This window comes from Antedon bifida, chromosome 1, assembly GCF_963402885.1.
Source record: "Antedon bifida chromosome 1, ecAntBifi1.1, whole genome shotgun sequence".
NCBI lineage: Eukaryota > Metazoa > Echinodermata > Crinoidea > Comatulida > Antedonidae > Antedon > Antedon bifida.
Genome location: NC_136226.1, coordinates 3,890,506 through 4,143,856, shown reverse-complemented (window position 1 = coordinate 4,143,856; position 253,351 = coordinate 3,890,506). Strand labels below are relative to the sequence as shown.

Sequence of the window (253,351 nt, the reverse complement as noted above, 5' to 3'; positions counted from 1 at the left end):
TTAGTAATCCATTCAGTAATCAATTTTTAATTACGCAGTTCGTAATATAATAATATATTGCTCTCTTTTGCAACAATATTGGAGGATCTCTTGTTTGTATAAGTTTAAGTATAGTTATGAATTATTCATAAATATAGTATAATAATCATTACAAAGAGTTCAGAGATTATCTGGTATTGTTAATTAAAAGTTAATAATTTATTCACTGATCAATTTTAAGTACGCATTGTATTTGTTTATTACAATTACAAAAGAATATTTCCAAAGCAACATGTCAGGTCCACTGTATCAGAGAAGATGAGTCAATAACTACAATCTATTCAATAAATAGATCAGTATATCTTTTAGTTATCTATGTTCTCACCATTCAACACCTAAACATAAATTTATAAATGTTTGGTTCCAATTGGCATCGTAAATTTGCATTGATTTTATAATTTAAGTTCGTTAATAATAATGATAGTTTACATGGTCAATTTCCGGAGACAAATATTTCTTGTATATTAATTTTCGTTATTGATTGATTGATTGATTCTTTGTTTTTCACACAACATTCATAAAAGATATATAAAAAAAATAAAATTAAGTACAATAAAGTGTGAAAAACAGGATAACCACAAGCAAGCAAAGCTTTTTATCTGTGGCACCCTAAATAAAAAAAATAAATTTACAAATTTATTACAAAAATATTTTCATTAGTAACTAAATTAATATATATATATACATCACAGTCTCAGAATACATACGAAAATGTAATTAATTAATTTGAGACGATAAAGATACAAGATGATGAATATGTTAGTTAGACATATTTTACAAATGTTGTTTTCACAAAGATATATTATTTCTTTATAACTATTAATGCATTTATTTAGTAATAGTTTTTTAAATATTGATATATTTTTACTCTCTCTTATATTTCTTATAAGTTGATTCCATAGCTTAGGTCCTCTATATGCTATACTTTGCTGACCCATATTAGTTGATTTTAATGTTATACAATAATTTATTTCGAGTGTTATATATATGATAAATATCAAGTAAACTGAATAAAGAATTAAAACATTTTGGAAGTTGTCCTTTTTGGTATTTAACATAAAATTTAAAACACTGTTTTTATACAAATCAAGTATATTAAATGTGCCCGTTATCACAAAGAGCTGAGATGATGAAAGTCTACCTTATGGAGATCCTAAGAGCTTTTTTCTGAAGCAAAAGAAGGCGGTCCATATTTTCTTTGTTTCCCGCACCCCATACAATAATACCATATGTTAACACTGGTAATGGTCTTGTATATGATAAGTAACACTTCAGTGGATACTACATTTTTTATTTGACACATGGCACCAATTATTGAGGATGCTTTACAAGAAACTGCATTTTTATGGTGTCTAAAGTTCAGTTTTTCGTCAATGATGACACCGAGAAATTTAGTATGGTACTCTGTTATTTATTGAAAGTACACATTGGGATGTGTCAATGTTGGTATTCTTTCCACTAAATAACATATACGTAGTCTTGGTTGTATTAATAGTTAATCTATTAGTTTTACACCATTTATCAATTTTATTCATCAAGTTCTCAGACAAGAGAAAAATTGTATGTACCAACATATAGAACAAATATAAGAACATTCCATCAGGTATTCTGGTGCAAAGCTCTGGAATGAAATCCCAGATGAATTAAGGTTTCTAACAAAAAGCAAATTTAAAAAAGAAATGAAAACATACCATTTGTTTGTGTGGGATATTTATTTATTTCATAATACATTATACGTAAGCATTTTAACCGACCAATCAGAACAGGGTTGACGTCTTTTCTTTGTTTAAGTGACATTTCCGAGCATCCTAATGCTTCCGAAGACATGCCAAAGATGACGTTCTTTTTGGCTCAGATTATTATGTACTGTATCGTATGTTTTTCAGAGTTTCCAACACTCTTGAAACCATTGTAAAGCGTTCCATGCGATACAATATCAAAATGTTGGCTACAACATACATATCTGCGTCATTTTAGGTCATTCCCTGATATTCCGCTACGAAATGAATTAGAGTGTCCCGTTAAAGCTATAGTCGTGCACAAGGCCACCAACCGGTGGTTCCGGGAAACATTGCGTCCAGTACCAACCGGCAAATAAGGCGTAGCAGCAGTATGTCTTTCGAGGATTTCTTATTTACAATGGCGACTACTGCCTTATTATCCGAGCGGAAAAGTATACGACGATTCTTGAGAGCTTCACCCCAAGTTTCTAACGCAACTACTATTGGAAAAAGTTCAAGGACGGCAATAGACAACCCGGAAAAGGAACCGGGTCAGGGTATAAAGAACCAATGATTCTCGAATGTAGCTGCACGGCCTATAGACGCTGCCGCGTCGGCATATAAACGAAGCGTAGTTGAATTAAACCAAATATTTTCGAGAATAGCCGCCTTACCGTTAACTCCTTCCGGACCGGAGAAAGTTTACGAAACATCGTTGAGTCACTTCCCCGACATGTTGCAATTTTAACGGGTTTCTTTGGGCTTTACATTTACGTTGAACTCGAACGTACTATCAGTATTTCAATTCTTTACAATATTACAATAGGCCTAATATTCGTTAGTATTAGTTTTTTTTTTATAGATATTCTGAATTATTCATAAATATTTAATTAATAAAGTTTATTAATTGAAGTCAATAGACCTGTAATCAATTTTCAATTGCGCAGTTCGTAATAAAATATTTGTTACTACCGTAGTGTATCAAATTTTCTCTTTTGCGCGTGCGTACATTGAAGGGTTTGTGTTTTTCCTGCTACGTTTCTGAGCGCTTGCTTTAATGCAACATTAAACAATAATTCGTTCACATCATCGGCGGGAAGAATGTGTTCTTTTGCACATGGAGTCGTTGCTGTATTATTTTATGGTTACGCTATTCAAAAGTACAATATATCTTAATGCGAAGCAATACAATCGGAAAAACCTTCTACATATATTATGAATTTTCTCATACTGTTGGAAAACAAGTTTTAACATTTTTAGTGAATGAAACGTTTGCCAGATGAAGTAAATAATTGTCTTAATGTATAACTGTAGATGTAGCAGTTTGTACATTTATGTGAATTTCTGTTATATGTACAGTATCTGTAATAGAAGTCAATATTATGATACTGTCATAGATGCTTAAGTACGTTGCTTCTTTTTGTAGCGCCAAGGAAAATATGGAAGTTGATGCTATTATTATGATATTATATAAGTTATTGTCTTTCATTTAAGAAAAATAGGTATTTAGAAAATAGAGTAACTATGTGTTTAGGAAACGCCAACTACGAAACCTAATTTTCCATGTATTTTAAGATAAGCATTATTGTCAGAATGATAATTATTATGACTAGAGGGTGAGCTCGCTTCGCTCGCTCCCCCTCTAGGAAGTGTAGACGATGGTTCTCGGAATGATAATGTTCTTCTTTTACGTTTTCTGTCGGTTACCATTATTGAAAATGCTTGACATTCGTAAAACTAAACTATTCTGTTTCACAGTGTCTTAGATGATTAATAACATTTTAAAGTATAGTCTTTATTATTTGGTAGGGCCTTTATAGGGCGGAGGTGGGGAGGCGGAGTTCATTTGACTCGAGGGAGGGGCTTATTCGAGGGATATATGTTAAATTTTTTAGTTTTAATAATATGGTAACATTTATAATCAAATGAAATCCTCTATCTAATAGATATGAAAAGTGGTAAAAAAGAATAACAAATGCTTGGTAAATTGTAGATAACAGTGCGATGAATTCTACTACAAATAGTATAATTGTGTTATTATAAATGTGGATGGGATGGACGTTTATTAGATAGTTGGGTTGGCGGGGGGGGGGGGGTGGGGAGGGAATGGGGTGATTATTATTCAAAGTGATGTTTTATTGTAGAGGCGTTTATTTAAATAAATATCATCCTAATAAGTATTAATACATTATTTAATTTAAACATCTTTTGAAACTAACTGCCGTGACAGAGTGGGCCATTTCGGCCCAAGAAAGAAGACATTACGGCTTGCAACATGGGCAGACATCTCGGTCCTAACAGGACACAGATAGCCTACAGTTATTCCTGCCAGCTTACTTAATAAAACTCAGCTATCGGGATTTCACTCGATTAATGTCTTATCATCAAATCTCCCTATGTAATTTTATAATACTATTCCCCACAATATATTCCGATTCTTTATGGCGTATATTTAATTTGATCTTTATTAATTTGCAGTATAATTTTTATTTTTTAACTACTGTACCTTTCACACGCGCGGTCCGTTCCTAAAATAAACAAAAAACTAAAATGGCTATGACTAATGGCCAACTTAAGCTCCAGTCCTACTATAGTATCTGTTTTTTTCTTCCGTCTTCCAAAGGGACACTGTATTGATTGATGGAAAGTGCCTGTTTCCAGTCACCTTTAGGGTCAAATCTATTATTTTAACTGCTCCCTTGTGTATAAAAGAGAGAAAATAGTTGAAACCAAGTTGCTGCAAGGTGAACTTATCATAAACCCGGAAATAACTTGAAAAATTGAGTAGAAAATCTACTGTTGAAATCATAAATGTTGTTGGAAAAATAGCGTCGAACTGCACATTAATGTTATCAAATCTACGTTTCGCGGTAAATCTGAGATAGATAAGGTAGGTATCCAAGGCGGAGATTTGTACCGAAGTTTTTGCATTGTGCTCGCCTATGTCAGAATTACCCATAATTTATATATAGATTGTCTTACTCTTATTATTCGTCTATGCTTTATTCATTAGGGTTATCCCGAACCGCTACTGCAATGTCAGTGTCAAATCTTCAAGGAATTTATTCCAGAATTAAATCTGCGAAAAAACGTTCTTCACAGTTTTTGTGACAATCACAGTTTATGTTGTCCGTTTTTGTGACCGTCACAGTTTATGTTGTCCGTTTTTACTCGCGTGGACGCGACTCTATAGTTCACTATGTCGGTCGGTCGGTCGGTCTGTCGGTCTGTCTGTCGGTCCGGTATCACTATGCGTTTTATCGCTTTTCTGTACTTTTTGAACTGTTTTGATGTACAGAACAGTTTTAAAGTACATTACTTTTTGAAAGTTCATTTTTTTCTGAGAGCACGCGACTTATGGCTGTTGGCCTTGTTAATTATAGTATGCAGATAATTGATTTTTTTAATAACATTATTGGGTAGTAAATAGTTTTCGTCTTGGTGTATATATTTTTTATCTGTAAATCCGTTGATATACAATTGTAGTGAATGAACATTTTAGACAAGCATTTGTAGAAGCAGTTTTTACACCACCTCCGCTTCCATCATTTCCGTTTTAGCAGACGGAATTTTGAAAAGTTCATCTCACCAATATTAACATGGTTGTAGATAAGTCTCTCTAAAAAGCCCTCGTTATGTAGTATTTTATTTACTAAAATTAATTTCTAGAGAACTCAAGTTTCCAATTCCTCATGAACATATTCTTGACATAGAAATAGTTTAGTGGCATTTTTCCTAATTGCATATGGCAGTGGTATATTTCTACAGAAGAATACATATGCATTTTTGGGGGGTGTTTTTCGAATCTATTTATTGTGAGAAAATGTATTTTAGCTGTATTTTAAGGCATTCATTATATTGTCTAATGTATATTTATTGGCTAAGTGAAAGTTACACACAATTATGATCGCGTCTTCATATAGGATAGCAGAATTTGCAGAAAGTGCAGTAACCGCTAGAGTACGTTTTAATTGAATTTGTTAATCTGTTTCAATATTCTAAAGAAATATTTAATAATCATTTAGTAATCATTTTTCAAGAACTTTTTATAGCAATATGTATATAGGCCTACGGTGATTCGTTGTATCAGTATTGTCAAGAATATAGTACGTAATACTTTTGTTTCAATTACAAAAAAAATATTTTCTCGAGCCTCGAGTCCAGTGTCATCACCTCTTTTGTTTAGAACAGAAGACAAATTAAAATAACCTGTATCACGTAATTTTATCTACACTAAATTGTATATATTTTATAGCGCCTATTCATGTAAACAGTTTGCCTTTTGGATGCCGTGATATTAATTATCATGGCCAGCTGAACTAAATTTAAATAGAGCGCCCTCTGTTATTTTGCCATGTATATTTTCAGTTCGTGAGCACTTGATTGATTTGAACTTTAAACACTGATTCAGGAATTCGTTCTGTTGACTGTAAGTCGTTGCTACGATTTGTTATGGTTACGCTATTTCGATACAAAACATTACCAACTTATCAAAGTACATTTTTAATTGCGAAGCAGAAGATAAGTCCGAGACACTTAGTGAAATACAAGCAAAATGTCACTTTCAAGTGACAATGCATCCTATGATTTATCTGAATATGCGTATTCAACATTTAACACGAATCAATATGATGCTTATATTGATACGTTTTTCCCTAGTGACTGGGAGAAGATTTTACTTAACATTGTTATTCCTGTTGTTGTCGCTTTTGGAATCGTCGGCAATATCATGACATTTATTGTTATAGTAAGTAAATTACACAAATCAGTTTACGTATATCTAGCTAATTTAGCAATAGCTGATACGTTGTATTTAATTGTGGCACCTTTTTTCCACGTTGAATTTTCTCAGACGGTACCATATACGATTGATGAAATAGATGGGAACAACTTGAATTGTGAACTGACAGGTTTCTTTCCCACTGTTTCCTGGATTGTAGCATTTTTTACGATTTTTTTGCTTTCCGTTGAACGTTGTATGGCAGTTTGTAGACCTTATTGGTTTCAAAGAAGTGGATTTGGTACTCTCTCGAGAACTGTAAAAATATGCGCAAGTATATGGATTGTTTGGTTGTCGGTGAATTTAGTACATTTTTTCATTATTTTCGAACGAGTATCCGTCATTCTTCCTTGGCCTGATATGTATAGAAGTGTCTCAAATCGCGCAAATATGTGTCGTTTTAGTGAAACCTACATTGAAGTTTATACGATTTTGTGGCAGGTTCAATTCGTTGTACATATACTCTTTAATGTGATTATTGTAGTGTTATGTTTTCTTATGGTTTATTCTTTAAGACAATCCCAAAATGTCGTGAAGAATTTTTGCAAGACGGACCCACGTTCAAAATCTGAGAGGAAAATATTCTTGACAATTTTTGTGACAGTCGCTGTTAATGTTCTGAGCTTGACACCGTTTAATGTCATGATTACGTTAATTCTTACAGGTTCTATTGGATCGGATTTAAATTGGCTTTTGACTGTTTGTCTTTTTGGAACTTTTATAAATTCTTCTGTAAATCCTTTGCTATATAATGTAGTAAATGAAACTTTTAGACACGCATTTGTTGACGTACTCTATAGCTTATTCAGAAGGAAAATATCTGCACGTACTGTCAGTGTCTGAAGTTTATAGATTACGTATGACCATTACATTTTGAAATATAAAACAAAATGTTATGCATATTTTGTTTATATGAACGTCCACTTAAGTTAGATAGATAAACCTAATTAAGTAAACTTTATTTTTTGTTTATTTATAAAACTAGGGGCAATATATGTTTTAAAACAACGGCCAACCTATATTAAGGAGACATGGACACTTTTAAGTGTACCAAACGTTGATTCAATCCATACAAAGGGAACAATAATGTTCCCATCACAAAAAAAAACAAAAATCAAACACTGATATTCATATATATTGTCATAATAATTATGATACTTTCTCTGGTTGTAAAGTTAATTGTTGGAAAATTGACTGCTAAATGTTCAATTCTTCTCAATTTCTTGAATCCAGATAATCATTTTGGCATACATTTGTTTTTTCACATGAAAACACCAATTAAGGGTTAGGTGTGCTCTGAATGGGGATCCCCTTAATAGGGGCCCCCTTAATAGTGGTTCTATTGTATTACTGGGTCGGTTTTAAATTTTGACCTTTTTTCGAATTGGAACATATAATTTAAATTAATTTGTAAATCTGTTGATATAGTGTAGTAAATAAACGTTTTAAGCTCTGTCTATACTATCAAACTAGTTTGAAAAAAAAAGTGTGATGTGCCCAAATATGATAGTGATATGCCAAAATATGGTAGTGATATATCTTCATGTCCATATATGGGCACATCACATTTTGTGTGTGTAGAGTATTATAATAGTAGTATAATGCTAAATAGCTGAACGTACTGTTAGTATATAAACGTAATCAATTTTCAATTACGCAGTTCGTAATAAAAATGTTTTAGTAGCGTATCAATTTGTCTCTTTTGCGTGGAGGATCTCTTGTTTAAAGTACGGTACGTTGAGTATAGTTATTTATTATTCATAAATATACTATAATAATCATTACAAAAAGTCGGGAGATTACCTGATATGTTTAATTAAATTTTAATAATTCATTCAGTAATCAATTTTAAGTACGCATTGTATTTGTTTTTTTCAATTACAAAAGAATATTTTCAAACGTAAAATGTCACGTCAATGATAAGTCAATATTAAACACTATTCAATAAATAGAGCAGTATATCTTTTACTTATGAAATGTTAACTCATCAACATTAATTTATAAATAGTTGGTTCCAATGGTAATTTACATTGATTTTGTTATTTCAGTTCGTTAATGATAAATCAGGTGACCCACTATTATTATTTCATTTACATAGCAATTAACAGAATACTTTGTTGATGCTAATTATCCTAGTAAAATTCAACAACAACAACATTTATTTAGAAACAGTTCAAGAAATAAAAGCAATAAACTGTTTCTGGTATCAGAAAAAAAAGTAAAAGAACTTGTCAAATACCAACCCCTAAACAAAACAAAACAACAACAACAACTGCATGACAAATCATTAGCTAATAGTAGATCTATAAATTATAATCCTAAAAAAATTCATAAATGTTTTAGATATTTCATTTAATAAATAAAAAATCTAATTACGGCATGTTATTTGTATTCGGAAACATATGTTTTTTCATAGATTTTTTAAATATTTTAAGGTTTTTACAGCAAATCGTTTCTATAGACAGTTCATTCCATAACTTAGGACCATACTGTATTTTTTAGCCTCGTAAATGGTACTTCCAATCTTTTGGTATTTCTAAGATGATAAATGTTACGTACTTTATGTTTACAAAACATGTTTGAGATAGAGATTGGAAATATATTATTTACATTTTATAAATAATGGATAAAACTTGTAAGTTATGTAGATCATAAATATTTAGAATGTTCAACTTCTTAAGTAAAGGTTCACTATGAGCAATAAAATGAGATATAAAGAAATAATTCTTACAACTCGTTTCTGTAATTTAAAAATGTTCAAGATATTAGTGATAAAGTCGGCTGCCCAGATATTGTTACAATATTGAAAATGAGGAAGAATAAAAGAATTATATAAATTAAGCAAAATATATTGAGGAAAAAAGTGCTTCAGTTTCTTTATAATCCCAATATATTTAGATATTTTATTGAAAATGTACTTGTGATTAATTAATCCTAGATCGATTGATCTTTTTCGTGTTCGTACTTTTAACAGGGACCCTGGTTTCTTTTTTAATACCGTGTAGCAAAAGTGCGTAGAAATGTGGCATTGGGAACCCTTTAACGAAGCCACATGTTGCCACTTGTACAGCTAAATTACATTCACAATACGATCCAAATTGTTAGATAGAGCGCCCTCTGTTGTTTTTCATGTATTTTTCTCAGTTTGTGAGCCCTTGATTGATGAAAACTGATTCACATTTCACATAATATTTCGATAAGAAGGAGTACAAACTTCTCATGTACTTTACTTCATTCGAAACGATCATTTGCGAAGCAGAAGATAAGTCCGAGACACTTAGTGAAATACAGGCAAAATGTCACTTTCAAGTGGCAATGCATCCTATGATTTATCTGAATATGCGTATTCAACATTTAACACGAATCAATATGATGCTTATATTGATACGTTCTTCCCTAGTGACTGGGAGAGGATTTTACGTAACAATGTTATTCCTGTAGTTGTCGCTTTTGGAATCGTCGGCAATATCATGACATTTATTGTTATAGTGAGTAAATTACACAAATCAGTGTACGTATATTTAGCTAATTTAGCAATAGCCGATACGTTGTATTTAATTGGGGCACCTCTTTGGTACATTGAGTTAACTCAGACGGTACCCTATACGATTGTTGAAATAGATGGGAACAACTTGAATTGTGAACTAACAAGTTTCTTTGCTACTCTTTCCTGGATTGTAGCATTTTTTACAATTTTTTTGCTTTCCGTTGAACGTTGTATGGCAGTTTGTAGACCTTATTGGTTTCAAAGAAGTGGATTTGGTACTCTCTCAAGATCTGTAAAAATATGCGCAAGTATATGGATTGTTTGGTTGTTGGTGAATCTTGTACATTTTTTTATTGTATACGAACGTGTCTACGTCATCCTGCCTTGGCCTGATATGTATAGAGGTGTCTCAAATCGCGCAAATATGTGTCGTTTTAGTGAAACCTACATTGAAGTGTGTATAATGTTGTGGATGTTTCAATTCGTTCTTAATATACTCTTTAATGTTATTATTGTAATATTATGTTTTCTTATGGTTTATTCTTTAAGAAAATCCCAAAATGTTGTAAAGAATTTTTGCAAGACGGACCCACGTTCAAAATCTGAGAGGAAAATATTCATGACAATTTTTGTGACAGTCGCAGTTAATGTTCTCTGCGTGACACCGTTTAATGTCATCATTACGTTAATTCTTTTAGGTTCTATTGGAACGGATTTAGATTGGCTTTTAAATGTTTTTCTTTTTGGAACTTTTATAAATTCTTCTGTAAATCCTTTGATATATAATGTAGTCAATGAAAATTTTAGACAAGCATTTATTGACGTATTCTATAGCTTAATTTGCAGGAGGAAAATACCTGCACGTACTGTCAGTGTCTGAATTCATAATCTATGCATAATTATACCATAACTATATGACCATTACATTTTGAAATATAATTCAAAATGTTATAATTATTTTGTTCACATAGAGGTCCATATATACATTTGATAGATAGGCCTAATTAAGTATACTTGTTAGTGAATTTCAATAGTTTGATCTTTGTTTCTTTACCAAACTAGGAGCAAAATAAATTTAAAGTAATACATTGTAGTTTATACACAGCCCAAATACTTTCTTTTAACGAAGGATGTGGTATATAAATGTTGGTAGATTTCAGAGTAATAGAAGTGTCAGTATGAATGGTATATTGTTTCTACAGGGTAATTAAAAAGTGAATCTTAGTCAAGGGAGAAACTTTATCAAGTTCCAACCACAGTAATTGAAAATTTATTTCTGTAGACCAATGGTATATCTACAGTGGAACTACACAAATGTAGGATAATTTCCAATTGGCAACCGCTTGTACAGTATCATTAGAAATAAATATTATGTATTGTTAAATATGTATACTCTGAATAAACTGGGGAAGCTTAACTTGTGTTGTGTGTAAATATATATTTTAACACTACGGCCAACCCCTATTAAGGGCACAAACGGTTTATCCAACCCTTACTATATTTTTTCCATTACAAAAACAAACATATATATAATATTATTATTATTATATTATTAGTAGTACAAACTGGTTTGAACATTTTCTTTGTTGAAAAATTGGCTGCTTAATGTTCAATTTTTTAAATCCGGATTGTTGATTTTGATTTTTTTTTTTCACACAATAAGGGTTTGATGTGCCCTGAATAGTGGTTATACTGTATTACTGGATCGGTTTTAAAGTTCAACTATTTTTCGAATTTAAATCTGTAAATCTTCTGATATTATAGTGTAGTAAATAAAGGTTTTAGTAAAGCATTTTGTTTAGTATAATCCGGAGGTAAATAGCTGAACGACTGTTAGTATACAAACATTGTAACAGTTAAATAAATTGTGCTGTTTTCAATTTCCTAACAAGCTGAACTATTTCGCTTTTTCAATATGTATAATTAATCGTTAGCAGTAAGTTAACTTTTTTTTCAATGTTCTGCATTTTATTCATAAACGTAGTTTAATAACTGAAGTGAATAGTCAATAGATTGCTTGATATAGATTTAGTAATCAATCTCCAAAAATTAATTAATAAACTTGAACTTTATTGTGATACCTGGAAACTTACTTACTAAAAAATCACAAATTATTGTTTTAAAAAATGGTCGCAAGGAACATTGAAAAATGGAGGTATAAAAATATTCAATTACAAAATTGTTAATTCATGTTATTGTTAATTCAATGGTTCATGGAATGAAGCAATACAACACAATCAACAAAAAGCATTCCAAAGTTTATTCTGTTTAAAATCATTATTTTATCGTAACTTATCTTTTCTACCAACTAATACATGGAACCATATTTTTTGATGTGAAAATACTTCCTATTTTAACTTATCAGACAGCGCAAACATTATTGAAAAACACATACTAAATTGTTTAGATATTTATTGTAAGTTAAAAAAAATGCACTACAAACGAGTTAGGTAGATTACCAATTTTTTTTGGATTGTTTGGTTACAGTTATTAAGATTTTGGTATTACTTTAGATCATTATAGATTTATTTTTAACTGCTATGAGTTTTAACTTAGTTAATCGTAATGAGAACTGTTGGGCACAACATGTCATCAGGCAGTTATTTTGTTCTACTGGCTTTGGTTATAATATCTGGATACAACAATTTGTTAAGAGTAAAGGTTTCTTTTTGAAAGAATTTAAATTACGATTACGTGATATTGAAAAACAAAAATGCATTAAAGAATTGTGTTTCATAAGTGAAGTTTCTTCTTTCTTCCTTTAAAACGAAATATGTTATAAGTTATCATTTGACCAATATCATTAATTCTAAACAAAGAAGATTATTGATTAAGTTACGTTTAGGGATATTAGAGCTTGAAATTGAAAAGGAGATATGGGAAGGCTTAGAATCATATAAGAGAACATGTAAAATATGTAAAAAGAACATTGTTGAGCATGAATTTCATTTAATTTTACCATGTACATTTATAATGATTTAAGAAACAAATTTATTCCAAGATTTATACTTGTTTGCCTCTAACACGTCTACTTTGCTTTTGAAAGAAGAAATAATAATCTTGTTTTGTATTAAGGTCAATGGCCCTTATACATGAATTGAATAAACTCCCAAGAAAAGGGAAAACAGAAGAGATTATTATTTCTGGTAAAACTGTGAAATAATGTAATAAATAATCCTAGGCCTAACCACTCATCATATTGATTGTGGAAGTAGTAATTAGTTAATGCACTTGTGTGAAAACAGATATTGCCTGCTCAGAGATAAAATATAAGATATGAGAGGGAATGATATTTTGCTCGAGGGAATATATATTTCCCGAAGCGCCAGCTGAGGGAAATATAATTCTCGAGAGCATAATATCATTCCCTCTCATATCTTATATTTATTCAATTCATGTATAAGGGCCATTGACCTTAATACAAAACAAGATTATTATTTCTTCTTCAAAATGTTATATTTTACCGATATAAAAGGCGATATCTGTTATATTACATAGCCAACAACAAGTAGAATATCTGCTGGGTCGGGTAGCTAGGCCTCCTTTTATGTAATAAGCCCGCCTAGTTAGGGGTCGCACCTTACCTTGCGAAGAATAATATACAGATAATTACTAATGATTCCTTGGCAATAAAATATTCACTTAGGCCTAGGTCGTTTAAATTAACAGAAGAATTTCGATCAATAAGCCTAACCACTATAATAAATATAATGTAATAAATAATCCATTAAAAATAAACTTAATGAATACTAATAGGCCTACCCACTCATCATATTGATTGTGGAAGCAGTAATTAGTTAATGCACTTGTGTGAAAACAGATATTGCCTGCTCAGAGGAAATATATAACATTTCGAGAATTATATTTTCCTCAGCTGGTGCTTCGGGAAATATATATTCCCTCGAGCAAAATATCATTCCCGATAGGATGTCAAATCTTATATTTTACCTCTGAACAGATAATTACTAATGATTCCTTAGCAATAAAATATTCACTTAGGCCTAGGTCGTTTAAATTAACAGAAGAATTTCCATCAATAAGCCTACATTAATAATATTATTATTATCAGGTAGGCCGAATAAATAATAATTCGTCTTCTTCGAGCCGAATCACCGGATATTCAGCGCGCTGCGCGTACCAGGTTACTACCGTGAGTATTGACCAATCACAAACAGTCTTTCGTCGCGTCTATAGAGGACGAATAACAAATGAGGGCACTATGTATGCACAGTTTAAATAGTTTAGTTCAGAGCCATATATATAAAGAGTTACGACATTGAAAATTAGAAGCCATTTTTGTGTCAAAGAATTCGCACGCTGAGGGCGCGCGCGTCTATTTTGTATAGCGTTTTCCTGTAGTTCATGCATTATTTTTAGATTTTTTTGTCTATGAAATAACGCTTATATTCCGTTTTTAATTTAATTAATTAATTTTATTAATGGTATTAATTTGGTAACATATATATATTGTGTCTATAATAACAAAAGAATAAATGCTAGGGCCTACATGCAAGTCAGGATACATCAAAGCATGAACCAATACAAAAAACACACAAATTCACCTCTCTTTTTATACAGTATATGGCTCTCTGTGTGTTTTTGACACAAGCTTTCAGAGACTCGTTCATCATTTCATTTGTAATAATTTGCCTTTATTATTCTAATATTGTTCATACCCTATTCAATATATTAACAAATATATCCACGACACTCTATTATTTTATTTAGTCATCAAAGCATGCATTATGAATTGAAAATATTACATAATTGTTATTAATAGGACGTAGTTATGGGATGTTTCGTTCCAAAATCAATCAATCGAACTTTATAATGTACTAGCGCACGCGCGCGCAATATTCTTTGCCGCAAGTACTTCTGTACGCAGTGCACATCGATATTTCACCGTAAAATGTGCAATTACATTTTTTTAAATATAAAAAAAAGTTTAAAGTATTTTCTTGCTCCTATACTTTACATGCATTAACGGAGACAAGTTTGACACAAATTGCTCTGCATATCACGTGACTATAATCCAATGTCGTAACTCTTTATATATATGGCTCTGGTTTAGTTGATTTATTTCTTCAAGCAAGTGGCGCGGCGTGTAAAACGTAGTCTCGTGATGATGTGGACTAATCTTTGCGAGTTCAAGTCCCAGCAAATGACCAAACGCGAGTGTTGCAAATTACACAGTCAATATCAAACTCCTCGAGCATTTACTGAATTTTATATGTTTAATGACAGGGACACGATAACTCAGTCAATATCATCGTGCTCGAGGAAATATACGATTTACGATCCTCGCAGCAGTAGTCATGTGATGCAGTTTCAACCAATCACGTTGTAATATAATTAATAAATATACGTCATGTATAGTCTATATTGTCTTTTTTTGTTGCCATACAATATAGTATAATCAGGAGGAAAATATCTGCACGTACTTTCAGTGTCTGAACTTATAATTTATGCATAATTATACCATAACTTATGGCAATTAGTTAATGCACTTGTGTTTTGCCTAATGTCTGCGTGCACAATAGTAAAATGTATTTTATTAACGTTTAAAGTAATGATGGCGATGAGGAGAATAATGAATTATTCATAAATGTAGTTTAATAATTAAGATGAAAAGACAACAACAGATTGTTTCAGTATTGTCATGGATATAGTTTGTAATATTTTTCTTTTCAATTACCAAAAAAATATATATTCAAGTGAAACCCGTCGCGTCTCTTGTCGACATCACCCCCTTTATATTTCAGAACTGAAGACAAATTAAAATCTATAAACACTATTTTCACCTACACTGTATATTTCAATATTTCAAATTGAAAGGTTGCCCTCATATTTATAACTTATTATAGATTATGTTGATTTGTAGATATGAATTCATATAAACATTTTGCCTTTTGGATGTCGTGATAATAATTATTATGGCCAGCTGAATTACCACAGTGCACCAAAGTGTTCAATAGAGCGCCCTCAGTTGTTTTGCTATGTATTGTCTTAGTTTGTAAACACTTGATTAAGACTGATTCACAATCATTTAACATCATTCGTTCTGATGACTGTACGTCGTTGCTATGATTTGTTATGGTTACGCTATTTCAGAGTAAAAATTTATCTCGATAAGAAACAGTACAAACTTCTCCATGTACTTTACTTCATTCGAAACGATCATTCAGAAGATAACTTAGTGAAATTCAAGCAAAATGTCACTTTCAGATAACAATGCATCTTATGATTTATCTGAATATGCGTATTCAACATTTAACACGAATCAATATGATGCTTATATTGATACGTTTTTCCCTAGTGACTGGGAGACGATTTTACTTAACATTGTTATTCCTGTAGTTGTCGCTTTTGGAATAGTCGGCAATATCATGACATTTATTGTTATAGTAAGTAAATTACACAAATCAGTTTACGTGTATCTAGCTAATTTGGTAATAGCTGATACGTTGTATTTAATTGTGGCACCTTTTTTCCACGTTGAATTTTCTCAGACGGTACCATATACGATTGATGAAATAGATGGGAACAACTTGAATTGTGAATTAACAAGTTTCTTTGCTACTGTTGCCTGGCTTGTAGCAGTTAGTACGATATTTTGGCTTTCTATTGAACGTTATATGGCAGTTTGTAAACCTTATTGGTTTCAAAGAAGTGGATTTGGTACTCTCTCAAGATCTGTTAAAATATGCGCAAGTATATGGATTGTTTGGTTGTTGGTGAATTTAGTACATTTTTTCATTGTATACGAACGTATCTACGTCATCCTGCCTTGGCCTGATATGTATAGAGGTGTCTCAAACCGTGCAACTATATGTCGTTTTAGTGAAACCTACATTGAAGTGTGTATTATGTTGTGGATGTTTCAATTCGTTCTACATATACTCTTTAATGTGATTATTGTAGTGTTATGTTTTCTTATGGTTTATGCTTTAAGACAATCCCAAAATGTCGTGAATAATTCTTGCAAGACGGACCCACGTTCAAAATCTGAGAGAAAAATATTCTTGTCAATTTTGGTGACAGTCGCTGTTAATGTTCTTACCTTAACACCGTTTAATGTCATCATTACGTTAATTCTTTTAGGTTCTGTTGGAACGGATTTTGATTGGCTTTTGACTCTTTGTCTTTTTGGAACTTTTATAAATTCTTCTGTAAATCCTTTGATATATAATGTAGTAAATGGAAATTTTAGACAAGCATTTGTTGACGTATTCTATAGCTTAATCTGGAGGAAAATACCTGCACGTACTGTCAGTGTCTGAAGTTATAATCTATGCATAATTATGCCATAACTATATGACCATTATATTTTGAAATATATTATAATTATTTTGCTTACATAAAGGTCCACTTAAGTTAGATAGATAGGCCTAATTAAGGAAACTTGTGAGTGATTTTCAATATTTTTGTTTCTTTACAAAACTATGGACAATGTTTTAAAACTACGGCCAACCTTTATTAAGGGTCCTACTAAGAGGACAATAATGTTCACAAAAAAAAACAAAAATCACTGATATTCATATATATATTATTGTCATAATAATTATGATACTTGTCATGTTGATAGTTTTTATTGTTGAAAATAGGGGTCCTCTTAATAGTGGTTCTACTGTATTACTGGGTCGGCTTTAAATTTTGACTATTTTTCGAATTGGAACATATATTTTAAATTAATTTGTAAATCTGTTGATATAGTGTAGAAACGTGTTTTAAAACGTTTAAATAGCTTTGTCTATACTATCAAACAAGTTTGACAAAAAGAGTGTGAGGTGCTCAAATATGGCAGTGATATTCCAAAATATGGTAGTGATATGACATCATCATGTCCATATATGGAGCTTTAGTTTGTTTAGTATGATCCGGTGGTAAAGAGCTGAACGTACTGTTAGTGTATACACGTTGTAACGTTACTGTTACAAAAATCTGTTTTCAATTTCCAAACAAGCTGATCTATTTCGTGTTTTTTTTTCAATATTTATAATAATCGTTGGAAAGTAAGTTAACCTTTTTTTCAAATTTTCTGAATTCTTTTCATATAAACGTAGTTTATTTACTGAAATGAAGTCAATAGATTACTTGATATAGATTAGTAATCCATTCAGTAATCAATTTTTAATTACGCAGTTCGTAATATAATATATATTTGTCTCTTTTGCGCGTACGAACAATATTGGAGGATCTCTTGTTTGTATAAGTTTAAGTATAGTTATGAATTATTCATAAATATAGTATAATAATCATTACAAAGAGTCCAGAGATTATCTGGTATTGTTAATTAAAAGTTAATAATTCGTTCACTAATCACTTTTAAGTACGCATTGTATTTGTTTATTTCAATTACAAAAGAATATTTCCAAAGCAACATGTCACGTCCACTGTATCAGAGAAGATGAGTCAATAACTTCAATCTATTCAATAAATAGATCAGTATATCTTTTATTTATGTATGTTCTCACCATTTAACTCATAAACATTAATTTATAAATATTTGGTTCCAATTGGCATCGTAAATTTGCATTGATTTTGATATTTCAGTTCGTTATTGATAAATCAGGTGGCCCGCCTTCTATCTGCGTTGATTAATGTTTGTGATATGTAAAAAAAAAATTATTATTATCATGTAATATAATGTGTAATTTAAAGATGTATTGTCCCCCAAAAACATGAAAAAATAAAGATTAATAAAATCAGATTTTGAATAGGCAATTTCACAGTTTTAATAAAGTTATTCACTTCTGTAGAAAAAAAATCATCAAAAATAATTATTTCACTTATAAAAAGACAAAATAAATGGTTAATTTCAACCAAAAACCATTGTCTTTCAGACAATTAGGTATATTTTGCTTTAAATTACATTTTTTGGTGTAAAATGTTTTTTTTTTGGATCAAGTTTTTGATCAAAGTGAATAACTATTATGTGATATTAAAATGGCATATTCAACAACAAAAATTAAAAAAAATTATTTTTTAGGGGGACAATATATCTCTAAATGAAGTTGAAGATAAATATCATTTTGTTATTATTTGCTCTCGTTACCAAGAAATCAGAAATAAATTCATGCCAACTTTAATTATTAAAAATCCTAATACTTTTATATTAAGCATCAGTAATTTATCAAAATATATTTATCATGCTTATAAGTTCAGATATATGTTTTGCTTAAAGATTATTATTCAATTTAAACTAGGAGCCAAAGGCCTACATTTAATAAAAGCAGGCATTAAATGAATGATATGTTCTTTCCCGGGGACTGGGAGAGGATTTGACCGTACAATATTGTTCCTTGCTGTAGTCGCTTTAACTCGTATTGGCAACATAATGACATTTATCGAGTAAATTACATAAATCAGTATACAAAACATTGTTGAGTCACTTCTGTTCCCCGACATGTAGCAATTTTAACCGTCGGGTTTGTTTGAGCTTTACATTTACGTTGAATTTAAACGTCATTTGACCTTATAAGTGGAGTTGCTACTCTCTCAAGTTTGGTAAAAATTTGTGTTCGTCAGTGAATGTTGTACAATATAATAACGATTGTCGGTTATTCTTATTTGAACTGATATGTACAGATGTATATCCCCTGAATATTAAAAAAATGCATTAAAAAATGTAGTTTACATCATAAGTTAAGGTTCTTCTCTCTTTATAAAAACGAACTATATTTAAGCTATCATTTGACCAATATCATTAATTTTAGACAAAAAAGAGTATTGACTAAGTTACGTTTAGGGATATTATAGCTTGAAATTGAAAAGGGGAGATTGGAAGGCTTAGAAAAATATAAGAGAAATATGTGAAATATGTAAAAAGAACATTGTTGAGGATGAATTTCATTTAATTTTACCATGTACATTTATAATGATTTAAGAAATAAATTTATTCCAAGAGTTATACTTGTTTATCCCTAACACGTCTACTTTGCTTTTGAAAGAAGAAATAATGATCTTAAGTTATACTTACGTTTTGTATTAAGGTCAATGGCCCTTATACATGAATTGAATAAATTCTCTGAAAAGGGAAAATAGAAGAGAGTATTATTTCTGGTAAAACTATGAAATTATGTAATAAATAATCCATTACAAAAATAAACTAAATGAATACTAATAGGCCTAACCACTCATCATATTGATTGTGGAAGCAGTAATTAGTTAATGCATTTGTGTGAAATAATTACTAAATATACGTCATGTATAATCTATTGTCTCTTCATTTTAATTATTAAACATTTATAAATAATTCACCATTTGTTGCCGTACTATATAGTATAATCAGGAGGAAAATATCTGCACTTACTTTCAGTGTCTGAACTTATAATTTATACATAATTATGCAATAACTTATGGCAATTAGTTAATGCACTTGTGTTTTGCCTAATGTCTGCGTGCATAATAGCAAAATGTATGTTTAAGGTAATACGATGGGGATGAGGAGAATGATGAATTATTCATAAATGTAGTTTAATAATTAAAATGAAAAGACAACAAATTATACATGACGTATATATTAGTAGTTATTTCAGTATTGTCAAGGATATAGTTCGTAATACGTTTATTTTCAATAAAATATAATAATTATAAAGGTTCAATAGAGCGCCCTCAGTTATTTTGCTATGTATTTTCTCAGTTTGTGAGCACTTGATTAAGACTGATTCACATTTCACATCATTCGTTCTGATGACTGTAAGTCGTTGCTATGATTTGTTATGGTTACGCTATTTCAGAGTAGAAATTTATCTCGATAAGAAACAGTACAAACTTCTCCATGTACTTCACTTCATTCGAAACGATCATTTTTAATTGCGAAGCAGAAGATAACTTAGTGAATTTCAAGCAAAATGTCACTTTCAGATAACAATGCATCTTATGATTTATCTGAATATGCGTATTCAACATTTAACACGAATCAATATGATGCTTATATTGATACGTTTTTCCCTAGTGACTGGGAGACGATTTTACTTAACATTGTTATTCCTGTAGTTGTCGCTTTTGGAATAGTCGGCAATATCATGACATTTATTGTTATAGTAAGTAAATTACACAAATCAGTTTACGTGTATCTAGCTAATTTGGCAATAGCTGATACGTTGTATTTAATTGTGGCACCTTTTTTCCACGTTGAATTTTCTCAGACGGTACCATATACGATTGATGAAATAGATGGGAACAACTTGAATTGCGTATTAACAAGTTTCTTTGCTAATGTTGTCTGGCTTGTAGCAGTTAGTACGATATTGTGGCTTTCAATTGAACGTTATATGGCGGTTTGTAAACCTTATTGGTTTCAAAGAAGTGGATTTGGTACTCTCTCAAGATCTGTTAAAATATGCGCAAGTATATGGATTGTTTGGGTGTTGGTGAATTTAGTACATTTTTTCATTGTATACGAACGTATCCACGTCATCCTGCCTTGGCCTGATACGTATAAAGGTGTCTCAAATCGTGCAACTATGTGTCGTTTTAGTGAAACCTACATTGAAGTGTGTACAGCGTTGTGGATATCTCTATTAGTTGGACATATACTCTTTAACGTGATTATTGTAGTGTTGTGTTTTGTTATGGTTTATTCTTTAAGACAATCCCAGAATGTTGTGAACACTTTTTGCAAGACGGACCCACGTTCAAAATTTGAGAGGAAAATATTCTTGTCAATTTTTGTGACAGTCGCTGTTAATGTTCTTACCTTAACACCGTTTAATGTCATCATTACGTTAGTTCTTTCAGGTTCTATTGGAACGGATTTTGATTGGCTTTTGACTGTTTGTCATTTTGGAACTTTTATAAATTCTTCTGTAAATCCTTTGATATATAATGTAGTAAATGAAAATTTTAGACAAGCATTCGTTGACGTATTCTATAGCTTATTCAGGAGGAAAATACCTGCACGTACTGTCAGTGTCTGAAGTTGTAACCTATTAGTTTTCATTGTTGAAAATATTGACTGCTAAATGTTTAATTCTTCCAAATTTCTTGAATCCAGATAATCATTTTGGCATATATTTGAGGGTTTTTTTTCACATGAAAACACAAATTAAGGGTTAGGTGTACTCCGATAAGGGTCCTCTTAATAGTGGTTCTACTGTATTATCGGGTCGGATTTAAATTTTGACTATTTTTCGAATTGCAACATATCATTTAAATTCGTTTTTAAATATTTTGATATAGTGTAGAAACGTTTTTTAAAACGTTTAGATAGCTCTGTTTATACTATCAAACAAGTTTGATAAAAAAAAGTGGGATGTAGGCCTACTCAAATATGGTAGTGATATTCCAAAATATGGTAGTGATATGACATCATCATGTCCAAATATGGAGCTTTAGTAAAGAATTTTGTTTAGTATGATCCGGTGGTAAATAGCTGAACGTACTGTTAGTGTATACACGTTGTAACGTTACTGTTGCAAAAAAAAGATGATCTATTTCGTGTTTTTTTTCAATATTTATAATAATCGTTGGAAAGTAAGTTAACCTTTTTTTCAAATTTTCTGAATATTTTTCATAAACGTAGTTTATTTACTGAAATGAAGTCAATAGATTACTTGATATAAATTAGTAATCCATTCAGTAATCAATTTTAAATTACGCAGTTCGTAATATAATATATATTTGTCTCTTTTGCGCGTACGAACAATATTGGAGGATCTCTTGTTTGTATAAGTTTAAGTATAGTTATGAATTATTCATAAATATAGTATAATAATCATTACAAAGAGTCCGAGAATCTGGTATTGTTAATTAAAAGTTAATAATTTGTTCACTAATCACTTTTAAGTACGCATTGTATTTGTTTATTTCAATTACAAAAGAATATTTCCAAAGCAACATGTCACGTCCACTGTATCAGAGAAGATGAGTCAATAACTTTCTATCTGCGTTGATTAATGTTTGTGTTATGTAAAACAAAAATTATTATTATCATGTAATATAATGTGTAATTTAAAGATGTATTGTCCCCCAAAAACATAAAAAAATAAAGATTAATAAAATCAGATTTTGAATAGGCAATTTCACAGTTTTAATAAAGTTATTCACTTCTGTAGAAAAAAAATCATTAAAAATAATTATTTCACTTATAAAAAGACAAAATAAATGGTTAATTTCAACCAAAAACCATTGTCTTTCAGACAATTTAGGTATATTTTGCTTTAAATTACATTTTTTGGTGTAAAATGTTTTTTTTTTGGATCAAGTTTTTGGTCAAAGTGAATAACTATTATGTGATATTAAAATGGCATATTCAACAACAAAAATTATTTTTTAGGGGGACAATATATCTTTAAATGAAGTTGAAGATAAATATCATTTTGTTATTATTTGCTCTCGTTACCAAGAAATCAGAAATAAATTCATGCCAACTTTAATTATTAAAAATCCTAATACTTTTATATTAAGCATCAGTAATTTATCAAAATATATTTATCATGCTTATAAGTTCAGATATATGTTTTGCTTAAAGATTATTATTCAATTTAAACTAGGAGCCAAAGGCCTACATTTAATAAAAGCAGGCATTAAATGAATGATATGTTCTTTCCCGGGGACTGGGAGAGGATTTGACCGTACAATATTGTTCCTTGCTGTAGTCGCTTTAACTCGTATTGGCAACATAATGACATTTATCGAGTAAATTACATAAATCAGTATACAAAACATTGTTGAGTCACTTCTGTTCCCCGACATGTAGCAATTTTAACCGTCGGGTTTGTTTGAGCTTTACATTTACGTTGAATTTAAACGTCATTTGACCTTATAAGTGGAGTTGCTACTCTCTCAAGTTTGGTAAAAATTTGTGTTCGTCAGTGAATGTTGTACAATATTATAATATATAACGATTGTCGGTTATTCTTATTTGAACTGATATGTACAGAGGTATATCCCCTGAATATTAAAAAATTCATTAAAAAATGTAGTTTACATCATAAGTTAAGGTTCTTCTCTCTTTATAAAAACGAACTATATTTAAGCTATCATTTGACCAATATCATTAATTTTAGACAAAAAAGAGTATTGACTAAGTTACGTTTAGGGATATTATAGCTTGAAATTGAAAAGGGGAGATTGGAAGGCTTAGAAAAATATAAGAGAAATATGTGAAATATGTAAAAAGAACATTGTTGAGGATGAATTTCATTTAATTTTACCATGTACATTTATAATGATTTAAGAAATAAATTTATTCCAAGAGTTATACTTGTTTATCCCTAACACGTCTACTTTGCTTTTGAAAGAAGAAATAATGATCTTAAGTTATACTTACGTTTTGTATTAATGGCCCTTATACATGAATTGAATAAATTCTCTGAAAAGGGAAAATAGAAGAGAGTATTATTTCTGGTAAAACTATGAAATTATGTAATAAATAATCCATTACAAAAATAAACTAAATGAATACTAATAGGCCTAACCACTCATCATATTGATTGTGGAAGCAGTAATTAGATAATGCACTTTATGTGAAATAATTACTAAAATATACGTCATGTATAATCTATTCTCTCATCATTTTAATTATTAAACATTTATAAATAATTCACCATTTGTTGCCGTACTATATAGTATAATCAGGAGGAAAATATCTGCACTTACTTTCAGTGTCTGAACTTATAATTTATGCATAATTATGCAATAACTTATGGCAATTAGTTAATGCACTTGTGTTTTGCCTCATGTCTGCGTGCACAATAGCAAAATGTATGTTTAAGGTAATACGATGGGGATGAGGAGAATGATGAATTATTCATAAATGTAGTTTAATAATTAAAATGAAAAGACAACAAATTATACATGACGTATATATTAGTAGTTATTTCAGTATTGTCAAGGATATAGTTCGTAATACGTTTATTTTCAATAAAATATAATAATTATAAAGGTTCAATAGAGCGCCCTCAGTTATTTTGCTATGTATTGTTTCAGTTTGTGAGCACTTGATTAAGACTGATTCACATTTCACACCATTCGTTCTGATGACTGTAAGTCGTTGCTATGATGTGTTATGGTTACGCTATTTCAGAGTAAAAATTTATCTCGATAAGAAACAGTACAAACTTCTCCATGTACTTTACTTCATTCGAAACGATCATTTTTAATTGCGAAGCAGAAGATAACTTAGTGAATTTCAAGCAAAATGTCACTTTCAGATAACAATGCATCTTATGATTTATCTGAATATGCGTATTCAACATTTAACACGAATCAATATGATGCTTATATTGATACGTTTTTCCCTAGTGACTGGGAGACGATTTTACTTAACATTGTTATTCCTGTAGTTGTCGCTTTTGGGATAGTCGGCAATATCATGACATTTATTGTTATAGTAAGTAAATTACACAAATCAGTTTACGTGTATCTAGCTAATTTGGCAATTGCTGATACGTTGTATTTAATTGTGGCACCTTTTTTCCACGTTGAATTTTCTCAGACGGTACCATATACGATTGATGAAATAGATGGGAACAACTTGAATTGTGAATTAACAAGTTTCTTTGCTAATGTTGTCTGGCTTGTAGCAGTTAGTACGATATTGTGGCTTTCAATTGAACGTTATATGGCGGTTTGTAAACCTTATTGGTTTCAAAGAAGTGGATTTGGTACTCTCTCAAGATCTGTTAAAATATGCGCAAGTATATGGATTGTTTGGGTGTTGGTGAATTTAGTACATTTTTTCATTGTATACGAACGTATCCACGTCATCCTGCCTTGGCCTGATACGTATAAAGGTGTCTCAAACCGTGCAACTATGTGTCGTTTTAGTGAAACCTACATTGAAGTGTGTATAGCGTTGAGGATATCTCTATTAGTTGGACATATACTCTTTAACGTGATTATTGTAGTGTTGTGTTTTGTTATGGTTTATTCTTTAAGACAATCCCAGAATGTTGTGAACACTTTTTGCAAGACGGACCCACGTTCAAAATCTGAGAGGAAAATATTCTTGTCAATTTTTGTGACAGTCGCTGTTAATGTTCTTACCTCAACACCGTTTAATGTCATCATTACGTTAGTTCTTTCAGGTTCTATTGGAACGGATTTTGATTGGCTTTTGACTGTTTGTCTTTTTGGAACTTTTATAAATTCTTCTGTAAATCCTTTGATATATAATGTAGTAAATGAAAATTTTAGACAAGCATTCGTTGACGTATTCTATAGCTTATTCAGGAGGAAAATACCTGCACGTACTGTCAGTGTCTGAAGTTGTAACCTATTAGTTTTCATTGTTGAAAATATTGACTGCTAAATGTTTAATTCTTCCAAATTTCTTGAATCCAGATAATCATTTTGGCATATATTTGAGGGTTTTTTTTCACATGAAAACACAAATTAAGGGTTAGGTGTGCTCCGATAGGGGTCCTCTTAATAGTGGTTCTACTGTATTATCGGGTCGGATTTAAATTTTGACTATTTTTCGAATTGCAACATATCATTTAAATTCGTTTTTAAATATTTTGATATAGTGTAGAAACGTTTTTTAGATAGCTCTGTTTATACTATCAAACAAGTTTGATAAAAAAAAGTGGGATGTACTCAAATATGGTAGTGATATTCCAAAATATGTTAGTGATATGACATCATCATGTCCAAATATGGAGCTTTAGTAAAGAATTTTGTTTAGTATGATCCGGTGGTAAATAGCTGAACGTACTGTTAGTGTATACACGTTGTAACGTTACTGTTGCAAAAATCTGTTTTCAATTTCCAAACAAGCTGATCTATTTCGTGTTTTTTTTCAATATTTATAATAATCGTTGGAAAGTAAGTTAACCTTTTTTTCAAATTTTCTGAATTTTTTTCATAAACGTAGTTTATTTACTGAAATGAAGTCAATAGATTACTTGATATAGATTAGTAATCCATTCAGTAATCAATTTTAAATTACGCAGTTCGTAATATAATAATATTTGTCTCTTTTGCGCGTACGAACAATATTGGAGGATCTCTTGTTTTTTTTTGTGTCTTGTGTGGGTTCGTCCCACTTTTATTATAGTTCTCTGACAGTTATAAATATAATAATATATATATAAGCACATTTATATATTTCTCTTATTTATAAGGTATATTGCTAAAAAAAATACATCTCTTTTAAACAGTATATACATAGGCTAAGATTATTTTGATGTTAAAAAGAAACCACATTTACATTCATATACATTTTTAAAAATACAATTAGTTAAAATATGTCGATGGCAATAAAATGACGATAAAAATTGATTTAAAAAAAACGTACTTATGAAAAAGTGATTATTATTGTTTTATTCTGTTCGTGTCCGTGTCTGGGTAGAGAGGCTATAAACTCAGGGGAAGAATATAAAGTATCTTCCCTTTTCACCAAGACAAAAATGGATGAGATGAAAAACGAAGAATGCAAAAGCTTGAAAAAAGGGTGTTTAGAATGGATAGGATGGAATGATATATATAATGAGAACCGTAAGGTTAGAGTCCATACAAAGTGCAAGTCCAAGGTAATATTTTGGCTCTGTGTGTATGTGAGACGCTTCATACCCGGATGACATATCTTAAACGTATTATATTTACTAGGCCTATATACAATGTATTTAAGAGATACAAATAGAATTTTTTTATTTCATTAATTTAAGGAGATTTTCCTTTATATCTCCCCATTTACATTGAGCTTTAAAGTAGTAGCACTTATACTCATTCTCAATTAAATGCTTTACTTCAGTAATAAAAAGATTCCAGATCTTTTTTTCATAGTTGTTTCCTTTTTTTTCAGGTTTTGTTAATATATGCAACTTATATATAGAGAATACAAATAATGAAATCAATTCATTTACAATTATGTTATTTGATCCAGTAATAATTGTAGACCAAGTTATTGGGTCTTCGTTTGAAAAGCTCTTAGCTATGACATTTTTAAATTTAAGCCATATCCATTGAATTACACTGCATTTATATAACATGTGTTTTTCAGTTTCAACCTTGTTTATACATTTATCACATAAATCATTACCTGCTAAGTTCCAAATTTTCAATCGTTTTTTACATGGTAGTATTCTATGCAGAAGTTTAAAATTAAATTGAGCAACTTTGGGTATATGTTTTAGTCTATAAACTTTATAGTACCAAACATTACTCCAATCAATGTCTACTTTACCTAGTTCTATTTCCCATTTCATTTGTGAATTTGGTATATTTGAACATCTATTAATAAAATGATTATAGAAGACGGTTCCTTTATTTTTCATATAAAGTCGTAGACTAGGAATACTATTGTCTTCCTTTTTTGTATTATCTTTTTCAATAATTTCTTTCCACTCTTTTGGTATGGCTTTTAACAATTGCATATATTCAATTAAGGCATTATGCCTTTTATACAGTTTAGGAAATATTTCACAAGGTGAAAGTACTCTATCATTCATGTAAATATCTCCGATTGGGAAAGGATCTCTTGTTTGTATAAGTTTAAGTATAGTTATGAATTATTCATAAATATAGTATAATAATCATTACAAAGAGTCCAGAGAGTATCTGGTATTGTTAATTAAAAGTTAATAATTCGTTCACTAATCAATTTTAAGTACGCATTGTATTTGTTTATTTCAATTACAAAAGAATATTTCCAAAGCAACATGTCACGTCCACTGTATCAGAGAAGATGAGTCAATAACTTCAATCTATTCAATAAATAGATCAGTATATCTTTTATTTATGTATGTTCTCACCATTTAACTCATAAACATTAATTTAGAAATATTTGGTTCCAATTGGCATCGTAAATTTGCATTGATTTTGATATTTCAGTTCGTTATTGATAAATCAGGTGGCCCGCCTTCTATCTGCGTTGATTAATGTTTGTGATATGTAAAAAAAAAATTATTATTATCTTGTAATATAATGTGTAATTTAAAGATGTATTGTCCCCCAAAAACATGAAAAAATAAAGATTAATAAAATCAGATTTTGAATAGGCAATTTCACAGTTTTAATAAAGTTATTCACTTCTGTAGAAAAAAAATCATCAAAAATAATTATTTCACTTATAAAAAGACAAAATAAATGGTTAATTTCAACCAAAAACCATTGTCTTCCATACTGTTTTTTGGTGTAAAATGTTTTTTTTTTGGATCAAGTTTTTGGTCAAGGTGAATAACTATTATGTGATATTAAAATGGCATATTCAACAACAAAAATTAAAAAAATTATTTTTTAGGGGGACAATATATCTTTAAATGAAGTTGAAGATAAATATCATTTTGTTATTATTTGCTCTCGTTACCAAGAAATCAGAAATAAATTCATGCCAACTTTAATTATTAAAAATCCTAATACTTTTATATTAAGCATCAGTAATTTATCAAAATATATTTATCATGCTTATAAGTTCAGATATATGTTTTGCTTAAAGATTATTATTCAATTTAAACTAGGAGCCAAAGGCCTACATTTAATAAAAGCAGGCATTAAATGAATGATATGTTCTTTCCCGGGGACTGGGAGAGGATTTGACCGTACAATATTGTTCCTTGCTGTAGTCGCTTTAACTCGTATTGGCAACATAATGACATTTATCGAGTAAATTACATAAATCAGTATACAAAACATTGTTGAGTCACTTCTGTTCCCCGACATGTAGCAATTTTAACCGTCGGGTTTGTTTGAGCTTTTACGTTGAATTTAAACGTCATTTGACCTTATAAGTGGAGTTGCTACTCTCTCAAGTTTGGTAAAAATTTGTGTTCGTCAGTGAATGTTGTACAATATAATAACGATTGTCGGTTATTCTTATTTGAACTGATATGTACAGAGGTATATCCCCTGAATATTAAAAAAATGCATTAAAAAATGTAGTTTACATCATAAGTTAAGGTTCTTCTCTCTTTATAAAAACGAACTATATTTAAGCTATCATTTGACCAATATCATTAATTTTAGACAAAAAAGAGTATTGACTAAGTTACGTTTAGGGATATTATAGCTTGAAATTGAAAAGGGGAGATTGGAAGGCTTAGAAAAATATAAGAGAAATATGTGAAATATGTAAAAAGAACATTGTTGAGGATGAATTTCATTTTATTTTACCATGTACATTTATAATGATTTAAGAAATAAATTTATTCCAAGAGTTATACTTGTTTATCCCTAACACGTCTACTTTGCTTTTGAAAGAAGAAATAATGATCTTAAGTTATAGTTACGTTTTGTATTAAGGTCAATGGCCCTTATACATGAATTGAATAAATTCTCTGAAAAGGGAAAATAGAAGAGAGTATTATTTCTGGTAAAACTATGAAATTATGTAATAAATAATCCATTACAAAAATAAACTAAATGAATACTAATAGGCCTAACCACTCATCATATTGATTGTGGAAGCAGTAATTAGTTAATGCATTTGTGTGAAATAATTACTAAATATACGTCATGTATAATCTATTGTCTCTTCATTTTAATTATTAAACATTTATAAATAATTCACCATTTGTTGCCGTACTATATAGTATAATCAGGAGGAAAATATCTGCACTTACTTTCAGTGTCTGAACTTATAATTTATACATAATTATGCAATAACTTATGCACTTGTGTTTTGCCTAATGTCTGCGTGCATAATAGCAAAATGTATGTTTAAGGTAATACGATGGGGATGAGGAGAATGATGAATTATTCATAAATGTAGTTTAATAATTAAAATGAAAAGACAACAGATTATACATGACGTATATATTAGTAATTATTTCAGTATTGTCATGGATATAATTTGTAATATTTTTCTTTTCAATTACCAAAAAAATATATATTCAAGTGAAAACCGTCGCGTCTCTTGTCGACATCACCCCCTTTATATTTCAGAACTGAAGACAAATTAAAATCTATAAACACTATTTTCACCTACACTGTATATTTCAATATTTCAAATTGAAAGGTTGCCCTCATATTTATAACTTATTATAGATTATGTTGATTTGTAGATATGAATTCATATAAACATTTTGCCTTTTGGATGTCGTGATAATAATTATTATGGCCAGCTGAATTACCACAGCGCACCAAAGTGCAGAGCCATATATATAAAGAGTTACGACATTGAAAATTAGAAGCCATTTTTGTGTCAAAGAACTCGCACGCTGAGGGCGCGCGCGTCTCTTTTGTTTAGCGTTTTCCTATAGTTCATGCATTATTTTTAGATTTTTTTGTCTATGAAATAACGCTTGTATTCCGTTTTTATTTTAGTAATTAATTTTATTAATGGTATTAATTTGGTAACATATATATATTGTGTCTATAATAACAAAAGAATAAATGCTAGGGTCTACATGCAAGTCAGGATACATCAAAGCATGAACCAATACAAAAAACACACAAATTCACCCCTCTTTTTATACAGTATATGGCTCTCTGTGTGTTTTTGACACAAACTTTCAGAGACTCGTTCACCATTTCATTTGTAATAATTTGCCTTTTTATTTTAATATTGTTCATACCCTATTCAATATATTAACAAATATATCCACGACACTTTATTATTTTATTTAGTCACCAAAGCATGCATTATGAATTGAAAATATTACATAATTGTTATTAATAGGACGTAGTTATGGGATGTTTCGTTCCAAAATCAATCAATCGAACTTTATAATGTACTAGCGCACGCGCGCGCAATATTCTTTGCCGCAAGTACTTCTGTACGCAGTGCACATCGATATTTCACCGTCAAATGTGCAATTACATTTTTTTAAATATAAGAAAAAGTTTAAAGTATTTTCTTGCTCCTATACTTTACATGCAATAACGGAGACAAGTTTGACACAAATTGATCTGCATATCACGTGGCTATAATCCAATGTCGTAACTCTTTATATATATGGCTCTGCCAAAGTGTTCAATAGAGCGCCCTCAGTTATTTTGCTATGTATTGTCTTGATTAAGACTGATTCACATTTAACATCATTCGTTCTGATGACTGTACGTCGTTGCTATGATTTGTTATGGTTACGCTATTTCAGAGTAGAAATTTATCTCGATAAGAAACAGTACAAACTTCTCCATGTACTTTACTTCATTCGAAACGATCATTCAGAAGATAACTTAGTGAAATTCAAGCAAAATGTCACTTTCAGGTGACAATGCATCCTATGATTTATCTGAATATGCGTACACGAATCAATATGATGCTTATATTGATACGTTCTTCCGTAGTGACTGGGAGACGATTTTACGTAACATTGTTGTTCCTGTAGTTGTCGCTTTTGGAATCGTCGGCAATATCATGACATTTATTGTTATAGTGATTAAATTACACAAATCCGTTTACGTATATCTAGCTAATTTAGCAATAGCTGATACGCTGTTATTAAGTGTGGCACCTCTTTACGACGTTGAGTTAACTCAGACGGTACCATATACGATTGATGAAATAGATGGGAACAACTTGAGTTGTGAATTAACAAGTTTCTTTGCTACTGTTGCCTGGCTTGTAGCAGTTAGTACGATATGTTGGCTTTCTATTGAACGTTATATGGCAGTTTGTAAACCTTATTGGTTTCAAAGAAGTGGATTTGGTTCTCTCTCAAGATCTGTTAAAATATGCGCAAGTATATGGATTGTTTGGTTGTTGGTGAATTTAGTACATTTTTTCATTGTATACGAACGTATCTACGTCATCCTGCCTTGGCCTGATATGTATAGAGGTGTCTCAAACCGTGCAACTATATGTCGTTTTAGTGAAACCTACATTGAAGTGTGTATTATGTTGTGGATGTTTCAATTCGTTCTACATATACTCTTTAATGTGATTATTGTAGTGTTATGTTTTCTTATGGTTTGTGCTTTAAGACAATCCCAAAATGTCGTGAAGAGTTCTTGCAAGACGGACCCACGTTCAAAATCTGAGAGGAAAATATTCTTGTCAATTTTGGTGACAGTCGCAGTTAATGTTCTTACCTTAACACCGTTTAATGTCATCATTACGTTAATTCTTTTAGGTTCTATTGGAACGGATTTTGATTGGCTTTTGACTCTTTGTCTTTTCGGAACTGTTATAAATTCTTCTGTAAATCCTTTGATATATAATGTAGTAAATGGAAATTTTAGACAAGCATTTGTTGACGTATTCTATAGCTTAATCAGGAGGAAAATACCTGCACGTACTGTCAGTGTCTGAAGTTATAATCTATGCATAATTATGTCATAACTATATGACCATTACATTTTGAAATATAAAACAAAATGTTGTAATTATTTTGCTTACATGAAGGTCCACTTAAGTTAGATAGATAGGCCTAATTAAGGAAACTTGTGAGTGATTTTCAATATTTTTGTTTCTTTACAAAACTATGGACAATGTTTTAAAACTACGGCCAACCTTTATTAAGGGGACAGAGACACTTTTAAGTGTGTCAAACGGTTGATTCAATTCCTACTAAGAAGACAATAATGTTCACAAAAACAAACAAAAATCACTGATATTCATATATATATTATTGTCATAATAATTATGATACTTGTCATGTTGATAGTTTTCATTGTTGAAAATTCAGAAGATTAATTCACATGAAAACAATTAAGGGTTAGGTGTGCCCGATAGTGGTCCTCTTAATAGTGGTTCTACTGTATTACTGGGTCGGATTTAAATTTTGACTATTTTTCGAATTGGAACATATAATTTAAATTCATTTGTAAATCTGTTGATATAGTGTAGAAACGTTTTTTAAAACTTTTAAATAGCTTTGTCTATACTATCAAACAAGTTTGACAAAAAAGGTGTGAGGTGCTCAAATATGGTAGTGATATGACAACATCATGTCCATATATGGAGCTTTAGTTTGTTTAGTATAATCCGGTGGTAAAGAGCTGAACGTACTGTTAGTGTATACACGTTGTAACGTTACTGTTGCAAAAATCTGTTTTCAATTTCCAAACAAGCTGATCTATTTCGTGTTTTTTTTCAATATTTATAATAATCGTTGGAAAGTAAGTTAACCTTTTTTCAAATTTTCTGAATTTTTTTCATAAACGTAGTTTATTTACTGAAATGAAGTCAATAGATTACTTGATATAGATTTAGTAATCCATTCAGTAATCAATTTTAAATTACGCAGTTCGTAATATAATATATATTTGTCTCTTTTGCGCGTACGAACAATATTGGAGGATCTCTTGTTTGTATAAGTTTAAGTATAGTTATGAATTATTCATAAATATAGTATAATAATCATTACAAAGAGTCCAGAGATTATCTGGTATTGTTAATTAAAAGTTAATAATTCGTTCACTAATCAATTTTAAGTACGCATTGTATTTGTTTATTTCAATTACAAAAGAATATTTCCAAAGCAACATGTCACGTCCACTGTATCAGAGAAGATGAGTGAATAACTTCAATCTATTCAATACATAGATCAGTATATCTTTTATTTATGTATGTTCTCACCATTTAACTCATAAACATTAATTTAGAAATATTTGGTTCCAATTGGCATCGTAAATTTGCATTGATTTTGATATTTCAGTTCGTTATTGATAAATCAGGTGGCCCGCCTTCTATCTGCGTTGATTAATGTTTGTGATATGTAAAAAAAAAATTATTATTATCATGTAATATAATGTGTATCAAAATATATTTATCATGCTTATAAGTTCAGATATATGTTTTGCTTAAAGATTATTATTCAATTTAAACTAGGAGCCAAAGGCCTACATTTAATAAAAGCAGGCATTAAATGAATGATATGTTCTTTCCCAGGGACTGGGAGAGGATTTAACCTTACAATATTGTTCCTTGCTGTAGTCGCTTTAACTCGTATTGGCAACATAATGACATTTATCGAGTAAATTACATAAATCAGTATACAAAAAATTGTTGAGTCACTTCTGTTCCCCGACAAGTAGCAATTTTAACGGTTTTTTTTTAGCTTTACATTTACGTTGAACTTAAACGGCATATGACCTTATAAGTGGAGTTGCTACTCTCTCAAGTTCGGTAAAAATTTGTGTTCGTCGGTGAATGTTGTACAATATAATAACGATTGTCGGTTATTCCCTGAATATTAAAAAAATGCATTAAAAAATGTAGTTTACATCATAAGTTAAGGTTCTTCTCCCTTTATAAAAACGAAATATATTTAAGTTATTATTTGACCAATATCATTAATTTTAAACAAAAAAGATTATTGACTAAGTTACGTTTAGGGATATTATAGCTTGAAATTGAAAAGGGGAGATTGGAAATATGTGAATTATGTAAAAAGAACATTGTTGAGGATGAATTTCATTTTATTTTACCATGTACATTTATAATGATTTAAGAAATAAATTTATTCCAAGAGTTATACTTGTTTATCCCTAACACGTCTACTTTGCTTTTGAAAGAAGAAATAATGATCTTAAGTTATAGTTACGTTTTGTATTAAGGTCAATGGCCCTTATACATGAATTGAATAAATTCTCTGAAAAAGGAAAATAGAAGAGAGTATTATTTCTGGTAAAACTATGAAATTATGTAATAAATAATCCATTACAAAAATAAACTAAATGAATACCAATAGGCCTAACCAATCATATTGATTGTGGAAGCAGTAATTAGATAATGCACTTTATGTGAAATAATTACTAAAATATACGTCATGTATAATCTATTGTCTCTTCATTTTAATTATTAAACATTTATAAATAATTCACCATTTGTTGCCGTACTATATAGTATAATCAGGAGGAAAATATCTGCACTTACTTTCAGTGTCTGAACTTATAATTTATGCATAATTATGCAATAACTTATGGCAATTAGTTAATGCACTTGTGTTTTGCCTCATGTCTGCGTGCATAATAGCAAAATGTATGTTTAAGGTAATACGATGGGGATGAGGAGAATGATGAATTATTCATAAATGTAGTTTAATAATTAAAATGAAAAGACAACAAATTATACATGACGTATATATTAGTAGTTATTTCAGTATTGTCAAGGATATAGTTCGTAATACGTTTATTTTCAATAAAATATAATAATTATAAAGGTTCAATAGAGCGCCCTCAGTTATTTTGCTATGTATTTTCTCAGTTTGTGAGCACTTGATTAAGACTGATTCACATTTCACATCATTCGTTCTGATGACTGTAAGTCGTTGCTATGATTTGTTATGGTTACGCTATTTCAGAGCAGAAATTTATCTCGATAAGAAACAGTACAAACTTCTCCATGTACTTCACTTCATTCGAAACGATCATTTTTAATTGCGAAGCAGAAGATAACTTAGTGAATTTCAAGCAAAATGTCACTTTCAGATGACAATGCATCTTATGATTTATCTGAATATGCGTATTCAACATTTAACACGAATCAATATGATGCTTATATTGATACGTTTTTCCCTAGTGACTGGGAGACGATTATACTAAACATTGTTATTCCTGTAGTTGTCGCTTTTGGAATAGTCGGCAATATCATGACATTTATTGTTATAGTAAGTAAATTACACAAATCAGTTTACGTGTATCTAGCTAATTTGGCAATAGCTGATACGTTGTATTTAATTGTGGCACCTTTTTTCCACGTTGAATTTTCTCAGACGGTACCATATACGATTGATGAAATAGATGGGAACAACTTGAATTGTGAATTAACAAGTTTCTTTGCTACTGTTGTCTGGCTTGTAGCAGTTAGTACGATATTGTGGCTTTCAATTGAACGTTATATGGCGGTTTGTAAACCTTATTGGTTTCAAAGAAGTGGATTTGGTACTCTCTCAAGATCTGTAAAAATATGCGCAAGTATATGGATTGTTTGGTTATTGGTGAATCTTGTACAATTTTTCATTGTATACGAACGAATATACGTCATCCTGCCTTGGCCTGATATGTATAGAGGCATCTCAAATCGTGCAACTATGTGTCGTTTTAGTAAAACCTACATTGAAGTGTGTACAGCGTTGTGGATGACTCAATTCGTTGGACATATACTCTTTAATGTGATTATTGTAGTGTTATGTTTTCTTATGGTTTATTCTTTAAGACAATCCCAGAATGTTGTGAACACTTTTTGCAAGACGGACCCACGTTCAAAATCTGAGAGGAAAATATTCTTGTCAATTTTTGTGACAGTCGCTGTTAATGTTCTTACCTTAACACCGTTTAATGTCATCATTACGTTAGTTCTTTCAGGTTCTATTGGAACGGATTTTGATTGGCTTTTGACTGTTTGTCTTTTAGGAACTTTTATAAATTCTTCTGTAAATCCTTTGATATATAATGTAGTAAATGGAAATTTTAGACAAGCATTTGTTGACGTATTCAATAGCTTAATCAGGAGGAAAATACCTGCACGTACTGTCAGTGTCTGAAGTTATAATTTATGCATCATTATGCCATAACTTATGGCCATCACATTTTGAAAAATAAAATAAAATGTTATAATTATTTTGTTTACATGAGGGTCCACTTATAAGTTTGATGGACCAATTAACCAAACTTATTGTTCCTTTCTGTAGTCGCTTTATCCATTTTTGGCAATATAATTACAAATTGGCTGCTGAATGTTCAATTTCTTTAATCCAGATAAATGTTTATTTTGGTATATTTGTTTTTTTCCGCAAAATCACCTATTAAGGGGACAATGTCGGTGTTTGATTAATATTCCCTGAATAGTGGTCCCCTTTTAGAGAATAATTGTTTAGGCCCCTTAATTGTGGTTCTATTGTATTACTTTATCGGATTTAAATTTGGGCAATTTTTCAAATTGGAACATATTTAAATTCATCTGTAAATCTTATAAACGATTTAGTAAAGTATTTTGTTTAGTATAATCCGGTGGTAAGTAGCGAAACTGTACTGTTAGTATACAAACGTTGTAAAACTGTGCTGTTTTCAATTTCAAACAAGCTGATCTCTTTCAATTCTGTCAATGTTAAAAATAGTCGTTAGTAAGTTAACATCTTGTTTTCAAATGTTCTGAATTTATTCATATAGGCCTATGTAGTTTATTAACTAAAGTGAATGGTCAATATTTTGTAATTTCATCCAGTAATCAATTTTCAATTGCGCAGTTCGTAATAAAAATGTTTTACTAGCGTGCGTACAATTGGAGGATCTCTTGTATGAATATAGTTATGTATTATTCATAAATATAGTATAAAAATCATTACAAAGAGTCAGGAGGTAACCTGGTATTGTTAATTAAAATTTAATAATTAATTCAGTAATCAATTTTAAGTACGCATTGTATTTTGTATTTCAATTACAAAAGAATATTTTCAAACACAAAATGTCACGTCCACTGTATCAAAGAAGTCAATGTCAAACACTATTCAATAAACAGTCAATCTTTTAACTCATTAAAATATTCTCACCATTTAACTCATAATCATTAATTTTTAATATTTGGTTCCAATTAGGCCTAGTATGATATTCGGTTTTTTAAATTAATTTTTGTATTGTTCAGCCCTTTGGTGTAACTATCGTATGAAGACTATCAGATCTCTAGCTTAATGTATGCTACAATAATGCTCTGCGCCGTATACTTAATGTCTCTAGAAGTAGTAGTGCCAGTGCAATGTTTATTGAACATGGTGTCCCTTCCTTTAATGAGTACATGCGAAAATCTACCTATGGTTTCATGCAACGTATGTTGAATAGTGGTAACATCCTTGTTGCTTGTGTTTGCAAACATATGCTCCATAACTCCAAAATGTATTGTAGATGGAGAAGTATTCTATATACTTAAGTTTAGAGTTTACGATTTTTCTTTTTCTGTTTATAAGTTTATTAATATGGATGATATTTCCGAAATAAAAAGAAATTGAATGGAATTGAAAATAGCTTATGAACAACAACAGTATTTGGAAATCAAGTACTTTGACCTCAAATGTATAATGTTCCTTTTAACAGAAAGAAAATGATATAAAAATGTGTATTATCGTCCAATGAATTAGTTTAATATTGGTTTTTTGGGACGGTTAAACATTTTGTTAAAGGGTATCTTTCCAATGGTCGCCTACTTCATAGTTTTTGTCAACTACCTATTCTACGTAAAGCATTGATTTTTTTTAACGACATAGTTAAGTTAACAATAAATGTTACTAGTTTCAACAAGCATACAATCTGCTTTGATTTCTTTTTTTGTAGGTAAAAATAGCCTAACAATTTGATTGATTGATTGATATGAATAACCAGTAGCCAGTCAAACAATAGTATATCGGTACCCACACTTGTACTTTTATTTAAAGATGTATTGTCCCCCAGGCCAAAAACATGCAAAATAAATATGAATAAAGACTTTGACATGATTGTTAGTAGTTTTAATCAAGTTAGGCCTAACATAATCACTTCCGTAGAAAAAAAAACAGAAAAAATATGTTTTCACGTATAACATGACAAATAAATGGTTAAATTCAAACAAAACCCCATTGACTGGCAGCCAATTTGACTATTTTTTTGCTTTAAATTACAGTTTTTAGGTAAATACACTTTTTCGATCCAATTTTTGGTCAAAGTGAATAACTATTAGGTGACATTAAATTGGCATATAATTCAACAAAAACAATTTAATGAAATGAATGATTTTTTTATGGGGACAATATATCTTTAATTTAAAACAAAATTTAAAGCGGACAGATATGGACATTAATAACTATGAAATATCACTGTCGACGAGGCATCCTACAATGTAATTCAACATCTACTGAATAATGTGAATTTAGCATCAGTCAATATGATAAGTTCATTGATATGTTCTTGAACTGGTGTTTTAAGTTGTTATTAGGGACTTTTAGATTTGACAGTTACTCGTCAACAGATATATGAACGTTAACGTATGACGTAATGACCTTGGGCTCATCTGACGTAATGACCTTGGGCTCATCTGACCTTGTAATCTCTAGTAGCGCTCGTCAGTTGAGCTATTCTAGGCCTATACCGCGCTTGAAAGGTGTCTGATATTACCCATTGTTTATTAATGAAAATAGGTAGGTAGACCTAGTCAATTTGGTATTAGATATCCCAGATGATGTACGCTCGAGATTTTTTGTATAACTTAATATTAACTTATATAGCGCCCTCTATATAATTATAAATTATTCTAGCACGCCCTCTATTGTTTACCCGACATTTCGGGGTTTTTTTTGGAACCTCTGGAAAGTACATGATTTTAAATTATGGTCGCTTTGGGTATCGACGAACATAATAATAAAGATGTTTAGCGTTATAGTAATTAAACTCTGCGAAAATAGTGTACGTAGATGTAGCGAATTTGGCTATAGCTGTTGTTTAAATGTTGAAATTGAATATTGTATACGTCTATTTTAAGTGGTCGCATATTTCAGAATAATAATTTACATACTGTATAGATATGAAATGCATTTCTTACCAAAGTATTCAAAGTACGTTTTAATTAAATTAATTAATTTAGATTAATCGTTTACAGTACTAAAGAAAGATTATAAATTATTCATCATTTATTTTGCAATCAATTACCAAGGATGCAGTTTGTTATAATCGTTTTTATATAACAAAAGATACTGTATACGGGACGAAATGCTCAGAGATCTGCTGGCAGCATTTACTTGCATTATGCAATTTTTAGTTTAATATATGTATACAAAAATAAATATATTAGAAGAATTAACGATTCGTTGGAAATTTGTAACACTTTTAACAGAGCATGAATACCCGCCCTCACACGAGCTGATGTTACAGACTAAAGAAGTCACAATAAATAGAAAGAATAGTTCATAGAAAATATTTAATAACGACCTATCGTACAATCACTTCTGGACAATATTACCACCATGCTAATAGTTAACAAATAACAATAAATAACACAAATTTCGTGCATGTCGCAACATTGTAAATACCCTCAAGTGCGCCACATCTCACTAACGCACTCTGACTTGTGCATTATTTGTATACAAACGCCCGGTAAAGATAAATCTTTATTAGACAAAAAATAAATATTTTATTATTTTCTTCACAAGTTTAGGGCTACTAATTATGCATAATAAAGTTTATTTGCAAAAGAAACTGACATTTGACCCTTTCTTAAGGGGTAATGGTACAGGATTTGGTATTTTAACAGTAGTTTCATTTATTATTTATATTATTACTGCCTTTCCGCTGAAAAGTCTGCCGACATTTCCGCTTGGGCTGCTCCGTAAATCTATGTACTCGATTATGCTAATTAATTTAAATGTTGGGGTATTTAGAACGCCCTTCCTAGAGTTGGTACAGGGGCGGGAACTTAAGAAAGGCATTTTGATGGTCCCTGGACCCTACTTGACATATTCTATGCCTCAGACCTTTTACGGTACTCGCAAACAAATCTGTATGGGCTCCCGGATTATCTCGCGGTCCGAAAATAAACAAAAAAGCTAAAAAGGCTTTTGCCACCAACGGCCAACTTAGTTGAAACCAGGAAGTCGCAACGTATTGAATCACCGAATCCGGAACTAACGTTACCGCGCCGACGATTAAACATCTACCGATGAAATCCAACATTTCGTTTTAAAACCCTACATGATATCTTCCTAAGAGAGAAATATGGAACAACATTGTAAAGGCCAGCTAAAATGTTGTAGAATATGGGCCTACGTAACGCGGTACACATCAGCATGGAGATTAACCGACACGGAGTTGGTGACAAGCGTTTTACATTGTGTCTACCTATTCCAGAAAAAAAACATAATTTATATATAGATAAAAATTGGCAAAACATAGCAGTACTTAATTTTCTTTCCAGACATTAGGTTATAGCGGAAATTAGGTAATAATCAAACTCTGGTGATGTAGGCCTATCTGTTTACAAAATATCCATATAAGGAAGCTTTAATAACGTACAAACAATTTATTATAAATCTTTTTCGAAGAAATGAAAAGCGAATATCATGTTCAATAAAGTACTTGATTGTTTCTACATAGCGGAAATGAGGTAATAGCTCCTGTGATGTATTATGCTTCTAACATTCATTTATTCAATAGTATGCCCAAGTACATGAAGTGAGGTAATTGTAAAAAAAACAAGGCCATATACATGGCTGGCCCACAAATTTCATACTCTCATCCTAAGATTTGTTTACATCCGGCAAATCATATGATAAGGAAGTATAAGAAGTAAATACAAATTGGTAAAAAATAACAATACTTTATTGTTTCTTTCGCCCGGAAATAAGTTAATCAAAACTATCCATATAAGGAAGCTTTAAAGCGTACAAACAATTATATTTATCAATTGTTTCCAAGAAATAAAAAACGTGGATGGTCAGATTTTTAATTTTTTTATTTTTTTATTTAATCGGTATAAAAAGACTCAAAATACAACTCATAGTTGAAATGAAGAGCTTACAAATGAAAATGATAATTCACATAAAACAAAGTTAAACGAAGAAAAAACACATTAAGGCCTATGATACAGTAATAATTACTGTATAATTCATTAAACTTAAAATTACTATAAAAATTGCTTAAAGATCAAAAGATAAGATTAATAATTACAAATTCTTAAATATTTACAATTTTAAAAATAGAGACTAATATTATTAATCACATTATTTTTATACACCAATAATATATATGTATAATTCATTTAAACTAAAAAATTACTATAAAAATTGCACAAAGATCAAATTCAAAGGATGATATTAATAATTACAAATTCATATATATTTACAAATTTAAAAAATTGAATCTTAATCACATTCATACTCTCCGAAATGTCTTTAAAGGTTTATTGTCCAAATCTATTCATTATTTAAGAGTCCAATAACACTTGGAATTGTTGAGGCAGCAAGTCTTTTAGTCCGACATCGTGGCACATCGAACTTATTAACTTACGCAAACACCTTGTCGGCTTTTCTTTTTCAGGGATCCATTCCTTAAAACGATCCGACTTTAGCAGCCCCTTTCCAAAGTTATAAAGAAGAACCTGACGTCTATGCTGCAATGTCTTTAACTTGAGGGTTTCAAGTGATTTTGCGTAACTAACATAGTTTTGATATCCAATAATAAGTTTTACAACACGCTTTTGGATGAATTCAAGTTGATCACTCTGTTTATTGGTGATCGAGCTATGCCAAAGAGGACTGGCATACTCAAGTAAAGGACGAATGTATGTTGTAAAAGTGAAAACCAGGTCATCCTTTGGGTCGGATGTTATGAAATGCCTACAAACTAATATTCATCAAATTAAAATTATGTATATGTAGGGGTCTATCGTCTGTTATAGTTTTGTTCTAGGTTTATTTTTAATTTCAAAATCAGCATTTTATATTTTTGTAATTATACCGGTATATGTTTAACCTTATTTTTAAAATATGTTTTTAAATAATACTGTATGTGTTATACTGTATAAGTAAGTGTATTTTATTCATCCGCGAGTTAAATGTTCAGGTCACTGGCGTCTTATTTTAATCATCGTTACCGTACACGTTCTCTTTCATTCGAAACTAGAAATTCTGTAAAACAAACTTTCAGTTGACAATGCATCCTATGATGCATTTTAACACGAGAATTTAACGTTTTCTTCAGAAGAATTCGAATCAGAATTGGAAAGAGATTAAGTATTTTTGATATCAGAATGTATGCTTAAATTGTTACATAAAATTCTACCAACTAATGGAAAATTAGTGTATTGGAAAATTAAAAACTGTAAAGATTGTGAAAAATTAAAGTCAACTGAAAATGAAATTCATATTTTCTGTTTATAAAAAATACACTTAAAAATGTCTTGGGAAAAGAAATTAAATGTAATTAATTAGAATACAAAGCAATGAATGTTAAGGTGTACTATTGATATATAGAAAAGGGTGTATAGATTTTTGAACGAATGTAACATCATTTTTAGTTATGTTTGCAAGAATTACAAATGAGAGTATATAGGGATATAGTTAGACACTGGTAGTGTAGTAAACCTATTTTATGCATATATTTACATGAAGAGAATAAATTTGGAGCGCACCTACCAAAGTATAGTTGAGTAGAGTTTAACGTTGAAAAACATAACAACTTGTTTAATTTGTGCAAGAATTATTCTTAAAATGACTATCTTTGATAGCAAACCTGAATACATTACGGTATACATTTGTTAGTGTTACTAAACAATACATTATTATATGGTACATGGCAACAAAAGATTTATTTGTGCTAAAAATCTATATTTTGGTTCAATAAAAGCTGCATAGTAGACATTACTACACAAAATCCATATTTTATTTGATAGAAATTAAGATTATTTCCATCCGGCTAGTTTTAAATGATGTATAATGTATGACTATATATTTTCTATCTGTATTTTGTTATGTTTTTAATGTAAAGCGTTTTATATTATAGTGTTCCTAAATAGTTTTATACTTTTAACCTAATATTTTATATATTTTTATATTCTATGAAATAAACTGGACGAAATAAAGTGAATTTTGAATTTTTTAAATTTAATAATGTCTACAAGAAATCGAAATATTTTGCCATGTACCATGTAATAACATTTTTATTTTATTCTGCTTCAAACACTGACCTATTGTAGAAGTCATATGTTAATGACACGTTACTGTAAAAAGATCCTTAAAAAAAATTTTTAATTTTTGGGGATGAAGAATGAGGGCGCTGTTCACACAAGTAAAGGTTTTTTTTATCTGTACTAATTAATTTCAGAAAAATTCACGTTAAGTGCTTAAAATCTAAAATACGCTATTGGATTAAAAAATTAAACAAAATTAAAAAGAAATTTAAAATTTAGTGATGATACATTTGTATAAAACTTTGTTATTATAATACAACATAATAATAAATAAATCCAAAGGCAAATTACTGAAAATGACATGCTGTGGCTGGATCTCAATAGAGATACAAAAATAATATGCAGAAAGCTAAATCAAAACGATAAAGTAAAACAGCCAGAAATATTAGCACAGCTTTCGGGCAAAACTAGATTCGGATACACAAATTTGATATGGAACAATATCCTAAAGGCCTGCTAAAATGTTGTAGAATATACCCATCGCGGTACACATGTAACACTGATGCTAGGGTGAGTAACCGAAACCGACACGGAGTTGGTGAAAAGCGTTTTACATTGTGTCTACCTATTCCAGAAATAAGCATAATATAACATAGCAATACTTAATTTTCTTTCCCGACATAGCGGAAATAAGGTAATAGTCAAACTCCGGTATAGGCCTATCTATTAACAATTATATTATCAATCTTTTTCGAAGAAATGAAAAGCGAGTATCATGTTCAATAAAGTACTTGATTGTTTCTTTCTCTACATAGCGGAAATGAGGTAGCTTAATAGCTCATGTGATGTATATGCAATTATATTCATCGATTTTTTCGAAGAAATAAAAGCTAGAATCATGCGATGGTCAGATTGTATGTTTGAAATTTATTGCAGATTCAAGGTAAAGAAAATCCCAGTTTTTTATTCAATGCACAACTCTTTTTTTTTAAATAACAATTTCGAAAAGAAAATGTATTTAGTGATAGCTTACATTGTATACTATAAAAAGCATTTTGGCCTACCATAGACGTATGGTATGTTGTGGGTTGCACTGGATTTAAAACATAGAAATTAAATTTCAAATGTAATATTTACATGTGTTTGACAGGTTTTCTCGGTTGAAATCTGTATTTATTCGCAGTAACCTTAAAGTACAATACTTTTTCTTGTAGATAATAAAGATTTTTTTATTGATATATAGGTATGATTGTATATAGCTAATCAAGAATATGGTAGGCCTAGAACTCGGTGGTTTTTCTCATTCCCATTTATTATTTCTATTAATGAAGTGAGGTAATTGTAAAAGAAACAAGGCCATACACATGGCTGGCCCAGTCGCGTGCGCAAATTTTGGTTAGTGTTTACCGACCCACCGACCAGCCGACCAACCGACCGACATAGTGAGCTATAGAGTCTAAACTAAAAATTAAACAAATTTCGTACTCTCATCCTAAGATTTGTTTACATCCGGTAAATCATATGATAAGGAAGTTATAAGAAGTACAAATACAAATTGGTAAAAAATAACAGGGAAGAGTTAAATTTAACTCTTCCCTGAAAATAACAATACTTTATTGTTTCTTTCGCCCCATAACAATACTTTATTGTTTCTTTCGCCCCACAGCAATTTGTTGCAAGAAGACTTACTTATAATTTCAAAATCAGCATTTATTTAAAATCAGCATTTTATATTTTGTAATTATATATGTTTAACCTTATTTTTTTTAATGTTTTTAAATAATATGCTGTATGTGTTATAGAAGTAAGTAATTTTATGCATCCTTGAGTCAAATGGCCGAACGGTTACATAAAGAGCCGACACCATCGGCATGGGTTCGCTCCTAGTTCTGGTGGTGGAACAAGTCTTCTCGGATAAGGACTATAAACCGTTCAGTGTACACAGTTATAACCTGTGTGCACTTTGAACCCAGTTCATCATTCGAGACCTGTAGGGGGTTACCCCGGTGAACTGGTTCACCCGTTGAATCAGGAGGATTACCACCTCTCTGATATGATAGGACAGTGATTATAATTTACTATTGATAATTTTGGCCACATGTTGCTAAAGACATAAAATAACAAGGCCATATACATGGCTGCAGTCGCGTGCTCAAATTTGAGTTAGTGTTTACCGACCAACCGACCGACCGACCGACATAGTGAGCTGTAGAGATATATAGAGAAATTCCATAGAAAATTTTGTTAAACAACAACGATGGCCTGTTATCAAGTACATTCATTAAAATTAAAGTCCTTTTTCCTTATTGGTGGTAAATAGGTGTGGCTACATTCCACCGATAACTTTATTCTTTGAATTCAATTCTCATTCGTCACGTCTACATTTGAATAGGATACGTTGAGTTTAGTAAAACCACCGTATACCAATACATTTTAAAATCACTTTCGTGCATAGTAACGCCCACATTTTATCATTGTCAGCAGCAGCTGAACTCGTTATATAGGAGCACTGTGAGTTTGAAGTCCCTCTACTCAATAGAATTCTGACAAAGCATCATTATTAGGACTGTTTGAATTTTCCTGTTCACTGGCGTCTTATTTCAATCATAGTTAATCGTTCACGTTTTCTTTTATTGGAAACTATAGGCATTCTGTGGGAATTTTCCAAAAACAAAGAAATGTCACTCTCCGTCGACAATGCATCGTATGATGCATTTGAATACGGGAATTTAACATATAACACGAGTCTATTTGATGCTTACATTGATATGTTCCTTCCTAGTGACTTCGAGAGGATTTTGATTAACTATATTATTCCTGTTGTTGTTGCTTTTGGCATTGTTGGCAACATAATGACATTTATCGTCATGGTGAGTAAGTTACACACAACAGTTTACGTGTATCTAGCCAATTTGGCAATTGCTGATACAATGAATTTAATTATAGGGCCCAGTAAAATATGGATAAGTGAGGATTTAATACCGGTGAACTATACGATTGATGAAATGGAAATAAACAACTTTGAATGTGGACTGTTTGATTATTTCAGTAATTGTGCCCTGCATGCAGGAGTTTTAACGATTGTTGGACTTTCCATTGAACGTTATATGGCAGTTTGCAGACCTTTTCAGTTTAAAACAAGTAGATTTGGTACTTTAAGATCCGTAAAAATGTGTGTAGTTATATGGATTTTCTGTTTGTCTGTGAACACTGTAGTATTTGTGTATGCTATACGCGAATCCATCATTCTTCCTTGGCCTGACATGTATAGAGGTATTTCAAATCGTGCAACTATATGTGGTTATAATCCAAGCTACAACTACACTGTGTACAATTTTGTGGATTCTGAACTTAATTGTTAATATGTTGCTAATTATAAGTATGGTAATTTTATATTCACTTATGCTCTATTCTATAAGAAAATCCCGCAAAAAAGTATCAAATTCACGTGAGAACGACCCACGTTCTAAATCTGAAAGGAAAATATTCTGGACAGTTTTTGTGACAGTCGCAGTTTATGTCATTCTCGTGCAACCACTTTATTTGTTTGGAATTTTATACTTTTTTAACATTCTTGGATCGGGTGATTCTTTATTTTTAAATATTTGTCGATTTCTAACATATCTAAATTCTTCTGTAAATCCTTTGATATATAATGTAGTGAATGACGGTTTTAGACGAGAGTTTGTTGACGTTTTCTACAGAAGAATTCGGACGAGAATAATTAGATGATTATTTTACCAATGTATACACTTTACTTGTATTTAATCTATGCAGGAATTATTCTTAAAATTAATAATTAGCAAACATGATAGATTACCGTATATAATTTTAAAAACTTTAAAAAACATTCAATGAATAATTTCATTTCAACATAAATATGTATAAACTTGTTTTAGTCAACTTATGAACGTCTTGCAATATTTTTTTCATTGCTTTTAGGAATGTTCACTGGACCTCTAAAAGTGCATAAGAAATCACAATTATCGTTATAGTGTATCTTTGACTTTTATTTCAAGAAGGACCCACTTCATTATTACTTCTATTGTTTATTAACATTAGAAACCATTTAAAACAAAATTTCACTTCCATCTGTATTTGATGCGTTTATAGGTATGTTCCTTCCTAGGGAATGGAAGAAGATAACGTTAACATAAATATAAGTGTATTCTATACAAAACGTAAAATCCAGTAAATCTGCTTAATGAACTGTATAGAAAATATTAATGTTTATAAGTAAATTTATTAAATATGTATTGTCCCTTTTTTTTATATGCCATTTTAATGTCACATAATCGTTATTACCTGGATTATTTACCTGAAAAACTGTAATTTTTAAAAAAATAGTCAAATTGACTGGAAGTCAGTGAGTTTCTGGTTAAATTGAACCGTTTATTTTGTCATTTTGTAAGTGAAATCATATTTTTTCGGGTTTTTTTCTATGGAAGTGATTAACTTTGTTATAACTACAAAATGGCCTATACAAAATCCATTTTCATGTTTTTAAGGGACAATACATCTTTAAATATTAGGCTTTATTTCCAGTTGCTTTTGGTTAATAATTATTTGTGCAAAAAAATAAATGAAAAACAAAAACCCCAAAATTGTTTTTCTTTATCAAACACCGTGTGAATGCCAACAATGAAGATGGTGACCATGATAATGATGACGAGGATGATGACGTTGATAATGGTGACAATGGTGACGAGGATGGTTAAGTTTGACGATGGTGACAATGATGATGTTGATGGTTACGTTTGACGATGGTGACAATGATGATGCTGACAATGATGATGGTGACAATGATAATAGTGACAAGGATGATGAAGATGGTGACGTTTGACGATGGTGGCAATGATGATGATGAAAATGATAATGGTGACAATGATGAGGGTGACAATGGTGATAAGGATAGTGACGTTTGAAGATGGTGACAATGATGATGTGGCATTTAACATGATGTTAGCATGTATAGTTGATAACATTTTTATCATAAAACCCCTTTGTCCGGGCTTAGATTAGTATAACCGCCACAAAAACTTGTCGACCCCACGGAAAACCAGAACCAGTTAATTATTATGACTCTGCGAAACATTAGTGTGGCAGGGAAACTGCGGATTGCTCTTACTCTTCTAATATTCTTTGGTATACTTTATGCTTTAAGTAAATTCCGTACAGGTAGCAAATCGTCAAGCATCCGATCCTAGTATTACATCTAAAAAGGAAACATTTTTCACAGATTGTGTTACTTTTATATGACACCGTTTTTATACTCAGATTACATCATAGGATTATCACGAACTCCGATTATGTAGTTATGTAATATACTGTGATCCTAAGATTATATTACATCCTGCACATCATATGATAAGTAAAATATTTTTTTTTTTATTTATTAATTTTGTAAAAAAATAATGAATAAATTTGTAAAAAATAACAATGCTTAATTGTTTCTTTCCCGACATAGCGGAAATAAAATAATGGTGATTGGTGAAAAATTTAACTTTTAAAAAAGTTTAAGATTATGTTTACATCCGGTAAATCATATGATAAGGAAGTTATAAAAATTAAATATTACAAAATTGGTAAAGAAAGAACAATATTTAATTGTTTCTTTCTCGACAAAGCGGAAATGAGGTAATCAAAACTATCCATATAAGGAAACTTTAAAGCGTACAAACAATTGTATTTATCATTTTTTTCGAAGAAATAAAAAACGAGGATCATGCGATGGTCAGATTGCATCTTTGGGTCTGATGTTATGAAATGCCTCGAAACTGATATTCATACCTAAAATTATGTAGTCTGTTTGTTATGATGTTCATTTAGATAAAGTTGCAATTTTTTCTTAGGTTTACTAGGCCTATATATTAATAAAAAATTAGCATTTATGTAAAAGAATAATTTTATTTTTTGTATTTATATATGTTTAACCTTATTTTAAAACAATGCTTTTAAATACTGTAATATGCTGTATGTGTTATAGAAGTGAGTGTATTTTAGTCATCCGCGAGTCAAATGGCCGATCGGTTACCTAAAGAGCCAACAACATCGGCAATGGTTCGAGGCTGAATCGCTCCTAGTTCTGGTGGTGGAACAAGTCTTCTCGGATAAAGACTATAAACCGTAGGTCCAGTGTACACAGTTATAACCTGTGTGCACTTTAAAGAACCCAGTTCATCATTCGAGACGTGTAGGAGGTTACCCCGGTTAACTGGTTCACAAAATATCCCCTGTATCAGAGGGATTACCACCTTTCTGATAGGACAGTGATTATAATTTACTGTTGGTAATCTTTTGCCACATGTGCCTAAAGATATAAAATAAAAATATATATTGTTAAACAACAACGATGGCCTGTTTATCAAGTACATATCATTATAATTAAAGTCATTTTTCCTTATTGGTGGTAAATAGGTGTGGCTACATTCCACCGATAACTTTATTCTTTGAATTCAATTCTCATTCGTCACGTCTACATTTGAATATGATACATTGTTGTGCCGATACATATAAAATCACGCTGTGACAGTAGCGCCCACATTTTATCATTATCATCATCAGCCGAACTTGTTATATATATTTAGTGTACTGTGAGTTTGAACACGTCCCTCTACTCAATAGAATTCTGACAAGGCACCATTATTAGGACTGTATGAGAGATTGTGTACGTCTTATTTCAATCATCGTTACCGTTCACGTTTTCTTTTATTGGAAACTGACAATTCCGAGGTACTGTGGGAATAATTTATCAAAAATAAAGAAATGCCACTCTCCGCCGACAATGCATCCTATGATGCATTTGAACACGGGAATTTAACATCTAACACGAGTCTATTTGATGCATACATTGATATGTTCCTTCCTAGTGACTTTGAGAGGATTTTGATCAACTACATTACTCCTGTTGTTGCTGCTTTTGGCATTGTCAACAACATAATTGCATTTATCGTTATGGTGAGTAAATTGCACAAACCAGTTTACGTGTATCTAGCAAATTTGGCATTAGCTGATATTATGATTTTAATTTTGGCACCAATTAAAATATGGATAAGCGAAGATCTAATACCGGTAAACTATACGATTGATAAATTGGAAATGAATAACTTGGAATGCGGACTGTTTTATTATTTTCGTACTTGTGCTGGGCACGTAGGAGTTTTAACCACTTTTTTGCTTTCTATTGAACGTTACATAGCAGTTTGTAAACCTTATTGGTTTATAGGAAGTGGATTTGGTACTCTCTCAAGATCCGTAAAAATGTGTGCAGTAATATGGATTTTTTGTTTTACGATGAACACTGTTGTATTTGTATATATTGTACGTGTATCAATCATTTTTCTTTGGCCTGATATGTATAGAGGTATCTCAAATCGTGCAACTATATGTGATATTAATCACGATAAACGATATATGGTTTTGTGGATTCTGAACTGTGTGAAAATTTTGCTAATTATAATTATTGTAATTTTATATTTACTTATGCTCTATTCTGTAAGAAGATCCCGCAATGCGTTTCCAATCCGCTACCAGTGCAAAAACTTCCATTCTAAATCCGAAAGGAAAATTGTTTGGTTGTCAGTTTATGTTACCCTCGGGAAACCATTTTATTTGTTTGAAATATTGAACTTTTTAAACATTCTTGGATCGGGTTATTCTTTATTTTTCAATATTTTTCGATTTCTAATATATTTAAATTCTGCTGTAAATCCTTTAATATATAATATAATGAATATGGCTTTTAGACGAGCATTTGTTGACGTTTTTTGCTTCTACAACTCTATTAGAAGGAAAGTAGGGCCTACATAATATATTACAACCTTAAGAGTTTATTGTTTTACAGTATGAAAAGCTGTCAAAAAATATTATATTCTTTTGTTTTTCAAGGAAATATTCAAATCAGTGAAAATGTCACTTTATTTATTGTTCACAAAAATAAACACACTTGTGATAGCTTTTTAAATATACAGTAATTAATTGTTCTTGTTTTATTAATTACCAAATGTTTGTAAGGTTTGTTTTGTAAGGTCGATATGACCTGATAAATAATAATTAAATTATAGAGTACCAAATTGTTTTTACTATAATTCAATACTCCATAATTAGCATGATATTAATTTTGATGGTGTTTTTTGTTTGTTTACATGCCTACTTATAGCTTTATTCATTAAAAATTATTCACTTGCGACTTCTTACCATAAACCTTCAAGAAACAGTTCGCAGAATTAACTAACATTTTAAAATAATATTTCTTGTATTGTTTGTATTATTTTTTCTACCTTCTGTTGTTATTATAACAGGGATTTTCTTCCCTATGTAGAGGCTTTAAGACTGCCTGCGCCTTGTGCTCTCTGAGTGAAAAGTTTTTTAAATTTATACATTAGTAATTTATTCTAAGGAGGATAATGAATTTTTTATAATGCATTACAATATTAAACATTCAGCATTTAATTTCATCACCATACTGTTTCATACATTATATATATAATAAAAGATCTTTGATATAAGTATCACTTTAGAGTTTATTGTCTTCAAAATGGTCACTGGTTTTGTATGATGTACCTTCTATAGGCCTATCTACGTTTCTCGGCTCGGCTGGGATAGAAAAGGCCTACCTCCTCCCCGAAATTACCGAATTGGAAACTAAATAAAATTGTAGGCCTTTTAATTAAAAATAAAATCAGTCAAAATAATTTTAATAATGTATTATTCAAATTATATTAAAATTTAGGCCTAAAGATCGGCTTACAAAACTCTGATTAAAAATTCTGGAAAGTTTCTCGTTGGCTCGGCCGGGATATCAGAATTACCGAATTGGAAACTAAATTAAACTGTAGGCCTTATATAATGACAAATAATATCAGTCCAACTAATTTAAATAAATTATTATTCAAATTATATTAAAATTAAGATTAAAAATAGATTCTGGAAAGTTCTCGCGTTTGTAGTTCGGGGAACCCCCGTCAGTTTTTTATTCACTGCGCATGCTCTTCATTTCTTTGACGATACAGAAAAAACGAAGAAAGAAGAAATTGATCAAGAACAAAATAGCCTACTTACTATCATGGTTGACTACAGCAAATGGGACCATATTGAGGTATTGTATATTATTTATATTTACATTAATTGAATAAGGTAATATAAATTATTACTGTGTTACTTATAGAGAATTCATTGCTAGGCTAGGCCTAACATGAACACGCCTTTCAATCCACAAGCAAGGAGTTAAGCGCGTTCTCTATGGTACGAGTAGTAACACAAAGCAACGCTGGTGATGTCAGATGGGGAGCTAGGGCCTACGAACAATCGGGCACGCTTATCCATCAAAATACACTATAATAAGTAGTCATGGTTCAAAGAATTGGTTAATCTTAAGTTTGTCTTAAAGTAGTAGGTTTATTTTCTAGGCCATACACAAATAATAAAAAACATTGTAAATTATAATTACCGTAATTTGTAAAGTGTTAACACTGTTTAAAACAGTGTGATATTTAATTTTATGTCTAGAGGAAAATGAAACATTCCTCTAGGCCCGGGTCCAGGCAAATGGTGCTCAGTAAAGCTGGCCTAATCCTTGTCCTCTTGTCCTTACCTTAATTCACTAATGTAACTATGCGGTAAGTGAGGTAGTTATGACGTCATCATTTATCATATTACCTTTAGCAGCTTACCCTCACAATGATAATAAATATTGTAATGTATTCATTTTAGTTTTCAATCAAATTCTGCCTTTAGGTGTACACTACTGTTTTTCAATTAGGACATACTGTAACAGTAGTATATGACAGTAAAGTCATGCAAGTTTGGATTTTACTTTCTTTCAGGTGTCAGATGACGAAGATGAAACTCACCCAAATATCGATACTCCAAGCTTGTACAGATGGCGCCATCAAGCAAGAGTGGACAAAATGAAAGAGATGGAGGATAATAAACAAAAACTGACCCTAGGAATGGAACAGTTAGTTACTATTTATACCTTACTGAATTATATTACAGTATATTGTACTAACCTAATTTTCTGTCCTAGTTAATATTGTACTAACTTATTTAATTTTGTGTCAACCTAGTTTATATTGTATTTACCTGTTTAATCTAGTTGTACTAGTAGTTAAACCTTTATTGCAATACTATACATATCATTCACAATCTCAATCCATTATCATAACAATCTTCATTATTTCCATAAAAAATTGGCCATTTAAAAAAATCTGAGAAATAAGTGATTGTAAATTCACCAATTGTTTTTTTTTTCAGAAATAAAAATAGAGTAGAAGATTTAAGGAAGAAACTAGAAGATTTAGAAACAAGTGGAGAGGTTTGTTCTTTTCTTTTATATGTCATCCTTTTGCAATAATTAATATAAGGATATGCAAATTGCATTAAACATGTCATCGACTTTTAAACACTGCAAACCAAAGTTGCGATCTCCAGTTTTGATCAGGTTGACCCACTCCCATTCAATTCTTTAAATTGACATTTATTTCTTCAGAGAACAAAAAATAGCAGAGATTCTTAACATTAATAATAGAAAATGTGTAGAAAAAGGATCTAGAAGATATTATACTAAGTGAAATAAAATACTGCACATGGCCACAATTAAATCAGTATATTATATTGAGATGCTGTCAAGATTTTCTTCAAGATCTATGTGAATTTTCAGGACCTGCCATTGCATTTGATAATTAAATATTACAGTTTAGCACCAATAAAATTTCAAAGCTCAACTAGATTGTCTCCTTTTTTTTCAAAGTCCAAAGAAAAAAGCAAGTTGAAATCTGAACTTGAAAAACTTTTAAAAGAAGAGAAAAAGTGGCGAGAAAAAGAATCTGAAATTGAAAAGCAAGAGAAATTGACGCCCTGGAATGTTGACACGCTTAGTAAAGATGGTTTCAGTTCAACAAAAATTAACAAGTATACGCCTGGGGACGATGATTTAACAGAAGATGAAAAGGAAGAAAAACAGGTAAGATGAGAAAAATGTAGGGATGTGGGGAATTTATTTGAATATAATGATGAAGAGGGGATGAAAAGATGTAGGAAAAGGAAGAAAAAAGTATGATGATGTAATTGTAAGATAATGGTAATGTAAGATGATAAAATGTAAAGATTTGGGGCATTTAACAGAGGATGAGATTGAAGAAAAACAGGTTGATGAGAGTGATAGGAAGATGAATTTAGGGGTTTAATGAGATGAGAAAAAAGGAAGAAAAACAATTATGAAGACGTTGTGACGGTGAAAGGATGTGGAAAAGATTGGAGTGATTTAATGAGAGGAGAAAAAGGAAGGAAAACAGTTATGATGATGTAGAGAAGGTGGAAAGGTGTTGGGAAGATTGTAGTGATGTGGAGAGAAAGGAAATCAAGACGTCATGATCAATTTTATGTGACTGGTTGCTAAATAGAGATACCTTTTATATATATTGATTTTCCCTATCCCCTATATATAGGTATTTGTGTGTGTTAATAGGCATTTGTGTGTGTTCTATAGGCCAAAATTGAAAAGTGCCGTAAAAATTTTGCCCAAGAACCTGGAATGGGGATTTTTTTTTTTTTTCTGACATTCTATATGGTATACTCTATCAGAAAAACAAAAACAAAAAAATGTCCTATACTTTTTTCCCGCAAATGTGTATATTAACTGTTCTGCACCCAGGCTATTACCGGAATTTGCATACAAATCATTTTATAATCTTTTCTTATAATTTTCAGAGAAATTTTGTAAAGAAATATGAGAAAGACATACAAAAATTTGGCATGTTTCGTAGGTGGGAAGACAGTCAGAAGATATTGGTAGATAACACTCATTTAGTCTGTGAAGAAGCAGCTAACTATTTAGCAATTTGGTGCATTGACTTGGAAGTAGAAGAAGTAAGGATTAAACTTGACTATTTCTAAGATTTATTGAAAACTTGACTGATCGAAGTGTATTTCTAGTTTGTTTTTATTTCAAACCCAGGAGTTCTCTAAAATTTAGGTGGATGTAAGCACTGTACAGTTAGCTCTCCCAATAACAGACATAACTAGCTAGACTTATAGCCTTAAATTTGTGATTGACTGAATGCAATTTGCATAAATCTAGTACTTTCTAATTTTGGGAGGGTGCTTTCCTGACAGACTGTATAGTTTATTTTCGGGGATAGGTTAAAATTAGAACACCAACATCAAGAATATGGGGGTTAAATTGCTGCTGCCAGCCAATGGGTTTTTGGTTGAATTTGACCATTTATTTTGGTTTTTTTTACGAAACGGATTAACTTTATTAAAACTACAAAATAACCTATTCAATCCTATTAATCTTTATTTTTCATGTTTTTCAGAGACAATACATCTTTAATATTAAGTACAGTAGTACAGTGCCTATTTAAGATGCAGTATTATTTAATTAAACCTAATGATTTTGTTTCTAAACTTACTGGTAGGTGTAATTAAGAATATGGGGGTTAAATTGATAGAATACTGAAATTGCTTTGCCAGCTACATTTACTAACGTAATGAAACGTTTTTATTTACATTTTTGTTTGTTTTCATGATAGAAATCAAGTTTAATGGAACAGGTAGCTCATCAAACTATTGTTTTACAATTTATTCTGGAGCTGGCAAAGAGTCTGAAGCAAGACCCAAGAGCCTGTGTGAGGCCATTCTTTGCTAAGTAAATAAATATCTTGTGTTTGTGTGTATTAAAGAAATATGGCTTTCGATATGGTCAACCATAATAATGATAATATTTGTATATTGCTTATTGCAGAATGCTTTTAAGTGCTTCACATTATTACCCCGGTCATTACTCTCATAATTTAGCTAGTAATAAGTTGTGTCTTGATCTAACCAGGTACCTATTTATACACCTTGGTGGAGAGAGGTGTAAGTAAAGTCTGAGCATATTTTTGTATACGATATATTTTGATTTAGATTAAGCAAAGATGATCCCGAGTACCAAACTGGCTTTAATGACGAATGGAAGTCATTTATTGTACGAGTGAAAGGCAGGGCAAAAGTCAGATTAGATCGAGCTATGGAAGAGGCAGAGAAGGTAAGTTTTTTATTGATTGTTGCAACATTTTGAAAGAGAGAAATTTGTGATTATCATTTTGATATCATGCTTGGCAATGAGTTATTTTTTTGCATGAGTGCTCAAGAACAAATGAGAATCCATTTTCTGAGCTCTGATCATCGCAAAAAGTAGAAACTACTAATTTTGCTAAAAATAATTTGTCGAATAAAGAGGTTTCGCATGATCCATTGCATCATGATAGGTCAAATTACTTGCGTTTCACTTACGTCCTGGAATTGTGAAGAAAGCAAGCTTTAAAGATCTCTTTATAGTTCTGGGAAGATTAAAAAAGCAGACTGTTTTCCCCACACAATTGCAATCTTTAATGATTGCGAAATCTTAGCATATCATCAGCCCTGTATTTTTTTATTTTCAGGAAATGGAAGCAGAGAAGCAAGCGCGTCTTGGCCCTGGAGGTCTTGATCCAGTAGAAGTATTTGAAACTTTACCTCTGGTAAGTCATTCAATACCTTCAGCGGATGTACACACAAAATCAGACATTTCATCGGCAACCCATGTCATACATCGATGCATGTTTTATTAGCAGACAGACAAAGAGAAATGGAGTTTATTAACCTGACCCGGATGTACAGTAGCCTGCCCTGATACCTCTAATTCAGTTTTTGTTTAGGGGTTGAGTGTCTATCCTAAAACAATCTAACAACAGGATGTTGAGCCTCGGAGATCAAAGGGTTTATCTGTGGCTGCGACACGATCAGTTTAACAAACACCGTGTACCGCAGACAGTATGTACGTGGTACTGTTTGTATTTGCCGCAGCCAGCCATAAGATCAAAGGACTTTTACGACAAATTCCTATCTTGGCAAAGTGAGCTCAGTGTCCTGTTGTTAGATTACTTTGGTCTATCCCCCTCTAAAGCTACCAGAAACATTTAATGTAATAAAATGCACCATTTAAAAAAAAAGAGAGATGAGAATGTTGCCATATTTTTTATTATTATTTTTTTTATTCAATTTCAATTATAAACAGTATAAGCTATTTAAAAGTCTGAGTGGAGCTCCCCTTTGCTGCTAATAGCTGTACCCTGCTCTTTAACAATGTATACGTTTCTCTTTTAGGAAGTTAAGGAATGCTTCGAAGCAAAAGATATACCAATGCTTCAGAAGGTGCTATCGGCTATGGAACCAAAAATAGCAGAAGAAATTCTCAAAAAGTGTATTGATTCAGGACTCTGGATCCCAGATGCTAAAAAACATGAAGAAGAACAGAGAAAACTTGCTGAAGGAGATACAGCTGCCCAAGAAGAAGAGGGGGCAAAGATCACAGAAATAGTAGAGGGGTCAGAGGTCACTGAAGGAAAGGAGGAACCAATTTATGAAACGGTCAAGGATGATGGCTCGAGTGTCTAAACAATCTATTAATAGACTCATTATTGAGATTAATTAACTAATTGATTTGTTTAATTAGTTTCTTTTTTATATTTATTTTTGTAGCCTGACACTCTTTATTTACCGATTCTTTAGATTTTATTGTGATCAATATAATAATATACTAAACTTTCAGAAAACGAATCTGAAATCAATAGAATGTAAAAAACGTCCGAAGTAAATTTGAAGCTAAAAATAAGATTCCATATGTGTTGCCGTGATAATTGGTAGTGACTACTTTATACTGGACATGCAGTACACTAAAAACAAGTGCGCATACACACACAACATCCTGGATATTCTGAACATGTCACTTAATTTTGGGGTGCGAATGGCAAGAGGTTACTCGTCACCCGCAGACAAATCAGTAAAGATAAACCCGGTTTAACTCTCCGGATTTGTTTCGTGGGGAATTGGGAATGCTCCTGATTGTTTCCTTGACACGTATCAATTATATAGAAACCAGACTTAAAGGGTCTTTTACACCTTTTCTGACACGGTTCCGGTCCAGTGCCGGAAAATCAAATTGAGCGTCAATGTTTTGTTTTCACGTCGCTCCATGCGGCTATGCGCCAATCGATATGCGCGTAGCTGTGTGAAATTGAAAACATTGACATTCAATTTCATTTTCCGGAACGGAACCGTGCCGAACAGGTGTGAAAGACCCTTAAAGCTTAATTGGACTAAGTAGTAGGATAACGAGTAATAGTAATTAAGCATCCAAATATTCTAGTTAATTTTCTTTGCCTACACTAATTACAGATCATTCTTCTCATGCTGTTCTCTAGTATGCATTTGTTCGCTATGTTTACAAGGTCAACTACATAAACTAATGAGGTCACAAACAAAAACAACTCTCTATATCCTTCACTTTGTGAGAAGAAATTTGGTTGCAAATAGTTATATTTTTATTTTAATATTTACAATAGAAATCATAATTTATTTTTTTTAATTTGATAATAATTGATTAATTTCTCAATTCGATTGGCTGATGTGATTTTACTAATACTGTAATAAACTTGATAATGCCAATAATAAATCTAACAACACATTACATATTCCTATTTAATAAATAAATTTAAATGTGTTTGGAATAACCACACTCCCCTCATTTGTGCTAGCGGTCTGCCTAGTCACATATTTATTTTGGAAACTTGCCTGAGTGATGTATTATTTATGAATTTCATATATATATCATATATTGATAATCGGTTTTGTAATTTTGTTTATAATTATTTTGGACCGAACTGACTATAAGAAATGTACAAAAACCTGCAATAACTATATACGTTTGTTATCAAAATCGGTGTTTTTAGATATTTCTTATTTATACATTATTTACTTGTAACATAAATACATCATGATTATTATATAGTGTCAACAATATGATAGTTCAAAAGATGGAAAACTGGAATAGATGTAACTTATGTTTGGAAAAAACCAAAAATAGTTTATGATTGGATTTTCCATTTATTCAGATATCAAAATTCTAATTTTACTCTTTTTGTAAAATGCTATTTAAAAAAAGTTGGTGTTTGCTAAAAGAGAATGTCATGCATAATAATATTCACACAGATAATGTGACAATGACAATTATTGCACAAAATATAACAATTAAATACTGTTTAAAATAGACAGGCAAATTTAGTTTATTTTATACATAAACAAGATAAGTTATTAACAGTCCTATTATTTTTATTGTTTTATCCTGTATTGTTTTTATGGCATTGGTGTGTAAGCTCGTATTACCACTCATAAGATGGAACTTGAATAAATGAAAGAATTTTGAGTCATTTTGCATTCAGTTTATTTGATATTGTAATTTAGGTGTATGAAACAATTGAATTAAAAATAGTATTGTTCATCGACATACTTTCAGAAAGAATACATAATAAAATGAATTGTCTTCGTAGAAGTAACTCAAATATTAATTTATGTTTTTGATTTACCTACAATACTTATTGATATAAGTGTGTGGTTCAATTTTACCATCTAAAAGTGCTCAATACAGTATAAGTAGAGGAAACAATATTCTGAATTGAGAATAAGTATTTAAGTAATGAAACTTAAACTTGATAAAACAAGTACAAGTAAATTTAAAGTATTTTCACAGAATTATAAACGATAAAATAATTTTGCAAATTGATGACATTTTTTTTTTATATTAACTTTTGTGTTTGCTGCCATCTACGCCAGATTACTCAAATCCTAAGATCTCTTTGCTCAAGCTTACTGTACTTAAACCGCCTCCCATAAACATTCAGAAACACCTGTATTCTACTTTAATATTAAAAAAAAAACAATGAGTGGATCTCACTTACGTTACGTCACTAATAGTAAAGAAAACAACTTTCAGAAAACAGTAGAATGCAATAGAATTAGTTTTTTTTTATATCTTTGTTTAGATATTAAATAAGGACGTCAATGATAATTATTTTAATAATTAAAATTTGTGTAAATATTCCCCTCTCTCAGTATTTCAATAACCATTGTTGAAATTCAGCAGTTATTGGTAAGCTAAACCAGTTTAGTAAATTTATAATTACAATATAATTATTATCATATCAATCTTACATTACGAAAAATGCTATTTCTATTAGTATTTTTGTTTTTGACGATAATGATATTGCTGATAAGAATTCAATATCCATTTCAGATTTACATCACTAGACACAGATAATAAACTTGTAAAAACAAATTACAAGTAATCAGGCATTAATTGTTTTTACTGTGCAACCGTTCCGAATTTCCCTTTGTTTTGGTCGATCGGTTGTGAAAGGGAATCCCCCATGACGTAATTTCTGACGTATGTGGGAGGTCCCCTGAGAAAGGACTTTTCCAGGCTCGTTCAGAAACATGTTTTATTTTAAACTTTATAGCTATATTTTGAAATTAATTAAATTAAATTATATTTGTTGCTATTGTATATAAAACTATACTTTACATCTTAACATGTTTTTAAGTTTTGGCAGTGTATGGAAATGTGAATAAATAATGATACAATTTTCTTCTTTTAGGTTATTTTAAATGGCTCTTCCGCTCGAGTTAATTTATTGTATTGAAATTATTTATTGGCGTTTGGCTGGGTTTGCCTTTTGTGTGTGATTGTTTGTCTATTCGTGTTACAGAATATAAAGAGGATCAACACAATGTTACCGTTATAATGTTGAAAGAATTGTCCTAAAACTAAACAGTCATGGGTTCGCCGAGTGGACCACAATTTGGACGTTTCGTAGATTATTTTGTGGTGTGTGGTCTCGATCCCACATCGGGGCTTCAGGCAGATCATTTAGCGGGTAAGTTGTGAATGGTATCTGGCTGAATGTATCCTAGGCTAGGCCTAGCTAGGCCTTAGGGATAGCCTAGCTAGCTACTAGGCCTAGCTGTTCGCCGTGCCTTAATCTAGAATCTAGGCCTAGTAACAATAATAACATTATTAGTCGACCCGCATTTGTTTAAAAAGAATGTTTTTAAGTTGTAAACTTGTTTTTTAATTTTAAAGAGCACAATTTTTAATTTATTGTGTAGAGGCTAGGCCTAGCCTAGGCCTACACAGTTGTCAGTGTAATGAGTCCAGCCTAAAATAAAATGTTACTGTTAATATTATTGAGTGTTATTAACCATTTAGCTAATACAGTACCACCAGTGTGCATATCGTCTAGCCCGACATTCCGCAACCTAGTATGGACCACGGCATGGTCAAAATTTTGGTTGCAAAATATTTTATTAAAAAAGGTCACGTATGCCTCACAAGAGTTAAGATGATGATGGTGTTTGATGTTGTTGTGTTCAGTGGTTGGTGAAAATGTTAGTAAACATCAAACACCATATGAAGATTATATTTTTAAATACCATGGCAAAATAACTTATGAAAAAAGGATTATGAAGTAATGCGTAGTGATCACGATATGTAAAATCCTCAATTTTTCTTACCTCAGATGGCGCTTCTGAGGTGACCGTTACGTTTGTTCATCTGGGTCATTTGGGCCATGGGATGGTCCTGTAAAAACGTATTTTAGCGTACCTATTATTATACTATGCTTCATATGCTTTTCTTATTTATTATTCTAAGTTTGAATTAGGCCTAGATGGATTGATCAACTCAATATTTGGAGGCCAACCACAAAATACATTAAATTATATAGTAAAAAAGTATCCATGAAATGAAATTACTTCCTTCCATGTCTGTTCAATATTTCACTACGATTTCAAAATGTCTTCAATGATTTTACTTAAAGAATTATCAGATTACCACCACTGCCCTGCAAAAAAATACAGAACAGAAGACAATTGAGTGTTTCCTTTTCTAGGATTACTTCCTGCTTGGAACAAAGGCTAAATCGTTGTGAAGGTCACTGACAGACAATCTTATCTTCTTTCCTTTGCTGCTCAACATAAATTGTCTTCATGCAATATTACCTATTATTTTCTACCATGGCTTTGATGATACAATATAACCCTCCTATAATTCTTCTACAGTATGCAAGGATTAATTGTCCTGCAGTATTTCTATTTATGACTTTGTGATATTTGTTTCTTGTTTTGTAGTAGTATAGATTCAAAATAAAAACATCGCACATCACAAACTAAAGGTATCCCATCAATGGGGATTCTATCTTCCACTATTTTAAACACCACTCTAAATCAAATTTTACGTGACAAAAAAATATGATATGTTCATAATTACAGTATATGGACATGACATATTTGGGCATATCACTACCATATTTGGGCACATCACACTTTTTTGTCAAACTAGTTTGATAGTGTAGACAGAGCTTAAGAACGCACTACATTTTCATCATTCACAGTGAAGAGAAAAAAAAAATGTCACTGTCTCGACAATCGCATTATGAATATTTCAAATACCAAATTTTTCAACAAAAATTAGCAAATTTTTACAGTTAATTTAATCAGTGTTTGGGTGTATTTTACAGTTGATTTAATCACTGTTTTGGTTGTAAAACAAGTAAAGTTAATTTTTTTTATCACAATCACAAAATAATGGTTATTTGATTGATGGCCATTGACCTTGTTTAAATTTCTTTAGAGAGAACAAACTGAAATGTATTGGTTAAATTATATATTATAGTTAATTGAAGTACTGTAGGCAAACTTCTTTTAGTATTAGATTGGTGAGGGCTGCCACGGTACCGTACTAAAAGCAACGGCAATAAATTTTTAATCGTATCGTAAAGCCTTCCCACATGATTGTTCAATAATATTAATGGATGGTACTGTATAAGTATTTTCAACATCTAAAATGCACTGTACAAAGGAATTGTTTAAATTATAGATTCAACCAGCATAAATATCATACAATAACATACAATACAATAAACATACACATTTCTGGCCCGGGGCAGCTTAAGCAAAATATATTGCTGTAAATTCTACCCCTTGTAACAATCAAATACAGAATAAATGTATTAGTAATTTCAATAGATTGCATTTACACTTACAGTTAGTTTAATAATCTTACAGTTAGTTTTAATAAATTACTAAATTATTATGTGCTATTTTTGGAATCTTAAATTACACCATTTAATACTGTACACTCATAAAATCAAATGAAAACACACAATTGCCATTATTAAAAAAATTAAATAAGAACTGATCAAGGTTTAATCTTTGGTTTAATGAAGTAATGGAGATGGAATCTCACATTACTGTATTTTAAACGTGAAATAAAATGAGAATTCAACATTTCGATCTTGTTGTACAGCAAGTACAGTAATTGTAATTTAATAATAATAATAATAATAATAATAATAATAATAATAATAATAATAATAATAGTTCATTCTTATATAGCGCATATAAGCAAGCTCAGCATACCCCAGTCATTATCTGATCAAACACCTATGGAAACATACTCCCATATATGCAGCTAGTAATCAGCGCAAAGTTGTGTCTTGATCTAACCGGGTTCCCAATTATTTAACTAATTATGCAAGAAGAATCATGATAATTTTTGTAATATATTAATGTATTAACTAATTAATATGAGAAGATTGTAATAATTAATGTAAACAAGATAAGATGTTTTTTTAATTTAACTAATTAATATGTAAGATGTGAAATGTTGATGATTCATGTTATTTGCATTTTCTTTGTTGCCAAACCTGATGTGACTTGTATAAAATACAAATTAACACATAAATCAACCACTTAACATATGCTATTTAAAGTAGGCCTACATACAATGTTTTACTAATTAAACGATACTGTGATGTTTTAAGCTCTGTCTACACTGTCAAACTAAAGTGTTATGTGCCAAATATGGTAGTAATATGCCCAAATATGTGTAGATGGACATGATGATGTCATATCACTGCCATATTTGAGCATATCACTAGCATATATGAGCACATCACACTTTGTTTGTCACATAAAGTTTGATAGTGTACAGTAGACAGAGCTTAAGGGTCTTATGGTTCAAAGCCTGTCAAAGTTCCAATATTTTTCTGAGCTTCAAGTTTCATGGGTTGGTTAAATGTGCTATTAACATTGGGTGTGAAAAAACATCTAATGTATTGTACTGCTTTTTTGGGAATGTTCTTTTTACTACATACAATACATTACAGGTACAGTACAAGACAAGCTATGCCGCTGCCAGATCTTTTTGTATCAGTAAAGAAACCCTACATTCTTGCTAAATCCTTACCCTATCCCTGACATTACACAAATAGCAATTCCATATTTGTAGTGTAGTGTACATTACTAATTAACTTGTACTGTGTTGTATTGGCACTTGTTTATTTGCACTGATCATCAACTCCCAGGTACCAGCTAACTGTCCATTGCATAATTTATTGCATCATTTATGTTCACTGTACTCTGACCGATGCTCTGATCATGGAGAAAAATGGACATGCGCAGATGCCGTGAAACTGTATGAAATGTAACCGACCATGTTAATATGTGGTTAAAACTGCCACTATATAACGTAGATGACTATAGGCCTAGAGGTTTAGCCTATCCCGTAAGAGAATATTTTAATACTTTATTTTGATAATTGTGGATAATTATTAATATACAACAAATGAAAAAAACAAATTTTTAGTACAAATTAGGCTACTACAACATGATCTTTGTTTATTAAACAATTTACTATTTTGAGGAAAATTTTTCAATTTTATAAAACACAAGTAGTCATCACTGAATTCTACATTTTAATGATGTTGATTTTTTAGCATCATTCATTTCCGTATTGTTGACAGAAATCAATGCAGGGAAATCATGTCAAATCATTATGTTAAAACAGTATAAACAGCAAATTATAAATTCTAGGCTGCACATTCAAAACACATGCATAAATGTAAATTCATTTATAAATTATAAGACATTTCGGATACAGAGATGCTTAAATATTTAAGTTCTCTTGGATGTATGAGTCATCACGCAATTGGCGACAGGCTGTCCTTACTCTATTTCCTATGAGATTCGTTGAGAGCATTTGCTTCAATTGTGGATGATAATGAGGTATGCTGTTCTGCAGAGCTGCTCCGGGTCTTTATACAAGTTACAAAAGCAATATGTCAATCGGTGAATTCCGATAAGGACACACAATCAAGCCATCACAACATTCAAGATATAATATTTATTATTAAATTTAAACAACGTTCCCAATTACAATCTCACTGATATTATTTATAATTCAGATTTTATAATTAGTAGGTTTTAATAAATAATACAAGTTAAGTAATGTAAAAAAACTGTATGTAAATGATGACTACCGATAAGTCCATTTTTCACATCACATCATCACTGCAATATTAGTGATATTATTTTAGAATTTAATTAAAATTCAGATATTTTATAATTAGGTTTGAATGTACAGTACTACACACTATTAAATATTACTGCTGCTGCATGTACTGCATGTGAATGACGACTAGTACAATAAAGTTAAAAAGCATTAAAAACATTCTTTTCATCACATCAAGATATTTTTATACAATTTTACAGTTTACTATTGTAATAACTTATATTGTAATATTGCATTGCAAATTTTTATCTTGTACAACATGTACAAGAGTTTTAATGCAATGCACAGTATGTAAACACCAAATGCTGATATGGCCATGAAAACAAGCCATTTTTTACATCATGCATGGAGAAATAAGTTAATCACATTAATAAACAAATTTAAACATTATCATAAGATGTTAATTAAAACAATTTTTCATTATCATAAGTACAGTTAATTCAATTTAGAATTTAGATTTATAATTAGGTCTACAAGATAAGTTTAAACACAGGCTGATAAACAACAAACAAAAAACACTTTTTACATAATTAAACATTTTTACATAATATTAAACATTTTTACATCTACTGTTAGTTACTGTACCATAATACATAACAATATTTCCATTACAATATTAGTAGTGATATTATTTATTGTTCGTCTTCATCATAATTAGGTGATATGAAATAAATCTGTCATCTATTCTAAGGGAATTACCTAAATTGAAATCGTAATGATATGAAAATATTTATTGAATATTATTATACTATAGTATTATAAATTCTTTAATTTTTGATGTGTGGCTTTTGATTCACATTCTTTTCATTATGTATGTGATTTTGTTTGTGATATTAATAAATCACAAATGTTATGTTTATACTGTATATTTTTTTGTACAGATTTCAATAAATTCAACAGTAATATCTGAATTCACAAGCCTTTTGTGTATATAATTCATTTATGTTTTTAATTTCATTTTTAATACAAGTACAATATTATTGTAAAGGGATTTTATACAATTTTTTGGTGAAATTTTTTATATTATTTAGTAAACTGTTTATGGTTTATGAATGTACCACAAAATCCTGTTATTGTTTTTTATTTTATTTTTTGTATCAATTTGGATTTTGAATACTTAGTCAGATTTTTCACATTTTTTTGTTGAATATGCCAATTTCATGTTCTATTAGTTATTCACTTTGACCAAAAATTGAATCGAAGAAAACAACATTTTTACCTGAAAAAGTGAAAAAAAATGTAATCTAAAGCAACCAAATTATCTGTCAATCAATGCGTTTCTGGTTGAATTTAACCGTTTGTTTTGTCTTTTTATATGTAAAAACATTCTTTCTTTTTTTCTGCGGAGGTGATTTAACTAAATAATAAAAATAAATTGTTTAAACTACAAAATGCCCTTTTCGAAATCTGATTTTATTCATTTTTTCATACATCTTTAATAATATTTATTGTTTATTTGTATCTAACAATCATAAGCATGTGATTGCTTGAGATAATAATAATAATAATAACTGGTACTTGATATAGCGCATTATGCTGAAAGCCTCAATGCGCTTTACAAAGACAGAAAATTTTGAAAAATTACAAATTAAAAAGGTGGGTTTTGAGGAGAGATTTGAAGACACTGGTGGAAGTAGCCTGACGGATTTCAATAGAGATACTGCTCAAAGTCCATCATTGGTGGTTCAGAAAGTAAAGTCCAGTCTTGCAGTTTGGGAGTCTTACAGGTGGACAGACTAAAAGTCTGGCTAGGGTTTACAATAGAGTATGGCTATTAACAAAAAATTAATGGCTAAAAAGACTTTAATACTTTGAAATCTTTACGCTGGTGATTTTAAGTACAAAACACTTAACACTATACATTTCCTTTTCTTTATGAATGGAAAATATTTAAACAAATAGATTGATAATAATAGTAGATCATACTATTATATCCAATGTATAATTGTCTTCATCTATTCAATACTATTACAACCTGTTTTCTGATGCTTTTAATACTAATAACCTCTTAGTCTAATTATTTCACAATTCTAGGCTGTGTGACCTTGCGTTACATCGTTCCATTACTCTATCTCTTCGTACTACTTGTTATTTTCCACTTTAGCTCGTCTTACGCAACAGTGCTGCCATCAATCTGACAGCGCCAATGCTCTTTCTCTTCGTTGTTTTCATTGCTATTATGAATTACGGTTTTTTTGTCTCAAATCAATACAAATTTCATCGATGTCTAAATTGGGATTGTGAAAACTAGAATACCTAGAACTGATATTGATTTTTAGAGGGGGTATTGCCGTTCATACCGTAATTGAAAGTTGATATGACACATACTGAATGTTGATGTCAATATTAAACATGGTGTTTTCATCACATTACGAACCCCCTCTAGATTACGTGTATTGTACTGTGGATTTCAAAATTAGTTTACCAATCTCGCAAATATATTTAACAAAATATGTTATTTCAACTGTTCGATTTAGGAAATGAAAAAAGTTTAATCAAATGACAGAGCAGTGATTGAATGATCTTATTTTGTAATAATTTTAATTTAAATTTGGAATATGTTTTATTAAGATATTATTATATTGTTATTTGTCTATGCTATTTCTTATTTATTCCATTATTGTTTAAATCTTCTTAAAAGGAAGTATATAAATGTCATTTTAAATTTAAACTATAAAAATCCAAGCCTGCAGTAAGTGGATTTTGAAGGTTCTTGAATGGCGCTTTTAAGCTTTTCTTTTTATATTTTTGTAGGAGATAGCAACCATGTGACACCTTTACTACGGGGGTACAAAGGTCAAGTTTTACAGCACTACCCAAAAAATGTTGACTGGAACCCATTCGATGATGCTGGTATCAATATGGTAAGAGAGAACTTGTATGGAAATACTGTAAAAAAATAAGTGTGACATTTTGTAATTGCATGCTGGACAGAGTGGCTATCTTTGAATTTCCAATAATTAGAGCTGATTTGGTTAAATTGACAAATTAATGACAGTGAAGTAAAAGTAATAAGGAAATAATACAAACAATTGTCCCCCTATTTGGAGTTTCCCCTGAATAGAACGGGTTGGTCGTTATTACCCCTAATTCACTTCACAGGAGTGTGCCCTGTATTCACAAGACTAAAGAAATGATGAAATAAAAACACATTTGACATTTTGATCTATTTGTAACATTTTCATCTGAAATTATTTTGAATTTTCTGGTATTAAGAAATAAGAATATTTTAATTCTTTTTTTTATAGTTGTGTATGCCAAAGGGATTATCATTCCGAACGCAACGAGATAAGAAATCTCCCCAACTTCATTCATTTGTGGTGACCCGTGAGGATGGAACACGTATATACGGTGCGGCGTTAACATTTTACGAACCTGTAGAAGACCAAGGTATTTGCGTCTCCATGCAGGCTCTTCACACAAAATATCAAAACGAAACAAAAAATCGCGAAAATGAAATTAACGTGTATGGCGGTAGTCCACAGATCAGTCGACGCAGTTCCAACCAATCATACGCAACTTTTCCAAAAATGGCAAGTCGTCGACCATCTGCATCAGCTATTGGTCGAATTTCTCCTAAGATACATAGACGTAGCGACGCGCTACAATGGCAGAACAAAATAGGAAGTTTTAATATTCATAAAGACAGGTTGTATGTTACAAAGAGCATCTGTCTGATTATGCAAATGCCATATGTAAAATCATGTTTTAAATTTCTCCTGCAAGTGGAGGATGTTATGGCAAATAAGGAAGCGCCCAAAGTGTGTCTAGAACAGTGTCTATTTAACCTTCTGTACGAAGTACCGCTGCCACCACCGGGACGCAGCATGAAATTTAACGGAATAACCGAGAATGTATTTTGCCAATGTCCAGCTGATAACGAACTGCCTCTGTTTGAGTATCCACTGAAAGAACTCTTTCATCTGCTTAGTATCGACAACATTGTGGAGTTGTACACATGTGCGCTGTTGGAGCACCAGATTCTATTGGTGTCAAAAGGTAAGGCTCAAATGTTACCTACAGTGTGACTGTAGGATGGAAGGATGTTTCCATAAAATGATAATAATAAAATCTTTTTATAAAAGTTTTATAAAGCGCCTAATATTGTGAAACCAAACCTCTAAGCGCTGTACATATTATTACCCCAGTCATTGTTAGATCAAACATATTGAAACATACTCCTATAATGCAGCTATTATTCAGCACAAAGTTGTGTCTTACCAGGTACCCATTTTTACACCTGGGTGGAGAGAGGCAAACGTTAATATGTGTGTTGCTTTAGGATACAAGCAATATGACAAGCGTTGGGTTCGAACCCATGATCTCATGATCAGTAATCCAATGTCCAATACACTGTGTCACAAGGGTTTGCACCAAAACATAAAAGAATAGCCTTGTGTGTAGTTAATTGATAATACTTTAATTAATTTAATAATGCTTTTTTAAGTGTTATGCTAACAATAGTACAGCTTAGTTTTTAACCTTCAGATAAACCATGGATAAACCTTATTTCTCCATGGATAAATGTACTGGGTGCAAGAATTTTAGGCTTATCTTCTAATTCTATCCTACCTTTTGGAAATACCTCTCACATTATTACAAAAAAAAAGATAAGCTTGTACATACAGTTACTGAAAGCAGTGACCACAGTTTTTGTTTATACTAGACACTATATGACTATTAAAAGCATAGACCTGCAAATATGTAAAATTGAGAAATGTGTTTTTGTCGCATCTAATCTTAGAATTGACATTAAACAAGATAAGATAAGATAAATGATTTTCTTATAGATTATCAAAGGTTAATGGTGGTCGCTGAATCCATATGTTGTTTAATGTTCCCGTTCTCATGGCAACACGTCTACGTTCCCATCCTGCCAGCCTCCATGCTTCATTTTCTTGATGCTCCTGTACCGTTCATAATGGGTCTTCATCTTGACGGCAGTGAAGACAACTCGCAGATCGAAATGACGAATGAGGTACAGTGCTTTATCTTATTGTAGTGACTAACATTTATAATCTATTTTTAGCTTTATTTAAAGTTATGCACAGCGTTATGTCATTTGATTTAAGCACGGATTAAGGATTACCAAAGGAGGATTATACTAATCCTGTACATATTTAACAGACCTTTTACTAATACCACTATCAGATAAAAATACTTTTAGACTGACCAGGTAATCTTTTCAGTGACATACAATAAATAAACATTAAGCTTTCTTTTCTCTTTGTTCCGTCACATGATGATATTATGGCTATTGTGAAGTTTTTTTATTTTGCAATGTACTGAAAAACAAGTTTATGTGATAATTTTTGTTAGTGATTTTTTTTAACAGTACCATGACTACCATGTCACATGTTGACTAGATAGTTGAACTGTGGTATAGTGGTATGTTTTCCTTCTAGTTTTAATGTTCGGTGTTCGAATCCTCAGTGTAACATAATAGTACCAGACTGCATAAGCCTCATACATCATAATGGGTTTTAGTCTTAAAAGGCAATAGTTTTTATAGAGCTATAAATAACTTCACAAGAACATATGTTTCAGTATTACAACAATACCATGTAACTTGAATGTTTGTATTTGATCTATATTTTCTTATCTTTAATTGATTGAAAACAGAAAACAAATTCTTTAAAGGTTACAAAATTCATTCATCAACGAATAATAATTTCATAAAACTCCATTACCAAACTGTGTTTATTTATAGAAATCTTGTGATGTTTGTCTTAAACAGGATTTACTTTGTCAGATGGATAGTGAATTGGCAATTCTGAACAATAATATATTTTTTTTAAAGTGTGTATCTTTCTTTCTTTGTTAGGCATCATTATGTTTTGTTGACATTGACAACCATCTTGTAGACGGTCACGAAGACTTGCCATCGATTCCCAATAAAGGACGTTTAATTGAAGAAATTGCAGAAACGCTTCACAAATTCAATGTTACTCCAGACCTCGCACCAGCCAGCATTATCCAACCCAACGGAAGTGAGGACGATCTAACCAGGAAGTTTGATGGCGGGCTTGACACCGATCATGACAGTTCTTACTTTAGCTCTTGCAGTGAAAGTCCCGTATCAATGCCAATTATGCCAAGCAGGCACGACATTCTTGCGTCGAACGATATTTTCAATAAAGTTGCGGACATTGTAAAGAGAACCGGTGTAATCACGGACCTCCATGACATTCAGAAAGGAACTCAGGATGTCGACATCTCCAGAAAAGACGACGAATCAGAGCACGCCAGCAAAGAAGATGTCGACGACATGTTGTTTAACAATGCGATAAGAGAGTCATTCCTGTGGATTTTGGTGAATTTACTACTAAGATACGAGTCGTTCGTAATACAACCTAAACCGTCTACGGCGCTTGAGACATGGTTTGCCAATCGAGACCATATGCAGAATTTTGACAAGGTTAGAACAAGATGTTTTCTTTTAACTTTCAGTAAAACATTGAGTAAATTAGTTGCACTCTAGTGAGGTGGTTCGTGTTTTCAATCCTAAAGTCTTTAGCTCTCTCTACACTACCAAACTTTATGTGACAAAAAATGTGATGTGTCTCATACAGTATATCGACACGATGATGTCATATCACCATATTTGAGCACATTTTTCCAACTAGTTTAGCTGTTGTAAACATAGTAATTGACCTTTACCCTTACTTTTAATTTCAACGTTTCAAGCTTTCATTTAAACTTTGAAAATGTCTGAGGTGAAAATATTAATATATGTTGCCAAGGCTAAAAACTAGGAAACACAATTTCCTGAAAATGGAAAAAGCAGATAATTGGCAATCTCAAAAGCTATTGGGATAATCACACTTCTGCAATAACAATTTTTAGTTAAATTGACAATCTTAGAACTGACAGTTTTCTTTATAGGTGGTAGGCATTTACTGGATTATAATGTAATGAGGTAAAGTGCTTGACACTGCTGCTAAATTGTTATACATCTAACACATGTTCAATTACATGGCCCCAACCTGATAGTACTTGACCTGTCATGTGAGTGTCTGTTTAGAGCATATGTTTGCTGAAAAATGAAACTAAAAATAGTATTAAAATAGAGGTCTGAGTTTTGTCAACAAGGATTTGCCATTGTTTTTAACACTATTGTTTTTAAAATTAAACATTTTTTAAAATAATAACAGTCAATATTACTGAAATTGTAAAAAAAAAAGGTACATATTCCAAGCATGGTCAAGCAACATACTGTATTATAAAGAATCAAAATATTTATGCATTAAAAATGATTTTAGTGATAAGAATGTTAAGAATATGCATTTGAAAATAATTAAAATATTGATTATGATAATGATAAGCAATATTATGAACAATATTTGTAGAAAATTTTTTTGTTTCAATTTTTTTATGTCCTTGCTTAAGGTAAGCATTTGTCCTAGGATTATATTTTCTTATTTATTTGTACTGATTGCTTTTTGTTTTATTGAATAAAAGTGGTTTAAAAAAATGTAATCCAATTTATTAACATTTAATGAATTTTATTTTTATTTCTTTAATTCAATTTTGTAGGCTGCCTTTCTTTCCGACCAACCGGAAGCATCACTGCCATTTCTAGCAGCTTTCATCGAGACCCAGATGTTTGCGACATTTGTTGACAGCAAGATCATCTCCGGGTCAGAGGGCAAAGACCGCATATTAAGTATATTTGATGAACGTATAGAATACTGCAAACAACACGGCCCGACCTCGCCTGTTGATGACCAATTCCAAAATCCATTTATCAAAGAAGCAGGTGCGGTATCCAATTTGACATTTTATTTATTAAAACAAAAATTTAGATAATATTTGACCTTTTTTTTAAGGAAAAAAATGTGTTTATTATTTATTAGTGTAAACAATTGTATTTTAATATTATCTGATGCAAAATGTGGAGAAAAATTTCTATTTGTTTATTATATACAAATTGCAAAAGTATTCAAGTTTATTTCAAATTTTAATTGCTTTCTTTTCATGGAGAAACTTATTTTTTATGGTATTTACAATTAGAAATGGCCAGTAAAGTAAATGTAAACATCATTAGTGATTTCTTGTTTTGTTTGTTTATGAGCTATTATATGAAACAAACATTTGCCTTAAGCTGTTTATCTAAGTTAAATCCTGGATATTATTATAAATATCTTTAATGCCAAACAAAGAAATATTGCTGTTAGTTGTTTGTACAATAATGGTTAACAATATATTTAAAGTATTTATTAAAATTACATTTCAGACTTTGTTTATAGTTTATTTCAAAATAAACTATTGATTGTGCAACAATCTATTTATAATAATAGAGATGCATTTGTTATTGTTATACTTTGTAAATTTATTTCATTTTCCCTTAGTTTTTGTTGTTAAAATACTATAACAATGTTTTTGTAACATTTAGTTTCGGTTTTATGATGGTTTTTATGAGCTGAAAAGGCAAGATTTAATATAATAGCTGTGGCTTTCATACTAATTATAATGTGGTTATATATGAATTTCCTAATGAATTTGTTGTTGACAGTTAAATTTAATCATTTCAACTTTAAAACACAAATCAAATAATACTTTTTTAATAAATACATTATACCCTGTTGTATACGGTACTGTTACAAAAAAATTAACTTAAGACTTGATGAATATTAAATTTAAAATTTGCAATGAATTTACCTCCATAAGATCAAAATTAATTGAGATTTTGTCGTTTTTCTTTCATAGATGAGATGATTTTGCATCGTGCTAAGAACATAGATTTCATTCCGTCAAGGTCAACACACTTAATTGGTAGCAATGATTCCAAAACAGATTGGCAATATAGGCTGTTCCCCGTCCTTCGGCCAGAACTATTAGAGGAACCAACAAAATCTAGGTATGTATGCTGCATATTACTTTGGTCCCACTTTGAAGCAACACAGCGACGTAAGCTAAAGTTGACCAATCACAAGAGACAATTGGATCTTGCAGTTTGCTTACATCCTTTGTTGCATCCAAGTGGAAACCACGCTTTATGTTTATGAAAAGTAGAAGCTTTTTTCAAGTAAATTATGTATTGTAATAAAATACTTTTTGTTTATCTTTGTTTAATTTGTTTACAGATATAGTAAACATCGGACCTCTTTACAATGGAGAGGAAGAGATCGTCAACAGCAGCACTCGGAACACTTAAGGCAAACACCAGACGAGAGGAGGGTAAGTAAATGACGATGGTATAGGTTTATGATGATGTGAGATGGTGTTCTACTCCCTTGAGTCATAAGTTGAGTTGAATTGAAAGTGTAGTTTTAACTATTTATCATTTTTTATGTAACAATATTTATCTGGTTTATATTTTAATAGAGACTCATAAAAGAAGCAACGGCAAAACCGAGGAAAGGAACCGTTAACAGTTTTTCCCATGCAAATGCCGAACAAACAAATACAAAGTTTGTAGCAGACCTATTAACAGAAGTAAAAACAAAGGTAAAATAATATGGTGTCATTTGTATCAAGGCAATCCAACATCAAGATGCTGAACTCCGGAGATCAAAGGGTGTACCTGTGGCTGTGACATGACCAGTTCCACACCCATTAACAGACACTGCGCCCCGCGGAGAATATGTACATAGTACAGTACTGTTGGTATGTCACAGCCACATGCTTGTATATAATAAAATTGAGAAAAAATGGTGGAACCGAGTTAAATAGATCAGCCCCTGCACCTTTCAACGTATGATATATCCTTGAACATTCTCCATAAACTGTTTTTGTTGTACTTAACATTCAAATACAGCATATTCCATTAATTTTGGCAATAATAAAACAAAATGTCATTCGTGTTGTTTTACGAGACATCTGTCATCCTAGCCTGTTAATTTGCTTTTTTTAATAAGTTGCTGTATCGTATTTCTACAGACGAAGAGATTACTTGTGTTCAAAATGGGACAGGAAGCTGTAGAACTAGGTCATGGAGAGGTCAACAGGTCAGGGGTCGAGGAGAATACATTAATAGCTAGTCTTTGTGACCTTTTAGAAAGAATATTTAGTCATCACAGTACAAAGAAACAGGTAAATATCTAAATATTTGAAAAAATTGCGATGTTTCGTCTTAATACCACGCTGAGGGTGTTAAAGAGTCACGATCCAATAGAAATTTGAACAATACCATAGAAACCCCATAACATATCAAGCATAAGGTTGAAATTTTCAATATATCACCGGGTGGCTTTAATAGAATTTCTTTTTTGCCTGTTTTTCTGAGTATGCCATTTGAGTAAATAAAGGTTTGAAAATTTAACAATTACAGTTTAAACATTTATTTTCTGAAATTAAAATTAATTAATTGATTATTTTATAGTGTAAGTCAGCATTATGGTCACTTCTTATGAGTTACAAGAGATCAAAAGACAAAAAATACAAAGCAGACTTGGCATTACGGAAGCAGTCTTTAGCAACTAGTAAGTACATATTAATACAGTTAACTCTCCCATTGCTTGCCTGACATTCTGAATGTGTTTTTAATGTTAAAAAAGAATTTGTACCTTTGGACCTCAAGACAAGTCTGGTTTTGAGAGAGTTTCTGGTTTTTCAGAGAGTGCGGTATAGGGAGAGTGGACAGAGTATACTCCTGAATGATTGGATATGTAATTTTGCTATTTATATACGAATTTAAGTAACATATGATTTGAAGTTTTGCATCCATTTTTAGCCTAAATTTGGGGGTGGGATTGTGCTAGAGCATGGCAATATACTTGCTTAGTCATATTTTAAATTTAGAAGAGAAATTGAAATTACCATTTTTCTTCTGTATGAGCATTTTTGCCGTCATGTAATTTTCTACTTATAATCCTAATTTTTTATTTTTTATTTTAAATTTTTATGATTAATATTTTTGTTTCAAATTTTTCATTGAAATGCTATTTGTTTTAGCATGATACTTTAGTTTTGCAATATTTTTCTTATATACTGTAATAAGAATGTTACAATTAGTTTCCAATTGTTTGTGTTTGTAGCACTGGACAGTAGCAGTGGAGCACCAAGAAGTGCGATACTATCAAGCATGGAGGCCATTAACATGGGTCGTAGGAAGAGTACAGGTAGTACTGCTGAGCCTGTAGTACATCCACCTAATACGGATCTTGTTTTTGACATGAAGTATGTATAGTTACAATTGCATGTTTCTAAATAAAGACCACTTACAACCGGTTTTTACTGGTTCTTTAGATAGGACATAGAAGATTATTAAAATTAAAAAGTTCACTAATAAAACCTAAAAGTTAATCTGTAGAATTTAATTTGTGATTTCTTCGTTTTTAGGAAGATTCAAAGTATGCCAGCCATTAGGACAGATGTGGGTTGCGCAAGAGCTTGGGTTCGTCTCGCTCTTGAACGTAAACTGCTCAACAAACACATGAAAGAAGTTCTTTACAACTCGGAACTTATGAAGTAAGTAAAATGAAAGACATCAGATCTTATAGAACCCGAGAACTACTTGCGAATTTTTTCGCAAGTATTCTCAAATGTACTTAGTATAAAGTACAAATTACGTCAGAGTAGGGCAAAACATCTAATTACTCAACTCCCTGACGCAAAACTACAATTACATCAGCTCTTGTAATGTAAATAGTAAGTGATGAAAATATAATAAATATGCTTGGAACTTGGAAATAATATGTTTTGAACTTTGACCTGATTTGGTTGTCTGTCTGGACCATGGCTCTTATAGGCTTAATATGCATGTGAACCAGACTGAACAATTGACCATCCAATCTCTCAACTTAATAGTACAAATACACACATTATTTTTGTCATGAAAATGCATTTGGAAAATAATATTTGGCTTGGCACATTAGAAATAACTTCATGCCCTTGTTTTTAAATTGTAAATCATTATTCTTTTACATATTTTGCTCGGCACTCATCACGAAATAAATTCATGCTTTTATTTTTAAATTGTAAATAATATATATTGTTATTCTTTCACAGAAAACGTTATAAGCGATGTTCTTTCTTACGAACAGAAGATGAAAAGGAGCAGTTTCTCTTCCATTTGTTGTCACTAGAAGCTGTTGATTTCTTCTGTTTTACTAATGCATTCCCATCAGCAGGTTAGGTTTTATCTATTTACTTCATAGTAGAACATCTAAAGGGAACACTTTTGGAACAAACAAAGCGATCTCTTAATATGGGTGTTTTCTGAATATGGGTTGGCCATAATGATAAAACTTATATTTCCTTCGTTGTTTCATGTGAAAATGTATTGGTTGATTTAGTATCAGGTGCTGGGCATTATTTCCTCCCATCAGTTTTTGTAATTATTTTGAGAATTGTTTTTTTGACATGATAGGCTGATGAATAATCCAATCGAAATGCAACCATCTGTTCAGAATTTAATTCTGATGTCTAAAGTCTCATGTCCAAACAAATTTACTTTTAAAAGACTTATATCATAGTATAATATATAGGGGATAAGTTTGTATTGTTATATAATATATAATATTTGTATTGTTTTACAGTTGTCCCATACAAAGTTCTCATATTCCAAAGTCGGAAATTCCAGGCAGGAACGTCAGCAAATCCATGGATATGTCTGGCAGGAGAGATGGGAGAGACAGGTATGGTGCGGTTACCAAAGTATACCCAAGAAATTCTGTTTGAGGTGAGCTCTCCATACCAGAACAATACTTTGTGTAGGCTTAACAGAGAACATTTTGAGACCGAATAGAAGTACATATGATATTATTTTAACTCCTGCTTTTCTGTGTTTAGTACACTAACTTAGGTAGACTGAGTACCCTTCGAATTGGACATGATGGGACAGGAATTCTTTCCCGTTGGATGGTAGAGCAAGTGCTAGTTCGAAATCAGATCACAGGCCACACTTACAAGTGAGTATATTCATATTTGTCAATCAATTATGGTAAAATTCGAGATCTCTTGAAACGTTTTTTTATATGTAAATTATACATATTTTATTTCCATAGTTTTCCATGTGGACGCTGGATCGGGAAGGGCGTAGGCGATGGAAGTCAGGAACGATTACTTGTAGGGCAGCTAATATCTCCATCAAAGAAGTTGGATGATGTCATAAGGGTCAGAGCAACCTCACCAATGACTGCTGGATCTTCTTCCCCGACATCTCGCAGAAGGAGCAGTAGTCCGCCCAAACCAGGAAAAGATTTCCTCCAGGAGACGTTGACTGATGCGGTGAATAATATTGTCAAACATTTCTATCGTCCAGAAAAAGAGGTTAGTGTTAAAAGACAATAATGTGTGACTGCACAAATCCGTATAATTCTCCAGATGAAAACTGAAACTTAAGCCTCAGTGTCAGTGAGAAAAAAAAATCTAATATTAAAATAGGAAATTAGTCATGCATGCAATTTCAACTAAATAATGTCGTCTGAGAGATGCGTAGGCCTAAGCAATGTAGTGAATAGTTGATTTTTTTTTTTAATTTAAATGGCTTTTATTTTTAAATGCTCAAATACTAAAAAGAAGCCAACCCTAAATTTTTATTTAATTTTCGGGTTGATCGGGCTTGGGCAACATAACATAAATAAGTTTGGACTTGCTCAGTAGTGCTGCATGCTTTAGACATATTAATAATGCTACACGTTTTACGCCCAAAGACAATAATAACATTTATTTTATTCATTCTCTTTTTACCTTTTCAGCGTGGAAGTTTGACTCTCCTATTATGCGGTGAGATGGGTCTAGTGCAATGTTTAGATGAAATATTACAGCATGGGTTCAAATCTGCCCGGTTCTTTCGTAACAACTTCTTTGTTTGGGATTTCCTTGGTAAGTTAACTTTTTAGTAGTTCAGACCATTTTCTTTTTTAGAAATACGGTAGAATCCCTACTAATTCGTGTCCTAAATAAGGGTGTCCCCTGAATTGTGGTTAGCTGTAGTTTTAAAACATATATTGCCCTCATTCTTTTCAAGTGTCCCCTTAATAGGGGTCTCGCAAATGATGGGTTCTACTGTATTGGTTTTCTTACTATGGATAGTTATAATTATTTATTTGATTTTTTGAACAGAAAAAGTATGCAAGTATCTTCAAAGTGTTGATGAGGATGAAGAGGGACGAGAAAGCACTCAAGCGGAACGGTACTCGCGACTAACATTTTGTAAAAGAGTAAATGCAATCAATGATTGTGCAAAGTTCTCTGGAAAGGATGGGAAATTCCAGCTGTTTGTATGTATAGGAATACAGTAAGTTGTTTTTTTGCCTTCTTTTCCAGTTCAATTTATTGCTTTCTGAAGAGGTTACTGACTTATCTCTATTATACTATCTCTCTCTGTATACCATCTCTGCACTTCTTCTTTAAAGAGGTTTACTGACTGTCTTACAATTCTTCTGCACCATCTCGCCACTTTTTTCTCATCTATCCTCCTCTCTTCTATACCATCTTTCCACTTCTTCTTCTTTCCTCTTCCAATCCCGTTTCCAAGTTCTTCTCAATCATCTTTATTTGTAATTTTATTGTTTTACTTTTTATAAAAAAATCGTAATTGTTGTACCATCAAAACTAAGGAGTACTATCCTTGCCGGTCATGCCTTAACTTTTTTTATCCATGGAGACCCAGATCAACACAGGGTTGCTAAACTAGAGACCAGCAACATGATTTGATCATGAAGGTTTTTTCCCCTTTTGTGGATAAATAATGCTGGCTTCCATCTTGGGGGATACTAAAACCTAATTATGTTATTTTTCTTTATAGGGAACACTTACTACATTTGTGGATTCCAATCATAGCCAACACACCAGTGACTGACAGCATGTACGAAGAGTTCTCATTCCTCCTCCACGAGCCATCTCGCATCTTCTTAACAGAAATTTTAAAATCTTTAGATGAGTTTAATTTTATGTTGGAAGCTTCTCTAACAAGGGGTTACACAGTCTGAAAATGTTATCAGATGCCTTGGACAACAATGAACAAAATATTTAAAAGAATATTCAACCACATTTTGAGAGAACAGCTAGAAAAGAATAGCCAACCTCATAAGGTCAATGGTTTGAATAGAGCTACACTAAATTCAAAATCTAATTGTCATAATTGACAGTTTTGGAAGGACATCCATTAAAGAGTGTTCCACCCAGTATGGAGAGATGTGAACAAAGATCATTCTACCTAGTATAAAGAGGATAGTTGTAAAGAGAAGCATATTCAATTTAATATGGAAAGGGCAGCCATGCACAAAAGAATACTCAACCCAGTATGGAGAGGACAGCCACAAACAAAAGAATATTCAACCCAGTGTCGAGAGGACAGCCACAAACAAAAGAATATTCAACCCATTATGGAGAGGACAGCCACAAACAAAAGAATATTCGACCCAGTATGGAGAGGACAGCCACAAACAAAAGAATATTCAACCCAGTATGGAGAGGACAGCCACAAACAAAAGAATATTCAACCCAGTATGGAGAGGACAGCCACAAACAAAAGAATATTCAACCTAGTGTTGAGAGGACAGCCACAAACAAAAGAATATTCAACCCAGTATGGAGAGGACAGCCACAAACAAAAGAATATTCAACCCAGTATGCAGAGAACAACTATATTCTACCCACAATAAAGAGTGACCCAAATAAGTATTATTCAAAATGCTAATTGGCATTTTATTGAATGTGTGATGATTCTCAAGAATATGCCAAAGATATTCTTAATGGTGCAGAATTATGACAAACTAGACAAACTACCTGCCAAAATAATAGAGTGAAAAAATGGGACTGTAAATATTAAGGTTAATGTAAATAATGTACTATAGTTGTAATTTGATACCCTTAACAGCAATAATAATTGAAAATGTATTGACACATGCCAATCAATTAAATTTTACACCTACTTCTCTATTTTATTTACTTTTTAAGGTATGTTCACACACATTTTGGTTGGGTAGACAAATAAATAGAAAATTATACCTAAGTGTACAGTAGCCATACATGCAGTGTGAATGCAAGCTAAAATTCATATTTCTTATTTTTGCAGTGAATAAATAATCCAATTCTCTCTCTGTGATATTGATAAAAGTCATTCCCTTTTCCCCTAAAATATTTAAAACCATGTTTTACATTCATTTTGTTACATATTATTAATATTGACAGTAAAATAATTAAACAAATTTAAGCATTTATAGAAATGCAATTGTTGGTAAATGTTAAAAAAAAAATTGGTATGTAAAAAATGATATTTTAGGATAAATTTTAGTACAAAAATTGTAATTCTTCATATTTTGATGTGCATTAACAACTGGACCTCAAATTATTGGACATTTTTTTAAAAAGTGAGACGTGTTATCAGCGTGATCCATGCAACACAGCACGCCAAATAATTGATCGTTTAAAATGTTGGTATTATGACATCGGTATTGATTACCGTTACATATAAGATTGTGCAATGTGGATTGTTTCAAACTATTATGCTAAATTTTAACTGTTATTTGAGTGTTTACGATTTAATTTCATTTCAACTTTGCCATTTTTTATTTTAAAGTAAAATGTATTTTTTTAATTCAAGATATATGCCATTTTTATTATTAGTATTATTTTGATTGATATTTGTACAATTTGAATTTTTTTTCGTTTATGTAAAGTATATGTTCTGTATAATCATTAATATTACATAAATATTGTTCTAGGAAAGTTTGGTGAATATTTTTAAACGCCGCGTATGAAGGAAAATTTTGTTTTAAATTATTATTTAACAATGTAGGCTGAAAATCTCTCAGATTTAGTTGAAGTAAAAGAGTATGTAGACTGTACGCCAGTGAATGTGATGAGTTTTATAGTATATCATAGTTTTATGATATAGGAATTAATTGTAATTAAATGGTAACAAATTAATTATGGTTACATTATTACATTTTTAAAAATGTAATGACCGACATTAAAACATTTAAAATATCATTCTGATAGGGAAAAAGATAATAATAGCAAATAAAAAGTTTAAATTATAGTAGTCTGTTTTATAAAAAAAAATTAAAATGCAGCAGGAAAAAGAATAGGTCATTATTGACACCACTAAGTGATGCCAATTGCAGTAGCGTAACGGCTATGAGTGCTCAATGGCTAAACCTAAGGCCTTGAAGCTTATGGAGCAGGGCTCAAAGGTATAAAAATGCCTTAAAATATGTCAACACCAGGGGTCTCAGGCATCTAAGTTGTGCCACTGGCTAATTGCTTAGTATTTGATCATTGGTTGATTGATTTTCGGGAAATACATACAAACCTTACCAATTAGATTTTTTCTGCAATTTGCTTTGTAAAGCTAGAAAATTCATCTATTAAAAAACATTGTTTAATTTTAATCTTGTTGATTAATTTACTCTTGTACTTACTGCTCAAAATTAGTGTCACTTTGTGAAAAAACAAAATTAATCTGACAGGGTTTTTGTACTTTTAGGTTAATGTCACTTTGTGGTGTCGATCACTGACAAATCAGAAAACCATAAATATTAATTTTAGTATTTGTTTAGTATAAAAATACCTAAACAGTTGTATAAATTGTGAAACCGTTTAAAGACATCTACCGTAATCAGTTATCAAGTATGTACGTGTTAAATGTATATGGAAGATTATTTATTTTTGTTATGTCATGATTTCACAACAATCATGTTTTTTATGTTTTAGAATATTATGAAATTATGGTGCTAATTTGTTATTTAAATTTAAAAATTGTATACTATAGCTGTCTATGAACTATGCTTTGGTTTCAGTATCTAATCAACTCATAAAGTCTGTCTACACTAACAAACTAGTTTGACAAAAAAGTGTGATGTGCCCAAATATGGTAGTGATATACCCAAATATGGTAGTGGTATGACATCATCATGTCCATATATGGGCACATCACATTTTTTTGTCGCATGAGGTTTGATAGTTTAGTGCTTAAGGTTTACAGTAGAACCCCTCCCTTGAACCAAATTAGGAGCAATTTATATGTTTTTAGCCCTGTTTTAGGGGACACACCTTATTAAGGGGTTGTTGAGTCCCAATGGTGTCTCACTATAGGGGGTCTATTGTTTTTGTTTCTATAGCCCTGTAAAATTATGTGTGCTATTCATTGATATAAGGACATTTATGTTAAAATTAAGGAATATTAAAATCATTATTAATAAAATAAATATGTGTTTAGTATGTTTTGAATATTAATATAATATAATGTTGTAGGCCTAAAAACTAGGTGATGTTGTTATAGTTTGTCATTATTAAAAAGCATTATTAAAAATTGTCCAATATTAGAATACAATAAATCACTCCAAGAAGCCCATGGGCTTATTAAAGAATAATTACCAGGCATTATACTGTTATCATATATTCTGTATTAGAATATTGTACTATAAAATGAAACAGAAAAATGTTGTTATGTACCACCCGCCTTTATATGGGCATTTTCTCAAAATGAGCTGGTTTCAAAAAATTATTTTGTAGACAAAATACTGGGATTTGTTCTTAAAAAATTTTGTGGTATAAAAGTATGGTTGATGAAATCATTTAACAGTATTATGAATAGAGAACAGGGGGCGGATCTAGACTTTTTAAAACATAACATAATAATATTAATAGTCTGTCAAAAATAGTTATCAAAAAGTAGAAGTCATTTTAGCTGTAAAAGGGGGAGCAGGTTCTATAGAAAATGGATTTTTTTCTTTTCATGTTCTGATGTTAAGTAGCCTAAATCTTACTATAATACTATATGCATGATTTTGATCTCAGGAATGAGATGCCGGGTTATATACAAATTACTGTAGTCCATGTTTAACTTTTTAAGAAGAATGACACACCACACATTACTTAATACAAGATACCTATTTGTGATTAGCAATCAGATTAGATAGAGAAGAAGCATTTGTGATGCAACTTCAGTTTGGTCTTATCAAATAATTTTACCTTATTTAGGATGACTGTATAATTCCTTGCCATTATGTTGTAATTTATATATTTTATTTCCATTGTACTATGACCATCTTTCCCTGAGTAAAATGAAATATGAAATTTCAATATGAAGTTTATTGTTTTTGTTATGTTTCAGAAATACTGTATATAAATAGCCGATTAAAACATGCCTCGATTAAACTAGGGAGATGTAAATTTATTTGCATTTCTTTGTTTGAAATCATATGTTTGATATTGTGGTGGAAAAATTACTTTTGGTAACCACTTTTTAGCATGACCAATTTATCACCTACAAGTATCAAGTACTCCGTACAGTTTCCAACACAAAGCACACAGACAGTAAGGTCTTGTAAAACCGTCCTCGTCAGATACCAAACTAAAAATTCGCAATATAAATGCATATTTTGCATGTCATACGCAAAAGGGTCGAAGTTCATTAAAATAATCATTGTTTATTTTCTTCACGCTGCTTCAACTTATTTTTTGATAACAATATTTTTCATGGTAAATAATATAGTTAAAATAATGCATGAATTGAATAATGTTTTTATAATGTTAAAGTCTATCCTAATAAGTTAGTAAAGAAAGACTAATTAAAGTAAGTCCATACGGCTAGGCTACGCACCACCACCACACTACAGTCACACCACCAGCACGCACCAGTCCCACCTTGCTAGGAGTAGGCTAGTACTAGTAGGCTTTACTAGCCGGCCTAGATACTAGACGCCTCTCTTGCTGGTCTAGTCTAGCTAGAACAGCAGTAGGCTACACCTAGCCCTAGTAGTATAATCTATATATGAATGATCCTGAACTGTTTAGTATTATTGGGCCAATTAATTCAGTTACACAGACAAGTATGGTTGGTTGGTATATAGCCTACTAGTAAAGTGGTAACGCCAACGGTAAGCAGAAAACAAAAATTATAGTATACCCTAGAATCTATGTTATTTAGTGGACGGGCAATAATTAAGCGGAAACACGCTCACCCGATAGGCCTAGACTAGGGATGTCCTGCTATCTTAGAATTTGAACAAGCTTTTTATGAATAGTACTTTAGTAGCTACTGATTTTAAGGTTTGTAGTATTTTTTTTTAAATTTTAATGCGTCATGTTTTTCTTTCCAGCATCTGTAGTTGAAGTCTATTGATGATGGCGGCATCAGTTGCTGGTCAGATTCCATTTGGAGAGCTTGCTACATTTCTTGAGAAAGTGCAAAAGAAGCAAGGAAATGACAATAAGAAAAGACTGTTCCGGGATTTCCTTGACAAGTGGAGAGTTTTCCATACACACTTGCATAAAGATAATCCGGACAATGTATGTACCAACCAGAGGGCATTTTGCTCGTGTATTGGATTCAAATCAGAATATATTTACTTTTTTGAATACAAAATATTATTTTGTTATGTGTATTCATTACTACTGTATTGTATTAAAAATTGATTTTTAAAAATTTCAGACTGATACCTTTTTCCCAATTATGCGCCTTCTGTTACCTCAACTGGAACGAGACAGACTTGCATATGGCATCAAAGAGGTAAAGTATTAACTTTATTCCAATTCAAATGAAGCCAATTTAATCCAAAACCTTATTAAAGATAATATTGTTTCCCCAGTATAAATAATTTTTTGCAATTTTTTTTGTTGAATTGTCATTTTAATGTCACAATAGTTTAAAACAAATTTGACCAAAAGTAGGATTTTAAAAAATTTGCTGGAAACACTTTAATAAAATAGTAAATTGTCTTAAATTACTTATTTTTGTAGCACACACTGGCAAAACTGTACATTGAAATTCTTGGATTATCAAAAGAAAGTCAAGACGCTAAGAAGTTAATAAACTATCGATCCCCAACAGCAAAACAGGTTGGCACTCACCTTTTTACATCAATAGCAAACTTTACCAAATCTAAAGCTTCCTAAATTCGTAAATAAACAACAATAAACAATATTTATTGTCTTTAGGAAGCAGGGGACTTTGCTAGTGTTGCATTTTTTGTTTTAAGGAATCGATGTCCAGAGAAAGGCAGGTAAGTACATCATATTTTACTCCAGTTCCTGTGAGTAATGTTCCATTTATCATCTTTTTGTCATTATTACTACGTAGTTCAGCTGTCAAAGGGGGAGCATGCGCCCCTTTAAACGCTAACCTCTGAATCCGCCCACTGACATAAATTTTGATAATAGTTTAAGACTGTTTAATGTATAAAATACATTTTCTTTCATAAGATATTTACCACTTTATTGTTTTAAAATTAAAATTGGTATCTTTTTTCAGTTTAACAATTAAGGAAGTTAATGATTGCCTGGATGGAATTGCTTCAAATAATGCCGCAAAGAAAAAAGATCTTGTGAAAAGGAACTTGATGCATCTACTACGGAACACAAGTGCACTGGAACAGAAATGGCTCATTAGGATGATTATGAAGGTATCTGGAAATTATATTTCTTTCATTCTCTTTCCCATCTACACAGACCTCTTAATTTCCCTGCTTATCTCGGGTATTTCCAAATATTTTGGATGGAAAAAATGTTTAATTTTATTCTTTTAGACTCAACTATTTTTTAACTAAAACTAAGGTAAAAAATGTTTTGCCCAATTTTCTATCTTTTTCACACCTGGAAAGCACTTTACTATAGATTTCAATTTCTATGATTTTTTTATTTTGCCCTCTATAGTTTTGATGTATTTTTAATTTCTCTTTCTCTTTTCTGTCGATATTTATTTTTTAAGCTGGGACCTGTTTGCCAGTCAATGAATCAACACATATGTACATACATATGCAAATACCCCATCAATTTATTATCCTATAAAGTATTGCCTCATCCCCACTATTGTTTATTTGTTTACCTAACTTCCAAAATAATTATTTAATTAATTTGATCAATGTCTTATTTATTTAGGAAATGAAGGTTGGACTAAGTCAGAGTTCCATCTTCTCTGTGTTCCATCAAGACGCAGATGAATATTTCAATGTCACCAACAGCTTATCAAAGGTAAATTATATCAAATGTTTAAATAATGACATTTATTATATTAATTTTTATACATTATACAGAAAATGTATTATATTATTTTTTCCTTTTTTATCTTTTCCAGGTGTGCAAGGACCTGAGGAACTCTGAAACCCGTATGAATGAGATAGCAATTGAGGTGTTCTCACCATTTAGTCCTATGCTTGGAATGAGGGCTACAATAAACCAGGTAGGCCTAACTTTCAATTGAATTTTATCTACCAGAGTTGTATTTTGCTGATTCTTTATGCATTCATTTTTTTCCATTTCAGCTGAAAAACTTCCAGTAATTGTGTTCTTAAATTGTGACCCGAAAACCAGTTGGTCCCTTATATATTAAAGATATATTGTCCCCCTAAAAAATAATTTTTTAAATTTTTTTAGTTGAATATGCCATTTTAATATCACGTAATAGTTATTCACTATGACAAAAACTTGATCCAAAAAAAACCCATTTTCCACCAAAAAAATGTAATTTAAAGCAAAATATACCTAAATTGTCTGGTTGAAATTAACCATTTCTTTTGTCTTTTTATAAGTGAAATAATTGTGTTCTTAAATTGTGACCCGAAAACCAGTTGGTCACTTATATATTAAGTGATACAATCATTTGTATGATTTAGAACAACAGTATTTTATAATCATCACATTTCCTTCTTTACAATAGGTTGAGAAATTGATGGACCATAAGCCTTTCTTTATTGAAACAAAGGTTGATGGTGAACGTATGCAACTCCACAAGGATGGCAACAAGTACAAATATTTCTCAAGGAGGTTAGCATTTTATTAACACTTTTTTTTTCGTCTGAATACTGGAAATTTTTCAAAAACCAGTAATTTTTCAAGTTTAAAGTTCAAAAAGTTGAATAATTGTTTTATAACTCCAAACATTTTTTAAAATGTTACCCCTTTCAGGTCTCATGAATACAGTCATGTGTTTGGTGAAGATTCCTATTCAGGGACATTTACACAGTATGCTGCAAGGTACTTCAAAAGGTAGATATTTTGTAATTTGTTATATTTATTAAATAATTGATATACTGTACAGTACTGTACTGATGACATGACTTGTGGCATGCAGAAATCTTTGCTGTTGATTATTTGTCTTTTTGTTGTTTTTTTTTAGTGATGTAAAATCTTGTATTTTAGATGGTGAGGTGATTGCCTATAATCCAGAAACTAAAGCTTTTATGTAAGTTTACAGTTCATCGTATTTCTTTCTTTTAACGTTACGTAAAAGAAGACCAGATTAAATGGGCTATATCTCCACATTTAAATATGTATCATAGGAAAATTCTTTAATACATTGTCACATATGATATCACATATGATGCCTGTATTATGTTTAGTTTAGACTATATATATGATATATGATACAGGCATCAGATGGGATACATATGTCACACTGTATTACAGAATTTGGCTACTGTATGATACGGGACAAATTATTGATTCAGTACAGACAATCTAAAAATAAAGGTTTTGTAATGTTTTGCTTTTGGAATGATTCTAAAAGGAGACAAATCAATGAGTTTTAAATTGTTGTTTATTTTTTTCAGGTCAAAGGGAGAAAACTTTGATGTCAAATCAATGAGAGATACTGGTGAGTAGTTAAAAATAACAACAAACAAGCAAATAAATTGTCTTCTTTAACAAGATAGGATAAACCTATTAAATACAATGGCATATGCAAGGGAGTTGAAATGATCACTATTGTGCCATCCAGTACAATAAATGTATATGTTATGGGTTATGGTGTATGTTTATTTTCTTTTTTTATTTTACCTTCAATTTCTTTTATTTGTTTTATACAGATCTTCAGATTTGTTTCATTGTGTTTGACATCTTGCTGTTGAATGGTCAGAAACTTGCCAACCTTCCTTTCAAAGAGCGAATCCATTACATTCCAAAGTAAGACATTTGGTTTCCAGAAGATACAACTTGACATAATTCACACAATATATAAAGCAAATGTAATCTGTTTGTGTATGTGCATTCTTAAACCATATGATTTATTTAAAAAATTATTATGAATCATGTTATTTATGATGTTCCTCAGCACCACTCAATAACATGATTTACAATAATTTAGGAAGGCCTGTAGCTTGAGGCAGGCATAAGTTAGTTGGTCTGATGACTGAGCTGTGTTTTGTATTACAGTCTTATTGTCATGTTAAAATCTGTTTCAGGGTGTTCACACACACAGAAGGACGTATTGAGATAGTAACACGACAAGATGCTTCTACAAAGTAAGTCTACTCTAACATTTAAATGTTACTTTGTTGATGAATCATACATTCAGCTACACTCAGTGGATCCTTTTTAGAGATTACATCATCATAGAATCAGCTTAAAAATCAGACTAAGTTTGCCCTTGGTGAGTTGTTATAAGCATTGCACTGATGCACTGTCTCAATTTATTTTTTGTTATAGACAAGATGTGGCTGATGCTTTAAATAAAGCAATTGATGGCAGGGAAGAAGGAATTGTTATAAAGAATCCGGAATCTATTTATAGACCAGATAAACGAAAAGGTAAATTCTTTAAAAAAAAATTTACATTGATCAATTTCCTACAGTATTTAAAAATATTGTTGAATGCATTTCACACACCGGTAGAAAAGTGGCAATTATATGGTTTTAATTTAATGCTTGAGGTTAATCTTTTTACAATCTGAGTTTTTTTAAAATTATATGTAGCTACTTTGATCTTGGCTATTTCTTTAGGTCTATGCCTAAGCTAAAGGCTTTCTTATGTTTAAATCAGCTCTCTCAAAACTCACCTTTATTATTCTTTCTAATTGATCTGAGACCTGCTGGGAGTGCCTCATAAATGTTTATATTATTATTTCTTAATTAATATGGACAATTCTATTTTAATTTTGCACCATCTGTTACTGTTTTCCAGGAAGTGGATGGCTCAAAATTAAACCTGAATATATGGATAACATGATGGATGAGTTAGACCTACTTATAATTGGGGGTTACTTCGGAAAAGGGGTACGTCAAAGGTTACAGTTGTTTTACCCCTGAAAATGAATACATAGGCAGATTCAAAGGGGCCCAGCATTTTTGCATTCATGAGACATTCATTCATTTTGTATCGCCTTTTATATATGGAAAAAAAGTATTTTTTAGAATGATATTATTGGAGCTTTAGATTTTATGTATAAGGGTACTCACTCTTTTCTTTCCTACTCAGAAACGCTCTAAAGTGATTTCTCACTTTCTCCTCGGTGTTGCTGTACCGCCCTCAACCGAAGGAGATGAACCAAAGTATTTTAAGTCTTTCTGTAAGGTAATTCACAGTTGTTCTTTTTAAATTTTGTGGTGAATCATGTGATGATTTGTTCTCATGACAAAAAAGCAACTCCACTCCTTGGTACTGTATACTCCACTCCCAAAGCATATTTTGTGTATGTTTGTCTTGTGAGTTCCAGTTGCCATTTTTGAGAAGAAAATACTAAATTGCCTAAAATATTATCAGTAACCTTTTGTAAAATGGAAAAAATGATGGTGAATAATTTTGATTTCTTTTAATTTTAGGTTGGGTCAGGATACACATACCAAGAACTCTATGATCTGAATGTGAAGCTGTTACCCCACTGGAAGGCACTGGAGAAAGACAAATGCCCACACCATCTACTGTTGACAAATGTAATTCATCCATTATACTAGTTGTTATTGGTTATATTTCCTCATGACAATTTGACATTTGAAATGTCAACAACTATTTAATTTTCACACAGGGGCAGATCCAGGGGTTGTGATGGTGAGGCAGAATTTCGTAAATTGTAATGCAAAAGATAGGACATCAAATTCAGCTCAGCCCTTCATTTCACCATTTTCAGGCCCTAATATACACATCACATCAAATAATATACAAATAATGTATGGTAATTTTTTTCAAAATTAATTTTAAAATTATAAATATTTGTTACAGGAAAAACCTGAGATATGGATTGAACCATCACAATCAGTAATTGTTCAAGTTAAAGCTACTGAGATTACATATGCAAAAGAGTGAGTAGGAGTTCTCTTTACTTTGTAAAGTGAATGATAGCTAGGCAATATTACTATGCATGTTTTTAATGTACCTAATTGTTTCTGTATTGGTTTTTTAGTTACAGAACAGGCTGTACACTGCGGTTTCCACGTGTAGAGAAGTTGCGAGATGACAAAGCTTGGAACCAGTGTATGACAACTGAAGAACTAAGTAATTTAAGGAAGGTAAATTACGTCCTTAGAAAGATTCAACTAACTTGCCAAATGACAACAAAATTGTTAATATCGTTATCTACCTTATCTACCTCATACCTTTTTAGTAGACATTACACTTTAAAGGAACACATTCCTTTTTTCACACACTTTCTTAGTTACCCAGTGAAAACTGATTCTGTGTACTGAATAAGGATTAATTGGATCATCATGAATCTATTGTGTTTGATTGTAATTTTTGTATTTATATAGATTCATAACACAGACAAATTGTAAGTTAAAAGCAATGCACCTCTCATCTGTACAAACAAACAAGAAGAACAATTTGAATTGTCTCTAATTTAATCTATACAATGGCAGTTGTACTTTTGATGGTAGTTTTAAATATTTGCAGTTGGCTGATGGGAAGTTGGCTTCACGGCATGTTGTGGTTGATGATGACCAGCAACCTCAAGTAAAGAAGAGGAAAATAACAAGAGTTGATCAGAAAGCTAGCGTGGCAGCGAGATTCCGTGCTGCAGATACTTCCAGTCTTAAACAGGTTAGTAAATTATGTTTGAATTGGTGATTTTGATGGCAGATGGCAGTAAGTAGGATAGAGGATAATTGGTGTTGTAATGATGATGTTTGAGCAATGAAAGTGAAGTTGATGTGATGACGGTGAGGATAATGACAGTATAGTATAATAGCATTGTCAACAGTTGTCCCAACTTGGGAAAATGAAATATTGGGTAACAGGTCTTCAATTGTAAATTTATGCACTATCGTATGTAATCCAAATCAATCAAAAGAAGTTGCAGAATTAGCACAATATCACTCAAAATATATTTTTTTAAACGCCATTCTTGAGACTTGTGTGGAATACGTAGATATTCAAAGTAGTATGATGTATTAAAAATTGTTTCCTACAGATTTCAGAAATGTTTGAAGACATTGAGTTTTGTATTTTTAATGGTCCAAGTGATTGTCCTAAAACTGAACTTGAGAAGAAGGTGGTTGAGCACGGAGGTACAATTACTCAAAATCCAAGTGTGGACACCTACTGTGTAATTGCTGAAAAGGTCAATGTCAAAGTTCAAAATGTCATAAGGTCAGTTTTTTAAATTTCAGTATTGAAATTTATGAACATTTTAAATTGTTTAGGATATTAAATTAATATTGATATTATAAATTATATGTATATTCTTTTATTTCACAGTTCTGGGGAGCATGATGTTGTACATGCATCTTGGTTAATTGACAGTCTTGTAAGTTTTAATTCCATTTATTTGATATGTTATTACTTATAAAAAATATAATTTTAAGTATAGTAGTACTTAGTGTTTTGTTTGTTTGTTAGCACGATAACGAGTTTACAATTTTCAAGTTATCATTCTGAATTTTTCAGTGTAAATAAATATATACTTACAGAACATGCCTATTAAAATTCAAGAAAATCGGTTCATTAATAACTTTTTATTCTTTTAAAATGGGCCGAAATATCAACAACCGCCCTCTGTGGCAATATTTTGATAAGTACTTCACTCAGTTTCAGTGCTTTCATTCGGATTGTCAATTGATGAAATTTCCAATTATTCTTGATTTAGGTTTATTATGCATATTACAATATTATAACTAAAAATCGTAAAAGTAAACAACATCAGTAATTTTGTGGTTGTTAAGAATTTTGAATTGTCCTACTTATTAGAAAAATAAAAGTATGTTACCATGGTTACCAAAACACATGATACACAAATCTCCTGAGACAGCTGCCGAATTTCATCTGCAATATGATCGCCATGGTGACAGCTATACAGAAGATGTTTCAATAGAGAAGCTCAAAGAAATATTTGAAAACATTGAGAAACAGGTGAGATTCATCATTATTATTGCTTACTTGGTTGCCATGACACCATCATCTTTACTATCTGTTATCAATCTTATTTTTTCCATTATCATTATTAATAGTAGCATAATCTGTGTCGACATTTATACCCCTTTTCACTGGGTACAGCTAAAAACGTCTGTGTCATAAATATTCGTATTATACTTGATTGGCTAATTTATGTATGGGACGAGAACGATTCTGATAATGATTTTGTCTTGCATTCAATGTTTATTAGTCTTAGTTTCTATTTTATCAATTATAATATTGTGGTAAAGTTATTTCATATATTCATCTTTTACAGAACAGTAGTAGTAAGCTGAGTGCGTTAGAGATAGCTGAGATTGAGCATAAGTACTTCACAGATGAATCTCCTCTTGGCTTATTCCGCCTTTGTAGAGTCTACATGGACAACAGTCTTGTGATCAGTGACCCAACCACTGTAGGTAGCTCAGTTACTTCATATACAGTATTTTACTTCTTTGATAACATGTATTTTTCCAAAACACTAGTGCAGGATCTAGTCCAGTGAAAGTAGATTTGTAGCACTGAAAATTGAAGCCTGTCAAATATCTTGAAATCAAACTTTTTTATTTATTATCAAATATAAACAGCAATTTAGCAATAATCGTAAAAAAAGAAGGAATTTTGGCACACATATTTTATTTTGATTTTTAACATAGAAAATAAAGGACAGTATGCTGGAGTTGGTTGCCGTGGAGATGAAATTCCACGGAGCGACTGTAACAGATGTTCTTGATGAGGAAGTTACACATATTGTGTTTGATAAAAAGTAAGTTTTTAAACTATTACACATAAAAACTGTTAAAAGTTATGTTTTTTTAAACTAAATATTATATCAATTATTAGTATTCTTATCTATAAATATTAAATATTTTTTGTATTATTATTTACAACTATATGCTAAATATTTGTATTTATTTCAGTGACCTGACAAGACTGAAAAGTTGTCGAACTTTGAACCATGACCTGCAGAAAAAGCGCCACTTGGTTTCAACAGATTGGGTCGAGGCATGCTTACAAGTAAAGCGGTTAAAACGAGAACGAGACTACGAACCAGATACTCCAGAATGAACCTATGACTCGCTGCCTACTCGACAGAATTTCACACAGTTCAGACAACAACCTTCATCTCTGTAAAGGTCAACCAAACCGTTCTCAATAGTCTCCACAACAACAGAGACTGAGATTGACCAGGAAAGTGGAGTGTGCACATGAGTCAGAAGTCTACTTAAGGCCTCCTTACCTTACCTCGGCTCCATCATCCCCTATCGGATGTAGCCCTCCTCAAGCCTCTGCCATTCCTTTCTGTACTGTCCTAGGCCAAGTTGTTTCTGTAAAAGATATGATGTCATCCTCTGGACCTCCAGTTTTATCCAAAAATTGGGGCAGATCCAGAAGCAGGGGAACATCATCTGCACACACCCACTATCATTTTATTACATCATGGTAAAATTCAGATAGGAGTTGGATGGGAGAAGGGCGAGTGGTACTTCCTCGTCTAGTTTCGTCACTGTGTAAAACAAAAATTAGTGGAGATATAACATACAGATTACTGAGAATACAGAGAACTTTGTAAATACTGTATATGCAAATGTTATATTATATGTATTCCTTTTTTATTGTGTATGGATATGATCGTTATTGTATAAAGATCAAATACTTTATCAAAGTCTTTTGTATCAATATATTTGGTACTAAAAAATTTAAATAAAAATCTTTGTGCAATTTAATAAAAACATTTTTTATATCATGCTTCATAATCAAATGAAAATTCTTAATAAAGATGGAGATTTGTGAATTACCTGTATTCATTTTTGTAATTCTATTGTTTATGTATGTTACAAATAAACAATATACCAATATTGTTTATTATTATAGCGAACTGTAATTGTTAGTTACTATAATCTCTATGATTACATGTACCGCTACACTTGTTTAGAGTCTGAAATGGTTTTGAATAACTTCTATTTATGTGAGCTAAAATATCAAAATGACATAAGACGATTTTAAACGTTATCTGTTGTTTTATACCGAATTTAGTACAGAATTCTATTATAGGAACTTTGAGTAAAAATCAAGACCAACATTTTTTTTAAAGGAGACGGCGCCATCTATTGTTTGGAGGGCGCAAAAGATGAAAAGATAATAGTTGGTTTTGCGGTAGGCCTACGTTTGTTGTTATTTCACCTTTTTATTTATAATAATTAATATAAATTACCTAGAATAGAATGATTACAATAATAAAGTTATTTTGTATGCTTAAATTAGCACCAATATAACAAAATAGGCCTTGTTAGTGGAGTATGGTTTTCACAGGCTAGGCCTACTACTAGGCCTACTAGCTAGGCTACTCTTAGCTAGGAAGGTCTTAATTAATGATTCGCGGCTTCATACCGTGTTCCTATATATAGTCTGCCCACTTATGGACAACTGAGCCCATTTTGTATAATAACATTTTGAATAATGATATGAGAACATTTTAAGGAAAACTGTGTTGCAGTACAGGGCTACGATAAGTAATTATTAACAATAGAATATAAACTAGTCTATGCCTAAATTATAATGATAAATAAAATGTATTTTTAATGCAAAACAGGCAACACATTTCTGCAAGAAAATGGACAGTAGACGTTTAGTACAGGAGTGGTTAACAGAATATAAGGTGTGGTATTTCCATTTTTTAACTTTTCTATTTGCAAAATGTCCACCCTAAGCCCTGCCTCAAATTCTCTTCCTTCTTCCTAATAAAAAATAAGATTATGAAGTCAATTTTAAGTTAACTTTTACAGTAACCAACGAAACAGTATTTAAAACAAAAGTAATTTTGTAAACAACCATCATAGGCCTAGTAGTAAAAATTGAATTCCTAAATAATTAATAGATTTATTAAATTATTTTTCATATACTGTAGTCACTTACATCAGCTGATATTTCTCATTATGCTGCTAAACTGATAAAAAATGAACAAATTGTTGAGAGCCTTTCCGCTAATCTTGCTGACCAATCAAGTGAGGTAATTATCAACTCTTAGGAAAATTGTTTTTTAATGGTACAACCGATATGGTAAAATATTATTGTCCACTGTTGCTTCTACAACAGTATCCTTATAACAAGGTGATATCTAAAATATCAACATAATAGTTGAATAAACTTTAATATTTCAGTTATTTGATCCAGTGTGTAGCCAGTTGTATGAATTTTATCGGTCTGGTGAGCCAGAACTGCGAATGTTCTGTCTTCAGTTTGTTCCCACATTGGTTTGGCAGTATTTGTGGGCCAATGCAACACACAAGGTAATTTAATTCTACAATTTATATGTATAAAATTGATACATTAATTTATAATTAAGTAAGTACAGTATGTACTGTAAGAGCAAAGACGGAGCAATGAACTGTAACGAATTGTTAGTGTCCATTTTTTTACACATAAAAAATATCTAATCCAAAACATTCTTTTTCAACAGAATTCTGGTCGGATTGAGACTTTGCTGTTAGGCATATACAATATGGTAAGCTTAAACATTGTTACTGTTGTGTTTGATAAACCTATTGTGTGTATTATTTCACAATGAAATTGTTGGTGTTTGATTTATATTTTGCTAACCCTTTAAATCAAACTTGGCTGAGATCTAAAGTGAATAAATATTAAAATGAATAAAAAATAATTGTTATTTATCTTTGCAGGAGGTTGTTAATAACTCTGGTGATGCTCGTGTCTATTCATACACAATACCAACCCTGTCTAAACCCTCTGTCTATCACGAAGTAAGTTTTTGTCAACTTTTACATTTCATTATTCATCAAAGTAATGTTATGATCATTTCATACTGAAATTTCATTTCCATTTGTTATATCATATGCATTACAAAATATATACATAGAAAATGCACAACATACAGAAAAACAGTGCAAAACCATAATGACAAAACAAGGTCACATCATTCTCTTAAACTTTGTCTACACCATCAAACTAGTTTGACAAAAAAAGTGTGATGTGCCCAAATATATACCCAAATATGGTTGTGATATGACATTAGTCCATATACTGTATGGGCACATCACATTTTTTGTTACATAAAGTTTGATAGTGCAGACAGAGCATTATTAGTGCTCAAATGGGTAAAAACTATTTTGAAATCTATTTAAATGAGAGGTGACTATTACTTACTGTATCCTTTGTCTTTCAGCCAATGCACCAAATGGCTTTAACAGAAAGTTTATTATCTTATCAACGCTCGGATCATCGTACTGTAACACAGGGTCCTTATCCGCAAATAGAAGCAGTAGATTCACAAAAACGGTAAATCTTTGTAAAATAGTTATCAGACAAAAATGTATTATTATTATGGCTGATACCTGTTGCGAACTACAATGTCAATTAATCTTGCATGGATAAAACTAAGCCAGGACTGTTGAAAGCACCTTTGGCCGGGGCTGCTATAGAAGTCAGTAGTTCTGATTTCAAATGCCTAACGGGACCCCAGCTCCATATATATAGCACCCGATATTCCCAGATGGTCTCCCATCCAAGCTCTAACCGGGCCCAACTTTGCTTATCTTTGGTGATCTGACGAGAACCAGTGTTTCAACTTGGTAAAGCCGTATATGTACATATAAACTCTCTTTTATAATATAGATATACAGTAGTCAAATCAACATTTGTTTTATGTATAGGTTGGATATGTTGACGTTTGTGTTAACCGAGTACAATGCTAGCATTGGGCTGATGTTCTCTAGTTCACTGAAGGCATGTTGCACTATGTGTTCAAGGTACTGTATTCATTTTTAAAGTGTAAATAATTTCAATAGAACCTCTATTAAAGGGACAACTTAAAGTGAATTATATTATTCTTGCTAAATAGAGTGTGTACAACAGGATTTTCAGAGAAGTCTTCCAAGAAAAATGGTAACTTAGAACTGAAATTAGAGAAATCGCCAAATAGAATACAGCTCAGTTCGCTGTTTATGGTAGAAATGTTAACTGCTGTGTATTTTTGTATGTAAGTAGATATTAAACTATTTTAATATTCATGACAAGAAAAATATATATATATATAAATGTATAAATCTATCATTAGTATTGTATAACTTTGAATAACACAATGTCTGTGATTGCCATTCCAAATGTATCATAATTGCATATTAATTTGATTAGAATACTAATGAAATGAAACATTCGTTATTTTAGGTTCAATGGTTTTTCTGACCTTAGTAAGACTGCCCTCGATGATGCGTTGTTCAGGGCAAACTACGAACTTTACCCGGATGTTATGTTGGTTTGTATTTAATTCATCATTTTGTGTAATAATTAAAACAAATAATTTTAGATTATTGGATTTTTTTTTTATGATTCAGCTGGACCTTATGTAAATGCTAATTGAGATATTACAAATCATGTAAAGCTCTTTATACACTATCAAACTGATGTGCCCAAATATGGTAGTGATATGACCAAACATAGTAGTGATATGACAATCACATTTTTTTTTCACATAAAGTTTGATAGTGTAGACAGAGCTTAAGAATTTGAATTTAAAGTGTGTACCGGTTTTGTCTAAATACTTAGATGGCCAATGCTATTAAGAACTCGCTAACTTCTAACCCCTCTGGAGTACCAAGCGACGGACCAATAGGCATTGATGTAGCAGTGAACCCAGTATCGCCAAAAGTAAGGCGGAGTGCTATTACAACTGCATCATTCAAAGCCAGTCGTAGAAAAGGTGAGGCTGTTTTTCATATTTATTAAGCTCTGTCTACGCTATCAAACATTACATTTAAAAAAAAAGGGGTTGTGCCCATATATGGACACGATGATGTCATATCACTGCATTATTTGGGCATATCACTACCATATTTGGGCACATAACGTTTTTTTTGTCAAACTAGTTTGATAGTGTAGTTTAGCTTAAGATTAGTTAAGCAAATTTATCAAAATGTTTTAGCAATGTCTCAAAATTTGTCTTAAGTAAATATTTATTAATGAAAATGCCAATATTGTGATAAAATATTGAAATTAAATCTGCAGTTATTGTAACACTGATTGTCATGATTGTGATAAATGAATTTTTAAGAAATAAAGTCAATATAACCATTTTATTTTCCTTTAGCCAAGCCTGTTGCAGATGGTAGGTTTATTCAACTCAATATTACCATATCAAGACATTTTCTGAGATATTTAACATGTGTCAATCATTTACTATCCATTATTTATTTATTTAATTGTGTTGACTGGGATTGTGATGAATAGCTTTTTAGTTTTAAATAGACTTGGTGTTTAATTGGATGTCAAATGTTTGTTAACCTGGCAACCCCTTTGAATGCTCATTTCACTGGATTGTCTGCTTCTCACTCTCAGTATTCCGTTGCTCTCATTTTATTGCATGAGTATATTTTATTTTTATATTTGATGTTCATCGTATTATTTCATGTGATGTCACAAATAAGGTTTTTAGGAACTTATTACCCTATTTTCTTTGGGTGGAAACACAGGTTATGTTTTGTGTTTATCTCTGTTCTCTTTCCCTTATCTCACCTGTTCAGAAGGTATTATCAACTAAAGTTGTCTAAATATATTGTGTTAATAAATGACGTCTGTGCATGTTGTCTGCTACTGCTGACCTTTGACCAGTAACTGAACGCAAGCCAAGGTGTGTGGCTTATATTAGCAGAATTGTTTATATTGCATCAAGTCTTTCTTACTGTGTTCTGTTTTCAAGCCCCAAATTTGTCTTTTTTTATGTTAGTTTACCATTCAGCGTTCTGATTTTTGTCTGGAAAATACAATGAGCTCAAGTAGTATACATATGAAACGCCATATGTGCCAAAATCTTCTAAAAATACAGGCATAAATGAAATTCTAAACCGCCTGCCTGATGATGTACTGAAAATTAATTAATTAATTTTAAAATGGTAAAGATGAGAAAAATCCATCCCAACTGAGATTAAAAAATATTGATTATGTTTTTTATTTTCCTACAGAAACAACAGTGACAGTTACTGTTGAAAGTGTCCACGTTTCTCACAACAATACAGATCAAGTTGAAGGGTCAAACGGTGTAGAGGAGGAAGCACCCACGCAGCAGGTAGATAACAAAGTTGAGGTCCAAATCATTGACCAGTCTGGTAACCAAACTGTTGATTTTATTGAGTTACCATCAATAAACAAGTCAAAATTAAATTCCAATTTAAAAGATTCGGGGGAAAATGGTTCAAAAGGGAGTCTAAATAGATCAAATCCTAGCCTGAACTCCGATAGTAGTACAGGGAGTGATGGGAAGCCTCGTCTGTCTCCAGCAAGTCATTCACGAGAATTACCTGTCAGGAATTCGAGAAATTTAGAAAACGTGGAAACAGCCCTGTGATCAAGTTTAGTTTATGTATATCACTGCATTCACATGAGGCAGGGTCTTTATGTCAATGACCACACAAGGGAGCCTTCTACTATGAGTGACCCATATGACGGACCGCTCTCGCTTGAACTGGCTTATCCACAAACACTCGTGTGAGCTGTAATCTCGTTAGCCAATCAGAACCAAGAAATTCAAGCGTTAGGTTTTACTGTTTTAGTTCAAAACTTTGTCTAAGATAAAAAGTGATATTTCAATGTACAAACATTTATAATTACTGTAATAATATATTATAATATAGAATTATATTTGTACATATAATATGAAAAATTGTATCATATATAAAAATAATTATTATCTGTGCAATGTAACTTTTCTATAAAAAGTGCAAGCTTTAGAAAATGATGAAAACATTTAAGTCTAGCCTGGTATTAGAGGAAGATAATTTGCCTGCTGGCTACTGAAGGTAGGATTATAATTGGCCAAAAAGTTGCTCTCTTGAAAAGGGGTACTTCAGGAACAAGGGAGGTTTCTTTCACCTTACGGTACAAACCCAATATATGAGCTTGTTCAGCGAGTCATTTTGATCCAAGTGTGCTGTATTACCTAAATAGCTTTGTTCTTTTATACTAGAAATTGGATTTTCTTGATAATTCAGAAAGTGATGTATAAATAGTGAGTATAGTACTACTACAGTATATGTGCTTATGTATTCTGGACCTCAATGTAATTAGTGTGTCAGCTATGTTGAATTTCATGTTTTGTACTGGGTATTCTTTACTCCCTTTCCTTGCAATTTTATTGTAGAATTGTGTCATAGGTGAGCTTTTTTGCTTGTTCAAATTATTTAAATAAAAAAATGTTGTTATTTATTTTTGTGTGTTGTTTTTTTTTTACATTTGACTGTTTTGTATTTGACTGTTTTTGCTTATGGGAAATGAAACTTTTTGTTGTGTATTTTTCTTACTGGGATTTTCAGTTTATTTTGTAGTGTTCAATTAAGTTCCCATGGCTGGTAGTGCAGTACATCCAAATGCATTAAACTAATATTACAGTATGCTTGTTTTTTTTTACTGACTAACTGTATTTAGTCGGCTCTCCCCTTCCCCATATCCATCCCCTCTCCCACCCCCATCCCCATCTTTTTTACACATGTTAATCGCTAGAGGGCAGTATATTCGAGTAGCAAACTGGAAAGTGTCGATTTTTAGGCCTAGCCTAGCTTCACCTCAACGAACTATTATTGTTGAATTAAGGTTTTTATATTCCACTTATTAAAATGGGTAAGGCTTACGAAATACCAGATTGGAGAAAATGGAAGGTTGAAGATGTACCTGAACTTAAAAAAATACAAGAAAGGTTGGCTCAGAAAGGTTTGAAAGATCCATGGCTACGGTGAGTATGCCTGCGGTGATGATGTCCAACCGCGGCCTTTATACCGTTTAACTGAATCCATCGACCTAGGCCTAGGCCTAGCTTGACCTAGAACAATTTAAACTATAGATAGGGACTATTAAATTATTCATCCTTGTGCATTTTTACTTTACCTTTTTGTTTAGTTTAATCGGGCGAATAGTGTGTTTATTAGAGAGAGAGTAATAATACTGTTGTAATTGTATTGTATCTGACTGTTATTGCTGTGGTCATATTCCAACCTCTGTGCTGTGATTTTTATTTCTGTTTACTATACTAGGCCATAGATTACACCTTCTTAATACTTTTATTTTAAAATTCAATAATAATTAAACAATTTTATTGTATCTTTAGAAATGAAGTGTGGCGATTCCAGCCCATATTTCGAGTGAATAGTATTTTTACAATTTTGTCGAAGGGATTCAAGTGGGGTTTAGTCGCATTTATAGGAGCGGCAGCTATTGAGAAAGTTTACTTATTAAATAAAGGAGGCCAGGATGAACACCATTAGATGTTAGTTGATCATCTGTTGATAATTGGTGCAATTCAACTAAGAAAGACAATAAAGAAACTTCATTCAAATGTGTTTATAATGACTTAATCAACTGATCATATTTACAACTTCTGGAGAGTTGCAACCACAACAACTGCTCAAATCTGTGAAGATTTTCATCATATATTTAATTTGTATGTGTCTTCTTGGTGTTGCAATTGGCAACCACATCAAACTGTTCTGATTCATATTTGCAACCTCATTGAAGAGTTGCAGCTACATCAAACAACTCTACATTTGTAAATCTTCCTGAAGTTATATCAGATTGCTCATTCAATTTAAATTATCTTCTTGAAGTTGCAACTGGCAACCACATAAGCTGTTTAAATTCATATTTGCAACTTTGAAAAGTTTCAGCTACATCAAACAACTCTACATTTGTAAATCTTCATGGAGTTATATCAGACAACTCATATTCAATTTAAATTATCTTCTTGGAGTTGCAACTGGCAACCACATCAAGCTGTTTAAATTCATGTGTTTGGAGAGTTGCAACTACATCAAATGACTTACAATTTGCAAAAGTTGCAAATCAACTGATAGTTTTGATGAATGCATAAAGAAAGCAATATACACACTCTTTTCTTTTTCTGCTCTTGAAGTGGTTGCCACCATGTCATTAATTAATAATAGTTACCGATTCATATTTTGCTTAGATGGTTCGGATTTCCAATGGATATCTCTCGTTTTTGCTCATCAATTTATTTATAATTAGTTTACTAATTCCTTCATGGTAAAAAAATTCTCATCTACATAAATTAAAATGATTAAATGCATGAATAATAATATCACAGTATATTACAAGTTTTTTTTTATAGTTTTAGCAATTCAAAATTCAATTAGGCGATCAACATCTTTCTTACAATACATGACAATAGCTTGATTATAACTACATTAAATGTAATTTTTTGGAAATGTTTGAATTGTAGCTACAGTAATAACCATTTTATCTTTGCTGTGTTGTTTGTTGATAATCAGGTGACTTCCTTTGTAATAATTACTAAAATTCTTAAACAAAGAAATCTACTTTACTTCAAAATGATGAGAAAATTATGAACTCCACTTTGAATGTTAAAATTTGTTCTATTATCAAATAAAATAAAAGTATTTTATAACTCAAATATGGTGGAAAATTGTTTTTTTATGTACAATATCTATCGATTGTTAAAGTTATTTTGTTTGTAATGATTTATAACGTGCCTGTCTGAATAAGAACGATACAATTTAATAGGAAGTGTCCTCTCCTTATTCGCATAATCTGATACCGTTTGTTTAAAAATGTGTCAATTTGTGTATCGAAGAACCTGACATTGCTGAAAATGTAAAGAGCGCCACTAACGGTCGGCAACTTTCTGTAAAGAAGATTTACGTCACTACTGTGCTTACAGTGGAACAAAAATGTTTTAAAAGCTGAGAGAATGGTATATTGCCCATTCTTTTAATAAAAGATATATTCACCAACTCCGTAAGTCGGGTGATGTGCAAAAATAAAAAACAAAAACGGAAAAGCGATTATAAAACACAATTTTAGGGTGGGTAAATCGGAGGAAGCCTTAAGTGTAAGCCTATTTTGTCAACACCGTATAGGCCTACCTACCATCTATACGTATTTTAGCACCCACTTGCATTTGAATGAAAAAAAATGTCGATTGTTAATTGAGTTATTAAAGCTGTTTAATAAACAAAAGTTTAAAATGTAAACAAAATCGCCAGGTGGGAGCATGTGCAAATTAGTCCATGGTGGGATGTTTCACTGGTTGTACTTCTTTTGTATTACTGTACTTAATAATTTGATACTAAAACAAAGGTTACAGGTCGTGTATCTCTTCAGGTGTGCTGACTTTGACGTCTCGTCAATTAATGACTTATCTCTTATGTCTATAAAAACAATTTTACTTTATGAAAACAACGATTTTTTGTGTCTGAATGTGTGACTCTGTCGGGGAAAATTACCGGAATGTGCTTTGCGGTTGATTATTTTGATTACGCTCGAAAGAAAATGAAGTGTGATACTTCTTAAAATTCAGATTTTCCACGTCTTTCCCCTTGCACTGTATTTATTCGTGTGTTGATGTTCGGTGACTAATGTGAACAGTGGACATACGAAATATCGTTTGACTTTTACCACGTTAACTTTTAGTTACGATAACCTTTGACCTGATGTTGTTAGGGGGAAAATAGTCACGTGAATCAACGCTTGTATATAAATGTGGAAAATCAATAACATTACTTTCAGCAGGATTTTGGTGTGTTGCCCGAGAGAAAAACTGTTAATTTTTAAATCGAATTGCTTCCTTACAGGGACCAATGTCAGGGGACAGTATTTAACGATGAGAGAGCCAAAGAGACACTAATTTCTCCCCTTACAGTTGGAGAAAAAATGTAAACTACCAAATGAAACAAATTAGTAGTACACGAATCACAGCGTTTACTTTTAAAACAATGAATACCCTAATTTTTAGATGTAGTGTCCCCCAAAAACATGAAAAATAAAGATTAATCAAATCAGATTTTGAATAGGCCATTTTGCAGTTTTAAGTTATTCACTCTGTAGAAAAACAAATCAACAAAAATTATTATTTCACTTATAAAAAGACAAAAGAAACGGTTAATTTTAACAAAAAACCATTGTCTGACAGACAATTAAGGTATATTATATTTTGTTTTAAATTACATTTTTTTCTTAAAATTGTTTTTTTTTTTCGATCCCGTTTTTGATCAAAGTGAATAATGTGACATTAAAATGGCATATTCAACAACAACAAAATTATTTTTTCGAGGGACAATATATCTTTAAATACGCCTGCACTTTCTCATACTCATAGGCCTAATCCAGAGTGTTGTAAACATAATATAAGTTTCGTGCACTGTATAAGATTTTCTTTACAAAAGTCATTTTCGTTACGGAATTAAAGGGTGGCTCCGGGTTTAACACTTACCCGGAGACGATATTTCTTTTCGTACATAAGTTGGGTACCCCTTATTAAACGTCACGAAATAAACATGAATATTCATTAGTCAATCCATAAGGTGTGATCACTACCCGGAGCTACCCTTTAAGTGCCGTGTTTAAAAGTTAACAAGTTAACATACTTCAAAAGAGGGCGCGTATTTAATTGAAGTATTGAGATCACCTGACAATTTCAGTCATGAGTTGGTATTTTTAAGGACACACATGTGCTTTTGTTTTACGTCGATGTTATGCCATCGTATTGTTAGTAGACCGTGCAGTTTGAAACCGCCTTATTGTTTGCCTTTTACGCCAAAGTGTATTTGAAATTCAAACAATTAGAAAGGCAAAGATACCACATGGCATAGGAAATAGCATCGTATCAGTACAGTATACCCAAACTTGAACTTCGCACTTGATTATACAGTAGAAGTTTCTAAAACGATTATGCGAATTGCTTTTATCGCAATGCTTTCGACATTATTCACTTTTGGCAACAACTGTAGTACTACTTATGCAACCATGTGGAATTCATAAACAAGACGCACGATGACGTCAGAGAAGAAGACCAATTTGATAGTAAAATAAAAAAAAACACTGGGATAAGAAAGTTGAACCTCAGTTTGCCGCTAGCTTCGAGTGGTGTGATCGTAATAAATACATACGTTTTATCATTGATCTGTAACCCAACCAGTTTCCTGTGCTGTACCTAGGCTAGCATCGTCTGTAATCGACAACGAAGGAGTTAACCATTTTCAGTCCGACCAATCGGACTCGCTGTCATTTTTCTAATAATTGTTATACTTGGACTGTCACCAGACATAAAAGGTAGTTGAATCGTAGCTATAAACATTGTGTATGAATCATATTTTGTACAATATTCGTTTTTAAGTTTTGTTCGTGGGTGTTTAAATATTTTTACTAAATAAGGTTTTCGAGTGTGTTACGTCAATCACTGCGTCTAAACGAAAGACACTGTAAACAGGAAACATATACTTCCAAGTTAAGCACCTATTCACACCTGTAAACAAGAGGTTACCGTTAACAAGATGCGATTTTCTCAAAGCATTGGATGTAGGCCTATAGGAACATTTCTCGTTTGTAGCAGTTTTTATATGTTGCTGTTTGTTACCGGTACTACTGCTGAATTTGGTAAGTTGATATTATATTACCATATTTTTATCTCATATTTCATTTCTATCTGAATGCGTTTCGTGGAAACATGTCTATATTTTCGGCCAGGATGTTTGGTAACCCTAAAATGACTGGTGACCTTCAATTGCGGCAGGTGTTTTAAAAATCGGTTCGTGGGGTAACAACATGGCTGTCTGATTCAATTAGATGAGTAGGGGGATTTTTTGTCCGTTAATTTCCCCACCACTATTTAGACTCTGATCTCTGATCGTATATTCAGGTCCACTAATATTTCAAAATTTTCGTCAAGTGTACAGTTGGGTTCACTCGACTCATAATTTATAAGATTTATATAGGGGAGTTTTATACCCACTACTATAATCCAAAAATTATAGTTTTTTACATGACTGTATATTAAGGTATTGTAGAAGCCTGTGTATTACAGGGCCATTCTTTCCCCACTCTGAACCCCATTGTTAAATCAACATTTTATGACGGGTGACTAAGCAAGAGATTTCCAGAATTGATAGCAAGTAAATCTTAGTCAAATTGAGCAGCAGCACACGATCAAATTGACGTTCTATTCACTTGTTCCTTTTTGTTATTCAGTCCATGCTTTGTCGTACAGTTGTCTGTACCGTGTTCTGTTTACAATAGGATCACGATTCATGGAAGGATGAATAGTGGGAGTGCACTTTTAATCCAGATATTATGTTGATTTTACTGGTGTCTTTATGTCCAATGTACACACACGCTTAGCCATGCTATTTGTGACGAATAGCGCGCGAGTTAAACATAATAATATCTTGAACTAATTTTAATCAAGTTAATTTTATTCAAATTTTGTTGAATAAGTTTGATAAAATATATTTACATTGAGTTGACCAAAAATTGAATTAAATCAAAATTATTTATCTGATAAATTGACGAAAATAATTAAATAATCAACTATTGGTTATTTATCTCAGATGTTTTTAAACATCCATCTTAAAATGGATAATCACTTAATTCCAATTAAAAAAAAACCACGTATGGAATGCCAATACCAACTAATTGATGTATCTCTAATTGTGTAGGCCCATAAATCTGTCTTTTACTACTTTTTGTTGTGCAACATTTATTGTGATTACACTCTGTAGTCCCGTCCGCAGTCCACTACTAAAATAAATACCTAATGTGGATGTGTTTTACGATTGTTTATGCAACATTCTTCAAACACCGCAAAGAGAAAAAACACTTTTAAGACGCGCGCGTTCAAACTTTGATAATAATGGCACCGTTTTTGTACGCGCGCGTTCGATCATTGATAATAAATGATATCCTTTTTGTACGAGCGCGTCCACTCCATGTCGTGAGATTTATCACTGTCTTTTTATTTTGGGTATCTAGGCTAAGTTTATTTATGGATATCGTTAACGTTTTATTGTTGTTCCTTGTTTGTGTTTCGAATCGTTTAATATGATTTAATGGCGTAATAATATTTTATTGTTGTGTGGGCATAGTGTATGACTTAAGAACTTTATAATGGTTTTATAATCGTCAACATGTTGTAGTAGGGTTGTCGCACTATTTTATGCCGTCTACTAGTGAAGTGTGTGAGTCAAGGCTTGCCGGATCAATACAACCTTGTATCGTAATTCATTTCCGAATCTTGATACAATTCTACTAGACCACACTATCACGCACAGCGCATCACTATATTTAGTGTGCATGTTTCGTTGGATATTAAAACAATAATTGGTCCAAATCAAAGATGTTGATTGGAGTATTTACTCTCGCTAAATAAAGATATTCCTAATTAATGTTATTAATTCAATTCAATTTTTAATATATTTAGAAAATACTTGTAATAACATAAATGTTATAATCTGTATCACCAGGCAACGCCATCAACATCAAAGCATGACTCACAACCCCCATCTATATAATCATCATTATCACCATAATTATTACCATTAGAAGCATTTTTTCCAACAACAGCATTTTCGTCACCGTCATCAACATTTTCGTCATCATCAGCTTTTTCGTCATCATCAGCATTTTCGTCATCATCAGCATTTTCGTCATCATCAACATATTCGTCATCATCAACATATTCGTCATCAATCAGCACCTCATCAACATTTTCGTCATCATTATCAATAATTTCGTCATCCATCAACATGTTCGTCATCCATCAACATTTTCGTCATTATCAGAATTTTCGCTATCATAGCATTTTCGTCATCATCAAAATGTTCGTCATCAGCATTTTGTCATCGTCATCAACATTTTCGTCATTATCAGAATGTTCTTCATCATCACCATTTTCGTCATCACCATTTTTATCATCAGTATTTCCGTTTAATATATCACTTTACATGGTTCTCCTCCTGTCTGACATTTTGTTTTCAGTTTGTAACACAGACCACAGACATAAAAACATTTCTTCTTGTTTGTTGTTATAAAAGGTGTTTTTGATGAAACGCATTTTAAAAATACAGTTATCAACGCCCCATCTGTTGCCCTCGAACTTACCCGACTTTTATCTCTAGACAACATACCCCTTGGCCGTAACCGAAGTACCCAAATGTTTGTACCCTAAGTGTTTGTATTTTACAGGGTAATTCGATGTTTGGTAACAACTCAAATGTATATTATAAACTGAATAACATCGTTATAACAGCTTATTCTTATCGCTTCCGATCTGTATTTGTATATATTAAAAGTTGTATTTATACTTTGCTAAAATTAACATCTTAGTGGTTGGTCTTTGGCTCTAGTAATCTAATAACCTGACGAATATATTTTGTATATTTGTTGTTGAAGAGGAAAGACCGAAATTCAATCCCTACTGGGTTGACACGGTAAGATTGAATGTTCACTCTTTATTTACCGATCAAACATTTGAGTTAAGCTCTGTCTACACTATCAAACTGTATGTGACAAAAACATGTGATGTGCCCCTATATGGACATGATGATGTCATATCACTACCATATTTATTTGGGCGCATCACCCTTTTTTGTCAAACTAGTTTGATAAGTGTAGACAGAGATTTAGGTTCACAAACACTGTTTTCGATGCACCGCCCAGAAAACGTAACTTAGTCAGTAACGTAACCAACCTGAATCCATTCTCGGTGTAAACGTTTGTAAAAATTACGTACAGTAAGTCCTCTATTTAGACCAGTGTAAAGTGTGTAAAGCTCTGTCTACACTATCAAACTTTACGTGATGTGCCCATATATTGACGCGATGACATCATATCACTGACCTATTTGGGAACATCACAATGTTTTTGTCAAACTAGTTGGATAGTGTAGATAAAGCTTAAGGAAATGTTTAAATAAACTGGGTATTTGTATATATTTTGTAAATATTGCAACCTATTATTAGAGAGCCCAAGTGACATTCAAAAACAACATTCTTGATTGATGGTTTGTTTGTAAGATAATCGAAGAACATTGCGTAGTTTTGTTGAAAGGGGGTGCCAATGTGCAATGTGTGAGAGAAATGATTGGAACATTTACGGATATTTGCCAAGAAAACATTGGAGGGTTTGTGACGTAGGCCTAACATTGCCCAAAGGTTTTATTGGTACTGCTTGATGAAGATCAGACCTCATCGCATTAATTCATTGGGAAAAGTACCAACAGGCGCACCTATGTAAAAGTACCAATAGTCGCGACTATGTAAAAAGTATCAATAGGCCTATGTAAAAGGTACTAATGATGCCTATGTAAAAAGTACCAATAGTCGCGACTATGTAAAAAGTATCAATAGGCCTATGTAAAAGGTACTAATGATGCCTATGTAAAAAGTACCAATGGTGCCTATGTAAAAAGTACCAATGATGCCTATGTAAAAAGTACCAATGATGCCTATGTAAAAAGTACCAATAGGGCTATGTAAAAAGTACCAATAGGCCTATGTAAAAAGTACCAATAGGCATATGTAAAAAGTTGTCTTAGCGGATGTTTAGCACTTTGTTTTAAGTGCTACAGGTTACTGTACGTTTCTATTAGTACAAGGGTACTGACAGTATTATAAGGAGTTTGCATGTCAACACCTAATTTCTTTTAATTTTAACAATAACAATGTTGACGGAAAACGTGAGAACGTGTTTTATTTATGGTACACTTTTGTCATTTCAAACACGTTAATAATTTATCTTAAGGATCTTCTACGTGAATTCAAAACACGTATAAAAGTTGGTCATTTTTTGGTTTATTCGCCAAACCACAACACTAAATGAAATAGCTAGATCAATTATTTTGTCAAGTGCTGTCCAAAACTTGAAGAAATTCCAACCAATGACCATTCAGTATTAATCGAATATATCGTGATTCGAACACCGCAGTAGGTTTCCCGCAAAAGACGTACCTTGAACAACTTCCGATGGCCACTAATAGTTCAGGAAATTACTCATTTATTTTCATAAAAGTCTAATTAAGGAGTCGCCCTACTCAAGTGATTTCATTCCTCCTTCCATATTGCAATATAAAGTATTCCATCGATATAATTTGTGTTCTTTTATTTAAATTGTATATGTTATTATATCATAAAAAAAACATAGAGAAAGCATAGCTGAATGAGATCGGACAATCAGAACTGCTGGGCCTAGGCTTTACATATTAGGAAATCGACATCTTTGGACAGTTTTAAGTAACTTCTAAAAACTCACTTTTTCTAATTGTATAAGCTTTTATGCTATGAGCAATGATCGTGAATGGAACGATTGATTGATTAATTGAAAATATCACATTATAATTATGTGCTCCACTCAGCGTTGATGGCGCGTATGTATGTTGTATGTATTTCAAATATAAACATCATTTAAAACTAGAATTATTGCAGCCAAAGAAAATTAAAAACCGACACAATTATTTCAATGAACAATCGTAATCATGTTTTGCATTTTGTTAATTAAAAATACCAACGAAAATTTTTTTTTTTAACCTCTGTGCATCAAATAGGCCTACTTTTGGGAAGGGTCTACAACTAGATGAAAAAATGTCTGAGGTCCATGCTATTTCTAAATAAATGTGAGCATAGGCCTAAATTGAATTTTTATGCGAAGTGAAGTGAAATGAAATTTGAACCAACGGACGTTTAAATCCATGTCAATTTGATTGATTTGATAATTAATTGACTAATTAAGTGTCGATGGAAATAGTCCGGGATATAATGAGGAAATTATTTACTTCAGATGATAAGCTGGATGCACCAAATCTAGGGTAATCTAAACTTCGCGTGTAAACACTAGCCATGACAGTTAGATAAAGGCGTGTTCACACTAAGCCTCCGAACATTGCGTGTAAACACTAGCCATGGCAGCTAGATAAAGGCGTGTTCACACTAAGCCTCCGAACATTGCGTGTAAACACTAGCCATGGCAGCTAGATAAAGGTGTGTCCATACTAAACCTCCAAACATTGCGTGTAAACACTAGCCATGGCAGCTAGATAAAGGTGTGTTCACACTAAACCCGATATAACGTTACGTTATTTTTCAATTTAATTTTCATTATTAAGTTTGGTTCCCACTAAAACGCAAAACAAGGGCGTAAGCCCAACGCAAGCGAGTTGACCCATCACAAGCGATAGCTTAATCGGACTGTCTCTTGTTTTATTTTAATCGGATTGGCTGACAACCGACATTTCTGTTTTTAAGGAGACAAATACGTTTCTTGTATTTATCTACTCCATGTATTTAGTGGGAACCAAGCTTAAATCGTGCATAGATTTAAGCGTGTAAAAAAACTAAAAACATCGCGAAATAAAACTACCGGGATTGTTTTATATCCTCTACGCCACAAAATAAGGTAATTTTTAAAAGGGTGCACGTAATACGTAATGTAAGGTTCCTTTATCGTTACCAGGTGAATGTTTTCAAAAAGTTTCGTCGACGTTTGTTCAATTGTTAAAATCTTAAACGTAAACGCAACGCACCTAATTTGACCAATCACGAGCGATGTATTATTCGAACTGTACTGCGATTGGTAAAATTACTCTCGTTGCACTTATATATTACGTCCTTGTCTGGAGTCCAAGTGGGAGACAAGCTTTAGGGCACAACAAGTTTTGACAACTGAGCATTATAGTATGATATTATGCATGTCGTGTTTAAATTCGTTTATCAATGAATTCATCAAAATAAAAACTTGAAATTCTTGCAAACAAAGTGGGGATCATTTTAAAAAGATCGTAATGAAGTTAGTAAACGGGTATTTCCCTTCATTAATTTGACGCGTCATCAATATTGTAGTTGTGACGATCAGTTCATAGACTATTATTTTACACATTTAAATGTTTTATTAACTGTAATTACACAATTAATAGACCGTATAATTATATTAGTATATAAATTAAGTTACAATTTAATTGACCTTACTTAGAGGATTCATTGTATCGTATTATGGTCTTAGTTCTTAAGGTTGGTTCCCACTAGAGACGCAACGCAAGGACGTAGCCGCAACGCAATCACGTAGCCGCAACACATGTTAGAAAATTGTATCAGGCTACTGTACACTTTTTTGTGTTTGTTATTAGTAGTTTTGTGGGGATTTTTCATATGGGTTTTGTGTAGGATTTGTTTCCCATATTTTTAAGAGTTAAAAGTTTATTATACAACATCAAGTTTTCGATTCCACGTTGCGGCAATATTTGTAGGCTGACGCAAAAATACCCATAAAATATTTAACCATACGCAGAATGGTTTAGGCCATCAAATCTGATTGTAACCTGTCTAATGATTACCGTATGACCCGGCTAACGCAACCTACGGAAACACGATTTATTAATCACATATTTATTACTAATTTGTCATTAACCAACTCAATTAAATACTAAAACGATAATAACATAAAACAAATAATTAATTAGCTTTGATAAGTGACTGTCATATCTTACTATGTTTGTTGAGTTATCAGATGATAGTATACAGGAAAGGGTTGGTCATCGGAGCCAGGCTATATTATTATAATCAATTATATATTGCGTCATTTCGTCAAACGCACTTATTGGGCGGTTACCAATTTTATACAATTATCTGTGACTCGTCTGGACAAACCTTGCTATCGCGGGTTAATTTGTTTCACGAAATGGTGAAATTAACTCCAACTAATGTTATTTTTTGCATTCTAATTTGTGAAAATCAGATTGGCCCCCAATTCGATCCGCCTTTGCAATTCAGTGATTTCAGTCAAAATGTAATGTGAGTTTGCTGGGTAAATGTCCGTGAATCTTTTTACAAATCGTTTGGAGCACAAACAGTAATTACGATTTCGACTCAGAACCTCAGCCAACCCTTTTATTTAATGCGGCGCCTGGGGTCTTCAGTATACAAATCTTATGATAATAGACGAGCACATTCAAATGGATATCCATCGACTTAGTGTAACTGGATGGGTGCACTCGTTTCATCGCAATAATACACGCACACTGAATAAAACGTTACTTAATCCGGATTTAAATCTCTTTTAAATGTCTGTTCTTATTGATATTTAAGGCATCAATCAATATTGTACCAAAATAACCTGTTTTATTTCCATCTACACGTCGGGTATGTAAGCATTGGCTTAAGTTAGTTTTGTATATGTGCCCCTAGGCTCATTTCCTGAATGTCTGTTACAGGCCAAGTTTAAGTACTCGAAACGACGGTTGACAGGCCTCTATCCATGCATTTTCTGTGCCCTGTCCGCTGGGTCAACGCCCCAGGGTCGATCCTACACAAATTCATGAATTATCCGTACTCTGTGGGTTGTGGTTCAACGCTTCGGGGCCTAGAACTACACACTCCAGGAGATATAGCAATGCACTTCATGTCGTGGGTCAAAGCCCAAACCAAGAATTATAATGGGGAACTTTAATATCCCCTTTAAATATTACCTGTCAATACGTTTAAAATGTTCTGGTTAATTACCGAACGTTCTGAAAGTTTTACACATTTCATATTAAATACAGATTGTTTTTACTATTTAAAACCATATTTGTAGCCCTACTAATAATTTTTATTTGATCTGCGACTCACTAACATGGCTCATGATTTAAGTAGGCCTAATAAAACAGTAAGAGAATAATTTAGTCTGTTATTTAGTTTCTGTATGGACAGCCGTTAGGGCCAAAACAACATGCAAAGCAATAAACAATGTGTGCCGTTGTTTTATTGTTCGGTAGATTCAATGGGTCCACATGGCCGACACATTCCCTTTAAATTCTTGAAATTGCAAAGCAAAAGATATGATGTACATAATACAATATTTAATATGCACCGCGCGCCCAACCCTAATTCGAAATCCTGGATCCGCCAGTGATTAAAACCAATGTAACTTAACCGTTAGAATAATTTGTGAATAATTAATGTTGACAAATCCATTATAGTTACAAACGTAGCTTAGAACGTAGAATAGAACAACATGCAAATCTATTTTCAGAAATAAATAATTCATTTGTCTATTTGTTTTATTTATGTCAATCTTCTACTAACTCCTATCGAGTCAATTTGTATCTAATCCGGCGGATTAGAAATCGAGATCTAACTTGTATACAACTGTTTAATAACCAATGAACCTTTGTGATAGAATTCGTGACATTGTAATAACGTTTAAAATAACATACAGTCAATGTAAGTCAACTTTAGTTATACGCTGGGTAAAAAGACGGGGCAGGTGGCAGGCTGAGGCTGTCATAAAAGTGTACATAATGTTAAATGACACCTCGTAACATTGTGTTTACTCACGCCACACACAGCCTATGTTCGCCCTAACTTAAAACATACCTTTCACAGTGTGGGATTTAGTTTGTTAGTTTATACGACAACTGACAAACCACACGCGACATAGGCCACATCAGGGAGGGGCTTACAGTTTAAGTAGGTCGTGTATGGTTAATGTCATTACAGCTTTCAATAGGGCCTACGATTATCTAGCAATATATTCATTCGTTCCCTGATTTTGATCAAAAACTTTAGGCCTAACGTTTTACATTTTAAAGTCCAATAGTAGGTCTAATGTTTGCTGTTTGTGTCAAATTTCTTTCTTTTTTTTGGTCGTTTTTTGTTTGTGAAATATGCGAAAATTAATTATTGTTTTATTTTAGTTTATGTGTTAATACTGTCGTGTAACATAAGGCCTAACATTATTTGATGCACATTAAACACTTGGTTCCCACTATAGACCCAACGAAAGGACGTAGAAAGCGAGTTCACCAATGACAAACGACATAGCGAATAGTCCATCGCTTGTGAATGGTCAAATCAATAATGCTTGGTTCACATTAGAGACGCAACAAACGACGTAAGGCAACGTAAGGGATTTGGCCAATCACAAACGATAGATTATTGGAACTTTCGCTTGTCATTGGTCAACTCGCTTGCGTTGTGTCTAGTTTTGCGTCCTAGTTGGAATCAAGCTTTACGTATACGCTTACGTCCTTGCTATTGAAATGGTACGTCGTCGTGTCGTGCGTGATCGTTGTTTCTCGTCGTTATCCCATATGTCACCGTGATGCAAACATAAATTGATATATGTCAATCCGAATTTTGGCAAATAGAAATTTTAAATAAGCCACAATGTCCGACTTTACTAGCCATCACGTGACTTGGCAACTCAAAGTAACCAAGACATCTCTCCGCGGTGTAATAATAAACAATCGTTCCATGCCAGTTCAAATAATCATCGGTTTATGCTTTACTTCTAGGTATTTTAAACCGATTTAGTGTCTTCTTAAGGTGTTATGTTTTGCTTACATTACTGTATACTAATCTCAGTGATGTAAGGTAAAGCATTAGGGGTTTTTACAACTCATCACCTGTCCTTTCTGTTCAGTGGATCAACTTTCTTCTTTAAAAAAGTAGGGCTACCCAACCAGTTACGCGCAACAACAAGGGAGTGGCGGCGGACTATTCGAGAACAAACCTACTTTAAAATTAAGTCTGATGTATCTGAAATCGAAATTAAGAGCAAATATTCCAATGATACTGGAAAAATCTAGTACAAAGAATAGGGTGAATAGTTCATGATTTGAACCCGCTACCTTGGCTAATTGTCACAATTGTGGTTATGAACCCGCATATCGCCAAATCAATGCTCGGCCTTTTGCCAGTTTACACAATCCAGCAGCATTATAAGTGTGCGATTCGAACCAACATGTTCATACCGGCCGTTTATGTTCCGACCGTAATTGTCAATCCTCCAACAATACTAATAGGATTGCCTGATTTGCAACCTCGTCTACTTGACGTTTTTTGGGATTCGAACTCGCATCATTGAGGCTTTACCTGCGTGCCATAATCATTTTGTCATTGAACACCGCATCTGTGCCTAGTTTCAATGGTGACAGTAAGCTTGACGTACTTCATGGCGTTTAATTTTGGCTTCAATCCGACAATGAACGGATGAAAAACAGAACTTCAGAAAGGAAATGAAAGTACACGGATTGGGCAGATGTAAAATATCTGATGAAACGATTTACAAAACCTTGAAAATGATGGGAAAGGGCGACGTATTTCTTCATAGCAGGTGTTTATAGCATGTTGTTCGCGTGTGTTAGGCCTACACAGAGATCATTTAGGCCTAGTGATATTTAAATTTCCACATTCACCTATTTAAAAGTTCATACCCCCACTTGACAACTAGATTTCTAAGTTTCCGTTAGTTTGTATACATTGAAACTGTATTTTTTTTGTTTTGTTTATCATCTTCGAAATCTAAAATCAAATGATAATGGTATTCGTGAGTGTTGTGGTACCTAGTCTGGTCACGATTGTCCCCAAGACTAATCAAGATCAGTTTTTTTAACAATTTCTAAAATCTAATTTTAGGTTAGGGCACACAGCGTCGGCCAACTCCAATTATGTTTTTATTCGTCTGTTAAATCATCTAAGCGCGGTTAATGTGATCCATGTTTTCAAACGTTTATACATTGTGGTGTGTAAAGTAATGTCTACTAATAAAAATACCGTCTACTGTATGTTTACAGAAGCAGAATGTACTAGATTTTGTGAACAGCTTTTTAATAGCCCAAACATGTATACAACAAACGATCCTCATACCCTGAGGAAGATACGACATAGCTACGTGACTTTTTGCGATATTTCTGGTAACCGTGGAAGAGCCACAGCAGATAGTGTAACCGCGTACAACGTAATGCATATCATTTGAATGTTTGCCAACAAGAATTTGCACTAGGTCCTCCTACCTGCCACTGGTTTTGTAAATAGTGATGGCACATAAGTGTACTACATCAGAAAGGTCAAAAGCAAGATCAAACACCACCCTAGTGTAGTGATAGACTATAATATATAGGTCTAAAAGACGATGAAGATGCGCCTTATAGATCACACGTCAAATGATAAGAACCAAAATGAAGATCACCTCTGTCCAAATGGACGATGGAACTCTCTTGGTACTGAATTTCGTTCAGTAATGGGGAAGGAAATACTTTGATGGCAACATGATAGAAAATTAAAATGAGTTGAAGGAAAGAATATGATCAGTTTCTTTTGTTCCACAGTGTATGCTTGAGAAATGATAAATGTATCAAACGATAACAATCTGTCGATATAAATATGATAAACATTATGATTCGTGATAAGACAAATTTGCTTATGTAGGCCTAGTTACTTTAGAAGTGATGAGTTGAACCCACAGCAAAATCTGTCCTCAATTAAGCGTTTGTAGGTTCAATTACATCTGATTCGATTCATTCAAACCTAGCCAATGTTCAAACACTATGTTAGACTCAGATGTTCGTGTTAGCAGAAAAAAAACTACAGACGAACTCTTCTTATGGGACACACTTTTTAGGGATGCTTACTCATGAAATGAACGAGGGGGTAGAAGGGACATGTTAGGCCTATCCCGAAGGTCTCCCCTAAATAGATGTTCTACTGTACTATTTTGTACCTACGACGACAATGCATTAGAATTGTAAACTTCCCAATCATTCAGCTTCTAATGAAAGATCCAAGGGATAACATATCATTCCTTCTCTGTCTGAGTTTAACCTCTCCATCCGAACACCAACACTTTTTATCTTTAGCATTTTAAATGACGATGTCGATATGAAATTTAACGCTATAAAGAAGGTTCTTGTATTGTCAACAAATGCAACATATAAAATGTGAGAGAGAGAGGGGGGGGGGGGGGGGTCCTATTTAAACATGTTTAATTATCTTAAATGTACATAACTATAAATAATTATGTAATAACGGCATATTGCAATACAAATGGCATTTTAATAAAGTTATAACATCGTGTTTATATTTTACCGACAGACGAATGCTCTATAACCGGTCATCGAGTGCTTGACGAACCTTTCCGAAGTACAAAATACAAAGTAAATGTACACAGTAATAGAGCAAAAATAAATTGTGACCACGAGCTTCCAATTGGTTGGTATAAGTTTAACATCAATGGTAAACTGGCTGAGATGCCTACAAAATGTGTACAGGTAAGTGTTTTTTGATAAATATTATCGCTTTGAAATAAAGCTTGGTTCCTACATACTAAAGACGCAACTCATTGACGTAGACGCAACGCAAGCGAGTTGACCAATGACAATGAGTTCGGATAGTCTATCGCGTCGTGATTGATTAAATATTTCTTGCGTTGCGCGCTTAACGTCCTTTCATTGCGATTAAGTAGTGGAAACCAAGCATTATTTTACTAACAACATTACCGAGACTTTGGATCTTACCGCTGCCCGCACATGTATGTACTTTCTTGGCTGTCACTAGATAGTATCTAACTGACTATTGACAGTCGTGGTCTAAAAATTGAATGAAGTTCTGAACTTAACTGATGTCCTATTTTTTTGCATTGAAATTCTCAAAATTGAGGTCCCTCCCCCTCTCATCCTTTCCTGATATCCAGCCATGAAGTAGGCGTACGATATAAATACGGTAAGTACCATGTCACAAATTGCACCATTTTGTAAATACGTGTATCCGGAATACTTTCCAGCCTAGTGTCCATCAAGATTATGCCTACATTCTTACAGACAGACAAGTTTTTTGTTAAAATTCCGATAATTGGACAGCACCCATATTAATCAAAAAGGTCATATTAATTATTTGAAACATTATAGTTAAATGTATTTAGTTCTTCAACTAATAACATTCCTGACACCCTAGTGACATGTCCCCAATTCTACCGACATACTCATATCCCCGTAGGCCAATACGATCTTGACCTCATGATAACATATTTTAGGCAATTTAAGGTTGCATTGTCCAGTGTGAAAGGAAAAGTGATTTTATCAATATAATTTGTAACCGGTAGCCGTTAATTATTCACGCTGCAATAGGAGGCCTACATAAATGATCTTGAAATGTCGGATTAGAATTTTTAATTTAATTCTAAATTCAAAAGCTGTAAAGCATTGTGTGTTCCTGGTATGTATAAAATATTCCTCTTGGTTGGAGTCTTTTAAATTTCTACATTATTTTCTTGTTAAATGTTCTTAATTGTAGTGTATATAGTCTAGGCAAAAAATCTTAAAAACAAATTAGTTAAACACTAACTTGATTTCTAAGCATTTTTCAGATTTGTTGTTCTAGACTAGTAGTCCTAAACATGACACTAACTTACTGTTCTTGTTGTTAGCTTGGTTCCCATGTGGATGCTACGCAACGACGTAGGCAAAAAAAAAAAGAATGTTGAGCCTTCAATGAATAAAAAATACATGGGCACATGTTAAGGTGTTCTTTAAAACGGTGCTCGGTTTCCGTAATGATGTCATGGGCGATTTTAAACATCTTTACGTATTTTACAGAGGTCGTACTGTGGTACATCATCACCGATTTGGTTGGAAACACATGGAGAGGAACTACCGTTACCTGGCGAAAATAAAACGTTCACAGGGTGCGTGTCGTCAGGAGCAAGACATCATAATCCAAAACTGTTTAAGCCAGATTGCTGTTGGATAAGCTTAACCGACCCTATTACTGTCAGAAATTGTGGAGAATTTTTTGTATATTTTTTAAATCCACCGACGAGTTGTAGTTTATCCTATTGCGCCCAAGGTAAATTGTAATCGATTTTGTTTTAATGAAAGAAGTAGTATTTGCATATTGAGATGGCACTAGTTACACTCCGTTATGCGTGAATGATTAATAAAATGACGTAATACATAAACGGCATACATGGAAAAAGATTATTATTCCACCGACTATTTGTAGTTTATCCTATTGCGCCCAAGGTTTGTAATCTTTTTTTAATGCAAGAGGTAGCATTTGCATATGGTGATCGCGCTAGTTTATACTCCGTTACGCGTGATTAATTAATAGAATGACGTATAGGCCTATGCATAAATGATATAAAATGAAGACAGGCTTATACTCGGTGTCCAGAAATTTTGCTTATTGTCGTTGTTTTGCATTTATCATAAGATTATTGACCGACAACGTTTTCGTGTACTTCCGCGAGTATACGGCATTCTAAAATACATTTACAATTTCTTGGCATTCCAAACGATATCAGCACTCTGTTAGTTAATAGCTGCGTCTGTAACTGTTTTGAGGGTTCTTTTCATTTGCTCTAGGCCATGTTAAATTGAGCCTATAAGTTGTTAAACCATGGAAGAATCTGAATCCAGGTGGTTGAGCCGAAGGGGTTGAATACAGGTGGTTAGGCCTAGTGCATTGACATTCATCATATCCTGGGGGTTTGGATGACACCAATTCATTCCTGGTTCTTTCTCTAAAACGTTTTTCCAAGTACCAATGATTTTTTTCTCCTCAGTAAAAACATGGCCACATTATAGGTTTAATGCTGTACAATGTTTTAACATGTGTCTTTGTAGGCCTATTGATGTTGGCGCAGTATCCACTTGGTTGCTAGCCCGCTATTGATAAGCAATGCATGTTTTAAATACATTGTTGAAATGTAGATCTAACACTGTCACTGTTTTTGTTTTACATAGAAGCAACGATAAGGTGCAAGCCTTCAGAATATTCCGTGGACGGATCTTGTAAAGGTAAGACGGGACGGGGGCTTTCCATTTTGCTAACGGAAACACCGTATTCTTAATGTTTAAATTCTTAGTGAATACAACTTAAGGGAAATACTTAGTATTTTAAGGAAAACGTTTCACTTAAGTGTAATTGGTGAATACAACTTGGCAAACAATTTCCCACCAAACGAAACGTATGCGAATATACTACCTCTAAATTACATCATAAGTCATAAGTTCTAGTCCAGCAAAATCGAAGAAGGTTCCCTATATTAACATTGACATCATTTTACTGATGCCTAAAATATTATTAAATGCTTTAATCGGAAAGAGAATATTGTGTGTTTTTACACAAAATTATAATATCTATAATTAAACCGGTTATTTGTGACAGCTTACGTTGTATTCATGCTTTAGTAGATATTTCTAGCCACATCTGCTCGATATGATGCTACTCTTGTTATCATCCAATCAAATAAATACTTTGCTTGAAGAGTTTCAAATCAGGGAATCCGTCAGATTCACTCTTCCCTACACAGATAAATGAAAGGTTGCCGCAGTGCCGAAGGAGGGTTGAGAACAAATGGGCCGACAAATATGCAGATAATTTGATTTTTTCATGGGTGACCGGTCTGGGCATGGAGGTAGAAAAGCTGAATTCCAGCCGGCAAACTAGGCCTACTGATCACTCCCTTTGTAAATATTCAGTAGAAGAATATTACTGACCATAGACCACTATGGAGGTAGAAAACTGAGCGGCAAATTAGGCCTACTCATGATCACTTCCTCTATAAATATTCAGTTGAAGAATAACTAACCATACGATCACTATAATTTCTATGAACTTATCCAACATTACAATTTAATCAGAATTTGCGTAATAAAACTTTATCTCGCTAATGTCATTTATATCAAACCATTCAAACACGCATTGTGATAATAAGGTCAGCGGTCACTCATCGTTTCTATATACTACTACTACACTAATTAACTTCAGTATCAACTTTTAATCGTGCTACATAGTTTCCTGAAATCAGAAAATCGTGTCTTCGTCTTTTATTGACGTATTTGTTTATTCGCTTTCTAGAGAAATATCCAGCAATTGTAAATACACCAGATTTATCTGTGGCAATAAAAGAAGACGGCGCGTATTTAAGTAGTTCCTACGAGCCATCAACTTCGACAGGCAATATTGTATACTTGGTCACGTGGTATAAAGTAAGTTTTGAATACCGTACTTAACTTGATTTAGATTACTATAGAGGTGATATTGACCAATAATTATGTTTGCAGCTAGATTGAATTGCGGGCGGTTGTGTGAGTTGAATGCAATCAAACGCATTGAGCATTTGAAACCGTGTTACAGTAGAACATAATATATAGTGTGTGTTCCCTAAAATAGAGGTTTGGCCGTTTTGTTTTTTATATTTCCCCTTGTCTTTCAACAGTGATTGTCTCTTAGACTTCCCCTGAAGAGGGGGTTCTACTGTAATCGTAATGTTTGTATATCTAAGTTAAATATAAGCCTACGGTAAACAAAAATAATAATTTCTCTATTTATATGTTTACAGAAAGAAAATGAAATATTGACTGAATTATTTAATAGCGAGACGAGTAAAACAATTGCATTCCTGCCTATGAAGCCTTACATTCGAATGGGTGACGAAGTAAGTGTATTGCTCATTTTAAAGCTGCATTCACACGTGTTCCGTTGTACGAAACGGAAGACGTCACCGTCGACATAACGGGATGTCGTCACGTGCGAAAGTGTGAATATATCTGTAAGCATGGTTCTCCCACTTGTATATGAAACGCACTATAACTTGCGTCGCGCTTACGTCCTCACGTTGCGTACTATCAGTATGGGACGCAGAATTACTTGCGTTGCGAGTACGTGCTTATAATTCGTCGTAACGAGAACAAGCTTTAGCATTGGTTTCGTTATTATGACAATATTTCAATTTGATGAATTTAATTCTTTGGAAGTGTCATGCTTTTTAAAATATTCTTTGCGCGCGCCACCAACAAGCGCTGAAAACCCGTCGCGTATCTAAATTGCGTCTTCAAAAAATGTGTTAGGTTTAACAGTCTCTCAATTAGGCCTACAGTATACTGTATATTCAATGTCTGGCATTCTGCAACGATTTGGAACTCTTCTGTTTTAAAGATCTAAAACAGGTTCATTATGTCAGACTATAATATTCTGCAATTCATATTTTGGAAAAATCATATTTTATAAATTAAAAAATAGCATAGCATACGTCAGTCGTAGTTAGCATTCAGTGTAATGACATATGATTTTCGAAGGACGCATATTTGCCCAGGGTATGCTTAATCTGCAAATATTGAACAAAATCTGAAACGTTATTATTTTCAAATTGATAACGAATGACAGTTGTATAATTAGCAATTTTAACATTTAGCTCCTAAACTTTACGCCTGTGGTATAATGCATTATATTTTGTGTATTTTAGTTATCAACATGTCAAAAATAATTTCATAGTGTTGCATTTATGTCAGAAAGTATTCGCTGTTTGAATGGTGATTGGTTCTCTCATGAGTAATTTGCAAGCGAAATATTTGACGAACTGATACATCTTGATACTTCTGTCAACATTTTAGCCTGTGATTTTGATATTTTATCTGAGTGGCAAAGTCAAGGACTCAGTGGGTGGGAGGGGTGCTAGCAGGTTTTCCTACCCTAATACACCACTCATCAATTGAACGCGCCGTTTAATTTTATAATTTTATAAAAAATCGAACACCGAAAAAATTTTCTCGTACTTTTAAGGGTACACTATCGTCAAACTCATTTCGAGTTTGTATGTGTTTCCTTTTCATCTCTTTATCAACCTGCTTTTCTTTTCTGTTTTTTTCTTTTGATGATAACGATGATGAATAAAGTATATTTGATTTTAAAACATTGCTGAAATATGATTGGTTGCCCATATTTTCGCGTCAGCACAGCAAACTAGAACAATATAAATACGCATGCGCATAAACCAACGCTTTCGATCCGCGTGCGAATGAATTCGCCAATTTATAATTTAAAACAGAGATTTGAGAGAGCCCGGGTTTGTTTTCAATAAAATATTAGAATAAACGTTTCTCATTCATCGTGATAATGCGATATTGAAAATTAAAAAAAAAATTACTTAACCGATTTCCTGTTTTCAAAATTCAATGTATCGTCAAGTAGTCAGAAATTCTACGAACAGGAAATGTATATCAATAAGTGAAATTCTCCTAAAGTACAATTAGTGTATTTCTGTGTAAACTATGATATATATTGAGTAGACCTATTTTGAGAATTCTATTTTGAATCATCACTTTCAATTCAATTTTTGTTCATGTTGTAAGTACACAAAGCTTTCATGTAATATTGATTAGTAAAGTATACATTTGTCATCCGGGTTCGAATCCGGTTGATGCCTCAATAGCGAATTGCACTTTAACACGTAGGCCGAAAGTAATTTGTCATTCTGCTGAGATTTCAGAGAAAATAGTATCATTTGTAATCATGTAACTCAATATGACAACTATATTTGAAAATTAATTCTGTTTTTAATTACAGGTTTTGTGTAAAGTATCTACCTTCTTTAACATTTCTAGAGAATGGAAAAGCCCTGCTATTGAGAGTACAATATTTAAAGCAGAAATAAGGGTAAAAAAGCTTTTAATTTTCCATTACGTCAGATAGCTGTATACGTGTTGGCAGACGATCAAACATGATTATGCATTTTAAAGATGTAAATTCTATTCTATACATGACAAAGTCTGTCCTGTTTGAAAAAAAAATGATTGGCAACAGTCTATCAACCAAATCTTGAATTATCATATAGAAAAAGAATTTCTTTTTTTTTAATTTGTTTTATATCAGACCCAATACTCATGTTTATGTTTTGATTTCCGCCCTTGGTGTTAGTGAGGTCATGAAACCAGGTGTCAACTTGTAAACGTTTTTAAGATCTCTAATTAAAAGAAAATATGTTAATATTATTGGCAGTAGGCCTATCATTGTTGTATATAGAGCCAAAGAAATAATACTTACAATACAAATGTTAGGTTTAGGCCAGGCCTATCTCCTCTTATTGTTGGACCCTAGATGAGGATATACTCCACGCCAGGGTATGCAATACACGCCCATGCTAAACGTTTTAATGATCAGACAAACGGTAAACAGACATCGCCTAGACATTTGTAACGCCTCCAACATTTTCAGCAGCGTAGTTTTCACCAGCGTAGTTTTCACCAATGATAATTTCCTAATGTTATTAAAATGTTAATTCATCCATTAAAAGTTGTGATTTATGATTAAGACCTCAGGCATGTTCTTTCCTGGATCGTTCATAAGTACTGTATATACATTAATGGTGGGGGTAAACAGGTCGTTACCATACTTATAATGTACCTTTTGACAGGTTCTATCCGGTCTGACTCAATGTACATTGAGCTGTGTTTACACGTTCTTTTTTTTTCTATCGCATTTAAATACAGAGTTTCAATCTATTTTACTTGTGATTTCACACGTATGTTGTATAACGTTGAAAACCCAGGGAAAAATGTAATTCTCATCCCTGGGGAAACCTAAGTTACATCGGAAGTATACATCATAGTTATATTGCAGTTAACGAGACGGAGGTATAAGATAGTTAACTGATCACACAGGGACGTCGTTTTTAGGCCCTATTTTTGCCATGGTTCGGATCAGCTTTAATCCGTTCTATGCACGCTTAACTCCAGTGTAAACACAACTTTCGAAAAATCAAGAAGCTTGACTTTTGACCAATCACAAACAATGGCTCATCTGAGTTGCGCCTGTGATTGATTGGTCATACGTTTTTTCATTGCGTTCTCGTTGGAACTAAACTTCCCCAATACTGGCTGTAGTTTAAGGAGTGGTTATCCAGGGGGTAGTTCCGCGAGCTAATTGTTCGGGGGGTAATTGTCTGCGTGGTAGTTGTCCAGGGAGTAGTGGTCCGGATACGGGTTGGGGATGTTGGTGCCCAGTCGGACGTTATTGTTTAACTCTACTTCCATCCAGCTTATCCAGGACGTTTATATAATTACGTTTTCGTGTATGAATTTATTAAATTAAACTTATTTTACTGACAAAATAAAATTATGATACATTTTCTTTTCTAATATAATCTAATTGGAATGGTCTAATATCGTTAATCCCCTCACAATCCCTGTAGATTAATTACCTAATGTAACCATGGTGAAAGGATTTAAATATCTGCATACACCCCCTCACGAAGGTTAATATTTACTTTAAAGATGGAGTTGAACAGATTATAGTAATTTTTTTCCAAGGACGAAATTAAATTATTGCTTGTTCTTATCAAAACTTTAAATAACCGGAAATTATCTTGTTGCTTGGTACTGTAGATTTCTTCAAAACATTTGGAGATTGTGGAAGATACAAAGATTCATAAACTCATATTTGAAACTACTGTACCGGTTGTATGTGAAACAGAAGGGCCATGCAGTGTCAAAATACCACTTTCTGTAGACAAAGACGGTAAGAAAGATATACAACACTACAACAATTCATTATGATTATATAAAACTTTTAAGAATTCTTTTTATGTAAAAAATTAAACGCATTGAACATAGCCATACGCACTGTTGGATCAGTTATTAAAGACTTTATCAGAGAAAACTTATTCAGGTTTTTTTTTAAATGCGAGGCATTCGTTTTTCCTAAGTTCATTTCTTTTCTTGTTTGAATAATAAAAAATAGTGTTATTTTGTGTAAAGTTTTAACTAAAGTGTTCACTATAGGCCTACTGAATATTTAAACATGTTTTCCACTAGGCGAATATTAATATTCAAATTACGAATCGATTGGTTGCGAAGCTCTATATTCGCCTCGTGTGAACAGGGTAAAGGAATTTTCATTATTTATTAATTTGTTGTTGTTAATTTTTAGGAAATAACTTCCATCCTGATATTGCAATTTCTGAATGTTTTGTTGAAATCAAAGCAAGGAAATGTTCAAAACGTAATTGTGGGAAAGGTGTTGTTTACATAAAAGCTGTGACTGATTTCATGTCTGATGGTGACCGGATTAGTAACATACGAACAGGTGCTATTACTAGTGGTGACCAAATATGGAATGGGTACAAAATAGATGACGTAACGGTATGTAGTTTGTGGAAAAGTTTTAAAAAACTTTTCTATATTCTTTCAATCGCTTTGCTTAAGTAAAGATGGTTTATAGTTGTTAAGTGACACCAGTTCTGAAATGTTCTTTTTATATTATTGAGTGGATTTGCCATCTATTTTAGAGAAAACAAACATTTACTTTTTAAAAAAGTTCAGAAAATTTGATGTGAAATAATGATTAATCTTTTATGTACCGTATCAAACTATTTTTTAACTTATGGAAAGAATTTTTCCATCTAAGATTTAAGAAAACTTAAAGATATTCGAGGTTATTTTGATTTTTTTTTCCTAAAACAAGGAAGTTGATAACTCTGAGACTGGCCTGGCGGGCGATTATCATTCGTGTTGCTTATTTAAGATAGTTAATAAGTTTTTAGAATGGACTTGTAAAAAATAAGTTTAATTATTTTCTTAAGTTACTTTAAAAATTCATGATATTTTTGCTAGAAAATGTATATTTAATTTAATTACTTTACATGCAATAAATAATATAACCATAAATAACCATTTTCCCCACTAACGAAAACCAACCCTTTGTTTTATCACTCATTTTTTTTTTAAAGTTTTTGTTGAAAGTTTTCAACTTTTACCGGATGTTGTTATTTTAGAGGCCTATAAATAGCATTTTTGAGAAACTGTTTAAAATATGTATTATTTATTCTACAATGATACTTTTGAAATGTAGAATGGGTTTAATCTTGGGAATTTGTCTATTAATAACGTACCTGGATTCCCAGGTCAGTGATATTGAACCGTATCTAAAAAATCCTCTTGGACAGCAGCCATAAATCTATTATTAGAATTTTCATACACACGAATTCTGTTCACACACACGAATTCTGTTCACACACACGAATTCTGTTCGAACACACATTATGTTCGAACACACATTATGTTCACACACAAATTATGTTCACACACACAAATTATGTTCATACACACAAATTATGTTCACACAGACAAATTATGGTTTTGCTATAGTTTAAATTTACTTTTAATAAACTAACCGGAGAACTGTTTAATTGTAATGCCATAACGAAGTAAAAAAAGGAGTAACTTATTCATTCACACCATTTGCATTTAATACAATTATACATAGAACATTGTATTGCTCCAAGACATTAAAATTACAAAGTGAAATTCATTTACAACGTTCAGTGCCCTATTAATCAGCTGAATAGAAAATCTGGCAGACTATTTGTACGAGAAATGATGGGCCGCTAACATCTACTGCTACGAAGAACATACTTCACAAAACATAGGGCCCGTGTCGAATCTTGCAAAATGTGTTTCCTTATTTTTAATCGTTTGTCAAAAATGGATTCAATGAGTTCTGTTATTAATACATTGCCGTTGCGTGTGCGTGACGAATGTCAAATAAAAGTGACACTTTGATAAAATGTACTTCAATTTCATCAAACATAATTTGTGTCCTTTCAGGTGTTTGTAAAAGATGTTGCTGGGGCACAATGTTACTCGTTCACCGATCCGCACTTTATTACATTTGATAGATTGTAAGTGAACTTTGACATGAATTATGTCTTACAAATAATATTATATTGCGTAGTGATGAAAGAAAAGACTAATGCAAGATAAGACATATATTAAAATTAATTTAAACTTATCTCACCTATCTCCCACCCACTTAAGTTTGGTTAAAATCAATTAAAACTCTTCTTGTCATCTGGAAGTCGTGGGTCTCTCTTATTTGTATCACTGATTTCATTTATCAATTTCAGCAATATATCAACAGCATAATTCAGTTTAAACACATGCGATGTATAACATTATTAGAACTAGCTCACATAACCTCAAAGTTAATTAACCATGATATAGACGAGGATAACTTAACTTAAATATGTAAATTATGTTGCCTTAATGAAACAGAAGATGTGTACGTGGAGAAGGATTTTTTTACCACGATATTATTATTATTGAATCAAAATTCAAACTTAAAATTTAAGTGTTTTTATGTTGCAATTTGTAGAAAAAAAAATGCTCTCTTGTGAAATTCAATTGGCCGGAGGCCTGAAAGAGATTATTCAAGTGGGGCGTTGCCCGAATGAAATGAAATTAACTTAATATTCCGTATTAAATTATGTAACCCTGCATTTCACAGCATGATCAAGAAACAAGAATGAGAATGATGATTTAGGGTGAATAGAAAACTTGGTTCAGTATTCGAAGAAGAACAACAAACGTTAAATCTACCAAATACCTAATTATATTTCTACTAGTATGTAGTCAATACCAGGCTAGAGATTGTTTTCTTTATGTGCTGAATATTCCGTCGTAGTTGCTCAAAACATCTTCCTATTGATTCCCTGATGCAGAACATAGTTAATATTATTAATTTAATCATAGAAAATAAAGTATAACAACCTTAGCTAGCCGCACAGTTCAATGAAAGGTTACCGTCGCACAAGCGTGACTCTATCAAGCCGAATGTTGTATAGTACAACAGCAGGATGACATTATATTTCCTATATAGACACATTTTAATGAGACACTCGTAAACTAGGTCTAAACATGATTTTTTTGTTTGGCTTTTAGAAAATACGATTTCTACAAGACAGGAACCTACATTCTGCACAGGAGTTTAAATAGAGATTTTGAGGTAAGATCGCAAAATGGTTACAAAACAATGCAAACCAGATGTTTTAAACTGGCAGCTGATGCTCATTTTAACATTTTCTATGTATGTGACAAAATATCAACCGATTGTTTCTATTAAATTTGAATTTATTCGATTCATTCATAGTATTCAGTCGTAATCTAATTATGACCAAATCACTTGACAATAATCAAAGGAATGTTTGTAGAATGTCACCGATTATCCGTACTGTAGGAATATATTATCATTTGTTCAGTATCGTAGAAATGTCGTGATATAGCGTCACATGTTACAGCTGTTATATATGTATTATTATTATTACTTGTAAGGTTATGAGAAAAACATCGTCGCACTATATTTTAGTCATAGTCTATGTGGCTTTTGGATTGTTTGCATTTTAGATACAATAGGGGAGAATGGGTTGTTGGTTTTTATTGCTTTAAAATTGCTTAATAGGCTAGACTATGTAAAGAGGGTTTTCAAATATCCCCGACCTCTCGTTAAAAAAAAACAATTACGATTTTGAATCACTTTGGGTATAACTGTACTTTGCTTCTAAGGTGAATTCACGGATTTGGAACTGTGGTGGCGCTACTGATGAAATATCGTGCAATTGCGGGTTTGTTGCAAGAGAAAATAATGACGTAATATCGGTGGACATGTGCAATGGAGCTCTGTTAGAAACTAAGCCAGAAGTAAAGATTAAGAGTCAGTTGCCTCTGGCAGATGGAGTTAAAATAAAAGAATCAAAATTTCGAAAAAAGATAACGGTAAGTAACACTATCATCAAAAGTTTCCGTCGTGCACGCGCGCCCATGTCGGCCTGTATGTGCCCATTTCAGATGGGTAAATTTAACAAATCTGACTTTCTACCTTGAGTGAGAGTTCTTCTCACATTTTTTTAAATGTTATATTTAATTAAAAGTTAAGAATATAGTAACACTATTTATAATCAAAAAATGTTTATGCAATGTTAGGTGAGTTTTCCTTCTGGATCGTTTGTTCGAGCAGACATATCTGAATGGGGTATGAGTATATCCGTACAAGTTCCTTCCAGTGATTTCAACCATACACGCGGTCTTTGTGGTGCGTATGATGGCGATCCAAACAACGACTATCACTTTACAGAAAAAACTAAAATGGACATTGAGATGGAGCATGGGCAAGCTAACGAATTTGTTGAACAATGGAGGTGAGTTTGAAAAATGTGATTATCTAATAGAAAATTAGAAAATACGTCATAGATACATAATTTCCATTGCCTAAATTAAACGAATTGATATATAGCGGATGAAGTAAGATATCTTCCTGTTCGAAGAAGAAAAACCGAAAACTATTTGGGCTGCCATACATTTCATCTGAGATATGTAAACCAGGACATGTTTTATGAAGTGTGTGATCTGTCTAGACTAAAAACATAGTCTATCTTGGACAACTTTTGTTTGCAATGGCCGAGTTTGTCCAGAGAATGTTTCCAAAATGTGTCTGTTGACAAACTTCGCAAAACTGCAGGAATAAGTTCGTAAAAGTCTACACTAGTACAAGTGTGCAAAACAAAAAGGTGTTCGTACTTATTAACCTGCAAACTGGTTTTGCCCAGAGAAGAGTCAAATTTCACTCTTCCTTAAGTTTCCGAAGTTTTTCAATTCGCAAGCTTTGAACACATTTTCTTGCGAAACTCGAAGGTTGCTTGCGTTTGAAAACAAAAGTTTGCTAATGTGGACTGAGCTTAACTTAACTTGTCAGCTGGCAAACATTGGAAAACTTTTCTTGCCAACCGAATGTTTGATTGCAAAAACTAAAGTTGCTAGTGCAAACTATGTTTTAAAGTTTTCGCTTTCAAACATCTCTTTCGATAATCTTTTTTTCAGGCTGCGTGATGGTGGTCTGTTTAACCATTTACCAGAATATAAAGAATATCCCAAAACGAAACGGTTCTGTAACTGCGAGGGTACCAGAAGCGCGGTGGCGGTAACGCGCAAGTGTACGCGTTATGATGACGTCATTAGAACTGAACTTATCAAATCAACAGATATGACATCGAAATACAAGACGAGAAAAAATAGGAATAACAATAACCCGAAAAAGCGTGACGTTGAACAGTTTGAATATTTTTTCTACCCGGATGTTCATGATTCTGACTTACAACCCGTCACCCCATCATGGCCCACGCCTACTGGAGTAACTGAGCTCCAAGCTGTGGAAATGTGTGAGGAAAAGTTAATGCGTCCCAGCCTATCGTATTTGTGTTCCAACGTGTTAGGATCAGAAATGTACATCAAAGATGCGATTGAAATGTGTGTTGCCGATCTACAGCTGACAGACGACTTCCGATGGGATTCGTACGCGTACACGCTGATTGAAAATGAATGTGAACGCGCAATATTGGAAAATCAGACTATATGGGTCAAAACAGATGGTCGTAGTGTAAACAATTTGTATTCGTTAGTGACAAGTCTTAACTGCCCATATAGTTGTTCTGGACATGGTGTATGTACGAGCCTGGGTTGCTATTGTGACGAAGGATTTTATTCAGTAGATTGTAGTTTACGAAAAGGTGAGTGTAATTAGAATGATTAGTAATTAGAAATGAACTTATTTCATTTATTACCGTCAATATATCACTATTATCATTCCTCATCGCTTTGGATGGACGGATTATCGACTGGTATATTTAGGTAGTCCTGCCTGTTGCATTTACCTGTGTTGTCCTCTGTTCATTAAAACAAAGTGTATAATCATATCGTCATATATGGGAAATTTTGATTGACGACGACCTACAACTGCTGTTTCTCGTCGGCCGAACCTAGAATTCGGCCGAACCTAGAATTCGGCCGAACCTAGAATTCGGCCGAACCTAGAATTCGCCCGATCCTAGAATTCGCCCGATCCTAGAATTCGCCCGAACCTAGAATTCGCCCGAACCTAAGTCGAAAAATGTAGCCAGGAAGCATGTCTGCCAATGAATTAACATGACGTATGTAGTACGGAGGTCATTATAAATCGAAAGCTCCAAGTGTCCATACCACACACCCTTCCGGCTTTCCAAACCTTGTCACCATTGTCACTGTCATCTTGTCACTCATCTTCACAGTCCCTATTAACATCTCAAAATAGATCCATTAAAAATTTAAAAATCTCATAACCGTTGGCAATACTCTCTAGTTATTTATTTTCTTATGTAATTTCAGACACACCCAGAATTACACGTATCGGTGACAACGGATTATGTGATAAAAGAACCGGGACATGTGACGTCATCAAAGTTAATGTGGTGAACGTTAAGAAATCATATTCCATCAGGTGTCACATGACGTTATTAAACGTATGTTGAATCAATTCCATATTGAATTTAGATTGTGAAATATAGATTGATTAATTATTTAGCTGCTCAGGTATATGTGTTTAGTTTACTGTATAAAATGGACCGACTGACCCACTGATGGCAGACCGATTGACAAAATACTGACAGATTTCGAAAGTCAAAGTATTGTATGTTACATTGTGGTTTATCTAATCGACTAATCGACAGACTGACCGGTCTATCGTCACACCGACCGATTCATTTATAGACCAAATTGTTAAACTAACTGACTAATCGACAGACCAACCGATCAATTGTTAGACCAATCGTCAAACTAACCGACTAATCGGCAGACCGAACGATCAACCAATCGGCAGACCTACAACCGACCGACCAATCGGCAAAACAACTTTATTTGATACAGCTACCATAAGCTATATAATATTGATTTTGTTTAATATTTAGACTAATGAAGAAATTACAGAATTCAACAGCATTGGGCAATTCAGAAACAAACAAACCATCTTGTGTCCAGTACCAAATAAAATATTTAAAGGCGTTACTGAGCCAATAAAGTGGGCAGTAGAGGTTAGTAAAATGAACTGTATTTCGGTCTGTCATTTCAGCAGAAACTTTCCATCGACTCTTTACGACGTCTAGCCCTAATATTTATGATTTGATTTATTTAAGGTATCTTTGAACGGTGGATCCGTAAGCAACGCGGTCATTTTCACTGTCTTCGATTCAATGTGCTTCCAGTGTGATTGGCAAGGTACCTGTAATATGACGGTAAGTTACATACGGGGACATCTTGTAAACACAACAACGTGACCTTTGAATTAGACGCAACAACGTGACCCCTGAATTACTACTATTAGTGTACAGCTAAATGCATTCGTACTTTATTGGCTTGTTGCATTAGCATAACGTACGCTGGTCCGTCCGTACTAATCTTTGACCGTACTTATGCCGTACGTCATTCTTTAAATTAATCATGCGTAACGGAGTGTAACTAGTGCCATCACAGTGCTGTATTATTCAGTAAAAGTCACTTTATGATCGTTCATCTGTGGTCTGAAATCCTTTCAAACAGTTTACATACGTATTATATAATCAGTATTTCAGTTTTCTGTGCACATTAAATTTCTGAATACACTGTCTGACTCTTTCCAATATTATATTGTTATCAACTATGTTAAAATCTGTTTACACTATCAAGCATACCCACACTTCATCACTAATTTAGTGGTTTTAGAGGAGATGACATGGAAAGAATCCCAGTTCAATTGACGTATATAATTATTATCAACTATGTAAAAATCTGTCTACACTTATCAAGCATACACACACTTCATCACTAATTTAGTGGTTTTAGAGGAGATGACATGAAAAGAATCCCAGTTCAGTTGACGTACATAATTATTATCAACTATGTTAAAATCTGTTTACACTATCAAGCATACACATATTTCATCACCAATGTATTGGTTTTTGAAGGAGATGATATGGAGAAAATCCCAGTTTATTTGACGTATATATATTATTTTTTGTAGATTGAATCTTTCTGCTTTATCGAACAAACGTGTCGGTACATCGGTGAAACCTCTCCAACAAACGAGTGTTTAACTTGCATTCCTGACTTAAAGATTTACGAATGGTCTAATAAAGAAGGTATGTGATTGGTAGATGAATGGTTTTATTGATCAGACTGATGTGTAATTGAATGCGACTCATTTTGACTTGTCTTAATAACATATTGACATACATGAAATGTTTAGTGGGGAGACAGTTGGCGCACCTCGTTGTTTTTCAGTTCCGTAACTTTAACTATTAAGGAACTTCATATTACTTTCTCAGTGTGTTTTAACTTTTTAATACATGTTTTGTAAATTGGCCTTTAGAACTATTAGAAATTTTCAAAATCAATAAACTATTTTTTTAAAGAGCTATGATAAGTGGGAAAAGTACATATTGATAGAAATAGACACATAAACGATGAAATAAATGGGACGAACCACAGCCAGAGAAAACTGAACGTGCGCGTTCAAACAATGATAATGAAAACATATTTTTGTACGCGGACTTAAACGCTGTGCAAGGTGTACAACGGCGGTTATAATAATATTAACCTTTAATAATTGGTTCGATTCGCTTTATAAACATACACATCAACACATGAACTACGAATTATATCGCATCCGATTTAAACATACATCAACTGGCATTGCGCCCACGTTTCGTACAAAATTGAAACCTTCTGTGGAACTAAAAATATGAAGGCCAGGAAGAAAACCAAAGGAAGTGGACGAGGAAACATTCATTAGGATATGCACGCAACCTGACGAAAACACCGTGGAAGCTTAGGCCAGAGAGATCTCCCTGCTTAGGCCTAGGCTAGCTACTTCCAAGGATTATTTGTTTTGCTTATTCTTAGGATGACTGTCATTGACGATCGTCAATGAGTTTGAAGACATGATACCACGTAAGCGACTGTAGCTAGTTATCGGGGTACCGCGTTCATCAGCCTTTTGTATTCATGGTAGATTAATAGTTCGATTTATCGATTGATTAATTGACTGTTTGATCGATCGATCGATTGATTAATTGATCGATTGGTTGATTGATTAATTGGATGGATTGATGGATGGGTGGATTGATTCATAGATTGATTTATCGATTGATTGATTGATTTATGGATTGATCGATGAATGGATTGATGAATTGATCGATTGATTGATCGATGGATTGATTTGAGCAAAGTAACAACGTTATTCGTTAAATAAAAATGTCACCACCTACACGGAATTACATTTGATGAATTATGTGTTAAACTCATGTATGCTATTGTATATGTGCGCAAACTAGACTAGATTTTAGGTACGCCTGTGTAATATATGTTGTTTATAATGTTTATTAATGTTTTGCAGATAATTTGCTGCCAGTATTTCCGGTTTCTCATCCGTTATTCTTGTTCGCTGAAAACACATTCGAATATCAACTTGAAGCCACCGACCCAGACGGTGACGTCTTAGTTTACGACCTTATTTGGAAAGAAGATGACTATGGTATCAGTTTGTCAGAAGATGGCAAGTTACTGTGGCAACCATTAAAAGCGAATCATGTAGTTATACCCGTGAGGGCGACTGACAGGTGCGGTGCTACAGAGGCCGTCACTATTGATGTGAGAATCTTAAAATGTGTTTTGTCATTTCTCTAAATAGATAACTGAAATTAAGTAGAATGTTTACATTGAACCGTGCTCCTGTTTGCATTAGTAGTACGTGTTGGTGTTCATAACAATGACAGATTCAGAAAGAGTTTGTTAGGCCAACTCAGACATTATCGTACGACGAGGCCCGATGGAACGTTGACTCGTCGGTGCTGTCCGAGTTGAATCCCGACAAGACGAGTCGTCTTGAGATAGCGTCGAGCGTAGTTTTTACGCTGTCGGGAACATGTTTAATTTTCTCCCGACGAGACTCATTGGCCCTCGTCGTAAGACGCTGCCTGAGTGAGTTGGTCTTTAAAGAGCAATATTCCTAAAGTACAGCCCCAACTTTCCAAAACAGACAAAATTAACAAAACAAAATCATACAGATTTATCTTCTCTTCTTAAAAAATGTTAACAAATCAAAACTTTAACGATTGAATGGAATTGTAATTATATTCTTTTGATTCATGTTTAGGTGACAGTTATTGAGTGCCCTTGTCAAAACGGCGGGAAATGCAAAGAAGACAAAGAATATAAAGAAACTGATGTCGTCTGTATCTGTCCAGATGATTTCAAAGGAGATCATTGTGAAAGTATACCACCGTACGATCTATCTGGTGACGTCTGCACACCGAATCCTTGTCATCATGGCTCGTGTTCTGTGTCAATTGATTTCATCATCTTCTGTAGATGCGACGCTGGTTATACAGGTATGAGATTGTTTCCTTGGTTTACTTCTATTTTCTCAAAAGCTCTGTCTACACTACTGTATTAAACTTATGTGATGGACATGATGATGTCATATCACCACTATATTTGGGCATATCACACTTTTTTGTCGAACTAGTTTGATAGTGTAGATAGAGCTTTATAATTCATCTATATCCAAATAGCTCAATCCTGATTTTATGTTATAATCACACTTTATTGGTTGGCTCACCCAGATTATATCCTACATCATGTTCGGAGAGAGTGTTCATATTTGTTGGAAGCTGATAACCCGTGTTATCAGTGTTATTGTACGTGTAATATAGGTCTACGGATCAATTTTATGACATTTTATGTGTTAGAAAAGTATTCCTTTGTAGAGAAGGCTACGCTCCTTGTTATTTTGAAAATATAAACGTTAGCTTTTATAGTCTGCATCTGACAATATTGTTTGGTTTTCAATATTGGAAAATCTTGAATGTCATATTTTGTATACGGCCCAAGTTTTCAACTTAAACGCATTGTTTTTTGCTTTATTTTAGGCATACTGTGTGAGCAGTCTGTCACTCCGTGTGATCCTAATCCGTGCTTTGATCGTGTCGTCTGCTCCGAAACCATAACCGACGGATCTCTTAGCTTCAGGTGTGGACCCTGTCCTCCTGGATATTCCGGTGATGGCGTATCATGCGGTAAGTTGTTTAACATAACATATATGGTTAGTTCGCTTACTTAAAGTGCGTATGCGCATTAAGTTGTTTGTACTTTTATACAATAAATCGTTCTTTCGTTTTGTAGTCGATGTAAATCGCTGCTCTGTGACATGTCCAAAGAACATGCGGTGCACTGGGGAAAATAAATGTATATGCGAAGAAGGTTGGACAGGATACGGTTGTAGAATAGGTAAGATAGACAGAAATGCAAGGAGTACGAGGTTCACAAGTAGTATGTTGACACAATTAAGAATGTCCAAAACTGCGCCCCGTAATGAAACATTTAGAGCACCATATTAGAACCTCACTGAGAAGATACCTATCTATATGTAAAATAATAATAGTAGATATGCAACAACTGCCTGATAAGGTACTGGAGTTAAATGTTTGGAATGATCACGTGCGATCTAGGAGGATCTATGGGTGTGACACGACCACACTATAAAGTTATAAAGAAATCTACTATAAACACAACATTTCAGCGGTACGATTATGTTTGATATGTTCCCTACAGCTGTTTGTAGACCTGACTGTCAAAATGGAGTGTGTGTTGCACCGGGCGAGTGTACTTGCTACGAAGGATACACAGGAAAATTCTGTGATAAAGGTAATTTAATTGCATTTGTTTATTTGTATTCTATACGGTGTATATTATTTATGTTCAGTGAATTATTACATCACTACTTGACAAATGCAATTTAGTAACTGTAATTATAGTCCCTATTTCCAGAATAAAACATTGTAAATTCTTAACGTCTATCTGATTTTTACTCGGGAATAAATACTGTATTTCTCCATCTTAATCTTCAATCATATCAGCACATTCAATGTTGTTTTTTTCCACTGCACATCATACTGTAGGTACATTTTGCGACGTTTATTTTGATTCCCATTTCGGACACAGCACAAGGTCGTTGGCGCAACGCATGTGAGTTGACCACCAATGACAAGCGGTTCGGATGATCCATTGGTCGTCAACTTACTTGCGGCGCGCTCACGACCTTGCGCTGCCTCCAAAATGGGAACCAAACTAAGGTCACATAGCTACGCCTAACGTTTTGTTTTTCTAAAGCAATAATATTTCATACTTCATGAGGGATTTTGATATTTTCATCCATCATTGCGTCTTTTGCGTAATATGTTTTATTATTTTTATTGTGTGTCGTCACGTCTGTATAGGGTATTTTTTTCATGGAAAAGGGGACTAACATGTCTCTGCTGTCAATTTATAACATCTTCAAAACCAGCGTACGGGCCTGTGGCCGTATTCACCATTCGCACTAAGGGAAACACTTACCCTTAAAAGTAAGAAAATCTCCTATCACTTGTGATTGGTGAATACGGTCACAGGTCGTTTAATTTGATTATCATGCTGTGTTGGTGTAGGCCTACTAATAAAATAAGGGATGTTTCACACTAGAGCGCGTTGTTTTCATGCGTCCATCCAAGCAACAACAACCCACAGTGTGAAACAACCCTTAAATATGTATAATGTAATCACTTTATGTTTCTATGTTGTGGTATTTCTTATTTGTTCACTTTTATCAGCTATTTGCGAGCCTGATTGCAAACACGGTGGTTTTTGCTATGCACCTAACGTTTGCGCTTGTCCTTCTGGATACGTGGGCCCACGTTGTGAAACCAGTAAGTATACTCTTGTGTTTTATTAACCATTGCACTCACAATGTTATGGTCGATTTCTTAAATATTATAGTATAGAAACTAACAGCACTAACAGAGGTTGGGTGTACGTTGGGTGTAAGGAAAAATGCAAAGCATGTCAAATTTTCTTCAGCAAAGGTACGGGTACATTAACACTATAACCTATTAATGTAGGCCACTATGTAATTTCGTGTCATTTTTTTGTTAAAAGCAAAATTCCAGCTGATTTAGTGTCTTTAGGATGTAAAGTAATGAAAAAAATATGTTGCCATTTTTTTAAAAAAGCTTAAGGGTGTCAAATCCAAGATGGCCGCCAATACGTAAAATATCCAATAAATGTAACATATTGGACAAAGTAACACCCTTTATGAATAATATTTTAGGTTCATATGGGTTCTCTGCTATATAAGAATTATTATAAATATATATTCATTAGTATTCTGACATTTTGAATTTCAAAATGGCCGCCATTTTTTAAAAACGGATTAAATTTCTTATTAAAACATGTGCAAGTTATGATGTTGATTGAAATCACATAAAATGATAGTCCTATGACAACAACATTGGTGATTAACACAAAATGGTGGCCATTTTGAATTTCAAAATGGCCGCCATTTTTTTTTTTAATGGGTTAAATTTCTTATTAAAACGTGTGTAAGTTAAAATTAGATTGAAATATTATTATTATTATTATTATTATTATTAACACAAAATGTTGACCATCAGGAGGTCTATAGTACTGACAGTACACTTTCTTCATATTAAAACATCTCATAAACTCAGTTAAATGACAACTAACTCTGCCAAAGTCCTTCAATGACATATTTCTAATCTTGAATGCGATACAGTAAGTTGACCTTCTTTCGTCTTTTACTACTGTATCCATCAAACTTCCACAGACTGATCTGCGATCCCAACAAGCTTGTACAGAAACAAATTGGCAAAAGTACTGAAATACCTCATTTCACCGCCAAATAATCTCTATAGGAGTCTCTTTTACTTTGATAAGTTTGTCACCTGTATTCACCGTCATATATATTTTTTGCCAATATTCATCTTCTTCTTAGGATCCCATATAGACAGTTTGCCTTCTACAAGACTTTTACTAATGCCTCAAACATTTTCTGTCCAATTTCATCATGCCATGGCCAACAAACACCTTTGTGCGAATTGCAGCATTCTTCATTAATCGGGATATCGTCTCTCTTTAAATGTTGACTTTCAAACTCATCAACTAGATTTGCCAGCTCTGATGAAATCATTAATTTGTGTTATTCCAGTGATACCACGCTCAATGACCCTGATCAATTGATGTAAATCCAGCAAGTCCCATACATACATGTCCTCCCATAAACTCCAATATCTTTAATTTGTTTCAGTAATCTGTTGAAATTGATACAGCGGAAGTAACCAGTCGTAGTTCATGTGGTCATGAGCGAAGAAATATTTGATAAAAGCATGTGTACTTTCCATGTGTGCAGATATTGTTTTCTTGTGTCTCAGACATATATAGGAATATAGGTTAACCACATCATTTAGATTTCGTTGACTCTCTGTATTCAAGTTAATATCTTTATGATCAGCCTCTTTCAAACAAAATGATACTTCACTTAGAATCTATTTCTCTGTCTGCATTTGTAGAAGCAAGTTGTAGAGAGAAAGCAGAATTAGTGTGCTTCTGTCCTTCCTTCGTTTTCTACTACTGTATCCATCAAACTTCCACAGACTGATCTGCGATCCCAACAAGCTTGTTCAGAAACAAATTGGCAAAAGTACTGCAATACCTCATTTCACCGCCAAATAATCTCTATAGGAGTCCTCTTTTACTTTGATAAGTTTGTCACCTGTATTCACCGTCATATATATTTTTTGCCAATATTCATCTTTTTCTTGGGATTCCATATAGACAGTTTGCCTTCTACAAGACTTTTACTAATGCCTCAAAAATTTTCTGTCCAATTTCATCATGCCATGGCCAACAAACACCTTCTTCATTAATCGGGATATCATCTCTAAGATGTTTTCCATCTAAGATATTTGTGTCACTGGTTGTATAGGTAATACAAGTTCAGTTTCAACAAAAGCACTGGCCTCAAAACTATTTTCACAATGCTACAGTCCAAAAGTCATGTAGTTCACCGGGTCGACATAATAATTGCTTCTTGATGTCATCTCTGTCCACCTCCACTCACCTCGGGCAAGAGTCATCACCAGGCATTTTTGTCTTTCCCTAGTACATGAGTTTTTATACCACAACCATGTGCACTCATCAAACCAGTGTATAATGGTGGTCTATCTGTAGGAGTATATATCTAATGAAATCGGTTGAGATTGTAGAAGATGAGAAGTAGGAGTTAATGCTGCCTATGAATAACCTTATTAATGAGCTGTATCTTTATTTCCTTCAAGCTTCTGCCAAAGGTTGACAGGTTAAAAACTTACCAACCATACTGGTGACTATAGCCCTGAAGGTTCAGACATTGAATTACATAGCAATAACGCATTATTATTTAACATCATATTTATACAGGATTTCACAATAAGGTATAAATGCACTTGTTTTATATTGTGGTCCTGTCTCCTGTCAAGTTTCAGTTTCATGAAAAGAAATGAGATCTGTAATTTAGAATCTATATATAAATTATGGTTAATTCTGACATTGCGAGCACAATGAAAAAACTTTGGAACAAATCTCTGCCTTGGATACCTACCTGAACTATCTTAGATGTACCGCGAAATGTAAGTTTGACAACAGTTTTCACTATTACGATATTGTTCCATATTTCTATCTTAAGGAATATATTATTAAGAGTTTTAAAACAAAATTTCTGATTTCATCGGTAGATTTTCAACTCAATTTCAATTGTACGTGGTCAAAGTAATTTCCGGGTTCACGATGAGTTCACAGGTTCACTTTGCAACTACACAATTATACCATTTGTAATAGAATTTATCACACTGTTAACTACAATTTCCCAAGCACTTTTCATATAATTATATTAGATTTTATTTGATTATAAATGTTACGATATTATTAAAACTAAAAAATCCCTCGCATCTCCCTCAAATAAACTCTGCCTCCGCCCTATAAGGGCCCTACAAAACAATAAACACTATACTTTAAAATGCTATTAATCATCTAAGACACTGTGATACAACTCCAACTTTGAACGATTAGTTAATTTAAGAGTCATAGTGGGGTATTATATATCTGTTATATAGAGAACATAGACAGCCTTATATTTAGACAATCCTGTGAGAAGTGACAATTTTAGAACATTGTGTACCAACAACAATTAATGCACACATATTTAAAAAAAATTATTTAAAGAATTTAATTTTTAGTGGCGGCCATTTTGAAATCCAAGATGGCCGACAGATTATCGCTTTACATAGTTAAGATTGTATAATGGGTACAGTAATACCATCAAAACGGCATTCATAATTTGTATTATTGGTGATATTCGGATTTTTAATAGGGTTATTTGAATGCTGGCGGCCATCTTGAATTTGGTCCTTTAAATGTCTTTTGAAAAAATGGCAACATATTTTTTTTCATTCCTTATATTATCAAAATATGAAATAAAGTCAAAGTTTGCTTTTAACAAAAAATATACACGACATTCATATAAACGACATACCAGCCTACACTATATACACATGTGTACATTGCTAGTTGTAATAATACAGTATGTAAAATAAAGCTTGGTTCCCGAGGACGCACGAACGTACGTAAGCACAACGCAAATAATTTGACCAATCACGACGACTCATCGAACTTGTGCTTGTTGCACCTAGCTATGCTAAAGCCTGTTTAAAACAAAATACAATGTACTAAAAAAGTTTTAAAACAATATACACATTATTGTCTAATCTTTCTTTTAGTGACTTGTCGTTTAAACTGCCAAAACGGAGGTTATTGCTCGGACCCTGATACATGCGTGTGTCCTGCGGGGTATTCAGGGCCTACTTGCTCACAAGGTACAAATAAACATGTTTATTTTTAGGCCTAGTTTATAACTTATAGCTAGGTTTATATTGAACCGTGGTCGGGGTAGATGTGGTTGATTTCGTTGACAAAATATGGTGTCGATGGCTGTGGTTGTAGTGGTTTTACCTCCTGTAGGTAATGGTTCTGGTGATGATGATATATCTGTTTATGGTGGTGCTATGGACGTGCTGGCGATGTTTTGTGTGGTTTTTCAGCAACGAGGTTGACGACACGATAACGTCATCATTAACTCTACACATTTTCTCGATATTTCAGCACTCTGTCAACCAAATTGTATGAATGGTGGAGTTTGTGCCAATCCGTCACAATGCCTTTGCTCACGTGGATATCATGGAAGATATTGTGAGACAGGTTAGTTAGAAACATCACTCCTAAAATATCTCTACTCTTAAAGTCCTCATTTTCTTTAAACGAGATATTTCTATTTTAAGATAATGGAGTTAAAACCAAAACTATTCAGCGCCGGCCAATTCAATACCGGTTCAGTTTGAGAAATAACGTAATAGGTTGTTCTCTAGAACAAACTATTACGATCTTGGTGACAACGAATGACCAGGCTAATATTTGAAGAACAAATAAATTCAGTATTTAATAACCTGTGCCTGTAAAGATGATCTTTATCTTCTTTCTTTTACCAAAATTCGATTTGATTGTGGTAGGATAAACACAGTATGGAGGATGAGCTCCAACCATCAAAATACGCCACTGTTGTTAAACATTTACATTTCTATTCTAGGTGTATGTGATGAGACGTGCTTGAACGGTGGAAGATGTGTACGCAAGAATACGTGTTCATGCCCACATGGGTTCATTGGTAGACGATGCGAAATTCGTGAGTTTTTTTCATTTTTGTATGCTATATTTGTTTCATAATACAGATGGAGATTCTACTGTAATAATAATTATTCCATTGATAAAATTTGTTTTACTTGTTTTATGTTTCGTTTTATGTGAGGTGTGTAGGCTACTGTGTACTCTGTAATAGTGTTCGCATCAATCTATACGCGACTACGAATTAATGCACGTCATTTGAATCCATTGCATGGGCTGAGCCTTTTAGGTCGGGGCATTATAGTATGATCATTTTCTCTTTAGCCCTCTGTGAACCGCGATGTCTCAATGGTGGACGCTGTGTAGCCCCTGATGTGTGCTCCTGTGCTTCAGGCTGGCGAGGCAGACATTGTCAGAAAGGTATATGAAATTATCGTCATTTTGAATAGCATTATATAACATTGTACTAGGTTTTGCCACATTCTCAAACCCGTTGGTTGCTATTTTATGATATCATCATGATATCATCCAGTTGAAAATGACGTTTTGTTTCTCTTAGCCCATTAGATAATCAATCATCAGCAATTTACGCCTTTTTATAATTAATTAATCAATCAAATGTGTTATTGTCTATCTTTTTGTAGCCGTTTGCAGTAATGGATGTCGTAACAATGGTGTATGTATCAAACCAGATGTGTGCGCATGCCCACAAGGCTACAGTGGGACTTCTTGCCAAAAACGTAAGATTTTGTTTTTAAGAAACTTAGGCTTATTTATTATTCTTCATAGTCTTTCAATTTCTGGAAAGTTGGTTCCTTGTCTTTTCATTTATCTATCTGTATATATTATAAATTGCACTCACTGTGTTATTTTTAACCATAAATTGTATTACACAGCCATTTGCGAACGTCCATGTTTGTATGGCGGACGGTGTGTTGAACCGAACACGTGCGCATGTCGACATGGGCGCACTGGCGCTTACTGTGAGAGCCGATCAACTCGCCAAAGCCAGAGGTATTACAATGTTTTAGTTGCTACGTATATCTATATTTTAACAGTACTTTAATAATAGTCCTTGAAATCCAATACTAAGTACTTTATCATCTTTAATTTTTTTAAAAACAAACATGACAAAGATGAATGAAATCGAACTTTGATTAGGCCATTTTTTTCCATGCAACAAAAAAAAAATAAAAACGCACCTTTTCAAGAAAAAAAAAGGGGACGTTGGTTTTTTATGTTTCTTTAAATTACAGTTTTATCAGGTAAATATTGTTTTGGATAACTTTTCCTAAAAGTCAATATGTTTTATGCGACATTAAAATGGCCTATTCAATAGCGATTTTTTTTTTACAAATTATTTTTTCAAAGGGACAATATTTTATTTAATTATTAATAATAATAATATTTATATTTGTGTATCTATTTTAGTTACAGACGGCAATACCGGTAATAAAAGAACGAGAGATATTTAGAGGTGATAGTATTTGACTCGAAGACTTGGTCTCTTGACTTGTGACGTACATTTAGGCATGCGCAGCAATACGTAATTAGTAGCACCTTGAACTTGAAGAAAAGGCCTTATATAGATATAAATATTATAATGAATAATTACATTTATACTTGTACATACGTCATATATAATGATCTTGTATATAAAAATTAAAGTCGTCCAGTTTAAATTCTTTCTAACAGACCATTGTAAAAAGTTTTAAATGTACGGGGCGCAATGTGGGAATTAGATTAATACGTTTACGTATAGTCTGTACAGCCTGCCTACTCTACTGAAACCACCGGATTTAAAATAATTCTTTGGTTGATTACCTTGATTACGTAATGCTAACTTTTTCAAGTAGACGATTTCTCTACAAAATTGTATAATTATGATTAGTGTTATACTATTTCAATTATGTACTGATCATTCATACAAAGCAATTGTAAAAAATAAATGTATATAATTATTAAGAAAAAGTACTAAACGTTTGATTTATTCAGCTTCTTGTAGTTTTCTGTTTGATTATAATTTTTACACAGTTGTTTTCAGCCTCGAAAAGTTGGTTTCAGCCTCGAAAAGTTGGTTTCAGCCTCGAAAAGTTGTTTCAGCCTCGCAAAGTTTAAAAAAAAACAATGTTGCTTCTATCTGGTTTTACTATACAATGCCCACCATTTGGCATACAGATCGTATTGTGACTTTCGCTTTTTTTCTTTCTCTTGTCCGACTTTTATTTCGCACTGTTTACCTTCGTACTGACCAGGACATGAGCATGTGTCCGGCCAAACGCACTCTCCGCCGTTTTCGCACTTCTTATAACATACAGCTAAAAATGAAAAGATGAAGAAGATTGTATTAGTATTGTTCTTGACCAAAGTTTTGAAGAAAAATAATATTGTGTATGTTGGCCTCTACTGGTCGCCAATCCCCAGTACAAATTCCTTCTGGTGGAAAAAAAGGTCATAGGTCGACAGTGCTACAGTATATAGGTTAGCCTATCAATATACTAATGTAGCTATTCACGAGTTTCCTTGGGTTTTATCAACTTGAATACTCGTACCTGATTGGCAGTAAGTTCCTGTCCATCCCGTGGAACATGCGCAAACATTGGGCCTTTTACAATATCCATCGTGTAAGCACGAAGTCTCGCAAATAGCTGAAAAACAAGCACATTTACGATCAATACATCAGTAAGGGTGAATGAAAGAACAAAACGTACCCCGATGGAGGTGTAACTTCTTTGGTTACACTTGCATGAGCACACTAGCACGATCAGGCTCATACGTGTTTTTCTCTGGATTTCCTAGAATATCATATTGCTTCTTTTTAAAATTGTAATCAGTTCACAATTGTTCTTACCATTTTGACACCTGCGTCCTTTATATCCAGATGGACACGAACAAGTTGGATGACCGCGTACTGCGACGCACCGGCCGCCGTTCAAACAGCCACCAGAACAACGTGCTAAAGTAGAAAAAAAGTAAATACAAAGTAATAAGAATAGTTCAAAACAAATTTCTTGTCAATTTTTGTTTAGGGGGAGTGGGTAATTTACTTACGTTTTTCACATTGTCGACCTTTGAACCCGATGGGACAAGCACATTGGTTCGGTTGGTCACAAAATCCACCATTTAAACAACCACCACGACAGATTGCTGCAATGATACGACAACGAAGTAAATAATAGACCTACATACTTTTTAACAACATGGAAATGAAATTGACAATGAATGGGTACATACTTTCGAAAAAGAAGTTTAAAGAAGCAGAAAATGCTACTAAATGCTTTTATTTTATTTATCTTGTTATAATCTTATTTTTAAACAAACAATCAAGATAATGTTATATAGGTAAGCAAGTAATACAAAATTCTTATAGCTAACTTTGATATACCAAAACAAAAATGCATCCCAATTATTATGGTGTCCAATAAAACACTTGTAAAATGAACTGATTAAAAAAATGATTGTACAGTAGGCTACATTCTATTTCAAACAATACTTTTATGTTGTTAGAACATTTTTAAAGATATTTTGACCCAAAATGAATCGGCTAATTTCAATTCAAAGCATATCAATGTATAAACCTCATTATTTGAATTATGAAATTTAATTCTACAATGACAAACACAATTTTTGACAACGAGTAATTGTGCGTCACCGTTTGATGTAAGAAACTTTTGAGCAAGAGGCTTACAGAGTAATAATATGATCCAATCCACCTGTTAGTGAAATACTTATATTAACAGATTCATCAACGAATTTGTCATCACATATCGCGTTGGTTTATTAGGCCTAAACGATTCGTGGTATTTTCTTTTTTTTTTATTTGACTTCGTAGAACAATTCTGTTCTGTTGGCATTGTATTTTATAATTTTGCTTTGTTATTCTTATGGCGTAGTTCCCAATAATGTGAGTTTTGTGTCGGACGCATTAGTATATTAAGCGAATACGCATTAATTCACAGTATATTTTAAATGTTTGCTTCATAAGAATATAGTATCGTTGGCAACTTCTTTACTACGTAATCTGCTTTATTGTTCTTCTGGCATAGTTCCCAATGCACGTTTTGTGTTGGGCGCAGTATCGGTATGATTACTTTAGTATTTTATAATTTGGCTTTGTACAATACTATAGTTGGCAACTTCATTTACCATTGGCTTTATTATTGTTTTGGCAAAATTCCGAATGCAGTTTTGTATCGGGCACAGTGTCAAATATACTCCACTCCTCGCCTCCCCCAAGTGACAATTTCCATTCATGGCAAATATCCCCACTCCCGCCTCTCCTTGCCGAGTCCCACAAGCGACAAAATCTTACATTCATGGCTATATATCTTAGATTTTCCGTTTAAAATATCTAAATATATTGATGACGATGATCTCATATTTTTAAAGATAACAATACATTTAAAGTCAAGGTTTTACCTCTTTTAACGACAGGAAATGAATAACGGTTGACCCTTGCTAATCAAAAATTGAAAAGAAAAATAATGAAATTGGGGATTGTTTCATTGTGCTAAGGCCTATGGAGAAATGAAAAAGAGCTTGGAGAAATTGAACCACTACGATAACTTTAAAAACTTTTGAAAAACGGTTTGATAATAATAACAATTTATTTGATATTGAAATCAATTCCAAAATAAATAAATAAATTGAACTGAGTTTATGTTAACAAAACAAAATAACTCTCAATTCTTTAGCGATATATCTGGAAAAATAATGACAAGATAAAGAAGATAGATATCCCAAATTGTTTTACTACTTTAACATCGATTGAAACATTCATAAAACAACACAAAATAAGAAAGAAAAAAAATAATAATAAATAACGGAAAATTCGAAAAAAAGAGATCATATTTAGATGAAAATGACATAAATATTCAAAACTATTATGATATATAGTCATCCTATTACATAATGTAGGCCCTACTTAACAGATTCTCGGTAGGCCTTAAGTGTATATTGTGTCCAATATTGTAGGCAAATTCCCCGATACAGCATCGCATGTGTTTCACATGTGACGTCTGCATTATAGAACATGTACTAAGGCTATAAGCTTATGACTACATCATTAATGTTGACTTCATTATTTAAAAAAATCGTTAAACTGTTAAATCTATGTGTTATTGTTGTTCCGAAGAATGTAAGCCTACAGTTGAGTGAGTCGATCTTACAACATGACAAACAGATCATGAACCGTTTGAGACAAACTTAGATGACAGATGACAATGGTAATCATAATAAAAGAAAACATGAACTGAAACTATGAAAAACAATTTTAACACAGAAAACAAAAATCAAAATTAATAATTTAAATACCTTTTTCACAGAGTTGCCCATAGTAACCATTGAAACAGCGGCATTTATTTTGGATGCAAACACCTCTAAATTCTACACACTTTTTATTACAATCATTTGTAGCTTTCAGTGGATTTGCATTCGGCTCACTAAAAAATAAAACCCCACTTCCAGAAGCCGACAATAAGTGTAGCGAGAGTAAATTTAAAGCCGATAAGTAGATCATATGTAATTGCGCCATTTCAAAGAATTGAAGAAAAGAACAAAAATCGAGAAAAAATTGTTACGGAATATCGTCATACATCCGGGATACAAAGAAAAGTGTTCGTAATCGTCAGAGTTTAGTGTCTGGTATAATGAGACTAGAGTTCAATCTACTTTTTTTTTCAATAAAACGTACTTTATCTTGAACCTAATTGATTCATCATAAAAGTTGATCCTTAATTTCCTTTTAAATTTTCTACAATCAATCAAAAAGGATAAACTAATAAGAAATTATGACATTGTATACCAAATTTGACAATGTAAAGTAAGTTTTTTTTTGTGTGTTTATACAATAATGTATCGAGGTCGAAAATTATAGCCTTAGATAGTTACTCAACTTACAATGTTATTAATCGACAAGAGAAAGAAATGCATATTGCTTTTGACTTGACTTTGAAAACCAAATATCTGAGATAACAGTTGGCTCAGCAAAATGTGTATGTTTCGTTTATACGTTTTATACCATGTGTAAACAAATGGAATCCGGTCTACAGTTTGTGTGTGTGTTTGTTTGTTTGATTTATTTATTTTCCATACATTGAACTAAAGGAACAGATATATGAACTATAAGAAGGAAAAAAGATTAGTAAATCTATGTTTTTAGTTTGTTTGTACAGTATATAAATATGTTTGTATTGTAACATTTTTTCATTTTTTTCATTTTTTTTTTCATTTTTTCATGATGATTAAGAATGTTTGATTTTGATGTAGCAGCAATAGTAACATTAATTCGGAAATTGATCTAACCTAAAGCTCTGTCTACACTATCAAACTAGTTTGATGTGCCCAAATATGGTAGTGATATGCCCAAATATGGTAGTGATATGTACAAATATGGTAGTGATACGACATCATCATGTCCATATATTGACACATCACATTTTTTCTCACATAAAGTTTTATAGTGTTAGACAGATTACTCTAAAATGTAAATATTAGCCACACTATGCAATCCCCAAATAATAATTCAAATTAAAACCATAGTTAATAGGCCTACAGTATACTTCCACAATCCAACCTGCATTAGCGTTGGTGCAAATTTATATTTTAAGTTGTTTTGTGGAAGATGCTATTGTTAATTTCCTAGTGAATTTTTTAATCCTTTTTTGTGTATATTTTGTAGGAAATTAATGAATGAAAATGAGGAAAACAATTTTAATTAGTTTGTTAATGATCTCTGTTCTTATTTCCGTTAATTAAATAATTGATCTATTCAACGAAATAAATACTATTGTAACACGCAAAACCACTATTGCACTGCTCTCGTTACAAATGCTGCCAAAACGATTTAGTCCACTAATAAACTGACAATGAGTTTGAAAGAAAACTTGTTACAGTACACGGCATCATTAACACAGCCACCTGTATTACTCTATTAGCATTTCTAAAATATCCACCTGTGCTGTGTTGACATACAACATTATTATTGTCAGACCACAGCATAGACTTGTCAGTTCGCATTCCTGTGTGTTTAAAAGTAAGTATAACCTTTTATATACTTGTACAACAACATATTTCACTCAGGCCTTCACTGCATCCATTATACATTCGTGAGAGATTTAATTATTCTGTTTTAACTATCATAAAAGGCCATACTAACTTTCGGGCTAGACATAATAAAATTATACCAAGCGGGTCCTGTGTCCTGGCCGCGGCGTATAGTGTTAATCAAAAGAGACCGTTTTATCGTAGGTCCATTAATTGACGACTGATAAGTTGAGATGATGTACTTTTTGGTATTACAAATGAAAAATTATTTGCAGACTCAAATTATTTCTGTATTTGTGGAACAGTTTGGGGGAAATCAGCACTGTGGTTATGTTAAAGAGTTGTCAAAACAAGACTAGAATAGATATTTATACATTAGGAAAAAAAATACATAAAACTCTTAGAAAGCCTTTGCCATTTTCCTATGTAGGCCTACTGTACTGTATCTTGTGGCTGTATGTAGGCAGCCTACCTTTTAGCTATCTAAAATAAAGTATAACCATTTACAACAACAATACTATCGTTACACACAAGCATACTATTTAGGATAAGTTAAAAAAGAAGAAAACGGTGTGTAATATCATGGGAAAATGAATTTTTACTCTTCTTTTTTGTATTATACTTATTATAATAACAACTTCGCAAAATTAATATATTTTAAACATTTTTATATATGTATGATTTTTTTGTTTTACATTATCAATTTTGACGGTTTGCCATTAGGCTTAAAGTTCGGTTTCCATTAGAACAATACAATTGGTGTTTTTTGCTTTAAATTACTTTTTTTCAGGTAAATAATTTTTTTTTTCAATTCAGTTTTTGGTCAAAATGAATAACTATTATGCGACATTAAAATGGCAAATTCAACAAAAAATAAAAAAACAATTTCAGGGGGACAATATATCTTTAAATATTGTTATTATTTAGACAGTTTAGAGTTTGCTTTGCATTTTAACAGCTGGCTGTAATCTTTTGTCCAATCTAAAAGGACTTTTCGATTCACGCCACTGCCAAATACAGGAAGCTGACTAGTTGATTTTAGCGTGGAACCTAAAGCTTGGTTCCCATTAGGACGCAACGCAAAGATGTAAATATCGACGCAAACATGTTTACCAATGACAAGCGAGAGTTCCAATAATCCATCGCTTGTGATTGGTCAACTCACTTGCGTCGCGTGTCTAGTGGGAACCAGGCATTAAAGAGCAGCCAATAACTAAAGAAAACTTAGTGACACTTGATAACAATAATACTCCAATACTTCAATACCTAATAGCACCTTTTAAATGTTTATTCAATACATTGTCAAAACTTTTTAAATTTATTGTAGAATCATGATCTTTCCTTCCAGCTAAATTTAATATAGTATAATTTAGTATAGTATCCAATCCAATCTCTTTCTTGAGTTTTTCAGTCTACTTTTGAGGATATAAAATCTTCTGCTGCTGTAACTATTTCAGTAATTGGAACCTTAAGTTGTCCGTGGAATTGACTTGATGATTCTGAACCACTGCCTTTGCCGTTGATAATGCGATTGACGGCGATACCCCATTCATCTGCTTTCACAACTTTGTTAACTTTGTTCAATTCCTGTAGAAAACAATTTTGTTTTATTTTGTACCAGTTGTAAAATGTGAGAGGTTTTGAAAGGGATATTAACTTTGTCCCAGTCAATCTATGATAATAGAGAAATTATTAAAGATGTATTGTCTTCAAAATATCTGTAATGGAGAATATATAACTAACATGAATTTCTGAAAAATGTGAAAAAAGTAGTAAAATACCTTTGGTACTACAGTAAAACACTGAATGTTTTCATTTTCAACAGATAATAACATTACAGCAATATCTGGCCTTTGCTTGCTAACTTTGTTTATAACTTCTTTTAGTAACTATAAAACAAGATTAATTATTATTAAGTAAGTGAGAGAAATAAAAATTAGACTATTGAAAAAGACAAGTTTGGACTTAAAATATTTTCTTTTTATTATAGTTTTGGGCCGCAGACATTTTGGTGGAAAGTTCGCAGAAACTTCAAAATTTTAGTAACTTACGGTAAATATATTTATACAGTACTATGCTAATATAAAATTTAAGGAGAATATCCCAGATATGAAAAATCCTAATCTAAATTGAAATTATTATTATTAGAGGGTCCCTTAATATCTATTGGCATTTATATTTTGTTCATTTAAGTGCAGTGATGAAAAGATAAGTTAAAATATACCAGGCCTACTTACTCTTCTATCATGACTAATATCACTAAGCTGGTGGATGTGGTACCTTTTAGGCCTGTTTGAATCAATTGATTGTACTATTCGACAAGCAATCTAAACAACAAAAGTAACATTATTTATTTACAGTAGAACCCCTATTAACAAATACCCCTTTCTTTCACATTGCCTAGTGAAACTGTGAAGTTTACCCACACCGGTGTGCACACTATGCAAAATGCTCATGTTACTCCGTGAATAAGCGCATTTTGTAGGATTGTTGTAGGTAATAAATAAATAATTTTGTGAGTAATTTCTTTTGGATTTGTCAAACAAAATTATTTATTTATTGCTCATGTTACTCCTGAATAGCGCTTTGATGGAGTGTTAAAACATATATTGCCCATCGTTCGTTTTATGAGGAAAAAGCTTGGATTGGATTGTCCAAAAGGAGGGGTTCTACAGTTACTTAGAGATGTTCAGTGTATATTTAGTGCTGTACTTGGGCTGTGTGATGTGAACATAGATAGATATAATCATCATGTTGGTTTGATAATAGTGATGATAGGAAATATGTAATGGCGTCTTACACAGCAAAGTAATATCAATTATTTATATTCTATAATTTAATTTTTAAAATAAAATCTTTATTAATTTGTTTTATGAATCCATAGAATTCTAACCTCATAAACTTGTAATTTAAAAGATTCCTTTATAGCTTTATTAACTTTTTCTTTACATTCTATTATTTCTTGTCTTAATTTCATCTTTGATATGAGGCACATTAACGTTTTATCGACACTCTTCAACAGTGACTCAAGTTCTTGTAAATGTCTTGGTGAGTCTGTCACAGAATGCTGTAAGCTACTCAATACCTATGATAAAAAACAACAAAATAGTAACTTTACGGCCAAAATATGACTCATATGACTGGGTGTATCCCTAGTTCCTGTAGTAAAAGGGTGAGCTATTTTTTAAACCTTAGGTGAACTTGATGTCCGCCACATTATACAGTTTAGTTATAAACAATAGGATACCTTGTAGGTAAAATGAATTGTATAGATAGTAGCCAACCATATCTATAATTTTATTTTTATTTTTTTCATTTGATTAAAGTATATATTGCACTTTCAATAGATAACAACTAATAAAAGTCTACTTAGTACCTTCTTAAAGTTATGTTGATTGGGTAACAGATATACAGTAGTTACAGGTATACCCCTGTTTCCTATTGGTCAATAGTTTTGAATAATTTGAAATTTAAATGTAGTAGTTGTCCAGGGGTAATTGTCCAGGGGTAATTGTCCAGGGGTAGTTGTCCAGGGGTAATTGTCCAGGGGTAGCTGTCCAGGGGTAGCTGTCCAGGGGTAGTTGTTCAGGGGTAATTATCCAGGGGTAGTAGTTCAGGAGTAATTATTCAGGGGTAGCTGTCCAGGTTTAATTATCCAGGGGTAGCTGTCCAGGGGTAGCTGTCCAGGGGTAGCTGTTCAGGGGTAGTTGTTCAGGGGTAATAATACAGGGGTAGTTGCACAGAGTTAATTGTCCAGTATTTGTATATTTCATACTATTAATTAGTCAACCTTGTTTTGTATTTGTTCTACTTCTTCTTTTCGTTTATTTCCATTACATGCTACCTCCTCTGCTAATTCTCCAGTTACTGCTTCCAGTCTTCTTACTCCACTGCTGGATGCTTTCTGAGATGTTATAATAAACTTCTTGATCTCACTTGTATTTTCAACATGGCTGTTACAAAAAAAAAAATTATATTATGCAATAACTAAATTGGAGTAGTATACAGGAAACCCCCACAAAAACGAACATCATTCTAAATACAGTAGAAACTCTCTTTTGGGACACGCCTATTCAGGGGATAGGGTAGAATATAGGGTAAATCAAAAGCAAACATACAAACTAAAGATTTTGTAAGAGAAAGCATTTTTAGTTTGACCATTTTTACAATTTTGTTTCTTTGATAAAAATTAAAGATACTTACGTTCCTCCACATAATTCCACTGAACTTTGACCTGCACAATTACCATTAATTAATTCATTGACTTTTTGACCAAATGTTACCACTCTAACATCATCACCATAAGCCTCTCCAAATGCTGCTTGAAGGTTAGGAATTGTGTATGCAGTGTCAAGCGGTACATGAGATGTATCTTGTGGAAGGGCCTCTTCTATTAGATCATTTACAATGTCAGAAATCCTTTGCAAATCGTTCATGCTTAGTGGATCCTATATTTAAACATAATAATAAACTATTTATAAAATAACTCCCATGCAGTGTACATTCATCACCTGCAATAATTGTTTTCACCGGCAGAGAGCGAAAGCTGTAAACTTTGCCTAGGTCGTGTTAGGCCAACGTTTTGTAGACAAACCATGACCTTTCGGATCTGACAAGCAATGAAGCGTGACAATTGCTGTCCAGAATATAGCTTCATTTAAAACATGAAGCAAAGTTTTGATAATTATAGAGGGCCTACTTTATAATTACCATCAAACTTCAATTTAATCACTTTCACTATTTTTTATCAATAGTAAAGGTAACATTAGGCCTAAACAACCTGTTTAGACTTCCAAATGATTTGTTTTGTTACATGTTTTACATACCTTTTCAGTAACTAATCAAGATTTTAAATGATGGATGATAATTCCATTAGGACAACCCTTTTATTTCAAGATAATTTCCAAGTGATAAATCATCTTGTTTGTATTTCAGGGTTAATTAGTCCTTTAACAAACATTGTTTAACAGGTGTCCAATAAACATTTCACTACAGCACTAAATGTCTACAAAATAACCCTGCAATATTGATTAAACTATTTTCTAAATTAAAATTTAAATAGTTTAGAATTTGTTTTTCTGTCATTTAGGTGATTAATCTATGAATCCCATTAAGGTTTAACATTTATTAATAACATGATAATTAATAAAGGTCATTTCTTAGTATCAGTAATTAGTCAATCAATCATTAGTATTCAACTAAGTATTTTACCATAGCACTACAGTCAAAACGTAGCTTGTTTGAAGCAACCAATGAACCCTTCTGACTGGTATCTGGTATGACCTTTTGGAGGGCAAAGTTCAACAGATGGGTAGCACTGTGGTTCCTCATTACCTTGGTCCTGTAATCCTAAATACAGAATAAAAAAATATATATATAATTAATTGCTTTTAACCTAATATGTTTAGTATACCTAATTTCAACATTTTTAATTGATAAATAACAAATAAATTTGTATAAACATATATTTATTGAAGGTACACCTTAGGATTAAATTCTTTTTTAAATGTTTAACTTTTGTTGTTGTTTCCCAAGCAAACCATCAATTGAAAAACAGGGTCGATATTATCAGAGAAAACTAGTAATGGGGCAAAATCTAAATAAAGATAGAGGGCACTAAACAAAAATCACCCATGAATGCAACGTTTAAAGTATGTGATGTGTGAGTAAGGACTAGACATTTTTTTTATTAAATCTGATCAATTTTAATTCAATTATGTTGTTGTTTTATGTAGCAATATACAAGTTGTTATTTCATGAATTTTACCGAATCAACTTGGAATGTTACTTCATCTGCCACTTTCATTGTTGTATTAGACTTGCCACTATGTAACACATATCCACTATATGATTGCACATCACTAACATCTAAGCAGGTATTTGATTGGTTGTTTAGAACTATACCAACATCAGCAACCTATTTAAATATACAATGGTGGTAAACAGTTTAACACTAGTAAAATTAAAAGTTGACCATTAATTAATAACTTTAGTGTAAAAAGTAAAACCATTAATGCAGTATCTGATGCTTTTGGAGTTGATTCTAACCCTGCCCATTAGTTCAAGCTCGGTGGTTTAAAGGAATGGACAACAGACTTGTTGTCTGGAGGGTGTGGGTTCGAGTTGGGCTAGTATCCGACTAATCAACAAAACTAGTTATTTTCAGACTTGTTGTCTGGAGGGTGTGGGTTCGAGTTGGGCTAGTATCTGACTAATCAACAAAACTAGTTACTTTTCAGTAGTAGTAGCATTAACTGTGTTCTGTTAATAGGGGTCTGTAGTGTTAAAACATTGCCTATTATTGACAGGAGAGTACCCTTAATTAGAGTGTCTCAAGGGGTTCTAGTGTAGTAACAAGTATCATCATATAGCTACGTACTTGTCCACCAGCCTCTGCATAAAAACTAGTACTAGTTGTTATAATTCCGCATTCAACACCTTTTTCAACTTCAGTTACAAATTCATTACCAGTTTTGATTGCAAGTATTTGCGTTTTTACGTCTGAAATAACTGAGGAATAAGTAAAATAAAAATTATGACATAATAACTGTTGTCGATTGTACTGTATTCCATATTGCTTCCCGATATATCATGAGATTACTCACAATGTTTGTTTGTTAGTTGATTGTATTTGGTTTCATAGACTGATATTGTGTTTGTGACAGGGCATTTTTTTTCCCTCAACATTTCAATATCTTGACCAGAGAGGGCGATCTTTCTCATCTTCTGTTGGTTCTTTATGCCACCTTGAGCAGTGACCTAAAATATTTGGAAACAACGCAATTAGAATTTCTGTAGGGTAGTAATCATAGTTTGTCATTCTTTGTGTTTTGCGATGATAATATCGTCATTTGATCAATTGGATCAGGAAGCCAACTCAGAGATTTTGTAGTCTAATGTGATGAAGGAACACCAAATATTCACCCACCTCTTTCGATTTTCTTCTTTCCTCTTCATACTCTTCCATGTCAATGCTCAAATTATTTTCTTTAGCAATTACGTTAGTTAGGTCGATGGGATAACCAAATGAATTATACATTTTCCAAGCTACTTTCCCTAAAATTAAACAAAAAAATCCTTTTATAGTGAGAGGAATGGCCTGTAAAGGAAGAAAAGAGTAGGAATATAAAACATATGAAATATTAAAAAGGTGAAGCAGAAATTAGAGGAAGGTACTGTAGGCCTACAGCAGAGAGACCATTGGAGCACCTACTGAGTCACAATTACCTGATAAATTTGTTTGTGAGCCTAAGTTTGAAATGTGTTTCTGTAAATATTTTTTTCCTTTCGTTAAAGTTTTTAGGAACTGTTTCTCTTCTTGGTTGATAACCTGCATCACAGACTCAGGATTGCTTGTCAGTTCAGGAAAAGCTCCTCCCTACAAAATTAAAACACAACTCAATAATACATTTTGATTAATACTAGCGGGCTCACCATTAACAAATTCATGGTATCACCCAAATTTGGTAGTACAATATCAACAATACTTGCTGTCTTTTTGGTTCTTTAAAGAACTCATGATATGTACACTGGACCTACAGTTTATAGTCCTTATCCGAGAAGACTCGTTCTACCACCAGAACTATGGAGAAAGTGAGCCCTTGCCGATGTTATGGCTACATATTACTGTTCCACTGTCTTAACCGCTCGGTCACTCACTCACTCTATATATAGATTGAAAACAATAATAAACAAACAACTGAAAACAACTGACCAAAGACTCTACAACTATCGGTACAAGACTAGCAAGTGTGCCTGGAGGCGTTTTCAGTTTCTCTCTTGCATATCGTACAGCTCTTCTTAACATTCTCTTGACAACATACCTAACAATTACAAACAGATTATTAACAAATCTTTTTTTAAAACTATACATTTCCCTACTTATGTAATCACAGTCCACATTACATTTTTGTGAATAGATGATCAGTATTGTATTGTTGGCTTCCCATATTTGTCCATATTTACAAACATTTTTTTGAAGGGTAGTACAGTATACACTTTTTTAAACTCCAAAACGCCTGATATTGCTGATAGTTGGGAGTAAAAGGTAAATTTTAAAAAGACATACGATAACATGGAAAGATAAATAGTGAAGAGAGAAACCATTAGAAATAAATTGAGAGATGGATGGAGTAACTGACTGCTTTTTAGTTGTTTAACAATAAATAATTACCCCTGCATTTGAGGGCTAGGCCTAGCACCATCAGTGATACAGACAGTAAGCATTCTAGCATGGTCAGCCAGCACTCTATATGCCATGTCAACACCATCAACATCATCTAGGCCCACTTTACGACAATATGGTCCAATTCCAGATACCTTTAAAAAAAAATGTAACGGTTTAAAACAATTATTGTATATAACATCTTTACGTTAGAGAATAAATTTTTCTAATAAACCAAAAAATAGAATATTCTTTTGTGAGGAAATGGTTGGATGTGTAAAACAACTTGCATACCTGTTCAATTGCAGAAATTATAGGACGAAAAAGATCAGTATCGTAGTTTGAGTACACCCCTTGTAGTATGGACACAAGACGTTCCAATCCCATGCCGGTATCAACGTTATTGTTAGGCAACTTTTGAAGTTCTCCTTGGCCATTTCTGAATATAAAAAAATATCTCATTTACACATTCTTACTTTCATTTTCTGTCTTTCAACATTCCTCCCTAAAACTATAATATGATTGAATTCCAATGACAAACCTGTCATATTGCGTAAAGACTAAATTCCAAAGTTCAACAACCTCTGGATCATCTTTGTTGACCAATTCTGATGCATCTCTGTTACCATGACGATCAAAATGAATCTCAGTACATGGACCACAAGGTCCTGTGTTTCCCATCTCCCAGAAGTTGTCACTACTACTAAAGGGTATCACTTTATTATCAGGCAATCTAAAAAAAAAGACAATTATTCATCAGCTCATTGTATTCTTCCTAACTATATAGTAACACAGGTCCCATCCCACCTTTTGGTGTGTTTTCACCCCTGATTGTTTGTCTGTCCATGTAGAATATACCGTGTCCACCACGTCAAATCAATATAGTGTTAAATTATATTATCATTTCCTCCAATGAGCTCTATTATTAATACACTATTTATTGTATAGATTACATCTCTGTCAGGTTGACAGAGTTGTTGGTATAAGTTAACCGTTTATATGCACAATCTTTAACAACTTAGGTAGGCTAGATCCCAAGTTTTGTGATTACCCAAGTTGATGCCATATTTCTTTAGTTTCAAGATCTGCTTGAAGGTTTTCAGTGTCATTTCCTTGGAAGTAGGTCACATATAAACGGTCTTTTGGCATCTTATAGACATTTGTAAGTAGATCCCATGCCATGTGTATTGCATCTTTCTGAAAAAAAAGTCCAAACAAATTAACAAATGTAATGATTTCACTTTCACAAAAAAAATAAATAAATAAACAGTTAAATATGGGCTTCCGATTTCTTTACAGTTTTATCAGGTAAATAATAATTTTTCATTTGTAAATAACAATGTGTCATTAAAATGCCTACAACAATATATTTAAAAAAAAAATTTTTTCAGGAGGTAATTATTATTGAACCTGTTTCTCTTTGTGACAGTCAAGTGTCCTAGCCTACCCAACCCAAAAACCAGGAGTACCTTAAAATAGTCTGCAAAAGACCAGTTGCCAAGCATCTCAAAGAAGGTATGATGGTAGCAATCTCTTCCAACCTCATCCAAGTCATTGTGCTTGCCTCCAGCTCGTACACACTTCTGACTGTTCACCACACGACTATATTTAGACATTCTAGAATCAGGCTGAACTGTTCCTTGGAAGATATCTTTAAACTAGCAATAAAATAATAATATTATTATTATTTTATTGCTAGTTTAAAGATATCTTCCAATATATATTTTAATGTTTAATTAATAATTCAAAATATTGTTTTGAATAACTGGACTAGCAGTGGGAGAAGTGAGTTCAATACCTGTCATTGCCTGTATTCTTAAACAAGATGCTTTTAATTATAAGCATAAAGACATTCCATAAAATACACAAGTGCATGATGATAAAGAACTCCTGTAAATTATGTGAAGATGAGCTGCAGTGGCGGATCCAGGATTTTTTAATAGGTAGCCCAGGGCCTAAAAATGGTGAAATAAAGGGCTGAGCATAATTTGATGTCCTATCTTTTGAATTACAAGTAGAAGAATTTAGGGGAGGGGCGGGGGGATCTGCCCCTGAGCTGCAATTTACACTTTATACAGCAGGTACTGTAGCACTTGGTTGGCATCGCTTGATGTTTAGAAGGACCAGTAAATTCAATGTGTGAGGTACTAACCTGGTTCATGCCTGCATTTGTAAACAGCAGTGTTGCATCATTTGACGGAATTGTTGATGAAGACGGCACAAATATATGTGAATGTTTGTTTTTAAAGTAATCTATGAACGTTTGTCGTATGCATGATGAATGTAATGTTTTTGAAGGTTTGGAATATGTTTCATAATGTCTTAATGGCCGTCCGGTCAAACGATAAATTCTTTTTTTGTAAATATACTTAGTGAGCGAATACTTGAGCCTTGTATTAAGTAGCATTATTTACAGTATTGTAATTAATGTTTTCTTTTTGTTTATTTAAATTTTTTTCTTAAATTTATTTTATATAATATATCATCATTTTTGGGCTTGACCTAAAATAAAAAAGAAAATAAACAGATTTCTATAAAAACACACATATACACACACAAATAAAACTTTAGCGACGAATAAAAAAATCTAGGCCCAACTAACAGGTATGGCTACACTTTACCTGTGGTAGCCTGCCAAACACTGTATGTGCGGCTGGGCTAGGAAAGAAATGACCCGCTGACACGGTTGGACCTAGGCCTAGCTATAATAAAATTAAAATATAATACGATATTTGATTAAGAATGTAGTAGTTCATTTATTCATTATTTATTGGCCTAGATTAACATTTAAAAAATTCAATCCTAAAAGTTAATTTCAAGAAGTAAAGTTACCACCGTAGTAAACAGAGTACGAAACGTGCGTTTTATTTACTAATAAGGCGCCATCTATAATTAACAAGTTAGTTAAGTAGTCTCTCTATTCAGTCGCTAAAAAAAATATTTTGGGGATTATGGAAATAAATTAAATCATTCATTAATGGTATGATCATTAATTTCATATATCCGAAACTATGAATGATTCAATATTCAATAGGAATTCACAAGTAAATTTAAATCATAAAAATGAACTGAAATCAAATTGATTATTGAGAATTGAATAAGCCACGTCTACTTTTTTGAGGAAAGTCTAAGCGTTAACAAATTCAGACCGATGAGGGCGCACAAACAAAAACATTACAATAACTAATTTCCTGGTTGTGTCCCACACTTGACAGCTCAGGCCCATCCAAAAGTGACTCATTTCGATTAATTCTTAACCCGGAAAATCGCATAAAGTATTTAAAATGGTTTGTAAAACAAGTCAGTGTGTTACTTTAGTGTGGCAATGAGATTCTTTACGTTTAAAGTTGGTGAATCTTTTGAAAATGTACGTTTTTATAAGGCAGCGGGGGAACGGTGGAGAACAACAACAGCTGCCGGTGGTGTCTCTTGTGGATGGATGTATACCCCAGTTTTTAACAAGCAAATCTGGACACATTCATAAGCTCAATGTAAATGGCTTAGAACCAGCTTTGTGGTTTAAGGTAACTATATACATCATCACTTTAGCATGGATTATCTTTTTAGGTTAGAACTACTGTAACATGGATGGAATATTATTCATAATATTAATATGTATTCATAATATTAATATGTATGGTGTCGGTAATAGATAGATTAATAAATAAAGTTTATCACTCAAATGGCCTTGTGTCGGATTGTTATGATTATGATTTTTCTTTTGAGGAAGTTGGTGTTTTTAACATTAAAATATCAATCAAATCATACAAATCAATCAAATAAAAATCAATTTATTCCATAAAACTAAAGGATATGCACACAAAGATGTCATTAAAACAAATGTATGTATGTTTCTGCAAGAACTAATCATAATCATTCTACTTAAAACTCAGTCACAGTGCACTGACCCCCACAAGATAACATGTACCTACAAGATAATAGCAGGGCTTATTTTTTTGTTATAGTTATTTTTAGAAAATTATTTACTTTTATTTTGAAATACCTTTACTAAATGTTTTACTTTTTTTAACAAAAGAAGAAGAAAAAATGAAAGTGTGTTACCAAAATGTCAATATAGAAATTTAATTATGTTTTTCTTTTGTTCTTTATATATTTTATTCCTAAAATTGGTTTAATGTGAGTCATATATACTCTTGTCTGCCACCTGCCAGATTTTATCTACATACCACCACCTGATATTCATGTCTTTTATTGTGATTGGCATAGAGTTAACATGTGACCTTTTCAATGTGCAGGAGTCACCCGTTCTGGGTCTGACAAATGTTTGAATACTTCAAATGTCCTATGTCCTTTTCATTCAACATTTATTTGAATAATCATAAAATAATGATTGTCAATGTAAAGTGTCTACTGTAACTAAGTGTTCATTACACACAAAAAGAAAAAGTTAATGTTTTAAATCTAAAGTAAAAAATAAATAAAAAATAACTAAAATGAAAGATGATTTTCACTGTTTTGTTCTGCTTGAGGGAAAATCTTATCTGATAAAAAAAGGATGCAATGTTATTGTTCAATGTTAATCAAAATAATAACTTGATAATAATGCTTTTAAAACTAAGCAAACATTTGTTTGTTTATCATTTGGGACTTCCCCATTAAAGTACAATTAGTAGATAGTAGACCCAATACAGGAAGGTAATAATTTAGAGCAGCCAACCTTATTCTATCAATACCGTAAATCTTCTAATAGTAACCCACACTCTAATAGTAATCCCCCTTCTAATGGTAACCCACCTTATAAGTCAATCTATTTATAGTAACCCACCTTATAAGTCAATCTATAATAATAACTAACTTCTCTAATAGTAACCCATAGGTTAGGTTACTATTAGAGTAACAAAAACTATTGATCCTTTATGATGCAGCCGTATTTTGAAAATAAGGAGATAATGCATGTTGATCTTGGGAGTGGGGAAGGATTGAGTATTTTTGAGTTTATATAATTAGTTAATTAAAAGTTACAGTTCAACCAAATTTGTTTATTCATACTGTTTTATTATTTTGCTATGAGTTGCTGACCGGAAAAGTTGGGGGTGGGTTACTATTTTTAGGTGCCTAATTTAAGATTAGTAATAGTAACCCACTACTCTAATAGTAACCCCCCTTCTAATAGTAACCCCCCTTCTAATAGTAACCCCCCTTCTAATAGTAACCCACCCTAAAAAACAATCAAAGAATAATAACCCAGGGTTACGGTAATAGATTTTGTACTTGATACTGTATATTGATTGTTATTCATATATTGACAATTTAATTTCAAATTTAACCTATGTAGATCGAAAAAATATGAAGACGAGCGTTTAGAGCAGGCTACATTCATCATTATTAATTATTGAATTTGTATTTGACATATTGATTAATATTGACTATTGTTGATTTATTGATTATTATTGATACATTGACAGGTACTTGTATTGGACGCAATACTGATTGATTGTGAATTTAACCTTATTCAATGGACAACATGTGAGGGAAACTGTCAAATTGGACGACGAGTTAAAAACAAGTTTGAAAGATGTAGTCACTCCCAAGAAAGTATGCTAATTTATTCATTCATGCATGCATTTTATTTACATTTTTTGACACCTGGGAAATAGTTAAGTCATAAAAGAGTATGTAAAGAATGTAATTTGAAATAGTTAAATGCAAATTTAATAGTCGTGTATGCATCTTGACACCTACAGGTAGCCCTGCAGAGTTAAGTTGATTGTTAAAATAATAAGCAATTGCCAATATGCAAATTTATGCAACAAATCTCATTCTTTCTTATTATTATGATATTTAACGCAGAATTAATTAATTTTACACTATACATGATATGATACTTTACTGAATGGAAATGTAAACCTGTGTATCCAAATTATTAATGGCGGTAGGATTTTCCTACAATTTAAAACTTAAGGATACAGTGGCCGCATTCACCATTCACACTTCTAAAGAATGCAATTGAAGGTTAATACTTAAATATTTATTAGGTGAAATACTTAATACTTAGGGGAAATATTACTTAAGTGTGATTGGTGAATACGGCCACAGTACGCTAGACCCAGAATGAGTAGTTTTCTAAAATAAAGATGAAAGTTCATGGACCTAAGAAACTAATTTTAAATTATATTTTATATTGCAATTTTATATAATTTACAGTATTCTAATAATATCAGGGTTGGCATTTTATCCATCAAGCTTAAGTCAAAATAGTTTAGAAGTGCGTAGGTGAAAAACTATGACTTTAGCTATAAAAAAAGTTTATCTTAGGCCAGGAATAGATTCTTTATCTAAGATAACAGAAAACAAGTACTGTATATTTAAAACTGACTTTATTTAAACAAAGTTAGGATAGGACAATTTTATCTCCATACGAAAATGTAGATAAGAAGCAGCAATGACGACTATATAATGCTGTATGTGTTAGTGATAGTATCATGTTAATTAAATTGTACATTTTTCGAATCTAGTTTGAATCTGCCTTTCCCTATGGCACTATAAATGTCATTGACAATAATTAGCATAAATGAGATATCAACAGATCAACCCCAGGAGGGTTTCAAGAAATGCAAATTTGTACAGAAGGTCAGGAGAAAAATAATTAATTTGTATACGTCATTGCAGGCCTACTTTATGACACCATTTTACAAGGTTATTGAATTTATGCAAATAAATTGTATAATGAAGCTTGTTAATAAGTATGACATAGCAAACCTACTTATTATACACACAATTTTGCATATGGTTATTGAATAATCATTTATGCAAATTTAGTATAATGAAGCTGATAAATATGCCATTACAGGCCTACTTCATAAAATTGTTCAATTAAGGGTTTCCTCTAAAGGGTTGTCCTAAAGAAGAGGTTCTAAATAGCCTTATAAGAAAGATTTTTTCCAACTTTAATTAAAAGTTTAACTGTCTCTCGTTCATTTTATTGGAATAAAGAAATAAACTTTCAAGTAACTTTAATCAAACAAGTAATCAGGTGTTTATGCAAATTTGTAGTCAATGTAGATGAGGAATATTATACACCAGATGTGGATCTTCAGCAAGGGATGCAGCTGGCTCACCAAATAGCAGCTGGTAGTAAGGATGACATCCAGGAGGACTTTCTGCAACTGCTTCATCTGTTTATTCTTCCCATTATTCGTCTTCATGCAGATGATGTTGATCGGGTGCAGGACATTCTTATGCGACAGGTATCAGTTCAATCTGTAGAGTCATAAATTCATCATCATCATCATCATCATCATCATAATCATCATCTTTCCATCATCATCATCGTCATCTTTCCATCATCATCATTGTCCCATCATCATAATCATCATTGTCCCATCATCATCATTGTCCCATCATCATTCCATCATCATCATCACCATAATTATAATCTTTCCATCATTATCAACATTATTTGTTCATCATCATTGTCATAATATATTTTTATCATTGTCACATCATTTATCATAATTTACTGTTTTAAATTTACAGTTATATTCCTAAGATTATAACATATAAGATTTAATATAACATATAGGTAAATCAAACAGACATAGGAATGAGCTAGAAAAAAGTAAAATACTTCTACAGCCCCTATAAACATTATATATTATAGTTTATTTTTTAAACATGTTAGTGTTGTATTTTAAGTTATAACTAACTTACTATACTCTGAATCAATGTGTTTCCATTAAGGACAAAATATGTGAATCTCAAATTACCATCTTCAACACCATTATCAATATTATTATTAATTTAATGCATTACAAAATTATTCTTTTTTCAACATCTACTGCATTGTCAACATAAACAGTAGTAAGACAAAACCATTTTTAAAATTATCATTATCACAATATACACTGTTTACTAAATACAGATATCAAAGCACCATTAAATGGTTTCAGTTTCTTAGCTATAGCCTGATTTAATATTAGCTTTTTTTTTATAAGAAAAATGAGTGGCGTTACTGCGAAATACAGGAAATAAACTAATTACTTATAAATTTTAAGATCGTTTATCAGGGTTCACTAATTCTTGCTCTAAATTACAGGCCATCGTTATTATATATTCTACTGTAGGCCTAAGCTCACTTACATATTTTTAAAAAAATATCAGCCTTGTCAAGAATATGGAAAAAAAAACTATCCAGCCTATATAAATATGCAACAATAAATACATTTCATATTTTTATATAGATAGATGTCTTGGAGAAGATTGGAAAAAATATGGATAATTTATCTCAACATCGTAATGAAGTGAAGAAAACATTACTTAGTTGGAGACAAGATCTCTGCCACAAGCACCTGAATTCGGTGAGAAAATCCCCAGGGTATCTTAAAATCCCCAGGGTATCTTAAAATCCTAGGATATCTTAAAATCCCCAGGGTATCTTAAAATCCCCAGGGTATCTTAAAATCCTAGGGTATCTTAAAATCCCAGGGTATTTTACAATACCAGTGTATCTATTATTCCCAGGGTATTTTGAAATCTCAGGGTATCTTAAATCCCCAGGGTATCTTAAATCCCCAGGGTATCTTGAAAACCCAGGGTATCTTGAAAACCAAGATGTCTTAATCCCCAGGGTATCTTAAAAACCAAGATGTCTTAAATCTCCAGGGTATCTTAAAATATCAAAATGACTTAAATCCCCAGGGTATCTTAAGTTCCACTCTTATTTCCAGTTTTGAAACTTTTTATGTACTTCTTGTATATATGAATCATTTATTAATGACTTTTTTAGAGAAAAACTTGTAGAATATTTTATACTGTTTTTGTACTGCGAATTGACAACAAATAAAAACTGTTTGTTTAAAGGTGGAATTTTTTTTCTTCATCTGTTTCATATCCTCGTGATCAAACATATCCACTTGTAGACTAAAGATTAAATATGACGAGGTTATAGTGATCGTACTGTACTGTATATGCATGCCTATAACATGCAGTACAATTACTTTTCTGAATTTCTTGAATTTGTATTCAATTATACAATAGTTCAATGTGAATAGGAAGTCGTCAATACCTAATTATGTTCTCATTTAGTTATGTCTGCTACGTACATTAGCCAGTCTCTCCAGTGACCAGGTTTTCTTGAATTTGGCAACCATCGCCTTTTTTTATTCTCTCCTGACAGGAAGAAGCAATACATTCAAGCAATGCAGATTTCCTTCAGCAAATTTATGAAGATTTAACATCAGATATACAGAATGCTTATGTTGAGGTAATAATTCTTGTCTAAAACTTATTCTACTGCAGTTACTGCAGTAAATACATTTCATTTATACTATTTAACTTGTTTATACATTTTTATTTAAAAAGCTTTTATGTGTAATCACACACTGTTTATTATACAGGTAGCAACTGTCTCATAAACTAATTAAAAGTTGTGCTTAAGGAACCGTCAAATTATTCTACAGAAGTTAATGCAGTAACTATATTATATATTCTTTAACCTGTTTTTACAATTATTCAACAATTTTTAACTTTGAAGAATAATGTTGACATATAGCCTCATTAGCATTTTACCCCCTTTTTTCAGAAAAGCTTATATATATATATATCTTTTTAAAATATTTGTTTAAAATTCAGAATTCAACGTAATATTTCTTTTAATTTGTAATTGAGTACCAGATTAATAATTGTTGTTTGTTTATATTGATTCTTTCAAAGCTATGAGTTTGATAGTAAATGCTACAATGAAAGTGTGGAATAGTATTAACAAATGACAATGAAAGGCTTTGTACACCATGTATACTAATGACTAATTATGCCATAAGGTTGTGTTCTCATGTTGACGGTATCCCCAAAAACATAACCAAACACAATCATAAATAACAATATTTAAAGTTTATTGTCCTGAAAAATAATTTTTAAAATATTTTTGTTGAATATGCCATTTTAATGTAACATAATAATTTACTTTGACCATAAATGTGATCACCAAACTAATTATTTACTTCAAACCCTATAATTTAAAGGAAAAAAATAGTCCAATTGTCTGTCAAACAATGGGTTTTTAGTTAAATTTAACTGTTTATTTTGTCTTTTTATAAGTGAAATCATTATTTTTTTCCTATTGAATATGATTAACTTCATTAAAACTACAAAATGGCCTATTCAACTGATTTCATTAATCTTCATTTTCATGTTTTTGTGGGACAATACATCTTATATCGGTTTTACCATGGAAAAACAATTACTTATTTCTCCATCGTTTTTAAACGTTCCTGAAAAAAGATGTCCATCATCAGTTTAAAATTTGTGCTAAGGAAATTACACCATGTATTCCAATTAATGTAGTTTCTTTAATATTTTTGCAATCCAGTTGGAACTTTGCCAGAAGAAGGTTGATGATGCCAAGAAGAAAGTGCGGGATGGGCCGTCCTCGATTTCTAACCTTGCACGGTAAGATAAAATAAAATATCTATACAGTTTTAAAATATTTAAAAGTTTCTCATATATTTTCAAGAATTTACTTTTAAAAACCAATAGATGCACTGATTATGTTTAAATAACATAGTATAAAATGGACTCCAAATAAGGAGAGACAAGCCATGATTCAATGTTTCTGTCTTTTTTGATCATCAATAGGTCATGGGTTGGCTCTTGCTATTTGGAGTCAGTTTTATACTATGTTGCTTTTAAAAGTTTTACCATTTTTTGAAACATTTTTGAACATATTTATTAAATGTTTGTCTCAAGTTCTTTTTTTGTTATAATCATAATACACACACTGTTTATTGTATTGCCGCATAAACTTCTACATTAAACAAAAACTAAAACCATATGTTATTTTGCACAGTAAACAATTGTAGCAGTAATTTTGTTATTTGATGTTTTATTTATTCAAACACAGAAAATACATGAAATTATTTTTGTTGGTTGAAAGTTAAAAATTTAAAAATTCACATAAAAATACAAAATTAAAATGAGATAAAATATGGATAAAAATAATTCAAAATATAAGCAAACTTGATGTGTGTAGGTAACTGCAGTAAAGAATAATTTTAACTAAATTTCTTTACTTGATAATTTTGCTAATTGCGTGTACGACTGTTAATTGATGAGATTAATTCTAAGTACCTATTCCATACATGAATGAAAGTGAAAAGTTTGCTGTGAGGTTAAATTGGAGTGAGTTCACATTCAACAGGAAGGACTGATCTGTCTGAAACCTAAATTAGCAAGGACAGCAGAAAAAGTAGTGAAACTGCTATAATAAGTCATGTTCTACTATCACTGAATGTATTATTGTTATGTAACAATTTTTACTTGCTTACTTTTTACTTTACTTGCTAACAATTTGTTTTGTATGATTTTAACCAAAAGTGTGCAATATTTGAGAAGAAAATATATGATTATCTCAAGTTCTGTCTACACTATCAAACTAGTGACATTTTTATGTCACATAAAATATGATAGTGTAGACAGAGATTTACAGTAAATAATAATAAAAATAATTATAAGTAAAATCACTATATCATCATCATGATCATTTGAAGCATCATATTTGTCACTATTAAACATCATCTGACACCAAGTCATAATTATTAAAATTCGTCATCATAATAATCTTCATTTCATTATCATCATTATATTTGTCATCTTTAATCATCATTAATCATTACTGTCATCATCACCATAATCATAATACTGTATCTGACAATGACCAATAGCCATCATCTCAACCATCATTGTCAGTATCATCCTCCTTCTCTACAGTATTACCTTAATCATCGTTATCATTATCATATTTCCCATCATTATCATATTTTCCATCATCACTATTATCAAACTAGCATTATCATGATGATTATATCCTATGTTCACATTACAGCAAATTTCAGCACATCACACAGTCCCTAGCCAAGCACTATATAAAGGTGAAACCATGAACAATTGCGACAGGTCGTCGTCGACGGCTAGGTCATTATGCTAATTAGATTTCCTCGGGTATTGTCACAGTGCGTAATCAGATTCGTATGCTTGGACTAAAAATAGAAACAAGAATACCGGTGAGAAAGAAAGGGGCAGACACGTACAGGAAAAGAAAAATGTAGATAAAGATCAACAATATGGAAAACACCTTTAAACAATTTGATAGTCTAATAATAATTATATTAAAGTGAATTTCTTAGCTTTTTTTAACTTATAATTCAATTAAATTGAATTTATTTATGAATATCAGCCTTTGTTTTTCAGTTATTGCGGTTTATTGTGTTTTTAACATACGTTTTAAAACTGTAGATTTTATTTTTTTTAATCTGTGCTTACTCATTTACAGTCAACAAAGGGCAACGGTTATTCTGGGTCATTCATTTATTATTCTACATTCATCCACAAATTTCAAAGTTTAGAATTAAAGCTCTGTCTACACTATCAAACTAGTTTGATAAAACAAGTGTGATGTGCCCAAATATGGTAGTAATATGCTCAAATATGGTAGTGATATGACATCATCATGTTCATATTATGAGCAAATCAGATTTTTTTTGTCACATAAAATTTGATAGTGTAGACAGAGCTTAAGAGCCCAATTTTTCTTCTAGTACTCTAGTGTTTTGAAAACTTTTTTCTGGCTGTTTGATTGAACTTTCTGCTTATTTTATTTCTACTGTATCTCCATTGAGGTCTAGCCACTGATACCCACAGAATTGTCATTTTTTCAGTAATTTAGCCTTTGGATTTATACTGTATATTTTTTCTCATTCTCACAGATCTCACAGTCCTTTTTTAACCATTTAACAATGATTAAATAATTTTCAGTATATATATCACAGGGCGGTTTACAATTTGTTCTATGCCTGTAAATATTGTGTAACAATTGAAATACAACATAACAAGACAAAACACATATATTATATCACTTTTTAATTAGATTGGAGTAATTTTTTTTACAGAATGTGAGATAGATTATTAAGTGAATTAGATGTTTCAGGAAGATGAATCAGACATGCAGAAAATGGCAAATGTCAATGAATAGGAAACAGTAAACGAGAGAGAGAGAGCTAGTTCAACTCAGATATTCAAATTGTTTAGGAATGAATATTGTGGTATGATAAAGCAAGAATAACAAACAAGTTTGTACATTTAGGGCCTGTTTCTGCTGCGTGCACATAACTAATTGAATTTAAAATTATGTGAATTAATTACCCCATGTCTTGGCAGTAAAAACAGAACAAATTTCAAATAAGTGGTTAAATAATAGTAAACACATTTTAAAAATCAATCTGGTGTTGGAACACCAGTTAAGCTTGATGGATGCAATGCAAAGACAAAGCAATAATTTGACCATGCTATGAATCAATCGAACTGTCACTTGGGATTGGTCAACTTACTTACATTGTACCTATGTTGTTGCGTTGCGTTCAAGTTTTAGCACTATGTACCTTTCAGCGGGATGACTGATGTTTGATTGACAAAACTTGACCATGAACCAGCTAATGTATCATCTTACCATTTGACCCGGCTGAGTGAATTGCATTTTAATAATTTTATTGTTTGTTTATTTTTTTTGAGAACACAAACTTTACTAGAAATGCAGGTTATCTTTTAAACTTTTTTTTTATGGCGTTATGTATTAGAAACTGACACAGAATAAAAAACTAAAACTAACATCAACAATTATAATAAAAAATCATAATTAAAACTACTCTATAATAGTAAACTAAAACAATGAATAATATTGACACATGAAACCAACCAAAACAAAACAAAAACAACAATAATAGTAATTAGATCGAGACCAAATAAAGCTGTACAGGAATATAAATGGTGCGTTATGAAGTGTATATATCGCTGCAGTATTATTATATATGATAACTTATTATTTATTTATTTTTTCTTTATACCGTATACACTTTTAAAGTTCCATACAAGTAAACCACAAACGTATATCATCGGGTATTTAGTCCCAGTATTGACTATTGGTCTGAATGTAGGCCTCTCTCCAGCTAATTCAGATGCGTTATTACAAGAAATGCTTACCCACGCAAAGACAACTCAACTTCGTGTTCTAGGGGGTAGGATTATACATGAGAGGATATACGGTATTAAAAAATGAAGAGCATTTTATTACATTTTTATATTTGTAGAATCTACTATTATATCCTGCACAAAGTTTTTTTTTCTTTTTATTCTAGCAAATTATGTATCCAGAATTTAACATTTTATTTTTCTTGTATTTTGTTGCTTTAGCTTGGGCATAATTTAGTGTAATAAAATACTAAATCTGCTCTGAATTTGAATAATAAACAATAATATACAAATTAATGTTACTTTTTTTAACTAAAAATAAAGGACGATGTATTTGGCTTAATTTGTTTTAGAGCCCGTCAATTGCGAAATCAAGTTTGTCAAACGATTGCCAATGCGCTCGTGGTCAAGAAAGCAGCGGCCGTATTCTTCAAGTCATCAAAGTATTTAACATTTATAATTTTGCATAACTGGCAACACAATTTTGCATTTTGCACTGTTCGATTGCATTTTTGTATTATCTGAGACACTTCCACTTACAACGACTGTGAAAATATCAATTTTTTGAAAAAAGAATTCAAAATACTTTAGCATACAGTACAACGTAAAAAGCATGGGGAAAAAAATGTTGCACTATATCTAATCATCCATTTTTGTTTTGTCTAAAATTTTGTCACAATAATTTATGAGACTCACCGCCACTGTGAATACAATAGATCCACATTTTTAATTCATTTTAAAAGGAATATTATTTTAACATACATAACTTAAAAAGCATTGAGAAAATCAGAATATTTTTGTTTACTCTATGCTGCCAGTACACCATGTACTTTTGATCAATTCTGGATATATGGTTTACGTTCAGAGGCCTACGGAATGGTATGTTTTTTTTAAAAACTAAAGCATTGAGTGCATGTCTGTTATTCTTTGTTCTAGCCAAGAAGTGTCGTCTGTCAGATGTTCAGTAGCCTGTACCTGCTAATCATATCCTGAACTACACTATGTCTTGAGTGACATCACTAGCCATTCATTAGATTAATGATCATGTCCCTTTGGACCGACGGGTAGAATCAGTACCTTCTGGGTTTGGTCATGCGTATAACCTTAAAAGATTAGAGGCCTAGTCTACACTGGCATACAGTAACTTCAGCAAACTGGTTTTCTGCAATTTGCAAAAGTTGTTAACTGAAGCCTACACTGGAAAAACCTCAGGCTGCACTGATTTCTTTCTTGATTGTCCGGCTGGTGGATCAGCACAAGTTTTACCCTCCAAAGACAATTACAATGCAATTTATGATTGGTTAAGGTGCCGGACTAATTTATATTAGCTTGATCAATACATTGGTCTAGCTGGGTGGTTGGACCACGGTTTGGTCCCGGGAACCAGATTTTTGGCCGCGAAATAAAAAGTTTGCTGATCGCTGGTGTAGACTACTATGGACTTTTGTATTACTGTATGTTGAACCAATCCTACAATTTATTTATTTTAGTCTCTATGGAATGGCTTGATTATCTTTAACTGCATGGATAGGCACTGCAGCATTAATGAAACTAAAAGTCTATGTTGGATTGCATGGAAGCATGTCACCTTCACATTTCCCCTTCACATATTGCTATAACAACATATTCAGTCCTTTCACTTCACCAAAATCGTGAAACGATAAAAATACTACATTGAACTGACTTTACTGACCCAAGAAGAGGGTTTGAGGTTGAATTTTCATATCAAATGAGTCATGGTACCTGGTTATAATCGTATGTATCACTGTCACAACCCTAAAAGTTTACACATTTATTTGCATTAAATACAACAAGAAAATTGGGTTCCTTGGTGGAAACTGTTCTTTTCAACTTGCATCCCACCAAGGATTTTGTTGTGGAAATGAGGTCTGACAAAGAACAAAAAAAACAGTGTATATATGTGACAATACATAACTCATGCATCTCTCTTTTTCAAAGCCCTAGTCAGATTTTCAAGAATATTACTAATGTTGGCGCCCATTGGACGTGACAGTTAATACACATAAAGCATTTTGTGCTGACCTTCCTTTCAACCATAAACATCATTCACAATGAACCATGGGCCAAAACTTACCTAAGGATCTATGATTCACACTTTTTAGTGAAAAAAATTACCTTTGGCGACATTTTGACGTTTTCTTTATTAATGTTATTTTACAATGTCAAAAATTAAATTAAGATTTTATATGCATGAAGATGATATGAACTTCTACTAGTATGCACGTCTATGGCATTTCCATTTATATTCAGTTTTGGGTTGGCCTATAATTTGGTTGGCCTATATGGGTTGAAATTAATTGAATCGAAAATTGAAATGTTAACTATTTAGCAATTTATTAAGGAAACATTTTCTTGTGGAACAATTGAGGATGGTGTAACATTTACTCTAGGTAACTCCTATACTAGGAATATACCTATCACGGGTCACTTTTAAGGTCCCAAAGATGTCCCCTTAATAGGGGTTCGACTCTAACTTCATCCAATGGTTTGTCCATTTTGTACACATTTGTGAATTTTAATTCCTCTTGTTTGCATTCACAGGTGTAGAAAAACCAGAGATAATGTTGTTAACCATATCACAAATGCTCTGTATGTGATTGAGGAGATAAAGATGCTCTTCAGACAAAGACAGTTCCAACCAAATCATACGGTAAGATAAAATAAATATAAAACTAAATTCTTCTTTAACAGATTTTTATCTTTTGTTATCTTAATTTTCCAGTTTTGTTATTAATACAGTAAGTATAGCTGATTCTCGGTTACTATAGTATATCTATAATTTGCCTAGTATCATAGGCAAATTATATAATACAGTGTCACATATGTATCACATGTGACGCCTGTATCATAAACCTTAAAATAAAGCAGGTGTCACATGTGATACATGTAACACTGTAGTACAGAATTTTCCTATGATACTGTAAAGACCATATGTAGAGATAAATGTACAGAGAATTTATTTAGTTTTACCATTATCATGCCACTGTACGGTTGTTCCACAGCACATTCTGGCGAATGCACGCTCCCCTTTTGACAGCCAAAATGAAATTATAAACATTTTGAGATCCATTTTTGACAGATAATTAACATTATCGTTACTGCTCCCGCATTTAAAAAATCCTAGATCTCCCCCTGATTTATTGAGATCATGGAGGTCTTCCCCAAATGTTCATTTTAAATACCTCACAGATTAGTACATGGTGAAATACAGTAGATATTTCTCCATGGTCTTTGAAAATGATATGTTCTCTATCACGTAATAAAAAAAAGAGATGCAACACTACCATCATATTGACAATGACGTCATTTGGAATCTTTGCTTCCTGCCAAATTGTTATAAGATAAATAGCACAATATGTTTTCTAAGTATTATCTTATGATGATTCACTTATTGCATTGGTTGTTGGTTAACATCCAGTAGGTGTAAGATCTCAAAGAATCTGCTTTGCCAAGTTTTTTGGGAAATAATTCCTCTAAAGAAAGGTCAGCAGGAAATAGATAAGTTATTAGTCTATTTATTTGCTCTACAATTCATGAAAAATGGAAACTTTCAACAGAAACGGAACTTTCAAGTTGTATTCTTGTTTTACTATTCTGAATTTCAAATACGTTCAAATAAATTTGTGTCTATGATCAAATATTTTGTCGTGTTGTAATTAACCAACAACCTCTACGGTACTGTAGCTCAGGTTAATGGGTATTTTGTCGGTCATCATCTGGACCTAGGTGGTGGGGAATGGGGAACATGTCCTAATATCCCTGTATCGCACAGTGAATTAACATTTAATTTTTCGCTGTTGCAAATCGAAAGAAACTCAATCCTGTTTCTTGTTTTCCTACTGTATGTATTCAGATTTTGTAAATAAATGTCTATTGATGTTAAAGGTGGACTATGTTTATGACAATTTAGATGATTACTAGAGAAAATCTAAATTTTTGTTCGTACACAATTATTGTTGTTATAAAAAAATAATACATATTGGATTGATTTTTGTATATTTCTTTTTTTTTTCAATGATTTTGATATTTCTTGGCAGAGAATTTAGTTGAAGAATTCAGAGAATTAAGAATACAGTATACAGTATTATCAGACTTACTAAGCGATTTAGATTTCTATTGGTTAGATTTTTTTCAAAGATAAATTCTATATTAGCTTGTATTAAAACTAAGTGGTGTTTTTCCATGAAAAGTTAAGTTAAAAGAGTTTAAAAAAAGCAAAATTATGCAGTAATATCAGATTTACTGACTGATTTAAATTTATATTGGTTAGATTTCTTTCTCATATACAGTACACAAAACACTATATTTGGTAAGAATAATAAATTCTGCATTTTAAAAGTAAATCTTATATGTGGTTTTCCATGAGAAGTGTACATATCAGTAAATATAACCAAACATACTGAGTAAGAAAAAAAAGTAAAATTAAAAGTAAATATTATAAAGTAAGATTTTTCAACAGAAAAGTGTATTTTGGTATTATTTATACATTTTGTTTACAAACAAATTAAAAATATTGCAGGAAGTTTAAATTTTGATTTCGAAGTGGGAATTTTGCTACTTAATAAATTAAATTATATATACAAAAATAAAACAGTTTTGTTTTGAATATAAACAACACTTTAAATATCAAAATGTTTACCTTTTGCACTTAAAACTGTACTAACCACAAGATTACCTTTTTCTCATGGGTTGATCACACCCTAAAGGTACAAACAACTTTCTTTCCAATTAATGTTGTTTTATTTATTGAAAATGGTTAAAAATACATGAATTTGTAATTATAAACTAACTAACTTTTGTTGAAATTAGATTGAGTTTTTTCCGCTACGAATTAAAGAAAGTGAAACTGTTTAATGATACAAGTAGACAGAAATCTACAAGAAGCCTGTAGGTAATATAACCTCGCGTTATGTCACATTTAATCAATAAGTATATTTCAGATAGTTTACACCGTTTTGTACATGTAGCCTACGGCTTCTGTGCAATGATGTGCTGGATGGCAATATATTTTTTTACGATGGGCTGGATGGGAAGTTTATTATTATATAATTATTAAGTTATTATTTATTTTTATTAAAGCAGAAAACCCTATTAACAGGTATCCCCTGAAAAAGGAGCACTTGGAGCTATAAATTAATTAAAGCTCTATGGTTAAACATTGTTCCTTGTTCTTTTACAGGAGTGTCTCCTGAATAAGGGTTGTTCCTGGTTCATTTCATAGGAAATTGTCTCATTACAGCAGTGTCTCAATGGGTGTTCTTTAATAGGGGTTTTCCCTGAATAAAGGTTGTCTGCAGGATAGTGTTATAACATTGTTCCTCATTGGTTTACAGAAAAGTGTTCCTTAATACTAAATAGGGGGTTTCCCTGAATAAAGGTTGTATGTATAGTGTTACATATTGTCCCCCATTAGCTTCACAGTAAATATTATTAAAAAACATTGTACCTCAATATAGGGGTGTTTCCTGAATAGTGGTATCCCGTATCCTCCTTATGGGGGCTTTACTGTTTTATAGTTCATGAGGTTCAATAAAAATGATAGATAATTATAGACTTACCTTTATTATTTGCCTATGGGTATAGTATGTTGCACATGATCATGTTTGTAAATTTACAGATGTCCCTGCGGATTTTGTACATTGCCTGCAGATTCAAACTTGTCACGATTAATGGTATAAAACGCTTTTAAAATCTGATAATGCATTTATAAAACAGCAAAAAAAAGCTTTATGGAACCACATTGTTTATTTATAGGCTTGAGAAAAAATACTTGCTCATTGAACTTATCAATAATGACACTGGTTAATACAAAATTTGAAACGCTTTTCTATATAAATAGTTGTTTTATTTGTTGATTTTAATGATTGAGTTATATCTATAATATATCATTCGATGTTAATGAGAAACTGTAGAGATGATTAATACAATATTGTAATTTTTATAAAAATGAATCATGACTATTGGCCTTGTTTGAATAAGGAAAAAACTATTTGCGGATCCAATTATTAAGATATAGGGTAAACAAATTTTACAATTAGTAATACCGTTGCTTTACTGTTACCAACATTAAAAATCTTTTTGAGTAAATCTAAAATCTTCTTGCTTATTTAATTACATTTGCAAGCTGCATCTGTCTTTGACTATTGGCCTTGTTTGAATATTGAAAAACTCTTTACGGATCCAATTATTAAGATATAGGGTAAACAAATTTGAAAATTAGGAATACCGTTTCTGTACTGTTACTAACCATACAAATCTTTTTGAGTAAATCTAAAATAATCTTATTGCTTATTATTATTACATTTGCAAGCTGCACTGTCTTAACTGTTTTCAAGTAATTTTTCGTTCCATTAACTTTTTCAAGGTTTGCACATAACAAGAATTGAATTTCTTCTTGAGTAGACTTCCAATAAATTATGCAAATGTCTATAGATTTATATTGTATATACAACTTGTTAAAATATTCATTTTTTCAAGTTCAAATAAAAAAATCTTAGTATATGAGCCTGTCAATAAATTATGATTTAGAATGTGCATATAGATTACCTAGTTTGATAAAAAAAATAACTTACGGAGAAAAATTAATTATGAATTTTGTTATATATTGCAATCATATGAATACAGTATGTATATTAAATTATTAGTAAACTTGTTTCAGAGTGATTTGAGATAGGGCGTCTATCAGTAGCACATACCCTATCCTTTTCTACATATTGAGGAAATTAAAATATTTGATTCATTTGCTCTCTGTCGATAACTTAATCTTGGGAACATTGAGAAGGAATGATAAAGCATGTTTTTAGTTTGAAACGAGTATAATATAAGAATAATGTCTCGGAGTAAACCGCAAGGAATTATGTTTGATACAGAAATGTATGGAAAGAATTACACTGTGGTTTGTTTTTATATATATTCAAGTAATAAAATAGTTACACCCACTCGTCCCGCTCAAATTAACTGTAAAAACAAAACTACATTTGTTAATTTGTCTCAATAATTGTTATTATTTTCAAATGAAATGAGTTGTTTTGTTGTTAATTTGTGAATATTTGATTGGTAATTAAAGCTGACTTTAAACACAGTAAACTTTCACCATGTAAACTTTCAAATTATATGTTGTTCTGAATACATTTAGTTTTAGAAACATTTAAGTTGTAATCATTGGCAAAAAATTAAAATTGTATGTTGCACATCATCAATTGAAAACAGTATTAGTTGGTCAGATTTGTTTTTCTTAATTTTTATTATGAATGTTGTGCTTGCCTTTTGTGTACTTTTTAAATGTTTACGGTGGCCCACAACTGTCACGCACACTATATAAATCATATTCACACAATTAAAGAAGGATCACACAATTAAAGAAGGAATCACACAATTAAAGAAGAAATTGCACAAATAAAGAAGAAACGCGCAATTAAAGATGGGCTTCGCACAATTAAAGAAGTCCGCAACAAATTCGAAAGCTCCTCGCACAATTAAAGAAGTCCGGAACAAATTCGAAAGCTCCTCGCACAATTAAAGAAGTCCGCAACAAAATTAATCAAAAGCTCCTCGCACAATTAAAGAAGTCCGCAACAAATTCGAAAGTACCTCGCACAATTAAAGTACAGTAGTCCGCAACAAATTCGAAAGTAACTCGACGTGGCCTGGTCCTTTGGTGTAAGCTTTCATGGATGACAGGTGGTGTGTGTGAGCAGCCAGTCAAGATGATGCGATTTGATGGACTTGAACTTCGTTGGTCGTAGTGAAAATGTATTGTGACATCTGTGGGACATCCCTGTCAGAAGATTCTCATTTTTGCCATCATTGTGGACACGGTGGGTACATTTTCTAGCTTTGTAGATAGGCAAACCGTGCGTAGGCCTTAGGCCCTATATAGACTGTGGGGCATGAGCCTGAAAAAGAGGCCTAGAAAGTGGATTTTGTGATCTCCTCTTAGTCTTAGGAAGATTGGATGATACAATGTAAATGTATAGTTGATATGTATCTAATTAATAATTCAGTTGATCCCACTTCCAAAACATAAAGAGAAAGTGAAATTTTAGCTGCAAAAAATATTATTTGAACATAAGGAAATACATCAGAAATAGCGCCCTCTGTTGACGAAAATAGCTATTTTACTGTACTGTAATTGCAATACAAGTACTAATAATAGCTGGACTAGTTAAAATCGGTTCTTTGCTTGAACAATGTTGATTTTAATAGGTGATAGTAATATAAATTCAAATAATTAAAGCAAAACAATTTATAGAATAGTAATGAATATGTTGTAGAGTCACTGAATAAATTACAGTTTTTATTTTAATTCAGCTGTATTTCAGGTTCACTTCAGGCTGAGTGTTCATGCTACTAGATGTTGTAAAATCTGGGACAACTATTTACTTAGTTAATACAGGTCTCCCTCCAATTAAAGACCACTTTAGGGACCAGGGTTTTAGCGGTCTTTAGTCTCTAATTAGAATCACTTTATTAAGGACTGCCTCTTTGGTATCCATTGGTGTAACAGAAAAGTGGTCTTTTGTTTTTGTGGAATGATGTAACGTACAGTATGTATATCTTTTATTTAATTATACCTTATTATGATTGTTTTTGGTCATTACAGATCTTCAGCTCCAGCTTATTGACCCACAGAATGAAGTCGACACTGAAGAAACTGAAAACAATTTCAATGAGGAGGAAGCAATCTCATATTACTTCAACAGCGGTTACGAATACAACGAAATACTTGCATTCCTTGAACGGTATCACGGTTTAACAATGAGCTACAGTACACTTCTTAGGCGACTTCGCCAGCTTGGGCTACGAAGACGTTGCAATAGAGACACTGATGAATTTCGCACCAAATTAACTAACATACGGCAGCGAATCGTCGAAATTATCAATGGCCCAGGAAGTTTGAGTGGTTACCGTTCTATCTGGCACACCTTAGAAATGGAAGGACTTCGTTGTCCCCGTTCAGTGGTGGAGGCATTGCTGAAAGAAATTGATCCAGCAGGAACGATTTTGCGGCGCCGACATCGACTACGTCGAAGACAGTATACAAACCCTGGGCCAAACTATGCATGGCACATAGACGGCTATGACAAGCTGAAGCCCTGGGGTTTCCCTATTCATGGCTCCATCGATGGCTTCAGCAGGCGTGTATTGTGGCTCAATGTCACGGATTCGAATAAATCTCCTGACAACATCGCTGCTATGTATCTTAAAAGCGTCAAAGAGCTTGGTGGATGCCCAGTTGAACTAGTAACGGACCTAGGTACAGAAAATGGTATTGCAGCGGCAATGCAGTGCTACTTTCGTGATAATGATATGTCTCATAGATATGTACCATCGCCAAGAAATCAACGTATAGAGGGGTGGTGGTCTTTCTTTGCAAGGCAGTATGCGTCATGGTGGAGAACCTTTTTTGCAGATCTTGAATTTAGGCGTATCATTGACATGTCATCAATAATAAGTAAAGAATGCTTGTGGTTCTGTTTCTCTTCTCTGCTGCAAAGAGACCTAGACAACGTAAAGGAACATTGGAATACTCATTTCATAAGAAGATCTCGACATAATACAGTGCACGGGCGGCCAAATTCATTGTATTTTTTACCGGATATCCACGGTGGTGAAAGAAACCTTCTACTGCAAGTTGAAAGGCCTGAATTGGAATATGTTAGTCAACATGTTATCTTGACAGAAACGTCCAACGAATACCTAGATTACTTCACAATGGTACAAAACTCTGCGGTGATCCCTCGTTCTAACAATTGGAGTGAAGCCCTCAACCGATATCAGACCCTGTTGCATATTTCTGAAGTAGGGATTAATTGACCTCATGCGACATATCAATAATGATGAACACTGAGCACCAGCTTTATTTATTTTCTAAACTATTAATAATAAATACGGAAATAGATTGTTCATAAATTGTAGGATTTTCAAAGAACCGATGGACCATTCATTTATCATATAACCAATGTTGAATACCACCTATGTATCAACAAATTAACGTCCGCCACTCTCCTGAAAAGTCATCTAATTCCGGCTGTTGAAGGCCCCTTTAACTCTAATCACATAAAACAAAATTGCACTCAATTATGTTTATAAGACCTGAGGAGAACCAGTAGTCACTGTTTTGCTTGTTTACATGTGCAGAATCACTGCAAAGAAAACCTGGTATCTAAAGGCCTGTTTATACTACAGCGATAACGATCGACGATAAAAAGCAATTGTTCCTATAGAAAATATAATAAATAAGAGAATTTTTCATACTAGCACGATTCAATAACGATCTATCAATTCAACTTTTATTTCAGACAATTGTCCATATGGTATAATACATTACAAAGAAAAAAAAAAGATGAAGGAGAGAGGACCAAAGCTTTTATCTATTGGTATATAATGCCTCTCTCCATCGTGTATACGATACAAAAATACTTTCACAAATCGAATAAAGTGACGTCATATTCATGAAAAAACGATAAAATTGTCTGTACGTACTACTACGATTTCATCGTTTTTCCATGATTGTGACGTCATATAATTAAATTGATTTGTGGAAATTTTTTTTATCGTGTACACAATAAATCGTTATTGAATCATGCTGGTATAAAAACTACTTCTTATATTTTCTATAGGAAAAATAGCTTTAATCTTTTTATCGTCGATCGTTATCGTTGTAGTCATAAACAGGCCTTTATGCGAGACATACGTTAGGCTTTGTCAATAGGGAGGTTAGCTACCCGTTGCTAGGTATGTGTAGGGGAGGCCTACGGGTAGAATTTGTTGCGCTTTTTACTCAGGAATGCCTGGAATCTACGCGTAAATGTTCCATGCGTAACAATTGATTGAGATGTGCGCAAAATCAATGACGTCAGCACATTTTCTACGCGTACCACGTACTGGTAGCTAAACCTCCCGAAAGGCAGGTTTCCATTGGACGCGGTAACGGAACGCGGAGCGGAAAAAGCTATTCTAATCCATTGGAACACAATTCGCTCTCATTTTATGTTCCAATTAGGTTTTCCGCTCCGCGCTCCGTTACCGCGCCCGATGGAAACCCGCCTTTAGCCTAAAGAAACAGAAAATGGAAGCACATCATAAAGACAGACACGTTGGGAAATCGTTGTATACGTAATAAATGAAAACAAAACTCTTTATTAGGCCTACTGACTGACTATAGAGGACAACACTTTAGAAGCAATTTTGTAGTCATAAATTTAGCAGTGAAATTGGCCTCCAATTATTTTTACAATGTTTTTCTAATACGGTAGTGTAATAACTGTCTGTTACTGTAAAAAGGACATATCACTTTACTTTACTACTTATACTTATATTTAAATTTTGAAATGTTGATTATCACATGACTGTATACATTTTCTCAGAAACTGATTCCAAGTTACGTCGTTTTGTCACAGAACGACTCAAGCTTAATTTAGTTTGAATACGATAAAAACTGTTATATGTAATAATAATCATCAAAATGGTTATGATATGTAATGATTGTTATTAATTATCACATGTTATACTATGTTAATACTATATGATGTAAAATAAATGTGTTGATGTGTAACAAATGTTATGTAACATGCTATACCATACCAAAGCCAGAATCTGAACGCATATCTTCAAAGAAACTCTTAATAAAAACATCTGGAGATCCATAGTATTTCTCCAAAACAGGAAAAGTCAATACAATGTTGCATGTGTTGACCATGAGTGTGCCACTTCTTTTCAAGTGGTCGAAGCAAATCGTGCCTTTGCCCTCTAATGACGCCGTTACATATTTTGATCCTGTGACAAATCTTGTTACTTCCTGCAAAGTAATTACAGTGTTAATTTCCCTCTCAGAGCCATCATCTTCAAGGATGATAAGGGGTAATTCCATTGTACCCTCGTGCTGTAGAGTCTCCATGCAGTTTGTGAAGTTATAAAATATGTCTTCTTCCAAATCTCTTTTCCCCCTATCAAGCGAATCCCCTTCTTTCACATGTGTGTATTCTATGCTGGTAAATATACCGAGAATACTTGAAGCTTTCTGAATTTCTGACAGAAGGAACTCATGTTTACTTTCCTCATAATGCTCTTCTAAAACCTTAAGCACCCCGATAACCTCCATTCCTCTTCGAACCTCTTGTATTTCTTCATTGCAAGCGGAAATACAAAAATGCTGGGCAATATTTCTGGTCATATCTTCCCTTTCAGAAAAGGGAACCTTGAACCGGGTCACACCAAAGGAAAACCTTTCTTCAAAGGTTGACATCATACCCTGAAATTCCTCATCATCTTTTGCTGCCATTAAAGATCTTAATCTCTCCTGAATTTCGAAATCGGGAATCTCCTGAATGGTTGGTCGAATTTCTGGACCATTCAGTAAGCATGCAGTCAATGAGGGGGTGAAGCAACGTGGCCCTGCACATTCATACAGCAGTGCAATAGAAATCATGTTACCAAGTAGCTGAAATTCCCCCTTTCTCATCTTCTCAACATCATGGAGTAAGGTGAAACTGCTACCATCACCAGTAGCGAAGAGATGCTTTTTGCAGTCATCAAAAAGTAAAGAAAAGAATTCTCTTTTCGGGCCCCCGGCATCAATACCAGCTTCTCCAATGAATGACACACTGAATGGTTTTATGCAATTCGCATAAAGACGACCAAGTTTTTGAGCAGTGTCCTGCCAGAGCTTCCTTCGACGTACAGATAGAATTTCCGGATCACCACTGTCTTGAAATGCCTTTCCAATGTTTTCCAGTTTCTCTTTGAATGACAATTCTTTCCTGTCAAATTCTTCAACTTCTGTGCATGATGTATTTATCACTTGCTCGTTTGTTGCTACTGGTGGATTTGTGGTTTCTGTGGATATTGCTGTAGAGCTGTGATTGTTCTCAGTGGCTGTATGTTGTGGTTGTACGTTGCTTAGCAATGACTCTGCTGTAAATGCATTATCATCAAAGGTAGTGATATCAAATTCATCAAATACTCTCATCTGCTTAGTGAGAGGTTCAGAATCGTGTTCACTATCAATATCCTTCTTTTCTGCCAAGAGATGGTCTTCCAGAGTGCACAGATAGAACACTATACGCTTGAATTCCTTTCCCACCTCTTCTCTGTACTTCTTCAAGTCAAAAAACTGAAATGTCCCTGGCATAAACTGTGCACATTTACCATTACTGTATGCAAGAATGTACTCTGTTTCAGTGTATGAATCACAATTGTAGTCTTTCCATTTCTTCTCTGCTTTGTCAAGGATTGTCTTGTAAGAATCCTTTGTGCTCACTCTCAATGCCAATCGTTGACCACGCTTTTGTTTTAGGCATAATCCTTGCGCTGACCATTCAAGAAGACCAAGCGTGATAACAACATCTTGGTCTCTATCTTTATCATCTTTTTTCTTGGTCACTCTTGTTTTCCACTCTCTGCCTTTACCTTTTCTGTATGATTCAAAAGATTTAATTGGGCCACTACCTAAAAAATAAAAATTTAAAACCAGTTACGGGTAGGCTACAGTAATTCAAAATTAAGTAACAGTGTTTTAACTACTAATAGTGAGGTTTCGCATTTTTTTTAATGTCGTCGTCGTCTTCTTCAATAGCCTTACAGTATGCCTGATCCTATTTTTTGTCTAATTACCTGTAGGCATGAAACTTGATGATGGTGGTATATCTGGTGTTGTACTAGTAGTTGGCTTGTCAAGATCTGCAAAAAAACATTACATAATAATACAACAAATGTTATGAAGTAGTACCGTAGGTGATTTATACAGCGATTGCAGTAAGGCAGTAAAGTCTATGATATGAATAACTAGCCTGGATCAATTTCCATGAACATCAAAAACTCAACCACACCAATAGTGTCCCCTTAATAGGGATATCCCATGGGAGACTTAGCGTGTTCTTGAAAAAACAAATCAACAAAGTGAAAATGATAAACATAGATTCTTCTTCTTTTATTTTAATTGAAAATGAGTAACCATCATTAGAGTTAATTAATTAATATACTGTAACAATACTTTTCATGCAATTTCAAAGTAGGCATACAGTATACATTTAAGATTAAAATAAAAAAAAACAATTGTATGAGCAAGTTTTTGAAATGACATACAAACAATGGAAAGATGATGATATTGGGAAATTGTGAATCAGGGTGCTGCGTTGCAATTTGAAATCCTGTGCAAGTCATTTTTCAAAGGGACAAGGGAATTTCAATCATCATAAAGCTTGGTCCCCACTAGGACACAACGCAATGACGAGACGCAAGGTATCAAGTGCACGCAAGAGGTATGTTCCCGCGGAAATGACTGCGTTCCGTTCGCATGAGACCCAAGTGGGAACCGTATGTACTTTGTAACGATATTGTCGGAAGAGCAGTCCTTACGTTGCGTTGCGTACGTTGCGGCAGTTTTGAACCAACCTTAAAGATGTATTGTCCCTTTGAATAAATTTTAAAAATGGTAAAAAATAGATTTTGAAATGAAATTTGCCGTTTTGAAATATCATAATAGTTATTAACTTTCACCAAAAAATAGCTTGAAAAAAAGAGATACAGACTAATTTCTAAAAAAAATAACTGTCTGACAGACAGCGTTTCTCAAGCGGAATTTAAGTAAAACATATTCCGACTTGCAATGCGTTGCTCATGAATTATGCAAACACAACACTTTTGCTGCCGATATCGTCGACGGCGAAAACTTAACTTGAATGCGACTCGTATAAACTCCTAGTAGGCCTGGTATAATACTCTGATAAATCAATCGAACACTTAAACACAATAGGCCTATAGTTACTTTAAATTGAATTCCATATGCCTTGGCCTATACAATACAAATAGAAAGAAGGTTGAAATAAGTTAGGGCGGGTATCCGACCCTAGGCTTAGGCTAGGAGGATGAGGCCTCGACTGCAGCCAGGGAAATGTTATACCGTCGAGAAAATAACTTGGGCAAGTTGGTCCCGGTCTGTTTTAGCAGTGGGATGATGAAGGGCCACATAATGATCATATGTGGCTGAGGAAGTAATGCCTATTTTAGAATTCCATCCTTTTAAATCCATTTATAGGCCTATGGTTGGTCAACATTCATCAAGCGATCACGGAAACGTATTTCTTCATTGTCGGCGAACGTGGCCAGTGATCCGTACGGTGGCTGATTTCCGCCAAAGAAAAAAATTATTTTATAAAAATACGGCGTTATAACGCCGTATTAGGGCATTATAACGCCGTAATTAGGGCGTTATAACGCCCTAATTATACAATCTGTTCACACGTACATGCGCATGCGTAGTACATCAACAAACCCAGAGCCATAAAGAGTTGCGACTTTGAATGGATTGAATCAATTTGTTTAAAGGTTTTTGTTAAAACAATAATAACATTATTTTGATGATTTTAAACCAAAAAAAAATAGCTTTAATCCATTCAATTTAACGGCTCTGGCTGGCTCTACGCGTTTATTTTGTACAGCGATTCTCTATAGTAATGCATTGTTTTTACATTTTTTAAAAAATCTCTGTTTTAACGGTTTACGGAGTAGCATTATTAGGACGAAATATAATCACACTAATTTACCCGTATTTATGTAAACTGTTTGTTTTTTCGCTCGATTTTTAGACGTAAAGTGTATAACTTTCATATAACTATATTTATGGTCTATTCAAAATTGAAATTGATTGATCTTTATTTGTACTGTTTCAAGGGACTATACATCTTTAATATATTACTAATTAGGGCCAAAATTGACAATGTTGGTGATACGAAGTGGGGTAACAATTAGGCCTGGCCAATGAAAAATGTCATAACATTTTACATTTAATTGGACAATGTCGGACTGGAAAGTCAAAGACTTGACACCGAGATCCTTTTTGTATTACATGAATATGTATATGTACATGTATATGTATATATATAACCAGAATGGAATATAAATAGGGGTTGGTCGTGTGTTAAAATATTAATTAGGCCCTATATCCCCTCGTTTGAAAGGAAAGTGTCCCCTTAATATGCGACTTCGATATCTCTAGAGAACTAAAAAAATAAGGTTGAAAATGGTAGGTCATTGAGCCTTCCGAGGGTTTCGTAGTAAAAGCTATAGGCGCTAGGCGATATTAATAATCTTTTTTAACCACTTATATTCACATTTTTGGTTGAATGAAATGGAAATAAAAAATACTTGATCTTATAGAATAATAGGTAAATAAATATTTACTCAAAAGGATATTTTCATAATTAATTTATTTTCAAAATAATTACCTAATAAAAAGTGTTTACCAAAGTAAAAAAAACACCGCGTCAATGACATTGCGCGCGTAGTAACGTGCGCGCTGTTTAATCGTGGTAATGAAAATGGAGTCAGCTCTCGGTATCCCTATCTTTAATTGGAGGGAGTTTTTAATTAGAGCAGGGAGCTTATACCTCCCTGATTAGAGGGGTCTTTAATTGGAGGGAGACGTACCTGTATATGGTAGGTCTGTATTGGGCTTTTATAGCAACAGGCTTATCTTCTAGCCCGTTTAGATCCATGCATGGAGCCATGATCCATCCATGCCATGCAAACCTACCTTCCCCCGGCATTAGGGCCTACCTACCACCTAGTAAAAAGGCAACCCACTGGAACATATCCCTCAAATAAATATTACTTAATAAAACTTACCAAAAATACTGGTCCCACAATTGGCACAAAATTTGTGCTGAATAGGCCTATGTTTACCACAAGCTTGACAAAAAAACATCATCTCAGTTGAACACGTGCGTCTGCTGCGGTGAGGAATTGAATTTGTGCGTTTGCAGTAGTGAGGAATTGAATTTGTTGCGGACTTCTTTAATTGTGCGAGGTACTTTCGAATTTGTTGCGGACTTCTTTAATTGTGCGAGGAGCTTTTGATTTTGTTGCGGACTTCTTTAATTGTGCGAGGAGCTTTCGAATTTGTTGCGGACTTCTTTAATTGTGCGAGGAGCTTTCGAATTTGTTGCGGACTTCTTTAATTGTGCGAAGCTCTTCTTTAATTGCGCGTTTCTTCTTTATTTGTGCATTTCGTTTTATATTTTCATGCTTTCTTTTGTTTATATGCGATTTCTTCTTTAATTGTGCAATTTCTTCTTTAATTGTGTGATTCCTTCTTTAATTGTGTGATTCTTCTTTAATTGTGTGAATATGATTTATATACTGTGCGTGACAGTTGTGGGCCACCGTATTTATGAATATTTTTATTACCACAACCAAATGAATTTCCTTGGGGTTTGGGATAATAAATTTTATTGAATTGAATTACTTTACTAATTTGTTCTGCAAACAAGAGAGACAAACTCTGTTGGCCTTATCAACTGTACATACTGTACTGTACCTTTGATACTTAAACTTTAACTTTAATTCAGATAAGAAAAATTAACAAGGAATGATAATGAAAGACATTATCTCGCAATAAAACTAATTGTTACAATATATCTATACACAAAATTAAATTACTGTTACATAGTTTCAAATTGCCATTGATAATACTATTATCAAAACTATAGGCCTATATGTTCTTTCTCAATTTCTTGATGCTATCAGTCTTCAACTCCAATTCTATACTTTTACTAATATGAATTTGTCATATAATTTTAATGTTATTATTTGTGAGATTGAGTAGTTCAAGGTATCTATCCACCTGTTACTTAGTCTAGGTCATGTGAAGTTGTAGTGTTGCTGATATGGTACAGCAGTCGGGCTCACACCAGTGATCAGCTAATCTATTCAACGTTCACGTGCTTCTTTATAAATTGTCACTAATCTGATAACATGCGCGCCATTGACGAATATATTACGTACAGATGTATAATATTCGTCATCATAATAGTGCAGTGCTGTATGTAATTTTCTACTTCAATAGTTTCATTTTTGCTGGATGGGCTACCCTCATGAAACATGGTTCAATAAAAAAAAAATGACATGTTTTAATGCAAAAATGTATAAGTAAAGATTTTAGTTTTATTTAGTGTAGAAGTTTATCAAGGAGTCATTGTATTGTATTGTGTGCATGATTATCCTAATAAAAATTTAAGCAAGAGTAAACCAACAGTTACTGCAGTAACTGTAATAGAATTTAAAGTTTGATGATCCCTATATAATCATAAAACATTATTATTGTTTTATTTAGAGCATCCAATTATTAATAATGATTGTACCATTTTCGACCATCACTTTGATAGAAAACAATAAACGCACTGTAATTACTGTGTGTATCATGAAATAAAGTTGTACCTCTAATCTGTTAGATAACAGTTATGCGTCATACCAATTAAGTTTAACTAAATTGAGGTGAAAAAAATAAAGATTATTATCAGTTGCCATAAAGTTATGACCATTCTACGTATTTCCTTTGTGAAAATTAATCACCAAAATTGGATATATTTAGCATTCTGTAAAATCAATTTAGTAGTTATTGTTGTTTTGCTTTGTAATTTATTTAGCTTAATTTGTATATAAATTATCATCGCATTCCTGATTTTTCTTATTTGCATTATCAGATTATTTTCATTTGTATATCTGATTATTATCATTTTCGAATGATCATTCTTATTTCCATAGTAGGTCATTCTCATTTGCACACTTGATCATTATCATATTGCATACCAGGTCATTCTCATTTGCACACTTGATTATTATCATATTGCATACCAGGTCATTCTCTTTGCATCTGGTCAGTCTCATTTGCATACTTGATCATTATCATTTGCATACCAGGTCATTCTAATTTTCATTGTAGGCCATTCTTATTTGCATATCTGATCTTTTTCATTTGCATGCCTCATCATTCGCATTTTCTACTACAGTAGTCACTGTACATTTGCATATTTCATAATTATCATTATCATTCGGTCTTCTCGTTTGCATATTTTATAATTCTCATTTGCATTCCCAATAAATCTCCATTTCTATACTGTATTTGATCATTCTGATGCATACGATATCTATCTTTAATTAAATTATAAAACTGTTGGAGATAACTTTCTTGCTAGTATAAACTTTAAATTAACTAAAAGCATTTAATTAATTTTTTTTTTTTTCAGGTTTATTTCACATAAAATATTACATTATATGTACTTTTATATAAATAATAATAGAACATTTTAATTTTAAAATGATTTTGTATTTTTTTGCATAAAATGTTGAATGTTGTGCTTTTAACCTTGAACAAACTTGACTTAGGGTGTTTCTAAAATATGTAATTAAAATATTATAATCTTTTGTCAGAAATTCTTCTTAATAGCGATAACTTCAAGATTAAAAAAAATTGAAGGTTGAGATGATAGGTATGATTGTTGAGTGACTTGTGAGGCTATCTAGTTGGGAATTAGTGTCTCTTGTCGTTAATTAGCCTTGACAGAACCTCGTGGTTAAATTCCAAAAATAGGTCCGCACCATGTCATGAGACATTGAGTTCACAACCACAATTTTTGCTTAATCTCAATATCGCAAGGCCCAAAACCGTTTTTTATTCTGCGGTCACATGTTGGTTAAACGGTCCCTGGGTTTGTGTGTAGATTTATTGCAGTGGATATATAAAGCCCAGGGGATTATGTTTGAAGTAATTGTAGTTTTTATGAATTATGAGTGATTTGATTTGAAATCGAAACAAGACAGCTCTATTTTTTGTTATGGTAGCTTATAATTGTAGTCCCTTCTCATTTGCTTTTACCAATTTATTTATTTTTTGTATTAAATGTCAGAAAAGTTATCTTAAATTATAATGATCAGGATGATTCGTCAAAGTGACGAATTAAAATTTAGTTTATCATTCATTATTAAAAAATATGCCTAAAACAATGTGGTTCTGTGGTCAAGGTTATAAACACTGACTACTGTATTTAATTGTGACTAGGTCACTGGTTCAAATCATTTTCAGGGACAAAGTAAATTATTGATTAATATGACATAATATTTCAGAGGGAGATCTATTATTTTCTTATTAAATTCCTCATTTTTGTGTATTCAAGCATCACACCAATGATCACAATATATGTTCATACACTATAATAGGCAACTCCTAATTAGAGACACCTCTTAAAGGGACACGTTTTTGCCCGAAGGTACCTGCTTAATAGGGGTTCTCTGTATTATTTTTATTCATTTACATACCATGTATGCACATGTGAAAACCAAACTGCTTTCAGAGTTTATAGGAGAAAAGCCCTACACTTGCCTCATTGTTTTAACTGTTGAAACTAAATTAACTGCTATGCTATAATTTGACATGCAAACTGAACATGATCCATTGTCCAGCAATTATGTACTAATAAACCCAAGTTTTGGTGACATAATTTCTACCAGCTGCAATGTTCTTTTAGATATATAGTTTAATTACATTAAAGTATCCATTTGGCTCCTGTCTCCAGTAATCTGGTATCATTAACCTATTTGGAATTTCTCCACATTTGTTCGATATCATCGTGTTTAATAAATTAAAATATTCTGTTTTTACAAGGCCATTTGGGCCCAGAAAGAAATTAGGTTTTATATAATATTTTATCAAATTGTGTAATATGTTTGTAGGCTCCATTATATTACTGTATAATAAAAATGGAACAAAAGTAGATACTAGAGATTGGGCTTATATATAAGAGTAATACTAATACAGAGTGACTTGAGAAGTCCTATTTATAGTCAAGAATGGGCTTTAATATTTAAAAGTGTACAGTATTTATATTGTGTGTTATATTAAGTGTACTTACATTTGAGAGTGGGCTCATATTTGAGAGTGTGCTCATGTTTGAGAGTGTGCTCATGTTTGAGAGTGGGCTTATAAGCCTACTTAAGCACTGAACTAGTACTTGGGTGTATACAGGCTTATACTTATAGTAGACTTATATTTCATAGTGGGATATTATTTAGGATTAGGCTTATACTCAAGAGTGGGCTTATACTCATCAATAACTTGATTATGAATTAAGCTTATACCTGAGTTGATCACACACATATTAATTTATCTGTTAAATTTGTTTCTGTTTATTTCAACAGCTGAGTCCCACAGAAGAGGCTTATCTGAAAACACAGCACGATTGGAAACGACTACGAAAGCAACTTGAAGAACTTCAACGTGTTAAAGTATTACAATCTAATTATTATGAAAACTAAATCAATTTCACAACACTTTATATTCTATATTATTATGATTTCTTGAAAGTGAAAGATTATTTTAAATTGAAGTTAGATATTTACTCCAAGAAAATGAGTACTGTATAATACTTTCACAGTTTTCTCATTTATCTGTAGTTAATAAACCAATAAATAAACTCATTTAGTCTAGCATTGTTTTAATTAGATATTATTTCGCTTATTATTAGGTGATCATTTAGAATAAAATGATCACCTATTGTTATTGTATAAAATCTTTATTATTATTTTTTTTTTTCTTTTTATTGTTTCTGTACACTATTTTGTGTAACAATTATCTCAAAAAGTTTAATGTCAATGATTACAAAAATTTCAGAATATCTTTCAAATAATATAACTTAATCCTAATAAGCTTTCCAGCGTGATCACTCATCCGTGACGACATTTATACGCCATTTTGCGAAATCACATTATCAATCATATCTCCATAATTCATTATCACATATTAATGAAATTCACTACACGTAAACTTCAGATCAAGGGTAAAAATATTAGCAAATAAAAACGCACGCGCACGTAGGTTCATGCGCGTGATATCGCGCGTTAAAAATTTAAAACGCTCAAAATTAAGTTTTGATCAATTTAGAGCATGAATTAGGCCATTTGCGTGTTTCAAAAAATTACTGCGCAAAAATGCGTTTTTGCGCGCGCGATACTTAAAAAGCATAAAAAATATGAATTTTTTTTACAAATCTCATTCTACTCACCATCCTTAGTACATTCACCAAATTTGAGTCAGTTCCGACTTAAAATAATAACGCTATACGAGCACGTTAAAAATGACAAAATGCGCACATTAATTTTACAAAAGTTCTGAAAATGGTGAAAAATAGGTCTTTTTTAAAATGAAAATAATTCTTGAGAATGCAAGATGACCCCCGATTTTTTTAACTTATTCTGGAAGCCATTGAGTTGTAGATATGAATTCATGTACACATTTTACGTACAAAATGTTTTGACGTCATCAAATGGCCACTTGAATTTAAAAATTAGGATTTGTTATCTTTTTGTGTCGATTATCACATTCAACAGAGCGCATCTTGGTTATGTGTGCTCGAATTTCGCACAACTTTCAGTATGTGCTTGCTTAATTAATTATCTTTATCATGAGTTGACACTATCTTCATTTTAATGACGTCATCACGCGTAAAAACTTGAATAACGTAGGCCGTGTAATTTCACCTTCGCAGTAAATTTGAATATCTTACAGCTCTTCAGAATTAAAGGTTACCTTGATGATTATAATTTATTATGAAAGCTGATAAAATTTAGATATTAATTCATATAAAAATTAAGCCTATCGGATGTTGTGACGTTAACATATGGCCAGTTGAAGTGAAAAAGTAGTTTTTTCATATTTTTCGTCAAAGTTATACACAATTCAAAGAGCGCGCACAGCGCTTCTAGGTGCCAATTTTTTTTCCAAATCTTATATTTTTTTGCTCAATTAATTATCTTTCGAAATTGTCATCTTAAAGTTTAGTTTGATAACGTCATCATGCCAAAAAATTAGAACATGTGTGTCCCGTAATTTCACCTATGCTACACTGTATATAGATATACAGTATATACTGTACATATTGTATATGGCATATAGGCACAACTCAGCACTATAAGCATATAATAGGATGGCATACATCAACATTTTCCGATCGTATGTTAACGTACGTGCATGTTTAAAAAAAAATTAATTTCAGTAAAATGATAAAAATGATCACCTATAATTCGTCAAAGTGACGAATTAAATTCTAGTTTGTTTATTATATTTTTCAAAACTGAAATTTTGGAGCTTTAAAATTTGAGAACTATATTTTTCATCCCATTCTATCCGTTTCTGGTTTTGAAATCGTTCCTCACCAATATTTCATCATCTGTGAGTTTTTTGCCAGATTTGCTGGTGACATTTGAACTTTGACATTTGACATTTCCTACAAAATTGAATTCAAATAGAATATGGCATATGGCTGAATGAATGAATTACAGTAGCACATCTGCTGTGGGACACCCCTATTGAGTGAACACATTTAAGTGGATACTTCCTGTGAAATGAGCTGGGGGAAATATAAATTTTAGCATTTACAGTACGACCAATCCCTGTTAAAGAGGCACCTGGTTGGGTCCTGATTCAGAATGTGTCCCCTTAATAGAGGTTCTACTGTATTGTATATTTTATTGTTAAATGTATTTATTTTTTCATAGGTTTGTGCAACAAGTATCCGTGAAGCCCTTGTGAATACATTGAAAGAATTAAAGGAAGGAAAGGATAGCGTTGGATTTGAACACAGCGTTGGCGGTGTTGGCAGATCCACTGATAGTAAGTAATTTAATCTGGACATGTTCCTTTAGATCCGCAAATTTATTTTCTTACTCAGCAAAATTGTTCCAGATATGTCCAGAATAACTTATATATAAATTGTCCATTTTTAAATCTTTTGGCTTGAATGGAAAAATGAAAATAATAATTTATTGTGATAATCCCTTCCTCAACCACTCCCTTCCCCCACACCTCCCTTTCCTTCTTTCCTTTTCAAAAAATAAATGTTCTGAACCCAGTAATGATTAATTTCAAAGATGCATCTTTCTCATTGGTGACAATGCCTCAGACTGCTTTTGTGCTTTCCTGGCAGTGTGACTATGGTTTTATATTTTCTCCTTGTATCATGTTTGTTTACTTTGTTGATTTGTATTATATTTTGTAAAATCTTTTGCCTGAATAAATAATAATAAATAATAATGATAATAACATAGAAACTAAACAAAATATAGGTATGTATGTAACTCTTCCATCAAATACTTTGAAAGACTTTGGAGCACAAATCTTTTGAGAACTGTGTTTTATAGTATGATTTTTTTCCCTTCTATTTATAGTTCTATTACCTGGAAGTTACCCAAAAGAATGGGAAACATTGCAGACACAAGTAACTACCGTAAGTTCAACAAACTTTTGAAACAATAAAATTACACGACAGAATATAGATTGCTTGGCAGAAGAAGCGGAACAAATTTCAAACAACTGGTTAAATCACATTCTAAAAATAACGTTTTTAAAAAAAACGACCCATCAATTTGAGCACCATTTATTACTGGATTGCTCTGAAACTTTTAGCTACAATACACAATTACGTTGTTGACCTTTAAGTGCATTTGGGTAATTAATGTTAACATTTTTTTGTGTCCACCACCCACATATTTAAACATGTTTTTTTTAACACAAACTTACGCATAAATGCATTTGATACGTACAGGCCCCTTGATTCATTGCAAATGTGAACTCGTCTTTCTTCTAATTCTTGCAAAGTCATAACTTTTCCTTTCATCGCCAATGTTATCGTCATCAAAGGTTGACGACAGCTTACATACAGTCACATGCTCATTTTGGGTCTGTCACATGTTAAATTTGCGTATAGTGCGATTGTAGGTCATTAAAAATAACATGTCCCTGTGGAGCCAATGGCTGTAGACATATTTTGAATACTGCTCAATTTTATTTAATAATATTTATAATCTTGACCTTACAAGCAGAACAAATTTAAATGAGACGAAGGTTACATAAATGTCATATCAGTACTGTACGATAGAAGATTGTGCTGTGTTGGGGGGAAGGGTGATGGGTATAGAGATGTTTGGGGGTTTGGAAAAACCTTCCTGCTGCCCTTAAACTTCCAATCTACATGTTAAATTAATTAAAACACATTATTGGATGTAGGTTAACATTAATTTGAGCAAGTCATGAACAAATTGTATTCTATAAATGACAACTACAATTATCATAAATTGATATTTTAAACAGCAATTGTGGTGACAACAATGATTCTGCTGATTTAATAATTGTTTATTAAAATATGATAAAATATGAATTTTAGTTTTTTATCATGATCATGATGATTGTGATTAAATTACAGTATTATTAATACAATATTTATTTTTATCTTTTTTTTAGCTGTTTGAAGATGATTCATTTAACTTAAGCCATGTTCATCTCTTATTTTGTAATTCCGTGAACGAGGAATGCCGTGTGGCGTGCAGCGGTGGTGACGAGTGGATCAGACAGTCTATTGACCTTTCACGACCTATTCCTGTCCAGGTCAGCTATCTTTAATTTTTATTTTCCAATATGTTTGATTAATTTTCAAATTCATTAGAACAATAATAGATAAAAATGAAAGTGTCATAAAAAAATTAAATTGTTAGAATTTTTAAATACAAGGAAGGTGATCTGGGAACAATGAACACATAAAAGCCAATTTACACAGACGAGCTGTAACCTGCATAGCTTGTCCCATTTAGATTCTGTATCTATCCTGAGCAGATTCCGCTCAACCACCCATCTGCTCTGCGTTTGTGTGTAAATACATGATCATAAATAACATACATTCTATATTTTCTCTTTTCTACTCACCATTTACCGCTCATATGTGTAAATTGCTCTATACTGGCTGGCTGCTTTATTTTGCAGCTTTTTAAAACTATTTTTTGTTTTTACACATTGAATGACATATTAAAGTTAAGATGATGAAAAAAATCTAGGGTAGTTTTAATTGCACTGTTTGCATGGACTATACTTTTACTTTAGATTTAACACTCTGATCTCTTTACCCCTGAGTACATGAACAATTTAAAATCTATATAAATATTAATAATTGCCTTTGAAACAAGCCAACTTTGATTTGTTATCTCCACAACTATTGTTCATTTTGACCATGTGTCGGACTCGATAAATTAATTACTTTTGTTTTTATTGAAAGGTTAACTCAGATAGCGCAGGCGGTGCCAGCTCTCCTACTTCGCATTCACCACCGGCCGTACAACGTATGTTAAGCAAAATCCATGACCGCATGCCCGAGGAACATCTGAAAGGCATAACAAAAAAGATTAAAAAAGATGTTCGACATCATTTTGAGAAGGTAAATTAAGTAAAAATCTATTTTAAAGCTTGATCTACACTATCAAAAAACTGTGATATGCCCAAATATGGTAGTGATATACTCAATGGTAGTGGTATGACATCATCATGTCAATATATGGGCACATCACATTTGTTGTCACATAATATTTGATAGTGTAGAGCTTTACAGATTGTCAAATACTAATGTTCCAATAACAAAGTTCATATATGATACAAACGCTCATAATTCTCCAACTGAAGACGCAAGAATGTTTGTTTGCTAATTTTTAAAAACTACAACTTAGGAATTTCATAATTCTTTCTTATTTATAATATTGATACAAAATACTAACAAGCAATATATATTTTTGAAAATATTATTATAAACAAATTCAACTCTAGGCTAGGCCTACCTGAGCTAGGCTTACAGAAGTTATGTCTAGTTTTATTCTGGATTCAGAATATAATGCAGGATCTAAGTGCTTATTAAATTGATCAAATGTAGCAGATAGGTTTTATACCCGAGGTTGCGAGCTTATACCTGCGCCTGTGTATTACTTAACAACAATGTAATGTGTGCAAAATTGTCCAAACATTCATTTTGCCTTCTTTATCTAAAAGCATGCTATGTTTACAATACTAACCCATCACCTTTGTTATGTTTGCATGTTTCAATCGCATGTTTGTAATTTTCAATTAAGATCATTAGTGGTAACACGATGTATGAACAACTAGAAAATTTAACTGATGACAAGCAAAAAGGTTATGATAAAGTGAGTAATTAATTATCTAATTTTGTTCTGAAATATTACAATAAATATTGTAAGTCCACTATATTATAGTATACTCTCTGTAGCACTTTATACTATAATGCACAGTTATCATACAATTTGTGCCCAAAGGCTTTTAAATCATATGATGGATTGAAATGAATGTTATACATAAATATCTTGTTCCATTTTGGTGGCAATAATATTAATATTTTAAAGTTATATAACTATCCCACAATGCCATGTACATTGTGAGATAAAATATTATTATTAAAAATTATTTAACTATTTTTAAAACATCTTTTAAACTAATAAATAACTATGCTTATCTCTTTTCGTGGGTTCACTTTTTTGGTATCATTAGCCATGAAAATTAATATCTATTAAATAAGTATATAGAATATTAATGCATCAAATTAAATATATATTACTAGATTTCCTGATATGTAGATTTTTGATTTACTGTACTTTTCTCTTACAAATAATAAAATAATATCGAGGTGCTTGGTTTTTATTTCTGCATAAGTCTATAAATTTCATTTTCTTTTATATTATATATTTATATTACATTATTAATTTAGGAAAAATAAAGAAACCACAGATTATAAAGGAATTACTTTATTAAATAATATTTTGGCCTTGGCCTTTCAAAAGTAAAAATAAAATATATTATATTATTTATTGCAACTCTTCTGGAACAACTGTTGGAAAGATCTCTGAAAAATGGATCTTTGAAATCAGCTTTCTTTTCTGTTTCCAGGGATTGAAATTTAGATCATTTTCTATTCACTAGTTGTAGAACATGATCAATAATATTAATGATAATAATAAATATGCAGTCAGTAATAATGCACCAATTCAAACATCATTATCAAAGGAAAATGGTAAACAAATTAACCTGGCTAAATCAATTTTTTAACCAAAAAGGATTTAAAATTACAGTAGAACCTCTATTCAGGGGACACCCCTTGTTAAGGGAAACCCTTTCCTAATGAAGGCAAATATATGTTTACAGCCATCTATATTTAGGGTAACCCCTATTAATTACTTACTTTTTAGGGTCTTGAAGGTGTCCCCTTACTAATAAAAGTTCTTCTGTAAAAGATTCCAAAAGTAAAGTGCCTAAATAGAAAAAAGTTTGTTCTTTTTCATCCTTATTGAGGGGAAAGAACTGTTAGAATGAGTTGGAGAATAAATCTGCTTTGTGCTTCTTTTCAGGTTGTGGAAAGTTTAATGGAAGATTTAGACATCCAATCAAGAAATCGTTCAAGACTTTGGACGAGTTATGAACGATGTTTCTTTCACCTCACCAGCAGGTCCATTTTGGACCTATATGAAGTAAGAATTTGTAAATTCAATATTGGTATATTAGATATCTTACAACTTATTATTTAGTAATTAAAATCTGTATAAACACGATAGTAGTATTCTTTTGATAATTTCTTTTACAAATTTCTGAATGACCTAAGGTTTTGACATGTACATATAGACTGTGTGAATGGTTTTATAGATTTTTTTATTAGAATTTAAAAAGAAAACCAGGTCTATTAGGGAAATCATGGTCAAAATTGTGATTAAAACTGACTGTTATAAAATGGAACAGTTTAAAATTACTTTTTTATGTTTTATGTAGAAAGCGTACAACAGCAAAACCAATCTACTGCAGATCATTTTGAGCCAAGCAAGCCTAGACTCATTGCAGATGACTGATGTTTGGATTCTGAACATTATGGGACTTTATCGAATAAACAAAGAAGACAAATCACCTGAAAAAAGACGTGGTCGCAACCCAGAGAAGACAAGGTTGCCTCAACGATGCGAGTCTGGCATTAGCATGACTGATGACCCACCGTCTGCCAGGTCAACTCTGCGTAGAGAGGATTCGCAAGCCAGTACAGGCACTATCAGTAGAACGTCATCGATATCGCCTCCTGAATCAAATTTACTTTCTGAGCCAAAATCCGAAAAACGTAAATCTCGAGCAAATCGTAGTAGCGCTATTATCGATGGAATGTATGTTCCAACAACGAGTGCAACTCTACCCGTTGGCGTTGGCCTCCAAATTAACTCTACCGGTAAGGAGAGACTAGTGTCTCCAGAAAGGACATACCCTTCATTGAGTCAGAAAGATAAAATGAACGGTGGAAGCACTCTTCTCTCAAGAATAGTGATAACGCCAGTAACTACGGATGATGGTATAACAGACGATTCTGGTGTTTTTTGTGAACGTTTAAACAATGAACTCTGTAACCAAAATTCACACAAACCATTGAAACTAAAACATTCAACTTTTTATAACGATCATCAACCTAATGGACCAATTTCTTTGTCCGGTATATTATTAAGAGAGATTCCACAATCGATGCCGCGACAGAGAGATGGTATTGATCTGACAGAATTCCTTGAATGTTATGGAACCGCTTTTCAGTATTTAAGCCTTGCTGTTGAGGACAGAGTACCTGTCTCCAAGCTCCAATGGTTGTATAGGTGTATAAAGGAAGTGAATACGGTTGCTGAACGAAAATCTAAGCAGATCTCTTGTAAGTAATGTTTCTGCAGCATATTGCAAGATTGTGCAAGAAAAGACAATTTAAAAATAGAAATGTGACTTTAATTGTTATTGACATTTTTAAGAATTGTCCAAAAAGAAAGAAATAATGTGAATTGAATTATCATTGAAATTTAAGAATTTCCAATAAAATGTGACTTGAATTGTCATTGACATTTAAGATTTGTCCACAAAGAAAGAAATGTGACTTGAGGTTTCATTGAAATTAATTAAGAATTGTCAACAAGAAAGCAATGTGAATTGAAGTGTCAATGACATTTAATTTTCCAAAAAAAATGTGATTGAATTGTCATTAAATTTGAGAATTTTCCAAAAAGAATTAAGTTCGTCTTTGACATCTAAGACTTATCCAAAAATGTCACTTAAATTATCATTGGAATTTATAAAATTGTCTAAAAAGAGTGAAATGTGACCTCACTTGTCATTGAAATTTAATAACCAGAAAGAATTTTTATATATGGTTTCAATTCTATGAACTGGATGCCTATTCCAGGGGCCACTCCTATTTCAGTGACCACCCCTATCAAAAGGACACTTTGGTGGTTCCTAAAGGTGTCCCCTTAATAGGTGTTCTCCTGCAATTGATATTTAAATAGAGATTTATACTTAAGACTTTTCTTTTGTTTGCTTTGTTCTCAGTAGGTGGTAAAACTCATATGTTAAGTGGTGAAGATCTTCTGACAGCTTTAATACTATTCCTGCTTCATGGTGATCCACGACTTGTGGCCAAGCTCTACTACCACCTTGCGTTCTTGCAAGACTACATGCCGCCGTTCCTTGAGATCAACCAGCATGGGTTCACTGTCACTCAATTCTGGTCAGCGCTTAGTTATCTTCAATGCCAAGTGAAAGTTAGTCTGGCGGAGACTTCGTAGCGGTATTTTACTTAAGCTGGGTTCAAAATCAGCCTTCATTTCTTAAGATCAACCTCAGGCTGTACTGTTTCAGCATTTCTCATTTTTGGTTTGTTCTTTCTCAGTTACCACCAGTTTTGTTGTGAGAAGACTTCTTAAAATTGCTGCCTAATCTTAATTTGTGTTTAGAGCAGTATTCAAGTATATGGTGTGCTCAACTCTTGTGCAGTTGTGGAAACTTAAATACATGCTGTACAGTACATACAAATCATCATTCTCAACAATGTGAGCCAATCTTTTATAATTGAAGATCTTCACAACCTCAAGCTGTACATTGATACTATTTTTTAATATTTAATTTAAGCAATATAGTGTTTTTGATAATGGAGATAAATTTACAATTTTCGATTTTTTTTTTTTTTTAAAGTTAAATTGCAATCTGATTTTCAGCTGATTTTAGTTTATATTCAGTATTATTATTTTTTAAGCTCTATTTTATATGATTTGTTCTGAACTTTTATACTTTTCTACATTAACAATTCAATTCTTAACATTCCTTTTTTAAAAATCAATATAATAATGATACAATTACTAATTGTGTATGCTTTGCGTGTAGGACATGAGTTATTGTCTGTGAAACAGATAGTTTGACATTGTACTTGTCGGAAATTATCCTGTTGCGTACCGTAATAAAATCAGACATTTCTTTAACGTTGTTTCATTTGGAGTGCTTAAGGTGAAATAGATACCATATCTTCCAAGTTTACTATAACCACTCGGCTACCCAACTCCCTACTAATTTCAAATAATGTATTACAGTTGGTCTTTTTAGGGCAAACGCATGGTGGGTTTACTGTTTATACGAGAACCATAGAGCAAGTCTCAGCTATCAGTTCCTATCACCTTTTCTCTCACTCGTTTTTATTTTTATAATGCCAGTAATAAATAAATAAATTGTTTAAAATTGTTGATCAATTTAAAACATATAATATCTTGAATAGGATATTAATAATTCTTAAATTTTGAATTTTTTACTTACATACAGTTATTTTTGTATAATATAATTTTAAAGTAGTCTATTTAATCCACTCACAATGGGCTTAGTCAGCCAAAATTATTTATTTAATTAATAGTGTGTGATACTTCATATATATTATTTAAATATGTCTACTTGAAATATGACAACTATCTGTTGGCACCACAAGGTCTTCTTGTTCTTATTTTCTTGTTATCCTCTTCGTTATGATGATCGTGAGGCTTTTTTACCCACTGTTGTATAAATCCCTTCTCCAGGATTTTTCCATCTTATCCACCTTTTCTTATCCACAACTATACAATATTTCTTGATGTCATAGACTCATTCATTACCTTCACTGTCCAGTTTAACTGTGTGTGTTTCCTGTCCATCTCCATTCCATTTCTTATATTTTCTCTAAAATGTCATTTGTTTTTTATTCTTCCAATGAAACTAGTCCAGTTGTTTGGACATGTTGAAGAAGAATTTTGGCAGATCTTATACTGATGCTGCATTTGTTTTATTTAGTATTTAGTTTTGTATTTTGTTAAACAATTACTAGTTCATTTTATATTTTTATTACTATACAATTTGTTTTCTTTTTTATTTATTAGTTTAATAATATTAGTTTTCTGTATTTGGGTTACTATTTATAATTAGGTCGCAATAACTGCTGTATGTTTGGCGATGACATCATTATGAATGTCTATATTTATAACAGTAGAAAATATAATATATAATTCTATATTTTTTCTGTATCATAGTATCAAATAACTTAAGGTTGAAGATTGATCAAAATAAGATGTATAGTTTATGTATAAAATGTCTGTAACTAGCACAAAGTTACTAATTATACTAACTCTAACAAGTACGGTACTGTATCTAACATTTTGGAATTATTTTTCATAAGCAAGTTCTGTGATACAGCATCACATGTGACTAATATGTACCCGCTATATCTGCAATTATGGCAGTATCTTTCCGTTATAGATAAGTTCTATGATACAGTCTCACATTTATCATAAGGGACTTCACATGTGACACTGTATCACAGAGTTTGTCTGTGATACTGTACTTTTGTAATTTTTAAAATGCATTACAAATCATGTGGTCTATCCCTTTTTTACTGTTTTAATGTTTTAATTAAAGCTGCTTAAAAAATCAATTAAAATAATGTTATTAATAATTAAATACAGATCAAGTGTTGTGATTATTGTTTTAAAACTAACTTTGTAAACTAAATTATTAATAAAGTCTTTCTTTCATACAAAAATGTATTTTGATACTTGGAACAAAGTAAATAATTTATAACAATAATTTTATTCTTGCATACTTTATAAGGAATATTCCAAATTGTACAGTGTCAATAGATAAATGTAAATAATATATAAAGATTAAATGACAGATTGCTTAAACTTTAGAAGCTTTAAATATTATATGGCCTAATTTTATTTGCTCTTATAAAATTATAAAATACCTTGAAACAGTTGGCTATGTTTGATGGTTCAAAATTAATAAGTTTAGCTTTTTTTTGAATATTCAACAAGTATCTCTGTCTACACTATCAAACTAGTTTGACAAAAAAAAAATGTGATGTGCCCAAATATGGTAGTGATATGACATCATCATGTTCATGGGCACCATCATGTTCATGGGCACATCACATAAATATATATGATAGTGTAGACAGAGCTTTACCTTACAAGTGTGGTGCTGGTTATCACTTTTTAATAATAGGGTAGGCCTAGGTGTATCCAGTAAGGGTACTCCTGTTAGGGCCTTATCCAGAGCCTTTTTTTTTTCAAAGCACCCCTGGATATATTATCCTGCTAGGCAAGGTTTCAGATGTTCATCACCTGGTGTGATTTGCATTGTTTTTTTCAGATGTGCATGTTATACATAGTGATTGTGCTGGTAATTTATTCAGAATAAAATTCAGTGTTGCAAAATGATAAAGCTTTGGCTACTGTTGTTTCATTTTCTGTTGTGTTGTTTACTTCCGTTTCAAGGGCTCTGCCAAAAAGTTGGATTAGTCTCATTGTCCTACAAAACAACAGTATTGAAACAGGTATGCACCCCCCACCCCCCTCCTCCTCCTCCATAACACCACCCCACTTGTGTATTGCTACTTAATGAAATAACAATCAAATTGTCTCGGCTTCTCAGCTACATACATCATTGCAGATCCAAAATATACCTGGATGTTTTAATTTTTTTCAGAATAAAAAAATCATCTATCGAACACATCACATTTCCTCTATCAGACTCTCTTGATATTTTTTTCCATTGATTCATTTTGTTATCGCTGCACATCATGTAACAATTACACTCTTGTTTTTTTTTTGTTTTTTTTTTAAATAGGCAATTTATATTTATAGTATCCCCATTTTACACTTTCTCTGGGAAAAAATTAGAAACAAGTGTTTCTCAACTGATTTGTGTCATATGGGGTCTATATATCCACCAAAAAAAAGTTCCAGCTCATCTGGCCTGGGGAAAGCCGCCATTTTGGATTTTCAAAATGGCCGCCATAAAATACAGGTTTTTGCTCATATCTCCTCTTCTACATCATGCATGGAAATGATTTTGGTGGCAAAGTGTATGTTTTGAGGGTCAAGGAATCTAAATACAGCATTTTGAAGTTCACTCAATAACCGCCATATTGTTTTTCAAAATGGCCGTCTTAAAATACAGATTTGTGCTTATCTCAGCTTCTACATCATGTATAGACATGATTTTGGTGGCAAAATGTAGGTTTTGACGGTCAAGGAATCCAAATACAGCATTAATTTGAATTTCACCCAATGGCCGCCATTTTAAAAATCAAAATGGCTGCTATAAAATTTACAGATTTTTCCTCATATCTCAGCTTCTACATCATATGAACGTAATTTTGGTAGAAAAGTATATGTTTTGAAGGTCAAGGAATTCAAATATAGTATTTTAAAGTTCACCTAATGCCCGCCATTTTGTTTTTAAAAATGGCTGCCATAAAATTTACAGATTTGTCCTCGTACCTCAGCTTCTACATGGAAGGTGCATGGAAGTGATTTTGGTGGCAATGTTTATGTTTTGAGGGTCAAGAAATCTAAATACAGCTTTTTGAAGTTCACTCAATGGCCACCATTTTGATTGTCAAAATGGCCACCATAAGCTACAGGTTTTTCCTAATTTATGAGCTACTATGATTATGATTTTGCTAAGCCTATGTTTTGAAGGTTACAGAATAAAAACAAAATTCAGCTTTTGAAATACAGTTGGAAAGTGATGACGAGAATAAGTCAATATGTTGGTGATAATATATGGGAACCACAATGATTATGGACCCATGAGATACTGTACACAAGAAGATATCAGCGATGTACTGTAACTATATCATTCGCATGAAGAACCTAAAAATAAAATATTCTAAAAAAGTTTGTTAGACGACATTTTAAGATATTTTCCAAATCCTAAAGAGAAGCATGGCCAATTTTAGTTAAGCATATTCCAATCAGATACATTATAGATAAAGCAATTTAAAGCAACATATCTTATGTGACTGAATGTATGGTTACCTAATACACTGGGGACTAACACTACTTCACCATAACTGGTCTGGATTTATGCATGTAGGTATAATGCGATAACTGGACAAATCGACGATAGTTTATGCCGATCATTCTTTTTTATCCAATTAACATGTCAACAGTTTATACAATGGTACAGCCACTCTGAAAACGTATATCTAGCTGCTCATCTACCAGTCATAATAATCAGACACGGAGGAGTTTATCTTTTCAGGAGCTTTCTTGGTTATATTGGACATACTGGTGGCTTGAGGTTTTGAAGTTGTGCATAACCTACTTTAAAGAGAGCTGTATATTCTAAAGATCTTAGAAGATGCAGCTATGTATCATATAATGATGACACGAGATGAGGATGTACCATTTTGTCTCCAGATATAGACACAGTATAGGACAATTGACCATGATGGCCAATATGCCCGAACGACAAATTTCCATATACATACAATACAAGATGTTCCAAAAGAATGGATATCATGCAACGTGTTATAATGGTGAAGAATCAGTTTTCAGACATGAGCACATGACAATAGAGAAAACCTTATGTATCTTGAAATTTGTCTTTCAGCATTTCCAGATATAGCCTTCCACTTTTGGCATTTTGGCCATGACCAGCTGCTGCAAATATGAAAGCATACTGTAGATGCTATATCTGAACCTGGAGCTCCCAATTGCACAATCATGCCTAAAAAGTTATACCATCTAATGATACAGCCACAGCTTAAATGTTCTTGATATCTTTTTGACTTTCCCAGAAAGCTCTTAAGAATCTTTCGAGTTTGACGACAAATGCCAGTTTTCTTTCTCTAATTATTTGCATTACTTTACGTCACATTGGTTGATCGAAGGTTATTAGGATGGCAGATAAGCAGCTAGATTTAAACATAAATGCAGACCATTTAGGGTGACTAGTGTTGATCTCCCAGTGTATTACCATGTATTCTTAAGATATGTTACTTGCTTTATCCATAAGTTGTACTTTTAACTGCAAGTTGGCCATGCTTCTCTTTATATTTGGAAAATATCTTTACATGTCTATGTAACTTCTTTAGAATATCTTGTTTATTAGTTTCTTCTCGCGAATGATAGTTACAGTACACTCTCTGGTATCTTCTTGTGTACCTCTTTGGTCGTAATCAGTATGGAACTCGATCTTGTGATTAACTCACGACGTTGACATAGTAATAATGAGGATTGTAATAGCGATAGATCTCGGAGACTAGACAAAGGGGATTGTACATAAATGTTGTCATTATTATATGTTGTGCCAGTTTGATTGGGAATTTTAAAACTATTACTGTATTTAACAAACTGTATTAAAAAAAAGCAACATCTAAAGCCAGTGGAGCAGAAGCCTTCAACTATGAAGTTTGGTCCTAAATGGAATAAGAAGATCTGATCACTTTCCGACTCTGTATTTTAGAATGCTGATTTTTTATTCTGTAACAATCAAAACATAGACTTAGTTATCAAAATCATGTCTTCATTATGTATATGAGCTACGAAATTAGCAAAACCTGTATTTTATGGTGACCATTTTGAAAAACAAAATGGTGGCCATTAAGTGAACTTAAAAAAAATGCTGTAATTGAAATCCTTGACCCTCAAAATATATACATTGCCACCAAAATCACTTCCATACATTATATGGATTGGAAGCTGAGATAAGAGCAAAAATCTGTATTTTTATGGTGGCCATTTTGAAAAACAAAATGGCGGCCATTGAGTGAATTACGAAAATGCTGTTTTTCGATTTCTTGACACTCACAACTACACTTTGTCACTAAAATCACGTTCATACACGATGTAGAAGTTGAGATGAGTACAAATCTGTATTTTATGGCGGCCATTTTGAAAAACAAGATGGCGGACATTCAGTAAACTTCAAAATGCTGTATTTGGATTCATTGACCCTCAAAACATATACTTTGCCACCAAAATCATATCCATACATGATGTGGAAGCTGATATATGAGCAAAAATATGTATTTTATGGCGGCCATTTTAAAAATCCAAAATGGCGGCTTTCCCCAGGCCAGATGAACTGGAACTTTTTTTTGGTGGATATATAGAACCTATATAACTCAAATCAGTTGAGAAACACTTGTTTCTAATTTTTTCCCAGATTGGCCCTTTTTAGACTTAAAATAGGGATACTATTATAATATTTTTTTAATTTAAATTACTTTTGCAAGTTAGATCAAAAGAAATAAAAGTGCTAAGACTAAAGAGGGTTGGGCTAAAAAAGTTGTCACACTATAGAGGGCAGCATCAACATATTTTTGCTCGCATGAATGATTTGTAAACATTTGTTTTGAACATTTCGCGCGCTAAACTGACAGCTGTGTTTTTTAATAATTAAATCGAATTAGCAATGATTGACAACTACGATATTTCTCATGAATTAGAAGCATTAAAGGCAATTTTCAGTGGAGATGGAGAATTTACCGAGTTGTCAGATTTAAGTACGAATCATTTTAGCCTAGCTAGGCCCTACTTTCTTTCTTTCTATTCTTCAGTCTGGCCTACTAGGCCTAGCCTAGGCCTAGTAGGCCCCTAGTAGCTAGGCCCAGCCTGGACTGGTAATCACTACTACTACTGCTGGGCCAGGCCCAGGCCTATTTTACCTACTACTGGGACTCTGCCTACACCGTAGTGCCTACACCGTAGTGGACAGTGCCAAGTAGGCTAGGCCTATAGTTAGAGACCTACTTAATAACTACTACTAGAGGGCCTGCCTAACTAATCTAAGCCTAGGCCTATTTATTATTAATACCACAGTAGCTCCTAAATAAATAAGCCAAAAATCTTAAATAAATTAGAAAAGAACAACGACTCGAGTATGTATATATTAAATAAATGTTTATCAAATTTCAGATTCACCAAACAAGTTGTTTAGAATTCAAATAAAATTAGAAGAAATCAATCATCATGTTTGCCCTGTAAACCTACAAATAACATTTACTCTGCTTCAAGATTACCCAAATAGTTTGCCTGAGATTTCCCTTTCATCAACTGAACTCAATCGCAAATTCCTTGATTCTTTGAAACACGACTTGTTGGTGTATTCTGAAGACTTGAGGTCACGACCTATGATAATGGATCAGGTAATGTGGGTGCAAGAAAATGTTGGAAAGTACATAAAGACAGGAGCAGCATCTGTGGAGATCGCTGGTTCAAGCTCTCAGCCTGGTAATTTATTTAAATTATTAATTTTAATATTTTCACACAATATATTAGTGCACATCTCCAATAACAGACAAGTATCATACAGTTCATGTCAAGTTTGCCATTGCTGCTGGCTTAAGATATCAAAATTATTACACCCCCAACTCCGGCCCTAACCATTTTTTCCTCCTAAATTTGGACGAAATGTTTTCAAGCCTTTTAAGAAAATATTGGTGAAAGAGAGATTGGTGAAAAAGCGTGAGAATTTTAGTGCGGGGTGTGAGAGCTTGAGGCTGGTCAAAAAAGCGTGAGCCTCATGCCAGAAGTGTGGGACTTGACATGTATAAATGAAGTATCCAAATGCCTGTTTGTTTTCCCTTTTTGGTTCTGACAGTTTGGATGATTTATAGCAACAGGATTGATCAAATTACTTGCAATGCATTGTATATCTATGTTGCATTGGAACCTTGAAATTAATGCTCTGTCTACACTATCAAACTTTATGTGACAACAAAATGTCATGTGCTCATATATGGACACGATAATGTCATATTACTTCCATATTTGTTGCTATATATTGACACGATGATGTCATATCACTACCATATATTTGGGTACATCGCACTTTTTTTTGTCAAACTAGTTTGATAGTGTAGACCTAGACCACTTCATAGATTCCCTAGGCTTTGCTTTGATAAAAAAAAGTGTGAACCATAACATTATGATCCACTTTTAATTACTAATACAATGTTTTCTTGAATAATGAACTAATAAATATTTGTTTTTATTAGAGTGTACAGTACTATGTCAACTTGATCACATGCGGGCTCGAACCAAGTATTGTAAGAAGCTTTGTAAGTGGGCACTCGACCTGTCAGTCAGAGGTGGAATATTCTTTGTGAAAAACTTGATATTTTTATTACTTAATGGTAGCCAAACAAATGTTAAGGCAAGATTTTTTTCATTTTTCAGTGATATTTATACATACTTTCCATCTCCTTATAAATGAAATCTACTGTATACTAGTAGCTAATTTTACAATTTCCCTAGTATTAATACTGTAAGCTATGAAACTCACAATTGAACATCATCATCATCCCCCTAAAGGTGATAGCCAGGCCCCATGGAATTTCAATTAATATTTATTAATCTTAACCCGGATTTAATTTCAGGAATTTTTAGAAAACTCAAAACGTAGATGTGGACTCGCATGGAAAAAGTTGTAAAGAACGAATGATGAAAGTTTTGGTTGAATTGCCTTCAAACGATTTACTGTAAGTACACAACGAAAAAGTATTTGTAAATGGTAAACCAGTATTGGTACTTGGGAGAATTTTAGACCTTTCACAGGATTTACTGCTTCTCATTACATACAAAGCTCTAAATGGACTTGCACCTCAGTATATTGCTGATCTTCTTGTTCTTTACACTTCGTCTCGTTCACTGCGTTCATCTAATAAACTTCTCCTTCATGTTCCTAAATGGAAACTTCAGACATATGGCCATCGTGCTTCCTGTGCAGCACCCATTTTGTGGAATAAACTGCCAATCGACATAAAGACATCTGAAAACATCAACACTTTTAAAACACGACTAAAAACCCATTTTTACACAGAGGCATTTCCTGCTTAACTTTGTCAAGCGCCTCTGAACATTATTATGGATACTGGCGCTATATAAATCTGATTGATTGATTGATTGATTACTGGCCATTAGCCAGTGGACTTGAAAATCGAACACTACTAACATCTTTTTTTTTTCACATTCATCATCATAACAATTTACATTGTAATGTTTGATTAATTGAGAATTTCCTTCAAATCCTATTCATTCTTCAGGGGTTATATTCATTGGTTTGACAGGTGTATCAAGAATAATCTACAATTTATGCATATCTCCCTTGTGGTAATCTTTTTTGGTTTCATACATATTGGAACAACATCAAATATTCTAAAACAAAGTGTCTAATATCTCCATAAATGTGCTTTTGGCTATATAAGAATTTAAATTTTGTGATGTAGCTTGGTTTTTAAAAATGTTTGTCTTAAGCTCTGTCTACACTATCAAACTTTATGTGACAAAAAGTGTGATGCGCTCATATTATGGGCATGATGATATCATATCACCTCCATATTAAAGATGTATTGTCCCCCAAAAACATGAAAAATGAAGATTAATTAAATCAGACTTTGAATATTTTATTTTGTAGTAATCACTTCCATAGAAAAAAAAATGAAAAAAAATAATGTTTTCACTTATAAAATGACAAAATAAATGGTTAAATTCAACCAAAATCTATTGGCTGGCAGCCAATTTGACCATTTTTTGCTTTAAATTACATTTTTTTCAGGTAAATACATTTTTTTTAGATCCAATTTTTGGTCAAAGTGGATAACTATTCTGTTACATTAAAATGAAATATTTAAAAAAAAATGTTTGAAGAATTATTTTTTCAGGGGGACAATACATCTTTAAGGCATATCACTACCGTAGTTTGATAGTGTAGAAACTGTGTGACAAAAAAATGCAATGTGCCCAAATATGGGCACGATGACATCATATCAATACTATTTTGGGACTCATTTAAACTTTTTTTGTCAAACTAGTTTGATAGTGTAGACAGAGCTTAAGATTCCTAGGTCCAAATTCTTCCCAAACAATGATTTACAGTACTAACAGTATATCTTGCAGTCATGCATTTCATAAACATTTTGAATGCAGGAGGCCATCCCACACAATGCGAGATTGTGTTTAGTAATTAAAGGTTGTTAAAATGTCAATGTACTAAACAGCAGATGTGCAATAGTCTTGGAGAATGTATGATGTGAACTAAATGTCGAGCAACAGTGTAATGTTAGGTCAAAGGCCATGTATCATGTCTAATTGTTTGGGTAATTCATCCATGGTTAAGACATGGTACTTGAACTAATATGATTAATTGAAGTTCAAATGTTATAGGAGGGCTGTCTTTTGTTTTAGTATTAGGCCCTCTACAGATTCACACAGCTGTAGTAAAAATCAGCTAATGATGAGCAGGCTAGGAGGTGATTCCAAGTGTGCCCAGTTCTGTTTCGTAATAACACTGGCGTCTTTTGTGTGCATTGGCTTATAGCGTAAATGTCCCATTAGAAGGACCAGGCATTCATGACGGTATAAAATACATGTACTGTATTGTTATTACATATAATTAATTAATCATACTAATATATCATAATAATAAAAATATAGTACAGTTATTATTTACAAGTAGCCTATAAATAATAATAATAACTAAGATAAATAATATTAAACAAGAAAATTAATGAAAACGAAAGTACAAGAATATTGAATATAATAATAAATTAATGAAAATAAATGATGATATATAAATATAACCATTTATAAACAATTTACATATATTGTGATAAATTATATTGATAGGTATACATTTTTTCATTATCATCATTGCCTATGGCAATAGTAATCGTTTGTGCGTCATGTGTAATAATAATTTAAAGATGTATTGTCCTCCAAAAAACATGAAAAGTGAAGATTAATAAAAAAAACTTTAAATAGGCCATTTTGCAGTTATTAATAATTGATTAATATTAATCAATTCCGTAAAATAATACTAATGTTTTTACTTATAAAAAGACAAAAGAAATAGTCAAATTCAACCAAAACCAGTCAATTTAAATATTTTTTGCATTAAATTACATTTCAGGTAAATAAATATTTTTTTCAATTTTTGTTCATATTAAATAATATTATTTCAGGGGGACAAAAATCAACGGAAAAATAATAATACAAACAAAATAAATCATTATAAAACTTTACTTACAGATTGTGATAAATTATATTGTCTTAGGCCTACAGATAAAAGATGATGCATTTATTACAACAATAGTCAAAACTATGAGTATCATGCTACATTTATTTAATAATCATGTGCACATTCATTTATATTTAATTGATTGATGGAAACGGGCACCATTATAAGCAAAACTTAAGATGTGATATCCTATGAATAACAATTCAATATTGGAAAAAATGAACAATATAAGAAGGGCTAGTTTTTTTCTGCTAATTTTTTCTGGCTGTTTTACTCTATCGTTTTGTTATAGCTTTTTGCTTATTTTGTTTGCCACTGATACCTACAGCATTGTCATTTTTTTTGGTAAATTGCCTTTGGATTTAACAAAACATATAGGCCCATGTTCATGAAAGGGAACTATCTTTAGTCCTGAACTAACTGTTAATAATGTGTATATATTATATCATGTATCCCTCTCTAGCATCTTCCCCAAAACAAACAAACATGATGGCACTGAAGGTGTCTTGAACTCCGACCCTCTTACAAGTTTAATGAGTAAAGTACATAGATAATAGACAAACGATCTGTCCAACGAATAACTTTTTATTTTGTAAAATCTTACTATTTTATTCTTTTAGTGAATTGACTGATTTGGAGATGTTTGAATATGAAGACATGTCTGAATTAGATGAGAAATTCACAAGATTGGGGCTACAATATATATACAGTTCCCACATCAAACCGCTATGCTAGTCAAAATTGCACACAAAAAAAACAGCTTTAAAAAAACCAACAACTTCCATCAATATGTAATGTAAGTATAGTATTAAATTTATTATTTATTTCATATAATAATTTTTGACTGCAACTTTATCTCCAATTTCAGTATTCGTGTTCCCGCCCATAACTTAAGAAACAACAATATCCTTTGTGTTCCTTTTTGTAGAGTCAATGTTCTAAAGAATGGTTACATCAGTAGATTAAGTTTATGTTATAATAGTTTAGTCCAGGCCCATCCCCATATTGACATTTTTAATTCCAATCTTTATCTGTTTCGTCGTAATTTAAGTGCTTCTGAGTTGTTGTAATTGTATTGTATATGTTAAACCAAGCTGTAAGTGACGGATTTGTTTCTGCTGTTGTTTCTGGTTTTAAAAATAAAAAATAAAATAAAATAAAATAATCATTATTTTATTAAATTTTTTTTTTTAGATTTTTATTATATTTATATTAGATTTGAATAAATGTATTTGAACATAAATCATTCAATACTTTATTATTACAATTGATCAAAATCATTTAGTTTATTATTATTGCCATTTATAATGAATACAGTTACATTTTTATTATTATTGTACAGTATATTTTCTTATTAAGAACAACATAAATATATAATAATAAGCCAGTACAAAAGAATTACACACAAAAAATAATTATTTTATTGAATGATATATATTTATTGTTGTTGCAGAATAGCAATATGTTTTGCCATTTTTTGTATTCTTGTGCAGGTTGGTGCAAAATTGTAAACTGTAAATGTAGAGCATGCTATCTGTCTTTCAGCATTTTGCCAATTATTCAATTAATTTTTTTTATTTTATTAATTTTCGGCAAACACAAAGCTAGAAATTGCTTGATTGCCCCAAGGAGTGACTAACAGCATCTGTTGCTAATTAGGCCTGCCACTATATATAATATTAAAAAAAACAATAAATTAAAAAAATAAATAAATAAAAGTATACTGTAGTTTATATGGTTCTAAAATAATTTTTAAATCTTTAAAATGTAGCTAGCTTTCACATAAAAATTAATTTCTAACTTCAGCCAGTATCTCATTGCACTATGAATAAATATGATAATACTGTATAAAAAAATTACGATATCTTTTAAAATCTTTATTGTGTTTATTACCATTGTCCTCTAGTAGCCTAAGTCATGACACATATTTCTCTGGGAGCTATAAAATATCAATTAAGCAACTGATAAGCGTGTTAATTATTGTCTTGACCCGACTGTTGACACGTTGATCCCATTTCGTCAATCATCACACACTTCTTGCAGGCCTCACAGATGGTTTGTTATGTAAAGGTTATCTTGCAAATTAAGTTATAATAATTCTCCCTTATTCTATTCTCAATAAAAAAATGTTGTGGTTATATAATGTTGCAAAGACTCAACCATACAAAAAAATTGTATTGATACATTATATTTTTAAAATTCCCTTAGTTTTACAGTAATCTTAGTGAAACTATTTTTTCTGGTTTTGTACAATTGAATAATGTTGCTTTTTACTTTTCAACAAAAGAATAATGTATCGTAGTTGTCATAAAACTTTTCATTTCAAAAAATTTAGCTTTATGCTTTACCACAAAAATTCCTTTTATTTATATTAATTTTTATTGATATGTAGACATTTTATCATTTACATTCCTTCTTATTTAAGACTAGATGACCTTTGATATTATTCTAAGCTGTCTGACCAATGGTAAAACTGACCATCAATTACCCCACATAATATATGTAATAATATTTTATGACAATTGTCCTTTGACCCCTATATTTTTCTGAAGTATTTTTATAGATTAATAAGTAAAATAATAATGCCCAGCCATGCTTTGATTTCTAGGAAAGGCTGACTAATGGCAGCTGTCGAACAGACCTGTTATAGTTCGATACTGTTTGTTTCGGTGAACGTGCAAATCGGTTGAGAAAAACTGAACAGTTGACGTAATTTATGTTAATAAGGATAATATTTGGTAGACTAGACGGCATTTTAAAGAATTCAGAATGTCATTAGTTTGCGATTGTAGAATATTTTTCATTTGTACAGTTCTTTTGTTTTTTTAAAATATTGATTTGTAACTAAAAGACCGCATTATAAAAGAATGTCTCTACTTTTTACAATTGTTTAAAAAATTGTTTCTAATTTTGGACATTTTTAATTGTAATGGGAATTTGCTAAGTGTAGAACCCTTCCTTTGAGACATCCCTATTCAGGGGACACTTTTCTGTGAAACAAACGAGGGGCAATATGTTATAACACTGAGGATCCACTATTCATGTGACACTTCCTATTAAGAGGAGGGTCCCAAACTGTAGTAAATCATCGCTTTTATTTATCGCATTTCAATAATCATCTTGTCATCATCACAGTATGGCATCATCATCACCATCATTGTCATCATTATCACCATCATCATCATCATTATTATCACCATCATTAACACCATCATTGTTGTCAGCATCACCATCATCATCACTGTCACCATCATTGTCATCAACATCATTCATCATTGTCACATCATTGTCGTCATCATTATCATCATCATTATTACCATCATTCTCACCATCATCATCACCATCATCATCATTGTCACCATCTTCGTCATCATCATTGTCACATCATTGTCATCATCATTGTCACATCATTGTCATCATCATTATTACCATTATTCTCACCATCATCAAGATGATACTATTCTTAACAGGTAGAGTAATCACAATAAAATAGAGGCATAGAGGTTTGTCCTAAATATTCCATTTAAGATATTTTCTTCAGAGGTCTGTCTATAGGGATTTCACTCAGGGGCATACAAATTGAACTTCACCTAATTTCCTACCCTTTGCACTGTAATTTTTAAAAATTAGGGAAGAGATTGGGGTCAGGGGTGTACAGAAGAATATACTTTATAATAGTCGATGATTTGTAGGATAATGTCCAATAGTCCATGTACCTAAATGCTTTTATTATAGCACACAATTTGTATATACTTGTAATAGTACATGACTAGAGTTATAGGTTAAGTATGTGTTAAGTTAAGATTTATAGACTTCCCATGATAAAAGCTTCAGTTTATAGTCTGTGCAAATAAGTGGCACACTTATCAAGTACTAATGCAATGCGATACCAAATAAAGCTGTCGGCATATTGATAGCAGGCCATTAGGCTGGCAATAGGTTTTATCAATTGGTCAATACAATAATGAATTAATGCATGGAGTCTTTTAATCTGTTTGTGGCTTATGGATCAAAGGAGTATATTCACAGTAACGTAGGAATCCAGTTACTTTGACTGCGTTATGTTTCGCACTTTCGTTTGACCGTTGATTTTAATTTCATTTATTAATAATATTACACTTATTGTAATATAATAAAATCAACCTAAAAATCTGGTATTGCGGATGGCATATACATTTGCATGATATTTACTTCAATTCTGCCGAATAAAAACAAATTTAAAAAAAACAACATTTTTTTCTCACTCAGTCCAATTTATTGAAATTCAAGTTTTGCTTAATTGATACTAGATTTTCAAACTGAAAAAAGAAAAAAAATACAATGAAAAAAAAATGTACTTTTAGTACTTTCAAAAAACGCAATTTTACAAATAAAACCTTTTCTGTCATAACCTACAATATGTGAAATTGTACTAATACTACTACTACTGCTACTACTGTATTCGAGCTCTGTCATCATTCTCAATGTAGGGTTGCATACATTATGGCATACACATTATATTCCCTCTAATGCTCGCGTTCAATATTGAAGATCGAGACATCTCAGACAAAGTGCTTGATCTTTGACAACAATATAAAGCTCTGTCTACACTATCAAACTTTGTGTGACATCACTAACAAAACTCCTGAGTTTAATATTAATGTAGCCTAATGTCCCTTTCACATTGCCTAGTACACAATGTACACACCTTACAAAACGCTGTGTTGATGCCCAGAGATTTGCTTGGCTAAAATATGAAGATGGAATAAAATTCTTTATTTTGCATAAACTTTACCAATAATGAAATGGTACATTTTAAAATTTAATAAATTGATTTAAATTGAATTCGAACTGAAAAATGTGCAAGCGCTTATGTATGGGCAACTGAAAGTAACTAAGCTTAATAATAATGTCGACATTTTTTGTTGACAGTTGATTTAAGTTGAGTCGACATAATCTCACTTTTACATAGCAGAAGCGGAAAAAAATAATAAATAGATAATATTACAGTAGAACCTCTCCTTTGGAACACCTCTATTCAGGGGACACTTTGTTGGTTCTCGGAGATGTCCCCTTAGTTTGTTACATAAACATACCGCAAACCAATTTACCAATCATGAATCAATAGGTACATGTAGGTCAAATTACTGGTGTTACATTAATGTCCTTTCGTTGAGCCCTTGTTAGGACCAAATTATTTAAATTTAGATGTTCTACTGTATTAAATATTGTACAAAAAAGTTATCTTTTTAATCCATTTTTTAATATATTTGTAATATTAGATTGCTATCCATTGTTTTATTAGGGCCTATAATAAGAATAAAAAGCAAAATAAAAGTACTTTTTTATTAACATAGTTGAGATCAATAAAGATCAATAATTTGCAATTATGTACCAGTACCACAGAAGTTTACATGATTTATATAGTATAATTATTCTCATATTAATTAGCACATACATTTTTAAAATCTTAATTCGTGTATTGGATAAACTTTTCGGTGCCAACTTGGACACAACGCAAGGGCATGCATGCAACACAAGTGAGTTGACCAATCATAGGTAGGCTAAGTGAGAGTTTGGATGATCCTTTACATTGTGATTGGTCAAATAACTTTCATTGTGCCCTAGTGGGAATCTACAGTAGCTAAATAGACAGGAACAATTTCATTTTAAATTTGTTTAGAATAGCAATACTGCTAATGAAAATTTAGAGTCTATTGTAAAAAGCATAGTTTTATATTGTATTTTTATTTATATGTAGCAGTAGGCCTAATTAGTTGTGTATAGCTTTTTGCTATGCTACACTGGTAAAATTAATCCCTAATAGATCCACTATTATCTACACTCTAATCTATTTTTTTTATGTGACTTTTTTTCTTCGGTTATGAATTCATAATTTTAGAATTTATCCCAGTCTGAGTATTAAAATTGTGTATAAAAAATTATTAATATTCATTTCAAGATATTGTTGCATGTGTATTGTAATTCTATAAATTACAAATAAATATTTTAAACATCTATAAAATATATTCATTTTTTATATTGATGTTTGTTTTCTAAATGTTTTACAATTGCACATACGTTTCTACTTAATACTAAATGCACTTTCGATTCATAATATAAATATTTATAGAGTCGCAATAATATGCTTGATCGATATTTTTGTCCTTTTTTTTTTTCGTTTTTGTTTAAAACTCATTAATCTAATGTAAGCTACAGGGTGCTACTGTAATATCTTTTAGTGTAAATAGTAGTTGAATGGGAATTACACATTCCGCATTGAAAGTGTTTGTACATTACATAAATAGTTTTTGACTCTGGAGTAGAATAAAGATTTAGCATTGCACTTTACCTTATCACTTGGCAGACCAGCAGATGCATAACCTTTAAATAATCACAAGTGATAACAACATTTAAATATTTCAAAATTACCTGCCTACGTTTTGTATTTGACTAAAGCTCTAATATACAGCACATAAATACTTGTTAGTAAATAAAATTATGATAATAAAATTATTTTACGATATGTTTAACTGGAAATACGAGTTGTCTCGTAAAAATATATTTTTTTGTATGTATGCAAGGAAATGTTCCCTTCTGTAAGTGGTGAACCATGAGTTCACTGTTGGTTGGGAAATGAAATAAATAAAATAAAATAAATGTTTTGTTGTGAACGTTAGTTAGATACATTTGTCCCATTGATGAAAGAATGACACAGTTTAATTTGTAGCATTCGTTAAAAATGAATTAATTATAATTAAACACACTTGATTCTTGTCATTTGATTGGTTAATTAATACAGTCAACCCCTATTAAGGGGACAATTTGTGTTGGGTCCCGAAGGTGTCCCCTTTGAATAAAGTGTTCTACTCTATTAAAATGAACCATTAAAGAGGTTCTATTGCCTATTCAGCATTTTAATTATAATAATAATTTAAATATTTTGAGAATGTTGTGCTATGAAGACTAGAGAAGTTTGTGCATTTTAAAACCGATTTGTAGTGTGCGTCTTAACTGCTCTACTAAGTAGCCAAAATCAGAACACTACCATTTAATAATGGCCTAGTCTTCCATTGAATTGATATGTGCTGCGGTTAAGGTTAACTTTAGAACAGTTACTAGGTGATAACTGTTTTAAAAAACCTGACTGTTATTATATTTAGAACAGTCAATCTTTCAACACATAAAAATGTTCTTCCCATGCAGAAAAAAAAACATTCATTATAATTTGTATAATTATTAATGTCTACAAACATTATATAGTGACTCTAACATACATACATGTGTATGTATTTCACATCAAAGAATCCAAATTTGTGCTAGTCCATTTGCCACAGTCTTTTTTGTGAATAGCGTAGAGTATATTTATAATAATTATATTTTAATTTAATAATAAAACACTGATAATGATAATTCTATAATACTGTATAAATATATTATATAATTATAATATATATATATTATATAATAGTATACAGTAGTTAAATTGTTTTATGATTATACAGTACGATGATGTATATTGCCATATTTTAAGTTTTAATATTTGTTCAGATATATTTCATTGCTACTGGAATGACCTTTGAAGTTAAAAAAACTACCTTATTTTATTTTGCTAAACATCAAATTTTAAATAAAAGAAGAGTTACTATCATCTACTACTGTACTTCAAAAAGTAATTTAATCATAACATTGTAATCAATTGTTTCATTTTACCATTTTAAAATTTCATTAGACTTTTTTCATTTCTGTATTGAAAACAGACATTTAGTTTCAAATGAAGTATTATTTTCCAATATTTCTATACTATTTTTACATCAATTGCCATGCTATATTTAAAAAAAAAATTTCTAATGACAAATTCTTACAATAAATAAACCCCAAAAAACATTGCATAATGTTTAATAATATTTAAAATTAATTTTCTTTTTTAATACTGGATTTAGTATTTTTTATACATATTCAAATAATAGTTTAATGTTAACTTTGTAGCAACATTTTTAACCTTAATTTAGGAAATTATCGAGATGATGATATAACAAAATTGACTAGTAATAAAGTATGGTTTTAAAGTACACCACGTAATTCCTAAAGTTGCGAATGTGTCAATGTTTCAGTTTTTTTACTTACTACTACAGCTGCAGAGGTCCACTCACCTTGGCATAAATGAAATATCTTGAAAAATATTTGAAATCATTGCTTAAATTATAAATTGATGTACTTCTATCAGGAATTTTTTTTATCCACAACAATTTGGGAAATTGTACCCTAGCAGAAGGCATGATGATGACTCAAAATATCGGGAACTCCCATAATTATCCTCAGAATTGTGAGGTCTTTAAGCCATCCTGAAGTAATGTGAAACCAAATTGCTCTAGAAGGATTTTTTTTCTGATACTTTCTCAACTTTCTAACATTTTTAGTAAACTTTACTTTACTAGTGTTTTTTAGCTTGCAAACCTTTAAAAAATATTGAAATAAATTACCTATATTACAGTATTTGTTTGCTAGTGATAATTTTGTCCGACCTCAAACGTCCATTTCATCTTTTAGAATACCAACTTTTCGTCCTATTATTTTAACCTGTAGTACAAACTTCTTCATAATTAATGCGATACACATAGACGTTATCGCCATACCAACCATTGTATATATACAACAAGCAATAAGGCTGTAAAGTGAACTATCAGGTACGTAATCACCAAATCCTATCGTGGTTAACGTAATGAAACAAAAGTAAATTGCGTTTGGAAGGTTCCAACCGCTTTCCAAACAATAAAACATAACAGCCCCTAAAATTACATAACTGAAGAAAAAAATTAAAACTGGCGTAATTGGAATATCGGCTTCTGTTATTGTACGTTTCATATTACTACCGCTATCGTCCGAGTCAATTTCAGCTATATCTGACAATTCATCATCTGCCGGTTTGTTCTTTTTCTTACTTGGTTTTCGTTTTTTACGCTTTATTGTTTCTAAACTTGCGTTACTCGATGACGATAATAGTTGCTTTCGACTGTGAACAGATTCCGTCCAGTCTAACATTCGCGTATCTTCATCAGATACTTCCGATATGCCAGATGTTAAGTCTTCCCGACTACTACCCTTGATTTTGCCATATGTTGCAAGGCGAATCGCGGTTGCCGAGTTTTGAATCTTCATGTCAATCGGCTTCATTAGTGAAGCCAACGTCGGGTGTGCAAGACCAGAATGTAATCTTTGTTTGCGTTTATTTCTAAGAGAATTATATTTATTGTTATTCTGACTTCTTACTGATTGTTTTTGCTGAATGTTAGGCATTGATTCTGAGTGAGTCATTTTTTTACCTTGTGCGTTCATGTAAAACTTGCGATCAACATGCTCATTTTTGCGTAGGCTGTAATGGATGGTATCTTTTGTTAGTTTCTTATCTTCTTTTTTCGGTTTTTCTTCCATTGATTCAGACCGGTCAAATTGTCTCAAGTCAACGCAAGAACATCTTCGTTTGACTAACAAAGGTTCTTTTTTGACCGGTAATGCAAGAGAGCTACAAGAACCTGGTTGTAAGGAGTGTAAGAAACTGTCTTCAACAGATGCAAAAGTAGTAGGAGTTCCGTCAGGAGATTCTTGTCTGGTTATGCTCGTCTTCTCCTGAATTTCCGCACAGTCTGTGTCGTTTCCGTCGAACACGCTACTTGTGTCGTCCTCTTGCAAGTTATTGTTCAATGATTGGCTCTTTGCATCAAAAATATTCTCAGATGCACATGATAAGTTCGTAGACGACACATCTCGTAAAGTTGAATCGTTTGCGCTATCAACACGATCCAACCATTTTCGGTCCTCGGTTTCATTACATTCAGAATATAATGTGGCAAATATCTCAGAGTCTTGAAAGATTTTAGAGCTATATGTGATTGTGGCAGCTTTCGATAATTCAATGCTGTCAGTTTTTTCTTCTGGTGGCACTTTGAATGTTGGCTCGCGCTTCAGTGACTTCCGCTTGCTTGAGTTTTTCTTTTCAAGTTTCTTTGAGTGTTTTCCTGAAACCCAAAAAGTAATATTATTAGAAATGATTTAATATTATTACAGAAAACAAAAATTCATTAACCAACTGTTGATCAATCTTGATTTGGTTATTTATTTAATAAATGCATAACAATAAGGTGGTATGGTGTAGCATTTGGACATTTATTAAGCTAAATCACTTCATTTTATCATTTTACAGGCCCACTGTTCCAATAGCCTCCTTAAAAAAATATTGACTCAATTCTATGCTATAGCTCCTATACTATACTAAAGTAATAACTGTAATTAAATGTACAAACTTTGCAAGGATAATTTTCTTTTTGTTGCCCGCCTCTGCAAACTTCGTTTATCCTGACAACGAACTTTTTTACACAACTGACTTGAATACATTTTGAAAAGTAGCCTTGCCGTGTTTGCTAGAACCCTGCCAACATTAGTAAGAACTAGCAACATCAACGGTATTCCTATGAGTGCGTACACGATACAAATAACTTGCCCGTGTATCGTCATTGGTGCTATGTGACCATAACCTAAAATAAACAACAGAAATATTTAAAATGATTAACTCTGCCGAGGACGAGTTATGTGTCTGTTTTTTTAGATTCAGATTTGTTCGGGTCGTTTCAGAAATTCATGTTAGACTTCATTGCTCAAACAATACTTAAGTAAATATACATAATAAACAAAACAAAATAGAGATATAGTGTACGGGATGAACCTTATGAAGAGATTGCAAAGTCAACAGTTATTCATTTACTGGTATTATACGCACAATTAGAGTACGGGATGAAAGACATTACAGTAGATAACGATTTGTTCAGCATTTCATATTGGGTATTTACTACTTGTGTATTTGTTTGCAAGACGGAAATCATAAAAACCATCTACTGATCAAAGACTTTAGGTTATATAATACAAAGCCACTACATCTTAAATAGATGACTTCAGACATACAATAAATTTAACAAAATGAACATTCTGTGCAAATGTCATTGTTAAAATATGTAGGAGGTGAAAAAATACTGCAGCTTGAAAAATTGTGTAATAAGATTTGAATTTTTTTTATGTGGAATCTAGTCATGTAACTGTACGTTACTCATCAAAATACAACACGTCATTTTTTCAAAGGACGGTAGTTTATCCATCCTTGTTGGCAAATTACTTTCTATTGGATAAAACAAACAAAAGAGTCTCTCTTTTTATTTAACAATTTTTTTCATAAGCCATGCTGGAATGTACAGTAGCATTAAAGTACATTTAAAAATATTTTCCCTGGAGCTATACAAATGAATCTTGAAAAATATATTTTAATATATTTTGATTAAATGAAGATATCACGTCAAATTGTCTAGTAATCTAAACAAATGAGAATTCAAACTCAATCGATGTTAAATATTCATGTATCTTTTAATCTCCAGATATAATTTATTATTTCTTTATCATATGACACATGCGTTAACATTACTTTAATGTTTATATTTAAATAATTTATTTAACAAAATTACATATTTTTAAATGTCATCTTAAAGTGGCATTTAAAAATGTTTTCTACTGCCATTACTGCAGTAACTGGATTTTTGTTACTACACTAACGTGTGATTTAGAATGTAGAAGTTTATGAGGCAGTGACTAACAAGTGTATATGATTAACAAAAAAAATTGAATATACAGTACAGTTTAAAAGAGGGAGATAATGTAGTTTACTGCAGTAACTGCAATAGAATAATTGTGTACTGTACAGTATATGGTACCTTAAAGATATATTATCCCCCTAAAAAATTATTATTTTTTTGTTGAATGCCATTTTATTGTCACATAATAGTTTCAACTTTGAACAAAAATTGGAATAAAAAAAATGCATTTACCTGGAAAAAACTGTAATTTAAAGCAAAAAATAGTCAAATTGGCTGCCAGCCAATGAGTTTTTAGTTGAATTGGACCATTTATTTTGTCATTTTATAAGTGAAAACATTATTTTTTCTGGGCTTTTTTTCTACGGGAATGATTAACTTTGTTAAAACTACAAAATGGCATATTCAAAGTCCGATTTTATTAATCTTCATTTTTCATGTTTTTGGGGACAATACATCTTTAAGCAAACTATTATTTCCAATATCTCATCAAAATTCCCCGTTCTTCTTTACTGTATTTAATACCATACATAATTCAAATATTATCTTGGTTGAAAATTACATTTAAATATTTACATTTAAAAAATTCATGTCAAATTAATCTTGACAAATAAGTATACTTGACATTCTGGCACTAACAGGTAAGTGCTTGGTATGTATATGGGTTCAAATCTAGTCCAAGTCCCTAGAGGAATAGAGACATCTAAATTTGTAGATATGAAGGGCTGGAAAGATCTTTAAACCTTGTTAGAGGTGATGTGGACAAGTTCAAAACCAGATTACATACATTTTAACTCTTAAAGGGTTTAGCTCCGGGGTTTAAAATTTCTATTGATAAAATAAATCTTTGCTAACATAGATAATAACCCCACTTATTTTTGCTCAGCAGTAAAATAGAATGAGGATCTAAAGTAAACCTTCTTAAAAAGTGGTGCTGCAGGACATTTTTATAATGAATTTAAGACAGGAAATTCAACAACATGTGACCTGTCATGTATGTAAATGAGGTCAAATTCAGGATTTTAGCACTAACAAACTAACTATTCAGTTTAGATGTCATAAGAAAGAGCGCTCACATCTAACATGGATATGGATCTCACTAGACTAGAAATACATAATATTTGTTTATGTACTCTACTAATCTCAGCCTATACAGTAGTTTCCAAGATAGTGATATTGATTGCAGTGATAAAATATATTCATTGAATCCAATAATTAATTTTTGATAGCTTCTCTAGTTTACATTTGGTATTATGACAAACGTCCAATCATATGTCAGATTTATTGATTGGACCGTCTTGTATCTGTCTTTCAGGACCCAACGGCATTCAAATTACAATTAGTTGTCTTCAGTTTATGGTGGAATGAATTAGATTTATTGAACTTGAGTGTATGGACAAAGGCATCTTGATTAATTAATTATGAATATTGTTCAAATTATGTGTCATATTCACTGTATTGTAACAAATTTTATACCGGAAATATAGTGTCTCTTACTCTATAATTCCATTGTATACTAATAATAAAAAAAAATGTAATTTAGAAAGTACTATAGGGTCAATGAGGTCATACCAGGACAAGTTATTTTACTGTATTTCATAGTATAATAATACAGTATCAAATTGTCATTTTATTGGTTGATTTTGTATCACATGCCATGTATTGTTTTTTCTCAAGGAAGGTATTATTGCACACTCACTCACTTTTTTCATGTAGGTCCCTAAAGGTATGATCAAAATCCAATCTTAGTGTGTACCATCTATAAATAACTCTTTTCCAATGGGCCGGCCAAAACCAGTGCACCTCTTTTTTCACATTGAGCATTGATCAACATACGATGGATGCATTCGATGCAATCGGAGTCATCAGATTAACTAAATAAAAGTTTACTCTAGAACAGAACTGTAGGTGTTTTAAAACAAATAATGAAAGATGAATGAAGTGTATTTGTTGAATGGGGATAATATTTTCAATTCTTTGTAAGTCTGTAATCTTTCAGCTCATTAAAAAACTCATTCATTTTACTGTCATCACATATTTGTAGTATAGTACTGTATGTACACACACAAACAAGTATGTAAAAGTTGCTCAAAAGTTTAATTAAACTCCATTGGTGTTAATAGATACTGATCACCATTACAGACTCCTACATAACTAATTTGACTATCTTTCACTATCAAACTTTTATCAATTTACTACATTACTCTAAGAAGAATCTTGAAAATGTAATATATATACCGGTATATAACTTAAAGCTTGGTTCCCACAAAGTTCAACACAACGACGTAAAGCGGAACACATTTAATTTAACCAATCATGTTCTCATTGTTCTCAATTATCTTGTCATACTGTATTGTTCTGAAGAGGGTTCCTATTAATCAGCTTCAGCTGATTGGAAAACCATAATGAAATATTGTTGAAATTAAATAATAAATTTTGAAGATATGCAACAGAAATAACTGTTTTTAAACCACTTGTTTTCATCATTTCGTTGACAAAAAAAGAATATCTATAGAATAAAAATAACATTTTTAAAGAGCATTATTCTTGTTAGTAATAAACAGACGGATTTCACATGGGTAGTAAATTACGGAGATAATGGCTAATTAAGTTATTATTTTCGATACTAATTATGGCGGTCATGACACTCACAGGTGTACAAATTCCATTCAAACTCGGGAGCAGCGAGTCAGCCGACAAATTTCACTTAGGCCTGATAATGAATGTCCTGGCGCTGCATTAAGGCTGACTAATTTGATTTCGAGCTGTTTTGTAGCTTGCTGCTAGCTTTAATCAACTTGGTTAGCTCCAATTTGTAGGTTTGCTGTTGTTATTGTTGGATACTATCGCAACAACATGAACATTTTACATAAGAAATAAATTAATATTTTCACAATGTTTTATATAGTTAGTTTTTTCTTTGCTTTTACAGAGAATGTTTATGTGTGTTTTTTTTTAAACAATAGTAGCCACATGGAATTTTTATCATAAGAAATAAATGTATATTTGCTTTTTATCACTTTTTTAGTCTTGAATAGTTTTGTTTTTAGCCTGTGATGCAATGTATTAACAATCATGAACATTTTTCAATCATAGAGTATAAAATAAAAGGTATTTTTATTTTATTTAGTTTTTTTTAATGGGTTTTTCAAGAAACCTTTTCAAGAAAGAAATTACTGAATTTTTTAGGCTGAATAATAATGTAGGCTTTTCGTGCCTAGCTTACCTGGTTAAACCGACAATAGCCTATTCTCTAAGAGTGAGATAGTAATATATATAAAACACCCTCTCCACAAATGAAAAATACAATAAGCATGTAATGGATAAAAAAACCCAAAGTGTTCGGACCAAAACATTATAATTGGGTGTAGAATTATAATCTGAAATATGACATGCCTAGTTCCATAGTGTATAAAAAGTTACACTTCTGGTTACTTTTTGAAGATTTGTATTACTGTTAGTTGCTACATTATTATTACAGAAAGAAATTAAATTATTTAATTGTATTGTAATGTAAAAGAAAACAGATTAGCAATTAGTATTGGGTAAAAGTTTCATTTTGGGGACACATTGTAGGCATTTTGATACCAGCCATGAGTCACTAAGCACATCTGCTGGAGTATTGACGTCACCAGAAATAAGGTCACCTAATTTACATGTTGCGGCGCTTGCCGTAATCCAACAGAACACCATCAGCCCAACAAGATAAATAAGATATCATCTTTCGTGATTTTGTCACTACTGTTAAATTGTGGGCCCCCAGTAGAGTATCTGTCTCATCAGATTACATCCACTCATGTCAGATGTGCCTAGCTGCTGTGCATTGTGTACTATTGATCTTGCCTAAAAGCTTATCTCCATTTAAATTTGTTTATTAGCTAAATCTTCCTCTTTTTGAAATATTATTTTTCAAATCTGCAATGATATTTTTAAAGCATTCACTTAATATTGTTTTTAATGGTCAAAAACTTTATTTGCAGCTTTTCTTGACGTGGTGTTTCTTTTACATTTGTACTATATTTAGCTTAATGGGTTTAAATTTATCATAGTGCTACTAGCAATGGTAGAGTAATACTAGATACTAGGGACTAGGGGAATACTAGGAACTAGGTGGTATAGAACTGTATACTAGTGACTAGGAGGTACAAATTACAGTATGTATTGCTGATATTGGATTGGAATAAAAAATTATGTTCTTTCAAAAAACTGTATTGAAAGCAAAAAATTGTCAAATTTTTTACCAATCAATGGGGTTTTAGTTGAATTGTTTTGGCCAAATACAATGAATTATGGTGGTACTTACCTATGGTTGTAACAACAGTAAGAGAGAACAGCATTGAACCGAAGAAAGACCATTTATACCTATCATTAGGCTCTTCTGAAGTAACATTATTTGGGTTCATTTTCATATCAAATTTATTGATTTCTTTAGTAGCATAAACCATCCATTCTGTAACGTTACTCTCCATACTTTTATTATAAAATCCTCTTAGTAACTTTTCCTTTTCAATTTGCAAAACCTCCCTCAGTCGCTTCTCTTCCGGTTGTTCAATCGCTCGAAAGATGATAGCGCCGAGGAATAAGTAACCAACCAGTATGGCTGTTAGTCCCACATATGAGAATAGCCATTGTATAAACTTCCTGAAATAATGCAGGAATTTTTCTTTTCTCGATAGTTGATAGGGTGGTTGAGGCTGCTCTTCTATCTCCATCTTTTCTGAGTATGTCACGACATTTGGTGCATATTTTTTTATTTACAGTATCTTGTTAGAAATGTTCAGGTACTTCAATCGCTGTCATATTTGCTGACTTTTGTTGTTCTGAAAAGAAAGAAAACAAGTTTTAGATATACAATAATTCAACTTTGGGTCTTACATTCTGTTAAAAAATTAACAGTTTCATAATTTAATACCAAATAATTGCAGATTACTTGGTCTTGTATGTACAAAAGGTAAAATGTAAAATAAAAAGTTTAAATAAAGATAATAATAAAGTAATAGTTAATATTTTAGTTTAGCAATATTAAATGCCAAATACAAATTAAAAAGAAGAAATTGGCATCAACAAAGCATTATTTATTTCTCTATTTAGACCCGCAATCCAGGTCCCAGGTAATATTTGTTCAAGACAAACATCTCACTGAGAAGACCAGTAAGTTTCCTAAATTTATTAATTATAGCTCACTTATTATTTATTACTTAATATTAATAACATATTTATGGATGAACTTGTCAAAAATGTAAAACAATAGTGTAATATAACTTACTGTAGATAGAAAAGATTAAAGTTAATATGTTTATGGATTTTTAAAAAAAACCAACAGTTTTGTTTGTAATTCGGTTTTTGACTTCAAGAACGATTGAAATAAACACCTTTGAGAAACATCAGTTAAAAATCAATATTCAATTATTTTAAGAGCCAGTAAAACCAAACAAGCAACACAGCATTGCAAAGACATTCATTACATTTTATGTTGATATTTTGTCTTTTTATTTTTAAATGTGTTATACAGTATGTTGTATTATTCAATAGAATTACAATTATACATACAGTTATGTAACTTAAATAATGACCAGTTATTCCCACCACTACCTTGCTACCAAATAGCAAGTAATTGAGATTGTACCAAAGAAACTATTGTGTTATTATATACTAGCTTTCTCTGCGTTTACATTAGTTGACTAAATATCGTTGAACATAATATATTCAACCAATCAGAATAAGCCTCCCATGAAGATGTTTTCAAAGCCACTCTCCGGGGAATGCTTGCTGTAATAACATTACAGAAATCCCCCCTTACTTTTACCCTTTCGACGTTAGCAAAAGAAAGAGTTTGCGACGGTTACATCAATATTCTTGTACTGTACCATCAAATTATTTTTAATCCATTAGAACTAGTTAGCTTCTATATCTTTTAGGCCTAGAAACTCGTAGTTAGTTTGTTTATCCAGGAAGAAAATAGATCTGGTGACTATATGGAATCTCATTGGGTTAAGAGGGTTATGTATTTCAATGCTGCAATAACATCCACCAGGTTGAGATGCACAACTAGACAGTTTGTTCTCTATATGCATTGTCGTCACTCGTATCCGTAAAACATACTAAAATAAATTGATCATACTGAAATTATAGAAAGTTTTAATTCTGTATAAAAACTTTAAAACACATATTTTTGTAAATTAACAAACTACTATAAAATATAGTGAAATTGCATATTCATTTTATAATTTGGCATGCATGATTATTATAAATGTCTGTCATCAGGTCTTGAAATTCATCCTTTATTTTTCATAATTTCTCGTTGACAATCTGAAAACTAAAGCTAATGTTTTCTGGTTTTAATTTCTGAACAATTTTAGTTTAGCATAGGTACAATAGGCTTAATCTTCCACTTCTAAATGTTGTTGTAAAAAATAATTAATTTACTACAAAAAAAGTTCTTACTGTACTTGCTAGTTGGGTTGCTCAATTTAAAAAAGTAAATTCCTTGCCCTGTTTAAAATCAACCAACTGTAATTATTTTTTCTGGTTTTAACTTTGATAAAGTCTTACTGTAACTAAGATAAAGCAGTTATTTATTTATTTTCTCTTTTGCATTTATTTAATTTTTTTTTAAATAATAATAAACCTTTAACCCAAATGTACAGACCATTAGTACATGTTTCATAGTTCTGGTAGTAGAAGAAGCCAGGCTACTGTACATCTCTGACTATCAATATAATCTATAAGTACACATACAGTACATATTTTAGATGATTAGAGGAATACTCCAGTTTACTAGTTCACACCAAGTACCTTTTGCCAATAGTTGTGGTGAGACTGTTCAAATTAGATAAAGTTTTGTGTCCAAAATAAAGACATTTTTTTGACCAGAATATTGGCAATACTGTAGCTGCTCGTGGCACTCTATCATGTCAATAATCTATATATAATCTAAATATAAGAACATTGGGATTTGTCAAACATTTTGTATGCAGAATAGTGTCCAAACAGTAAATGAAAATTTCCATATTTTGGAGTTTCACCAACAGCTTTCCACTTTTGCAGACACAGTAGATGATTGAACGTCTGTGTATGACTGACATAGCTCTTAGTGGAGGAGCATTTAACATTATTAATTATTATAATTAATTAATATATATAGTATATAATAATGATTAATATAATAATAAATGTAAAATCTAGGCTAATGCACTTTAGCATGGCGAACTTGTTATGTACTATCTAGTGTTTATATTATTATTATACCTAAAATGAGGTGTGATGTTTATTCATTATTTTGTTTGTCAAATGGTAATTCAAAAAGCAGATTATAAAATTAAAACCGTGTAAACAAAGTCCTCCTACGCAACAATTTGCATAATTTGAAGAAAGTCAATTTAATCTGGGTTTGAAATACCTATTGTTTATTATAAAATATAATATTACCTTTGGACAACATTGATGATAAACCCCACTTATTTTTCGATAGTGGGCGAAGGCTAGCAGATATAACAAGTGTAGTGAAATAAGTAAGTGAAAAATGGTGCTACTGGACTTTTTTTTATATGGTTTTATGAGATAGAAAATTCACTTTTAAAAAGTTACTTTCATTTTGTAAATTTGAGACATTTTAAAGAAAAAGTATATAAAGCAACAAAAAAAACCATTATATTGGAAAATAGTATGTTTATTATAAATAATAAGTAAAATATGTAATGTTGTTTGAAAATCAGTAAAATTTCTGTTATAAAACATAACTAAAAAGTACCACATTTTTTTAAGGGCTCACCGTGGGAAAAAAAATTTAAAAACGTTTATTTATAATAAACATGTATTTATTTATAATGTACATTTTAAACACCGAGTTACCCTTTAATTTTAAAAATATCTTTGTATGGAATGAACAAATTAAAATATTATATATTTTATTTGTAAATTTGTTTTTCTGAAAGTACCAGTGGAGTGTTCAGATTTTGAAACTAAAAAATCAAGAAAGAAAGTGTATTATTACATTCCTTTTCAAATGAATCTCAAATCTGAATTTCATAATTACTGTATATGTTAGGTCATGTTGATATATTCAAATAATAGCATGGCGTTATTTTTCAATTAATGATGCCATATTTTTCTTTGAATATATCAACACCTAAACATCTATCTTATCATTATTCATTATTACATTTTTGCTATTGCACGCATCAATACACATATCAAATTACGAAGTTTCAATGAAACTACATTTGAAACGCCTCTGAGAAGCGTATGGGGAGAGGGGGGTGGGGGGGGGGGGGTGTGGATTATGAATAGAAAATAATGAATTTCCAAATCTGAATGTTCCGCCACTACTTTTGCTTTAATAGAATCTTTTTTTTAGATTTTCACAGTTTTACTCAAAATTTCACTCAAACTTAATAAAAGCTGACTCATAATTTATTATCAATTCAGAGGTTCTGGTTCAATTCCTGTGTAATGCCAAGATTTCTTCTCATGGCAAAAAAAATCCACTCTCAAAAACCGTTATAGCAGTTAATTAGAACATATTGTGTGTGTCTGAGATCTGAGTAGGCTTGTGGGTTGGTAAGGTTGACATTCATTTCCCTCCTTTGTTTCACGGAAACTGTCCCTTTAATAGGGGTTTTCTCTGAATAGGGGTTGGCTGTAGTTCACACATTACCCCTTGCTTGTTTCACGAAAAAGTGTCCCTTTAATAGGGGTTTCAGCTGAATAGGGTGTCCCCTTAATAGAAGAGTACTGAATATAACTGGAGTTCTCTAGTACTTAATGTACGACTTCTTATGAGTTCATTATTAGTTCATAGTACTAATTCCTAAGTATCTGATGATCTTTTACCTAAAAAGAAGATGCGCATTGCGGTGATTATAAGATAATAAGATTGATTGATTATATTTGGCAATTGAAAGATGGTCACTGCAATCATAATTCCAACATGCTCCAACCTACATCTATCATCATCCTCATTACTTATCTTGTTTCTATTTTTAAGACAGTCTAACTAGACAGCGCATACAGTGGAACGACTACTGATTTTCTTATTGATGTAATTTTATCCTCTAGAGATGAACTAATTTGTAGAAATTACCATTTTGGGCTGTTGATTTGCGAAAGAATTATGAATTACAATTACTTTCGATATAAAATACATTACAGAACCTCAGCGGGATCACAGTTTTAATTTGTTTTTCTTTATTATGATATCAATATAAAGAAAGTTGCATTAAAAGAAAGTTGCATTAAAAGAAATAATGTACAAAGTAAACATTGTGAAATTGATACAGCTGTTTATAGAACCTCTATTAAGTGGACATCGTTGGGACCAAACAAAGTGCCTTCTTAACCGAAATTAGTAAAAAGATAATGTTGGCACATATGGCGTTTCATACGTACAATATATGAGCTCGTATTTTCAGACAAAAATCGAAACGCCGACTGGTGGACTAACATAAAAAAGACAATAAATACAGACTTTTATGGGGCAAGTCTACAAAATGATAAGCGTTTATTCAACGTCCCAAATTCATAAAAAGGGGAAATCCCTAATTGAAATCGAACGCGGAATTTGAGATCGAATAATCGTAGTAAAAATATAACATGAATGACGTCATTTGATAACCTATATAATATTCAAATGCGACTTATGATTGGATGACATACAGATTCATTGCTGCCGTGAGTATCACTGAAATGTTAAACTAAGAAACAAGTGTTTAAACTGCTGTAACTAGACCCTTCCAGCTTATATGTCAACTTGATAGTTTGTCGTCATGTGCGCGTGCCAATAATGTAACAACAATTCGTGATCTCTGAGCTTTCATTCGCACTTATGTTGTACTATTTTAGGCCTATGGTTATTAGCCGTATGAAACCGAGTGCAGACATTATTGAGATTGTATATTGATATCATGACGTCATGGTATTAATTATGATCACGATCGTCAATATTGTTCATCATACCATGATGTTCATCCTCTTTTAGGCGCCTGTATTATAGGATACCATTTGGTTAGGATTGTAAGTTTGAGTTATATTATATTATGACGTCATTATATTAATTACAATGACAATTATAAACCATTATGTTCATTATCGTCGTCGTAATAATCATCATAATTAATCATCATCATTATTTTCAGTGGTAGATATAACTTCCACAATATCTTGCTCACGAACAACGATAATAATCATCATTGTTATCTTCATCAAAATAATTTTCCTTATCAAAATTCATCGTCGTATTTAGCAAATTCTGTTCGTTCCACTGTGTCGCCGCCCCATGCATTATGACGCTTTCGTTATACTCGGCAGCTTCATGATTGTCTAAAAACAGTTTGATCAAAAACCGGAGAACACCTTTTTTTGAGACAGCTCTATACTCAGGGTACATCCACCCCTATTTAAGTTACACCCAATAATAGGTAACTTGGAAATGTTTTTTCTATATTTTGTATCTGTTATGTTGTGTTTATTGTTTTATGTTTTTTATGTAAAAGGGTCCTGCGAAAACAGAAGTGTGAACTTCTCTATGCAGGATCCTTGCCATCATTGCTATGAAACTATATTTATAAAGGATGAGGTAAATAAATGTGAATTGAATTGAGAAAAATTGAACTTCGAAATTAACGAAGATATATGACCAATCCCTATTATATATGGACACTTAATAGAGGTTCTACTGTAGTAGTTGTGTGGAAACCATCCAAACTAATAATATACAAACTTAAATATTGCAATGAAAGTGAAGCTATGTAGACAGTGACCGAATTTCTCCTCAACCTTTACACTGGTTCGAATAATATGGCATAATCCGTTCATTGGACACTTAAAATATTAAATGGTTGATCAATAATCCGTATCGAATGCCATTGTTAACTAGGTAATTATGCCAATTAAAGAGCAGTTATGAAAGTTAATTGACGCATGCGCATAACTGGTTCCCATAATATAGTACAACACAATGTCTAGCCGATTCTCGGTATTGTATTGAAATTTGGTCAATATCGTAGAAAAAATCACAGATTCAGTATCACATGTTTTTTACATGTAGGCCTAACGCTTGTATCACAGACCCTAGTATTTCACCTTCCATGATACAGCCACTACATGTGATGCTGTATGATACTGGACAAAATGATAATACAGCATAATAATGTACAATACTTTACTCAAGACTATAGCGCATATGAACAGAATGAACTCAAATATTTAAGGGGAATAGAAGATACCAGCCCTTCCGAAATACCTAAATTCAATGAAATAGCCAAACAACATCATAAACCTACTGCCAATTTACTTAAAATGTTCTTCTGAAATTCACCAAAATAAATTTCGTTGTAATAGTAATAGTAATAACATAGCGACCTAATTGTAAATGATAGGTACCTGTATACTTGTATAGATTACACTCAGGCGAAGATATTTTACCCTGGAAACATATCACAATCTACCGTCACATGTTTTTTATTACTTGTTAAAATGATATCATATTTTAACTTTTTCTTAACACATTAACTATAAAAATTGATCGACAGCCATCACAGTCTGTGGCTTGCTTTCGCAACAGGGAGCTTTATGACACGCAACTAGGGCTCTACCCAGCCATTCTGCGTACGCGCAGAGACATGTGAGCATGCGCAGATTACGATTGCCTTTAAATATTACTGAAAGTGGTACAGCATCAACTTTTTGTCCCTTTGTGGTTTCATCAATAGAGAACGTCAAATCGGTATATGAATTGTTTTAATATGATTAAAGTCTCGTGTTTCTTGGTATGTCTATCGAGATATAACCGTATTTTTGCTGTCGAACATCGCTAAAGAAAACATCGTCTAGATGCAGCAAATTGCCGAACAGAAGGGGTCCAGTTGATATGCTATTTTTTACATACCGAGTTATGTTGATTATAATCTAAAATGAAACTCCATTATTGCTACTAACTGCATTGATGACTCCTCAATAGACCGTTTATCAGACGCATCAACGATCGTCAACGTCCGATAAAGTACCGTCAACTCCATGGTGATACACACGAAAGACATAGATTTGACGCGCGCGTACAAAAGCCGTACTATTATTTATCAGTCTTTGAACGCGCGCGTACAATATCCGTACTATTGTTATCAGTCTTTACACACGCGCGTACAAAAGCTGTACTATTATCAGTCTTTCAACGCGCGCGTTAAAGTTAAAATAATGATGAAACATATCACTTGTAAAATATCTTTTACTTTAGGCCTAGTATAGTCCTAAATGGAGCTGGATTGCTAACGTAACATGTATTTCTAGGTCTAACACTCGTTAACACAAATTAGAATTGTCAAAGGATTGTATAGTATAAAAAAAAACTTAGTTTCAACAATCACTCAATGTTTTCGCAGCAATCACTCCATTTGGTTTTCAGTTGCCATATTGTTTGCTGATTCTATGACGATATAAAATGTGCGCATAATTTGAGGTCATGGCCTTTAATTACCGTCTTCATTATAGAAATTCGTAAACAAGTATTGGTAAAGCGTCTATAAAATGATGAAACGATTCGTATTAAGTGCTGGGATGAGTGGAAATAGTCATTATTTTAGCATAACTGTACGTTTCTCGATTGCTCGTTCATCGCTGACAATTGATGTTTCAAACAAAGCTTTAAAAGTTTTAGGAGATGGTTCTGAAATAAAATGGCATTTATGAATCGTATCTGCCGTTATAAAAGTGTTTTATTGTAACACGAGCAAAGAAAGTAAACAATTCTTACTAATAGTCTTCGTCTTCAATGCACGGAGAGACACTATCGACGCACATTACATCAGCATTTAAACGCACGCGTACAAACATTTAAATTGTTATGACAATTGCTGTACGCGTGCATTCAGCACACGCACATGATGTTCATCACAATTCAAACGCGCCTGTACGTAAACTGTTCAACCGACAACTTTCAATTTAGTACAGGCAACAGAGCCGCATTCTAGACCCGCAAACAGTTCGTTTGTTAACAAGCTTCTTTTGGGGGTTAGTACCCCCGAGTTAGTTAGAAACTCCAAATCCAATAAATTTAGTTACGCTCTTGTACAATGATGATTAGTCAAGGGCTTGTGAACATCAAACAAATTAAACCATACTTTACGTTACGTTACACTCCTAACTTCATCTAACAAAATTAAAAATGGTATGTCAGTGACGAATTGAAAGTGATATTCCATCAGATCAAGCCAATCCTGGCGCTAATGATGTTATCAACGATATACCATCACGTCCACGATCAGTGTTAGAAATTTTATACCCGTATTATTGATTTTGCAGATTAATTACAAGGCTTAAATTTACAATCAAATTGTTCGCTTATGGTTTTAATATTAAATTGACATCTTAATGCTACTGTGGTAGATGTGTCAGTCACTTTAGCTTTGTTCTCATCTGGCGTAGTAAACGCTCTTGTATTAAGAGCAGTGTTGCTCGTTTTGATATCCGACAGAAATGCTTAAAACTGCTCTAGCAATAGTCTATGATTATTCAGCTGCGCACAGCACAATTGCGTTCAAACAATTCAAAACCACGCCGAAATGAATATCGTTGCAATTGCATGCAGAGGTCGAGACCATAGGAATTTTATAGATAGGTATATTGTAGTTTGGCATGATGGGGTAGGAATTCTGTTCTTGCCGACTACTTTGTAGTTATGACTTTGAAATGTAACTACGTGGTGGGCGAAAGGAGTATCTTGGTGGGAATAAGTTCAGCTTTAGGTTAGCGCACAGATACACGGGCTTACCCCCTATGATAAAGATACAGCCTAACTTATGGTATATAATAATATACTCTCTGGGTCCTTGTCTAGTAAAGCTTCTCAGCACAAAGGAGATTCGGATTTGGTCGATAGATTGCTTTTAATGTACGTGTAGTGGGCTGGCGATGCATTTACGGAAGAGCCCTGAATAAAATGAATCAGTGACGTAACTCTGGCAATAAATTACCATATTGGTTATTATGATCACATAACCTTTAGCTATTTCTCCTTTACTTCTCCGTTCAACCTCTCCCTTCTCCCACGTCCGCTTTCGTGGGTACTGTGATTTAATTTAAAACTTTAGTAAACAGTAGTATAGATTATAGGCCTATTAATTATTAATATTATTATGCGTATACAAATATTATACAGTATTTTTACTAGATAAACACCAATTTGAATTGTAGCATATATTTTGTGGGTTTCAGTGAATGCTATTATTATATATTGCCTTTAAAATTTGGCCGCCTACTTTTTGTTTTTAGAAGACGTGTATAGCACGGTGCGGTTACTGCGAGCGTGTGCGCATTTCCAAATTGAAGTCGTCTTAAGTTCGCAGGGGGTCGTGGTGCCTAAGTAGTGTTTAAACTAAATAAATATATACATTAAAACTTAATTACACTGTTTCAGCTTGATTCCTCAGAACGTTACGTCATCTCAGGCTCATGCAGTTTTCTCCTTTGTCTTCCTTTTAGTCTTCGAGACATCATTAAAAAACAACACCGCAACTCTCCGACAGATAAAATATAAAATACAACATTATTCTGATCAGAATAAGTTTCATCGATTAATTTTCTGTTAATGAAATGCTTAAACAATTATATAAATTCGTGTTCTTACCTTGCTATTGCTACGACGTCGTCTGAAAATGACCCAGACGATTTTTTATTGCGCGCGCGTCCAGAAACATTTCATAAATCACAGCATCAAATTTCTTCCTGATTAATGCAATTATCAGATAAATGCAATCCAATTTAAGCTTCCATTCGTCTCTACTTTTTACATTTCACTGATTTCTCTTACTTCATTAGTAAAAAGAAGAAAAGTGACGTTTGAAATAACGCCTCCAGTCTCGCTGCTGCCAATTGCTAGGTGTAAATAGAATTAGACGGTACTATCCAATGTTACATACCAGGGCAGAGTCTTATCATCTATTCCACGGCATGATCTTCTTGTGAAATGCACGACAAGTTATTTTTGGTATCTGGTCTCACGAAGCTAAGACAGCAAGTTATTGCGTCAATCTGCGACACTCTGACATTACACAAATAAAGAGCCGAAAGCGGGTTACGAAATTGAATTAGGGTAACCCTGCGCAAAATTTAGCGAATCAGAAGCGAGGTATTATTATTACTGAAAATCATGTGTGGTGGCGGGCGGTTGATGTATAGATAACAGTAAGCGTAGGGCTATGATTATTTTTGTATGCAATACGTATAATTATAAACCATGCTATATTATACTGTTATTTTGGGCCTTGGGGTCCTTATTTGTCGAGACCGTATCATTTGTAGCCTACGATTGGGTGATAAGTTTTTGGGATTTAAAAAAACAAACAAAAAAACAATTTCAAATTTCTGCCTGATTCATTGCAGTTCAACCAACGCAATCTAACAATATGATGCTGAGTATCAGAGATCAAAGGTTTTATCTGTGGCTGCGACACGATCAGTTCCACGCCCCGTAAAGCGTGGTTCCCACTAGAACGCAACGCAACGTAACGCAGCGACGTATTGACGCAAAGTGCTGTATTGCGTAATCACAAGTGGGAACCGACGACGCAATAGTGCTGCAAACATCGCAGGCTTGATTTCACGCAGGCGGGGGAAAACAAATTAATTGAAGGATATTTTCTTACGTTGCGTCGGTTGCGTTACGTTACGTCGCTAGTGGGAACCACGCTTAACAGACAACGCGCGCCGCGGAGAATATGTACATATTATAAAGTACCGTACTGTTGGTATTTGTCACAGGCAGACAAAAGATCAAAGGACGGTTACGAGTTCATATCTTGCCTTAGTTCAACTTTCTGCAAAATTTATTCCACACTTACTCTCCCTCCATTTATTTTTTTTCCGTCCTCTCCACCAGTTTTCAGAAGATTACCGTTTGTTCATGTCACCCCGTAGCATTTTCTATTTAATTTTTTTTCACGTACATTTCAAAAACATTATCAACAAAAATACAAAACATATGGTTGGTTGATCAATTAAATAAGATAATTAGGTTAATTTAGACGCGATAATGATGTATTCTAATATAACATACGGTTTCTAGAAACATTTAAAAGCGATTTCTAGACTAAAATCAATTTCAAGTTTCAAGTTTATTGTTTCACACAATATAATATAATATGAACAGAAACATAAATTAATAAATACAATTGTGTGAGGAGGACACATTAAGCCAAGGCTTTAAGTTTGGTCCTCCAATTAACGCTGTCCGAGAATACCGGAAAAGTATACGAGGGCGCTAAATCATATATTGAAATAGTCATAAATAGAAATAGTCTGTGTTTCATTAGGCGATAACAAAGCCAGAACTGTCTTATACCGAAATGCAAAAATGTGTTTGAAAACATATGTAGGCGTAATTACATTTTTATTCTAATCTAAATGAATGTTTTTTAGAAACAATATTGTGTCTTTACCATATATAGATATAGAAGATTAGACCATATTGTTGATTCCGGGTTTAAAAAGTACTGTAGTTATAAATTCAGTAGGTTTCCTAATATTATTGCTGATTTCGAATTCAGTCAGTAGGCCTGACAGTAGGCTCTTATCGAGCAGCGAAATAATACAGAGATTCTCACATATTCGCCGTAAGATCACTCCTCAGCCATTGATAGAATGGCATTTACGTCTGCACCAGTTGAAACTACTGTATTTATCGCATACGCTATTTTCGCGCTTCTTTCTGTACAAGGAGTGGTCTTCACAAAATATATTATTCAGTTAAATCTAAATGTTAGTTCTGCGCTAAACTCTAGTTCGGATCTTGTAGAAGAAGACTATGTTCAAGTATTAACCGCCGAATGGACTACAGTTTTTCTGCTTTGTCAGTCTTTACCAGCGTTGTTTGTTATTCTATACATATCAACATGGAGTGATCGTGTCGGCAGGAAAATCACTTTAATTGTACCGGCGGTCGGTCTTTTAGTGTCATCCGTTTCTTTTACTTGTGTATACTTACTCGAACTGCCGGTTCCGTACCTTTTTATCGGTAATTTGGCAATTGGTTTGACTGGTAACACAATTTTACAGCGATCCGGTGCTTCTTCTTACATCGGTGACACTTGTACGTCAGAACAGATAACAATTCGTATGTCAATTCTTCTTGGAATAACCTTTCTTGGAGTTTGTTTAGGGCAGTTATGTTTCTCGTTTTGGATAGAGAAAGCTGGATTTCTTCAACCGTTTCTATTCGCGATAGTTCTACTGTTGTTTTCAATTTTCTACATTACGTGTTTGATGAAGGAGAGTGTTGATGTTGACCAAAAAGGTGAAACATTTTCACTTAAGCATGTGGTGAGAGATATAGTCGATGTCATAACAAGTAATCGAAATAACCGTCGCAAGTTAGTGTCTCTCTGGATGGCAGCTCGAGTTCTGAATTCTATCACGATCAATTCTCTTTTCCATGGAATCCAACTGTACGTTATTGGTCCACCATTGCACATGACAATCAAAGCTGCCGGATATTTTAGTTTTCTATTTTATATGTCAAATACAATTGGTAAGTAAGAATATCAGCCAATTTACGTTATTATTCGAATAAATTTGCCAAACTAGATTGTTACTTGGCAAAATAGAATGTTGCTATTAGTATAGTACTTGCTTTGTTTATTTGTTAGCACGGTAGCACCTACACTTTTCAAGTTATAATTCTAAATATTTTGGTGTAAATAGTTGTATACTTACAAAACATGTCTATTGACATTTTAAATAAATAAACACTCGATGCCATATTTATTGCAGTTAACCCTTCAAATTAGTATTAATAAAGGCGAACAAAAAAACATAAAATAACGAAAAAGAGGTGGAAAATGCATACAAATTCGGTCATTATTATTTAAGAAACATTGAATAAATAAAGGTAGTACTGTATAGTTAACCAAAAAAAAACTCCAATTTTATTTATCCTCTGGCAGATTCATTTCACACTCTTCCTCCACTACCTCTCACTCGAGCAAGTACTCGTTCATTTCATGTAGTATTTTTGGGTTGTTTTTTTTTCCACTTTTGTTTCCGTTCTCTCCACAATATTTTAGAAAAGTCTAGTTTGTATTGTTCTCGTTGTCTCTATTTCATCCTCATTATATATAGCGTTGTCTATTTTATTTTTATATCAAATTGTTTTTATCCGTTACGTAAATTTAAAAAAAAATTATATTATCTACAGAAATACAAAACGTATGTTTAATCAATTAAATAAGATATTTGGGTTAATGTGTCGCGAGAATGATTTATTTTAATCGAACGTACGGTTTCAAGAAACATTTATTACCTGATCAATATTGTTGTCTGACATCTGTAAGGGCGCTGAATCTTTCAACGAAATAGTCACCACCACTTTCTCAAGACATGTTGTGTGTATTATCTCCTAAATAACTCGTAATGTACAAGCATAATGCGAAAGAATAATGTTCTCAGTTTTGTATATAGGATAGTAAATAGTAAAATGTCACACTAACTGAGCCTAATTTTTGGTATGAAAACGTAATACTGAAATGTGAAATATTGCATGTTTCAATTGTATGCGTAGGCGTAATTATATTGTTTTTCTAATCTAAACGATTGGTTTTTAGAAACAACATTGTGTCTTGACCATATACGGAAGATTCCGAGATTTAAATAAAAAAGATAGTACTGTAGTTATAAAGTCAGTAGGTTTCCTAATATTATTGCATTATTAAACATGGTAAGCCTGTAAGCTCTTATCGAGCAGCGGAATAATACAGAGATTCTCACATATTCGCCGTAAGATCACTCCTCAGCCATTGATAGAATGGCATTTACGTCTGCACCAGTTGAAACTACTGTATTTATCGCATACGCTATTTTCGCGCTTCTTTCTGTACAAGGAGTGGTCTTCACAAAATATATTATTCAGTTAAATCTAAATGTTAGTTCTGCGCTAAACTCTAGTTCGGATCTTGTAGAAGAAGACTATGTTCAAGTATTAACCGCCGAATGGACTACAGTTTTTCTGCTTTGTCAGTCTTTACCAGCGTTGTTTGTTGTTCTATACATATCAACATGGAGTGATCGTGTCGGCAGGAAAATCACTTTAATTGTACCGGCGGTCGGTCTTTTAGTGACATCCGTTTCTTTTACTTGTGTATACTTACTCGAACTGCCGGTTCCGTACCTTTTTATCGGTAATCTGGCAATTGGTTTGACTGGTAACACAATTTTACAGCGATCCGGTGCTTCTTCTTATATTGCTGACACTTGTACGTCAGAACAGATAACAATTCGTATGTCAATTCTTCTTGGAATAACCTTTCTTGGAGTTTGTTTAGGGCAGTTATGTTTCTCGTTTTGGATAGAGGAAGCTGGATTTCTTCAACCGTTTGTATTCGCGATAGTTCTACTATTATCTTCAATTTTATACATTACGTGTTTGATGAAGGAGAGTGTTGATGTTGACCAAAGAGATGAAACATTTTCACTTAAGAATGTGGTGAGAGATATAGTCGATGTCATAACAAATAATCGAAATAACCGTCGCAAGTTAGTGTCTCTCTGGATGGTAGCTCGAGTTATGAATTCTATCACGGTCAATTTTATTTTCTATGGAATCCAACTGTACGTTATTGGTCCACCATTGTACTTGACAATCAAAGCTGCCGGATATTTTAGTTTTTTATATTACATGTCAACTGCAATTGGTAAGTTGTGACTGTGTGTCCGATCGGTTAGAATATCAGCCAATTCATGTTATTATTGAAATGTTCGAACAATGCAAGTAGATTGTTATTTGGCAAAATAGAATTTTGCTAAGTATAGTACTTGCTTTGTTTGTTAGCACGATATCATTCTGAATATTTCGGTGTAAATAGTTATATACTTAAAAAACATGCCTATTGAAATTCAAAAAAAATATGTGTATTCTTTTAACACGGGCTGAAATATCAACATGCGCCCTCTATGGCAATGTTTTGCCAAGTACTTCACTCGGTTTCTGAGTGCTTACATTTTTATATTTAACTATGATAGGAATGCTGTTTATTACAAAAGCACTGAAGAAATTCTGCAATGCTGGAGACTACGCATTGTTCTACATAGGTTCGACTTCTGCCATCTTATCGTCCTTAGTTCTTGCCACAGCGACCGATGACATCGTCTATATAGGTATGTTAACTGATTTTATCTTTGATTTCGGACAAAGTTATCAAAAACATCATCAAATTTCATTGGTATTGTAAATGAGTTCTTCCTATTCTATCAACTGCTCTTTTCGTTATAACCATTTCGTCCTTGTTAATATCATAATTAGGGAGCTTTCGCGATAGGAAAACTAGTTTGGACAGGGGATGAGTCTCACTTTTCCCTGGTTCCGAACGTTCGGATTCCTCATTTTGTCGGATTCTAGGCTAGGCCCAAACCAGACGACGACCAACAATGCGTATAGGTTTTGGTCGATGCTAGGTCGTCGAAAAATCGAAAGCTCCCTATTAATAGTTCTGTTGGGCTTATATAGAAATAAATTATTGAAAAAAAATAATTAAAAAATATTATTTGCAATTCATTTAGCGATACCGTTAGCAGTTTTAATGGTTCTACCAAAAGCCATTATTGAAGCACGCTTATCGAAGTTTGTAGAACAAAATGAGCGAGGTTAGTTAATTGAAATTGTATGTATAACATTCAGTAATAAATAAGTATGAAAATGAAAATCATATTTGTCCGAATTGTACATGTTTAGTTTACCCCTTTACCCCTTTCATATCGCCTAGCATCTCCGGAGTTTACTCACACCAGTGTTTTGTATGGTGAGACACTTGAGTTTTAATAAAGCTTGGTTCTACTAGGATGCAACGCAAAAACGTAAGCCCAACTTAATTTGACCAATCAAAGCGATGGGTTAACCGAACTGTCATTGGTCAACTCGCTTGCGTTGCGTCCTAGTGGGAACTAAGCTTAGGCGATGTGAAAGCGATACTTTATACAGTTACTTTACGTTGTTTTCTATGTGGAATCTACAATTATACAGGTGCAATATTTGCCCTTATTGGTTTATCTGATAATTTGGGTTTTGTTCTTGGACCCATTTGGATTGGCACTATATATTCAGCTACCGTTCAATATCTTCCAAGTATGATTTGGTACACATTCACCGGACTTTCACTGGTTACAACGCTTCTGGTAATGTAAGTACATTTCCTAATAATATTGCATGTACAAATAAGTGGGAAGTTGCTTTTATTTCCGACCTATCTAAAGTCTGTTTTCCACTCGGTGAATCAAAAGCATCAACTTTTATGCATGCGTAATGTATATTTTCATCTTCCAAATCCCTTTCTGCGCCGAATTCTGTAGTTCCTCAAAACTTTCGTAACCAATCAGAACTCAGTGAATGAGTCATGACGTCGTTCATGAGCACTCATGCGAATCGAACAGATCAGCAGACACACACGATGGAAATCGCAGCTATAATAGTAGCATGATTTGTTTGCTCACCTACCGCCCGAAGGCAGGCCTTTTATACGGACAACATTGACAAAGAGACTCGCGTAAGGCTGATATGACGATTTCACCACGATAGAACACTATTCATATGCCAACTGACTGACTTCGCTTTTTATCCCAATTTTATAATTTTGACTTGTTGAAGTTTTCTTACACACCGCCGCTCATTATGCACCTTCGATTTCATTCGGAAATCAACTGCTGCGTAGTCTAGAAATGCTGAAATAAAAATGAAATCTTTAATTTTTTGGGATGTTACTAAATGAAAACCTTAGGCTACTCATATTTGTTTATATTTTTTTGCCAATTAACATTTTCTTTCAACAGATTTATTCATTTAAAATTCGGTTCTATTTACGCACAATTTGATGAGAAAACGAAGAAAAAGAATGAAGAAAAAGACGAAATTATTAGTGAAAAACATCCGCTTCTGGAAAAACAAAAAACGAATAATAATTTCCAAATTTCAATGCCAACTTTGGAAAACGCGTGAGATTGTTTCTAATTAAGTGCTTCACATGTTCGTCACATGTTAGTACTGTTTAAATGTTTAAACTAAAAACAGTATACTGTATTAGGAATGATATTAATATTACGTTTATCTAGGAGCGGTAGAAGAATTTGCTAAAGTAGATTCCATTCCATCCATAGAGAAATAAATACATAGGCCTTTTCTATAATTATAATGTCAAAATATTATAAGTATACCTATACCTAAGTTGCAGCAACGTAAGCGCAGCGCAAATGAGTTGACATTTGGCGTTGAAAGCTAGTGCACACAACGCAAGTGAATTAAACGTTTGTGATTGCGCAAGTCCTTAAATTCTAGTGCAAACCAAGCTTTAGACTTATTACACTTATTAAAAACGTCACTGCAAGTTTGGCGTAATGTATTGCGTATAAATGTTATTTGGTTCATTTTCATTAGGCCATAAAGCTAGACCATTTGGCTGCTATAAAGTCAATGACAAACATTTTAAGTACTTTAAACACGAGATTAGATAATTCAATAAATCCACATCATATAAAAATGCCTGGACGTTGTTTGCTGAGGTTGTAACATTCATTGCGTGATGTTTAAATAATTACTAAATAAATAGCATGGTAACTTCCTGTACTCCACAGCTTCTGTTGTCTTTGTTAATGTGTTTGTTTTTTTTCTTTCTTTCACCCTACCTCACTAAAGCGCATTGCGACAACATTGTTTGTGAACGCGCTATATACAAATAAATTAAGATTAACATTAACAGTAGGAGTTTATCAGTAAACCATCAAACTAAATTATAAAAAAAAAACTTTCCTCAAATTCTACCGATTTTAAAATTGATTAACGGTGACAGTTCACTCGTTTTGTTTTATGTAGGCCTTATTGTTGATTTTTTTTAAAGTGAAAACTATCTAATATAATGGTACCTGACGGCCCGCAGATCGTTTTATTCAACAATTGTTTTGGTTTCAAACTTCTTCTGCAGCCACACGTCTTCCTGTTTGGAATTCAATCGTTTTAAGTTTAAGAAGAAACCCCGGCTGTAATACAGTTCAAACCGCTTGTCCTGCAGAAACCAATGTGTTGCCGATTGAAAGTTTGAATGCATTTTAGATTGTTTTGGTCCAATGAGGACAATATAAGCTTCATAATTTACTTTGTGTATTACGTATAAAGGTTATTGTGTTCCTTTTCATTAGTCCATAAAGCTAGACCATTCGGCTGCGATCAAGTCAATGAAAAACATTATAAGTACAGTACTTTAAACACACGAGATTAGATAATTCAATAAAGCCATATCATATAAAAATGTCTGGACGTTGTAATGATTAGCAAGAATTGTTTACTGAGGCTGTAACATTCATTGCGTGATGTTTAAATAATCACTAAATAAATAGCATGGTAACTTCCTGTACTGCACAACTTCTGTTGTCTTGGTTAATTTGTTTGTTTGGTTTTTTTTCACCCTACTTCACATTGTTTGTGAACGCGCTATACAAATAAATTAACATTAACAGTAGGAGTTTGTTTACCGTAAAATTATACTTGCTTACTTATAATAATAATAAATAACATTTATAAAGCGCAAGAGACAAAGGTTTCAAAGCGCTGTGTTTTCCAAGATCTGTGCAAGTAGTAGCGTGTGATTATGCTTCTCTGAAGAGATGAGTTTTGAGTTTAGTTTTAAATGTGATTACAGATTTTAGCGTATTTACCAAACAAAATTATAAAAAAAGTTTAGTCCGCGAAACGTAATCTTTTCTAAAATGGTCTACAAATTTGTAATTGACCTAAGCATGGATGGTTACTTTAAACAATGGCAATAAAATAGTTTTAAAAGACAATTTCTAAAATACAAATAAAACTGTTCACAAAATGTTAAAATAGTGAGGATTTATCTTTAAATATTTTTTTACAATTTGATTTAAAATTTAAATAAATGGATGATTCTTTAACTTCTTGCGGTAGATAATTCCATGAGCGCTGGAATATGTGATTGAAGTCCTCATTATTTTTACATTTGCCTTAGGGGGAACCATATTAAGTGTATACATGTCTGGACATTGTAATGATTAACCGGAATTGTTTGCTGGGGTTGTAACATTCATTGATGTTTAAATAATCACTAAATAAATAGCATGGTAACTTCCTGTACTGCACAACTTCTGTTGTCTTGGTTAATTTGTTTGTTTGGTTTTTTTTCTTTCACCCCACTTCACTAAAGCGCATTAAGACATTGTTTGTGGAACGCGCTATACAAATAAATTAAGATTAACATTAACAATAGAAGTGTGTTCACCGTGAAGTTATACTTGCCTACTTATCAGTAACCCATCAAACTAAATTATAAAAAAAGTTTAGTCCGCGAAATGTAATCTTTTCTTAAATTCTACCGATTTTAAAATTGATTAAGGGTAACAGTTCACTCGTTTTGTTTTACGTAGGCCTTATGGTTGATTTTTTTTAAAGTGAAAACTATCTAATGTAATGGTACCTGACGGCCCGCAGATCGTTTTATTCAACAATAATTGTTTTTGTTTCAAACTTCTTTCTTCAGCCATACTACTGAGAATATTGATCTGTATAAATTGAGCAATGTCTTCAACAACATCACTGCCAACATTAAGATGAATGTCTCAAGAGGTCGGTCAGACTAGACTATGCCGCT

The 253,351-nt window shown here is 32.3% G+C and overlaps 14 protein-coding genes and 1 pseudogene across 23 annotated transcripts; 11 read left to right on the top strand and 4 right to left on the bottom strand.

Annotated features, from left to right (window-relative positions):
- The first annotated feature begins 25,172 nt into the window (after positions 1 to 25,172).
- On the top strand, positions 25,173 to 26,240 carry LOC144841042 (kappa-type opioid receptor-like). Its single transcript, XM_078697243.1, has one exon. It carries the CDS (start codon positions 25,173 to 25,175, stop codon positions 26,238 to 26,240), a length of 1,068 nt encoding a protein of 355 aa, XP_078553369.1.
- Positions 26,241 to 53,437: 27,197 nt separating this feature from the next.
- On the top strand, positions 53,438 to 60,672 carry LOC144838258 (hsp90 co-chaperone Cdc37-like). Its single transcript, XM_078693612.1, has 9 exons — positions 53,438 to 53,541; positions 54,269 to 54,402; positions 54,699 to 54,759; positions 55,195 to 55,407; positions 56,154 to 56,312; positions 56,978 to 57,093; positions 57,354 to 57,474; positions 57,872 to 57,949; positions 58,575 to 60,672. The coding sequence occupies exons 1-9, from the start codon at positions 53,509 to 53,511 to the stop codon at positions 58,863 to 58,865; spliced, it is 1,206 nt and encodes a 401-aa protein (XP_078549738.1). The 5' UTR covers positions 53,438 to 53,508; the 3' UTR covers positions 58,866 to 60,672.
- Positions 60,673 to 61,993: 1,321 nt separating this feature from the next.
- On the top strand, positions 61,994 to 84,104 carry LOC144838296 (DENN domain-containing protein 5B-like). The gene is made up of 20 exons (XM_078693639.1): positions 61,994 to 62,179; positions 69,409 to 69,518; positions 69,903 to 70,653; positions 71,445 to 71,632; positions 72,479 to 73,072; positions 74,191 to 74,413; positions 75,364 to 75,514; positions 75,741 to 75,834; positions 75,982 to 76,104; positions 76,537 to 76,689; positions 76,979 to 77,078; positions 77,634 to 77,775; positions 77,938 to 78,066; positions 78,607 to 78,728; positions 79,137 to 79,279; positions 79,390 to 79,508; positions 79,605 to 79,869; positions 80,298 to 80,424; positions 80,665 to 80,839; positions 81,350 to 84,104. Exons 1-20 carry the CDS (start codon positions 62,080 to 62,082, stop codon positions 81,531 to 81,533), a joined length of 3,993 nt encoding a protein of 1,330 aa, XP_078549765.1. The 5' UTR covers positions 61,994 to 62,079; the 3' UTR covers positions 81,534 to 84,104.
- A 1,847-nt stretch (positions 84,105 to 85,951) lies between these two features.
- Positions 85,952 to 96,439, top strand: LOC144852499 (DNA ligase 4-like). Of its 2 annotated transcripts, none has more exons than XM_078710342.1 (27): positions 85,952 to 86,031; positions 86,652 to 86,841; positions 86,984 to 87,061; positions 87,292 to 87,390; positions 87,490 to 87,554; positions 87,803 to 87,953; positions 88,429 to 88,521; positions 88,625 to 88,729; positions 89,207 to 89,313; positions 89,455 to 89,535; positions 89,666 to 89,731; positions 90,099 to 90,142; positions 90,354 to 90,450; positions 90,729 to 90,788; positions 90,973 to 91,073; positions 91,447 to 91,538; positions 91,741 to 91,836; positions 92,085 to 92,195; positions 92,482 to 92,561; positions 92,663 to 92,768; positions 93,151 to 93,297; positions 93,668 to 93,846; positions 93,955 to 94,003; positions 94,444 to 94,605; positions 94,925 to 95,062; positions 95,304 to 95,413; positions 95,568 to 96,439. In XM_078710342.1, exons 2-27 carry the CDS (start codon positions 86,674 to 86,676, stop codon positions 95,713 to 95,715), a joined length of 2,733 nt encoding a protein of 910 aa, XP_078566468.1. In that variant the 5' UTR covers positions 85,952 to 86,031; positions 86,652 to 86,673; the 3' UTR covers positions 95,716 to 96,439. The 2 variants fall into 2 exon arrangements, with proteins under 2 accessions (XP_078566468.1, XP_078566476.1); XM_078710350.1 differs by lacking the exon at positions 85,952 to 86,031 and adding an exon at positions 86,311 to 86,429.
- A 334-nt stretch (positions 96,440 to 96,773) lies between these two features.
- LOC144852492 (hyccin-like) lies at positions 96,774 to 102,861 on the top strand. The gene is made up of 13 exons (XM_078710329.1): positions 96,774 to 96,804; positions 97,241 to 97,306; positions 97,556 to 97,657; positions 97,809 to 97,937; positions 98,108 to 98,152; positions 98,328 to 98,408; positions 98,831 to 98,943; positions 99,318 to 99,413; positions 99,506 to 99,643; positions 99,832 to 99,919; positions 100,210 to 100,363; positions 101,622 to 101,725; positions 102,623 to 102,861. Exons 2-13 carry the CDS (start codon positions 97,262 to 97,264, stop codon positions 102,659 to 102,661), a joined length of 1,134 nt encoding a protein of 377 aa, XP_078566455.1. The 5' UTR covers positions 96,774 to 96,804; positions 97,241 to 97,261; the 3' UTR covers positions 102,662 to 102,861.
- LOC144853780 (5S ribosomal RNA) lies at positions 99,133 to 99,250 on the bottom strand (annotated as a pseudogene).
- Positions 102,862 to 103,160: 299 nt separating the features above from the next.
- Positions 103,161 to 105,076, top strand: LOC144852484 (NADH dehydrogenase [ubiquinone] 1 beta subcomplex subunit 3-like). The gene is made up of 2 exons (XM_078710316.1): positions 103,161 to 103,384; positions 103,757 to 105,076. The coding sequence occupies exons 1-2, from the start codon at positions 103,269 to 103,271 to the stop codon at positions 103,911 to 103,913; spliced, it is 273 nt and encodes a 90-aa protein (XP_078566442.1). The 5' UTR covers positions 103,161 to 103,268; the 3' UTR covers positions 103,914 to 105,076.
- Positions 105,077 to 107,349: 2,273 nt separating this feature from the next.
- LOC144838278 (von Willebrand factor D and EGF domain-containing protein-like) lies at positions 107,350 to 148,167 on the top strand. Of its 3 annotated transcripts, none has more exons than XM_078693624.1 (31): positions 107,352 to 108,057; positions 120,297 to 120,472; positions 121,796 to 122,045; positions 122,945 to 122,998; positions 124,062 to 124,192; positions 124,546 to 124,641; positions 126,549 to 126,638; positions 128,366 to 128,498; positions 128,910 to 129,121; positions 130,586 to 130,659; positions 131,699 to 131,762; positions 132,320 to 132,529; positions 132,737 to 132,951; positions 133,631 to 134,316; positions 134,951 to 135,084; positions 135,529 to 135,651; positions 135,754 to 135,852; positions 136,617 to 136,734; positions 137,991 to 138,244; positions 138,750 to 138,984; positions 139,525 to 139,671; positions 139,778 to 139,882; positions 140,207 to 140,299; positions 141,241 to 141,336; positions 145,240 to 145,335; positions 145,622 to 145,717; positions 146,103 to 146,198; positions 146,462 to 146,557; positions 146,782 to 146,877; positions 147,034 to 147,151; positions 147,569 to 148,166. In XM_078693624.1, exons 1-31 carry the CDS (start codon positions 107,955 to 107,957, stop codon positions 147,588 to 147,590), a joined length of 4,518 nt encoding a protein of 1,505 aa, XP_078549750.1. In that variant the 5' UTR covers positions 107,352 to 107,954; the 3' UTR covers positions 147,591 to 148,166. The 3 variants fall into 3 exon arrangements, with proteins under 3 accessions (XP_078549761.1, XP_078549750.1, XP_078549754.1); XM_078693628.1 differs by having other exon boundaries at positions 107,353 to 108,057; positions 147,575 to 148,165; XM_078693635.1 differs by lacking the exon at positions 141,241 to 141,336 and having other exon boundaries at positions 107,350 to 108,057; positions 147,569 to 148,167.
- Positions 148,168 to 148,169: 2 nt separating this feature from the next.
- On the bottom strand, positions 148,170 to 151,784 carry LOC144838358 (uncharacterized). 2 transcript variants are annotated; one of them, XM_078693705.1, is made up of 6 exons: positions 151,451 to 151,784; positions 149,189 to 149,284; positions 148,989 to 149,093; positions 148,690 to 148,785; positions 148,251 to 148,455; positions 148,170 to 148,194 (listed from the first exon to the last, which is right to left on the bottom strand). In XM_078693705.1, the coding sequence occupies exons 1-5, from the start codon at positions 151,668 to 151,670 to the stop codon at positions 148,274 to 148,276; spliced, it is 699 nt and encodes a 232-aa protein (XP_078549831.1). In that variant the 5' UTR covers positions 151,671 to 151,784; the 3' UTR covers positions 148,170 to 148,194; positions 148,251 to 148,273. The 2 variants fall into 2 exon arrangements, with proteins under 2 accessions (XP_078549831.1, XP_078549825.1); XM_078693699.1 differs by lacking the exon at positions 148,170 to 148,194 and having other exon boundaries at positions 148,241 to 148,455; positions 151,451 to 151,783.
- A 2,681-nt stretch (positions 151,785 to 154,465) lies between these two features.
- Positions 154,466 to 163,842, bottom strand: LOC144838237 (alanine--tRNA ligase, cytoplasmic-like). 3 transcript variants are annotated; one of them, XM_078693591.1, is made up of 19 exons: positions 163,498 to 163,842; positions 162,815 to 163,003; positions 162,397 to 162,542; positions 161,887 to 162,078; positions 161,640 to 161,784; positions 161,355 to 161,500; positions 160,896 to 161,004; positions 160,409 to 160,559; positions 160,110 to 160,237; positions 159,787 to 159,940; positions 159,561 to 159,691; positions 158,949 to 159,098; positions 158,393 to 158,530; positions 157,385 to 157,629; positions 156,972 to 157,134; positions 156,075 to 156,266; positions 155,419 to 155,508; positions 154,963 to 155,070; positions 154,466 to 154,768 (listed from the first exon to the last, which is right to left on the bottom strand). In XM_078693591.1, exons 1-19 carry the CDS (start codon positions 163,750 to 163,752, stop codon positions 154,589 to 154,591), a joined length of 3,012 nt encoding a protein of 1,003 aa, XP_078549717.1. In that variant the 5' UTR covers positions 163,753 to 163,842; the 3' UTR covers positions 154,466 to 154,588. The 3 variants fall into 3 exon arrangements, with proteins under 3 accessions (XP_078549717.1, XP_078549728.1, XP_078549722.1); XM_078693602.1 differs by having other exon boundaries at positions 156,075 to 156,237; positions 156,967 to 157,134; positions 163,498 to 163,841; XM_078693596.1 differs by having other exon boundaries at positions 154,972 to 155,070; positions 163,498 to 163,835.
- Positions 163,843 to 164,552: 710 nt separating this feature from the next.
- Positions 164,553 to 206,649, top strand: LOC144838305 (uncharacterized). Of its 4 annotated transcripts, none has more exons than XM_078693649.1 (17): positions 164,553 to 164,869; positions 166,772 to 166,901; positions 168,360 to 168,553; positions 169,547 to 169,663; positions 170,482 to 170,568; positions 171,673 to 171,752; positions 175,676 to 175,765; positions 177,885 to 177,993; positions 196,317 to 196,403; positions 198,672 to 198,786; positions 199,341 to 199,399; positions 200,413 to 200,556; positions 201,218 to 201,376; positions 202,059 to 202,130; positions 203,346 to 203,465; positions 203,761 to 204,667; positions 205,339 to 206,649. In XM_078693649.1, the coding sequence occupies exons 1-17, from the start codon at positions 164,711 to 164,713 to the stop codon at positions 205,569 to 205,571; spliced, it is 2,862 nt and encodes a 953-aa protein (XP_078549775.1). In that variant the 5' UTR covers positions 164,553 to 164,710; the 3' UTR covers positions 205,572 to 206,649. The 4 variants fall into 4 exon arrangements, with proteins under 4 accessions (XP_078549775.1, XP_078549770.1, XP_078549789.1 ...); XM_078693644.1 differs by having other exon boundaries at positions 205,336 to 206,649; XM_078693663.1 differs by lacking the exon at positions 175,676 to 175,765 and having other exon boundaries at positions 205,336 to 206,649.
- LOC144838327 (uncharacterized) lies at positions 182,999 to 186,858 on the top strand. The gene is made up of 2 exons (XM_078693668.1): positions 182,999 to 183,160; positions 183,946 to 186,858. The coding sequence occupies exons 1-2, from the start codon at positions 183,094 to 183,096 to the stop codon at positions 185,157 to 185,159; spliced, it is 1,281 nt and encodes a 426-aa protein (XP_078549794.1). The 5' UTR covers positions 182,999 to 183,093; the 3' UTR covers positions 185,160 to 186,858.
- A 5,852-nt stretch (positions 206,650 to 212,501) lies between the features above and the next one.
- Positions 212,502 to 233,865, top strand: LOC144838401 (RWD domain-containing protein 3-like). Its single transcript, XM_078693742.1, has 6 exons — positions 212,502 to 212,596; positions 213,009 to 213,323; positions 214,091 to 214,265; positions 214,481 to 214,573; positions 217,731 to 217,906; positions 233,814 to 233,865. The coding sequence occupies exons 1-5, from the start codon at positions 212,506 to 212,508 to the stop codon at positions 217,843 to 217,845; spliced, it is 789 nt and encodes a 262-aa protein (XP_078549868.1). The 5' UTR covers positions 212,502 to 212,505; the 3' UTR covers positions 217,846 to 217,906; positions 233,814 to 233,865.
- LOC144852474 (uncharacterized) lies at positions 225,510 to 233,584 on the bottom strand. Its single transcript, XM_078710289.1, has 3 exons — positions 233,026 to 233,584; positions 227,391 to 227,621; positions 225,510 to 227,105 (listed from the first exon to the last, which is right to left on the bottom strand). The coding sequence occupies exons 1-3, from the start codon at positions 233,432 to 233,434 to the stop codon at positions 225,616 to 225,618; spliced, it is 2,130 nt and encodes a 709-aa protein (XP_078566415.1). The 5' UTR covers positions 233,435 to 233,584; the 3' UTR covers positions 225,510 to 225,615.
- An 11,486-nt stretch (positions 233,866 to 245,351) lies between the features above and the next one.
- LOC144840810 (proton-coupled folate transporter-like) lies at positions 245,352 to 251,284 on the top strand. The gene is made up of 5 exons (XM_078696884.1): positions 245,352 to 246,237; positions 248,724 to 248,858; positions 249,261 to 249,344; positions 249,721 to 249,877; positions 250,524 to 251,284. Exons 1-5 carry the CDS (start codon positions 245,352 to 245,354, stop codon positions 250,687 to 250,689), a joined length of 1,428 nt encoding a protein of 475 aa, XP_078553010.1. The 3' UTR covers positions 250,690 to 251,284.
- Positions 251,285 to 253,351: the final 2,067 nt, after the last annotated feature.

Excerpts from the sequence above, each read along its gene's own strand:
- LOC144841042 (XM_078697243.1), top strand. The coding sequence starts at position 25,173 with ATGTCACTTTCAGATAACAATGCATCTTATGATTTATCTGAATATGCG.
- LOC144838258 (XM_078693612.1), top strand. The coding sequence starts at position 53,509 with ATGGTTGACTACAGCAAATGGGACCATATTGAG. Across the intron at positions 54,760-55,194 it reads ATTTAGAAACAAGTGGAGAG|TCCAAAGAAAAAAGCAAGTT; the intron begins GTTTGTTCTTTT and ends TTTTTTTCAAAG. Across the intron at positions 55,408-56,153 it reads ATGAAAAGGAAGAAAAACAG|AGAAATTTTGTAAAGAAATA; the intron begins GTAAGATGAGAA and ends TATAATTTTCAG.
- LOC144838296 (XM_078693639.1), top strand. The coding sequence starts at position 62,080 with ATGGGTTCGCCGAGTGGACCACAATTTGGACGTTTCGTAGATTATTTT. Across the intron at positions 77,776-77,937 it reads GATCTTGTTTTTGACATGAA|GAAGATTCAAAGTATGCCAG; the intron begins GTATGTATAGTT and ends CTTCGTTTTTAG. Across the intron at positions 78,067-78,606 it reads TACAACTCGGAACTTATGAA|AAAACGTTATAAGCGATGTT; the intron begins GTAAGTAAAATG and ends ATTCTTTCACAG.
- LOC144852499 (XM_078710342.1), top strand. The coding sequence starts at position 86,674 with ATGATGGCGGCATCAGTTGCTGGTCAGATTCCATTTGGAGAGCTTGCT. Across the intron at positions 91,539-91,740 it reads GGGGTTACTTCGGAAAAGGG|AAACGCTCTAAAGTGATTTC; the intron begins GTACGTCAAAGG and ends TTTCCTACTCAG. Across the intron at positions 92,196-92,481 it reads ACCATCTACTGTTGACAAAT|GAAAAACCTGAGATATGGAT; the intron begins GTAATTCATCCA and ends TATTTGTTACAG.
- LOC144852492 (XM_078710329.1), top strand. The coding sequence starts at position 97,262 with ATGGACAGTAGACGTTTAGTACAGGAGTGGTTAACAGAATATAAG. Across the intron at positions 98,409-98,830 it reads AACCCTCTGTCTATCACGAA|CCAATGCACCAAATGGCTTT; the intron begins GTAAGTTTTTGT and ends TTTGTCTTTCAG. Across the intron at positions 98,944-99,317 it reads GCAGTAGATTCACAAAAACG|GTTGGATATGTTGACGTTTG; the intron begins GTAAATCTTTGT and ends TTTTATGTATAG.
- LOC144852484 (XM_078710316.1), top strand. The coding sequence starts at position 103,269 with ATGGGTAAGGCTTACGAAATACCAGATTGGAGAAAATGGAAGGTTGAA. Across the intron at positions 103,385-103,756 it reads TTGAAAGATCCATGGCTACG|AAATGAAGTGTGGCGATTCC; the intron begins GTGAGTATGCCT and ends TTGTATCTTTAG.
- LOC144838278 (XM_078693624.1), top strand. The coding sequence starts at position 107,955 with ATGCGATTTTCTCAAAGCATTGGATGTAGGCCTATAGGAACATTTCTC. Across the intron at positions 124,642-126,548 it reads ACATTCGAATGGGTGACGAA|GTTTTGTGTAAAGTATCTAC; the intron begins GTAAGTGTATTG and ends TTTTAATTACAG. Across the intron at positions 135,652-135,753 it reads CAATAAAGTGGGCAGTAGAG|GTATCTTTGAACGGTGGATC; the intron begins GTTAGTAAAATG and ends GATTTATTTAAG.
- LOC144838358 (XM_078693705.1), bottom strand. The coding sequence starts at position 151,670 with ATGGCGCAATTACATATGATCTACTTATCGGCTTTAAATTTACTCTCG. Across the intron at positions 149,285-151,450 it reads TGGGCAACTCTGTGAAAAAG|CAATCTGTCGTGGTGGTTGT; the intron begins GTATTTAAATTA and ends GTATCATTGCAG. Across the intron at positions 148,456-148,689 it reads AGGAACTTACTGCCAATCAG|CTGTATGTTATAAGAAGTGC; the intron begins GTACGAGTATTC and ends TTTCATTTTTAG.
- LOC144838237 (XM_078693591.1), bottom strand. The coding sequence starts at position 163,752 with ATGCTACTTAATACAAGGCTCAAGTATTCGCTCACTAAGTATATTTAC. Across the intron at positions 160,560-160,895 it reads CGATAGTTGTAGAGTCTTTG|GGAGGAGCTTTTCCTGAACT; the intron begins GTCAGTTGTTTT and ends TTAATTTTGTAG. Across the intron at positions 157,135-157,384 it reads GTGGAATTATGTGGAGGAAC|CCATGTTGAAAATACAAGTG; the intron begins GTAAGTATCTTT and ends TTTTTGTAACAG.
- LOC144838305 (XM_078693644.1), top strand. The coding sequence starts at position 164,711 with ATGTACGTTTTTATAAGGCAGCGGGGGAACGGTGGAGAACAACAACAG. Across the intron at positions 168,554-169,546 it reads AGGACATTCTTATGCGACAG|ATAGATGTCTTGGAGAAGAT; the intron begins GTATCAGTTCAA and ends ATTTTTATATAG. Across the intron at positions 177,994-196,316 it reads AGTTCCAACCAAATCATACG|CTGAGTCCCACAGAAGAGGC; the intron begins GTAAGATAAAAT and ends TTATTTCAACAG.
- LOC144838327 (XM_078693668.1), top strand. The coding sequence starts at position 183,094 with ATGTATTGTGACATCTGTGGGACATCCCTGTCAGAAGATTCTCATTTT. Across the intron at positions 183,161-183,945 it reads TTGCCATCATTGTGGACACG|ATCTTCAGCTCCAGCTTATT; the intron begins GTGGGTACATTT and ends TGGTCATTACAG.
- LOC144838401 (XM_078693742.1), top strand. The coding sequence starts at position 212,506 with ATGATTGACAACTACGATATTTCTCATGAATTAGAAGCATTAAAGGCA. Across the intron at positions 214,266-214,480 it reads AAGGCAAGATTTTTTTCATT|GAAAACTCAAAACGTAGATG; the intron begins TTTCAGTGATAT and ends CAGGAATTTTTA. Across the intron at positions 214,574-217,730 it reads TTGCCTTCAAACGATTTACT|TGAATTGACTGATTTGGAGA; the intron begins GTAAGTACACAA and ends TTATTCTTTTAG.
- LOC144852474 (XM_078710289.1), bottom strand. The coding sequence starts at position 233,434 with ATGGAGATAGAAGAGCAGCCTCAACCACCCTATCAACTATCGAGAAAA. Across the intron at positions 227,622-233,025 it reads TACTGTTGTTACAACCATAG|GTTATGGTCACATAGCACCA; the intron begins GTAAGTACCACC and ends TGTTTATTTTAG. Across the intron at positions 227,106-227,390 it reads AAGAAAATTATCCTTGCAAA|GAAAACACTCAAAGAAACTT; the intron begins GTTTGTACATTT and ends TTTGGGTTTCAG.
- LOC144840810 (XM_078696884.1), top strand. The coding sequence starts at position 245,352 with ATGGCATTTACGTCTGCACCAGTTGAAACTACTGTATTTATCGCATAC. Across the intron at positions 249,345-249,720 it reads TGTAGAACAAAATGAGCGAG|GTGCAATATTTGCCCTTATT; the intron begins GTTAGTTAATTG and ends ACAATTATACAG. Across the intron at positions 249,878-250,523 it reads GTTACAACGCTTCTGGTAAT|ATTTATTCATTTAAAATTCG; the intron begins GTAAGTACATTT and ends TTCTTTCAACAG.